The following is a 262,886-nucleotide window of genomic DNA, read 5'->3' as shown; positions in this document are numbered from 1 at the left end:
GAGCAGCCCCGGATCACCAGCCCAGCTAGAGAAAGTGCCCACACCCAGAAGGTTTTTTTCCATCATGCTAGGTGTGTGTGTAATTCATCATCCAAATGCTCGGTGTCACCAGCTCCTGGTAATTTATTGCAAGTAACACAATTTTGGCCCCTGCTGCAAGCAGGCTTGCGATGACGCGAAAATCTGCAGCTGTCTTCAACGCTTCCCTGCAGTAAGCTGAAGAGTTGAGCGCCTTGAGGCCCGTACTGATGACTTCTTTTCCAGCCCTGGGTCGTTTTTCTGGCCCTCCTTTGAACTCTCTTTGGTATTTCCACATCCTTCTCGAAATGGAGACTTCAGAGCTAGCCTTGCTAGCAAAGCAAGGTAAAATCACTGTTCTCCCCTCACCTTCTGTGGATGCTGGAGGGAGAGGTCAGTCCCCACACTGCTCTGGGGGCATTGCCTGCACCAAAATACTGTGTACTCATCCATGGCCATCTCACACTGCAGAACAGCTCACCCTGCATCACTGCTGCCTTACCTGTCTCATGGCATCTGCATGTTTTTTCTGAGAAAAGCTGTGTACCCTTAGCTGGATCAGAAGCTCAGTAAACATGGCCATTGCTTCCCAGTGAGACGAACATCTGTCCCTATGCTCAGCCCAGGAGATGCTGGATGGCACAGTTCTGCCTGTGAGCTGCCATGGCAGAAGCCCCAGGCTCAGCTCCCCCAGCTCTGCAGGGGAGCAGGGTTTGTCAGAGCACCTTTGAGAAGGGTGTTTGCTGAGATGTGAGGTTTGGCAGCAACTGGGGCAGGTCGTGGCGCTAGACAGCTCCCCACACCCCGACATTGCAAACCTTGGTGCTGCTGAGCCTTGAGAGCGGAGGGACACTGGCATCAAAGCAGCAGACTGCCTGGGACCACCCTGCCCAGAGAGGCGGGTGCTCAGCTGGAGGCTGGAGCTGACAGTGCTAGCTCCCCATCACAAGTTCATCACAAGCCCCCTACAGAACAGCTCTTGAGACCCATACGGAAATTTTGAAGGCAGCCACAAAATCTCTGGCCTCTATCACTCCCATAACTTGTGGGCAAAAGCAGCAGCTCGTCAGTGGAAATGTGGGGAGGAGGCGAGAAACCCCAAGGCGGCTGCTAGAAAGACCTAAGAGCCTGAGCTGACAGGTAGCTTCGGGCACTGAACTCATTTATTTTTAACTCATGACCATGGGGCTAAACACTGCAATCTGTGCTCACCTTTGGCCTCGCTGTAAACTCAAGTAATTACTCATCTAATGATGCCTGCTAATTGGCATGGCTCACTGGGGAGCCGGCAGTGTGCCGGTCACAGCTTCTCCCACCTGCCGTGAGCTGGAGCGGGGTGGGCTGTCAAGGCTTCCCACGGCCAGAGTGAAGTCTGGTACAGCCCCTGCAGAATGGTGCAGGCAGGGATGTCCCCAGGGTGCCGGGCAGCACCGCCAGCCGCAGGGACAGGGACGGTGACACGCACCTCGGGGACGGCACACATCTGCAGTATTGAGCAACTGCAGCTCATCCTCCCCGGGGTCTTCAGCCTCGTGGGCTGAGCCTCCTCGGAGTGTGCAAGCCTCTCCCTTCACCCTCGCATCTGCTCCAGGGCCCCGGGGTTTGCAGGGAAAGCAGTTACCAGGCTGGTGTGGCACAAAGCCCCGTGGTTTTGGCTGGGAGCAGCGAAAGCAGAGCAGGAGGCGGCTTTTCCTCCAGCACTGTGGCAAAAGCTTACCCAGAAAGTGGGAAGTGGGTTTGGATCTCCCTTTGCTAGGCCAGCCCAGCGCTGCTGCAACAGGTCAGCTTCTGCGGAGCTGGGCTGGAGGTAGGATGGGGCCAACAGTCCAGTCTGGCCAGTGGGCGTTCTCCTCGTGCCAGTTGTTGCTGCAGCACTGCTCTGTTTCATCTGCTGGCCTCTTCATCCAAAATGCCTGTTAATGAAGGGCTGCGTGAGGGCTTTCCACCCATGGAATGGATCCCTGTATGAGGGGTCTGCACTTCCACCTGCACATCCAGCCCATATAGCCCTGGAGACCCTGTTTTCCCCCCCACATGCCCCTCTGGGGTGGCAGACCGCTTCTTGGCACTAGCCTGACCACCCAGGGCTTCCCTCATGCCTCCCTGGGCAGCGTGCAGAGCCGTGGGGTGCTTGATCCGTGCTCCTCTCCACACCAGCAGCCCTCCTCACTGTGCAGGTCAGACGCTGCCGGGCAGAGCAGTCCCTGGTGCCAGCATGACCATTGCTGCTGGGAGTTCAGCACTGCCAACTGGGATGGGGGATCATCCCAATTGCATCGGGGCACGTGGTCTCTCGAGGGCAGCCAGCCTGGATTGCGCAGAGGGGGTTTACCCAGAGTGCTTATGTGTGCGAAGGTGCTGCAGCACCCAGGCGGTGCCCAGCACACGCACAGGCAGCACCCAGAAAAGTAGAGTGAAAGGGTCTGCTGCCTCGGCATCACCCGGGGTGCCCAGAGCAGCAGCAGGGCCAGAGCCCCGTCCTGCAGAACAACAGGCAAGCGCCTGAGCCTGCCCTTTCCCTTCCCACAACCCTGCTTCATTTACCGCACACCTCCCAGCTTCTGCAGCGGATGAGTGGGGGGCCCTGCCGGCAGCAGCCTCCGTCACCGCACAGCCTCACCTCCCTCCCTGGGGCTTGGGGCCCATCCTGTGTGCCGAGCGAGGCCATGCCCTACGGGAAAAAGTAGTATGTGGTGACGTAATTAAAGGCTACATCATTAATGCATGTGTGCAGGGGCTGAACATTTCCTATTTCTTGAGTGCTTGGCTTCCCCATGCTATATTCATGGGTGCTTAACTCCACAGGAGGCTTTTAAGTCAGGGGAAATACCTCTGGGAAGTGGAGCGCCTTCAGCAGTCACCAAAGCCAGAGTGCCATGAACAGAGCTGGAGAGCCCTGGTGTGCTCCAGCCCCCTATAGATAGTGGGGTAGAGACTGACCTGCCTGCTTGAGATGTCACCATCCCACATGCATCAGCTGGAGCTGGTGCACAGGTCCACAGCATGTGCAGGTCTGTGAGAATGTGTGAGGGCATCCATGCCACTCCCCATGCTCCGCAGCCCAGCCAAAAGCTGACCTCCTTTAGAGGGTATCGGTGTCTCTCAGCATGGGCCGAGCAATCTATTCCTCCTTTAATCTCTTTCCTGGAAACAGCGATGTCATTTTGGCTTGGACTGCACAAAAAAAAGCTCACCCCAAGGCAGACATCTGGCACACATTTTCACCCCAACAGCCAAACGTTTGCTAGGCTGTCAGCAGAGAAGCCAGCCTCTCCTGCCCACTCCCGCTGTGAGTCGGGGGGACTGTTGTGCTGCTGACTGTCCCCTCTACCCCCCAGGACTACTGGCTGTCCCTGCTCTACAAGCGTCTCATCGGTCCCAAGGTCCTGGCAATCCACGTGGCCGGGCTCCAGAGGAAACCCCGGCCCGGCAGGGTCATTCGCGACAAGCTCCGCATTTATGCCCACTGCACCAGCTATCACAAGTAAGTGGAGCGAGGTGAGGCTGGGAGCTGCAGGTGGGGGGATAAGCGGGACCCCCAGGAGATGGGGACCACTGAGGACATGCTGAGGCAGGAGCCCAGGGTTTGGCTCCAGCAAGGCATGGCTTCCCAGGATACTCACTTGGGCGCTGCTCTAGCTGCAGAGAACAGTGATGCCTCCGATGAAAGTTGTGGTAAGTCCGCTCCTGGGAACGGGGCCGGCCGGGGCCAGGGAGGTGGCCACCGGGCAGCCCCGGCAGCAGAGATCAAGGGAGTGGATTTCACACGAGGGGCCCCCGGTCGGTCGGGTTACTCGCCAGGCTGTGCTGCCGGGGAGCCCGGCCTGGTTATTGTTTTGCTGATAAGGTCTTTGAAAGCGCCCCAGCAGCCGGGGGGGGTGTGTGTGTGTGTGTGACCACCTCCTCCGCAGACACAAGTTGCTATTGTGGAGGAGGAGAGTCTGTTTCTTTACACAGTCCAGATGCTTTCAACATGCCTCCAGCTTGGTAGGAAACCTTGTCCAGGAACTGACAGGTGCAAAGTGCTTTATAGCCTTTGTTTGGGGCTGCTTGATTAGGAAGGGACAGAGGATCAGTGTCTGGACCTGTCAGTTAGGTGCCCGGGGCGGTGGGGGCAGACGCCACTTGCTCACAGAGCTCCCCTCCGTTCTCAGCCTCCTCCTTGCAAGGCCCTGGGGGGGCTGCCTCAGGACTGCCACCCCCCCGGCTCCAGACACCAACACACCACCCGCTCGAGCCATGCTACCCCTGGCTGAGGAGGGGAGGAGGAGGTCAGAAAGGTGTCATCACAGAGCCACACTTTGTGATGGGGAAGTGGCATCTGCCTGTGGAGGGGCAGCTGGGACGGTGATGTCCCCTCTGGGTGGCTGCGCAAGGCCAGTTCTTGCAGAGAACCCCAAACCACTTCTTGGAGGCGATGCTTCTGGGGCATGTGCCAACATGATCTTCAGCTCCTGCTCTCCCCTTTGCAGCCACAACTACGTCCGGGGGTCCATCACCCTTTACATCATCAACCTACATCGCTCCCGGAAGAAAATCAAGCTGGCGGGGACGCTGCGGGATAAGATCGTCCACCAGTACCTGCTGCAGCCCTACGGCAAGGATGGGCTCCACTCCAAGTAAGTGTGATGCTGATGGCTGGGGCTGCCACTGCCACCCCGTCCTTGATGCCACCACCCTGACCCTCTCTTGGTCCCATAGGTCGGTCCAGCTCAATGGGCAGCCGCTGGCCATGGTGGATGACGGGACCCTCCCTGAGCTAAAGCCTCGTCCGCTGCGGGCTGGCCGCACCCTGGTCATCCCCCCACTGACCATGAGCTTCTACGTGGTGAAGAACGTGAACGCGCTGGCCTGCCGGTACCGATAGCCCACGGCCCAGAACGGACCTGCCGGCCCCGCTCCTGCCCCCGCGCACTCCCCAGGACACGCTGCCTCGGCAGCCCCCCACAGCATCACAGCAGGGCCACGTTGGGTGGGTGCTGTGCCGTGCCCTCGTCCTCGCACCCTGGATGTCTTCCAGCTTGGCACCCTCTTTCCCGTCCTGTGGCTGCAGAGCTCTGCTTGGCCCTGGCCGCGATCCCACCGGAGCGGTGCAACGGCGAATTTGCAGGGCCTGCCGCCACCCGTCCCGCAAGCTGCGAGAAGCACCCGGGGGCTGGTGCCCACCGGCTGCTGGGGAGGGCTGGGGTATAGCCCGGGGTGGGCGCCCTCCCCGGCCCCCCCAATCCCGCTGGCCCTCAGGGTGACCCCTCTAGCAGCCGGGTCCCCCCTTTGCGCCTTCCCGGGCGGTGGGCAGCGCTGCCGGTGCAGCAAGCGCATGGAAGCAGCTCCCTCTGCTGCCGCCAGCCCGGCCGGGACCGGCGGGGGATGCTGCGGGCAGGGCGGGCCGGGAGAAGGGGCGCCGGGGTCCGCCCCGGGCGGGGCTCGCGGGTCCGCGGATGGAAATGTCGGTAATTAAATTATACGGTCCGGAGCGGAGGGGCGGGCGGCCGGGCCAGCGGGCAGCCCCGGCCCCGCCACGGGCGGCCGCCGTGGCCGTGAGTGTGTCCTGCCCGGGAGAGGGGGCAGGAGCAGCCGGGACGCGCCGGGGCGCCGCCGGAGGTGTAATAAAGTTGGGCTGTCAACCGCGCCGGCGTCTTCTGTCCGCCGCGGGCCGGGGCCGGGGCGGGGCGGGGGCCGGGGCCGGGGGCGGGGCCGGGGCGGGGCCGGGGCCGGGCTGGGGACGGGGCCGGGGCAGAGGGCGGGGGCGGGGCGGGGCGGGGCGCGGGGGGGGGGCAGGGCCCACGGTGCAGGGCCGCGCCGGGCCGCCGGGGGCGCTGCGCGCGCGGGCGTGGGCGCGGCGGTCACGCGCGGCGGAGCAGGAAGCGGCGTGCGGCGGACGGGCGGAGCCGCGCGGTCCCGGTGCCCCCCGCCGTGGGCCGGGCCGCGCCGCGCCATGCGCTGCGTGCTGATCGCCAGCACCGCGGCCGAGCTGCTCTTCTACTGGGCCGATGCCGCCTTCCTCCGCCGGCTGCGGCCGCCCCACGCCGGGCAGGTGGGGCGGGACGGGACGGGGCGTGGGAGGAGTGGTGCGCGGTCGCGCGTGGGCGCTGACCCCGGAGCGTGTGCCCCAGGGCCCGGCGCTGGAGGACAGCCTCAACACCCTCTTCGCCCCCCTCATCATCTCCTGCGCGGCGCTGCTGGAGAAGCTCGCCGACACCTACACCTGCTTCGCGACCGAGCGTGGGCGGCACCTCCACGTTCTGCACATGGTAGGGCCGGCACCGGCACCGGCACCGGGGAGCCCCGGCCGTCCCCCTCCTGACCCCGCTGCCGGTTGCAGTTCGGGGACTGCCTGTACATCGCAGTGAACGGCGACGGGACGGAGAGCGAGGACGACCTGCGTCGGACACTCTTCGTGCTGCGGCGCTTGGTGGAGGCTCACTGTGGCCTCGTCACGCTCGACTCCCACCTCATCCGCAAGGAGTGAGCGGGCACGGCCGGCCCGAGTGGGCTGGCACGCCGGGATGCCCGGGCAGCTGCCGAGCAGTCCGGTCGTGCAGCCCCGGGGGGTTGGGAGTGGGTGTTTGCAAACTGCCACACCCCACACCCCACCCCATGCAGCAGGACCCACTGCCTGCTGGGCTGCAGATGGGTTTCGGGGTGCCCATCCCACCTGGGGGGGGGGCACGGCTGGCTCTCAGCTCACGCTCTGCGGCCGTTGCAGGTTGCGGCCAGCCGATTCGGAGCAGCGGGAGCGTGTCTGGAGCCTGCTGCGGGGCCTGCTGGAGACCTACAGCCGCCTGCGGGAGGAGGACCAGAGCTTTGCGGTGGAGGTAATGTGCCCTGGGGTGTCCCTCACCTTTGGGGTGTCCCAGGGATGTGAACCTGCGTGGAGTGCCGGGATGTGGGGAAAGACTGGGCCGGGACTTTGGGGCAGCTCCCTGGAGCAGTGGAAGCTCAGACCTGCCCCCCGGGGCTGCGTGGCTGGGTCTGGGGGGGGTTCTCAGGAGCCTTCCCCCCTCCCTGCACCGCAGGCCGTGGAGCGGCTGATCCACCCTCAGCTGTGCGAGCAGTGCATCGAGTTCCTGGAGGGGCAGGTAGTGCAGTACATCAACACCAGCCCCGAGCGTGGTGGGGACGAGGTGGGCCATGCCTTCCTCCTGGTGCACACCAAGCTGCTGGCCTTCTACTCCAGGTGTGCCCAGCCCCGGCCCTGCCACCCTCCCCAGGGCAGCCACTCACCCTCCTGGCTGACACTTCCCTTCTCTGGCCCGCAGCCGCAACGCCAGCTCCATCCGTCCTGCCGACCTGCTTGTCCTCATCCTCCTGGTGCAGGACCTGTACCCCAGCCAGAGCGCCGAGGAGGAGCTCAGCCCCCAGGTGCTCCAGAGCCGGGCGGGGAGGGGGGGAGTGAGTTGGGGTGCCCCTGTGAGGGTGATGCCTTGGTGGCCAGGGCTTAACTTTTTTTCCCTCTTTTTGGAAGTCCACGGCAGGGAATGTGCTCCCCCAGGGACCCAAGAGAAGCGAGAGCATCCCAGTGAACAGCCCTGGCTCCTACAGGGCTGCGGAGAAGGACTCAGATGATCAGGTGAGTCCCTGGGATCGGGAGCTCCGGGGTGGGGATGCTGGCTGGGCTGCCTGCATCACTCCCATTGCTGACCCAGCCCTTCTCACCGGCAGGACACAGATGATCTCTCCGTACCTGAGGTTTACTATACTCCCGAGCCCTCTCCGGGCAGGCACAGCACAGGTGAGTGTCCAGCTGGGCAGCAGCCCTGCCCCACACCCCTCCAGCCCTGTGGAGGCTCCAGAGCTGCGTGGAGAGCTGGGGGGGACGGTAACCCACCGTGCTCCCCACAGGCAGTGAGAGCTGGTTGGAGGGCGCTGAGATGCTGAGCACCGAGGAGGCAGACGCTGCAGATGTCCAGGTGAGCAAGGGTTCCTGCAGTCCCTCGTGGTTCTACATCTCATCCTGTCCTGGTGCTCTTTGTGGTCTCCAGTCCTTGTCACTTGTTCCTTGCTGTGCTGCAGCTGTGGGTCTAGAGCCAGGCTCTAGAGCTGGGGGTGTGCCCTGCATCCCCCATGTTGTGCATAACTGTGACAGCTCTGACCTCCCTCTCTGAGGCATTGCTTATGGTCTCCCTGTCCAGAGCTGTCAGCACAGAGGGGCTGGGGCTGTCTCAGAGCAGTCTGGTGTCTCCCTCTGCTGCCTCTGGGCTTTCTGGGCTGCTTCCCTGACAGATGCTGCAGAGCCTCACACACTCCCTGCAAGCAAGTGCTAGCCTTGGCAGAAGGCGTTTGCAACCTGTGTCTTTGCAAGCAGCTTCCCCTTTACCTGCTGCTCATTTGGGGTCCCTGGGCACTTCCCTCACTGCTGACCTTTGGCCACGTGGCCCTTCCAGCTCCCTCAGTTCAGTCGTGCCTGGTTGCAGCTTTCAGGGCATTGCTGTGTCCCTCCAGAGCGTCCTGGGTTGGTGTGGGCTGTCTCATCCCCGTGGGGGGCTGAGCATCTCCCCTCCCTCCCCAGATGGCAGAGGACTTGCTCCAGACCTTGGGGCCTCTCGTTCCTGAAGCTTCAAACCCCAGAAGGATCTTTTTGGACGCCAACCTGCGGGAAGGTTACTGCCCCTTGCTGCCACACACCATGTACTGCCTCCCGCTCTGGCCGGGCATCTCCCTTGTCCTCCTGACCAAGGTGAGCTGCCTCTAAGGTGAGGGAAGTGATGCTGGGCTGGGTCCTGGCTGATACACCTCTCCCCTCCCCATCAGGGCCCCACAACCCCGGTGGCCGTCACCCTGTACCAACTGCTGGATGGTTTTTTGTTGCTGGAGAGGAAACTGGAAGAGGGGCCGGAGGTGGGAGCTCCACGTTCTTACCCATTCATGGCCGAGCTGCGACAGCGCATGGACAAGTTCGTGAAGAAGCTGAGTGGGCAGGACATCCAGGTGGGAATGGGGACACGAGGACCCTGTCCTGCTGTCCCCACAGCCTGACACTGTTTCTCTCTAGTTGCAGAACACCTGGGTGGACTTCAAGAACAAGATATTTTCCCGGAGCGAGCCTGGGAACTCCCTGGAGTGAGTATGGGGTGGCCAGGGAAAGTCTCTGGGGCAGGGGGGGACCTTTCCCAACCCAAGGGGTGGCACAGCTGTCTCTGCGGTGCTGGGGACCCAGGAGCCAAACTTGGCACTGTCTGTGTCTCCCGGCTCAGGCTGCTGCAGGCAGTGGCCAACGTGAAGCGGCAGCTCTGCTCCGTGTACCGCCAGCTCTTCCTGACTTCCACCGGCCACAGCCTGTCCCAGGGGCTGCGGGACCGTGCCCAAAAGCTGATGAGGTGAGTGCATGGGGGTGGCCGGCATCCCTGGGGGGCTGCTCCACACCCCGCTGTGGGGGGGCTTGAGGGGTCCCAGCCTCTCACCGTGACTCTTCTTGGCAGGGAGAAGTTACTGGACTGGCGGGACTTCCTGCTGGTGAAGAGCAGGCGCAATATCACCATGGTGTCATACCCGTCCCTGCAGCTGGGAACCCATCCCAGTGAGGAGGGGTCCCTAAGGGGGTAGCAGAGGTGGGAGTGGGACCCTGTCCCCCCAGCACCAGGCCCAAGGGGAGGAGTGTGGTGGGCAAAGGCAGTTTCCCCAAGGCTCAGGGGCTGTCCTGGAAGGGCATCAGGGTTGTTGGATACCCTTAACCCACCCCACGTACCTGGAGGACTTTCCTGGCCTGGTGCACTTCATCTACGTGGATCGCACGGCTGGGCAGATGATGGCACCTTCACTCAGCGTGACAGAGAAGTCCAGCTCAGAGCTGGGCAAGGGCCCCCTGGCCACCTTCATCAAGAGAAAGGTACTGCTCGTGGAGCTAGGTGTGCAGTGGGGACCATAGGAGGGGGTGATGGTTGGAGGTTTTTCTGCTCAGACTTCAGGTGCCCCTTGTCCCCCCAGGTCTGGTCCCTGATCGCGTTGGCCCGGCGATACCTACAGAAGGGCTACACAACGCTCATGCTGCAGGATGGTGACTACTGCTGCTCCTACTTCCTCTGGTTTGAGAACGAGCTGGTACGTGGGGCCAGGAGGGGCTGAACCCCTCTCCCCTAGCACCTTCTGGAAGTGGGGAGCAGGGCTGTAGGCACAGCTGGTTCCGGCTCCTCGGTGGTCCCTTCCCTGCTCCTCCCCTCTGCTGTCATCTCTCCCCAGGGCTACAAGCTGGAGGTGATGGAGGTACCGGTTCTCTCTGATGATTCTGCTCCCATTGGGATGCTGGCAGGAGACTATTACAGGTGAGCAGTCCCCAGCCCTGCGGTTTGGCACCAGGGCCCAGGCCTGTGCTGGCACAGGTGTCCCTGTGAGTGATGCTGTCCTCGCCAGGATGTTGCTGCAGTGTGGTACCAGTGCTGCGGTGTCACCAGGGTTTGCACCAGCCCATCTCCCCACCCTGGTGCTGCGATCCCGCCAGTGGATGGGCACTGTGTCTTTTGACAGTGACTTTTGGGGGGGGGCGGAGAGTGGTTTGAAAAAGGGGTATCAGTCTGTCTTGTGCCTGCCAGGCCCCCTGTTTTCTCCTTCCCAGGAAGCTGCTGCGTTACTACAGCAAGAACCACCAGGCAGAGGTAGTGAAGTGCTACGAGCTGCTGACCGTGCACCTGGGCATCATCCCCTCTGAGCTCATGGTCCAACAGGCCTGCGACTTGGCCCGGCGGCTCTGGGAGCCCTCCCGCATCCCCCTGCTCTGAGCTGCCTCCAACCACCTCAGGGCCAGGATTAAAGCGGGTGTGTGGGTGTTCCTGGCGCCTGGGCTGCTTTCTCGGTGTCTGTGTGCCGTTGGCTGTGCCTGCAGGCAGCCATGGGCAGCCTTCCCACCCTGCAGCCCAGCTTGGGCTGGCGCTGCCTGCCTCCCCACTCCCTGTGGGCTTTGCTGGCACCCAGCAGCCTCCAGGGACGTGCAGAGAGTAGGGCTGAGAGGTTGTTGGCAAATCACCATCTTGCTGAAAAGCGTGTTTCCAAAGCAGGATTTATAGCATTGGCTTCGAATCACCGCCAGGCTTTGGCCAGAGAACAAAATGGAGTAGCCAAGCCTGTGTGGAGGAACGGCCCAGGGTGCATCCCCCTTCCCCCTAGACTCTAAATGTGGGGTGTGGGGCTCTCAGGTGCTTGGCAGGCTCTGGGGAGGTGCGGCGTGTCCTACAGCCCCTTCCCTGTACCTGGACTCCTGGGCACCAGTCAGCTGTGGGCCAAGCTCAGCTGTGAACAGTGGGTAAAGCCGAGGCAGCTTATGTGTTTCCCAAGCACATTTGGGCTCAGTGAACGTGCAAACCCCCCAGGCACAGCTGGGGATGGGACCAGTCCCAAAGGACTCTGGCAGTCGCGGCCCCTTGTCACTCTATGCTGCTCACTGGGGCTGGGAATGGCAGTTCAGGGAGCACTGGACCATGGTAGGGCCTTTGCCCCGTCCTGCTGGGCAGGAATTTGCCCTGCAGAGCAACAGCACTGGGTTCAAGGCCAAGATAACCCCCAAGGCTGCCCCTTTTCCCACTGCTCTCAGGACTGTGCTTGGGGCCTGCCTACGCAAGGTGGGGCCAAGCACCCCCTGTCCTACAGTCCTTGTTGGTCCATCACCCCAGCCACATCCCACTGGGTTCTCCCTGGAGCACAACAGGGGCTGGGGGGCTCTTGGGCCCCTACCTGCCTGCCCAGCAGCTTCCTGGCGTACAGGCTGGGGTGGCACGTGCCACCCTGCTGAGCACCAGGCAGAATGCAGCCCTGTTGTCTTCTCAGCACTGAGCCAGGTCTCCAGCTCCCCTGCAAGCCCCCAGCAAAGCTCTGCCAGGGTCAATGCCTTGCTGTGGGCAGCACCGGTGGGGCAGTGCTGGGTGCGTGCCCCTGTCCTGCCCAGCCTCCCCGCAAGCCCTGGCATGCAGCATCCAGCCCTGCGCCAAGGCATCCCCTACTCTGGCCCCCCACCAACTCCTCCCCGTGCCCGGAAGCCCTGGGAAAAGTTCCGCCGTGAAAGCAAAGTCCAGGCTGCCGGGCGCAGGGCAGCCATGGCTGGGCACTGCGGGGCGATGGCAACTGGGCTCCGGACAAGACTGGGCGCTGGCTGCCTTCCCCGCTGGCTGCAGGGCTGGCGTCTGTCCCTGCGGCTGGCCCATGCTGGGGCTGCAGACCGGCTGCAGCGGGAGTACGACGCCGTGGTGATCGGGGCAGGTAACAGGGGGCGAGGGAGCCAGTGCCGGGCTGCGGGGAGCCATCGGGGACCCCAGCGTGCTTGTTGTGCCAGGGAGAATACAGGGGACTGGCATGGCCAGGCAGAAATTGCAACCCCTGCAGTGTGCAGGGCGCAGCTGGAAATCTGCCTTGAGCATCTCTGTCTCCCTCCCCTGCACTGTTAGGGCCAGGGGAGAATGCTCCCTGTCACCTGTATCCCCATGTCCAGAACCCCGTTATTTGGGTGGTTGTGGCAGCCCTGTGTGTCAGGCATGGCAGGGTGCCCTGTGCCATGGGACTGCCCTGATGCCGGGCTCAGCTCACCTCCCTCTCTCCTTGCAGGGCACAACGGGCTGGTGGCAGTGAGTACCGAGAGCTGGGTGCTGGCTCTCCTCCATCCCTGGGGGACTGGGGAGGGTCTGTGCTGTGCAAAGGGAGGGTGTTGGTGCAGTCCCCGTGGGGCTCGAGGCTCCCACGGGGCTGTGGGGAGCGGGACCTTCCCTGGTGAGGGGGACACCATGTGCAAGAGGTTGCTTGGGGCGACAAGGACATGTCCCACCTGGAGGGACAGGCAGTATGATGCCATGCTCCCCCCAGGCTGCCTACCTGCAGCGAGCAGGGCTGCGCACGGCCGTGCTGGAGAAACGCCACGTGCTGGGCGGCGCGGCCGTCACTGAGGAGATCGTGCCAGGTACTCCTGCACACCTCCTGTCCCCCTGCCTCCAGCCAGCCCTGGGTACGGGCACCCCACACCACCCCATGTCTTCCAGGCTTCAAGTTCTCCCGGGCATCCTACCTGCTCAGCCTGCTGAGGCCGCAGATCTACGCGGAGCTGGAGCTGCAGGTACTGACACCAATCCCTTGCCAGGCTGCTGGCACCTCCGGGCATACTGGTAGGATGTTCCCGCTGCCAGGCTGTCCCCACAGACTGGGTCCTGCCATCCCTGTCTTGCAGCAGCATGGCTTGAGGGTGCTCCCGCGGGACCCCTACTCCTTCACCCCACTGCTGGAAGACAGGAGCCCCCCCCGCTCCCTCCTGCTGGGGCATGATATGGCTCAGACCCAGCGGCAGATTGCTCAGTTCTCCCAGAAGGATGCCCAGGTACCACGGGGGGCATGCACCCAGCTCAACAAGGCCCCCGAGGGGCTACCCTGCCCATGGAGCTGCAGGGATGCTCCTGGCTGAGGTATCCATTGCACCCACCATGGCACAGTCCCTGTTGTCCCCACACTGTCCCCTTTCAGGTTTACCCTGAGTATGAGGCGTTCATGGGGCGCTTGGTCTCAGCCCTTGACCCGCTGCTGGATGCCCCCCCGGTGAATACAGCTGCCCTGGGGCAGGGGTCCCTGCTCCAGCAGCTCAGGGCCCTGCAAGCTCTGCGGCCCCTGCTGCGGGCAGGTATGTCTGGGATGCCGGGGGACCCCAATGGCAGTGGGTGTTTGCTTGCACCTGGGATGGGTGATGCAGCTCTCCTCAGGAGCCCCAGCTGGGCTGGCAGGCTCTGGCAGGCTTGCTCACCTTGATCCCACTGCCTGACCACCAAACCCAGCCGGGCACAGGCAGCTGGCCCCGGCACAGCCACGCAGGTCTCACACCACCTCTCCACCCTCAGGGCTGGCGCTGGGGCGGCAGCTGCCCCGCTATTACGAGGTGCTCACAGCCCCCATCTCCAAGGTGAGTGCTGCCAGTAGCAGCGGTGTGGAGCCACCAGCTGCCTTGTTGCTTGCCTGTGATGGTGTTGCGGCAGCCCCCCCACCCCGAGCCTGGTGCTCTCTTTTTCTCCTGGGCCAGATCCTGGATCAGTGGTTTGAGTCGGAGCCCCTGAAGGCGACTCTGGCTACTGACGCGGTGATTGGAGCCATGGCCAGCCCCCACACCCCTGGCAGTGGGTGAGGATCCCTTTCCCCGGGGCTGGTGGCTGCACCATCCCCCAACACCATCCTCTGTGCCAGCAGCTCCTCAGCTCTGCTGAATCCTGGTACCCCATGCCCTGCCCCGCCGCCTCTCCCTCCTGCTGCCCACTCAGCCTTGCCAGGGTGACTCAGGAGTTGAGGCTGGGCAAGGGGCTGCCCCCCATCCCTGCCATATGGCTGTCCTGAGTGGTCCCCACCTTCCCTTTTGCTGTTTGGACACCTCTGTCCCAAGGTCAGTTCAAGCCCTGGCTGGTGGGTGCTCCCTGTAACAGAGTTGGCATCCTACAAGCTGGCACGGTCCCACTTTTGGGTGTCATGACACCATCTTCACTATGGCTCATGCAGGGGACAGACCTGTCCCCTCGGTGTGCAGCTAACATGGGTCCTGACACCACAGGTATGTGCTGTTGCACCATGTGATGGGCGAGCTGGAGGGACGACGAGGGGCCTGGGGCTACGTGGCTGGAGGGATGGGGGCCCTGTCCCAAGCCCTTGCCAATGCAGCGGCTTCCCGGGGAGCCCACATCTTTGCTGAGAAGGTATGGGGTGTCAGGGCACGGGGAGCTGTCTGGCTGGCCTGCAGGCAGCAGGGATGCTCTTGGTGAAGTCCCGTCCCTCCCCGTGCCCAGGCAGTGTGCCATGTGCTGCTGGGCAGGGATGGGCGGGCGCAGGGGATCGCGCTGCAGGATGGGACAGAGGTGAGGAGCAAACTGGTGCTGTCCAACGCCTCCCCCCAAATCACCTTCCTGGAGCTCATCCCCCAGGTATGGGGCATACGGGGATGGTGGGGGCTTGGCGTGGTGGTGTCCCCCCCAGCTGCACTGACCCTCACAGCCAGCCTCTACACTGGCATCTCGAGCCTCTACACTGGCATCTCGCACCCCAGGAGCAGCTGCCAGAGGATTTTGTCCAGCGGATCCGGCAGATTGACACACGCTCCCCCGTCACCAAGATCAACGGTAGGTAGCAGCAGGACCACCTCCACTGCAAGAGGCTGCACACCACTCCCTCTCTCCCTCCCTCCCACGTCCAGTGGCGGTGGATCGGCTGCCCAGCTTCCTGGCCGCCCCCAATGCCCACGACGGCCAACCCCTGCCCCACCACCAGTGCTCCATCCATCTCAACTGCGAGAGCACCCACCTCCTGCACCAGGCCTTCACTGAGGCCACCCACGGGCACCCCTCCAGCAGGTAGGAGCGTGCACCGGCAAATCTTGGTGCCCTGAGCAAGGGGCAGGACAGCAATGGTGGGTGCTGCTGGGGGAAGAGTTTTGGGGTGGCTGGGTCTCCCTCTGCCTGCCCGGTTGGTGTCCTGCTCCCCCAGGCCCATGATTGAGCTCTGTATCCCCTCGGCACTGGACCCAGGACTGGCCCCACAGGGCTGCCACGTCGTGTCCCTCTTCACCCAATACACCCCCTCTGTGCTGGTGGGTGGGCGGCCCTGGGACGAGCAGGCCAGAAATGCATACGCGGACACGGGTACGTAATGCTTACACAGAGCCAGGTAACACTGGGAGCACTGGTCCCTGTCTGTGGGCAGAGCTGCTTAGGGGCTGGTCACCACGTCCCCCCAAAGCTGCCCACCAGTCCCTCCATCCCTCTCTAGTGTTTGACTGCATCGAAGCCTATGCCCCGGGGTTCAAGGCATCCGTCATTGGCAGGGACATCCTGACACCACCAGACCTGGAGAGGATCTTCGGGCTGCCCGGTGGGGTGGGTACCATGTGGGTTCAGCTATGAGCATCACTCCGGTGCCAGCACTGGTGGGCACGCAGCCCTGGGCCACATACAGTCAGCTCACACAGAGCTCTGCTTGCAGAACATCTTCCATGGAGGGATGTCTCTGGACCAGCTGTACTTTGCCCGGCCGGCACCATCCTACTCAGGCTACCGGTCCCCAATTTCTGGCTTGTACCTGTGTGGAAGTGGAGCCCACCCTGGTGAGCAGGGTTGGGAGCTAGGACCCTCCTAGGGGGCTGCAGAAGGAGGGCAGGGATGTGTGGAAGAGGCATAAGGGCACAGAGTGTGTGTGGGGGGGTGTCCACTCCCCTCTCTGCCCTTGCACGAGCAGAGAGATGGGCCAGCGCTGCTGGTGCAGCCCTGGGCCCCATCTCCTGGGGCAGGAGCTGCCCACCACTCCCTATTTCTGCTCTCTTGCAGGGGGAGGAGTGATGGGAGCAGCGGGACGCAATGCCGCCCAGGTGGCCCTCGAGGACTTCAGGCGCCTGTGATGGCAGTGGTGACTGACTTCACCTATGCAGAGTTGTGGCTGCAGCAGGCCGTGTTGACCCCGTGCAAAGCCCTGCCCTTCCCCAACTCGCTTCCCAGGCACTGCAGGGCAGCAGCATCCCCTGAGAGCTGGGGGGTGCAGGCTGGAAGGGTCCCTTGTGCTCCCAGCTGCTACCGTCACCTCAAACACGTGGCTGCTCTCAGGCTGCCACAGCCACAGCCCAGCCTTGCATCAGGTGCCCGTGGCAAGTCGTCTCACTCAGCCCCTGCCTGCGCCTGTGGAAATAAACCCTGGCCCAGGCTCTGTCTTGAGAATTCTCACTGTGTTTTTTCAGCTCTTCATGCAGCTCCCAACATGCCAGTGGGGGGGGCTACACTGTGCCATCTTGCACTGGGGCTGGCGATGGAGCCCTGAGAGAACTGTCAGAGGGGACAAGCATGTCCCAGAGCAGTGAATGGGGACAACCAGCCCCCCAAACCTCTCCTCCACTCAGTAATGTAGGCTCAGGTGCATGCCAGGACTATTTGGCTGGAGCCACCCAGCCCCAGGCTACCCTGGACTACCCCAAGGTGCCTAGAACAAGCAGAGAACCAGGGAGCTGCTTGACACCTGCTTTGCTACCTGAAGCCCCCAACTGTCCTCTGTTCCCCTGGCCCTCAGTGGCTGTGGGTACAGCAGCCACACACCCAGCAGCTCAGAATCTGCAGGAGCCAGGACTGGCAGCTGCCCCCCCCCGATACACACACCCATTCCTACCAGGAGCTGCCTGCACGTGCTCGGGCCCCATCCCTCCATCCCCAGGGAAGATGCTCCATGCAAGCCAGCGGCTCTCACTGGCCACTCATCAGCCGGTGGCAGGCCTGGGGTGTGCCCCTTTCCCGGGCTGCTGCCGGGAGCTGCTCGCTGCAGATTACAGAGCTCACATCCTCTCCCTGCCCTCTTCCTCCCCCAGACAATGCTCCCAATTCAGCCGCCTGCCTCGCCTCCCGCCAGGCCCTAAATACAGTGCTGCCAGGCTGAGCTGTTGCACCTGAGCTGGCTGATTCAATATTGACCGGCCAGGAATAGTCCCGCAGCCCTCTGAGAATAGCCCCGCACGCCTGCCCCGCTGCCCACAGCTTCCCACGCACGGGGCTGCCCTGCTGCCGGCAGTGTATTTTTAGCTGCTGCAGTTGCTGGCTGCCCCGGGGTTGCAGATGCTGGCACCCAGTGAGCCCCAAGGGCTGGGCTGGAGGGAGATGACAACAAGGGGGGGCATCTCCAGCCTGCTGCGGTCACACTGAGCAGCGGGACACAGTGCCCCCACAGCTGCGGGTTGAGGCTGGCAGGTCCCAGGTGCAGGAGACCCCCCCCACTGCCCTCTTCTTGCTGCCCCCACAAGCAGAGGCAGAGCTGGGAGCAGTACCCAGCACCCGACTACCCTGCACCCCTGCCAGCATCTGCCTTGGGGCAGGGGGGAGTCGGGGGGGCGCTCCTGGCCTAACACTTGAGTAACTGAGTTCCAAAACGTCGAGACACAAATGAGTCATGGGTTTCACTGCTGTACCCAGCCCTGCCCATCCCCAGGGCTTTCCATGGCCCCCATCTTGGGGCTGGCCAGGGACCCCCACCCCAGGAGATTCTCCAGCGTGTGCCCTGACTCCTGATGGGGCATAGGACTAGGATGAGGGTACCTTGTGAGGGGGTCCACGGGCCGTGCACCCCTGCACGCCTGGGGATGCTGGAGGCTCCCGTGGGACGTGGCGATGAGCTCACGGGCTATTCCCGGCCGTGTTGATCCTGGCTCCTCCCGGCAGGAACCAGCTGCTTCAACTCCAAACAAACAGCCCGGTGGCCACGGGCACATTCCTGGCCGGCCCCTGGCCACGGCATGGGCAAAGGGCTTCCTGTTTATCCCAGTCCCATAGCGTGGCACAGAGGGGTGGGTGGGCAGCGGGGTGCCCCGGGAACTGGCAGCACCCCAAGCCAGATGTTGCTCTCAGGACAGGTTGGGGGGGCATCCCCTATCTCCATGTCCCACAGAGAGGGGACTGTGCCTGGGGAACCCCGCAGCCAGCTTGTCTGGTGATGGCCCAGGTGATGCCCTGAGCCCTGAGAGGGGACCCTGCTCTGGGCTCTCAGTGCCACCCCACAGCCTTCCCTGGTCTCTGTGCCCTCCAAGTCATGGCCCCAGTCCAGCATCCCCAGGCACCCCATGCCTGCACGCCTGCTTGAACTGCTGTGTGGGGTGGGAAGGGGCAAGGGGTGTCCTTTTGGGGTGTTCCTAGAGTGGCAGTTTGTCTCCCCCAAAAAACCCATGCTCTGCCTGGCTGGGTGCCAGCCCCATGGTATGATGATGTTGGGGTCGGGGGTGGAGCATCCCTGACTTGGGGCATTGGGCTCACTCTGGGGGCGAGGGGATCAATGCTCACGGCAGGTAGGGACTATCCCAGGGGTGCTTGGACCCCCCTCCAGGCTGAGGGGGGAAGGGCAGGGGTTGGGGCAGGGGCAGGTTTGCCCCAGGGTGTCAGACGAGTGCCGGGGGGGGGGGGAAGGGTGCAGGGCTTGGTTCCGGGCACGCTGCGGGGGTGGGCCGGGGCCGGGCCGGGGAGCGTGGGCCCCCACCCGGGGCGGCCCACCCCGCCGCACCATAAAAGCGGCAGCAGGCGGTGCTCGGCAGTAGGAGAGCTGCTGGAGGTCGGTGTGAGCCAGTGGCGCGTCCTCTCGCCGCTGCCCGCCCCACGCTGCTGCCCGCCCTGTCACTGTCACCACTGCCAGGGTGAGTGCCGGGGATAGCCCCGGGGTGTGTGTGTTGGCGGGGGGGGGGGGGGGGGGGGGGGGGGGCGGGCAGCAACCCCACTAGTGCTCTGCGTGGGGCTGCAGGGGATGGGGGACAGGGGCTGTGTGCAGGATGGGGAGGGGACCCCAATGTCCAGCACAGGGTTCGGGTGGGGGATAAAGGGAGGCTCTGCGGGGCACCCACCCATGACCCAAAGCTTGTGGCAGGCAGGAACAACAGGGGCAGGGCAGTGTTTGTGGGGCTGCCTGTGGCTGTTGCCATCTGGGGCTGAGCGTGGGGCTGTGGGTCCCTGGGAGGGCTGTGCTGGGGCTGGGTGACCCAGGTGAGGGGCAGGTGGGTGGGGGGCTGGGGCTGAGCCCCGGAGTGGGGGGATTCTGCAACCTGTGCATGGTGGGGACCAGCCCTGTGTCCCCCCCCCCAGTGCAGGGGCAGGGATATCACCACCGTGCGAGGGGGCATGATATCCCTCCACCATTGCCTAGCTCTTGGGGCAGCAGCAATGGGTTGTTTGGGGGCCCTGCCAGGGGCTCAGTGTCGGGCTGTCCCCAGGCATCCCACCCCCAGAACCACGATGGTGATGCCAGCCGGCGCGAGCCCCGTCCTGCTGTCACTGGTTCTGCTGCTGTGCTGGGTGGCCCCCAGCAAGCAGGAGCCGGTCCCAGTGCAGCTGCGGCTGGTGGGGCCGCGGGGGCCGGCTGGGGAGGGCCGGCTGGAGGTGCTGTACCAGGGGCGCTGGGGCACCGTCTGCGATGATGGCTTCGACTTCCACGCGGCCACCGTCGCCTGCCGGCAGTTGGGCTACGCCGCGGCTGTCACCTGGACCCATAGTGCCACCTACGGCCAAGGGGAAGGTAGGGGGCAGGTGGGAAATGGGGGGGCTGGGGGTGCTGGTGAGGGCAGTGTGCTTAGCACTGTCTGGGGGACTCTGCCCGGGGGGCTGTGGGTGCGGGCAGCCTGCGGGGGGGCACTGGATTGCGCCCATGGTGCTGGGGAGGGAGATGGAGACACACACACCCCCCCCCAATGGTGACCCCCCCAGTCCTGCGTGTGTGTCCCCAGGCCCTATCTGGCTGGACAACGTGCGGTGCGGGGGCAGCGAGGGCTCCCTGGCAGAGTGCGTCCACAACGGCTGGGGCACCAGCGACTGCCACCACAGTGAGGATGCCGGCGTGGTGTGCTCAGAACAGCGTCTGCCGGGCAGCCCCCCCCAGGCCACCACCTCTGGTCACCTGAGAGAGGTGAGTGGGGGGCCATGGGGTTCCCCTGTGCCCAGCAGGGTACACCAGGGGGACTGGAGCAGGTCCTTCTGACCCTTCCCCTCGTCCCAATCCCGAACACCCTGCCCTGGATGCTGGAGCCCCCGAGCCCACCCCTGTGCCCACCGCGGCAGATGCCGGGGCTGAGCCTGGAGGAGGTGCGGCTCAAGCCCATCCTGGCACGGGCCAAGCTGAGCGTGCCGGTGACGGAGGGTGCCGTGGAGGTGAAGCACAACGGGCGCTGGAGGCAGGTGTGTGATGCCGGCTGGACAAGGAACAACAGCCGCGTGGTCTGCGGGATGCTGGGCTTCCCCCGGGAGAAGCACGTCAACACCAGCTTCTACCGGTAGGGATGCGGGACCCCCGTATCACAGCCGTGGGGCATGTGGGGCAGGGCGCCTGGCTGGACACATTGTGGGGGCAAAAGACCGGGGTGTGTTGGGGAAAGGATGCACATATGGGTGGGTGGGTGGGTATACAGGGTGCCGGTATGGCCTGGCTATGCCTGTGTCCCCTTCTTAGAGTCTCAACGAGAGGCAGAGGTAGGCTCTGCAGCAGCCAGGAGGCTGTGGGGACAGTCACCTGCTGTGGCTGGCAAAGCGTGGGTGGAAGGAGAGTAAAGACAAGCGGCCTTTGGCCCCTCCACCCCCGTCTTAGGCTGGGGCTATAAATACAGTCCATAATGAGCCCCTGCCAGTGCCAGGAGTCATGCAGTCCCGCCGGGGCACACGGCACAGCCGGGCTTGGCACCGTAATTGCCAGTGGGGAGATGACCTGTCCTCACCCTGCCATGACGTGGGAGGGCCCCATGGCTCCAGCTCCTGTCAGAAGGTGCTGGGGAAGTCAGGGATGATGGGGTAGGAGGTCCGGAGCCCAGCAGGGTTGTCATGCTCCCCCCCCGCCCCCCCAACCTCCTGGTTCTGTGTACCCACAGGAAGCTCTGGAACATGAAGCTGAAGGACCCCAACTCCAGGTAGAGCTCAACTCTGGGCAGGGTGGGCAGAGGCACCGGGGGTGGGCACACATTGTGGGTGTTGGGTGGGGGAGAGTCTCCAGTGCCTGAGCTGATCCTGGCCCCTGCTCCTCTCCCTCGGCAGCCTGAAAACCCTCAGCCAGAAAAACAGCTTCTGGGTCCACAAGGTGCGGTGCCAAGGCACGGAGCCCCACCTGGCCCACTGCCCCACGCAGGTGGCCCCGCCGGCCCCCCGCCAGCATGCCTGCCCCCGTGGCATGCACGCCATCGTCAGCTGCCTCCCCGGCCCTTCCTTCCAGAAAGCCACGGGCAAGGGCAGAAGCAAGACCTCCCCAGGGAAGGTGAGCCCTGGCACGGCCCTGTGCCCCATCCTGCTGACAGAGGGTCCCGGAGCCGGGCAGCACCCAGCCACCCTGTTTTCACTTGTGCCTGTGGTGCAGGCGGGTGGCTGTGCCCTGGGGCCGCTGACCGGCTGCTCCCCGTGCCCAGGTGCTCCCGGTGCGGCTGCGAGCAGGCACCCATGCTGGCGAGGGCAGGGTGGAGGTGCTGCGCCACGGGCAGTGGGGCACCGTGTGTGACAAGCAGTGGGACCTGGCCGCGGCCAGCGTGGTGTGCCGGCAACTGGGCTACGGGACGGCGAAACAGGCCCTGGCGGGAGCCCAAATGGGCCAAGGTGAGGCAGGCAGCACAGCAGGGACTCAGGGTGCCGCTGGGCTTGGAGGGGCACAGTGGGGAAAGCCCCTGGTTTACTGGGTGCTGCTGGAGCATCCTGGAATGTCCAGGCAGCTCCAGCCTGCCCTGGGATGGGGCTCCCCTGGCTGCTCCTGCCACGGGCAGCCCCCTTCCCGTAGGGAACGCTCAGACCGGGGGAGGGAGGATGGGGGTCCTCCCTGCTCCAGGATGGGCACAGAGCAGGGAGCACTGACCCTCCCTCTGCTTCAGGCCTGGGGCCCATCCACATGAGTGAGGTACGGTGCACTGGCCACGAGCAGTCCCTGGGCGAGTGCCGCTTCCAGAACGCTGAGCGGGATGGGTGCCAGCACGAGGCTGATGCTGCTGTCCGCTGCCACATGCCCCAAACGGACTTCCAGAGCCAGGTGAGCCCCTGCCTCCTCCCCAGAGCCTGTGGAGCCCCAGACCCATTGCACAGCCCCTGCCCTCCAAGCTCTGTGCCCAGTGTGGATGCTCAGAGCAGCCCCAGGGTGGCCCAGGGGATGGGGCAGACACAGAGCAGGATGCTGGTGGGGGTCTGCATGTCGAGCCAGTGGCAAAAGTGGTCTTGTGAGGAGGAAGAGTAAGGTGGGGGAGATGTTCAGCTGGATGTGTGGGGCTGCCTGCCGCACTGTCTGGGAGGGCTGGGGGTCTGCCCCACGCTCTGGCTCAGCCCCTCTTTGTCCGCAGGTGCGGCTGGCGGGGGGTCGCAGCCCCGAGGAAGGTGTGGTGGAGGTGCTGGTGCCGGTGCAGGGCCGGCTGCAGTGGGGTGCAGTGTGCGGTGCTCAGTGGGGGCTGAATGAGGCCATGGTCGTCTGCCGGCAGCTGGGGCTGGGCTTTGCCAGCCATGCCCTCCAGGTGAGCAGGGCCCCAGCCCACGGTCTGGGCTGCGAGGGGTCCGGCGGGATGCGCGGGGTGGCTGGGGGCTCTAGGATGGGACAGCCTAGGGGGACCAGCCCTGGTGGCAGTGCTAGGGGAGGCGGGGTGAGTGCTGGCAGGGGGTGCGAGGGCTGGTCCGAGCGCTGTGCTCCTCTTCTGCCCAGGAGACGTGGTACTGGGCAGGCAGCCCCGATGCCACCCAGGTGGTGATGAGTGGGGTGCGCTGTGCCGGCACCGAGCTGGCCCTCCAGCAGTGCCAGCGCCACGGCCCTGTCCACTGCCCCAGCGGCGGGGGACGCTTTTCGGCGGGGGTCACCTGCACCACCCGTGAGTACCAGGAGCCCATGGGGTACTGCTGGGAGGGGGCAACCCCCTCCTCCTGGCACAGAGAAGTTCCAGGCACAGAGATCACCTGCTCCATCCCCACCCATCCCCTCCATGCCAGATGCCCCAGACCTGGTGATGAACGCCCAGCTGGTGCAGGAGACAGCCTACCTGGAGGACCGGCCGCTGGGGCTGCTGTACTGCGCCCACGAGGAACGCTGCCTCTCCCGCTCCGCCGACCACATGCACTGGCCCTACGGCCACCGCCGCCTCCTCCGCTTCTCCTCCCAGATCCACAACCTGGGCAGAGCCGATTTCCGACCCAAGATGGGGCGACATGCCTGGACCTGGCACCAGTGCCACCGGTGAGTGGCCCGTGGGCAGGAGCTGGCAGAGGGCTGCACCCTCCCCGGGCCAAGCAGGGCATAGTGGCACCCGTCCCGCAGAGGCTGGCCCGCCCGGGGTAATTAGCAGCATCCACGCTGGCACTGTCATTACAGCTTTATTTGGCTTCAAGGCTGTAATTTGCTCAGAGCCTCTGGGTGCTGCCTGCTCCCGGCTGGGCTGGCCACATGCTCCCTGGCCGGGCACCGTCCCCGCGCTCAGCCCCTGTCCCCACAGGCACTTCCATAGCATCGAGGTCTTCACCCACTATGACCTGCTGACGCTCAACGGCTCCAAGGTGGCTGAAGGGCACAAGGCCAGCTTTTGCCTGGAGGACACCAACTGCCCTGAGGGTAGGTGCCAGCCACAGATTTGCCAGCGACCCCACCCCACCCCACCCCCGTCCTGCTCCCTGAAGGGGGCTCTGCCTGTGCCCACCCTCACCTCCCCTCCCTCCCACAGGGATGCAGCGGCGCTTTGCCTGTGCCAACTTTGGGGAGCAGGGGGTGAGCGTGGGGTGCTGGGACACCTACCGCCATGACATCGACTGCCAGTGGGTGGACATCACTGATGTGCCGCCGGGCAGCTACACCTTCCAGGTATGGGGAGGGGAGGGTGGGGGGGCACCAAGCCACAGGAGCTGAGGGCTGGGGGCCACCCTCCATGTTACCTCCAGCACCCCTCACCCTGCACGGCAGGGTGCTGCATGTCATGGCCTCGGCTGGGCAAGGCACGGCAGTGGTGCCCCCCAGCCCTGCCCCTCTCCCCCGCCAGGTGATCGTGAACCCCAAGCACGAGGTGGCTGAGTCAGACTTCTCCAACAATGTGATGCGGTGCCAGTGCAAGTACGACGGGCAGCGCATCTGGATGCACGGCTGCCACACAAGTATGGAGGGATGGGAGCAGAGGGGGTAGGGTGGGGGCAAGTGGTGGGGCTGGGAGTGCTGCAGCTCCTGTGTCCCCCCGAACTCACACCATCACTCTCCCCAGGCGATGCCTACGGCGCCGACGTGGTGAGCGATCTGGAGCGACGGGAGCGCCTGGCCAACAACCTTGTGTGACCCCCATTATCGGCACACTCCCAGCAACACCACGGGGCAGCCTGGCTCCTGCACCCCAGCCCCTGTGCCCTGGCAGCACCGGGCTGAGCTCAGGGACTCACAGACTTTTGTATTTATTGATGCTGCCACAGAAGATGGAGACAAGTGCCAGGGCTGTTGAGGAGCGCCTGGGGGTGCCTAGCCCTGTGCTGCCAGTAGGACCTGCAAGAGGGGACCCAGGTACTGCAGCAGCCCCCACCTCTGCGACTCTGGTGCCCCCCAGGATGACTACCTCAGCCTGCCCACCCGGTCCCCTGCCACCTCGCAGCAGGCTCATGACAGGCCCCAGCCACTGCCACCTGTGCACCAGTCCTGTCCTCAATAAAGGTGCTGTGCGATGGGAGAGGGGGTACCCTCTTATCACCCCCACTATCCCCTGCTCCTTCCCCTGCACTGTTTCCCAGCAGGACCATGCAGCCAGTCCCTTGTCTAGATGATGTCCCCCTGGCCAGTAAGTGTTCCCCGCCTCTCCTCCACTCAGGACCACCAGCCCTCGGGCTAGCTGCCTTTGCCTGGTGCCAAGTGGCTCCAGCTCGCTCGCCACCAGCAGTCCTCACTGGCTGGGAAACCCTGGCCCTGAACTGGCTGACCCCGTGCACACAGACAAACTGGGCCAGCTCCATGGCAGCGTGGGCCAGCAGCCAGCCCACTGGCCACCGCGGCTGCAGCCGCCCTGCCAGGCTTTCCCAGGGGTTGCCCTGGCAGCTTCCCAGCCCTGAGAGCAGGGATGGGGCCGCTCCGCCCCTCAAAGCCCTTGCTCCCGAGAACAGGGTGAGGACACAGGGGACACCATGCCCTTACTCTGTGTTTCTTTCCTCCCGTGGTTTTTAGCTTTTTTTTTTTTTTATAAAAGGAAATAAATGGGAATGCCACCAACCTACACTCTGTACTGCCCAGTCCCCAGCCAGCCAGCTACTGGGAAATGTCACCCCATTCCTTGCACACTCCTGCCCCTCCCCGCCTTGCTGGCAGACACCAGCCCAGGGTGGGGGTGCTGCTTAGCACCCACCTTGGCCCAGCACAGCCAGGACAGGCTGGGTTGTACCCACACGTGATGGTCCCCACACATGGCAGAGCTGCTGGGGACAGCGGTGACACATTGGGGCGGCCCAAGGCCAGGGGACATGGCGAACCACATGCCAGCAGAGGCTCGCTCCACCGTGGTCAGGGTGCAAGGGATGCCGGAAGGTGGGGAAGATGCTTTCCACACGAGAGCAGCTTCACGCCCTGAACTTTCCACTGCCTGAGCCGCGAGTGGCCAGGAGTAGCGGCCAAGCTGGCTCCCAGCTGGCAGTGCCGCCGGCGCGGGGGCAGGCAGCCACCGCCGCGGGGTCGTGACCAGCTCCACCGCTGCCAAGCTGGGGGACAGCCAGGGGACACGGGGCAGCCACACGAGCCCTTCAGTGCAGGCTGGGGCAAGGCAGCCACGGCCAAAAACATGCAAACCGCCGGCAGGGGTGACAGAAAAGCACCGTCCCCATCCCCACCTGCTGCGAAGGGCACAGGAGTCCCACAGCTGTGACCACAAGAGCTCGAGGGTCTACAGGGAGGGAGTGCTGGGGCACACAGGGCTGTTTTTCAGGTGCTGTGAGACGATGCAAAGCAGGTCCCAGCCGCCCACCCGTGCCCCCATCCCGGGGCAGGGCAGGAAGCCCCCAGCCCACCGGAGCCGGCTGTGCCACCACATCACAGCCCCACGCAGGGCCGGGAATGGGGCCCTGCCCGCGCACCGACAAGGGCCCCGCTGTTCAGGGCTGCAGCTGCGCTGCGGAAGTAAACAGGGTCCTTGCCAGCACATTCCTGACCGCTGCCCTGCCCAGCCCCTCCTGCCTGCACCCCCTCACCCACGCGCCACAGACACCCACCACCTGGGAGGGGCGGACAACCCCACAGCAGTGGGGGCCATGCACGGCAGCCCCCGGCACGCAAGCCCCCCTCCCCAGCACGCAGGAGCATGGAGAGCCACAGCCAGGCCAACCGCAGTAAAATAAATGGTATTTATTAGCAAAATAAAGGACTGAAACTCTCGCTCGCAAGGCCCTGCCAGGTGGCCAGGGCCGTCCCGCACGGCCCCGCACACTCGCTGCCGAGCTCCCTGCGTCCCGCCGGCTGCTCCCGCCGCAGCAGGCAGCACCAGGGGTCCCGCCCCGGGCAGGACGGGCAGCACCAAGACAGCGACGGCATCTGCACAGCACCGACCAGCCTGCGCACACCCTGCTCAGCCCTATCGGGGGAGCAGCCCACTGCTTTTGGATGCGGTGCGGCATCCGTCCCAGCTCTGAGATGCAGGGTGCCCTGCCTGCCCACAAATTGGGGTGCAGGCACCCCAGGGGTGTTCTCAGTGGGGCTGAAGGTGCAGCTTCCCAGCTCAGTCCCGGCCCTCCCAGGCATCCTCCCGCTGTTTGTTCTCCAGGCGCTTCCTCTCTGCAGAGACAAGAGGAGGGTCAACCCCACATCCCCATCACCCCACAGCTACCCACGACCCTGCAGAGCTGGCTGGAGCACACTCTGGCACAGTCCCTTCCCACCCAGCACCCTGTGAGAAGGGGCAGCCACAGGAAGAGTCCCCCCACACCACAGCCCCCCCCCCCCAAGCACCCAAATCTCACCTCGGGCTTCTTGCAGCTTCCTCCGTTCGGCATCTCGCTGGGCTGGCGTCTGGTTGCTGCGTACCCCCAGGGCACCGATCACCAGCCGCCTGGCCAGGGCAGCCGACGTTTCGGGGCGCTCCTTGGCTGGCTGCAGGTATTCTGCGTGAGCAGAAATGGGGGACATCAGTAGGGGCATCCTGGGAGGGACAGGGCAGCCAGCACGGCTCCGCAGCACTTAAATGCTCCCATTCCTCCCCAGTTATTGGGTTAAAGATGCTGCAGCACAAGCACCACGGCACAAGCTGGCACGGGGTAGCGTCACTCACCGGAGTACGCCCTGGCTTTGGCTTTAGAGGCGCGGGTGCCCTGGGAGAGCGGGCGCGTCTTCACCATCAGGTGCTTGGTGCTGAGGGCATCACGTGCTGCAGGGAGAGAGCAGTGGTGTCTGCGTGTGGGACCAGCCCCATGCCCAGGATCTGGCCATGGGAGGGGCAGGGATGCCTCCCCTCTGCCCATCCCCAGCTAAACTGGGAGCGGTACCTGTTATGGGGCTGGAGAAGATGCCCAGGGCATGTGTATCATCCACCCACTTAATATCAAAGCCTTTTTTCCTGCCAGAGAGAGGGAAGCTCAGCAAGGCATCAGCACTGGGTGAGCAGGGGTCCAGAGCAGAGCCCAGGCAGGGGACCCCAGTGCTGGGGACAGGGCATCGCCAGCAGACTCACTGATAGCTGCAGAAGACACGAAGCAGGTCCTCGGTGCGGAAATCCGAGGGGAAATCATAGATCTCGATGACATGTGGCAGTTCGGCATCGCTGAGGTCCAGTGCGGTGGGCTCAGCCCCGTAGTAGTCAAAGCGGGGTGACTGCTGCCTCTCCCGGTGCTTCTCACCTCCCGAGAGCTGCAGGGGTGGGAGAGGCACAGCACTGAGCAAGCCATGCCCACCCGCCCCACGCCAGCTCCTGATCCATGGCAAGCACTCCCCTGGAAGTGGCCTGGCCCCCGCATCCCGCCCCAGCACTGCAGATGGATTCGTGGCACTGAGATATTAGGAGTTACCGACCCGTGCTCTCACACCATGCACCCTCTGTTCCCATTACCAGCATCCCTTCATTTGCCACACTCTGCAGACTCACTGGGGACACAGCAGGAATGGCACCAGTGAGACAGCACGTGCATCCCCAAACGCACCCCTCCTTCCACAGTGACGTGCTGACCCGAAATACATTTGGGGAACAACAATGAACAGGACAGCAAGGCCGGGAGGAAAGACTGAGGTCTGCCCGCTGCATGGGAGCACGGGGCTCGGCGTGCCCCAGCTGCAGCACAGGCACTGGAGCAGCTCGTCAGCACCCCAGGCGCCGAGATGGAAAAGCCAGCGCTCCCCTGAGGAGCAAGTTCTGGTGGTTAATCACCTGTGTGGCTAAAAATTTATGCCTTATTTCTCATTTGAATTTGTCTGGCTTCACTTTCCAGCCGGCGGTTCTTGTTCTGCCTCTCCGTTGGATTAAAGAGTCCTCAGTCCCCGGTCCCCTCCCCGTGATGGCACTTACTCATGCTAATCAAGTCCCTTCTCAATCTTCTTCTTGATAAGCTAAACGGGTTGTGCACCTTTAGTATCTCACAGCGGGGCACTTTCTCCAGCCCTAAAAGATGATGGCTGTAGCACTTTTCTACCTCTCCCATTTTTCAACCTTTATTTTAAAACATGGGTAGCACTCTCTCACTGCCACAACATGGGGGTGCAGCTGCCCCCCTGCTCCCCTCTGCCTTGCAGCATCAGTGCCGGTGGGCGACTCTGCAGCACTTTCTGCCCAGTGGGCCACCCCGCATCACCTACTGCACCCCTGCTTTCCAAACCATGCTATGCTAGCAGTGAGGGGGTTCATGGCCCTGCTCTGGCTGAGACACCGGGCCAGGCACAGTCCAAAGCCAGCGGTGACTCCCCCATCCCCCCTGGAGCGTGGAGCTGGAGTGGTGGTGGGGAGTGGGTACATAACTCAGCCGGGTTCCCAGCCCGATCCCCCAAGCGATCGTAGCAGAGCACACCACGGCTGGAAGGTTAGAGTCCATAAATCCCAGCCAGCTCAGTCAATAAAAAGTGCTCATTCCGACAATTTTATGGGGAAGATGGATTCACGGCAGGTGAGGGGGTGCTGCCAGGGCGGCTGGATGCCGGTGGAGGGTAGAGCTGAGTTATGGAGCTCACGGGACAGGCTAGCACTGCTGGCAGAGCCACTTGCCCCACCACCATCACCCATTAACCGCGCACTCATCAGGCACCCCTACCCGCTCCGGGGAGGCAAAGGAGCCGTCCCCGGGCAAGATGAAGCCCTGAGGTACCGCTTGAGGGAGCAGAGCACTCGGCTAGTGCCAGGCGCCGGGAAGATGATTAGAGAGCAGGAGCAGAGAGTGCCGGAGCGGTTCTTGACCTTCACAAATCACAAAGTGTGGCGGGGCGGCAAGGACGGGAGCCGTCTGGCAGCCGGGCTCAGCCGCACGGCAGGCACAGCTCAACAGGTTCCCCCCCACGCTGCCAGCCCGGGCACACAGGGTGCCCACAGCCCCCTGCCATGGGGCAGGGCAGGGAGAGGGAGCCCGGGTACGGACCCCAGCCCTGACAGGCACCCAGCACTGGGAAGGGTCTGCGGACGGATGGACAGACAGACGGCAGAGGCAGGAAATGAAGCCTGTCTGTCATGCCTCTCTGCTCTGTAAAGACACACCCTTGCTGGAGCGTGTTAGAAGGGTCCATGGCCGCTTGCTTACGCTCCTGCTCGCTTGCTGGGAGCGCACCTCCAGAGCTGGAGGGGAGGCGCACACCGGCACACACGCACCGCGGCCCCCAGCACGCCACACCGGCTGATGGAGAGTCCACCGAGCCTGCAAGGAAATGGTCGCAGTGCTTAATTACACTCTGCGTTCAAACTGATTTCTACTCTGAATTTGTCTGGTTTCAGCTTCCAGCCAATGGATCTTGCTATGGTGTTTTTTCCTGCTAGATTAAAGAGCTGTCTGCTATCAGAAATCTCTCCTCCACATAGAACGTCATAAATCTTGCTCTCTGCCGGCTATCTGCAGCGCATAAGGATTTGGTTACGAGGAAGAACGCTACTAATTTTCTTGTCCTTTTTGTTAATTAACAACAGCTCCATCTCCCCAAGAGCCTGTGCCCTCCCTGAACAGCCACGTCCGCCTGCCGATTGCTCAGAGAGCTCTGGAAGCACCAGGCTCGGCATGGGAATCTGCAGGGGGGTTAAGATGGCAACTTTTAATAGATATATCCCTTTTTCAGGCTCTTATTCACTCATTTTCAGAAGCTCCCTGGAAAGCTCAAACTCTGTTCAGACCTTGCGCACGGGGGAGCGAACGTGGCCACTCCAGAGCTGTTGACAGCACCGGTGCTGCACAGCACAACATTGCCTGCAGCATCCTACAGCCGCGCCGTAACGCGGGCCCTCCCTGACCTGCCTCCCCCGCGGGGCCAAGGACGAAGCCATGCCCCCCGCGCCAGCCCACGGAAAGCCAGCGCCAAGTCTGCCAGCTGCTGTCGGAGCAGCAGCACCGTCCCCCTCGCACCGGCACTCACCGCAGCCTCCTGGCTGGAGGACGGTGGGGAACCGCAGCTGGGGGGACCACAGCCAGGCAGGGGTGAGGGTACCCAAAGCTCTTCCACATCTCCCTCCGAGCAGTCCCAGAGGCGAGCCCTGAGCGTCCCACACCCTGTCCCAGCCCCACACCAGGTTTGGCGAGGGCACACCAGCCCAAGCACAGCCCCGAGAACAAGGTGGGTACCAATGCTCCCCAGTAACAATACTCTTGACTTAATCTCCTCCCTTCCCAGAAGCTGTTATCAAGCACCATCTGCCACTTCACATCCTGCTTCCAGCCCAGAGTGGACCGACGCTGGGTGTAACAATATTAGCGCTGTTTGTTACTTTGGGCACATTAATGTCATTCGGAAAATTACCAGTTTGATGCTACTGATTTAAAATGCAATAAGGGATATCCAGCCTCACTGCAGAAGCTGAGCTTTCGTCACGAATGGCAGGAAAACGGCGTGGGTCCTGGTGCTAAGTAGCTAATTGTAGTAAATTCAGCTGCACGCGTGCAGGAGGGGATGTTAATGAGCCACAGCTGATTAAGAAGCCATAGTTTCGAGGAAACTTCCCATTGCTATTTCAATGGGAGCCCATACGTCTCAGCCCATTTCTTTATCACCAGCCCTGGTTTCACGAGGGTGCAGTTGCGGTTTATGGTGCTTGAGCAGGTTTTGCTGGGTGCGCTTTATGTACTACAGAGGAAAGCTCTCCCCCAGCCTTCACCAGCACCGTGGGATGGGAACCAGCCAGGGGGCAAGGTGGAGGTTCCTGGCGTTTCGGCACCCAGGCAGCTCGTGCCCTCGAGGATGGCTGGCAGCGAGAGCAGGCAGTGCATCCGGGCTGGCCACATGCCCCGGGGGCAGCCTGCCCTGCCACTCACCCACCCCAGAGGACACAGGGACAGCAAATCACCACGGACCCTGGTCCCCACATCCCAGCAGCAGCAGCCACCACCCCTGCAAACCCCCGCAGCTCGCAGGACGTACCTCCTCCAGCAGGCGTGGGTCCAGGCAGTCCCCATCGTCGTTGAACAGAGCGTCCCAGCTCTCCTCAGCACCTGGGCTGGCCTGGCTCGGGGTCCCAGAACTGGTCTGCTCTGGCTTTGGGGACCCACTGCAGAGACCTCCCTCTTTCTCCTCAGCCTCCCGGCTGCACTGGTGCTGCTGTGGTGAGCCCACGTCCCTGTTTGCCCCTGCTGGCTCCTCCACCCAGGCTGTGGGTGAGAGCCCCTCTACACCATGGCACAGAAGCTCCAGGGGCGGTGGGGGCTTATGGTTCTCTGGGGGTGCCCCCTCCCACACACCGCTCACCGGCTCATCATCAGCATCCAGCGGGCCACTCTCAGCCCTGGCGCTGCCGTCTGTGCAGGCAGAAGTGCTGCCCGCTCCCTCCACAGCGGGCACCAGGTCGCCCTCTCCCCTGGGGTGCTCGGCACCAGCAGTGCTCTCCTCCTTGCTGGGTGGGAGCTGGGACAGGCTGACAATGCCCTGCCCTAGGGTGCTCTCCCCTGGGAGCACTGGTGCATCACCCGTGCCACCCCTCGAGCACCCAGGTTTGCAGCTGGCTGCTCCTGGTGCTTCCAAGCTCTCCCCAGCAAGCTCAGCCATGCCTCCCCACCTCTCCTCCTCCTCCTCTGGCACCCCAGCGGCACAGCTCTCGCTCTCCCCTGCCAGGAGAGACCCTACATGCTCCCTCTCCTCCTCCTGGGCTTTTGGACCTGCAAGCTCCCATCCCAGCCCGGGCACACTGCCCAGCTCTGCCAGCTGCAGCACACCCTCTCCTGGGTGATGGGAGAAGTCTCCAGCTGGATCAGGGGTGCTGTCCCCCAAATGCTCCGACACACTGCTCGGCCCTGTCCGACATGCCAGCATTGGGCTAGCAGGGGGTGTTGGGCTAGCGGGGTTGCCCCCGGGATCAGAGGTAGCCTCTGTCGCCCCAGGCTGGGCACTTGGTGGGGATGGAGGTTCAGGCTCAGTTCTTATCATCCGATGGCCGTGGCCGAGCCCCCTGAGTCCTTCATCATAGGATGCTTTGTCCTGCCCATCACAGAGCTGAGCAACAGCTGGATCTGGGCACAGCTCCCGCATGCTGGCTGATGCCCCCGGGCCCTCCGGTGCAGTGGGGCAGCTCCGTCCCAGCCGCCGGCAGTGCCCAGCAGAGGCTGCCCGTGGTTCCTTCGGGCTGGCATCCACCTTGCTCTCCCTCCTTGCTGCTCTGCCCGCCTGCATCCTGGCACAGGGGCTTCGCCTCTGGCTCTCGCTGTTGCCCCGGCAAGTGCCCTGCGCCAGGCAGTAGTTCTTGGGCTCCTGCCGGATCCCAGCCAGTGTGTCACCCACCACCTGCGCCGCTCTCTCCCGCCGCGCTTTGGGCACGTAGAGGGCCATGTCGGGCTTCCTGCGGCGCAGCCGGCCACCCTCCGCCTCCTGCTGCATGGTGCCGCTGCTGCCTGTCAAGGAGAGACAGTGTCACCGCCCTGCCCGTGTCCCAGTGGCCCCACAGCCAGGCACACAGTGGGCAGCCCCTGCCCAGGGGAGTGGGTCGGGGGTCCCAGACTGACACCCACCCACGCTCCCACAGCAGCCAGCACACAGCGATGGATAGCAAAGTCCCAACACTGTACCCGCTGTAGTGGCTCTGCAGACGAGGTTTGACAGCTGGAGCACCCCACAGCCCTACAGCCTTCGGCGGGGTGTACCGGGCTTGGTGAAAGCAAGAAAACCCTGCCCAGACCATGGGGGTGCCTGATCCACTCCGGCAGCTGCTGCCTGGGACCCCCCAGCCCCAGGGGCCAGCGGCTGCGGCCAAAGCAGGACACAGAGCCCTTGCACTGTTCATGCGTCAAAAACCATGGAGAAGCCCACGGTGGCCACGGAGCACCATAAACCACACCCCAGCCCAGGGACACCCCAGCACAGGCCCACGGCTGCCACACCAGCACACCACAGCCCCGCTCACCTGCTGCCCCGTCCCAGCAGAGATTTATTTTTCATCATCTTTGGCAGCAGCAGGCACACTGCGAGCTGCCAGGCCCCCCTGCCCCTATAAATATGCATCAGGCAGGGTTTATGGAGACGGATGGTGTGGGGGGCTGCACTGCGGTTGAGGGGAAGGTAGAGTGGGGCTGGGCCGGGGCCCCATGATTAATCACTGCCCACTCTGTTTAGGGGGATTCATCATGGGCCGCTGTCAGGTAAATCACTGGAAAAACACCTCTTCAGTAATTAATGTGAAGTGACGGATGGACAGCCCCCGGGCCCATTAATCTGGACCATCAGCGCCGACCGAGATTATGAATGTCAGGATGCATAAACTGCCGGCGGATCAATAGGGCCAGGAACCCATCCAAGGCTCTCATTTCCGAGGCACCTCCGGTACATTAGCCTCCCCTCCACGCAGCCCCCAGCCGAGGCGCGAACGCTCCCCGCGGCCCCTCACCGACAGCCGGCAGCGGTGCCGGGAAGGCGAGGGGAGGCCAACCGCCGGCTGGAAAGCGGCCGGGGCTGCCCGTGACACACGGCATCATCCCCTCTTCCTGACGGACAGACGGACAGACGGCTGCCTCGGCATGATGGATGGGTCTCTCATGGCTCTCTGCAAACCGCCGGCAAGCCCAGGCAGGGCAGTGCTCCCCAGCATCACCGCGGCGCCTGTGCCTGCATCTCGTGCCGCGGAGGTGGGCAGGGGTGCACTGTGCTCCTGCCCACCTCCGTGGCACAAGGTACAGGCACAGGTGTCATGGTGATGCTGGGCACCATCCCGGGGCTGCCCCAACCATTTTTCTGTCTCCGCAGCACTTGTCATTTTTTCCCCCCTCTTTGATACACTAATTTTGCTGGCAGAACGATCCCCTTTATCTTTATCGACCGCGAGAAAGGAATGTATCCTACAAACCCTCCAAGGTCTGGATTAGTCATTTTTCAACACCGAGGCGTTATACTTTTTCTCACTGAGCAGCAGCCTGGGTGCTGGAGGGGAGGGGGCACCAGGCACCCCACCGTCACCACCATTTCCACCTACGTAGAGCTTCCAACTGCACCGAAGCACATTCTGCTAAAGGACTTTTCCCAGGCAAGCCCAGAGTCTCAGCCCATGGAACATCACCAAACACCTTCAGGGGGGATCACTGATCCCCCCAGACTACGCTTCCTGAGAATTTCTAGCACGGGGAGCAGCCAGAAGCAGCACTGCTCCACGCACATCTTGAGTCACCTCCAAGAAGAGCCTTTGCACGCAGGATTTATGGGCTCCTCGAAAGCTTGCCGTTCACCTTGCCTCACCCTCCAAAGCAGATGGTGCAGCATTAGCCAGACGGCTGGTGCTGAGAGGATCCTCTCCCTGCACAGCTTTGCCGCTGCCCGCCACACGCTGCCGGGGAAGATCCACATCCCGCAGCCCAGGGAGAAGCGCAGCAAGGTGGTGGCTAGCCCATGCTGGCAGGGATGCTGCAGCACTTTGTTTTTTCCCCACAGGGCAGCACCACTTCTGCCCCCAGCCTATTACACACTTCATCAATGCTATGGCCACGCGTCGGCACCGACCGATTTCACGCTCGGGGAGGCAGAGCAACAGCCCTGGCTTCGGGTCTCATTCACACTACGCTGGGCAGGGCAACCCTGATGCTTCCAGTCTCTGGGACCAAGCTCGCCCCGCAAAGCCAGGAGGCAATGGGCAGCGCGTCCCCAAAAGGGTCCGTGCTGCCCTGGGTGCTACCCTGCTTTTCGGAGCCAGCCAGCAAAACAGCTCAGCATTGTGGCACCAAGCTGGGAAAGGCAGCCCCGGGCCGGGCATGCCACTGTACCACAGCAAGAGTGGCGGTGGGAGAGCTGCCCAGCTGCCTGGCACGTAATTCCCACCAGCCTGGCGTGGCCAGGGGCACGCTGGAGCATCAGCCAGGAGGTGGCTGGGGCTCCCCGCAGGCAGTGGCTCCCCTCGCACCATCCCCAGGAACACGCGGTTCATGGGGAGCTTGTGCTCATGGCATGAGTTTGTGAGGTCTCAGAGCAGCTGCCCGGGCAACACGCCAGCCTGCGCTTCTCCTCTAGCAACCCTTTGCAGCACAGACGGGCAGCATTTTCTCCCCAATTTCTCTCCCCATCCCATCCAGCAACAGCAAGACAGGGCTGACCACGCCACAGACCCTACTTCACACCGCACAGCACATGGCCAAATTCCTCCATCATCTGCATCCCTGCCTGGCGGGTGAGGACACCCACAGCACAGCCCCGACAGCAAAGCCAGGGCTCCCGCCACCTTCTCCCGCTCTTGGCAGAGATGCCAGCCACGGTCCCGCCCGGGGAACCCGGGGACGGGCGCGGATGCTGGGCTGTGGGGCTCACATGGAACATGCCAGTTCCCGGAAAAGTTTCGGTGCCACCCAGCGCCCTCCCAGCAGGCTGCCGCATTTCCTGGCAGGGAGCTGTATTTTTAGCCTTCGAGGTTTCTAATTCCACTCAATCCATACTCCCGTCAATAGAGCAGATAACCTTAAAGCCTTGATGGTGAACAGGGATGGCAGCACCGGGGGACTGGGAGCCTTTCGGGACTGTGTACAGCTTCGGCATGCAGCTCGCACTCCTACAATGTCACTCTTTACAGCCTGACACAGATTGGGCTCTTTGGAGGGGAAAAAAAAATAAATATAATAAATATAATAAAAAGGCAGGTACAAGGTGATTCTAAACAGCCCCGCTGGGGAACCCGCTGCTCGCAGAGCTCATCCCATGCCAGGCACGTGCCGTGGCACGCTCGCCGACTGCACAACACGGGCGCCTGGCAGCCCGGGTAAGGATTGTCAAAGGATTTGGCTACCCTGCACCTCTCCTGCTCTCAGCAGAGCTCCAGCCCAGCCCGCCTGGCTCATGTAGCAGGCGACAGGGCCAGAGAAGGACCTAGATACCTGGCAGGGAGAGGCAAAGCAAAGGCAAGAACGCAGAGCCGCTGGCGTGAGGCAAAGCAAAGTGCTTCACGGAGCAGAGAGCCATGTCCTGTCCAACGCCTGCCTGCAGCCCCGTGGGAGAAAGATGCTCTCCAACAGCCAGAGCAAATGCTGGCTAGGCGAGGAGGCAGCAAAGGCGTCAAAGGCACTGAGAAAAGAGAGATTTCAATCATGCCTTTCATTTGTGATGCTCCTAGGAGATACCTGGGAGAGACGGTCTTAGGAGATACCTGGAACAAGAGAAGGGGAATGTTTCAGACAGAAGGAGGATTTGTAAGTCAATAGTGTCCCCTCACAGCTGCTGGGGGGAAAAGGGACAACAAACCAGCAAAAGGAGTTAACAGCCGGAGGGCTATGGGGAATACAAAGGACTTTACAAATATACCCAGGCAGAATCAGCACAAAAGTGAAAAGATCTATTAATAAACAAGGAGGGAGAGAAAATTAATGACAGCTCAAAAATAAAGATGACTCAAAAGGGCAAAATTACTGTTTTTAACCAGAAAAATGCAAATGAGGCGGCAGCCTCGCAAAAACAGCTGCAGGGAAAGCAAAAACAGCATCTCCACATAGACACCATCACCTGGCTGGCGCGGCCAGCGCCAGGATGAACCGATTAACCTGCTGACACACACGTGGTGCCGGGAAGAAACCAGGGCCCTGGTGACAGGCAGAGCAAGCCAGGCGCTGATTTTCTGTGTGAGAAAGGACAATAAAAACAGAGCCAGGTGCAGGATAAACCCTGTGCCCATCCCTAGCACAGAGCACAACAGGCAGAGGAAGGAGCCTGCGCACCCACCACGATTGGCTCCTGGATGAAGGACACTGGCTTGCCTGGTAGGAGTTATTTCAGAAGAATTGCTGGGCAAAGCTTCTGGATAAGGCAAGCAAGACACAATTTAGCTGAACTTCACGGTATCATTTTACACCATCTCCCAAACTTTCAGTTGAATAGTGAATTGTAATTAAATTCGCAGATGACACTGAGCAGAGGTGTTGCAAACACTGGCCAGAGCAGAGAAACCATTCAAAGGATCAAGGAAATTTAGGCAGGAAACAGAGGGGAACCCACTCCAGGAAAATCAAGATAAAATAACCCAAAGCAGCTACTCGGTGGGCAGGAGGATCCTGGAAGCAAGGCCTAGAGTCCTGTGGTGTGCTCAGAACGGGAAGCAGGTGGCCGGGGTGACCACCTCAAAATGGGCAAGGGGCAGAAGCTCGTCACTGGCATAGTGCCATGGGCCACCCCAGGGCTACAACCCCACAGTGGGCAGCACACAGAGCCCTGCAGGCAGCGTGAAGGATGGAGGGGATGCCGAGGGCAGGCAGGCAGCCGTGAAAAACAGCGTCCAGCACCCGGGAGCACCGGGCACGTGTTTTACGAGCCAAGGGAGCCCGGTGCACCGAGCACCCGGGGATGTCGTATAACTCCCCTGCCCTCGAGGGCTGTCACCGCCAGCATCGCCTCATGACTCAATAAGCTGGGGAGAGTTATGGGGTCTGCAATGTGCCATGTTATCCGGGTGCTCCCGGGCGCTGAGTGCCAGCGCAGTCAGGGACAGGGCTGGGGCATGAGGTGGGGGTCTGGGCTTGGACTGGGGGTGGGGGACAAGGCAGGGACAGGGGGTGGGGGGGCGAGGCAGGGACAGGGGGTGGGGGACGAGGCAGGGACAGGGGGTGGGGGACGAGGCAGGGACAGGGGGTGGGGGGCGAGACAGGGACAGGGGGTGGGGGGCGAGGCAGGGACAGGGGGTGGGGGGCGAGGCAGGGACAGGGGGTGGGGGGCAAGACAGGGACAGGGGGTGGGGGACGAGGCAGGGACAGGGGGTGGGGGGGCGAGACAGGGACAGGGGGTGGGGGACGAGGCAGGGACAGGGGGTGGGGGACGAGGCAGGGACAGGGGGTGGGGGGGCGAGGCAGGGACAGGGGGTGGGGGGGCGAGGCAGGGACAGGGGGTGGGGGGGCGAGGCAGGGACAGGGGGTGGGGGGGCGAGGCAGGGACAGGGGGTGGGGGGGCGAGGCAGGGACAGGGGGTGGGGGTCAGGGCAGGGACAGGGGGTGGGGGTCAGGGCAGGGACAGGGGGTGAGGAAGAGCGGGACAGGGGCCACAGTGTGCGGACCGGGGACCGGGCAGGGCGGGCCCCCCCCCCCCCCCGCTACTGTGCCCCCCCCACCCCGGACGCCCCGCCGTGCCGTGCCGCCTGCCAGGCCCCCGCCGTTACCCGTGGCCGCGCCGGATCCCCCGCCGCTCCGCGCCGCCACCGCCGCTTCCGCCGCGCCGGGCCCGCCCCGTCCCGCCCCGCCGCGGGGAGCGCCGGGACCTGTAGTGCGGCACCGGCACCGGCACCGGCACCGGCACCGGCACCGCCCCGGGCGGCCGCTCGTCCCCCGCGGCGGCAGCCCCGCAGCCTCCCGGTCCCCCGTGGGAATTGGAGCCGTCACCCCCGCGCCCGGCCCTGATCCTCGGCGCAGCCCCGGAGCCGGGACCGCCACGGACAGCCCCGGTGCACCCGCGGCCTTTCCCCCCCCGGGCAGCACCCAGCAGCCGGGGGAAGGGGCCGGGGGCAGCGGCTCGGTGGCTGGATGATGCACACGGGGCTGCGGGAGGGAGAGCGACCCCCACTCCCACCCCCGGGTGACCCCACGGGAGGCTACCGTGTATTTCCCATTACCGTTTAACATCACGCACCGGGCGAGAGTAGCAGTGCTCGCTGCAGCAGTGCTGGCTGGGCCAGCAGACCCCCGCTCCCACCCGGGGGGGCGTCCAGAGAGAATTGCTGTGGGTCAAGCACCCCTGGGCCACATCCCACACCCCGGCCACAGAGCCACGGGAGAGGTGTCTGCGCCAGGCAGGTTTGCTCCGCTTCCTTCCTGGGGTTTGGCGAGGAGCAGCCTGCCTGCGCCCAGCACGTAATGAACTGGGGCCCCGACGCTCGCAGGCAGCGAGGGAAGCGTGCCCGGGGACCGGAGCATCCACCGGCTCCTAATGAAGTGCTGGTGCTGCACAGCACTCCTGAAACCGGGGCCTGCACCTGCGGGGGAAGGATGCGGCACCCGTGGGAACAGGGCTGGACTCTCCCCCGGGCAGGGCTCGGGCTGGCAGGGGCAAGGGGGTGGCCCAGGGGGTGCAAGCAGGCGTGGGGCTTGCTGTCACTGCAGCCCAAGGGCATAGCGGGGCCGTGACCCTGCTTGCAGCCACCCTGCTTTGTCTGGCTGATGAACGGAGGGGTCTCTGCCCCCCCCCCCCCCCTCCCCGCCCCCAGGACTGGCTTCCTAATGAGTCAAAGCTCTCTGGTGCGACTCCCAAGCAGCTGCTTCCCAGGCAGCCTCATGGTGCAGGTGAGGGAGGAGTGATCGTGCCCACCACCTTGCCTGTGGTGGGGGACGTGAGGCTGGTGCCAGGGCAGCTGGCAGCCAACGTGGCTTCTGCAGCTCCCCAGAGGCTGCGCGGCTGCTGAGGGACCAGGGACTGCAGCAGCTCCCTCACACCCTGGCAAGGTGTCACTGAGGGCCACTGATGCATGGGGCATCTGTGCATGGGGCTGTGCCAAGCATCTTATCCCTCCTTGAGTGCTGCTACAGGGCTGATTCTTGAGGTCTGGGGTGCCCTGAAGTACCCAGACCTTCCTGGCTGCTCAGTGTGGGTCCCAGTACAGCCACGGGGGCTCAAACTCAGATATATAGGGTCATCCTGCCCCAGCCATGCGGCTCAATGCAGGACAAGGAAGGCTCACACCAGGCAGGGCCACCAGGCATCCCCTGGGGAGCAACCCCTGCCCCATCCAGCTGTGGCACACAGGGGACCATGGTCCCTCTCGCAGGTAATCGATGGCAGCAGATCCTGATCGCTTTCATTATTATTATTTTCTTATGCATGTGCGCACAGGAGATTTATTGCCAGCTACGGAGGCAAGATCAATTATTCATGTTATAAATTAGAAAATGATTTATGTTTGTGGGAGGCCAAGCAGCGTGGAGCCCCTGGCCGCGTGGGAGCTGGGTTTGTCTGGGAATGGCACCAGACACCCCCTGCCAGCACTTCCCCAGCCTTTCTGTTCCTGCCTTGCCCTGGGTGCCTGCGCAGAGGTGCCTCCATCCCGTCACTGCCCCAGGGTGACCCAGGAAGTGTGGCTGGCAAGGAGCACCCAGCCTCTCCCACCCTGTCAACCCAGGTGCCCGTAAGCAGACCCTACGGAAGGCTAGAGACTGTGGTGGCCTTGTCGCCCTGACCGGTGCGGCAGGATGATGCTCCACAGCAGTTTCCATGGCAGCAGCAGTGCGGTCCGAGCGCTTCAAGGTGTGGGCTGCAGAAGGACCCCCTCGTTTTCCCCCACTGGAGACATCCTCACGTGTCCCCTCCAGTCCCAGCAGCTGTGTCTGTGCTTCTGCCTCCCTCAAGGGACACCGTGGTACACTCCAGACTGCCACCCACAGGGACAGAGACCCATTGCATCTCTGGCACCCACACCCCCATGCTCCCCAGGAAAGAGAGGATGGGTGAGGGCAAGAAGGCGGTGTAAAGGCACCCCATTTGCACCAATTCCTGAGGCCAGCTACCCCAGAGTGGGGCTATAGGGCTTTACTTGGCCGTGGCCCACCTTCTTCCAGTCTAAGAGGGTCTCAGGGGTCCTGGGAGTCTCCCCAGGCATGGAGATCCCATTCCCCAGGGGATGTTCTGCACAGAGCAGGGTGGCACTGGGCTCTCACCACTCCCAGAGCTGGGGCAGGGGGTTGGCTGTTGCTGCCAGGTCTGCCCATGTCCCAGGCGCTCAGCCCAGCGCTGGTGGGAGCTGCAGCATCCCATAGCTCTGCATCGGGGGGCCCAGCACCCCAGTCCTGGCTGCCTCAGCATCCTAAAACCCACTGCCCATGTCACGCAGCCAGTGGAAGCGAGTGCCGGGAGCCGGCCAGCCACTGTCTGCTGATAGCCAGGGCTGCTCTTGCTTCCGAAGAGTCTCGATCTAAAGCTGCCATATCTGTGCCTCCCAGGGGACAGCAAAGCGGGCCGGGAGTGCTGCCTGGCTCTCCTTGTCTGTTCATCTGCAGCTGCGTCAGCCAGGGCCGTGGGGAGGCATGGGCTGAAAGGAGTAGCGCGGGAGAGAAAGGAGCTGTCAGCAGCCCCTGATCTGGGTCTGATCGCAGGAGAGCTGTGCATCCAGCTCCCGCTCGCACAGCATTCTGCCTGGCCCTCGGGATGGGAAGGAGAGGCAGCACGAGGTGACCTCGGCTCTGCTCTGGCTCCCTGAACAGCCTTTTCTCCCCCAGCCCTGTCTCAGAGCCCTGGAGCCTCCTCCCAGCCACTGGAGAGCCTGTCACCCCTGTGACTCTCAGGGAGCTGAGAACTTGCAAGCTCAACACACATATGGGGCTGTCAGAGGGGGAAAGGATTTTGGCTGCCCCCCGCTGCTTCCTGCCAGGCTGTGAGCAGGAGAAACACTGACAGCCAGGCACAGTCCAGGGACAGGGAACCACCTTGCCCTGGGGTACCGAGGCTGCTGCAGGCATGTCAGCCCCCAGTCAGCCCTGGGGACCCTCTGGGACCGCATGTGGAGTGCAGAGGAGTCCCTGCTTGCTCTGCTCTGCCTCTAAAGGAGCCAGACAACCCAGGGAGCAAAGAGACCTGCCAGTGTGTCTTGGGACCCCCCCCAAGCTGTGAGCACTGGGCTTAGCACTGAAATGTCGGGAAATAAATGAGTCGTTCTGGGACGAAGCATCGCCTCAGGCGCCTCGCTGCGCCCCAGTCCCAGGGAGCCCAGCGCCGGCCCATGCTTGTGTGATCATCCTTCTGATTTATTGCTGCAGAGCAAATGCTTACAGAGTGCTTTTGGCAGAGAAAAGCCCTGGGGAGCTGCAACGGGCATGCAGGGGCAAGGAGGGAATCACCCATCAGCTTCAGCGTGCCAGGGGCACCCAGAGCACCCACAGCCCTGGGTCTCTCCCCCCACACCCAGCCAGGGGATACGCTCAGCCTGCAGGGAGGGGACTGCAGAGAGCTCGGGTCTGGGGTGGATTAGATCTGCTTTGCATTATTGCACCAAACACCTGGGGACTCGGTGGCTCGTGACAGCGCTGTATAATGTGGGGAAGCAGCCCGCGGTGCGGGCAGGCTCCGGTGCTGCTAGCGGCTTGTGAGCAGGGAGGCGATGGGGCCGTGTCCCTAGGAGAGAGGGCTGGCTGTGGAGGCGGGGAGCTGGGGTCTCTTGCTCCCTGTTTTCCTGCACATCTACAAATAGGCACAGAAGGCAGTGCTTGTGCTGCAGGAATCAATTCTGCTCCAGGAGCGCCCTGGGTGCTCCTCCCTGCACTCCCCCAGGAACCTGCCCCCCAAATGCCTCTCCCTGAGCTATCGCTGTTGTCTCCTTCCCGCTACTGTCTTGCTTTCCAGCACTCTCATCAGGATGGTGCAGCAGCATGGGGTGGCCAGTGACAGCCCTGGAGCTGGGGAGCTTGCTAACCTGGATAGCCTGGCTCCTTCGGGAGATGGGGGGAGTAAGCAGGAGAGACCTCTTGGGGGTGATCCAGGTTTTATCCTGACATGAGGTAGCTCCACTGGCACTGTGTCACAGCCTGATCCATCGTGGCCCATCCTGCCGTGGTCCCTGGGAGGTACCAGGGCGCTGTGGCCAGCTTTGCCAGGCAGAGATGCTGACAGAAGGCAGTTTCTGCCTGGCAGACAGAGCTTGGGGATGCTATGACTGGAAGCAGCTCCCAATCTCACCCAGAGCTGGCCATGGCAGTGCCACCACATCGGGTAACAACTGGTGCCCCATGGGGAGGAACCTGGATGCTTTTGATAGGCTATGATTTTAATTGATTCATCAGCAAGGTCCACTTGGGGTTGATAAATCCTTCAGGAGCCCTGGCAGAGGAGGCTGAGCTGGGCAGGCGGGGCATCCCCCTGTCACCCTGCAGCTGCATGGCTCCTCCAAAGCAGCCAGCTACCCTGAGCATGTACTGGCCCCACGGGTCCTGCCAGCCCCAGCCAGCTGCCAGCAGCTCCCCAGGTTTCCCCACAGCCTGGTTGCTTTTTCCCAGCCAGGGATGCTGCCTGGGTGGGCTAGAGCGCAGCCCGCTGCCTCCACCCTGCTGAGACTCCCTGGCCAGGGAGACCCATCCCAGTGCTCCTTCCTCAAGGGACCCCATCACCCCTGGGCGAGAAGAGCTGATGGTCCCTGGCTCCATCACAGCGCCAGCCAAGTCTCTCCTCTGGCCTCCTGTCCCCCCTCCTGGCATGGGGCAGGGCAGTGCCCAGGCTGAGCGCTGGCACTGGTGCACCTCCATGTCCACCATGGCTCTGGGATCCCAGGGGGAACAAGTCAAGCTTGTCCCATGGGGCCGTGTCATGCAGGGAGCAGGGGACTTTCCTCACTCCCCCACCCTGTGCCCCAGCAGGTAGCGAGGGAAAGCAGGAACGGGGACTGCGAGGCGGGAGGCGAGCGCGTGCGGATCCGGTTACAAGCAGCACGGGGCAGAGAGATAGGCAGAGAACAGCAATGCAGCAAAAAGGGCTTTTAGTGATAATTAATAATTAACATTTCTAATGATGTCCCGGCGACAGGAAGAGTCCAAGCGGGGACCTGGGGGCACTGCACACAGTGACAGTAGTGGCTGGGGACCATGAGGGGACCGGGGAGGCTGTGCAGAGCCAGGGGCTGGGCTGGGAGAGCTGCAGGGCCAGGGGTCCCAGGGCAGGGGCTGGGCACCCCTGGGGTCCCCCAGGGTGGGCAGTGCCTAGGGCCCAGCCTTCGCACCCTGCTGCTGCCAAGGGTGTGGTAAAACTGTGATGAAGGGGACTGGAAGACAAGATGAAACACCTCAGGGTTGACCTGGGCTCTGTGATAACGCCTCGCCAAGGGTTCCTGTGACCAGAGAGCACCTGAGAGGGACCTCACTAGCAGGAGGAGGGGACCAGAGAAGGATGCTGGGAGGCAGCAGCTCACAGGGAGCTGCTGGGACAGGTGGGAGTCCCCAGGTCACTGCCGGCCCCCGCAAAAAGAGCCCCCCAGGCTGGGAGGTGCCCAGCCATGGGGAGCAGCGGTCTGGCCGAGGGTGCAGGACCAGAGCGGGCAGGGGTCCGCGGACAAGGCAGGAGATCGGGCGCTGCAGGACAGTGACAGGAAGGGGACAGCAGGGAGAAGAGGAGCCGAGTGAGCAGTCAGCTGAGTGTGGAAGTCCATTGCTGCGAGCCACCACACGACAGGCATGCAGCTGTGGGAGAATCTAAAGCAATCCTAGGGGGAACCCGGAGAAGCATTTCTGGCAGGGGTGGGGACTTGCTCACATCCCTGCATGGGCCCCAGGGGACTGCCTGAGCTGGAACCATCCTGGGAGAGGAGCACAGGCATTGCGGGGCTGCCAGGGGAATCAGAGCCCGGGAGACTCATGATGGGAGGACAGCGGCTTGTGCCCAGCGCAGCGCAGGCTGCGGGGGAATGGAGCGCTCACTATAAATACATCAGCGGGGTAAACGTCAGGGAGGAGAAGAGCTATTTCAGCTAAAAGACAACGTTAGCACAGGAATGGCTGGGGATAAATTATCCATGAATACATTTAGGGTGGAAATTAGACCCTCAGAGCAGGAAGGTCCCAGCACAGCCCCTCCAGAGAAGGAAGCAGTGCCGGGCAGGAGCCAGGGTCATCTCAGCGGCTGAAGGATCCCGCAGTGTGCTGTGGTGACAGCATGTGCCCACTTCTAGTGCCAAAAAGCAGTAAGGGTGGCTAGTGCAGCCCACCCGGCTGTGCTGGTGGGTGCAGCGAGCAGCAGAACGCAGAGTAGCACGGTGGGGTGCGTGCACATCGCTGTGTGCACGTGAGAGTGCAGGGGTGTGTGTGTGTGTGTGTGTGTGCATGGGCTGGGCACACGTTTGGGCAGCGTATTGAGTGCTCACACACTGTGTGTGTGTGCACAGTCTGTGCAGGCAGGGCGGCTGCACACAGACTGTTGAGTGTGTGCATGTGGGTGCACGGGAGCACGCTGAGGGTGTGTGTGCATGCTGTGCACCCACCAGACTGTGTGCAGGTGTCTCGGCCTTCCTGGTCCTCTAGAAAGAGGAATGACAGCCCCAGTGAAGTATCCTGGAGGTTAGTGTCTTGAGTCAGCACTGCTCTGCTCACCTGCACCCAGTCTGTGTTGCGCCATCTGGAACATGCTGGCGGGGACAGACTAAGTGCTCCATGAACCCAACTGATCCTTGGCGGATTCCTGTCCTGATGAGGGTCCCCCAGCTCCCAAAGCAGTGCTGTCCCTGTGAGGGTCATATGGGGGGGTCACCTTGCACTGCCACCCCACAGTCTCACCTTGTCTGGTTGGAGCACTTGGCACTGCCAGCTCACAGCCTTGTGCCACCCCTCTGCTCACTGCAATGCATGCAAGGGGCAGACTTCTCCCCAGCATCCTGCTCCCTTCTACTCCGGGAGATCCCAGGGTGGCAGATGAGCCAGCAGGCACAAGGAGGCAGGGTGTCAGGGCTGCCGGCTGCTAGAGAAACCCCACTCCCAGGGGGCTGGGTCGGCACAGATGGGGAAAGCACCCCAGGAACAAAGGCCAGGGAAACCCAGGACACCTCTGTCCTGGGGATGGGAAAGGGGGGTCCCGGGTGTCTGAGGATGTGGCTGGTGCTCACACTGACCCCAGCTCAGCAGAAGAGCCTCCCCCTGCCTGCATGCAGCCCTCAGTGGAGCGCAGAGGCTCCCTTCCCCCCGCAGCGTGTCTGCCTGCCGCTCGCTGTCATTTCCTGTGCATTGTCCCCACCGCTGCCACCACCATCCCCTGCGCATCCCCCGGTGCGCCACACAGCCAGGCTCCCCATGCCCCGGCGCCCGTGCCTTGCCTCACGGCCCCGCAAACGTCCCTGCACACATCCCAGCTCGTTTCACTGATGTTCCGTGCTCCCCTCCACAGCTCCTTGCAGAAACCCGTGTCCCACCCCAGGGTGCTTGCTCCACTGTGCCCCCCATACCGGTGCAAACAGAGGGGTGGGGTGGAGATGGCTGGTCCAGCACAGGGCACGGGGACTGATGCAGGGCTGTGGCTTATGGCCACAGCAGTTTTTACGCTAAGGTGCCTGCTGGCTGCTCTCGTCCCCCAGGAAAACATCCCAACCCAGCAGGGTGGCAGCATTCATGTGAAAGGGCTCTGACAGCGGATATTGGGGAACGCCTTGTAGCCCCACAAGTGGAAAATCACCCCGCTGGAAGACAGTAGCATGGACTGGGGGCTGCAGTGTGCAAGACCCTCCCAGCACATGTGCCCTGTGTGCACGCAGTGTGCGTGTACCCACGGGGTGTCATGGTGTGAGCTCATCCCTACTAACACGGTGTGAGCACCTGCAGCGCTGTGTGTGTGCACCACGCTGCGTGTCTAGCTCTGCACGTCACACGTGCACACCTATGCAGACACATGCATGTATAGGCACACGTGTGTGGTGTGCTGGCGTGCCGGTGGGCCTGACTGTGCCTGCTGGTGAGTGGGTGTGCACACACTCAGGGCCAGGGCTGAGCCCTGGTGTGCTGGCACGCTGGGTTTGCAGCCCCGGGGAGCCAGCGTACCCAGCACCATTCGCAGTCTTGGCATGCTGGAGCTGGCTTCGTGCCGGCATTTGTGTTCTGTGCCTGCCAGTTGCAGGGAGGGAGTTGGGAGCCGGCTTACAGAGTTTGTGCTAATAATTACCCAGGTGGTTACTAAATCTGGGATGAGGTAACGACTCAGCAGAGGGGGTGCTTGCCCTGAGCATGCACACGCATGCGAGGCTGCAGCCAGGCTCTGGGTCTGCGGGACACCGGCAGGCAGAGCGCAGCCGTGGCTCTGAGGTGCACAAGGACATGTGAGCGCAGCATTGCACACATGTGACAGTCACGCCAGCTGCCCAGCTCCGCTGGGTTTGCTCAGCATCCCGGCCTGCCCATGGCAAATGCAGAGAGCAGGGGTGTTCCTGCCCCACGGCAGTGCCCCACAAGTGGGTTCCCCATGCCTGGATAACCATCGTGCTGGCTGTGGGGACCCTGCAGCACACAGCCGTGCAGCAAGCCCAGTGCTCAGCCAGGCACCCTGTGAGAGGGAATCATCAGAGATGAAATCAAGGGGTACTTGTTGGCCACGTGGAAGCACCTTCATGGGAGACAATCAGTGTGACTGGAGAGGTCTTGAATCCAGCAGGAAGAAAAGAACCGTGAGCAACAGGCAGAAGCTGTGGCCAGGCATGTCCAAATGAGAAATAAGGGTTTTAGCAGGGTGGGTGATTAGCCACTCGAAGCAGCCCAAACGGTGCAGGCTCCTGCGGCTCCTGCTGTCTTCCAGCATGTCTCTCCTGGTGCCTCCTGCTGTCTCTCCTGGTGGACACAGCCCCAAGCTCTGTCCTGGGGCACCTGCAAACGTATACTACTGGGGTGACCCGGTAGTCTTGTGCCCTGCCACTGTCGTCCCAGTCCCTATCACAGACCCTTTCTGCATCCAGAGACACAAGGAGAACCCTGTGCCCAGCCCCGCAGCGGCCATGCAGGAGAAAGACCTGTCAGGGAAGGCAGGCTTGAGGGCTGTGATACTGTCTTGGGCATTCACTGGCTACAAGATTTTGGGTGAGTCAGTGTCTTGAGTGGCCTGAGATGGGGCCTTTCTCACAGTTTGGACTGGCTGCCAGGACATAGCTATTCCTGGGGTCCCTGCAGAAAGAAGGAGGAGGGTGACCCACAAGGTGATGACACGGGGAGGGTGCTCAGCCCTCGGGGTGCAGTTGGGTGTTTCACTACGGGGGCTGCCCAGCTCCGCTCCTTTTCCCCCTCCCATACCTGCAGTTTCACTGCTCTGTGGGGTAAACCCCCACCGCACCCAGGCCGGGGCAGAACCCTGGCTCTGCTTGCCCTGTCGCCCCACCTGCCCTTGCAGGAGGTGGGGACCCGTGCCTAACAGTGTCCCGAGTGCCACCCGCCCCCCCCCCCCAGCACCCCTGGGGTGACGGCGGGGGTGCAGCTCCTCTCCTGCGAGCCGAGACCCCCCACCCCGGAGCCATCTAGCTCCCCCTCCGCGGCCCCGGCTGCCCGGGAAGCGACGCCCCGCTCATCCCGGACCCCCCCAACACACACACACACACACATTTCCAGGCCCCAGCGGGCTCGGTGCCCTCGGGGATGCTCCCCGGAGGGTCCCCCCCCCCCCCCCGCAGCATCCCGGCCGGTGCTGCCGCTGCGATGGGGACAGTAAATCAGGGCGGCGCAGCCCCACCTCCGCGCTCTCCATTGGCAGCGGCGCCCCTCACCCCGCTCATTGGCGCTGCCGCCGCCGCCGCCCGGCCCTACATAAGGCGCCGCCCGGCCCGACCGGCCCCGTCGGAACCCGGGGAGCGGCGGAGCCGGAGCCGGAGCCGGGCGGAGCGGCGAGGCGGGCGGTGCGGGATGCGCTCCCGCCGCCGCGGGGGCGCCGGGCAGCCCCCCTGGCCCGTGAGTAAGGGGATGGTCTGCCGCTCCGCGAAGTTTCTCGGGGATCGGGGAGGGGAGGGGGGGGGGGGAGGCGGTTTATCAACTCCGGCACGGCCACCGGCCCGGAGAGAAGTTGGTGGCGGGCGAAGCGGGAGCACGCAGCCTGCCCCCGCAGCGTGGAGAGGGTGCGGGGTGGCAAGGCGGGAGGAAGCGGGGTGAAGGATGGGGACGGGGGTGGAAGGGTGCTGGGCTGGAGGGGACTGGGCTCAGGAGGATGGAGCGGTGGTGGGATGGGGCGCGTGGGCGAGGACTGACAGAGCGCTGGCAGGGGCACCGGGGTGGTGAAAAGCAAGGGACGGCTCCTGTTTCTCTGGTCACTCGTGCTTGGTTGTGGCTGAGCCCGTGGAGGGGCTGGGGGCTGCGGGGACAGGGGTCCTGCTGTGCACGTGCCTGCGTGGGAAGGGGCTGGCTGTGTGCTGGTGGGACTGAGCTCCCCCCCCCCCCCCAAGGACCTGGTGTCTCTTTGGGCTGAGCTCAGAGACTAAGGTGACTGCTCATCTCCACACTGCATTAGCTGCTGCTGGCTGAGCCCCAGCGTGCCAGGTCCGGCGCTGAGGAGTCCTGCATGGGAGGGGACAGGGACAGGCCAGCTGGCAGCTGGGGGCTTTGGGCCCGTCAGATGCATCCGTGATGGGATGCACGCACAGGCCAGGGTCTGTGAGAGGGGTGTGGGAGGGAGCAGTGCTGAGCCCACGACGGCAGCGAGCAGCCGGGGCGGCGGGACCGGAGCTCATGGGCTTTGACCGGAGCAGAGGCACTGCAGGAGCTGGGCTGCCTGGGGCTGAGGTGCTGTGGAGGGAGCACTGCTGGCATCCCTGGCCTTCTCAGTTGCTGCGAGAGAGGGGCTGCTGGGTCTGCGGGACGTCTCCTGCCTCTCCTCTGCCCTGGTGGGTACAGCTGTGGCAGCCTGGGAATGGCAAGAACGGGAATACGATGTTATATGGGGCACATGCAGCATGATGTCATGGGGTGCTGTGAAGTCACCATGTTGTCCCTGCTCTAGGGTACCTTTGGGGTGTGATGAGGCCCCGTTGCACAATGTTGTATAATGTCGTAGCGACGCTGGAGGTGGCTGCGGCCCGGGATGGGATGTCACTGCAGTGGTGGAGCATGACATCACTGGGGCGCATGATGGGCGGCAATGTCACCGTGGCACGTGGGATGGGGTGGCTGCACAGAGAGCCAGCTCCCACCCTCCCTGTGATGTGGGCCAAGGGCTTGGGGTGTGTACATGAGGAGCCCTGGGTACAGCACCTCCCCACTTGTGGTGAGGGGCTTGGGGTACAACCCCCTGCCTGCCCCACAGCTCCCTTCCCAGTCCCATCCCCCACAGGGCATTGCCAGCGACAGCCATATGTGGGGACAGATGAGCCCCACATGCTGCATCCCTGCCATGGGACCAGCACCCTGTCCCTGCGCTGCCTGGCTGCACCCTGCATGGGTGCCCCATCTTCCTGCTGCCTTTACCCCTGTCTGGTACCTTGACTTTGAGTCACCAGGCTTAGCCATGCTAAGCAGGCACCCTGAGGTGACCGCAGCTCCTGGGGTGACCTTGCCACCAGATGCTGCAACACAAGCCAGGATGTGGCTCTGCTGGGACAAGACAGGCTGAGCTCTGTGCTGTGTACAAGCAGGACCTCGTAGGCTGAAGCCTCAGGTGGAGTTTCATGCTGAGGCCTCGGTGCTATCAGCAGCACGCTGGAAACCATGAGGCCATTCCTGTCTACCACACAGAGCCTGAGCCAGCCTCCCTCCCTCCCTTTTCCCAAAATGGCCTGGCTCTGGGCCGTGCATCCCTTCCCAATGGCACCAAGCACCGGATCCGCCGGGAAAAGCCTTTTGTCTCCAATCAGGAACATTGTTTAGTCCTGGAAAGTCTCCATCCAGCCTGGAGGGATTTCAGCTGCAGCTGGATGGTCTGGGGGGGCACCTGGAGAACAAGCCAAGATGTAGGGAGTGGGAGCTGGAGGAGGGGCAGAGCAGGGACAGCTATGCCGGTGGCCTGGGGACAACCACCCCTTGCCTGGCTGTGGCCAGGGGTGAGGAGGCACCACTCTGCATTGGCAGGGGGTTCACGTGGCAGCCCTGTACCCTTATGTCCAAAGCTTACTTCGGTGAGCCCAGCGTGGGGCTGCAGCAGAGGCTCCCCCTCCCTCACTGCCTGGCACTGCAAAGTGACACCCAGGGACTGTCCCATCCCTGCGCAACCCAATATAAACCTTGTCCCCATCACATATGCCTTGCATTGGGTGTCTGCACCAAGTAAAGACCCAGGCTCCTGCCCCTAGAGAGCTGCTCCAGACAGGATGACAGGGTGGTGGACACAGTGCCCCAAATCTGGCTGAGTGGTGGAGAGCAGGGTGCCAGAGGGGGGCTGGCTGCACCTGGGTCTGTGGGAAGATGTGGGTCATGCCCGGGAGGGAATGAGAGCAGCACAGAGTAGAGCTGGGGACACACACACACACACACATCCACCCTTGCAGCTGGGCCTGGGGAACAGATGGGATTGGAGAGGGAAGGGGACCACGACCGGTGCAGCGGGACACAGGGCTCTGGGTGTGCTGGGCGGTGGGGCCCAAGGTTTCCTCTGCAGCTGGAGGACAGCCCCTTCCCGCCCAGCTGAGTGGCCCTGGAAGCTATTTGGTTGTGGCAGGGGAATCCTGGGCCCCTAATGACCCTTGGGACCATTCCTATCCCAGGGGAGGCAACAGCAGGCTGTTCCCAGCAGCCTGGTGGGTCTGACAGGATCTAAGACGTGGACACCTTCCCCTCTCCAAGCTGGGCACATGTGGCACCACGCAGCTGCCACAGTTTCCTTTGCTCGCTGGTGGGGCCCACAGCATGGGCACCAGCTGGCAGCAAGGCCATTCACCCCTGTCCCCCTGCCAGAGCTGGGGGGAGGCTGTTCCTGGCTCGGGGGGGCAGGCCTGCCCAGGGATATGGCACAGTCACATGGCAATGTCCCCAGCCTTGGTGACTGGGTGCCCTAGCCCTAGCCATCCCGCCTGTCTGCAAGAGCAGGACAGGCTGGATTTGCTCCCAGCTGGAACGGTGGCATGTGGGTTTATGCCCACAGCCTGGGGATGCACTGCTTGCTGCTGGGCTCTTTCCCTCTGGAGGGAATTGCCTGGCTGGGGATGAGGGCTGGCCATCCTGAGTGCCACCTTGCTCATCACCTGTGCTACAGCCAGGTCAGAGCCAGCTCCAAAATCTCAGCAGCCTTGCCAGCAGTGCTGGCAGACATTGTCCTCCGCAGTCCAGGTTAATTGAGCCTCTCCTCCCAGTCTCCCTTTCCTCCCAGCACCTCCTTCCCGTGTCTGCATCCTTGTGCAGAAACCTTCCCTGGACAGCCTAGGAGGAGCTCGCCCTGCAGAGACCCTGGGAGGTGCCAGCAGGGTAGGGAAACTGAGGCACACAGGAGACACCTGGCAGAGTATCCCCATGTTCTCTCCATGGCCTTCCTCAGCTCTGGAAGACCAGCTGGATGGGGAGAAGCTCCCCAGCCTGGCAAGTGCCTGCTTCCTCTGGCCCTGCCAAGGGAGCAGTGATTGGCATCATGACCTTCCAGGAGCTTTGGTGCCAGCGTCCCCTTGGGGCAGGGTGAGCTGGGGCTGACCCCATATTCATCAGCACCCCACATCCTTCCTGCCACCTCCCGGGTCCCATCCATGGGATGGGCTCCAACAGCCCTGCTCCTGCTCAGCCCTGGCTCCAAGCTCTCTGGGGTACAGTCCTGTCCCAAGGAAGCCCTGAGGGTGAGCTGCAGCCAGGAGGGTCCGTGCGTGGGGGTGCCAGAGCTGTGGCAGTGCCCAAGGGCCTCAGGGCTGGTGGGGTGTCACACGCTGAGTTGGGTGACAAGGGGTGGAAAGAGTGTGCAAAGGCAGTGAGGATGCTCGGGCAGTGGGGAGCAGGGCCTTGGGGTCCCTGCTGGCTCCTCCTGGAGCTGATGGGCTGCAGGTCTCTCCCAGGTGCCCAGGATGCTGGTGCTGTGCCTGCTGTCCCTGGCCTGGCTCAGCGAGGGCTCCCAGCGCAGCGAGCCCATGTTCGTGGCCGTCACCCACCGCCTCCTCCCGCCCGACTACGACAGCAACCCCACGCAGCTCAACTATGGCGTGGCTGTCACCGACCTGGATGCCGACGGTGACTTCGAGATTGTGGTGGCGGGGTGAGTGGTGCACCCAGTGCCTCGGTGACAGCAGGACGTGGTGGCCCTGCAGGGCCAGGAGCTCTTTGCTCCTCTGTGGGCATGTGGCTGGGGGTGTTGTGCACAAGGATGGAGGGGTGGGGGTCTGCACGCATCCACTCATGTGTGTTGATGTCAGCTGGGTGCCTGCATGGGGCTACATAGGTGCCCCCATCCTGGTCCGAGGGCTAGCTCCCCCTTCTGCAGGGCAACGGCAGCTGCCCAGTGGCAGGGGTCCACCCTGCAGTGCAGAGCCAACCTGTCCCCAAGCCGGCTCAGCTCCGCTGACAGGACTCAGCGCTCTCCACAGATTCGGTTAATTGGCTGGAGGTTTTTTTTATAGCCCTTTATTGGAGTGATGTCTCGGAAGGGCTGGCAGGAGCCGGGGAGGCAGGGAGTCGTGTGCTGCGCTGCCAGCGCCTGAGCTGGGCTGGACACGGAGCAGCTGCTGCCAGCGGGTCCCTGGCCGGGGATAGCCGGGACCATGGCACAGGCTCTGCATGAGTGTGCTGGCACGGCTGTGAGCCGCTTGCACGGTGTGTCTGTGCACATACCACCATGCTCACCCCCGAGGGGCGCTTGCACACACAGATGTACCCACTTGGAGGGGACCCCTCACCCCTCAGAGCCCATCTCGGGGGGGCTGCGGGAGCCAGGACACTGCAGTGGCAGGCAGAGTCCAGCTCTGCCACTGCTCTAAGCATCACCCTGGGACAGCAAACCACAGGCAGCACCGGGAACCCCCAGAGTGGCCCAGGACACTGCTTGCAGCCAGGCTGAGCCAAGCAGCCATCCGTGGTTTTGTAAGTGGCCGCGGTGCTCGTTGTATAACTTGTTTACTGGTGCCCAGGGCAGGAGCGGGCGGGGAGCCTGCGGGGCACAGCGTGCTGCTTTCCCTGCCCTGGGAAATGGCAGCAAGCAGGGACCTGTGCCCCATCCTGCCCTGGCATTGCCCTGGGGTACCCAGACCAGGTAGACTTGGGATGCCTGACACGTGCTAAAACAGGTGAGGCTGAGCCCTCCCTGGCGGGAGCCAGCCCCATGTTCAGGTGCTGAGAGCAGCCTGGCGTCCTTGGCCTCCACGAACCGTGCAGGTCTCTGCTGTGCCCACCATGGGGAAAACTTGGTGTCATACCCAGCGTGCCCCCAGGGGTGGGATGGGGGCTTTCATCCTGTCCCCAAGCCTTGAGGAGCCATCACCCCTGCTCACACCCACAGGTACAATGGCCCCAACCTGGTGCTCAAGTACGACAAGGCACGAGGGCGGCTGGTGAACGTGGCAGAGGACGAGCGGGGCTCCCCGTACTACGCACTGCGGGACCGGCAGGGCAACGCCATCGGCGTGACGGCCTGTGACATTGACGGGGACGGCCGTGAGGAGATCTACTTCCTCAACACCAACAATGCCTTCTCCGGTGAGCCCCGCCAGCGGCCGTGCCCTGAGCCCCGGGCGCGGGGAGAGCTCCCGGCACGGCCGCCCACGACCTTTGGCGTGTGAGGGATGTGTGCGGGCTGGAGTTAATTTCTCAGTTGAGTGGCTCCATTGACTGATGGCAGCACGGGCGGGACGCCGAGCCCAGCCAGCCGCCGAGTCAGCACTTCGAGCTGCCCACCACCCTCCCAGCAGCACCCAGAGTGGGACAGCAGCTTCCCCACCATCCCCAGGGCTGCCCTGCCACAGGGACCCTGCGCAGCAAATCCCAGCTGTGCCCCTCTGTGCCGTGGCTCCCCTGTGCCCACTGGACCAAACCAGGTCTAATCCTGCCCTGCTGGTGCTGTCCCAGGGCCCAGGATGTCTGTCATGGAGAGGAGACCCACATGTCCTAACACAGCACCAGGCATCCCTGGAGCTCGCTGGGTCGCTGCTCCAGCCCAGCTCTGCCCCATGTCCCCGTCCCACAGCCCTGACCTCCAGGCAGCAGTTCTGTCTTCCCGACGCTCATAATTACCCGGGCTGGTGGTGACCGCCGCCACACCTGTCCCTAAATCAGGCGTTGCCATCAGCGTTGTCACAGGCAGCGCGGCTCGCTGCCTCTGCCTGGCACCGAATCGATTTTTTTTACTTTCCCGGGGATGATGTACAGGGCTGTGCCCCACTGGGACACATTTTACTTTAATGAGTTGATTCTTCTGCATGTCTCCCGGCAGTCCTTAAGGGTCACGGGGGCTCTTGCAGCAGCAGCATGGCCCCGTGGCACTGCTGGGGGCTGTGGGGAACAGAGCAGAGGTTTGGGATGCTCTGGGAAAAGGGGTAACTCTTCCACAGTCTCCCCTTGCGCAGGGCACCTTCCTCAAGAGGAGCCTGATTGCTGCAGCCCCCCTGACCTGTGTCTTCTTCCCCAGGCATGGCCACCTACACGGACAAGCTCTTCAAGCTCCGCAACGGGCGCTGGGAGGACCTCCTGAGCGACGAAGTGAACCGGGATGTGGCCAGCCGCTTTGCCGGGCGCTCCGTTGCCTGTGTGGACCGGACGGTGAGCAGGCAGGTCATGGCGGGCAGGCAGCATCTCCACTTCCTTCCCACCCCCCTTCAGCCTTCCCCTGTGGGGTCCCAGGGGACCTCTCCCCTCACCAGCCCCATCCCACCCCCTCCTCGGCCGGAGGTGCCTCCCAGTAGCCCGTGACTGTCAGGGCTGGCAGCCCCCCCAGCCGTGGGGATCGTGGGCGCACGGTTGCCGCCAGCTGATAAACGTGCCTGTCGAGGTGATTTATGTTCCTGTCAGCTGCTCTTTCTTCTTCCTCCTCCTCCTCCAGCGGTTTGTTTCCAAATGATTATCACTAAATCAGGGTCCAGCTGCTGCATGGGACGGGGCGGGGGGGGTGGTGGGGATGGGGGGGACCTGGCACACTGAGGATGCTGGGGGGACAGGGTGCCCCGTGCCGGCACTGTGAGCCTGGGGACCACAGAGCTCCTGGAGGCAATGAGGTACATCCCTACTCTCAGGGTGCTTTTCACCATGGGCTTTGCAGAGCCCTGGCTCAGCACATGGTAGCGGCGCCTGGTCCCATGGAGCCATGAGAGGACCCAGCCCCACAGCAGGGATCCTGTGGTCCCCGTGGAGATGGGTTTTGGGCAGGTGGGTGCTGAAGAGGTGCCGCCGGCCGCAGGGCTCCGGCAGGTACTCCATCTACATCGCCAACTACGCCAGCGGCAACGTGGGCCCCCATGCCCTGATCGAGATGGACCTGGCTGCCAGTGACCCTGCCCGCGGCGTCGTGGTGCTGGTGGATGTGGCCGCCCAGGCTGGCGTCAGCAAGTACACAGGTACCCGGCTGCTGTGGCCCCGTGGAGGGGACGGGGCACTGCTGGGCACAGCGAGGGGGGGACCCCACTGCGGGCAGGGCAGCGCCCATCGCAGGCAGGGCAGTGCAGTCAGGGACCAGTGCCATGCGTTAGGCTGCCTGACTGCCCCATCTAGTGGCAGCCCCACGGCCCGTGGAAAGGACCCGGGCCACGGGATGCCCACCTGGCAGGACCTCTGTGCCCACCATTGCCTGGGCTGATCCCTCCAGAGCCCACAGCATCTGCAGGGCACGCAGTGTGGCACGGGGATGTGGGCACACGAGCAGGGCGGCGGGGAGCGTGCCACCCTGCGCCCCGTGCTGCTCTACCACCGCGGGGACCACTGCCATGCCCCATCTCCCCAGCGGGGAATTGTCACTAATTAGGAGTGTTGTCACCATGGCGATGGCAGTGATTAGGGTTGGGAGTGACACAAACGGCTGCCAGGCCCAATTACCTCCCGATGAGAGGCGTTGAAGGTGGGAGATGGGCAAGGAGGGTTCACTGGGGGTCCTGGGAGCACTGGGTGGGCAGCACCGAGGGAACATGGGGGGGAACTTCCCTGGGGCAGGTCACCAGCTGTCCCCTCACCCCTGGGTTACTGTCCCCAGGGGGCCGCGGGGTGGCCGTGGGCCCCATCCTGAGCGACAGCGCCTCTGACATATTTTGCGGTAATGAGAACAGCCCCAATTTCCTCTTCCACAACCGGGGGGACGGGACATTCCGGGATGTGGCGGCTGCCGTGGGTGAGTAGGGGAAGATGGGGGGAGCACCGTGGCACTGGGGACCTCGGGGCAGGGCTGGCTCTGCCTTCCTCTGCCTGCACGGGTTGGTTGAGTGCAGGGTGGAGGGACAGCCCTGGGACCCAGAGCCCCACCGACCACTGCGGGTGGCTGAGGGGCACCAGGCCATCCGTCAGCACAGGGATGCTGCCCTGCACGGGGAGGACCCATCTGGGGACCACGGGGCACATCCTGGGGAGACGGAGGCAGGGAGGGGGTCCTGTCTCCCCCCGTCCCCTTGCGGCTCCCCAGGGCTGGATGACCCCTACCAGCACGGACGCGGCGTGGCGCTGGCTGACTTCAACCGTGATGGCCGGGTGGACATCGTCTACGGCAACTGGAACGGGCCACACCGCCTCTACCTGCAGAGCGGGGCCCCCGGGCGCGTCCGATTCCGGGTGAGGGCTGGGGCTGGGACCCTTCCACCGCTGGCTTTGCCACTGAGCCTGCTTGGCTGGGGGAGCTGGCTTCACCCTGATTTAGCTTTGAGCCCCACTTCCCAGCGGGGAGGGGACCCAAAGCACCAAAGCGGGACCCAATGTCCCACTCCCCGTGCCCATTGTCACCCCGTGCCCACTCCCCGTGCAGGACATTGCCACTCCCAAGTTCTCCATGCCATCCCCTGTCCGCACCGTTATCGCAGCCGACTTCGACAACGACCAGGAGCTGGAGGTTTTCTTCAACAACATCGCTTACCGCGGCTCCTCCGCCAATCGCCTTTTCCGGTAGGAGCCCAGCGTGTACCGGGGGGCCGGGGCAGCCCCCCACCCCACTCTGGGGGGACGAGCAGCCCTCATGGTGCAGCCAGGCTCATGGGGCTCCACTCCATCAGTGCCACTGCTTGGGCTCAGCTAATAAAAGGCACCGTGACTAAGCCCTTCCCGGCGTCATTACCAGCCGCTTCGATCGTGCCTGCAGCAGCCCCCGGGGTCCCCAGTGCTGCTGATTAGTAGCCGTGTGGAAGCTTGTTTGTGGCTCCTGTTACATGTGGGGGTCAATTCCTCGTTACCGTTGTGTGGCACCTCCTCACCTGGCATGTGGGGTGGTGGGAGCTGGTTGTCCCCCCAGTGCTGGCACCCATGGGTTGATGGAAGGCAGTGTTGTGGCAGGGAGCCCCTGGGCAGGGGGGGGTGTCTCCGGTCACAGAGGGATGCAGCAGTGTTTTGAGATGGCATTGCTGCTCCGCACTTCAGACTTGCAAGAGCCAGACTCTCGTGACATCCCTGTCACCCCTGCATGGAGCGGGGATGTGAGGTGCTAACAGGCAGTGGCCAGTCCTGTCCCCCATCCACCCTTCATAGCGACTGGGGCTGTCACCTCTCTACCGTGCTGCTGCGGGAGGGGACAGGCACTTTCCGGGAAGGTGCTGGGGACCGCACGGCACTAACGCCCTGTCTGTGCTCGGCAGGCTCATCCGCAGGGAGCACTCAGACCCCATCGTGGAAGAGCTGAATCCAGGGGACGCGCTGGAGCCTGAGGGACGGGGCACAGGTGGGTCCCCCCACCCTGGCAGTGGGGGCCCATGCCAAGGGTGTGCCACAGCACCGCCTGGCACCCTCTATGCCTGGGGATGCTGCGTGCCTGGCTGAGTCACCTGCCTGCTCCCCACCAGCATCCTGGAGTCCCCGCTGCCCAGGAGCAGCCCTGTGCTTTCTCCCTCCACTCATACACAGCTAACGATGCCGTCTCCAGTTGTTCCCCAGGGCTTCACTCTTGGGGGGGATCCTTCCTGGGTGCCCACTGTTCAAAGACAACCTCTGCATTTGGGAGTGGGCCAGGCAGCCTCCTGTGTCCCCCAGCCTCCAGGCACTGTCTGCCCCCTCCACTGCCTAGGGAGCTGACCCACCTTATTGCAGGGTGCCACCCGTACAGGGACCCTTACTCCAGCACCAGGGTCACCCCATCTTCCCTATTGCCCCTACATTGCCAGAAGTGCTGGAGTCACCTGTGGGAGCCCACACTGGCAGCAGGATGGAGTGCTGGGAGACGTGGGGGTGGGCCCCATGTATGACATGATCCTGTCCTTGCAGGGGGTGCAGTGACAGATTTTGATGGCGATGGGATGCTGGACCTCATCCTGTCCCACGGAGAGTCCATGGCACAGCCAATCTCCATCTTCAAGGGCACCCAGGTGAGACAAGCAGGTGGTCCTCACGTTGTCCCCGTCCCTTCCGCCTGCCCTTGCTCATTGTCCCTGCTCCCTGCCCCCTTGCAGGGCACCAGCAACAACTGGCTGCGCGTCATCCCCCGCACTCGCTTTGGGGCCTTTGCACGGGGGGCCAAAGTGGTGCTGTTCACGCGGCGCAGCGGGGCCCACCTGCGCATCATCGACGGCGGCTCGGGGTACCTCTGCGAGATGGAGCCCGTGGCACACTTCGGATTGGGTGAGCTGGGAGGGCAAGGAGCTGCCTCCACCCCCAGCCTTCCCGGGCACACCCTTGGGCAGGGGTCACCTCCACTGCCCTGGCATGGTAGTCATCCATGCCCATCGCCCTGGGCACGGTGGGCTCCAGGCGGGGCTGCGGGCGAGATGCCTAGCTACTGCAGCCCTGTTGCAAGGGGCAGCTGCCCCCTTCCCCACCCCCTGCTTGCTGCTTTGCCCAGGCACCAGGGCTTTTCTTGCCCGTTAGCCCTCCCCTGGCTTGGCACAGCCAGTAGCCAACCCTACAGGGGTGTCCCTGCCTGCTGGCGGGGCATCCTACCATCCCTGTGTGCACTCCCTTGGGATACATCCCTGTGCATGGGCTGTCAGCACAGGAACCTGGGGCCCAGCTCAGGGAGCAAGGGAAGGCTTTTCCCCTCCATCCCTACCACCCCCCTGGCCTCCTTTCAGCCCCTGCCCGCCCTGGAGACCCCCCCTCTGACGGGCTGCCCGCCTGCAGGGCATGACGAAGCCAGCAGTCTGGAGGTGACCTGGCCAGATGGCCGTGTTGTGGCACGAGCCGTGGCCAGCAGTGAGACCAACTCTGTCCTGGAGGTCCCCTACCCTCTGGATGTGGAGGAGCCACTCGTGCCTGCCCCACTGGAGGTGAGGGCCAGGTGTGGGTGCAGGGCGGGAGGCTTTGGGGGCAGGAACAAGGGGCTGGGCTCTGCTGGCTCGGTGGCTGCCCGGGGCTGATTCCTCCCCATCCCGGCGGTCTCTGCTTCTCCCCAAATGCAGTGCGGGCAGGGATTTTCCCAACACAAGAACGGACGTTGTGTAGGTGAGTGCCTGCTGGGGTGCTGCCTGCACCCGGGGTGCCGCAGCACAGCCCTGCGGGGGGGCATGAGGGCAGCACCCTGCTACAGGGAGGTGGCAGCTGGGGAGACGGCTGGGCATGAAGGCAGGGCTGCCGCACGGCTCGGCGCGGGGTACGGCTGCCTGCCCGGCGCGTGGCCTGAGAATGGGGGCAGCAGCACGGCTCTAGAGGGGGGTCTGCGGTGTCACGGGGAGCGGGGAGAGCGCTGCACCGGGGGCAGGAGGCATGGCTGGCACGGGGCAGGCATTGCGCTGGAGCCGCAAGCAATGGAGGGGCAGTGGGGATGTGGCAGGGTGGGCATGGCCGTGCCATGAGCCTCAGGGGCAGAGACATGGCTTGTGCGTGGCTACCTCTTGGGGGGGGCGGGGTGCGGGGTCATCCAGCATGTGCAGAGGGAACTGGAGGGGCCATGGCCAACTCCCAGCTCCAACTCCCAGCCCTGTCGTCTCCTACCGAGGCCCCTCTGCTTGCAGACACGGACGAGTGCACCGAGTTCCCCTTCGTCTGCCCCCGGGACAAGCCTGTCTGCATCAACACCTACGGCGGGTACCGCTGCCGCAGCAACAAGCGCTGCAGCCGGGGCTTCGAGCCCAATGAGGACGGCACGGCTTGCGTGGGTGAGTGATGGCTGGGACGCCCTGACCCCATGCCACCGCAGCCTGGCCCAGCCGGTGGGCAGCGGCCCCAAAGCACCGCCCTGGGATGCTGTTGCACCCCTGCCAAAGGCCTGGCCGCACCCTGCAACCTGCCGGATGGCTGCCCAGCCACCTCCACCCTGGCTCCGTGTCTGTTCATCCTGCGCCTCCCGCAGAGCTGCCACTGACTCCCCTTCTCTCTTTCTCTCTCTTTTTCTCTCTTGCTCCTTCTCTCCTTCTCTATGCAGCTCAAGTGGCCTTTTTTGGGGGATACCCCTCTGCTGGGAGCTGGCCTGGGCTCCCCCACAGTGCCCTCCTCCCTCTAGTCCTCGGACTCTGCCTTTGCCTCTATGCACTTTAACCCCTGCCCGTAACACGCCAGAGCAGCCTTGGCGGAAGGACCGGCCGGCCTCTGCCTGTCTCTCTTTTTCTCTCTTTTCTTTTTCTCCATGTCGAGCTGCCCTGGAAGTGCCGGCTGTGCCCTACTGGGGAGGTCTGCGGTGGGACGGGCATGGAGCCCAGCTGCCCCTTGCACCTTGTCTGGGAAAGCAGCCCCGGGGCAGCGCCCCTTCACCGGCACCCCCCCCGTCCCAGTGCTGCTCCTGCCACGCTGGCACCTCCCGGGCGGTTGCTTGTTCCGTCGCCTCGATACCGTACCATGTGCCTGCTGGTTTGGCCCGCGACGTGTGTGCTTCGCCTGCCCCCTCCTCGGTGATGGGGACCCCACCCCCCCACCCCCAGCAGAGGAAGGTCCCCCCGGCCCTGCGGGGGAAAGACCCTTCTGGTCTGTTTTTTAACGTATGGACCCCACTGTTTGGAGTCGGACCCTGCTCAGTCTTCCAGCCCCTCTCCCAGAGAATCACCCCAATAAACTATATCCTGTCTATTAGCCCGGCCTGCTGAGCTGTGCGGGGCAGGGCTGTGCCCGTGCTTGTGCCCTGGGGCTGCAGGGGGTGGGGACCCAGGAGTGGGGAGCACCCCCAGCATCCCCCAGCTCTCCTTGCCCTGGGGCCAGGAGCTAGCTGGAGGGTGCACGGTGGTGTTGGACAGCTCTGTCCCTGCCCAGCCCTGCTCCCAGCCCTGGAAGCACCGGAGGGGCTGGGGTGCAGCAGGCAGCCCTGCCCACACCGCAGCAACAACAGGGCCGCGCTGCCTTCTCCCCACGTGCTGTAACCCCCTGCTGCTCTCTTCCCCACCACCAGACATCGACGAGTGTTCCCAGGGCTTGCACAACTGCAGCCAGCTCTGCACCAACACCCCTGGGGCACACGCCTGCCACTGCCACCCGGGCTTCCACCCCCTTGATCCGGCTGCCAGCCAGTGCCTGGGTGAGTACCTGCAGGCAGGGGGGGCCGGCAGCCCGCGGTGCCCACCCACCCGCCGCTGCCAGGCGCAGCCGCGCTGCCCTGGGAGCAGGGATGCTCTTTCCTGGGGTGCCCCGTTGTGCTCATAGCCCTGGTCCCTGCCAACCCAAAACATGGGGGGCAGGATGGACAGACTGTGGCTTTGCAGTTGATGGAGGGAGGTGGCATCTGCCACCCAGCTGCTTTGGGGACTGTGGCTGCACCTGTGTGGCTGCAGGAGATGCGTTTGTGTCCCAGCTTCACTCAGCCCCAGAGCTGCCCCCCGCCCCCTGCCACGCCACCCCCCCACCCCCTGTCCTGCCCATGCCAGGCAAGCCCCATACGCCTGGTGCAGCTCTGAACCTCTCCCCTTCCTTTCCAGACATAGATGAGTGCCAGGCACAGCCTGGCCCCTGCAACCATATCTGCCACAACAGCCACGGCTCCTTCCACTGCCACTGTCACCGCGGCTTCTCCCTGGGCGCAGGTGGGCACTGCCGGCGCAACTAGCCTGCCCCGGCACAGCCGGGTGCCCCCTGCTCACCCCCAGCCCCGTGTGAGTTGTGCCCGGTGCCAGCTGAATAAACCCTTTCCTGCACTGGTTTCCCTATGGGTCCCAGTCACCGGCACCACATGACTGCTACATGGCTCTGTCCCCATCCTCCCATGGATTGCCGCATCTGTCCTTCCTTATCTTCCCCATACTCACCCTCCCTGCGGGGCTCTGTGCACCCCTCTGTGTGCTGGGGGATCCCCCGCCGCAACCCAGCCTGGCTTTGTGCCCCCCCCAGCATCACCCTGCTTCCCCCTCTGACACAGGAGGACGCAGGGCAGGCGGCAGGGGATGAAGCACAGGATTTATTGAGGAAGGTCTCCATGCAGGGGGGCCCCAGCAGGAACGGCAGGACCAGGGCCACCCTGCACACATGCCATGACTGAGCTAAAGGGAGTCCCACGGGGCAGGGTCCATCCTCCAGGACCCCAGGAGAGCAGTGCTGGCTTGGTTCAGCTCTGCACCCAGGCAGGGACTCTTCTCGAGGTGCTGGATGTCACAGGGACCCTCCTCTTCCCCCCCCATCTGACCCTGGCCCATGAACCCCACACACCTTGCAGCTGGGCCCAGGTGCCCCTCAGGGTCCCCACCATAGGCCAAGCTGAGAATCGGGGTTCTGGTGGCAGATGCATGCAGGACACGTGGGCAGGGAAGGGCTCAGCAGTGGGAGAGGAAGGGTCCTGGTGGAGCTGCTCCACTGGGCACCCTCCCTGCACTGGGGCAGGTCATGGGGCAGAGCAGGCAGGGGTCTGCCAGCAGTCAGGAGTGGGCAGGCTCTGCCAGGACTGGTCAGGGAGCCTGGCTCACCCATGCCACAGCTCAGCCTCCGCTTTGCTGGGCCATGCATGAGCCTGGGGTACATGGCACAAAGGCAGGAGCCTGCGGTACATGGCACAAAGGCAGGAGCCTGCCCAGCACTGTACCTCCCTGCCTGGGGCACGGGGCTTGGGAGCTTTCTGGGTCTGGCTGGGGATGGCACCAGGTCAGGCAGGGAGCAAGAAGCAAGTGCCCAGTGTTGTGGGCAGTGCTGAAGGATGCTGCTGGCAAGGATGCCGCTGCCAGATGGGTGAGGGCATCTGGCCGGGGCTGGGGAGCAGCAATGGGCAGCGCATGGGGCAGGGCTGGGGTGAATGCGTGGAACCATCATGCGGATAAAGCAGCACCAGGGCTCTGCCAGGCACCCTGGGCAGCAAGCACGCAGCAGCTGAGCCCACCCCGCAGCACCAAAAGTGGGGACACCCCAAGGACTGGGTGCAGCAAGGGCTGGCAGTGCCCGTGGGCATGGGGATAAGTGTGTGTCCCCCAGCTTAGCGCTGCCTGGGGCTTTGCCAGTCCCACTGCTCCCCAATGCATGGCACACAGGGCGCTGCCAGCTCGGGCTGCCCGCGGCAGGGCAAGCTCCTTTGCTTGGGGCAGGGGCAGCAGCACTGAGCACCCGGAGGGCTGCGGGAGTCTCTTGGCACCAGTTCGGCTCAGTGGGAAGCACCTGGGATGCCCCAGCACCAGCCCCTGCCCACAGTGGGTCTGAGCAGGGGCAGAGCCACTGCAGGGGGCACAGAGCAGAGTGGGGTGGGCAGCCCAGCTGGGCAGCCCCCAGCCTCCCCCTCCCGTCCACCCTGGGCTCAGAAGCGGGTGCTCTGGTAGTGCAGCCTGCGGAGCTCGGAGAGGCCACTGTCCCGGCAGTACGAGTCCCTGCAGGGACTCCCTGCCAGTCACCGGCCCCCCGCCCCACCACCCCCTCCACCGCTGCTGCTGCTGGAGCTGCCGCTGCTGGAGCTGCCGCTGCTGCACCGGTCCTCGTAGATGGAGATCTCGATCTGGGCCTTGATAAGGATCATCAATGAAATGGGCTAGCCCAATTGCCCAGCACCCACTCCCAGTGTACCCCCACTCCTCACCCTTGTCATCCCCCCAGCACCCCCCTGCCCAAAGGATACGACCCTCATGCCACGCTCCAGGGGGTCAGTGAGCAGCAGCCCCCGCGGCGCATAGATCTTCTCATTCTGCTCCTGGATGTACTTGGAGATCTTCTTCAGGACCTGCCAGCACACGGGGTGACACTCAGGGCCTTCCAGCACCGCTGCCCGCTCCAGCCTCCAGCCCCCCTGCTCCCTGTACCACCACTGTGCCCACCGCCAGGCCTGCAGCCATGCCCGTCCCTGAGCCCCCCGCGGGGCCTCAGCACCTTCTCGTAGTGCGTCTCCATGCAGAGGAAGATGAAATAGGCTGTGGCACAGGCCAGGCACCCCTCCAGGTATGAGCTGCCCCCAATCTTCTCTGCTTCGGCGTAGAAGCCATTAAGGGTTTTCACGGTTTCCTCAAAGAGCTGCCGCTCGATCTAGAGCAGAAACTGAGGTGAAGAGGAGTCTGGCCCAAGGCTGACCCCTTGCACTGCCCTGTCCCAATCCCTGGGGGCACTTGGGGAGCACTTAACCCTCTCCTCCCTGCCCAGCTGATGCCTCAGATCCCTGGCCCCTGCCCACCTCCCACCCATGCCAAGACCTGCTCAGCTTGCAACCCTTCACCAGACCCTCCTGGTCCCCAGGAACACCCAAGCCCTTGCACACCAGGCAAGGCAGCTGTGATTGCATGCACCCAGCAGCATCGGCTGGACCAGGGCCATACAACACCCCGTGGGGGCCTCATGCCTTCAGACCCCAAGCCCCCATCCAGTACCAACATAGGGCACCCTGCACCCTGTCAGCCCACCAGGCGCCCTACCCGGCTCTCCAGCTCAGGGGGGAACTTTGTCTGGAACTGGCATGTGGTCCCGTCGCTGTAATCCCGCTGCACAAAGACTTTGGTGGCCAGGGATGCACTGCGCCGCAGCTCCTGCAGGCTGTGCACCTGTGGGGGTAGCAGGGTGAGCCAGGGGGGCCGCAGCTGTGGGGTGCCAGACATCCCTGCTGGGGGACTTGGGGGCCTGGAGAGCAGCACCGTTCCGCCTGTGTCAGGGGCTGCAGGGCTCACACCCCCCGGGGCAGGGACCCCCCAGCGCAGGCTGTGTCACGCTGTGAGCACAGCTCAGCGCTGGAGGTGCGAGACCGAGGCGAGGGCAGGATGGCAGCAAGGGGAGGATGTCGCGACAGCCCCCTGCTCGGATTGTGGGTGAGTGCGTGTGCTCCCTGCCCCGGGGCTGGTGCCTTGGCCTCACCTGCCCTGGTTGCTGCACGCGTGGGTGTGCGTGTTCTGGTGGGCCACGGCCCCGGGGAGTGGACAGCCCCCATCCCCACCACACAGCCACCCCCCCAGCTCCCAGAGGGGAGGCGGGAAGCGGGCCAAGCAGGAGCAGGGGGCCGGGCAGCGGGTCTGCAGCAGCAGCGCAGCGGGCGGGCAGGCTGCAGCTGGGCGGCTGCACAAAAGGGACCGGCGGTCTCGGCAGCCCTGGCGGCGGGCGCTCAGCCCAGCCCCACCAGCCCTGACACCCCACGGGGTATGAGGGCCCACGCCAGCCCCCCGGGCTCTGGCTGTGGGGCAGCTGTGGGGGGATGGAGAGGAGGATGGAGAGGCCCGGTTGTGGCAAGGGCAGGTGTCAGGCCCCTCCCTGTGCTTCCCCTTGGGTGACATGGGGCCACCGCCCGCTGTGCGCCCCACAGAACCTCTGCCTGTCCCAGGTCCCACCCATGGCCCCTGGGAGAGGGACCCCCAGCCCCACAGCCACCTCTCCTCCCAGGACACCCCACCCAGACCCACGCTGCTCCCTCCAACAAGGGCGACCTGCACCCCCCCTCCCCCCGTCACCCCCCCACCCCTCCAGGCACCCCACATACACACTGTCCTTTCTGTGCGCACAGACCGCGCGCCCCTCCCAGCCCCACGCTAAACCCCTCCCGGTGCACCCCACGCGGACCCCAGCCCCACGCTGCCCTCCCACACCAGCGCAGCCCACGCGGACCCCTTCCCCCCCGCTCCCGGCCTGCCGATGGCAGAGCAGGGGGGGGTGCTCCGCCCGCGGCCCGGCTCCGGGAGGTGCCCGTTGCCGAGGTGGCCCCCGCCGTGCCGCCGCGCACCCACCCACCTCCGTGGCCATGGCGCGGCGTGCGCCCGGGCCGGGCTGTGCGGGGCGTGGGGCGGGGTGGGGTGGGGGTGGGGGACGCGGCGCTGTCACCGGGGCCGTGCCGAGCCGGGCGGGGGGGGGGACCGGCGCTGTCCGCGGTGCTGCTGTGCCGAACGGCGGAGGCGGGACCGGCCGCCCCGTGTGCGCAGCCGCCCGGCCCGCCGCGGCCCGCCCCGAGGCGGCGGGGATGGGCGCCCGCCGCTACCGGCGCGCAGACCCTGGGGAACGTGGCCGCGCTGCTGGGGTCGACGGTGCCGGGGTCCGGGTGCTCCCAGCGGGGGGGGGCTGCGAGGCGGCGGGGCTGTAGGTCCCGGGGGGTCCCTCCAGCGCTGCGGGTACCAGGGCCCGGCGATGCGGCTGTAGGTTCCCCGGGGGGAACTGGCTGCCGAGGGGGTGTAACCGGGGGCCTGGGGGGCCGTGGGGCTGCCCCGGTGGGGGATTTGGGGGGGCCGGCCGTGGTGCGGGCAGCCTGCCATGCCAAAGGGGCCTCGGCTGAAGCTGTTTGTTTGCGAAGGATTTGCAGCTGGCGCTGCACTCCGGCGCGGGTGCTGTGATCGCAGTGTGGGCAGACATCAAAGAGGAGAGCTAACGAATTCCCTGTTATCTCTGCCCATTGACAGCTCAATTACAGCCAGAGAAATGCCAAACGGGGGGGTTGGGAACGGAGGCTCTCCCGAGAGGCGAAGGAGGGGGTGCTCACCGCGGGGGGCCACGGGGAGGCAGGAGGGATGCGGTGGCTGGGCACAGGGCCCTCGTCAGGCAGGAGAGCAGCCAGCCCTTTCCTCAACACCTGAGCGATGCTGAAGGCAGCGCGGGGCCCTGCCAGGACGTCTGCTCGGGCTGCCAACGCAGCACGGCCGGTTCCCTGCGGCACAGGGGCCCTGACGAAACAGGGACAGCTTCAGCTGACACCCGCTCCCTGCGCTGAGCATCAGCCCAGGCTTTGGGCAGAGCAAATAGAGGCAGAACCCTGGGGTGGCTGGCGGGCAGCCCCTGTGCTCTGGTGTGTGGCGGGGCTTGTGACCAAGGGACCAAAGGACACGTGCAGGAAGGGACCTGAGTCGGAAGGCTCATCTCCCCCACAAATACAAAGCTACAGATCCCATAGCTTTTTGGAGGAACCTGCTGCTCCCGTGGTCCAGAGCAGCCCTGCCAGCCCACACCCCCAAGCGATGGGGTACCCCCTGCCCAGGCAGTGCCACAGAGCTGGGGGAGTGTATGAACTCTTCCACATACATGCACACTCGTGTGCGCATGGACGTGGGCGTTCATGCCTGCACTTGGATTCTCACGTCTGCCTGCACCCCCCATGCCCCCCCAGGCACGCACCCAGGCACACGTGCGCGTGCTCACACACCCAAGCGTGTCCCCAGATGCCCCCCAAACCCAGGCCCTGCATCCCAACTCTTTCCCGTGCTGCGTGTCACCGCCACGTCAGGGCTGGCCCGCTCGCCTGGCAGCACTCTGCCAGTTGCCATGGCAATGCTGCGCCTGCCAAGAGATGAAGTTTGCTCTCCCATGCCGCGGCGAGGGGCCGAGAGCAGCCGGGGGGGGGGGGGGGGGCCTAGCTGTCCCTGACACCCCAGGGACCTCACTCTTCTGGTTGCACCGACCCAGCCCAGGTGCTGGACCTTCAGTTCTGGGCTATAGCTGCGTCACAAGCCGCGGACCTGCTGTCTGCAGGACCAGGGCACGTGTCAAGGAGTGTCCTTTGGTGGGACATCACCCCATCATGGGAAGCCGCCTTCTGCCAGCCATACTACCCAGGAGCAAGCCTTGCCCAGCAGCAGGCAGGACATGGAGAGCCTGGACCTGCCCCACAGGGCTCCCCATCCCCACACAGCCCCTGGCCCTGCCCATGGTGCCCGCAACCCCCCAGCATCGCTGGAGTCCAGCGGGGCCTGCCAGCCCCCCCATGCAGGATACACCATCAGGAGCAAGGGACAGACCCTTCTGGTTTCCATGCAGAGGGGACAGACTGCTGCTATGACATGCTGTGCCATGTCATGCCATGTCATGCTGTGCCATGCTCTGCCATGCCATGCCATGCTACAGCATAGGTAGACGGCATAGATAGAGGGGGACTGGCGTAGCTGATGGCATCCCAGGTGGTAGAAGCAGGGCAGCAGGGACTTGAGGCATCCCCAAAGTGCTGCGTGGCCCTGCTGAGCCCCCGGCACAACGCGGGAGGTTGGCAGGGTGCCTGCAGCAACAGTGCTCTGGCCCTTCTGCTCCATCTGCTGAGACCCACGGGGCTATTTTTAGGCTGTCTGGCAGCAGGGGCAGGCACCACACTCAAGGCTGCTGCCAGAGCTGCCTTTACTCCACTGACTGAGTCCTCCCCTGGGCCTGGAGCAAGGGGACACTGACCCATTCCACAGACAGACCCTGCAGACATCTCCTTGCCCCTGCTTCTGCCTGACTGCCCAGAACCTTTGCCCCTGGCCCCACGGGACAGACATGGGGCACGCTTGGGGTCCCTATGGCCAGCACTGCCCAGCCAGCATGCCCATGCCCACCACAGCATGGCAGCCATGGCCCAGCACTACCCCTGGTCCAGGTCCTGTGCTTGGCTCCCAGGCTAGGACCAGGGGGTGTCTCCAAGTGCACAGTGCTGCACCCCATCCCGGCACCCTGACCCTCCCTGCAGTCCCAGCATGGTGGCTGGGGGCTGTGGAGGACAGCTGGAGCCCTGCGACCAGCCTAGGACCAACCCTGGGGCACCATCCTGCACCCACTGCCTGCCGAGCCCCTTCCCCAGCCTGTCAGGGCTGTCAGCAGCTCCATCTCTGCTTCAAAGGGGCCATGGCAGGGCCAGTCCCTGGCAGCTGCTTCACACGGTGCGGGGGGGGCTTTCATTAATGGGGAGGTGGGGGGAAACATGAGCTCACAGCCCCAGTGATGACAACGGTGACATTTGGGAAGCGCGCAGAGACAGCAGGGCAGGGTGGTTATCTGATAACCTTTCCTGGGAGATGCCAGGTGTGTGCACCAGTATTGGGGGGGGGGGACGACGACACACGACATCCCCCACACTGGGAGCCACTGGAAAACATCTCCAAGTGCCCCAGCCTGCTCCTTCATGCAGGACATGGAGATTGCCCCAAACTGGGGCCCAACAGCCCTATAGCCTGGGCACCCTGAGGATGGGCACCCTGAGGCTAGGCACCCCTCTGCGGTGCATGCAGCACTGCCACATCCAGCTGGGTCCATCCCAATGGGTGTTGCTGGGACCCCATCGCAGTGGGAGCACCCACAGAGCGTGGGGGCAGCCCCCCAGCACACCCTGCTAGAGTGCACAGGGGTGGACACAGCATCCTCCTGCAAAGAGGCAAACAGAGGAGGATGTGGTTTTGGAGCAAAGTGCTAAGGTCCAGCTTTGGCAAAGGCGCCGGCTGGGAACCGGTGCTGTGCAAGGATTGTCCCCAACGCTGGGGACAGGGCTGTGCTGGGAGCAGACGTGGGTGGCTTTTCTCACCTCCCCAGCCAGGCGAGGGGACGAGCAGCACTGCAGAGAGGGTCCCCACATCCCCATGCACGCTATTATGTTGTGAGGCAAAAGGGCTCTTCCCCAGCGGTGTCCCTGCATGGGACGTGCCCCCTCCTCGGCCCACAGAGCGGGGCTGGGGGCCAGGACCCGGGGGGCCAGCAGCAAACAGGGGGTCTGTGTGCAGGCTGGCAGGAGCTGGGCAAGGCCAGGAGGTGCCGGGGGGGCTGGGAGGACGCCAGGGCAGCCTCGGCCCCGCAACTGGGCCGGGAGTGCTGCCAGCCGCATTCCTGGGGCTGCCGGGCAAGCGGGAGCGTGTGTGGGCGCAGGGCAAGTGCACAGCCCCTGCCCACTGCCCCCCCCCCCCCCCGCCCCCCCCCAGACGGTCCCACGCCCCCAGGCCAGTTCGGCCCCACGGTGTCCCCAGCCATGCCCCGACCTCCCTCAGCCACCACCAAGCGAGGCCACCCCTCTGGAGCACTACTGCCGGCCCCACATTCCCCCCCCATGCCAGGGTGCTCTCTCCCAGGAGCTGTCAGACACCCTGGGATGCGTGTCCCTGCACGGCCAGCCCCGGTGTGCTGTCCTTTCCCGAGGGTCCCTGCCCCACGGTGGGTGCAGCCCATGCCGGGAGCCAGGAGTCCCAAGAGCCTGGGACAGAACTGGGACAGATCTGGGACAGAGAGAACAAGGGGATGGGGAGGACAGGAGGATGTGGGGGAGCCCACCCAGACCACCCAGGCCCAGGGGATGCATCTCTGCCCACAGAAACAAGGTCAGCAGCACCCAAAGCTGTGGCGGGAGAGGGAGCAGGGAGGATGGAAAGAGGCAGACGGAACCCTGCTCAGCATCTCATTTCCCAGGAGCCTCACGCTCCCCTGGATCAGATCTGTTCTGTGCTACAACCGGGCACCGGCCCGTGGGGAGGGAGGGCCCAGGGTGGTGAGGGGGCACCCGCAGGGGATGTCCTCTTACCATGCCACCCTGGCTGGCCGTTCCCAAGGTCCCCACCGCGGAGGGGGCAGCCCCCATCGCCCCGCTTCCAGTCTCGCTGCAGTGAAAGGTGACACAGGCGGTGGCACAGCCAGATCCCCGGAGTGACAGGCGCATGTGTCAGTCCTCAAACCGACCGCCTGCGCGGGTGCAGGTCAGAGATGTGGACACTGGAGCAGCCTACGCAGACAGGACACAGGGAAGGGTGCCAGCTCCAGCTGCCCCGGAGCCACCCCATTCCCTGGGGTACAGCCCAGATCTACCTCCTCTGGGACACCTCAGGTGGGAGGGGGTTAAGGACACAATGAGGGTGCAGCAGGGAACCCCCCCAGAACGGAGGCGCAGTCTTAGCTTGGGAGCAAGGCTGCCGGGACACCTGGCAGGGCAGAAGCAGGGGACAGACGCTGCTCCCCGGGGGCCAGCCCTGCTCCCCCCAACGTGGCCACGCTGCCAGGAGGTGACTCAGTGGCTCTAATGAAGGCATCGTGACAGACATGGGGACCAGGCCAGCTGGCAGGGAGCCCCTCGCTCCCCCTTGCACCCCCAGCCCCACCATCTGGTGGGGTGCCAGCTGGCACAGGGTGCTCAGCACCCCCAGCCCCTTCCTGGGAGGGACTGTGGGTATTGGGGGCTGAACCGGGGCTGGGGGACAGGGCAGGCTGAGAGCCCCGATCTGGTCTGTGGACAAGAGCAGGACAACACCGGTGCTGACAGTGTCATGGGCACAGCCCAGGGACATTGCACACCCGCGGGGCAAGGTGTGCTTGGCATCCTGCACATGGGCAGCTCCATCCCGCACACGCGGGCTCCCTCTGTCTCCACCTCCCCAGTCCTGCTCCCAGACCTCGCCAGCCCCTTCCCAGCACAGCTCCCATGGCAATTACACCCTGTCCTGGCCCATCCATCACAGATTAGCTATTTTCTATCAGCATTTATCTCCAGGCAATCTCACTCCTGCTGTGACAGCCCGATGCCTCCAGCACCCTCCTTCCTGCTACCGGGCAGCCCTGATAAAGGGCCACTCTATCTTATCATACTCTCCGGCAGTTACACATTAATGGTGCCATCTCCAGGTCTTGGCCAGGGTGGGATGAGCTCAGCCCACCCTCAGGCCAGCAGCAAGCATCACTGGGCAATGCAGTGACAGGCACTGCAGCCAGCAAGGAGGGCATGGGCAGGGCAGGCAAGCTGCAGGCAAGTGCAGGTTGTGCGGGTGAGGTTCCCAGCACAGTGCCAAAGCAGATGGATCCCACCAGGGCTGGGGTGACAGTCCCTGCCCCCAGCTCAGGGCAAAGGGCAGCTGCTATCGCTGCCTGCACTGGGCTGTTTGCTCTGTCGCCCATTAACAGAGGTGACTTATCCGGCAGGCAGGGGCCAGAGGCAGCCTAGAGCCCGTTGGCCAGGCAGAGGAATTGATCATGGGAAGGGGAGGGTGTGACCCAGATAACCCCTGCAGACAAATGAGTTTCTAATGGGGTCTTGAGCCTTGCACCCCTGGCAATCTCCAGGGCCCAGGCAATCTCCAAGGGGATGGGGGAATGTGGTCCCAGCAGGACCCTCACACTGCTTGGGCTCCAGCTCTGCCCATGCCCTGGGCACAGTCAGAGCCTGGGTGGAAGCCCTTTGCTGGGAGGTGTAACCGCAGCTCCGTCTGTGGCCAGCAGACCATGGGCTGCCTGAGGTGCATGCTGGCGGGGCCATCCATGAGGAATAGGGATCCCATGCCATTGCCTTGGCATTGGTGCCATACATGGCACCTGGCACAGGAGTACCCCAGCTGCCCCCAGTGCTGCAGCATGAAGCCTCTGGGGTGTCCTGCTCCTCCATCCCCTACAGCCCAAGCATCCCCAAAACCCATACCCCCATGAGGCACAAGAGTTGGGGGCGGGCACAGGGTAGGAACCAGGGTCCCCTACCACATGCCAGGGCAGGGTTCCAGGCGGATTGAGGGCGGAGGGGCTGGTGGATAATGGGGGCACCTTGCACCTACAACACATCGCTGTGGGGCAGGTGAGCCAGACCTTCCAGCGGGCATCGCCCCAGGGGCACAGGGAGCTGGGGTGGGCTGAGGGGGCTGCACTCAGGGGGTTCCCTGGGGGGGCGAGGGGCATGCAGTGCCATGCACCCACCTGGCTGCTCGAGGAGGGAGGGCCGGGGCAGCGGGGCGGGAGGGCAAGCGGCAGCAGGGTGGCCAGCGGGGCAGGCTGGCGTGGGGCCGGGGGGGGCCAGCCCCAGGGGGGGCCCGGCAGCCGGAGCAGATTGGCTGCCGGTGAGGCCTCCCCGGGCTCCTTAGAAAGGGCGGCGAGCGTGGGAGGCGCTAAGGGAGCAGGCAGCGCGCCGAGCCGCGCTCCCGTCCCGCTCGGCAGGCACGGCCGGCGGCAGCAGGCGGGCAGCGGCGATGCCGCGGGCAAGCGACCCCTCGGGGGGCCGGGTCACGGCGCTGCTGGCCCTGGCGCTGGCGCTGGCCGGGTCCCCGGGCGGCGGGCAGCACTACGACTACTACGGCTGGCAGCCCGAGAGCCTGCCCCACGGGCGCTTCTACGGGCGGGAGCCACAGTGCCTCGACATCCCGCCCGACATGCAGCTCTGCCGCGACGTGGGCTACAAGCGCATGCGGCTGCCCAACCTGCTGGAGCATGAGACCATGGCTGAGGCCAAGCAGCAGGCTGGCAGCTGGGTGCCCCTGCTCGCCAAGCAGTGCCACACCGACACCCAGCTCTTCCTCTGCTCCCTCTTTGCCCCCGTCTGCCTCGACCGGCCCGTCTACCCCTGCCGCTCTCTCTGCGAGGTGGTGCGTGACTCCTGTGCCCCCGTCATGGAGTCCTATGGCTTCCCCTGGCCCGAGATGCTGCACTGCAGCAAGTTCCCCTCCGACCATGAACTCTGCATCGCCGTCCAGTTTGGGAATAGCAAGGCCACCCCACCACCAGGTAAGTGGGAAGGGCACCATGAGGGGATGGGGATGCAGGTGGGGCACCTGCCATCAGTGTCTCGCCATGTAGCTGGGGACCCGCACGCAGGGTACCCCTGTGGAGCCCCCACACCCCTATTCCTGCACTCCTTGAATCAGAGCCTGAGGCACTGGCACTGACCAAGGACCCTCTGTCTGCAGCTGGACACGAGTGGGCACAGTACCAGCAGCATCAGCTGCTTTGTCTGGGCACCGCTCGCTGCCCAGGGGAGCCGGGCACCCAGCTGCCTGCACAAAGCTGCCCCAGGACAGGGGAGAGAAAAGCAGCCATGGGAGCAGCACTAGGGGTGAACAGGGGATGGTGTGGAAGCCACTGGGGGACCTGCCACAGAGCTGTGTCCCTCTCCTCCCGCGGGGTCCCATCCCAGCAGCAACGAGCATCCTGCATCCTGCGGGTCTCAGCCCCATGCTGCTGTCACAAGGTCCTCTCAGGCAGCAGAGATGACATCATACAAAGGCAGCCCAGGGTCAGGATCAAGGCTGTGACACCCTTCAGGCTGGGGCCACCCTCACTGCTGCTGCTGTGCCCCAAAGTGTTGGCATCTGGATGGAGCATGTCCCATATGCCATCCACTCCTGGGCATGTGTGTGTGTGTGTGTGTGTGTGTGTGCTGGGATGCTGGCCAGCGAGGTGCTCTGTGACCCCCACCTCACCCCAGAACAGCTGCCAAGGGAGCAGAGTTGCTGCTGGGGCTCTTGCAGCGTGTCCCTGCAGAGCTGGCCCGGGTGACAGGCGCCAGCAGCAGGGAGCTGTGACAGTGGCTGGTCTCTCACCACAGTGTCCAAGATCTGTACCCAGTGTGAGATGGAGCACAAGGCGGATGGCATGATGGAGCAGATGTGCTCCAGTGATTTTGGTGAGTGTTGGGGGAACTTCCTCACCCATCCTTGAACAAGGGACTGCCTTCCCGAGCTCTGATAGCCCAGGTGGGGTTTGGCCAGAGGGCTCAGTTGTATGGGCACAGCCCTGGGGGAGACCTCCCCCGGAGCCATTTCCTTGGACCCTATGTGCGTTGGATGGGTGCACCTCAGGAGAAGACAGTGGTGGCGGGACAGGCAGAATGGGACATTGGGGAGGGTCACTGGAAGCCTCTGCTGAACCCCTCCCCCTGTCAGCCCCTTCCCCACCCCACACAGTAACTTCCCCAGACAACCTTCTACTGGGTCCCACCCCAGGAATGGGCTGCATCCTGTCCTACACAGGCAACTGGCCCAGATCCCCCCCCCCCAGCAGTGCCCCACAGCAGTCCCCCCACCCCGAACTATGCCCCATGGCTGTCCCACACAGTGGTGAAGATGCGCATCAAGGAGATGACGGAGGAGAACGGGGAGCGGCGGCTGGTGGCCGCCCAGAAGAAGAAGGTGCTGAAGCTGGGCCCACTCAAGCGGAAAGACACCAAGAAGATGGTCCTGCACATGAGGAACGCCGGCGCCTGCCCCTGCCCCCAGCTTGACAGCCTCAGCGGCAGCTTCCTGGTGATGGGCCGCAAGGTGGGCAGCCGCCTGCTCCTCCTCGCCATCTACCCCTGGCAGAAGCACAACAAGGAAATGAAGTTCGCCGTCAAGTTCATGTTTTCCTACCCCTGCCCCCTCTACCACCCCCTGCTCTATGGGGCTGGGCAGCATTAGGCTCTGCCCACCCTGCCCCACCCTAGGACTCCTGCACTGACCTGACGCTACACCCCTGGCATCCCTGGTTGCACCCCAGGACCCCAGCTCTGCTCCCTTCAACTCCTTAGCTGTGCGCCAGGACTCTGCTCTGCACCCCCAGGATTCTCAACTGCATTTTTGGCAGCCTTGATCCACAGTCAGGACCCCTGCCTACTCCTGAAAGTCCTGCTCTGCACCCCTGAGACCCTTGTTCTGCTCCCATGACCCCTGCCCACACCCAGGAACTTAGGTTGCACCCAGGACCCTTGCTCTGCATGCTTATGAGCCCTGATCTGCACCAGAGACCCTTGGCTACTTACTCTTAAGCCCCCTGCCCGGCACCCCAGGGACCCTTGCATGCACTTAGGATCCCTGCTTGGCTCTCTTGGGACCCCTTAGCTGTGCCTGAGACCGCTATCCTGCACCTCTGTGTTCCCTGCCCAGCTCCTTCATGACATGCCCCAGACCCTCAGCCCCCTCAAATCCACCAGAGCATCTCATACCCTCACTTTAAGCTCACACCCCAGCCACGAATGATCCCACCTTCACAGGGACCCACCCCAGCCATGGCAGATCCCTCCTGCCCCACTGTCCCCACAGACTGGCCCCCTCAAGACCAAGTGCCCAGAGTAGCACGGCCCCTGCCTGGGCTCCTCCACCCTTCCCATCCCACATGTTTCAGTGAAGGGGGGCTCCACCGCCAAGCCCCCCAGACCAGCCCTGCTGCATCCCTCACACCCACTCCCACTAAGACCCAGCCCAGGCACCTATTGCCCATCCACACCACAGTAAATTATTCCACCTCGGAGAGCCCTGTGTCCAGCTCCCTGTGGTTCGTGGCCAATTGCCCCTTGGGGCTCCCTCGAGGACCCCAGGAAGGATGGGAGGGGGTCTCCTGGTCCTGCCCTCTGAGGAGTGGGGGCAGCCTGGGCTCCGGCCCTAGCTCTGCTCCAGAGCCCGAGGCTGGGCAGCCCGGCCAAGCCGAGGGATGAGGCTCCCAGCAGTCGCAGGCATGGCTGAAGGCTCAGGTACCCCTGCCACATCAGGAAGCCTGGGAGGGGGGTGAGATGTGGAGGATGGGGGGGGCGGACAGGGGCATCACTGGTGCTGCTGAAACCCCACAGCTTGTTCTGAGGGTGTTTGCCAGAGAGGTTTCTCCCTCTGTCACCCCTGGGGGTCAGATCCACAGGCTGGGAGTTGGAAGCACATGCGAGGAGCCTGGCACTGAGCACAGTAGGGGGCAGACCCTGGACCAGGCAGTCTCCATCCCTGGGCACCCCACCTCCATGCCACCTGAAAACCCTGTCTGCAGCCCCCAGCCAGCCCTGCTCAGCTGCCAGACCTCCCACCCCACAACCTCCAGCCTCCTCCCACAAGGTTCCCTGGGGCCACCCACCTGCACCAGCTAGGACCACCCCCCCCCAGCAGCACCAGGACCGGGATGGCCCTCAGCCTGGCCCCGCTGATGGCAGCAGGGTGCTGCCGCTCGCCTCAGCTCCCCCCAGTCCTGGAGCAGAAGCTGCCTCTGCCCCAGCAGCCTCCCCAAATCCCAGCAGGCAAGGGGGGGTGCAGCCCACCCGCCCCAGTCCCACTCCAGTCCTGTTTACCCAGTGCATTCTTGCGTCCACCCGTCCCGCTGGGTGAGGGAGGCACGAAGGCAGCCGCCGGGATATTTACCCAGCGCCTGGCTGCCTGACACTGCGGCTTCTCACCGGAGCTGGCCCCGCCACAGGAGAGCCTCCCGGGACAAGAGGGGAATTGAGGCTGCGGGACGCCTGTGCCCACCCTCCTCCCAGCTGACAAGGCCACTGGGCACCTGCCCCATGCCAGGGTGATCCCCCCCTTCCTCTGCCCCTCCTTGGGCCCCACAGGCCACCCCTCAGAGCCCCACAGGGCGCTCACACCCTGCCCCAGCCAGGGGGACATGCCCCTGACCCGCAGCCAGCCAGGGACGTGGGGCACCCACCCCCTGCCACAGCCTCACACTGGGGGCAGGCGGTTACTGCCCCCACCCTCCAACCTGGCCAACATGGAAAAAAAAAAAATGCAGAATAAACTCAAATACTGTTAGAAGGTTATGTTCAGAGCAAGGCTGCTGAGCCTGCTGCCATAGGAATAAACATCATCAATTATGTCATTTTACTGCAAAACTTAAAGTGTGCAAATAAAACCCCATCTCCCACAGTCCAAGTTTATCTGTAGACCTCTGTATTTTGCGTCATTAGCATCTTTCCAGGGAGTGTTTAGACATACATGGCCATTGCGCTCATTGCTCCAAGTGTTTTCTCTAGAAAGACAAGGAACTTCTCTCTACCTCCCACTCTAGTCTGTCTGAGCTTTACAGCTCAACCCCCCCCACCCCTTGCAGACCAGTTCTCACCCCATTGCAAATACAGCCCCCCACCCACAAACATAATCCCACGGCTCTTGAGGTGCTACGCAGCCCCCCCCCCAGCGTTACAGCTGCTCCACCGCTCTCAGTAATTGCTGAGCCCCCTGCATTCCAGCCCCCCCCCCCACACACACACCCCCCCTGGCTTTGGAGCACGTCCAGCACAACTCAGACACCCTCATCATCACTGCCAACTCCAGCTTTTCCCCAAGTTTCTATCGGGCACAACTTGAGGAAGGGGTTTATGAGCCCACATCCAAGAAGAGGGCTCAGGCTGCCCCACACGAGCTGCCATGCTGGCGGAGTGTACAATCAGCAGCAAGATTTGGGTCCCCAGCACCATTTCAGGCCGGTGGGTGTCAGAGCCTGGTGGGCACTAAGCAACGCCAGCCCAAGAGCACCATCCCCAGCCAGGGGGAGCTGCAGCTGGCTGGCACGGACCCAGGCCATGGCCATGCCCAGCTGCATGGCAGCCAGGGTCACATTCCTGGCATAGCTGGTAGCTTTGCTGTTCGCTCAGGGAAAGGTCACCCTTGTGCGCGAAGGCAGCTGCCGGGACCACCGCCTGGGTAGGCCAGGGGAAGGAGCAGCCCCGGGGGGGGGGGGGGAAGGAAGCCCAGCAGCTCTGGCCAGAGCTGAGCTTCTCCATGGCTCCAGCCCAGCAGGATGTGGCCCTGGCACAGCCAAGGAGGTGCAGCTGCACACAGCCCTGAGCAGGGGGCAAACGAGGGCACAGCATGACAGAAGATGGAAACCCCAGTCAGCAAGGAGAGCTGGTGGGGGAGACACGCCGCTTCCCTGTGACCACCTGCAGGACAACGGGGCCAAGGCCACCGAGGCACCCAGGTGACCCGAGACTGGGACAGCTTTCACTCAGGCAACACAAGAGCCAGCTCAGGGCAAGAGATTTATTGGTCATTCTCTATATACACTTATATATTAATCTGTAGTAAAAAGCAGCAGTCACTATGTGCACAGAGCAGCACCAACTCATGCTTCTTCTCACGCTGCAGCTGGAGACCTGGCCACACAGCCCAGCCCAAACTTACCTTCTTGCCTCCTCTGTGCTACAGTCAAATACGGTGGGGGGAGACTAAATGTGCAGGCAGTGAAGCCAAGGAGCAGAGGAGTGACTAAAGGGTCTCGGTTGAGCCAGGACCAAAGACCACATCTCCTGGGGCTTCGGGTAGAGCTCCGACTTGATCCCAAAAATACAGTCACCTAACACAGTGCTGGGAAAGGTAAGGACAGAGCCCTGAGGTTGTTCTGCCCTACCCGGGAGGTAGAGGTAGGACTGCAAGTGGGAAGGATGGCTCTTCCATCACTGAGCCAGCTCACAGGGCTTGGGCAGGTACGTGACAGGGGGCAGCGAGGGCCAGGGAGCACCCAGGGCTTGGAGCAGCTGCAGGGATGAGGCACGGCTGTGGGCAGTGCTCCGCGCTGGGACCCAGCTGGTGCAGCAGATGCCATGTGGCAAGGAGGGCTGGTCTGCTCCCAGCCTGGTGCTGGCAGGAGGAGCAGTGAGCGCAAGCATCCTCTGGCAGGGTGACACCACGCTGGGCACCAAGCAGTCCAGGCTCCTGGCTGCAAGGGTACCCGCAGTCCCGGGTGTCAGGCAGTGCCGGACCCAGGAGCTGGCTGGGCCTGTTTCAGTCACTTGATGAGCACCTGGTTGCACAGAGCACACACAAACACCGTCTCCCTCTGAGCCTCCGGGGCTGGAAAGGAAAGCAGGTGTCAGCGATGTTCCCCTGCTCCACCCTGGGGCTAAGGACCCCAGCCACGGAGCTGCTCACCCATCACCGCTCTGTCTCGAGCCAGGATGCACTGGGCAGGTCCTGTCTACCCTCCCCACCAGGTCTGGGGTGAATCCCTGCAGCAGACAGCAGATGTGGGAGCAGGAGCTCTCCTTCCTCCACCTTTCCACTCACCCGTGGCTCCCATCACAGCTTTCGGGACTTTGAAGGAACAACACCTGGAGCAGAAGCTGTTCCCACAGTTACTGCAGCTCCGCTGTGGAGAGAGATGGAGATGAGACTCTACTCTAGGCCCACTCCCAGCCCTCCCCATCAAACTCCAGTGCCAAAGCACTGCTAACAGCAGTCCCTGCTGAAAGGGAGTGTGTGCAAGCCCTGAGCTCAGCAACAGCAGAGGGGTCATCTGCCAACACCTGGAGAAATCATCCAGGCCTAACACTGGATCTGCATTCAAGTATGCTCCAACATCACAGGCAGCCTGTGCCCAACCTGAGAAAGCACTGGGAGCACAGGCTCTGGAAGCTTTAAGGACACTATATAATTTTCTGTGCTGTAACCCGGGTGGGACACAAACTTCAGAGTCCCAGATGTATATCAGACTAACCCAGGAGTGAGGGGAGGGGGTTATGAGTCTGGAAAACAGGAGGCAGCAGGAAGACAGCAATGTGAGTCTGGCGAGGACAAGAGATATGTCCTTCCCAGAACTGGCCAGGGGACCATGCGCCAAGCATCACGTGCAGGGGCTCAGATAAGACAAGGGTGGTCCTTGCTCCTCTAGTTCCCACAAGCAGACCCATGCTCGGCTTCACCAGAAAGCTCTCAGGCCACAGTAAATGGGCTAAGCCAGGACAGAGAGCACCTGCCTTCTATACCAGCACACACTCGTTTGGCCTGAGGCATCTTCCTAAGGAGCAAACAGGCAGAGGCACAATGGATCCCTGGCACTATTAGGCATGTGACAACACCCAGAACTTAGCTGAGGTCATCTGCTGCTGGCTGTGACTGCGGCCAGCCACCTGAGCTGTTGGTGAAAGCCAGGGCAAGCCAGACACATGCAACACCTCTGCCCCAGGTGCAGGCAGCAAGCTGGAGTAGAAGCTGAAGACTCACCCTCTTCTTGAGCACAGAGAATGTGGCTGCACAGCCCGTGCAGCTCCCTGGAAGAAAGAGAGCAGAGGTCAGGCAGGGCTCTGCTGCCCGGGACTGCGAGAGGTACAGGAACACCCACAGCTGTTGTAAAGGCTCAGCTTGGAGACAACATTGCTGCACCCTCCCATCCTCACCCTTCCTAGCAGGGCTGGGAACATCTTCCCCATGGAAGGGAGAGGTCATTGAAGGTGTCAGCACAGACCTAGCAGCTACCACACCATTCTGTCCACTCCCACATCAGTGGTTACTACTGGGAGCAGCACAGACCCCACACTGCTGAGCTCCCCAAGCAGTGCCTGCTCCCAGACTTACCGAAGTTGTTGCTGGGGTAGCGCTTGCGCAGGCGCTCAGTCAGGCGTGACACCTTGCTGCGGATCACCTCATTTTTGCTCATAAAACCATTGTCTGGGAGGCTGAGGTCAAAATCTGCTGAGCACTGAGAGCTCTCGTCATCCTCCTGCAGAGAGCAGAGCCCGCTGAGCACAGAGGGGTGGCTGGGGGCATGCTCGAGGGCTGCAGGACAGCCCACCCCAGAGGTGGGCACCCAACAAGCAGGATGCTCCACCTGGCATCGCCACAAGCCACTAGCAAACCAGGCAGAGGCTGCCAGCTGCAGCTGGGATTAGATGCCCCTCCTGCACACCTTGGCATGGCTGTACTCACCATGACCAGGAGCTGGTTCTCCTTCTCCCGCAGCATAGGACAGAGAGGAGAGGCAGTACAGATGGAGTCAAAGGTGCCCAGCCCTGCAGCCACCCTCCATGAGTATCCAGCTTGCCCACCAAGGCCCTCAGCCCTTCCCACCTCAGCTGCCCCACAGGCACAGCCCACCCCCACCAGCCTCAAACCTCGATAGCATCTTTGAATTCTTCGTCAGGCTCTGCCTCCTCCGCCTCCTCCACACTGCCGGGGGTAAGGTCCTGCGAGAGATTCACAGAGCTAGCCCTGCTGTACCCCCACCCCTGTCCAAAGGTGGGCCCACACTTCTGCAGCAGGTTCCAAGACAAAGGACCAGGCCCCTGGCAGCCCCATGAGAAGACATGAGTCCCAGAAGGTGAGGTGAGCCCCTGCCATCCCAGACTGCATCCTTACATGTAGCAAAAGGAATGAGCCAAGCCCGCAGTGCAGCAAGGAAGGCCTCCAGTAACTCAGGAGGGTCTCAACGGCTTCCAGCAAAGCTGGCAGATAGTTTGTGGGTAGAGGGACACAGGCACAGTCAGACCTAGAGGCCAACCTTGAAGCTCCCACCCCACAGCTGCCAGCTCTGCCCCTATCTCACCTCTGTGCTGGTGGGTGTGGGAGTCCGATCTGGGGGGGGAGCATCTGGCAGGGTTTCGTCAGGCTCTGGAGTACTCTCGAGGGGTTTGGTGCCCACACACTGCTCGATTGAGGCCTTGAGCTCCATTATCACTGGTAAAAGGGGACCGCGGCTGGAGCAGAGTGGCACTTCCCTTTTCCCAGCCCCACCACAGGAAAGTCAGCTGCAAGAGCCTATCTCCAGGGCTCGAGGTGGGACATTGGCACATACAACCTTCATCCATCAGGTACCCTGAGCCCTCCTCTGCTCACACATCCAAGTTAGGGCAGCAATGAGCCCCCCCACACCTGCCTCAGCTCAGGACAGGAAACAAAAGAGGCCTTAGTCATGGCTCAGCCACAGAGATCTCATCCAACTCTCCTACAGCACGTGCCACAGAACAGGGAGCACCTCCAGCTCTTCTCCTTCCCTCTGACAGCACGTTTTCAAGCCTGTGTCATGCATTGCCACAGGCACCAAGAGCATTTCAAGTCCTGCACAGCAGGGTCAGGGACCGAGAGGGGTGGCGATGCTCACGCACAGGCTGTGTGGCCAGGCCCTGGTTTGCCACAGAGCAGAGGAGAGCAGGAAACAACACCCAGGCCAGAACACACATCAGGAGAGACTCTTGCCTCTCACAGCTAAGCCCCAAAATCCCGCCACCCAACCCGGGCTGCTGAGCGCCATCCCTAGGACACTGTTGCCCTCGGGGAGGTTCAGGTCCCATGGCAGAGCCCAACACAGGACACTGGGCTCACATGAAGGTGCTGGGAGAGCTTCAGAGGGCCTTTCCCGAGCCTATCCCACACAGGCCACTTCCAGGGGCATCTCTTACCTTGGTAGAACTGGGTGTTGCCCAGGAAGAGAGTGCTGTTGAGGATAGCCAGGACCCAGCAGAGGGGCAGCAGATAAAGGATGCAGACAGAGCCCAGAAGTGCCCCATAAAACCTGGGAAGGAACAGCAGGACACTGCAGTCAAGACAGAGCAACTCACACCACAGCACAAGCCCCCTTCCTTCATCTGGTCCTCCACCTGCTCTCCAAGTACCAAATACATCAAAAAGCTCCACAGGCCTGGCCGGGCCCCTCTCCCCGCTGAGCCCACTGCGGGATGCCTGACCCAATATTACTCACTGGGAAGAGACAGTGGGGTTCTCCCAGTACAGTACACGGTACACTGTCTCGCAGCTGCAGCACATCCCGCTCAGGAATCCCTCCAGCTGGATCAGGCTGTGAATGAGACCTCATGGTCACAAAAAGGCCGCCACAAACACACACCCTGGCTCCCCCACACTCCTCTGATTTACGGCAGCCAGGCCAGCACGAACCCAGGACCTCCGCAGCCATGCGGAAGCCTTTCTGGCTGCAGAGGCCCCTGGAGCCCTGCAGCCCAGAGGGCTCCCGAGACTCACAAGCTCTTGACCTGGGCGATGGCCTCCTGGCGCGAGAGCTGCACCCTGCGCAGGTCCTCCCGGCGGACACTGTGGTACCGCCTGCGCACCAGCTCCGGCTCCGAGGGCCGGGCCCGGCACGTCTCCTGCAGGTAGCCCAGCAGGGCCGGCAGCACAACCAACAGGGCGAGCACCGAGTACCAGGCGGCTGGAAAAAGGCAGGAGAGCGTCAACCCAGGGTGCCCAGGGAGGCGGCCGGCCCTGTCCCGTCCCCCCCCCCCACACACACACACGCACCTTGGCCGAGGGTGAGCAGGAGGAAGTTGAGGCCGAGGCAGACGAGGAGGGAGCACAGGGGCCGCTGCCACCTGCGGAGGGAAAGGAGGGTGAGGGACGTGAGGCCCCGGGGATGGTCCCGGTCCCGGTCCCGGTCCGCACCTACCGGAGAAGGGAGCGGACGCCCTCGGCGGCGTCGCGCAGCGGCTCCAGGTAGAGCTCCAGCCGCCGGTAGCTCCGCACCAGCTCCAGCAGGTCGAAAGCGGCGGCGGCCTTGGGCAGCGACGGCTCCGGCGGGGCCTCACAGCCCCCCGCTGCCCCTTCGGGGCCGCCCGCTGCCCCGTCCCGCTCCACCACCTGCATGACGGGACGGGCTGGGGGGCGGCGGGACCGGGGACCGAGACCAGCACCCCACTCCGCACCCTGACTTCCGTGATCAGCCAGGTGCGCCGTGACCTCATGCGCAGCGCTGGCGCGCAGCCAATCAGAAGAGCCGGGCTACCAAGCGTAACAGAAGCCCCGCCCCTCTGTGGGCAAAGGGGCGGAAGTGGCTTCGGCCCCGGAAGTAGCGGCGGTTCGGCCCCGGCCCCGCCCGCAGGGGCCCAGGGGCGGCGGGGCGGGCTCGCGGGTGTGCGGTGAGTCCTGTGACCGGTCTGGGCCCCGTGGGTCCGGTCTAGATACGGGGCTCGGCCCTGGGGCAAATCTGGGTCCCGGACCGGTCCCAATCCGGGTCTGGTCCAGTCTAGTACTCACTCAGTCCCAGTCCAGGGCTGGGCACTGATGCTGATCTGACCCTGATCTGGGACTCTGTCCCAGCCTGGGTCTGACCCTGATCCCGGGCTCAGTCCCAGACTGGGTTTGACCCTAATCTCGGTCTAATCCTGATCCCGGGCTCAGTCCCAGACTGGGTCTCAGCCCACCCAGCTCCCACCCATATCAGGGCACTGATTTTGTCCCCATGGGCTCCATTGCCAGGGCACCTCTCCACAAGGAGAGGCCAGCCCTGCACCAGGGTTCCCTGAGAGGGAGCGGGGGGTTCCGCCCAGGCCCGTGAGCGTGGCTGGCAGCTCATCCACTGCCTCTCCATGCCCCCCGGAGCCACCCAGTCCTGGCTGTGCTGGCACTGCCCTGCACAGCCCCCTGCAGCCCCACTCCCAAGGCCCCGGGTGCCCCAGGCCCACCAGATTGCTTGTGGTAGGTGCTTGCAGTGGGGCCAGGCTGCTGGCTCCCAGGGGTGCTCTGGGGACCCTAGGCTGCAACCACTGCCAAAATGGGAGGGTGCCAGCCCTTAATACTCCATGCAACCTTGATAACCCTATGCGCAGGGGTCAGCGCTGCTGCCAGTGGCTCACAGGGCACGTGCCCTATAGGCAGAGGGCTAGGTGGCCTGGTGACACCCCAGCTACGGGTAGAGGTCCAAGGCTGATCCCCATCCCAGGAGATGCTGGCTGCCCCCAGCCTGCTCCAGCTCTTCAGGGGCCCAACAGCGTGGGCACGACTGCCCAGCAGTGTCCCGGCCCCAGGGACAGAGAGTCCTTTCAGCCCAGAGTGACGAAGCCCATAGGAATGCAGCTCCATCCTGTCCTCAGCATGTCCCTGGGGCCACTCATCCCGAGGGACTTGGCCTGTCTCTGGATGGGGCAGTGGGAGCAGGGACAGCCCATCCCCAAGGACAGAGCCTCTCTACCAGGAATAGTGGCTCAGCACCAAGGAGCTTGCCCTCAACCCCAGAGCACACCAGGACATGACCACGGCCAGAGGCTCCAGGCAGGGAGGCCCCAGGGTGCAGGGCTACAGAGCCAGCTGTGATCTCAGCTCAGACCCTGTCCCCAGCAGGTCCCAGCCCCGGCACAAAGCCTCAGACACGCGGAGAGTGCCAACGTTGCTTTATTTGGAAGGTGAATCCATAGGCACCGGAGAGGGGGTTCAAAGAGGACAGAGCCGGCGTGACAGGCAGAGCTGCAGAAAGCCAGGGAAAGGCACTTGTGGTGGCAGAAGCCCCTCTGGGCATTTTGGGCAGCCTGGGCCAGGGGCTGCACTGCAGCAGGAGGGGGCAGGCAGTGTCAGGGACCAGCCCTGACACAGGGTAGGGGCAGCACATCCTGCCCAGGAATAAGGGGTAGGTGATCCAGGGGCTGGCAGGGCCCCTAAGCATGAGAGGAAATCGGCTGAGACAGCACCTCATGATGGAAGCGGTGACCCAACACCAACCCCGAAGCCCTCCAAGCCCCAGAGGGATCACTGCTGCTGCTCTCCACCCCAAAAAAGGCACCAGGGAACCCCAGGCAACAGCCAGAGCCTGTGGCCAGATGCTGGGGACACCCGTCCTGCTGATCTGAGCCCACGCAGAGACTGGAGCAGACCCTCCCTCGCAGCGGGAGTGATGGAGAGGGCCTGGCTCCAGGCAGGGCAAGCAGGGCTTGTGGCAGGGCAGCCCCAGTGCGGTGCTCCTCCAAAAATTCCCAGTCTCTGGCTGCCCGTTTCTTCAGCTGGCCCTACACAGCCTCCTCAGGGCTTGGCACCCGGTGGGCTCTGGAGGCTGATCCAGGGCTGGCCCAGCTCCGCTGCCTACATCTTCTTCTCCTGTTCCTCAAGACAGGCTGTGTCCCAACGCCTGGCCCCAGCTCCCCTGCAGCCACGGTGCCAGCGGCAGCCCAGCACCGCCATGCTGCTGCGCTCACCCTTCCCCCCCACCCCACCGTGGTCTCTGGACAGCGCAGGGCCCTGAGATGGAGTCAGAGAGTCCCGAAATGAGAGTTTTCTGGGATGATAAATCAAGCGCTGCAGAGCCAGGGCAGGGCTGCGGGCCAGTCTCCAGTGCTGCCGGTAAGGCCGTGCCTGTCCTTGTCGGAGCAGCCAGTGGCTCTGGGTGGCTCAGAGCCACACACCTCGCTGCAGGAGGGGCAAGGGGGAGAGAACAACCTCGTGCCCCGCACCCTTCAACCCCAGGCCCCACCCCGGGGTAGTATGAACCCCAAGGCCGGAGGAATTTATCCCCTGCCCAGGGTCACAGAAGCAGGCTACGGCCCCACTCGCCCTTCCCCTCGCCCCACAGTGATGGAGGCCTCGCTGCCCGGTGTGGGCTCAGCCCCCAAACAGGACAGCGTGTCCAGGGGGGCCGGGGTGATGCCGCGTCAGGCTGCGTGGGACCGGGGTGTCTCCACACGCCCAGAACACGGAGCAGGGAGGGGCTGAGCCCCGCGGGGCTCCGGCAAGACGGCGGATGTGTTCAGGCCAGACAGGAGGAGGGGCCCGGGCTGGGGAAGCCGAGATCAGAGCCTCCGTCAGGGACTTGTGGAGGCGCCGCGCCATTGGGAACTGCAGGAAGGGGGCTGCCAGCGGGTCGGGTGGGGTTATGCCCACCCAACCCCGCTATGTACCACTGCCCCCTGCTCGGCTCCCCCAGGCCAGTCCCCCTCCGCCCCAGGGACAGGTCGGCACCCACCTGAACGTGCAGCATCTGCAAGGCCAGGGGCACAGGAGGTGGGCAGGGGCCCTGGGGGGCTCCCAGGAATTGGGGTCCCTCTTACGGGCTCTCCGCTTGAGTCCTTCCACTTGCAATAGCCTACATCTGTCCAGGGGTGGGAGAGGGGCCTGTGCAGACGCTGGGTGTCCACGCTGTCTCGGCAGGATGCAGGGGAAGCCATGCTCGGGGAAGGCCCCCGTCTGTCCATCCGTCTGCGCAGGAGTCTCTGGAGGAAGCGCGGTGCAGTCAGCCAGGAGGGGATGGGGCGGCGGGGTCACTTCGTCCCAAAGGGGGGCCGTGCTCCATCCGCGGGTGAGGAGAAGGGGAGCCGAGCGCCGCGGGGTCTCAGATGATGTCGCGCTGGTCCCGGCAGCGCCGCGACAGGCAGTAGAGCCCGGAGAAGAGGTACAGGCAGGCAGCGATGCCTCCGCAGACGGAGGCGCTCAGGTAGGCACCGTAGAGGCAGTGCTGGCTGTAGCCCGGCAGGTTGCAATAGCTTTTCCGCCCAGCCTTGTAGCCCATGATGCCGGTGGCGGCCGCGTAGAGCCCCATGCCCAGCGCCAGGTCGTGCACCAGGTTGGTGAGGAGCCAGCGGGAGCCCAGCCAGGGCACCAGCGCCCAGCGCCCCAGCAGGCTCAGCCCGAAGAGGGCCAGGGTGAGCAGCCAGACCAGGACGGCGGCGAAGAGGGCAAAGTGGGCCGCCCCCTCGTACTTGTGAGCCGCCACCGTCACCCAGAAGGCAGCGCCCAGGGCCAGCTGCCCCAGGCGCAGCAAGCCCAGTGGACTCCGCAGGTAGGCGCGGTGGAGGCCGAGGGACCCGCGGGCCGGCGGCCCCGGGGGCGGCGGCACTGCCGGGGGAGCCGTGCGGGCCATGGCGGGGCCCTGCCTGCTCCGGCGCGGCTCGGGCGGGACTCAGGGCCCCGGCGGCGACTTCCTCCCCCGGTCGCTGCCAAACATCTGGCGCTTAACGGTCCTCCCCGCCCGGGGCCTCTCTCCTCTCCTCCCCGCCCCGCCTCCGCGCCCCGCCGCGCCTCCCCCCCAGCCCACCGACGGCGGCGGCCGCCGCGCCGCTCCCGTCCGGCCACCGACGGGGCGCGGGAGGCGGCGGGGGGAGAACGGGATGTGGTGGGGGGGGGGGGGGGGGAGAGCACCGGAACCCCGCGCGGCGGACGGTGCCGGGGCGGAGGGGGGGGGGCGAACACCGGGGCTCCCCCCTACGTCACCCGGGATTCCCCCCTCGGTGTGACGCGCGCCAAGCCTCCGCCCGGGGGCGGGGCGTTATCCCCCCCTCCACTGGCGTCACTTACGCCACGTGGCCCCGCTCCGAGAGGCGGTGCGGCCGCGCCCCTCGGCTCTGATTGGCCCGGTCCGCAAGGCGGGGGGGGGCGCGGGTTGGCAACGCGGCGCGTGAATGAACGGGGCGCGCGGCGCGGCGGGACCCCGGGGCAGCGGCGCCGTCCCTGGGCCTGTGCGAGGGCGCTGGCGGGGCGGGACCGGGCCGGGCCGGGCCCTGCGTGCCGGGCCGGGCGCCTCCCGCGTTCCCGGGACGGCCCCGCCCGCGCGGCTGGCCTCCTGCCCGCCGCCCCGGCCCGCCCTCTCCTTCCCCCCCGCCGCCCGCCCTTCCTCACCGGGCGTCCGCGTGGGATCGCCCGGTCCGGAGCCTGACACCGTCGCTCTGGTGCCCGCAGCGGCCGGGACCATGGGCACACCGGCCTCGGTGGTGAGCGACCCTCCGGGCCGGGCGGCGCCCGCGGCCCGCGGCCGCAAGCGGGCCTCGGCCAACATCTTCCAGGGCGTGGGGCTGCCGGAGCTGCGGAGCCTGTTCCGGAGCGGCGGGGCCGAGCGGCCCGAGGAGCGCGCCCGCCTCGTCTGGCGGTACGCGGGGCAGCGGCGCATGGCGCGGGCCCTGCGGCGGCTCCGGCGGCGGCGGCCGGCCCGGCCCGGCGGCGGGATGGCGGCTCTGCGGCGCTTCGGCCGCCTGCGGTACGTGCGGGCCGGGGCAGAGGGGGAACCGGGGGAAAGCGCTGCCGGGCCGCGCCGCTGACACCGGCCTCTTCCCCGCAGGATCGTGGAGAAGGAGCGGGAAGGCGGCCGTGGGGCCGAGGCACCCTCGGGGTCCACGTAAGCAGCGCGGAGCAGCCAGGACACGGAGGACTGGGGGCTCTCCGAGGACACTACATGTACCGGACAGGGTGCAAGGGTTAATAAAAGGTGGACGGTGGTGTCTGCGTGAGGCTCTGGCTTCGTCCTGCCAACCCCCAGCCTTCCACCAGGGCAGCAGGACCTTGGTCCGGGCCCTTGTACTGGACCCCACGCACAGGGAACAGCCCAAACCTGCTCTAGGGTGCGGCCAAGACACAGAGGTGAAGGGCAGCTCTGTTATTCAGACGGGTGCATGGTTTAAATACGTTACATACATTTCTACAGTGCATTAGAACAATACATTTTGGATCAGAGATGCAGCTGGGCCTGGCTGGGGAGCTGGGGTCTCACTGCTACCCACCCTGTGCTTGCACAGCCAGTGCTGAGCCCCCTCCCCACACAGGAGACAAGGGAGCTGCCCTCCCCCCTGCCAGGCTCAAGCAGCAGAGCTCCAACCTGCCTTAATTTCCCCCCCACACCCCCCAAAGATGGGCTAACAGGACAGAGAAACCCAACACCAGCTTCCCCTCATCAGCAGGAGAAGCCGCAGCTCAAGGCAAGCAGATGCAGGCAGCAGCCCTGGTACCGTTATACAACACAAGCACAGAGGCTTCGGGACAGAGAGGGGCTCACTGCCTCACCCCCCCCCAACACAGCAGGCCTGTGGGATTGTCAGCACCGAGGCAGCCAGGAGCCCATGCTGGCTCCCTCTGTGCTCCCATCACGCCTCCTACCCATGCAGCAGAAGAGTTCCTCTGGCCCTTCCCCTTCCCTGGCAGCCCCCTGCCCCTTGGGGGGGCCCTAGGCACAGACAAGGCTGGCATGATGCTGGCTGCACAGCAGCCAGGGAGCTTGCTGGGAGCAGGAACAAAAGCCAAGCAAGAGCAGCCTTGGAGACCTGGCAGGAGGGAAGGACTGGGGCAGGAGAGGGGGAGAGGGCACTCACACCCACCCTCAACCTGCTCCAGCTGGAGGGGTGGGGGGGGCCACTAAGCTACAGCCCCTCCCAGAGCTGCCTGCTCTTCACAAGGACAAGCCAGCACCTCTTTCCCCTTAGTGTCTAACTGCACCCAAGCCAGCCCCGTGAGTTGTCCCTCGTATGTCCCCTCCTCGAGCCCCCAGCCAGAGAACAGCCGTTCATTGTGGTCCCCACTGCGCCAGCAGGCAGCAGGAACTCCCCCTGAGGAAAGCAGCGTGCACGGGGTTGGGGCAGAGGAGGGACAGTGGAGGAGTACAGCACACCTCTGGGGGAAGGGAGAGGGTAAAACCCGCTACAGGCCTTCCCAGCCCAGCAGTCAGCATGGCAGGGAAGAAAAGGGCCAGGGGCTGGTGTAAAGGGCTGGACGGATCCTGGCCTGGGCAGCCTGCTCATCCCAGCCCCAAGCAGGGGTGCTCAGAACCACATGCAGGTCGAGGAAGGGAGGCAGAGGCAGGGTCCCAGCCAAACCACGGCTCCTGGAAGATTCCCACACTTCCCCCTGGGTTCTGCCCCAGGCAGGGCACTGAGCTCCAACGGAGCTGGGGAGAGACCGTGCCCAACCTGCCTGGCTCCTCCAGTTCAGCTGCAGGTTCCTCCAGCCACACCTGCTCGCTCTACCCAGAAGGTTGAGTCCCAGCCACAGGAGCCAGTGGTGGCCTGGCTCCTCTCGCAGTGCTAGTCCAAGGTGGCCAAACCCTGCCCGCTGCTCCCACAGCTACCACCATGAGAAGAAAGGCTTCCGGCTCTGGAAGCTCTGCGTGTAGGACTCGCTGGCGGTGCGCTGGTGGGAACGTGCTGTTTCCACAATCACAGGCGGCATCTGAACCAGGTGCAGGGGGCTCTTCCCATCTTTCAGTGCCTGAGTCAGGTTCAAGATCTGTATGGCACAACAGAGGAAAGCCTGAGCTTCTCTGCCAGAGCAACAGAGAGGGTCTACCCCAGCACCCTTCCTGCCACAGAGGCAAGACAAGGCTCTGCACCTCATCCATCCGCTTTCCCTACACACAGCTTACCTGGCCTCTCATGACAGCAATCTGCTTGTGAAACTGTCCCCTGTCAAAGCCAGGGTCTTTCTGTAAGAAAGAGCAGAGAACACAGTGGGATCAACCTGCTGCCCCATGTCATGCAAGAGATGCCTATTCCCCAAGCAAGCCTCTCTCCTCCTGTTCCACAGGTTTCCTGCTTCTCCCCACATGGAATCTTCAACTCCTGGCAGAGGGATACTCTGCTATGCCTCAGCCCAGAAACACTGTCTGGAGATTGGCCACCTTTCTGTCCCCTGAAGTCTTGACAGGGAGCTCCCCAATACCACCCCCACTTTCCTTCCTCCCAAGCCATCCACACCTTAAAGAGCTCATACAGATCTTCTTCCAGATCCTTGACAAAGTTGGGGTCTGAGATCTTGGGAAGAATCAGGTCCTTGATCTCCTGTGAAAAGGGGATTTTGGCCTGGGGCAGCCATGCCCAGTAGAATGGATCTGTGGGAGGAAGCAGGAGACATTAGAGCTGGGGAAGGCAAAGGATAGTGCCACATGCCCCTGGGTGCCAGATCACCTGCATCTCGGAGACAGGGTCCAGCACCTGCTTCCTACAGTCTCTGCTGCGGCAGAGTTGCCCATGAACCCAGAAGGTTTGAAGGACAACCCTAGCCCTCTCCTCTCCAGCTCTTGAGGAAGATGCCCGAGCACAGAGTTGCACGCCTCACCAAGGTGCCCTGGCACAGCTTGAGGGACTCACATGCTCTCCAGGAGTCCGGGTGTTTCAAGGGAAAAGCCAAACCGTTGTCTATAGCAGCCAGCTTGATGATGGGCTCCTTCACCACCACCCAGTCGCTGTCCTGGAAGGAAGCAAAACATCTCACAAGGAGGCCCCCCCAGCAGGAACACTCCCTCTCCCACTCACTGCAGCCCTGCTTCCAGGATCTTTGCCCTGGCTACCACAGCAGCCTCTCACCCGCAGCGTGGCCCCTTGTCCACAGAGAAACACTGTCTGCTTTGAGTGGGAGGCAGACAAAGCTGATCCCTGCTCCAGGCCTCATCCCAAGGATGCACAGGTCCAGCAATACCAGTTCCTCCCCCACAGAACCCAGCTGCATCCTCACAGAGTCCCACTAGGCCACAAACCACCAATGCAAAGGGCAACAAAAGGCTCAGGAGACAAGATCAGGCCTCCACATGCTCAGAAACCCAAGCCAGCTGGGAAATTTCTCAGCCCGCCTTCCAGGCAGGCAGCTTGCAGGAACACAGCCCCCTGTGGAGCCCCTGCCTGGGAAGAGCCACTCACCCGCACGCCCGCGCTGTCCAGGGGACAGTCGTACTTGATGAGCCAGTTGTCATTGCCCCGATCTGCAGGGAGATAAAGCCAGCTGTGTCAGCACCAGGACATGCCTGCACCACATTGGGCAGATGATTACTCCCCCTCTAACCCAGAAGTGAGACAGACCACTTTTAAGCCCAAGCTCTACCTGAGAGGCCTTGAGCTTGCTGCAGGCCTGGGAAGCCACATCAACGCCCACACAACCAGCCCTGGAGACTGAAGAGGTCTACATATCCCCAGCCTGCAAGCCCCAGAGTGCTACTCCAACCCCCTCCAGCCTGCAGGAACTCAGAAGTCCAGCATGAGATGGGATATAGGGGCACAGTCAGGTGCTGGATTTCCAGATGTCCCTCGATCCTTGCAGCTGGCAAACTTTCACTCCAGCACTGGGGTGGATCCAGATCTCCCAGAATGCAGGCCAGCAGCCAGAGCACGGCCACAGTGGTGGGCAGCCACAGCAGCTGCGCTCTACCCAGAGGCAGCAACCAAGTGGTGTTGAGAGGAGTTTTAGGTGCCAGGAAGAGATGCCAAGCCCCTGCCACCCTCCCCTTTTTCCAGCTGGCAGGATGTGAAGGAGCAGGCAGCATCCCACACCACGCAGCCGGCCCTACCCGTGTTCCTGATGATGTAGTCCAGTACCACCAGCCGCTCGAACTGCAGCAGCAGCTGCCGGTTGGTGTTCTCTGGGAGCGGCTCAGCCTCAAACCGCCGCAGCCAGTAGTCAGCATCCTTGTAGCCTTCCACAAAGAGCTGGAAGGAACCCACCTGAAGCAAGGAGAGGCTGCATTACAGGAGGACGGAGAAGCGGTGACAGGCAGGCGCGCAGGGTGGCAGCCCTACCTTGGGTGGCAGACCAATACGGTTGAAGCGCTGGCCGACTTTCGGCACCTTCTCCAGTGCCAGCCTCTTTCCTCGGGACTTCACCCTGTCAATGGCACTGTAGTTAAAGGTCTCGCTGGCCAGATACACCACCTGAGGGGACAGGAGTGCAGACATCAGCAGGGGCACCTGGTAATTGTCACAGGACTGGCTGATAAAACCAAGATACAGCATTTCCCACGGCTCTGCCCAGCACAAGGATCCCCACGGTTTGAGCAGGAGCAGTCCTGGTCCAGAGCTCTCAACACATCTCCGAGGTCAGCAGTGCCAAAAGACAAGGTGCAAGCAGAGCTGTGCAGAAGCACATGAAAGCCTCCCCGGGGTGAGATCCCAGCAGCTGACCCCTCACCTTCGTGCGGGGCACGATGTTGAGTTCCAGTTTCTGGTCCACCAGGCTAGCACCTGCCTCCGACAGGTAGCCCTGGTTGAGGACGAGGCAGTCTCTCCCAAAGCAGCATGGACAGCACAATTTCTGCAGCCACTTGGTCCATTTGGGGTTCAGATGCCCATACGGCTCTTCATTCTTAGGCTTGAAGACACCGATGATTTTCTGTGAGTGGGAAAGAGGAGGGGTGATTCAAGTGTGCTGGCAGAGTTAAGACACTCCCCCCGCCCCCCCAAGTCAACCCACAGCAGGAACACTCAGGAACTGGACCAGAACATCCCCTCACTGGGGCAATAACCAGCCCCTGGGACCAGGCAGACCCTGCAGCTCCCAGGAGGGATGTGGGCAGGGGCTGGGATGGACCCTTCCCCAGCCAGTGCCCTTTCTCACAAGAGCAGAGTGCTGCCTGAAGAACTTCGTAACCCAGCTCAGACACCTGGAAACAACCCTCCTTGTTCCAAAAGACATCAGTGATGATGCTATCCCCTGGTAAACATCACAGTGACCTTTGCATGGCTGGGGAGAGCTACTGCTCACCGCTGCTCATTACGCCATGCAGGAGAGGGAGGGGGATAGTGATCCCTGCCCTGGCTCCAAAATCCATTGAACGGAGCTGATTCCAAACTGACCAGAAGAAATGGGACCATAACATTTGAGCAGCTGGAAGACCCCCAAGGAGCCCAGGACTCTGTGCTGGGGTGGGACCCAGCTAGAGACATCAGAGGGGCTGGCTCTCTGAGTACACTGTGGGCAAGTGAACACAGGCAGCTCCAAACTGGCCACCAGCTGGTACCAGCAGCACCCCTCACCCCTCAATCCAGTCTCACACACATCAACACAGCAGCGGGGACAGCAGCACAGGTACCTCACCACTGCAGAGGGCATGGAAGCTGCACCGTCACCACGCCAGCACTGCCAAGCCACACAGCTGAGACAAGGGCCAGGGCAGGAGCAAGGCCACCTGTCCCCATGGGCCAGGCATCCCTGGGGGGCTTGCACAGCAGCTCTGGGCCAGCAGCCCCTGCTCCAGGGTGACTCAGCAGCACACACGACCTGCCCTCCTCCCCATGACTTGTGCCAGCTCTGGCCTGAGTGGGTGGCACTTCCCCAAGCTGAGCTCCTGCCACAATGAGCCCCAGCAACTCAGTGGGAAACCCCAGTGCAATCCCAGTCTGCCAGGGGCCAGAAGCCAACCCAGGGCAGGCAGGACCAAGGTTTTGTCCACCAGAAAGAAGAAAAGGAAGGGTTTGAGAGAAAAGGACCACTTCAGCCATCCCCAGATCACATGGAAGAGCCAGTTCCCCAGAGCAGGCAGGAAGGCAATCTTCTCATCAGCCCCGCATGAAGGCACATGACTGCCAACACGTCCTTGGATATCTTTCCTACAAGAGGCTTGTCAGGAGCTCTGGCAGCACAGAACTCTGTGCTCCATAGAGATATCCCAGTAGAGCAAGGCCCAGCCAAGCAGGGACAGTGCAGCAGCAGAGTCCAGAAGCCTGGCAGCACAGCATCCCCATCCAGACAGACCAGTGCCAGGAACAGCACTGGCAGGGAAAACAGGTCTGCCTGGCACCATCAGTGAGGTAGAGAGAGCCAGGCCAGCTCAGAGGCACAGCCAGCAGTTGGGGTAACCACAGCTACTGGGGAACCACATCCCCTGTGACAGCTCAGGCCCTGTTAGCCCAGAGGGAAACAGGCACAAGAGAAAAGTTTTTCTGCCGATGCCCTCACCTCCTGCCCACAATCACAGCACACTGCACTCTGTTCTGTGCTAGCAGCAGGGAGGTTTTGGTGACCCCGGGCAGCAGCCACAGAAACCAGACACACACCAAATTCACTGACAGCAGGGCAGTCCAGGGAACCTGCCAGGTGCCATGGCCAGAAGTAGATGGACTTTGGCTACTCACACGTATCCTCCACCAGCCCTCGCCAAGCTCGGGTCTCCTACAGCCAGGCAGCCTCTGCCCTGCCACCCCCTGGCAGCTCATCCAGGTGCCCACCCCAGCAACACCACATCTCATATTGGGGAACAGGAGGGAGCAGGAAGGCAGTAGGAAGAAGTGTGTATTGCCCCACAGCCCACCAGCTCAGCGGGGACCTGCCTGCCACAGCTCCCAGGAGCCAGGCACCACCCGGGCAGGAAAACTAGGGCACACCAGAAAGCACAGTCCTGCTTCCCAGGAAGCATCCCGGCACACGCACAGCAAGGGAGTCACGGGAAGGAGCAACAGCTCAAGTGATCAGGCTGGGTGCTGCAGGTCACAAGACAAGCTGCCTTGTGCTGAACACACATCCAGTCAGTGGTGTGGAGATGGCTGCCACACAGCTGACCAGATCTATAGGGAACAACCTATATGCCAAGGACTTTGCCTTGATTATATCAACCGTGCAGCCACAGAGGAGACATCTCACTCCAGTCCCACAGGCCAAAACCCAGCTCAGCTCTGAGTCGCAAGCCCTAGGGCTGGAGTCACTGTGGTCAGGAGATGCTGACTGTGGTCAGGAGATGCTGATGCACAGGCCCGGGGGAGAGGGTGGCCCTTCCTCTTCGGGCACGAGAGCCACGGAAGAGGCTGAAGCAGCACTTGGACACAACAGCGCACACACACACACACACACACCCGCTGCTGGTGCCGCTGCACTTCTCCCCGGGGGAAGCCCAGGGCGGCTCCAGCCACTCCTACCAGCCCCGCCACGGCCGGTCACCCCCGGGCCAGCACCACCGGTTCCCCGGGAAGCGGTCGGCCACCCCCGCGTCGCGGGCAGACGGGGCCGAGGCCGGCTCACCCCCTGCGGGTCCTTGACGAAGTAGCTGCCGCTGGAGCCCTGCGAGATGCGCTCAGGGAAGATGCCGCGCTCGCTGGCCAGCTCGGCCCGCCGCACCACCTCGGCGAACTCGGGGTCCTCGGGGAAGTCGTTCCGCTCCCGCTGAGCCGCCGCCGCCGCTGCCGCCTGCGCCTGGGCCTGCGCCGCCGCCTGGGCCTGCGCCTGGGCCTGCGCCGCCGCCGGGCCCCGCGCCCCGCGCTCCAGCAGCGGCTGCCGCTCGCGGTCGCGGCCGCCGGGGGAGCCGGGAGGGGAAGGCAGCGGCGGCGGCGGGGCGGGGGGGGCCGCGGGGGGCGGGAGGGAGCGCACAGCCCCTCCCGGCAGCCCGTAGTCGGGGCCCTGCGCCCGCTCCGGCGACACCAGCGGGCTCGTCTCGTCCATCGCGCCCGCCCGGCCCCGCCGCGCCACCCGCCGCTTCCGCTCGCGTCACCGCGCCGGCACGCCCCATTGGCTGCTCCGCCCACGCCCCGCCCCGCCCCGGGCGTCGCCGTGGGAACCGCACCCGTCGCCGGGGCGGTGGCGGGCCTGGAGGCTCCTCCCCCCCCCCCAAAGCATCGCACCGCTCGTCCGTGGGGGCCGCGAAGGGGAGTCCGCGGGGGCTGGCACGAGTGCCCCACGCAAAGATGGCCGCTCGGGAGCGGCGGCCCCTTCTGCCCTTCGCAAAGATGGCGGGCAGGGCGGGGGCGCTGCCCCGCTGGCGGCGCGCCCGGGGAGGAGAACGCGTTGCCCCACATAAAGATGGCGGCTGGCGAGGGCGTGCTTGAGAGGCTGGCCAATGAGCAGCCGCGTTGCTAGCCGTTGCCGTGGAGACAGCCAACGGCGGGAGGGGATAGACGCGGGGCGGTGTGGAGCCGCCCGGGCGGGGCGCGGGGCTGGCAGGGGAGGTGGCCGCGCCACCGCCCCGCGGCGGGACCCCGGTGGGGAGCGGTGCGGGCGGCGAGCGCGGAGCCAGGTGAGCGCGGGCCGCGGGTCCCTGCGCTGCCCGGCCCGCCCGCACCGGCACCGGGCCCGCGGGCATCGCCACGGGTGTCCCTGGGCGCGTGGAGCCGGCGGCGCGCGCGTGCATCGCCCGTGGGTGCGTGGGCACAGTGGGGCGTGGGTGCGTGGGCACAGTGGGGTGTGGACGCACCGGCCACGGGTGCGGTCGCCACCTCCGGGCACACCGCCCAGCGGGGGCGTGCACGCGTTCCCCGTGGGTGCATGCCACGGGCAGGGTGTCCGTGCATCGCCCTGGGGTGCGTGGCCCAACCGGTCATGCAATGCCTCGCCTCCGTGCGTGGCTCCAGCCCGTGGGTGCACGGCCCGGGCAGGTCGTGGGCTCAGAGCGGAGATGCGCACGGCTGAAACTGTGCTGCGTGCCTCGCCCCTGCTTGCTGTGGGCGCTGTGGGCGCTGTGGGTGCTGGGCTCAGAGCGGGGGGGGGGGGGGCACCCAGCTGCTGGGCGGGCTGGGGTGCTCGCAGAGCGAATGCTGCCCGTCCCCTGGATGAAGTCGCAGGTTCAGGCACAGGCCGTGCTGGTGGAGCGAGCCCTCCGCCCGCCGCAGGCGTTGACAGCCCCCCAGCAGCACCCTGCCCTCCTCCTGGCGCTGCTGCGGGTGTCCCCAGGGGTGCTGGGCAGGCGGCAGGCTGGGGCGCGGGCGCTGAGCTCCTTGTCCCTGCCATCAGCAGAGAGCACTGTTCAGTCGCTGCTGGGCTTGGCTGGGGGCCATTTCTCCTCCGGACACAAAGCCCTAGCGAGTTGCCCGCTGTGCTCCCGGGCACCGCGTCCGGCTGCTCAGCGTGGCTCAGCACCCATCTCTCCTGGGACGTGCAGCCCGGGATGAGCGGGGATACCCCCTCTGGAAGCGAGGAGCCCCTTCCCATCACAGGTGCTGCCTGAGCCGCACCAGGAGCCGCCGGAGAGGCAGCACGCAGCCCCCCCGGGGGGCTGTCTCCATGCTGGTGCCTTCCCTGTGGGCCAGGGAGAGCTGTGCTGCGTGGCAGCAGCTTTGGGGGGTCTGCAGGGCTCTGGAGGGCTGCTTGCTGTCAGCAGGCGGGTTTGCAAACCCTCCATAGCTGAGCAAGGCCCTGGAGCCCCAGGGTCTTCTCTCTGCTGACCCTCTTAGGCAGAGCAGCCACTCCATCCCTGGGGGGTGAAGCCACGTCTGCCCATCCTTGATGCTGGAGCTGGAAGCCCCACAAGCTCTCTGCTCCCTCCCCTGAAGAGTTGGCACCAAGCACAACCTGTCAAAGTGTCTCCTCTCCAAATGCCTGTTTCTTCCTGGGACTGCTCCAGCGGAGCTGAGAGCAGCCCCTGGCCTGAGCCTGCTGTGGTGCAGGGCCCCTTGGGTCCTGCCAGGGAGCCATGCTGGAGGCAGCCGGCTCCCGCCGTGCTCCTCTCCCTGCCACTCGCTCACGTTTCACGGGGCTGTGACCCCCGTGGGCTCATATCGCCATGAGCCCTGTGGTGGGGCGGGCAGCAACCCAAACCCGGCGGCTGGGGTTTCAGAGGCAGGGCTGGGAGGCCGTGCTCCCAGGGTCACCTCCTCATCTGCGACGTGCCACAACAGAGCCGTCCCTGGGGCAGACACGTGCCTCTCCGTGAGCCAAGGGGACGCGGAGGCTCCGGGCAAGCCGGGCTGCTCCCGCCACCCAGCAGCCGCCCTTCATGCCTCTCCCTGCCAGCTCTTCCCCTGTGCTGCCGGAGGCTGTCGCCATGACCCTCACCAAAGGCTCCTTCACCTACTCCAACGGGGAGGAGTACCGCGGCGAGTGGAAGGAAGGTGAGACGGGGTGGGAGGGGACGGTGCTGCCTGTGCTGGGGGGCCAAGCAGCCCTCGTGCCCCTGCCCAGCCCCACGCTGGGGCAGCCTCTGCCTCCATCCATCCAGCGCTGCCTGTTTCTGCCCTCGCCTAGGTCGCAGGCACGGCATCGGGCAGCTGACGTTTGCCGACGGCACCGCTTATGTGGGGCACTTTGAGAATGGGCTCTTCCACGGCTGCGGCGTGCTCACCTTCTCCGACGGCTCCAGGTGAGCGTGGGACCCCTATGTACACCCTCCCAGGCATCCTCACTCGCCGTGGGGAGCTGCCACCTCAGGAGCTCTCCCTGCGCAGGTACGAGGGGGAGTTTGTGCAGGGCAAGTTCAACGGCGTTGGCGTCTTCACCCGCTGCGACAACATGACCTTTGAGGGCGAGTTCAAAGGCGGGCGCGTGTACGGCTTTGGTGAGTGCCCGGTGGCACGGCGCAGGCAGCTGCAGCCCCGTGCGGCCCCACGTCCAGCATCTCCTGCTCTGTCCCTCCAGCCCCTGGTGGGTGCTGCTCCCCTCCCCTTCACTCCCAGCCCTTTCCTCCCCTCCCCAGGTCTCTTGACCTTCCCCGACGGCTCCCACGGGGTGCCCCGCAACGAGGGCTTCTTTGAGAACAACAAGCTGCTGCGGCGGGAGAAGTGCCCGGCTGTCATCCAGAGGGCCCAGGGCGCTTCCAAGTCTGCCCACAACCTGACGGCGTGACGGTGCCCCACGTCCCCTCCTGCCACAGCGGGGACCCTGCCACTGGGCGCTGGCTGGCCCCACCATCCCGGGAGCAGGGATGTGGCACCGCCGGGTGCCCCCCTGCTCTCCTTCCCCACCAAGCCCCCCCCTGCTGAACCCCCGCTGCTGGGGGGGATGGGGCTCTCCGCTCTCCACCCAAGTGCCCCAGGGCAGCCGTGGTGCCTTCTCTCTCTGGTTATAGCCCTGGCAGCTGCCGGAGCAGTGGCGGGACAGGGTGGCTGGGGCTTGGCCCCTTTGCCCCCCAGGAAGACCACCAAGGATGCCAGCCTGCTGCAGAGGATGGAGCAGGGGTGTAGGGGCTGGGGCTGGGCTCTGATCCTACTGCCAGGGTGCCTTGGCCAGGAGCTGCTGGCTGGACCACACGTCCATAGAGGGGCAGCTCCTGGCCCACTTTGCTACCCTGGTCCCAAGGCAGGGCGGGCACCCCAGGCACCCCATGGCCTGTGCCCTCAGCTCTGGGTGACCGGCCATCCCCCTTCGTGCCCTGGGCAGGGTGACATGGTGCCTCCGAAGGACCCAGCCTGCTCTCAGGGCCAGCCGATGGGCTATCCCCCCCCTCATTCCTGTGCCAATCCAGCCCACCCACTGCCTTGGGGACATCTGCAGCAGCATCCCCACTGAGGGGGACCAAGGGATGCCCAGCCTGGCCCATGTCTGCTGCGCACTGAGGGAGGGCAAGAGCAATGGCAAGCAAGGAGCAGGGTCAGCTGGAGCCTGGGATGAGGGGCATGAGCAGGGCTGTGTGGGGTGCCAGGGCTGAAGCAGGGGTGAGCAGGGCAGGTGGGGGATAAGGGCACGGCGAAGGGGTGGGCAGGGTGGGTAGGGGACACACAGCTCCCCACCTTGCCCCCTGCACGCATCCTTCATCTCCCCACTGCGTTCTCACCTTCACCCCTGGTGCAGTCTGGCTGGCCATGGCATGGGGGTCCTGGCAGCCCTCACAGACCTCACAGCCCAGTGGTGGGCTGCAGGGGCTGTGCCCTCCCTGCCAGTCTCGGCGCACACCGGTCCCGTGCCTTGCCGTGACCCTGCCTTGTGCAGCTGCCTGCACGGGCCTCAGCTGAGTAAACCACGTTGCCAAACGCCCGTGCCGCGTCCTGTTTGCCGGGAGGAGGGACCGGGTGGGGGGCTGCTTGCGTGGTCAGGACTGCAGACACAGAATGGGGGCAGCAGGTTTATTCCCAGCTCATGGCGCAGGGTTCCATCCCTTCCCAGGTGGGACGTGAGGACTGGCAGGGATGCAAGTGTGGCCAGGGGGTGCTGAGTGTCCCCCCTACCCACTCTGCCCAGGGCAGCCCTGTCCAGCAGGAAGGAGTGAGATGGGTGGCTTTCTCCTGGTCACATCCCAGTATCCCCACCACGTCCCCAGCTCCCAGGGTCCTTGGATCCCGTGCGTTCCTGGTGCAGGAAGGGGTGGGGGGGACCCCTCACAACCAGCCGTTGGTGCTGAAGGTGCCCCTCAGCTCCTCAACCTGGGGGGGACTCAGTGGGGCCAGGGGTGCACGGCAAGGACCCCCATAGTAGCCGAACCACTCCATGGCTTTCTTCAGTCCTGGGACCCCGAACCGGCGAGTGACCTGCAGGAGCGAGGGTGCAGGGGCTTGCTGGCTCTGGTGGGACAGAGCAGCATGCTCTGTGGGCTCCTGCACCAACCCCATGCAGGGCTGCAAGGTTGGGCAGGGTGCAGGGTGGCTGCGGCCTCCCAGCGAAGTACCTGTAGTGGGGTGGGGGTTGCAGAGAGGAGCAGCTTTTCCCCCCATCACTGCCTATAAATAGCCAGCAAGGCTCCCACGGGGGGTCAGGCAGATGCTCGCTTCTAATGGACATGCTGTTCCTGGCACAGCAAGGCTGGTATTTCCCACCCCTCTGCCTCCAGCCTGGCTCGACTCACCAGCTGGGTGCTGTGCCATCCTGTCCACCCCAGACTACTGCTCCACACCCCGCAGCCCCAAGGACCTCCACCCTTTGCTGCTGCCAGTTCTGCCATGGACCGGCACCCCCACCCTGCAGCATCCCCGAGGTGCTGCCCACTCACCGCCGTGTTGGGCTCAATGAGCCGGTGCTGCAGGTCACGGGCCTCCTGCCAGCGGCCCTCGCGGCACAGGCGGTCCAGCTGGCACAGTGGGGCACCCAGGACGTTGGCGAGGGCACAGACCCCTCCAGAGGCACCTGGGGACACCAGGGCACATTGGCAGCCCGCTTGTCATGCTGTGCCCAGCCATCACCTCCTGGACATCGCCATCCCTCGCCTACCTCCCCTCACCCAGCTGCCAGTCCCCACCAGTGCCCCCAGGGCAGCACCCTGTGCCCCTGGCCGAGCAGAGGCAGCAGCACCCACCCAGGGCATAGCTTGCCATCAGAAAGCCAGCCGATCCCGCCAGCACCTGGAAATCCTCCTGCCGTGTCTTGTGGACCATCAGCCCCATGCGAGTAATCTGGGGAGAGACATCATGTGCCCCAGGGTGGGCATCACCCCATCTCCCCTCCGTGGGGCTCACACAGCGTCCCCGGGGCCCAGGGAAGGGCTGCAAGTCCCACCTCCCCCTTCCCAGCTTGGGACCAGATTTGGTGGCAGCCAGCCCCGGGAAAGCCTTGCCCCACTCACATCCCCGCCGCTGTCCTTGATCCCGATGATGTTGTGGTGCTGAGCCAGGGTGAGGACAGCCTCCAGGGGCAGGTCCAGGCCGGTGTTGGCGGGGACGCTGTAGAGCACCACGGGGATGGGGCATGCGTCGGCGACCTGCGGGCAGCCAGGCAGAGCTCAGCAGCTGGGGTGGGTCAGAGATGTATGGGATGCGCTCCCCATCCTGCTGCCCCAGCTGGGGCTGGCATGGGGCACAGCTCACCTCCGTGTAGTGCTGGATCAGGGCAGCGCTGGTCATGCCCCCCCGGTAGTAGCAGGGCGTCACGACCAGCGCCACATCAGCCCCCGCCTCTGCCATGCTGACAGTCAGCTCAATGGTGGCCTGGGTGGCTGGGGAGGAGGCAGGGGGGTGAGGGATGCCCCGGGGGGGACACATGGCCCCCTTGCTGCCCGCACAGGCACTCACATTCGCAGCCCGAGCCAGCCACCAGCAGGCGGTCCCTGGGCAGAGCCCGGCGCACGCAGCTTACCACCTCCAGCCGCTCGCGGGGTGCCAGGTAGGGGTACTCCCCATTGGAGCCCAGCACCACCAGCCCTGAAATGCAAGCGCAGGGAGGGCAGGGCTCAGGCACAGGAGCAGGGTGCTCATGGGGCAGCTGTTCCTGCCCTCTCTGCACCCCACTCCTGGGTGGGCACCAGGCACCCAGAACAGCCTGATGCCCACATCCAGCAGTCCTTTGGGGCCAGGAGGCTCCCACAGGTGCTCTACAAAGCCCTGGGCTCCCTGACAAAGGGCACATGTGGGTATGTGCTTCCCAGATAACAGTGCCCACCTGCACCAAACTGAGCACTGGCGGTGCCATTCCATACCCCAGAACCCTTCTGTGTGCCATACCTGCACCCTGGGGGCTGAACACACCGCCTGCCCACCTCCATCCCCAGAAACTGCCCCACATAGCACCACTAGCGGGGCATTTATTGGTGCCTGCAGCCAGGCTGTGCCACCCCGTCCCCAGATGGGGCACATAGACCCCTTTCTTGGGACCCTGACAACACCACAGGCACAGGCAGGCCAGCTCCAGCCCATTGCTGCCAGGCTCTGCTGCAGCATCCAGGGCTCCAGAATGCTGGGAGGGTTGGGTGTCCCAATCATCCTCTCCCCTTCCTTGCCCCTGGGCACCCAGACAAGTCTCTGCAGCCCACAGCGTGCCCTCTCTTGTTCCCATCCCCACAGCCCTTGAGTCACAGCCTGGTCAGAAGAGGGAAGACCCCAGGGCACATCCCTGCAACCCCCAGCCTCTTCCTGCAGCCCCTCTCCTCCTGCAGCCCATCCTGGGCAATCAACAGATATGCATCCAGTGGCACTGAATCTGAGTGTGCACAGGTGTACAGAGGGCAGGTGCAAGCCTGCAGCTACATGTGGAGGATGTGTGCAAGCATCCTTGCACACGTGTGGAGAGTGCATGCAAACATGCACCAGAGTGTGGTGGGAATAGTGCGAGGACACACGCGTGTGCCTGGGCTGCCTGGGCACGTGCTGTGCAAAGGGCCCCACAGGTGGGTCACCCAAGGGGCTGCCAGCTCTGGAGCAAAGTCTGGCTGGAGGCTGAGCACCCTTGGGAAGCCAGCAGGCTGCCTGCAGGCTGCTGTACAGCCCCTGCTGCAGGCAGGGATCTGGCAGGAGGCTGCACAGAGAAGGGTGTGGGCAGCACTTACCTCGGAAGGGGATGCTGGCGTAGCGGCGCAGGTTCCCCTCCAGCTGGGCATAGTCCACCTCCTGTGTGGGTGAGAAGGGGGTGGCGAGGGGTGGGAAGATGCCCCTGAGGTCAAATGTGTGTCCTGGTCCTGGGGGGGTGCTGAGCCCCCGGGGCTGCCCGGGGGCTGCCCAGTGCAGAGCTGCCAGGGCAGGCCGGAGGGGCACGGCGAGGCGGGTGCTGAGCGCCATGGTGGCTGGGTGCTGCTGCTGGCTGTGCCGCCTGCCCTGCTGAGGGGCTGTTAATGTTTGACTGAGCACGTGAGGGACCCGCAACCTGTCTGGGCGGACGATATGGGGGGCGGTACTGGGTGAGCTCAGAATGCTCTCCCCCGCTTCAGGAGCTCACTACAGGAGCTCAGCACCCCTCCGGGTGAGCCCCAGCAACCCCAGCTGTGCTTTTCCTTCCGCTTGCCAGCCCTGGCAGACATCCCTTTCCCACCTATGGGGTTGGGTTGCTGGACCAGGGAGGGATCAGGCACTGCAGGGAGTCCCAGGGCTGAGAACAGGGTTTGCCTGCTCTGGGTGTTGGTGTAGGGTCTCCTGTAAACAGGCATTTCTGAGTAGGGAGCAATGAGCACTGTGCTCAGCAGAAGTGACCCAGCCTGCAAAGGGGCTGCTGTGTCCCCCCAGGGATAGCTCCAGTGGGGAAAGCAGAACAAGCAGCCATGGAGCAGCTGCCCAGCAGAGGTACGACTGCTGCTCCCCAGCACAACCCTAGCCTCAGGCACAGTGTGGACCTGGCCTGAGCTGCCCTTGATGTATTTTTCCTCCCTGAGCTTGCCCAGATTGGACTTTGAAGCACTGTGAGCAACCAGGGCATCCCGCAGCAAGGAGTTCCACCCTTGAACCACTCGTGTCCTGGCCCCATGGTGTCACTGACAACTCAGTCGCTGTGCTAGGAGGCAGGTCATGTCCATGCTGCTGGATAACGCAGCTTCCCATATAACCCATCTCCCCCAGATCCATCGCCCGTGGAGCAGGCTGCTGTCCCCGCAGTCCCCTGGAGCTGAATGTTGCTCTTTGCTGGTTTTTATTGACATGGCCAAGCCTCGGCTGGATCCTGCTCCTTGGAGTCGAGTCCCCCCCCCGGCACTGTCATGCAGGCACTTCCATCTCCCCCTGTGGCTGCTCCTTGGTCTCCAGCGCCTGACGTGTGTCCACTTGCCACTGCTGCACCAGGTCTGTCGGGGTCTTGCCAGCCTGCACGAGTGAGCAGAGAGAGGCAGGGGCCAGGGTGGCGTGACGCGGTGGGGCAGCAAATGGCCCCAGTGCTGCCCCCTCGCCCTGCTCACCTGGTTCTTGGCCATCATGTCAGCCCCGTGCAGGATCAGCATTTTGATGATCTTGTAGCGGCTGAGACGCGTGGCGTCATGCAGCGCCGTGTCGCCTTCCTGTGAGAGACACAGCCTGGCTGGGCATCGTGGTCCAGCTCTGGGGACAGGGACACCCTGCCTGTCCCTGGCACCGTTCCCTGGCTCTCCGCACACCCACCTCCCCATCAGGACAAGGGGGGATGGTTCTCCCCTGTTCTGGTTTCAGCTGGGATAGAGTTAATTCTCTTCCTAGTCGCTGGTACAGTGCTGTGTTTTGAATTTAGGGTGAAATAATGTTGATAACACAGTGATGTCTTAGTTGTTGCTAAGTAGTGCTTATCCTAAGTTAAGGATTTTTCCCATGTTCTGCCAGAGAGCAGGTGCACAAGAAGCTGGGAGGGAGCCTGGACAGGACAGCTGACCCGAACCAGTCAAAGGGATATTCCATACCATAGAACGTCATGCTCAGTATATAAACTGAGGGAAGTTGGCTGGGAGAGGGGATTGCTGCTCGAGGACTGTCTGGGCATCAGTCAGCAGGTGGTGAGCAATTGCACTGTGCATCACTTGTCTTTTTTTGGGTTTTAGTTCTCTCTCTCTCTTTGCTATATTAATTTTCATTACAACTATTACTAATATTACTATTATTATTATTATTTTTTTTTTTAGTCATTAGACTGTTCTTATCACAACCCATGAGTTTTACTTGTTTTTTCCAATTCTCCTCCCCATCCTACTGTGGCCGTGTGGTGCTTAGTAGCTGGCTGGGGTTAAACCACAACACTGCCCCAGCCCTGGCTGCAGCTGCCAGCACCGCAGCAGGGATGCGGGTGTCCAGACATGCCCTGCTGCGGGTGCTGGGAGCCCCCACATGGCTCAGCCAAAGGACAGGGGATCAGTGTTGCTCCCCCAGTGCTGGCTGCACGACCACAGCACTCACCCTGTCCGGGGAGTTGATGTCCACCCCGCAGTGGATGAGGTGCTCCACAATGTCAAGGTGCCCAGTCCGGGCGGCCACATGGAGGGGGGTGCTGAGCAGCTTGAGGGGGGAGGAGATGAACACCAAAGGGTATCAGCACCCACCCCTGTTAGCCCAACACAGGGCCAGCCCTGGTCCCACAGGGCATGCCCATGCCCCTGGCACAGCCCCGTGCCCCTGGGCTCTGCCCTGCACACCTTGTCCTTCAGGTTGAGGTCTGCCCCGCGGTCCTGCAGCAGCTTGACAGCATCCAGGTGCCCACCCCGGCAGGCCCAGTGCACGGCGGTGCAGTCCAGCTGGGCGCACAGAGCCATGTCATGGCAGGGGACACCCCACTCCATGTCCATCCCCCCGCCCCAGCCGGTCCCTGTGCCCAGGCTGAGCTGGCAGAGCCCTGCCCGCAGTCACCTCAGCAGTAGGGACAGCACTGCCCTGCTGAGGGGATCCCAACCCTGCTGTTGCTCTGGCTGTGTCATGCCCAGAGGCTCAGACCAGCATGGAACGGTGGGCAGGATCAGGCCTCACCCGGTCCCTGAAGTTGACAGTGGCCCCACTGTCCAGCAGCTTCTGCAGGATGTCCGTGTGTCCCTCCAGTGAGGAGCGGTGCAGGGCCGTGCGGTGGAACTTGGGGGATGAGGCACAGCATTGGCAGACGGATCCATCCCCCCTCCCCAGCCCAGCCGTACCTCCAACCCCGTCCTGGGGGTCCCAGCCTTTGCCAGTGGGCACGGCACAGGGCATGGTGGCAGGGTGCAGGAAGGGGTGGCCAGCGGCCAGTGGGGTTGGCTACCTCATCACACGTGTCAGGGGAGCCACCATCTGCCAGAAACTTCTCGATGACATGCATCTTGCCCTGGACAGCGGCTCGCAGGAAGGTCTCAGGCTCCACAGGACCCTCCTGGAGGCAGGATTGGCTCAGGGATGGGGCATCGCAAGGGCATGGGAGAGGGGAAAACATGGGGGGTCCCCTGCCCTGCTTCCCTGGTGAGGTCCTTGGCTGGCAGGGTGACTCAGGGTCTGGCCCATAGGGGCTCCAGCCCCTGTCCCAGCAGCCCCCCTCCCGCACCCTGGGACCCCCTGACATACAATCTCCAGGGTCTCAGGCGGTGGGGGGGGCTCAGGGGTGGCTGCCCGTTCTTCCCGACGCTGCCGGCGCTGCTTGCGGAGCTCAATGAGGCGCTGGATGCTCCCCACATCAATAATCTCCCGCCGCAGGTCCACCGAGCTCTTCCGCACTCGCTCCTGGCCCTGGAGGGGGACACACAGCACCCCATTTGCCTTCTCTGCACCCAGCCGTCCCCCAGGGCTGCCCCGCACCCTGACCCCTCTCACCTTGACGGCCTCAAGGCCCCAGTTCCTGGGGCCACGGCGTTTCTCCTCCTCCAGGTCAGGCGTGCTCATCCGCTCCACAGCCGGTGGCTCCTGTGCACCATCCCTTTTGAGTTTCTGCAGGGACATGGGGGGCTGCAGCGTCCTGACTGGGCACGGAGCAGCCCCACTAACTCTGTCCCCAGCCTGCCAGTGGAGGTGGCTCTGGGCATGGCTCGCAACTTGCTACTGAGGTCTACAGGATGCCCAGCAGCCCTTGGTCTTGTGCTTGCCCACCTGCCCTACTTGGCAAGCTGGACACCTGCCCGCTGCTCGGCTATGCCCCGTGGGCAAGAGCTACCAGCTTGGGAACCTGATGCCCTTGGGAACCCTTGGCCACCTCGCTGCATCCCCCAGGATGGCAGGGCCAATGCCAGCCTCCTCGCATCCAAGTCCCTAAGGATGGACACAGCACATGGCGGGTTCCTGTCACAGCCCAGGCAGGTCCCCCTACCCTGTGGACTCACCTTCTCTTCCTCCTCCTCCTCCTCTGCCAGCTTCTGCTCGATGAGCTCCTTGGCCCGTTGTACGTCCAGCTCCATGTCTGCTTGCAGTGCACAGCCCCGTGCAGGATGTGGCCTCCTCCTCACTCAGCTCTGGCTCCCGGTGCTGCCGGTGGCTCTGCTGGCCGCAGGGCTTTATGCCGCCGGCCCCTCCGTCCCGCAGCCCAAGGGCACCAACAGCTGTGGCTGCTCCACATGACTGGGGCAGCTTTGCCATGAGCTCACCCTCCTGCTTTCTGGTGGCCCTGGCTCACCTCCCCAGCCCTGCACCCTCTTAAAGAGACTCACTGCCCCTGCCACGGGCTGCCCAGGACCTCCATGCTGGGTGCGGGGAGCTGGGTGCACACAGCTCATGGCAACCAGTCCAGAGAGGCTCGACGGAATGGGGACACGGTCTGGGGTCACCCCATGAGCCCAGTGCCTGTGCCACCCACCCCGCACAGCCAGAATGCTCCCTGCAGCTCCCATCACCCCATCCCATGCAACCAGATGCTGTAGCTCCCACCAGCATCGACCAAAGCTCCCTGGCACCCAAGGGGGTGTGTTGCTGCCCACCCCAAAGGGAGGTGATGGCCCCCCCCCCCCTCAAACCTCTCAGCCAGTAACAGGCAGCACGTGATGCCAGCAGCCACGGCCCCTCTGCACCGCTTTGGAGGATGACCTCAGGTGTGGAGCATCCCAAGAAACCCTGCCAGGGTCCCAGTGGATGCCTGGCCTCCCCCACCATGCACAGGCAGCCTGGCAGTGGGACCAGCCTCACGTGGGGCTGCTGGGCAGAGCCGACAGCTATTCCTGGCAGTGGGGACATTATTCAGCCCCCCTGGGCTTTGCTCTCCCGCTTTGTAAGATGAGGCCAACGCTGCCCTGTGCCGGGACAGTTAATACACTGGGCACCAGCCCTCGGCACAGGACCTGGAAGAAGGACAGATGGGGACACATAACTATCACCCCCCCTGTACATTTCCCAGGGACACCCTTGGGTGCCCTGTCCCATGGGTGCCACAGCCTCCAACTGGAGAAAGGTGCCATTTTCACTAGGACAGGTGATGGCGGCCCCGGGACCATTCCCCTCTGGTGACTGTCCCACCTGGTCCCAGGACAGGCACAGGCTGAAGCCTCCAGAAGGGAACACCAGAAAAAGGAGGCTCTGACTCCATGCCAGCAAGCAGCCTGGATAGCAGTGGGACGATGGCAGCAGCTCTGCAAAAGGGTCCAGGCAGGCAAAGAGCTGGGGCTGGTGGGACAGGGTGAGGGTGGCACTGGGAATCAGAGTTGGGGCACCTAGGCTCTCCCTGGCCACCCTGTGTCCATCCCAACATGGGAGCAGATGTAGGACAGGCAGAGGGACCTCCCGTGGCTGTGGGTGACAGCCTCCCCCAGGGACAGAGAAAGGATGAAAAGGCTTTATTGATAAATACAGACTATGTACAGAGGGGAGACATCTCCACCCAGCCCAGCACCCTGGGGCCTCTTGGCCAAGGGGAGCCAGAGCCCAGCAGGTCACGGCCTCTCCCCGCCGGCACAGCCTGGCAGCGGGGCCCCGGCCGTGCCGACTGCCCTGGAGACATTTGGTCTTGAACCTCCTGCAGCAAATGCAGCGTGTGCCCATGTACCCAGCTGAGAGGGGCCACTGTAATGGCACAGCCCCACGGGGGGGTCACCCAGGCGGGGGTCAGCTTGGGGGACAGAGCAGGAGCTGCCCCTGCTCCAGCAGGGCTGGGACACAGGCCAGTGCATCCCCAGAGGTGCTGCTGCCCCCCAGCCCCCTGCCCTCTCCCCGCAACCAGTGCAGGGGAGGGGTGGTCAGTTCCTGGACGGCAAAGGCTGGTTGATGATCACTTGCACGACAAAATCCTTCTGGATCTTGGTCTCCTGAAGCCGCGTGCGGTCAGTGAGCAGCTTGCCTGAGAAAAACCAGCGCTGCCAGGCCAGGTCGATGCCCTCCTGTGCCTGCAGCTGCTTCTTCAGCTGCCCAATGGTGTCGCCCATGCTGGCATTGAGCCGCAGGTCCTTGCCGGTGGAGAGCCGCACCTTGAGGGCGAACTCCTGCCGGGCGTTGGGCAGGGGCTCAGCCGGCTCCGCTGCCTCCTCCTCACTCCGCTCCAGGATCAGGTTGACAGGAGGTGCCAGGCAGTAGACGGGCAGCTGGTACCGGTTGCCCAGCTCATCGTAGCACTCTGTCAAGGACCCTGAGGACGGCAGGGTGAGATGCTGTGGGTGGGCATCCCCATGGACCACCCAAACTGAGACAGGGACACCCCAGGCAGTGAGGCAGAGCCTGCCTTGTTCCCCTTGGCTAGGCTGAGCTGCATCGGTGGCAGCTGGAAACCCCTCTCCTCTCCAACCTAGGACCCCCATGTGCCCAGGTATAGGTCACACAGCACCCACCCCACCCCACCCGCACCCCCTGTGCCATCTCTCACCATGGGGCAGGGTGATGCTGGCTCCATCTAGGATGGCCTGAGCCAGGCTGTGGTCATTGGCCTCCACAGCATAGGCGGCTGCCTTCAGGGCATCCCAGATCTCCTTGCGGCCCTCAAAGGCAGGTGCTGTGTCCCAAAACTCGTCCCGCTTGCTGCGCAGCTGCCCATCCGTCATGGGGTAGTCGCTCTTCCACTTGGGACGCTCCTTCTTTAGGGGCTCATTGCGGCCTGGAGGGGGGATGCTCAGTCAAGGGATGGGGGTCCCTCTTGAGCCCTGAGCCCCTACCTCCATCACAGGTTCCTGGGGACCCCTCACACCATGCACAGTGGTGTCCGAGGGACTGCCCTGCCCAGCAGAGGACAGTCCCCAGCAGAGCCAGGGGGAACTCAGCTAAAGTCAGCCCAGCCCAAGGTCCCACAGCAGCTGCCCCAACAAGTGACATAATTTGCCCCCAGGAGGTATGCTAGGGGGACCATCCCCTGCCCTGCAGGGTAGTTGCTGGGCTTCAGGGCCCTTTGAGGCAGAGCAATATTTATAGCTTGGGGAATTAGCCAGGAAATAAGCTGGTGAGTCGGAGTGGGAAGGGGATTACGGGGACTGAGCTGCAGCCCTGGCAGGGGCGGCGGGGGCGGTGGTGGTGTACAGGATTTCACCATCCTGTCTGCCCACCCTGGGATGGGAGCGACCAGCCTGTGGGCAAGACAGAAGGCACACAGCCTCCAGGGCATGGAGGCAGGGTGTGTGTGTGTGTGTGTGCAATTGCCAGCCTGGGGGGCTGCCAGCCCACAGCAGTCCCAGCAATGGGCCAAACTGAGCTGGATCAACATGAAACAGCCCCCCAGCCATGTCCCCAGGGACCCGTAGCAGCCAGCACCGACCAGGGGTCCGGGCCACCACCATGCCAATCCCACACCCTCCGGCTCTCCCTACACCAGGCTGCAGCCCTGTGGGAACAGGCCCATCCTGTCGGCCCCGCGGCTGGGCAGGAAGCATGGGGCAGGAAGGAGCTGTTGTCACTCCCAGCTGAGCTGGGGACAATGAGTGACAACAGCTCCTTCCTGCCACCCCTTTCCCTGGGGCGGCCAGCTGGCACCTTTTTTGTGGGGATGGGACAGGGGGGATGTGGAGCCCCAGCCGGGCAGGAAGGATGCCTGTGCCCACACATTGCTTTGCCAGGCAAAGCAATGCCACACACCTCAGCCGCTGGGGACAGCCACCACCGCCAGCTGCGGGCTGAGCCACGTTCCCCAGGCAGCTTTTCCTGGGCAAGTGACACAAGGCTCTACATACTTTTTGTACCATCCCTGTCCCACTCTGTCCAAGACCACTGGAGCCAGCACAGCATCCACTTTCCCAGCAAGCACCCAGCCCGAAGCTGGATGCAACTTGTGGCACCCACCCCACCCCAAGGGTGCCCATGGGGCACAGGAGCTCAGATGCCCCACGGCTGGGTGCTGAGCATCCCCGACAGGCAGCATCCTGCCCGCATCCCTGGAGGAGCGAGGGCAGCCGGCTGCAGCCAGCACTGCCGATTCAGCAGTCACGGTGCTGGGCAAGAGGGATTTGCAGCACTGCAGGACACAGTAAGGTCAGAGGCGGCACCTGCCCCAGGAGGGCACTGGAGCAGCAGCCGTGGCCAGCCTGAAGGACACGGCTGGGACCATGACTCCACACTGCTGGGAACGTCACGCGTGGCAGGACTCTTGGCCAACATCATGCCCCCGGCTCTGCTCGTGGCAAAGGGAAGAGGCTGGCCCAGGGGATGCAGCAGGACTGGAGCCGCAGGGCCTGGCTGAGGCAGGGAGCAAGGACAGGTTGCAGCTGCCCCATGCGGGGAGGCATGCCCGGCAGCCTTGCCCAGGTAGGCAAGGGCTTAAGCCTCATCTATTTATTGCTGCCGCCCAGCTGGGCCCCGCAGCCTCTAATCACCTCCTGCTGCTCTATTCCTGGCCCCTTGTGCAACTCTTCATGGCAGCACCACCGGACAGGTCTGGCCTCTCACTGTGTCCGGACTCAAGCCAACAGGATCTGGTCAGCAGCCTGCCTGCCTCCTGCCCTGTGCTGGCAGCATCCTGCCTGCGGCTCAGCCCCTCACCACGGTGTGAGGACCCCCAGGCAGGAGGCTGTACCCCAGAGGCTCCCCTGCCTTGGGGCTCCCTCCCTGCCCAGCTGGAGCCTCAGGCAGTCCCAGCTGGTGGGTCCTGGTGGTCAGCTTGGCCCTGGAGTAGATGCCAGCCAGAATACGATATGTGACACTGCTTCCAGCAGTGCCCGCTGGTCTCCTCCTGGACCAGGCAGGCTCGGGATGCTGCATGCCACCAGCATCCCCTGTTTCTCCTGCTGTGGCAAGCTGGCCACCCCGGGGACAATGCTGTCACCTGCTGTGGGGAGCCCTGGCAGGACCCCTCTGCAGGGGGTCGCAGCAAGCCCCAGACAGGGCAGGAGGGCTCATTAGCAAGGACAGTAGAGGCGGGCAGGTAGAGCACCCCTCCCCTCACGTGCTGGGACCTGCTGGGCCAGGGCTGCAGCCTTGCTTCATCCTCTACCACCTGCCAAACGGCTCTCATGGGCTGGTGGCACCACACAAGTGAGGGCAGGAGCCAGCCTGGACACCCCAGCACCAGGGATGGTCCTGCTTCCCCAGGAAGGGACACACTGCAAGAAAGCAGCAGCAACTGCCAGGGGCACAAGGAGATGACAGTGACCCATCCCAAGAGAGACTGGCAGGGAGTGAGTAGTGGTGATGGAGACACAAGCACTGGAGCCAGCAGTTGCCTGTCACAGGAGGGGGAGCACACAGATCCAAATGTTGGGATCCAACCCCCCAGCCACAGCAGCCCCGAGTTATGACACAACGGCCCCACACTCAGTCAGCTGGGGACCCCAGGACTCACCTGCAAGTCACCTGCACCCCTGGGGGCCAGAACATGCCGCAGTGGGGGTCTGCAGCCCTAGGGCTGCCAGCTCTGTGGGGAACCATCACCCTAACCCAAGCCAGCAGAGCTGGGCAGCAGGCACAGCTGGATCCGGCAGCCACGGCACCCCGCATGCGTTGCCAGAGTGGCAGGCACCATCCCACGGGAAAACCTCCCTCCTTCCTGCACCCTGGCTGCGGGTGAGGGCCGGGGTGCCCCATCCCCGGGCACACGCTTCCTGCTCCTCCTCTCCCGCCGCCTACCACCGCTGTGCCATAAACACGGTAATTACCGGCTGCGATTGCACCGGCCGGGGAGGCGGGTGAGGGGAAGGCAGGAGTGATTCACCCGGTCGGCCCACGTTCCCTCCACCGGCAGGTAGCTGTGCCCATCCCCGTGGCCTCCGGGACAGCATCCTGGGGAGGTGCCTCACGGTATCCGGCTGCCGGTAACTCCGGTGAGCGGCGGGGCTGCACCAACACCCCCCTCCGCCTCAGCCCCGCACTACTGCTGCTCTCCGGACCGGCGCAGCCGCTCCCTGCCCGCCCCGCGGACGGGACCCCGGCACCTCCCGACACCCCGGGGGAGCGGGACCGGGCTTGTGCCCATCAGCAGCAGCCCGGTGTATGGGCAGCACTGACCCCGGGCAAGCACCCAGCGGTCTGCAGGACGCGGAGCTCCGAGGAACACTGTCGAGCCCAAACCCCGAGCACCCGACACCCCGCACCTCCCCGGGAGGAGCCGGGAACCGGCAGGGTCGCGCACCCCAGCCCCCGACCCTGCAAACCTCCCCGGGCCGGAATCCCCGGTGCCTCCCCGGGCGTGCACGGAACAGCCCCACGCCCCCGCACCCACGGACTGCGCCTCTCCGGTGCCCACGCTCTCCCCGCGCCCACCGCCCCCAGAGGCACACCGGACCCCCGGGGTGCCCGAGATGCCCGGGCGGGACAGACCCGGCCCCGCTCACCTGCTCGCTTGCGGGGATTCCCGGCGGCGGGCCGCTCCCGCCGCTGCCGCCCCACGCAGCCGCCCATGGCGGGGCTCAACGGCGGCGGCGCTCGGCATGGGGCCGGGCCGACTCCGCGCTGCCGCCCGACCGCGGGGCCCGGCGCCGTGCAGCCGCGCCGCCCGGCTCTGAGCGCCGGGGCCGCCCCACCGCCGGAGACACCCCTCGCCGCGCCGCGCCACGCCCCGCCCCCCCCAGGTGCGCATGTGACCGCCCGCACCGGCACCGGCACCGGCACCGGCACCGGCACCGCCCACGTGGGCGCGCCCGCTCCCGCAGCGCGTTTGGCCCCTCCGCCCCGCCGTACCGCGCCCGCCCCGCCCAGCCCCCTCCCTACGGGTGGGGGGGTGGGCGCCCGCTTCCGCCCGCGGCGCGCGGGCCCTGCGCATGCGCACGGCGGGAGGGCCGGCGGCCGCTGCCCGGGGCGAGGGGTGTCATGGCGGCGGCCGGGGCCGGGGCTGCGGTTGAGGCGCTCGTCGCCTCCGTCCAGGACTTCGTGGCCGGCCAGCAGGACGGCCGCGCCGCGGAGGTGGCGACAGGTACCGGGCGGGCGCGGCGGCGGGGCGTGGCGTGGGCGCGGCGGCGGGGCCGGGCCGGGCCGGGCCTGGGGCGGGCGTGGGTACGCCTGAGGGGAGGGTGGGAGGGGAACGTGGGGATGGGCTTTGAGGGCGAGCGTGGGGATGTGGGGCTGGGCTTAGGGTGCAGAATGGGACAGGGCATGGGGGCGTGAGGCAGAGCGTGGCTGTGGGGCAGGGCGCGGGGGGGGCCCGCAGGTGCGAGCTGGGCCTTGGGAGGTGGGGTGAGGATTAGGGGCTGCGGGGTGGGTGTGGGGCAGCAGCTGGGCTCGGCGGAGGTGGGTGTGGGTAGATGCGGGGCAGTTGGGAGCTGGGGCGAAGGTAGAGCTGTGGGGTCTGTGGGGCGGATCAAGGTTTTGGGTGGCACGGGGCGGGATTGAAGGTTTTGGGTCTACGGGTGGCCTGAAACAGGGAATGGAGCTGCGGGGTGGAGGAGATGGTGTGGCATATCCGAGCCGACGGGAGCATGAGGTTGCAGGCCCCAGCGCTGGAGGTTTGGGGTGCAGTGGGAGCAGCTGTGGATGGTACTGGGCATGGCTGAGCAGGGGGTGGCCGTGGCTGGGTGGCAGGGAAGGCACCAGTGGGAAGGGAGCTCCTGGCCTTGCTGAGATGCTGCGGGAGATGACAGGTGAGGCTCAGGCTCTGACTGCCCTCGCTGTGGTTTCTCCTCCCTTCCCGGCAGGCTTGAGGCATTTGGTTTCCTTGGGTAATTTGTCTTTCTGCTTGGAGCAGCAATTTGGTGACTTTGTTACATTAGGGAATTTGCAGCTTCAGGAACATGGCTTTCTAAGGATCAGGCGGCATGTTTGTGTTTCTAGGCAGTGACTTCACTGTGTTTTGGAAAGGAGTTGAGAGAGCACAGAAGGACTAGGTTACATTACACAGGGGTTGCTTATAGACCTCTCTCAAGCCTGATGGATTGTGAACTGATCCATGATATCTTGGTGATTAGATGAGCCAGCAAAATGGGAAGGTAACTGGGTGGTCAGTGTAACACAGAGTGAAGAGCTTGCAAGGGAATTTGGAGGAATTCACTAAACTGTGACATTCAAGATGTTGCAAAAGAGTTGCACAAAGCCTCTGACATATTTGGGATAGATGGGGGGAAAGATAACCTTACAACCGTCATCTATGGTCATGTTACAGAAGTGCCCGGAGAAAGCTTTGTCTCTTTGAAGATGTACAAAGAGAAGAGCTGCCCCTGCGCCCCCCCGGCTCTCGTCAGCCATATGGCGCTTGTGACAAACCTACCTTGACAAGCGAGGGAGCTGGCAAGTGTCCTTTGGCCCCTCTGACCTCGTATAGAATCACATATCAGAAAGTATTAAATTGCATCACGTATCCTTGAATGAAAGGGGAGGTTTTTTCTAACCTTGTGGCCATTGTGGAATTGTTGGAAGAAACATGTTGAGCTTCTCCCATTTATTGCTGAGTACTAAATTGGGTGTAACTTGGCAAGTGGAAGAAAGGCCTCAGTGTCACAGGCAGCTCAGGCTGCACGGGTCAGTGGGTGGCAAAAGGAGGCTGAATTAGTTTTGATTAAAAGATGGGGAGAGAAGGGTGCTGCTGTTACAGAAATTCATCACACGCTCCCTGTGAATGCTGTGCTCATGTTTGGGGAGAGAATAATGGAAAGCCTGCAGAAGTGATTAATGTTTAGAAGGACACTGTGTGAAAGAGGGGAAGAGTTGTCAGGAAAGGGAGCAGGGAGCAGATTGTTTCTGAGTAATAATGCAACAACAGGTAAATGGCTTGCTCTGTTTAGCCTCTTGGACTACAAGAACACCAGAATAGGAAGGCAGCCCCTCCTGGTAAAGGGAGTGCTGGGATTCAAGGTGCGTAATTAACCTTGGGAACTTGCTGCTGCCAGATGTGGAGGCAGAAGTTTCATGGGCTCACCACTGTGCCTGCCATGCTGATGAGGCAGGTCCAATTATAGCTGTGCTTGCGCTTAAGCTGTGGCTGGTGCGGCTCTGCTTGTGGGCAGGAGGCAGCACTTGCAGGTCACGCTGTCAGGGCTGGCATGGTCACTCTGTTTGAGGTGAAACTGGTCACACCCCCGGGTCCCTGAGAACAGAGTGAATTCTCTTGCTGTAGCCAAGCGAAGGGGCTGCTAACCACAGGGAGGTTCAGTAGCCAGTTGTGGTTTGATCATTACACTTCAGCTTTTTCCTGTTGATTAGGAAACCAGCAGCTTTGTGTAGGTGCTACTTTTGGTCTCTGATAATGCAGAGAGGCAGAGTGCTTGGCTGCAAAGACACTGTTCGTCTCAAACCTTCTCCACAGTGATTCAGAGGCATGAGGGCTTTTCATGAGCTTGCAGAGCGGGATGTTGGGATGCTGGGTGTGAAAGGGCCGTACGAGCTCTCCTGGCAGCCCGCTCTGCTTTGTGCTGATGCACAGCACCCACTTGCTGTTGCACTGTTGTTCTTCTGCAAGAAATTTTGCCAGCACCTTACGGCTGTTACTCAAGGCACCCCCTGTTCAGTCTGTGCCTGTCAGCTCTGCAACCTGCTGGGCCGCTCTTCTTCCTCACAGCTCCCTTTATGTGTTCTGTCCCTCAGCCCAGGCTCCCTCTCCCCGCTGTGCCGAGCAGGATTGGAAGCTCTGCCTCTGGAGTCAGAGCTGCCTGCTGTCAGAAAACTGTCATCCCTTCTCCCGTCCCCAGAGACCGGTCTCTGATGAACAGCATGAATTAATACTGGAATTAACTGCTTAGAAAGAGACGGTAAATGCTTGCAACAGCAGGAGACACTAGCTGAGACACGGCCTGGGAAAGCCCCGAATGAAACCTTTAGGCTTCAGAGGGGTGGGTGCCCTGTCAGTCATGTAGGCGAGACTTCAGCAGAGCAGAGGGATGACTGGGGCCTTCCAGAGTGTCCAGAAGTGCTCCTGGGCAAAGACAGTGAGTCTTGGTGACTGGAAGGTGCTTTTTTTGGTAGAGGAAAGCTGTTTTGTCCAGGTAGAGAGTGAGGGGTGCTGCTTGTTTCCCAGCAATGTCTCTTTCCACCTGAGCTACAGGTTAGGAGTCTGAAGGTAAGGCAGTCCCTTGCCTCCCACCCCATGTCTGACCACAGGGCATGCACAGAGCTTTCCTACTGGGAAGGTGTGATGGTGGTGGTGGGTGGCAGGAGTGAAGAACCTGCCCTTCTGCCACAGCTCTTGTAGGATGCAGCAGGTCCTTACCAAAGCCTCCTGAAGAGTGACTCTTCCCCCAGTTGAGTTGCAAGAATAGCGAGGCAGGAGGTGAGTGAGGCAACTTGGCGAGGTGTCTGAGTCAGGGCTGGAAATAGACTCCAGGTGTCCCAATGCTTTGTCTTCCTCTGACCACAAAGCTGCCTTTCTCCCTGCGCTCCATCTTGGAGGGAGTTTGTGCAGGTCTTGCTCAGCATAGCGTGAAGGTGGTGGAGCCAAGGTGAGAAGCTGGGTGATTACTAGTGTCTTGGCTCTTTGCTCAGCCAGTTCTCCCTTAGGAAGCACCTGGAAGCTACCCTCTACATCCTCCTGGACTGCTTACATTAGAGAAGTGGTTTTTGGCGTCTCAGCAAAGTGGAATACAGTGAAGCTGCTTCTTTTGGTGATCAATGTAGCCAGACTGCAGTGAGGGGGCAGAGTCAAAGTGCAGGGCAAGTTCATCCCTTGCTGCCTGCCCTCAGCTCTGATCCAGTTGAGGCAGCTCTCAATCCCAGATGTGTTTGTAGGCAGGGCTGAAGGCAGCTCCACCAACTGAGTGCACATGGCTCCTTTGGTGCTGAGGTGCCGGCAACCGGCCAGCTTTTTCCGCTGTGGTGCCGGGGCCCTCCCCAGCCTCCATCTCCAGTGCTGTGCCTGACTGATGGTCTAGGAGTCTTTTTGGTTCACTCTCTTTACCTCCTTTCTCCAGGGGTGAAAGATGGAAGCTGGACTGTGCTGCAGCTTGTGGAAGCCTTGGGGTAAGAAAACCCTTATACATGTTATACATCACATAAGTGCCTTGCAGAGGATGTTCCTGTATGGAGGGATGGCGAGAAAGAAAAGCATACTCGATCAGGACGAGATAGCTTCTGCGGTGGTAGATGCACCACAGCACACAGGCCTGCAAGGAAGTTGTCAGCTTACAGCACAGGGCCTGAGTGGTGCTTTGCCTTGGGAGCTGTTTGGGAAAGAGCAGGGCAGAAACAGCTCTTGGTGCTCTCCCAGGACTGAGGAGAGATGTGGCAGGCAGTGAGGTGCAGGGCGCTTAGCAGTTGGGACTGTCCCCAGCAGGAGATGCCCGAGCACACAGCTGCACATTACCATGTCACAAGTTGGCTGACACTCAGCTTTTGCTTCTGCCTCTGAGCTGTCATGACCTGGGTCTCGGGGAAGCTCGTTTCTCCCAAGCTGGGGGCTGTGTTTGCCTCATTGTAAGAGGCTTTGTCCTTTTTCGGCCCTTGTGATCTCGGGAGCCTGAGTTTCAAATACAGAGCTTGATGCAAGAGGAATTTCTTTGGTCTGACTTGAGAAGTTGAATTTATTGCTGTGTGGCTCTGGGGCCAGGTGTGTGTGTTCAGCACAGTCAGGGGAAGAGAAGTCTGCTCCCACCCTGACAGCAAGTCAGGCAAGACTGGGCCACCACCCCCCTGCCCAGAGTTGCACCTCTTCATTTTTATAATGTGTCTGCTCAGGATGTGCTTCCTGCTTGGGTGTCCCTGCTCACAACAGGCATCTTGGGCTTTCTTCTCACTTGGGCTAGGTCTTGCCTGGAGAACACAGATCCTCGGACACGAGGGCGAGGCATCCAGCTGCTGTCAGAAGTCCTGCTCCAGTGTTACCCCCTGCTCCAGGAGAAGGAAGGTGAGTGCTGCTCTGGGCCCTTGAATGGCTGCTGGCAGTTTAGGGGCACAGCCTGTGCCGCTCAAGTGTCTCTTCTGCAGTTGGCAAAGCAATTGTTGTAGCACCGTGACAACTTTCTACATATATCTCAAGACTCAAACTCCAAGGAGGGCACGGGGCCTTGTGCTGCAGCCTTTTTGCCAACCTCACACTATTCTGGTCACTCCCTGAACACAGCAAAGCCCTGGGCTGCAGCTGATGCCCCTGGCAGTGTGTGGGTGTTGCACACCCAGGTGTGCTTAGCGCCACGTGGGACACATCTGCATGTCAAAATCCTTGGGTGGTGATTCAGCACAGGAAAACCATGGCTCACAAAGCGAGTCATGCTGCAGCCCTACGGCCTGCCCAAGTTAACTCTGGGGGAACCCTGGGGCCTGGAGAAGAGGGGATATCAGCGTAAGGATGAGAGTGGAGTGGAGGACTAGAGTGGGGAGAGGAAGATGCCCCCGTTTGTGAAGGCAAGGAGGTTTGGTTGTGTTAAATGCCCCATAGCAACTGGCTGGCAGTGGAGGAAGCCAGTAAGTGCTGCCAAACTTTGACTTGGACTGGGGGCCTTGCTGGTGGGTGGCTGAACCTGTGCCAGCAGACTGGCAAGGCAGGGTGCCCAGCTAGTAAGTGAGGTGGAGGAAGGGAAGGATGGTAGCAGAAGGTGCTTAGTCCTTGGCATTTGTCTCTCTATAAGTCTCAGACTGGTGCCGGGCAGGGCTGAGAACAGCTGTGCAGAGAGAATATACACAGACTAGCTACTGGTGTAGCTGGAGTCAGGTGTCGTGACTGTGACAGGGACTGGGGTGCTTCAGAGGGGCAGCTGGAGGTGGGGAGGTTCAGTGGAGATGCCTGGCAGTCCGGGCAGCTGAGAGCTGGGATAGAGCCAAGTTACCAGGAGCTCTGGAGGAGGGTGGGCCGAGCCAGCTCCCTGGTGGGGTGGGGGTGGCTGCTGTGACACCCCCAGCTGGCCCCGTCTCCCTTTGTGTCCCTCCTGACGCAGTTCATTTCTCAAGCGCTGCGTCAGGCTGCCTCCTGGGGGGGTGAGTTTCTGCAGCAGCTGTGGGCACAGGATGCTCCTAGCTGGCTCTTCCAGTCTGCTTCCTGCTGCCACTCCCCAGGGCTGGGGTGTGCAGGCGCCCGTGGCTGTGACTCAGGGGCCGGGAACGTGTTGTGGAGCCAAGCGCGGGGAGGCCGGAGCTCCTGCTCCAGCCCTGCGCCCCACCCCACGACATCCTCCAGCCTCTGCTGAGCAGGCGTCTGCTGCTTTCCTGCTGGTGTCTGCACCCACGTGTCTGGACAGGCCAGGGCAGATGCCTTTCGGGTAGCTCCAGCACCTCTGCAGCAGCCAGAGGTGGGTGCTGCCCCGCTGCGGTCAGACGTGGGTCGCTGATGGGGGGAGGGCGAAGGCGTTGGGGCCAGGTGGGTGCACCCAACAGTGGCAGTTGGTCCTGTTCACCAGCGTGAGATGTGCTTGCACTTCATCTGGCAGCTGGTTTTGGCAGAGCTGAGGCAGGCACCGGCCAGCCGTGTTTCCTGGGACTAACACACGTTGGTGTCTGTTTCTGACAGTGCTGCATCTGGTCCTGTTCTATGAGAACCGGCTGCAAGATCATCACCTTGTGATCCCCTCAGTGCTCCAGGGACTCCGAGCGCTGGTGAGCTCGTGCCCCCAGCCCACAGCGCCGGGATGTGCTCCACAGTGGTGCTGGGGTGATGCAGCACTTGGGTTGAGGTTGGAGCACCATGTTGAGCAGGGCCCAGCATGGCTATCAGCTCCTGCCTGATGTCATTACCCTGTCTCCTCCGTGCTCCTGCTGTGCCCTTTGCAGAGGAACACAGGAGAGGAGACTGTCTTGATTTCCTGCCCCATGCTGGTATTGGGGCAAGGATTCCCCAGCCACTCTGGGGAGCAGCACAAGTGATAGGCATCTTGTCCTGTCCTGTCCAGGGCGGGTGGTGAGCTCTCCCTGGCATCCCACCACCTACAGGTGGCTGCTGTACAGAAGCAGCAGCTCTGTTATATGGCTGCCATCATGGTTTTCTATTCTTGCTTCTCTTTTTCTGTCCCCAGAGCATGTGTGAGGTGTTGAGCCCAGGGCTAGCGGTGTCCGTGCTCAAAGCCATCTTCCAGGAGGTACATGTGCAGGTGAGCAATGTGCTTTCCCATCCTCTCCCTGGGTGTCTGAGGATAGCCTGCCCTGAGGAGTGAGCACGTTCAGTGTCAGTGCAGTGTAGCACATCCATTGGCGCAGTGCAGCACTCCTGCAGAGCTCAGGGACAGCGTGTCTCACTGCAGAGCACAAGGCAGACAGCAGCCTGTTTGGCCCTTGTCCTCTCATATCTCCACCCTGGGGCAGTTATTTCCTTTGCTCTGTTCTCCAGGCTGTGTTTAAGTGCCCTCAGCACCCAGTTCTTCTCCAATGTAAGATTGCTTATGCTGGTAGGGCCTTGGGCAGATGCGTGGCCCTGGTGTGACTGTGATGGTTCATTCATGCAGTGATGGACACAGTCATGTTCAGGTGCCATTGCATAGGCGTGTGCACACTTTGCATGTGGTAAATGGGATCTGCGTGCCAGAGGGTCCTGCCCTCTTAAGGGCACGCATTGCCCTTGGGTGCTGGGTAGCAATGCTGCCATGTGTGGAAGCTTGTTTTGATTGCTCTGCTCCTCCCTCCAGTCTCTGCTGCAGCTGGACAGCCACACAGTCTATAGCATCATCACCAACTTCATGGGCACCAGGGAGGAAGGTGAGGGGGCAGATACCAGAACCGATCTGGGGTTGCCCAGACTGGGAGAATGTCTTGCTTTTGCCTTTTTCTGAAGGCTCTGTTTCTCTGCCTGGGGAGAGCTGGAAGGGTTGCAGGGCTGGGAAAACCGGGCTGATTTCATACCCTGTTGGTGAGGTCTGGTGTCCTGCATCTGCTTACTCTCCTTCTTTCTGCAGAGCTGAAGGGCCTGGGTGCCGACTTCACCTTTGGCTTCATCCAGGTGATGGATGGGGAGAAGGATCCCCGCAACCTGCTGGTGGCCTTCCAGATCGTGCGTGATCTCATTGCCAAGAACTACACCTTGGGTGAGCCTGTGCCTGCTGGGCAGAGCCTGACCAGGGGACATGTCACTTTGAGCTGTTGAAGCAATGGCCCTTGGGTCTGACTGTGGATGGGGTTGTCCCTGACATGCTTTAGGAGCTGCAGAGCCAGCCTGTCAGGGATGCTAGGCATAGTTACTGTGCCTGTTTTGCCCAGCATCTCTGCTCATGTCCTCTGTCCTTTCCTTGCAGGTCCCTTTGTGGAGGAGCTGTTTGAAGTGACATCCTGTTACTTCCCCATTGATTTTACTCCAGTGAGTGAGTCTGCCCTGTGCCGCAGCCTATTCCCTCTGGTGTTTTCTCAGGGGGGTCATGTCAGGATGGGAGGGGAGGGTGGGCAAGAGTCTTGGCCGGACAGCGTTTAGCTGCGAGCTGACAGGCTGGTGCCAGTCTGGCTGCAGTGACTGGCATCACTGTGATCTTGCTGGAGATGAGGTGATGCAGCCGTGGCTGATGACTGGGTTGGGAGGTTCCCTGGACAGTGACCTGCTCTCTCTGCTTCCCTTCCAGCCCCCCAATGACCCTCATGGCATCCAGAGAGAAGACCTGATCCTGAGCCTCCGGGCTGTACTGGCCTCCACACCCCAATTTGCTGAGGTAGGAAGCTCCCATGGGGTTCTTGAGTACCTCACTGTTCCCTGAGCACAGGCTGCATTTCACAGTGCTGCAGCTCCCACTCTGGCTCCATGGGAAGGGAACAACTGGGACCAGGAGCCTGCACTAGGGCAACCCTGTCTCCTGCTGGGGCTGGGCATGGGGAGGAGAGTGCTGATGCTGACACCCTAGGAAGGGTTGCATGTATCCTTCCTCCTCTGCTCTCCTGGCAGAGGCTGAGCTTGCAGCCCTGCAAGGCCATGGACGAGGTGGTGCAAAGGGTGGTCTGAGTCTGAGTGCCTCTCTCTGCAGTTCCTGCTCCCTCTACTCATTGAGAAGATGGACTCAGACCTGCAAAGTGCCAAGCTTGACTCCCTGCAGACTCTGGTAAGGAGGGATCCCCTGCTCCTTTCAGCCCACAGCTGGCCTGTGGCAGCAGCAGCCAGCCACCTCTGAGCCCTTCTCCCTGCCAGCCAGAGACTCTCCCTTGCAGAGCCATGCGTTCCAGGGTCCTAGTTTGGCCTGCATCACTCTTTCCTCTTTTTCTCTCCCTTGAGTGGTTCATGCAGTTCAGCATGAGCCTGCCTGGATGGACAGTGTCCTTGCTCTGTGTCCTCTCGGTACTGGCTTCTCTGATGCTATCTCCTGGCTCCCTCTTGCAGACTGCCTGCTGTGCCATCTATGGGCAGAAGGAGCTGCAGGAATTCCTCCCCAGCCTCTGGTCATCCCTGCGCAGGGAGGTGAGTTCTGCAGGGCCCCTAACAAATGCTCCTCCACAGTTGGGCTCCTGCTGAGCAGGAGTTCACAGCCAGACCAGGCAGGTCCCATATGTCCCAACAGCCCCAGCTGAAAAATGGGGGGACAGGCCAGCCCTATCAGCATGTCCCTGAGGCTTGGATGTGCCACACTCTGTGTTCAAAGCACGTGGGAAACAAGGGGGAAGCGTGAGCCCTTCAGCCCCTGTTGGGATTGTGAAGCCTGCGGTTGGGGTCAGCACAGAGCTTAGTTCATCCTACGCCCTCTCCTGCAGGTGTTCCAGACAGCGAGTGAGAAGGTCGAGGCGGAGTGCCTGGCCGCACTGCACGCCCTCTCTGCCTGCCTCTCCCGCTCTGTGCTCAGCTCTGACACTGAGGATCTGCTGGATTCCTTCCTCAGCAGCATCCTGCAAGGTAGCTAGCAGAGACCTACCCTTCCCTGAGCAGCCAGGCCTGCAAGTGTGCTCCTAGCTAGAGATCTGCCCTCCTGTTCTCTTTGAAGCCTCTTTGTTTTCTTGCCCTCACAGCCACTGTTGGCTTCTGCAAGGTAATTGGCTGCAGTAAGGGAGGAGAAGGGAGCACAGTAGGAAATGCCTATTGGATTGAGTTGCTTCCCTCTCTGCTGGGATTGGGGCATCCAAGGCTGTGCTGCAGCTCAGGGCTGCGCCCCGGCAGCACGTCCCAGCCCGGATATCAGCTGCATTCCCGCACGCAAGGCAGAGGAGCTTTGCTGGTGCAGCTGACGCCCAGCCTATCTCAGATTGCAGGCACCATCTGTGCGAGCCTGACATGAAGCTGGTGTGGCCAAGTGCCAAACTCCTGCAGGCAGCAGCGGGTGCCTCCCTCCGCTCCTACCACCGCGTCACCCACAGCGTCCTGCCCCTGCTGCTGGAGCAGTACACCAAGCACCCACAGGTGAGGGGCACCCTGGGCTCTGCCATCACAGACAGCGGGGCCAAGTGCACCCGCTGGCTCTGCAGGGCTTGATGGGAGCAGGGTGTCAAAATGGGTGTCCTTCCCTGGCTGTGCGTGGGGACCCTGTGGGCACCCTCTGGCCGCTGTTGTCCCGGCGGTGACGGTGATCCGGGTTACGCCTTTGTGTCCCTGCAGAGCAGCCAGAGGAGGACAATCCTGGAAATGCTGCTGGGCTTCCTGGAGTTGCAGCAGAAGTGGGGACATGTGGAAGAGGGTGAGGCTGGCTGGTCCCTCTGGAGGCACCCAAGTCCCAGGGGGCTGCTGGTTCTGACCTCACCTTCCCCTGTGCTGACAGAGAAGGAAAGCTCACCGATCTTGGTGGCTGCATGTGTGACCTGCTGCCATGTCCCAGGGACCCTGCGTGGTTGGGTGTCAACCGGCAGGGCCCTGGAAAGGGTCTGTCCGGTGCCATGGTGGTGGCTGTGGTGACAGCCAGGCGCAGACAGTGACTCTGTGCCTCTCTCTCCAGATGAGAGCGCTCTGCTGTCGCTGCGAGCCCCGGTTTGCTCGGTTGTGTACTCGGCACTGACAGATCCCAGTGTGCAGCTGCAGCTGGTCGGGATCAGGGCACTGACTGTCCTGGGCTCCCTGCAAGGTTGGTGCCTTGTTTCCCTTGGGGAGGCAGAGGGGACGTGTCACCCTGTTCTGGGAGACACTAGTGCAACGTGGGTGCTGGGATGTCCTTGCCTGCTGCCTGTAGGCAAGCAGATGCTGCCACAGGAGCAGTGGCAGCATTTTCTATGCAGGCCATGAGCTCCAGGAACACTTGGTCTTTCTCTTGCCTATGCTGGATACCTTGTATCTCTGGCATTCGGCATGCTGCTGTGTTGCTGCTAGCCTGGACGAGGGGGAAGGATGCTGGGCAGAACACCAGCATCTTTGCCTTTCGCCAAGGGCAGGACTCCTCTACGGCTTTTGTTCCAGGCTTCCTATCTCCCTTTGACCTGGAGCTGGCTGTGGATCACCTCATCCGTCTTGCTCTCTGTGAGGAGGATTCCCAGAGCAGGTGAGGGGTGGGCTGGCACCGCTGCAGTCACCCACGCTCTGGGTAGAGGAACAAAGCCTGGCTTTGCTGCAGAGAGGGGCCATAGTCTGGGAGAAGGCACAGGAACTGTTTGAACTGAAAGGCCATGTGGGTGTAAGAGCAAAGGGATAAATCAGGAGATTTATGGGCTGGAAATTAGAAAGTGTGGGCCTGTCAAAAGTAGGAGACTCTGCTCTGCCTGCCAGTAGGGTGAAAAAGGCAGATTGCTGAGGAATGGGTTTCTGGAAGCACCTTGTGGCCCCGATGTGTGCAGCTGGTGTACAAGCAGCCCCGGGTTTGCAGTGCTGACATCACCCACCCCTCCTACTCTTTTCCCCTCTGGCAGCGAAGCAGCAATGGAGGCAGCTGGATCTCTGGCCCCCATCTACCCAAAGGTTTTCTCTGGACGCATGGTACCCAGGCTTGAAGAGGAGCTGCAGTCAGGTAGGGCTCGCAGCCTTGGGAAGGGAGCAATGTCTGATTTTTTGCGGTGAAGCCTGTCTCCCCTTTCAGCTCCAACCAGGAAACAGGGCTGTGCCATATGGCATAGGTCAGTGGTTCTCCTCGGGGGGATTCCCAGCCCAGGCACTGTGGTGCTGGCACAGGGAAGGCTGTGCCTGCTGCTCGCAACTGGCCTGTGCAGCCAGGATCAGCCTTGTGGGCCACAGAGCAGGCAGAGTGCCTTGGGCCTGGCATGGGCTAGTTCTGCTGCGCTACTTCACCCCATCCGCCCTGGCAGGGTCCTGGCCCTGATATGCCCTTGGGTGAGGGGGCCTGGGGTCACCCCGGCACCCCTCTGAGGTGTCTTTCCTCTTCAGAGCGGGAAGAGGAGAGCTCCCATGACCGCTGCTCCCTGCGGCAGCGGTGCCTGCAGGCCCTGGCAGCCGTGTCCACCCACACCAGCATCGTGAGGGAGACTGTCCCTGTCCTGCTGCAGCATCTCCGGAAGGTGCAGAGAGGTAACGCAGCCCATGGCAGGCAGTGTCTGGGCAGGAGCAGCCTCTGTTGCTGGGGATGGCTGGGAGAGAGTGGGGATGGCAGTGGTGTGAGGAGCCCAGGGCTGGGCTGTGAATCCTGCAGGTGGAGGGGGAGTAGGGAGGGCTGCATCGCCCCCGGGATCCTGGAGCAGATCAGGGGGGCGGGTGCTGCGGCTGTTTAATGTGACAGTGACTCTGCCCTGCAGGGAGCGAGGCCGGGAGTGCCCAGGACATGGTGTCTGTCTACCAGAGCCTGCACCGCGTGGCCCTGCAGTGCCAGCAGGACGCGGAGGGCTGCTGGTACTACCACCAGACAGTGGTGCCCTGCCTGCTGGCCATGGCCGTGCAGGCTGCTATGCAAGGTAGGTGCGGGGCTGGAGCGGGAGAGGGGAGAGCAGGCAGCTCCCTGGGGTTCCTGAGCCTGCAGCCAGTGCTGCTGCTGCTGCCGCCCTCCGGCAACCGCGGGCACTGCGGGCCCCTGCCAGAGGCCGAGCAGCCCTGCCTCGGGGCCGGCGTGAGTCAGGGGGTGGCCAGCCTCCTCCCTCCGGGCAGCGGGGCCCAGCACGTCCCTGTTCTCCCGCTGCCTGCAGAGAGCACCCACCCGCTGCTGGGCAAGGCGCTGCTGGAGGAAGAGGTGCTGGCTGCCATGGTCCCCGTCATCAGCGCTGCCACCACTCACCTGAGCCCTGAGTGAGTGATGCTGGGGTGGGACGCTGGGCACTCCATCGTGGGGAGGGGGCTGGCTGCGTCCCCCCTGCTGCTCTCTGTTCAGGGGCACCCTGTGCCTCCTGGGAAGGTACCCAGGAGCTCTTTGACTGTCCCAGAGCAGCACATTGCAATGTCTCCTTTCTCCTAGGCTGGCTGCCCAGAGTGTGTCTCATGTGGTACCCCTCTTCCTGGACGGAGAGGTCTCCTTCCTGCCCCAGAACAGTTTTCCCTGCTCCTTCCAGCCCTTCGAGGTGTGTTGGGTGCTAGAACAGGGTCCGGGAAGGAGGATGCCTGCACAGGTTGGCAGCAAGGACCGTGATGACATGGGTGCTTTTCTTTCCCTGCAGGATGGGGAGTGCTTGGAGGCACAGAGGCGCCTGGTCACCCTCCTCATGGCCTTCGTCTGCTCCTTGCCCCGAGATGTGAGTTGGAGGGGAGCAGGGTGGAGAGGAGCCCTGGCTGAGCGCCCTCCTGCCTGGGTCTGCAGCAAGTTCCACGGGCCGAGGAAGGGAGCAGCTGCAGCCCTGGGCTGTAACACGCTCCGTGTCTCTTCCAGGTGGCAATTCCTCAGCAGGAACGGCTGCTCCGGGAGCTGCTGGCGCTGAGCTGCTCCTGCAACTGCCCCTTCACGGCCACCACAGCTGCCAAGTGCTTTGCAGGGCTGGTGAACAAGCACCCGGCGGGTAAGGGGGCTGGGCAGGACACCGTGGGTCCTTGCACACTGCTGGCAGGGGAATGGCTCAGCCTGTCCCTTCCGTGTCCCCAGGGCAGCAGCTGGATGAGATCCTGCAGCTTGCAGTGAACAGGATGGAGCCCGGCCTCGCGGAGGGGCCCCGCCGAACCCAGGCGCTTGCTCTGCTGCTCTGGGTAAGCCTGGCTGTGGATGCAGGAGCCGGGGTGGGGGGGTGGCCTGGCGCTGACTCTGCTCTGCCTCCACAGGTGACCAAAGCCCTGGTGCTGCGCTACCACCCCCTGAGCTCCCACCTGACTGACAAGGTAGGCGCCAGTGGGGCTGGGTGATGCCCGGGGGGGCCTGCCCGCTCCCCCCCCCCACCGTGGCCAGCTGGAACCCCCCCGCCCCGCGGCAGGACACCCCGTCTCAGGGCTCTCTCCCCTGCAGCTGCTGGGCCTGCTCGGCGACGCGGAGCTGGGCCCCGCCGCAGCTGACGGCTTCTCCCTGCTGATGGCCGAGTCCCCGGACGTGCTGCACAAGGGCTGCCACGCCGACGTGCGCATCATGTTCCGCCAGCGCTTCTTCACCGACAACGTCCCCAAGCTGGTGCAGGGCTTCCACGGGGCTGGCCCCGGTCAGTGGCCACCCCCAGCCCGGCCTCGCCACCCTCTGACCCCTTACCCTGTGGACCTCAGCCAGCATCCCCCCCCTTCCCCTGGCTGCCTGTAACCATCTCCGCTCTCCACAGATGTGAAGGCCAATTACCTGAAGGGCCTGTCCCATGTGCTCAACCACCTCCCCAAGCCTGTGCTGGTGACGGAGCTGCCCACGGTGAGAGCCGGCCGTGGCGCTGGCGGGGATTGGGGCAGTGCAGAGCACGTGGCCGGGAATTACTCATGTCTCCCACACCCTCCCCACCCGCAGCTGCTTCCCCTCCTGCTTGAGGCCTTGTCCTGCTCGGACCGTGTGGTGCAGCTCTCCACGCTGAGCTGCCTCCAGCCGCTGCTGCTCGAAGCTCCCCAGATCATGAGCCTGCACGTCGACACACTGGTCACCAAGTTCCTCAGCCTCACCTCCAGCCCCACCATGGTGCGTGCGCCCCCTCCTTCCCTCTCCTCCGCCCCTGCGCCTCGGGCTGCCCTCACCCCTGTCTGTTCCAGGCTGTCCGCATTGCTGCCCTGCGCTGCGCCCACGCGCTTACCAGCCTGCCCACAACAGCGGTAAGTGCTCCTGCAGCTGCCTGCTCCTGCATGGAGGGGCAAGGGGGAGCCCAACCTCCTCCTGGGGGGCAGCCAGCACCCAGCTCTCTCACCAAGAGCCCTTTCTGTCCTACAGCTGCTCCCGTACAAGGCCCGAGTTATCCGGGCACTGGCCAAGCCTTTGGATGACAAGAAGAGGCTGGTGCGGAAGGAGGCGGTGGCAGCGCGGGGGGAATGGTGAGTGCATGTGGCTGGAGCTGCTGGGGTGCCGGCGTGCTGGGGACGTGGCTGATGGCACCACTTCCGTCCCCACAGGTTCCTGCTGGGGAGCCCGGGCAGGTGAGTGCCCTGCGCCCCCTCCCTGTGCTGACCGACAATCTGACCGGGCCCCTGCTAACCCGCCAAGCCATCCAACCGCCGCCACGGACCCTCGGAGCCCAGTGCTGCCCCGAGGGTGGGGGCTGGCAGACAGCACCCCTCACTGCGGCACCTTCCCGGCACCGCCACCCCTCTTCCCGGCACCCCCTGGGGGGAAGGAGCTGTGCCGCTGGTGGCTTGCCCAGCCTCTGCTGCAGCCAGGGACAGTGACAGACAGCCTTGCCCTGGGAGTGGAGAGGGCGCAGGGCACACGTGTACAGTGTGTGGCAACCCATGCGCCAGAGAAATAAATCTATCTTGTTTTGGTAATGCTGTAGGGGGTCTCTGTACAGCTCAGGCTGGGACCCCAGTGCCCCTCCAGAGGGTGAGTAGCTCAAGGTGCTGCTGGTTACAGGCCCTTACTCTTCTTTTGACACTGGGGAAGTGTGGGCATCCCTCTCCTCCCCTGTGTCCAGAAGCCTGTGCCCCTCACCAGGGAAAAGAGCTGGACACCCTTAAAAAAAAAAAAAAAATTTATTGGATAGTCTTAAAAAGGCTCCCTGGGAAGTGCTTGGGGGCCAGGGATGCCATCCTCTGCGCCCAGCCCTGCCGGAGAGCTGAGCTGGGCCCCGTGCTGGCCTGTACCTGTGCCAGCGAGGGCAACGCCTTCGGCTAGAGCGGGGAACAGCAGCTCTGCCGCCTTTCCCCGGGGGCTGCCCGCAGCCACCAAGGAGCCCAGAGAGGAGGTTTCCCGGCACCGACACTGTCCAAAGAGTTTCCTGTGGTTCTGGCTCCGATCAGCGCCACGTGCCAGCACCCGCCTGCTGCCAGACCCCTGGGCCAAAGGCGAGCCGCGGCGGCGGAGCGGGTCCCCTCTGCGCTCCCCTGCCTGCGGGGAGGGACGTCTGCAGGTCCCGGGCCTCAGATGGCCAGGAGCGGAGCGCGCTGCTCGGTCATGCAGGGAGGCAGGTCCCAGCTCAGGCCTGTCCCGTGGGGCAGGTGAGGAGAGGGCAGCAGGACGCGGGTGAGCCAGTGCCTACGGGGATAGGAGTGAGACCGTGGCAAAGAGCTGAAGCCTCGGTGCTTCTCAGCTCTGCAGAGCCAAGCCAGGGCTGTGAGCCCCATGGTCCTGAGCTGCCGTGATGGCTGAGCTCCTCGGGGGGACTCCTGGCAAAGGGGCGCTGGGTAGGCCAGAGCTTGCCCCCAGGTAGGGCTTGAGGAGCCACAAGGCAGCTGCTGCCCAGGTCCTGTGTGCCCTGAGCAGCCTGGAGCAGCGTACAGCCCCAGGGTCCAGCACCCCCACACGCTGCTGAGCCATCACCTTCCCAGGCAGGGGCTTCCCCGGGACTTTACCTTGGCACGTCCACGCCCAGAAACACCTTCCAATTATCCCAGCTGCCGTAACTGTAAGGGTTCCTGAAGACCTGTGTGCCAGGGAAACCCGCATCACGTCTGGCCCTGCCCTGGCCAGCCCTCCTGCCCTGGGAGCGGTGCTCACCTTGCCTTTCTTCTGCAGTCTCTGCCGCTCCTTCTTGTTGATGTGCCGCTCGATGCTGGTTTCCCCATGGGTGATGAGGGCAGCATGCCACAGCGTGAGGGCACCCAAAGCCAACGCAACCGAGCTGGGGGATGGCAGGGGACAGCAGGTTGCATGCAGGCCTGCCTTCCTGGCACCACAGCTGTGCGGGGCTGAGGCTGCCTCCCCGCACCCACAGCTGTGCAGGGGGGTTGGCTCATGTAATCCCCCATGAGAGCCGAAATCTCTCCTCTGTGGCCCAGGAGCTGACAGGGCAGGGACGTCTGTGCTAGAGCAATCCCGGTCAGCCTCGGGGAGGCAGAGGGCTGCATGCTGCTTCCCCCACCACCCTCGTTCCCAGCCCCTGGGCCCCCTCACCTGCACAGGACCCAGAGGTAGACCACACTCTTGTGGAATGCTCGCTGGCGGAAAGAGAAGGTGGGTGGCGGGGTCTGGTAGTACGTCTGAAAAAGGACCAGAGAGATGGGGATTACTCAAACTGCTTTATAGCTTTAGCTTGAAGCCAGACCGGGAAGACTGCTGTAGCCCTCACTGATGCAGAGCTCAGACAGCTAGCAAGGATTGCGGCTGGAGCCAACACAACAGCCAGGGTGATGTGGGGGGCAGCCTGGGACAGCCACGAGACAGACAGACACCCGAGAGCTGGCACACGGGTGAGAAGCAGTGGGCTGGAGGTCAGGGAGCAGCCGTGGGACCGGTCAGGATGCCGCACCACACTGCAGCTGATGCTGAGGGCAAGATGTGTACGCACCGCTGCAGCTTCCCCAGGAGAGCAGGGCCTGAGCAGCACATGCCAAGCAGCTGCCACCAGCCAAAGCCCCTGGAAGCTGGGTGCACGGGGAAGCAGACCCCAAGCTGCTGGAGGCAGTGCCCGGAGCAGAGCTGCCCGGCCAGCCCCAGCTCTCCGACACGCGAGATGAGCACAGGGGCTGGTTCTGGCTGTGGGGTGCTCCTTGAGAGCAGGGCCCCAAGCAGGACCCAGCCTGCAGGGCAGCTCTGCTCCACACTGCCTGGAGCAGCTGGGGGACAGGGATGTCCCACCTGGTTGGCAGCCACCTGCAGTCTCTCCTTCTCAAGCAGTTTCATTCTCTAGGGGGATGGAAAACAGGGCACCAGTTACGTGTCTCAGAGGAGGGGGCCCTTTCCTCTCACCACCCTCCCCACAGGACCAGGGCAGCTGGGGTCTCGCAGGAGGAGGAAGAGAGGAAGCGAAGTCACTACAATGCCAGGTCTTGCCCAGCCTTGCTCTGCAAGCTCAGCCTGGGGAGCCCAGGCAGCCTCGGTGCACAGCAGGGCGAGGGCCGGGCGTGCCTGCTCACCTCGATGGCTGCGTAGGCATCCCGGAACATCTCCCAGCCACTGATGCTGCAGTAGATGCAGCCCATGGTCATGAACAGGCAGAAAGAGAAGAAGTAGCGGTGGTTGTAGTGTCCCACACAGTTGTTTAGCCACGCTGCCTCTGGGGTTAAAGGTACGTAACTGTGACAGACCACAGGTCCAAACCCACCCCAGGGACCAGGGCGGTTCTTCTGGGCCCAGCCCCCAGGCCCCCTTCCCCGTGCTGGCTGACTGGGGATGGGAGTAGGGCAGGGAGAGAAGGGGAAAGCAGGGCTGGCTCCCCCCGGGAGAGTGCCACAGGTTAGTACCGCAGAAGGATACGGCAGTGGTGGTCCATCTTCAGCACGCACCTGGGAGGGAGGAGAACAGCGCCAGTGTCAGTGCCAGCTCAAGCACCGTGTTCGGGAGGGGGCAGGCAGCCGCGCCAGCCCTGCGGGCTGGGTGAGAGACAAGGCGAGAAGCCGGCAGAGCAGAGGGGAAAGGGCCCTGGTCTCACACTGTGGCAGGGGGCAAGAAGGGGAGGGGTCCTGGAGGCTGCCCCGAGTGCTGCGGTGGGCAGAGGGAGGGAGCCCTACCTGTTGCAGATGCTGCAGTGGTGGGTGCGAGCCGGCTTGGGGGCAATGCATTTCCTGCAGACGGAGACGCCGGTGAGATCGCCCTTGGCCTGCACACAGGTCAGAAGAGACTTGTGCACCCAAGCCCTGCACCCATCCTCTGCTCCCCACCTCCCCTGTGGCCCCCCCGCCTCCCCAGCCTAGCTGCCCCAATCTGGAGGAGGCCTCCTGCAACAAAGTCACCAGGGTGGTTTAACTCTTCCCAGTGATTGTCCGTAGCTGGTCCCCAGTACACCAGCTGGGAGAGGCTGCGCTGGCCAGTTGGTGCCTCACCTGCGGTGGGTGCCCCGGAGAGGTAGTGATGGCCATGTAGTAGTGGAAGACGATCATGATGAGGTTCCAGTGTCCGTAGGCGAGGTGCCAGCAGATCCAGGCAGGCGTGTAGGTCTGCAGGATGAGGGGCAGCAGGCAGATGTACACAATGGCCACGATGGAGCTTGTCAGCCCGATCACCAGTGCCACAAACACCTATGCGAAAGGGACCCGGGTCACCGGAGTGGGCTGCGCCTGCCCCTCGCTGCCTGGGGAGAGGCACAGGTGGGATACGGCCATAGGAAACCAGTCTGAACCACACAGTGAGGTCCCCACTCCCTTCCTGCCTAGAGCACAGGCAGCCCTGAGACTCAGCTGACCCAGCAGCCCGCTCGCCCCAGAGCCGGGTGCCCCCTGCCCGGTGAGGGTACTCACCACGCCAAACCACCGGGTGACATGGTCCACCAGCCAGTAGACGGGCTCAAAGAGGGAGTCAAGCACCACGTCGCTGTTGGTGAAGGAGTTGTAGAGCAGGGAGCGGAGGCAGAGGTGCCCGTAGTGCCACAGGTGCTCTGCCTGCCGTACCAGCTTAAACCGCCACCGCCGGCCCAGCCGCAGGCACTTGAGGAGCAGGCGCATCACCGCCGCAAACATCCGCTGCCGGCTCCTCATCCCTGCCATGCCACGCCTGGGGGGAGAGGAGTTCAGTGTGGGCAGGCCACCCTGCTGCCTGGCTGCCTCTCAGGAAGGGTCTCCCTGGTCGTGCAGCTCCCTGCACCGATTCTGCCGGACACCTGCCTGCACAGCAGGGCAGGGGCCTCTCCTTTGCCCTGCACAAGGGTGCAGAGCAGGGGGAGCTGAGCCCAGTCTCCCGGAGGCTGTGAGGCCGCTGTCGCTGGGACAGCTCCCTGCATGGAGCGGGGGGCACAGGCCCCTCGGCGTCTGGGCTCGGATGCTCTCTGCTCCCATCTCGTCTTTCCCAGCGGGGAGGGGGCCGGGGGAGCGACACGGAGAGTCTGACTCAGAGGAAACCAGAGAAGGCATGAGCATCCAGGATGCTGGGCCAGTTCCAGGGACGATCCCAGACCCAGCCCTTTCCGACAGGTTTGGGAATGGGGGAACTCACACAAGATGTATACAGAAGGGCCGAGCCAGGATTACCTCTGCTCCCTTGGTCCTTTTCCTCAGCCCCAAAAAGCAGGGCCTGGATGCTACTTCTCTTCACCTCAACCTGTGGATCAAGCTGTAGAGGCCACCCTGCACCTTTCCGAACCTTACATCCCCACTCAGAGAGTGCCAACACTTCCTCCTTCCCCTTGCCTGGATCCACCTTGGCTGACACCATGCACCAGTGAAGGAGCAGATCAGGGGCAGGCCCAGGCTGAGGCAATGCTGCACAGCACTCCCCTGTCCCTCATCCCCCCGCAAGAGCTGTGCTGGGAGCAAGGAGGAACCCGAGCCGGCCCAACAGCTGGGAAAACGATCTGCAGGGCTGGGGCCCCCAGGCCTCCATGCAGGCAGTGCCCATCAATATTAAGTAGCAAGGCTGCCCCAGGGTCCTGCCAAGGGACGTTCTGAGCCTGAGCCAAGTGCTCACCTCGGCGTGGTGCCAGGCAGTGGTGCCCCACCACAGAGTCCCTCCAGCAAGGACCGGCTCCCTGTGCTGCTGTACCCCCCACATCTCCTGTACCCTGGTAAGGGAGAGGTGGGATATGCCAACGCCAGTGACACTCCCTTCTGCACGTTTCCCCTTAACTCTGCTTTCCTCTGAAGCACATCAGGTGCAAAGCAGAGCAAGGATTTGTTGCTGTGCAGCCTTTGGGTGGCACACATGTCCATGTCAGTGAGGTAAGAGACAAAATGCTGCAGGCAGGTCTTAGGGTCAGCCCTCCCCTCCAAACACACAGCACCTCCCTGCCCCTCAGAAAGATTTCCTTGCCTACAACAGCTGGCAGCTGCTCAGCAGGGAGCCCAGAGGGGAGGCAGCCAGCCTGCCCCAGGGCAGGACATCCCTCTGTCCCCAGGCAGCAGCATGGCCACAGGGATGAGGCTCCAGCAGAGCCACGCACCCTCCCTGGCCCAGCCAGGCACTGGCTCCAGCCTTCACCCTGCCCACAGCCCTCCCCACATCCCAGGGAGGGGAATGAGCCTACAGGGATGGGGCAGCAACCAGCAGCACAGCCAAGACCACAGGCAACATCACAGCCCGGGGGGTGGTGAACCTTAGATTTGGCCAGGGCCCTGCTCCTGCCGGGTCCAGCCACCCAGCCCCAGCTCTGTGGCACCCTCCAGTGGTGCCCGGCTCTCCAGCTCCCAAGCACCCAGCCCCACAGCACCAAGACACTCTGGCACCCGTCCCCGTCACGCACAGGCTGCCCACACCAACAGCAAAAAGCCCCCAACCCCGCTGCATCTAGCCCTGTAACACCTGGGATCCCCAGCCTCACAGCATCCCCCGCTTTGTCTCCCAACGCCACAGCGCCCACAGCACACCCCACATCCCCCACTGCCTCCCAACCCCACACGCCCCGATATTGCCCCTCAGCCCACCCAGGCCCACAGCACACGCGCACCCATCAGCTCCCAGCCCCATGGAGGCCCACGGTCCATCCCAGGCCCACCCCGCAGCAACAGCCCCGCCAGGCGCCGCCGACCTGCCGCCCGCGCCCCGCCGCCCGCCGCCTCCATGCCTGGCGGCCCCGCCGCCCTCACGACCCCCACGCGCCGCTCCCGCCGCCGATCGCACTGCGCCGGCGCGCCGGCCGCGCAGAGCATGCCGGGAAGCGCCCTCTAGCCGGCTCCAGACTACAACTCCCAGCAGGCAGCGCCACCCTTCCCCCCCACCCGTTCCGTTCCTGACAGGGGAGAGCCAATAGCCGCGCCGCTTACAGCGCGGTCTTGCCGCCGAGAACCAATAGGGTGAGGGCTTTCTACGGACGAACGGCGTTCGGCAGCGAACATGGCGCCTCCCGCACGGTACTGCGTCCCCGGTGAGCGTGGGGCCGGGCGGCTCGGGGAGGGGCGGTGGGGTGCCCGGGGCAGGGGGTTGCTTGAGGCAAAGGGTTGGCCGGGGGAGGGCGGGGGGGCTGCGGGAGAGGACTGGCCCGGGGCGGACAGTGCCCGGCGTGCGGGGCCTGGGACCCCCAGGAGTGGCTCCGTGGCAGCGACAACCCCGAGCCCCTGTCCCTCAGGAGAGCGGCTGTGCAGCGCGGAGGAGGCCACGGCTGGCAGCGGGACTTACACCCGGCATGGCTTCATCTTCTCGTCGCTGGCTGGCTGCCTGGAGAAGAGGAGCGAGGAGAGCGGGGTGAGCGCAGCCGCGGAGAAGAGGAGGCTGCCTGGAGAAGAGGAGCGAGGCTGCGCGGCCGCCCCGTCCCAACTGGGGACACTGGGATCCCACAGGGTCCGGCCGGGGCCCGCTGTGCCCCTAGCTAACCCTCGTATCTGTTGCCCTGCAGCTGCCTGTCGTGTCGGTGGTGAGAGATGCTGAGTCCCAGCTCCTGCCCGACGTGGGGGCCGTAGTGACGTGCAAGGTGGGGCGCCGGAATGCACCGCGATGGCAAACTGCACGGCCTTCCCGTTCCCAGACCTTTGTTCCTGGACACGCGTGGGGTGGGATGAGGAGCCCCTGGGCTCATTAGTGCCCTTTGCGTGGCTCCCAGCAGGGGAGAGGCAGCCCAGCAGCTCCCTCACTCACAAAGAAGCCAGATTGGCGTGGGGGACACCTGCCTCTCAACTTTGCTTGCCCTGAGGCAAAGTTTTTCCTTGCTTTTCCTTCCAGAACTCTTTCTGGGTCAGTGTGCGGGGAGGGCAGTGCCTGGGGCAGCTTGGAGAATGGGTGGCACAGACCAGGGATTAGTTTCCTTATGGTCCTGGCGATGGGAGAGGGACTGGGATCACAGCAGGTCTCGGCCTTATTCATGTGTCTTGAGTTGCATGAGTATCATCTTCCTCTCCTGGCTCGCTGCCGGGTGTCCCACCTCTGCCACCACTACTTTGGTCACAGGGAAGAGGCCAAGTGAGACACGAGCTCCCCACATGCCGCCATGTTCTGCCTGCACCCTGCCCTCTCCCTGCTTGCAGCGTGTTCGTGTTCGAGGGGAGTGAGCAGGCCTGATTTCCTTTTTCCTCCGGGCAGGTTTGCAGCATTAACTCTCGTTTTGCCAAGGTGCACATCCTGTACGTCGGCCCCACACCACTGAAATCCACCTTCCGGGGGACCATACGGTAGGGAGAGGGCTGGGTTCCCCCCGAGACAGGGTGCCAGAGCTCCCCATCATCCTCAAGGGGGGAGGAAAGCTTTTCTGGGTGGTGCGTCCGGCTGCCCTGGCCGGAGCTCTGTCCCGAGCACCGGGCAGGTGTCCAGAAAGTCCTGGCGAGCACCCAGGGAGGCCGAGGCAGCTCCTGCCATGGGCTGGAGAGTCGCCTTTGCTCGCTGGTGCTCAGATCCCTCCGTCTCCTTTTTCAGGAGAGAAGATATCCGAGCCACAGAGAAAGATAAGGTCAGTGAGGTGCTGCCGGTGACTGCCACTGCAGCTGCCCCTGCTTTCTGCTGGTGGGGGGGCACTTCTCCCGCTGCTGACTAGCACCCCGACGTGCGGTGCAGTTTTGCCTGCTTTCTTCCCCTGCAGGTAGAAGTGTACAAGAGTTTCCGTCCCGGTGACATAGTCCTGGCCAAAGTTGTATCCTTTCCCCTTGCACCAGGAGGGCCTGCCAGGGACGGTGGGTTTGCTCAAGTCCTGTCGGGGAGGCCTTTCCCTTAACCCCTGTCTAACCAGATCTCCCTGGGGGACGCGCAGTCCAACTACCTGCTGAGCACGGCAGAGAATGAGCTGGGCGTGGTGGTGGCACGCAGCGAGGCAGGTAAGGACGGGCCCAGGCTCCGGCAGTTCCGCCTCCCCCCTGCCTGAGGGGCAGCTGATGCAGCCTCTGTGGAGGAGCACAATTTTGGGAAGGGGAACCTCTGACATGTGGTGTCCCCAGGGGTGCAGATGGTGCCCATCAGCTGGTGCGAGATGCAGTGTCCGCGGACGCACACCAAGGACTTCCGTAAGGTGGCTCGTGTGCAGCCCCAGTTCCTGCAGACCTAGCGGCCCCCCTCCACGCAGACTGTCACAGCCAGACAGGCCCTCACTCGCAGGATGGATTTTCTATTTCTGGATAATAAATATTTTTTGAGAGCTCTGCGCTCTGCTCTGTTATGGCGCAGAGGGGTGGCTGGGGCTGCCTGTAGCGCGCAGGCGTGGCTCCGGTAGCGGCAGGGAGGAAGGGGAGGAAGCACGTGTTCCCAGCCTGGGGCCAGGGAGCAACCCAGTGGCTTTGCCACAGCCAGGCCAGCGGCAGAGCTTCGGTTTGCAGCTGGGTGGTGCTGGTTCCGGGCGCTCACCTCGCTGGGTTGGTGTCCCAAGCACAGAGAACAGCTTTTCTCCCTGCACTGGTAACCGCTCTGGGCTGCGGCTGTGCTCAGCCTGCACTTGGAGCCTTAAAAACCCGAGTCAGGGTTTTCCCCTGCTCCGGCAGGGATAGTGGAGCTGTGCTTTGCTCCTCCCAGCACCTTCTGCATCCCCACAGCTGCCCCCAGCAGTGCCTGCTGCCTCACACATGTGACAGGAGCCCCAGGGAGGTGCTGAGGGACAGAGGGAGCCCCACACGCCTGGGAGCACGTGGCACACAGACACCTCGTTATTGCGCATGACTCCTTTATTGAACTGGAACAAGACAGCTGCTATTGTCGAACAGTTAACACTGACCCTGTGCAAGCCCAGGCTCGCAGCACTGGCAGAGAGGGAGGCCACAGCAACAGGGCCACATACACGCATGTGGGATGGGGCACGACAGCACCTGCTGCACCAGCAGGACTAGGATGGGCTTTGGCTGGGGAACTAGATGGTGGACACAAATCTCCAGATGACCCACTCCCTCCCTCGCCCTTGGCTAAAGGGAATAAGTTAAAGCAGGGGTTGGCAGAGCTAGGCCCAGAGTTGCGAGTACCACCCTTGGGTGCTGTACCACACACACCAAAATACAAGCCATACAGCATCTACACATCCCAGTCCTTATGCCACACACCCACGAGGGGATGGGGTACCCATCTTGGTTGCCATGTGTTGTGCTCACCCTACTGCTCCCAGGATGACTAAATTCAAGCAACAAAACTACAGTAACCGGGTGATGAGAGCTGCCGGGAAAACAAAGCAGAGGAGGAGCCTGGCACAGTGAGGGATCGCTCGGCACATCCCCCTGCAGACAGGGTGCGAGGGCTGGGCTCTCAGTGTGGAGAGGTGCAGCGGCTGCCTGGCAGAGCCAGGGCTCCCTGTCACGCCAGGTCTCCACACGCACTGCCCCTCGCCCCCAGGACCCTGGCTGTCTGCAGAGGGGAGCCTGGTCCCAAGGGAACAGGCCTAATCCTGGGGAGCTGCTCCAGTTCTGCAGCTCCAAGTTCCTATGGCTGTGGGGGGTGTGCACAGAGGGGTGGGGGGATGGCGGGGGACTCATCTACTATGTGCTAGCCTGCTGCCCACCCTCACTTCTTGACCTTGCCCTGAGCAGCGACAGCTTCCATGGCCTTGCGCACCGTCTCCTCATCCCCCAGGAACTGCATGGGCTTGACGGGTTTCAGGTTCTTGTCCAGCTCGTAAACAATAGGGATGCCAGTGGGCAGGTTCAGCTCCATGATGGCCTCTTCCGACATGCCTGCAAACACAGAATTGCTGTCACTTGTGGCCTTGCTCACACTGGGGCAGCGGGGAGACCCCTACGATATTCCTGCAGGGCTGACATACCTTCCAGGTGCTTGACGATTCCACGCAGGCTATTGCCATGGGCAGCAATAAGGACCCGCTTTCCCTCTTTGATCTGAGGAACAATTTCCTCATTCCAGAAAGGCAGAGCCCGGGCAATGGTGTCCTTCAAGCTCTCGCATGTCGGCAGCTGGTCCTCCGTCAGGTCAGCATAGCGACGGTCCTGGGGGAACGGCCACGCTCACGAAGCAGCCCAACGCAGCGTGGGAAGTTGGTGGCAGGGCCTACATCCCCCCACCCCAAATTCCATGCCAGGGGACCTGCTACATGTAGGCAAAACTGGGTTTGGAAGCAAAGAAGCGCCTTTGAGGTTTGCGCCTGTGCTCAGCTACAGTTGGGGCTCTGAACCCCTCCTACGGAAAGGTGCACATCGCTTCCTCTGAGTAAAGAGACCAGAGCAAACATCCACGGGCCTAATGATTAACAGATGTATCGTGCCCTCCGCTTTGAATCTGTTTGTGTAATGCCCAGGGGTTCAACCTCCCTGGGGAGGGAGCAGGACAAACTCAGCCCAACACCAGCCAGCACCATGTACTAGAGTCGTGGCTGCTGCAACAGAGACAGAAGAAGCCAGACCACACTGCAGGGGCCTAAGGTGGCTTTTAGGAGGCTCCCGGCAAGGCGGGTGAAAAGCAACGGGACTTACCTTGCTGATGGTGCTGTAGAAGGGGTGATCGGACTGCATGGGAGGCGGAGGGATGTCGTACGAGCGCCTCCAGATCTTCACCTGTGCCTCGCCATGCTTTGCTGCCGTCTCAGCCTTGTTCAAACCTGTGAGAGCCCCGTAGTGCCTCTCATTCAGGCGCCAAGTTCGGATAACGGGTAACCACATCTGATCAATGGCATCCAGGACGGTCCAGAGGGTGCGGATGGCCCGTTTCTGTACCGAGGTGAAGCAGATGTCGAACTCGTAGCCAGCATCTGGAAAAAAACAGGAAACGGGGGAGTTGGAGGGGGACACCGGGGAGATGAGTCTGGGTCCTTATGCAACCAGTGAGGAGCCAGGGGCCGTGGCCTCACTGCGCCAGTACCGGTAGCGTCCTCACTGCCGTTGGCGGTGAGGACGTGACCGGTACCGGAGAAGCCCCCACCCTGTACCAGAGCGTTTCCCCTCGGAACTGGGGCCACCCCCACCCTGGCATCAGAGGGCCCCAAACCCACCCCCACGAGGCCCGAGGCGCCCACACTAGGCCGCATCCCCTCACGGCCCCCCCCCCACACACACTTCTACCCGTCACTGGTACCTCGGAGGGCTTCGCCGCCGCGCCGCGCCTCTTGCTGACCGGCAGGGCTGAGATCCGCATCGTACCAGCCGCTGAAGCGGTTCTCCAGGTTCCAGGCGCTCTCGCCGTGCCGGACGAGGACGAGGCGGTAGGCGGCCATGGCGGAGGAGCGGGGCTGAGGGGCGACCCGGGCGCGCGCACTGCCTCCTCACGCGGCTGCCGCGCGCGACTGACGCGACAGGCGCGGCCCAGCCCCCCTCCTCGCGCGGCAAGGGAGGGACGGGGAGGGGAACGGGGACTCGCGCGCATGCGCAAAGCGGCGGGCGGCCGGAGGCGCACGTAGCGCATGGCGCGACCGCGAAGGGCGGCGCGACCTTCAGGGCGTGACGTCACCGCGCCCGTAATGCACAGCGCAGTAAGTCCGCGGTGGCGGCTCGCGCGTTGCTGGGCGCCGGCGCGGCTGTGCGACTCGAAGTGTAACGGTTCCATACGGGCGCGGCACTGGCGGTGCCTTCTCCCCCTGCGAGGGGATACCCGGCTCTCCTGCCCCCTCGGGTCTCCCAGCCAAGCCCCCACCAGGGCGCGGCCCTGCTTAGCTTCCCGGACAGCGCTGCCCACCCGCCTTGCCGGGAAGTAGCAAGCGCTGAGGGCAGTCGCTGCCCTCACTCAAGATGGACGGCGGGCATCGGAAGCGGAAGCGAGGGGGCGGGGCGGGGCGCGGCGCGGCGGCACGTGGAGCCGGTTCCAGCATGGCGCGGAGCGGGCGGCTCCGTTCGGGCACCGCCGCCAAGCTGAAGCGGTGGCGGAAGGGCCACAGCAGCGACTGCAACCCCGAGACTCGCCAGCACCGTCTGGCCGCCCGCAACCGCTTCTGCAGCCGGCCCGCGGGTGAGGGCAGGCAGGCGGGCAGCTCCCTGTGCCCGGCCCCTCCCTGCGAGGGCTGCGGGGGGGTGCGGGGCCAGGCTTTGGGGGGTCCCCGGCTACTGAGACCTGGGGCGACAGAGGCCAGAACGCTGCGTGATGGGGAAGAGAAACCTCGGAGCATCGCGGTCTGCGTTGGGCTGGGGTTTCACAGCCCCGGCTGCGGTTGGCCCAGGAGATCTTTTTGCTGCAGATAATGAAACGTGTCTTGTAGCACACGCTGCCTGCTTCCAGCTGGTTGCAAGCTGGTGTCTGGGACTCGCAGGGACATGAAGTGTGTGCCTTGGCAGTCTTGTTGACAGGGCTCCAGGGGGAAGGAGATAAATGGGGCAGAGTACAAGGAGCACTTCAGCGTGAAAGCCTTGGTACATCAGGATGTGTTAATGAAGATGTGATGCTCTCCTTCAGAGGAGATGGCTGGACTGTGTCCTGGTTTGTTTTCCCAGGAATTAGGAGCTCTCTCCACTTATTGCTGTGCTTTCTCCCATCAGCGAGAAGCAACATCTGTGTCCCACATGCTGGAGATGAGCTCCAGCCAAGTTGATTTGACTGGGAGGGGAGGAGAGCATCGTGGGGGGTTTCAGGGTGAATGGTGAAGCAATGCAGCTTCGTCGTTCTGAGTGTACGTCTTCATCCTGGCAGAGAGAAGTAACTTGACAGTGGATGCGTTGAAGCTGCACAATGAGCTGCAGTCAGGGTCCCTGCGTTTGGAGCGGACAAGTGACAGCACTCAGCTCCCTATGGAGGGGGACGATGCTGCAGAGGCTGCCACGGAGAAGACCTCCGGCACCTTCTTGAGCGGGCTGAGCGACTGCACCAACATCACCTTCAGCAAGGTGCAGCGCTTCTGGGAGTCCAACTCTGCAGCTCACAAAGAGGTATGGGCAGGAGCAGGGCCGAGTGTGAGAGATCCGGTGGGGATGGCCCCCCAAATGTGAGGCCGAGGCCACTGACCTGCTCCATTTGCTGTTCGTAGATCTGCGCAGTGCTGGCGGCCGTGACAGAGGTGATCCGCTCGCAGGGGGGCAAGGAGAGCGAGACGGAGTACTTCGCAACGCTGGTGAGTGATGGTTATGGGGAGGAGGCACGAGGGGAGCTGCTGTTGGCAGCATGGGTGGGTGGGTTCTTGGCAGGGTTAGTGGGGGAAGGTGCTGCACTAATAGCCAAGGTCCTGAGTGTCCTACTTCAGCAGAGATGCTGTTGGGCTCCTCATGGTTTCTTTGCTCCCCTCTCCAAGGGTTGGGAAAAGGCTGGCCAGGTGTGAAGCCCTGCTCCCCCTTGCTTATCCCTCCTCCGTTCCCAGATGACCACCCTGGAGGCGGTGGAGACCCCCGAGTCACTGGCTGCTGTCGCCTACCTGCTTAACCTTGTTCTAAAGCGGTGAGTGGCTGGCAGAGGGGCAGGGAGAGACACCTGGCCCCATCATGGAAGAGGGACTGGTGCTGTCCCCCCTCCCAAGCTGAGGAAAGGACCCAACTGGGGCAGGCTGGGGATGCAGTTCCCTGTGTGACTGCCACCAGCTGCCTGCTCCCCATGCCACTCACATGCCCCCTTCTCCCGGCAGGGTCCCAAGCCCTGTACTTATAAAAAAGTTCTCAGATGCCTCAAAAGCCTTCATGGGTATCGTGTCCTCACAGGCCTGCAGCAGCTCCACCTCTGCCCTGCGATGGGTGAGTAGCCAAGAGGCAGCCAGTTGTGCCATCTCTGCCCGGGGGTCTGCTGAGAGCTGGGGTAGAGGCTGCTGGTGTAAGGTGGTGATGGGCGCTCAGTCTGAGGCCTTTGCAACGAGGAGGGTCTCTGTGGGGTGATGCTAATACATCTGCTGCTCCCTTGTCGTAGATCCTCTCTTGCCTGGCCACGCTGCTGCGAAAGCAGGACTTGTCAGCCTGGAGCTACCCCGTCACCCTCCAGGTCTATCATGGCTTGCTGAGCTTCTCTGTTCATACCAAGCCCAAGGTGAGCCTCCAGTGCCCCTGGCAAGGGATGACGCTGCGTTTAGGGCTCGTTTTGGGACTGGCTATGTCCCCAGGGTCTGTGGCTTCTATCCACCTGGGCTTTCTTTCTTCTAGGTGCGGAAAGCGGCGCAGTATGGCGTGTGCTCTGTCCTGAGGGGCAGCGAGTTCATGTTTGGAGACGCAGCCCCTGAGCATCACCCCGCGGCACCCTCCACTGCAAAGTTCTGCGTTCAGGAGATCGAAAAAGCTGGAGGTGTGGGGTGCTGGAGCAAACTCCAGCTGCGTGCAGGGGGCCTTGTGGCTGTGGGAGAATAAGGATTTGAAGGGAAGAGGGGAGGGTGCAGCACCCTGGATTGCTGGGGAGGATATGAGACACCTCTGGGGCACTTAAGGTGTTTTGGAGGGTCCTCAACCATCTATCTGTTGCTCTGCTCTTGCCAGAAGCCAGGGAGGTGTTCACCCCAGCTCTGTGGGTCAGCCCCAGCACTGCCAAGAGGACTTTACCCTGGGCAGGGCTTTGCCGTGGGGTGCCACAGGCTCAGATGTTGCTCTGCTCCCACAGGCACCAAGGAGGCAACCACCACCCTGCATGTCCTTGCCCTGCTGCGGGACCTGCTGCCCTGCTTCCCTGCAGCCGTGGTGAAGACCTGCTGCGAGACCTTGCTCCGAGTCATGACCCTCAGCCATGTGGTGAGTGTCCCCACACCAGGGATGGTGAGGGCAGACCCTTTCCCCTTCAGCTGCACACTGTAAGGGCTCGAACCCTCTTGGCTGCTGGCTAGGAGCCTGGAAATGCAGAATGCAAATGCAGAGGAGTCCGGAGCAGCTGGTGCTTGCTGTCCTTCCCACTGTGGAAGAGTGACACTGAAGATGGGGCACAGTCACAGTAGTGCTGGGCTTCCTGGGGCAGTGTCTGCTGTGGGGGTAGGAGGACAGTGGGTACAAAGCAGAGTCCCCCTGCTCCTGACACTGTGTCCTTCGCAGCTGGTGACGGCGTGTGCCATGCAAGCCTTCCACAGCCTCTTCAGCGCCCAGGCCAGCGTGGCCTGCCTGCCAGCTGAGCTGAACGCCCAGATCATCACCGTGAGTGTGGTGTGCCAGTGCAGGGAGGGATGGGGCTGACAGTGCCACAGCACCCACCCACCCTCTGCTTCCACAGGCCCTCTATGACTACGTTCCCAGCACGAGTGATCTGCAGCCACTGATGACCTGGCTGTCCACCATGGAGCGGGCACACATCAACCTGGGCAGGTATGGGCAGGGGCCGTGGCTGGGCAGGGGGAGAGGTGGCGCTTGGTCTCTCACTTGTCCGGTCTCTCTTCTCCAGGCTGCAGAAGGACCTGTGCTGGGCTCACCTGCCCCGGCTTTTCTCTGCCGCCATGAACTGCTTCCTCTCCCCACACTCCCAGGTGGTGGTGGCAGCGGCGCAGACCCTGGAGGTACCACACACAGGCGCCTCTCCCTGCTTGGCTGCCCTGGGCTTTGTGGGGGGGCTTTGCCCAGGGGTTTGGGGCTTGCTGGAGAGTGGTGTGCCCCTCTGTGCCTGTCAGGCAGGGCAATCTGTGGTCCACTGCTGTCCTATTTTCCCTGTTTGCCCTTGCAGACCCTTCTGAGTGAGTGCATCGCTCCCCATATGGAGGATCTGGGCACCGTCTCTGCATCTGCCCCAGCCCCTGCTGCTTACTTGTGCAAGATGTTCAGGTGAGGAGCGATAATGTGGGAGAGGCTGTCCCTGTGGGCCCGGCTAAGCTCTGAGCAGCCTCTGTCTGGTCTCCGATGAGGGCTGACAGGCCTGGTGGGCACGCTGATCACTGCTGGGTCAGTCACTGCCAGTGTGACTGTCTTCTTTCTCCTTCCCAGATCAGTGGAGGAAGGCCTGACATACCGTTTCCACGCAGCATGGGATGAGGTGCTGCGGGTGCTGGAAGTCTTCTTTGAGACGTGCGGGAAGCAGTGCCACCCCATCATGAGGAAGGTGAGACAGGCTGGGAGGGCACAGACTCACCCATGGAGGCGGGTGGGGTGGCTGTGCTGCTGCCTGGGCTGTGTTGCCCTCTCCAGCTGTGGAACTGGCCCATCCCAGTGCCCACTGTCCTGCCCGTGTGTGGGCAGGGTGTGCACAGCTCTGGGACTCAGCACGGGGACATTCAGGGCAGCTGGCATAGTGAGTGACACGTGCTGGACCTGCCTCTGTGACTCCTCTGTGACTGTCCTGCCCTGTCCCCACAGTGTCTCCAGTCCCTGTGTGACCTGCGTCTCTCCCCACACTTCCCCTACACCACTGAAGTGGACCAGGCAGTGGGGGCTGCCGTGAGCACTATGGGCCCCGAGGTGCTGCTGGAAGCTGTACCCCTGGAGATCGATGGCAAGGAGTGAGTACTGTCGTGGGGTAGCAATTTTGCAACCATTTGTCACATTCCTGTTCAGTTCCCATGCGGTACTGGAGGTGTTTGGCTCTGAGCCTACATGTACCCAGGTTTGGGGGTGGGTGGAGGTGCAATGTGCCCAGGAGCTGATGCTGACAGTGCCCCATGCTCCCCTGACCTGTGCCTTCCCTCCCCAGGGAGACGCTGGATTTCCCCCGCAGCTGGCTCCTGCCGGTGCTGCGGGACTATGTGCAGGGTGCACGGCTCGGCTTCTTCACAAGCTACTTCTTGCCCTTGGCAGCCACCCTGAAAAGCAGAGGTGAGGAGGGTGGCACAGTGGGAGGGCCCAGTGGGTGCAGTCCTGTGCTCCTGGGAGCCCCAGGGTGCTCCGTGGGACCTCCCTTCCCTTCCCTGGGGCAGAGCGGGGCTTTGGCACCTCTGCTGCTCTGCTCATCTTTCCCTTCTCATCTGCAGCCCTGGAGTTTACTCAGGCTGGGAAGAGTGTGGAGGCCAAGATCTATGACACACTGCAGTGGCAGGTAACGAGGAGCGCCCAGGAGCCCTGCCGTGGCGTGCCCATGGTGCCAGGCTGGGGGGCAGTCACTTGGGCAAAGGGTGCTGGCCTCCCACCTCTCCCTTTTGCCTTCCAGGTCTGGACCCTGCTGCCCAGCTTCTGCACCCACCCCACAGATGTGCTGGGGGCCTTCAAGGGGCTGGCCCGCACCCTGGGCATGGCCATCAGCGAGCGCCCAGACCTCCGCCCCACCGTGTGCCAGGCCTTGCGCACCCTCATCCACAAAGGCTGCGAGACAGGTTGGGGCAGGGACAGACCCTCGTGGGGGATCCCTGTCCCCTGTGATTACTCAAAGAGGGGAGATGCTGATCCGTACCTTCCTGTCATCCTCTCCTTAGATGCAGAACGGGCAGAAGTGGGTCGCTTTGCCAAAAATTTCCTGCCCATACTGTTCAACGTGTACAGCCAGCCCGAGGAGGACGGGGTCAGCAGCGCTCAGCGCCGCTCTGTGCTCGACACTGTCCGTGCTTACCTGACCATTACTGACCCCCAGGTGAGGGGGGCCTGGGGCATTGGGGCAGGCTGTGGTGGCATGGGCCAGCATCTCCCAGTCTGGTGGGGTTGTGGCAGGTGCCAGACTGGAGAGGACAGGAGGAAAGAAGCTGAGCAGAAAGAAGCTGAGCAGAGAGCAGCTCATCCTGCCCTCATGGAGAGGTAGCCCTTCCTAGCCAGTTTTCTGGGATTTCCTAATCTTGCAGCCGCATCTGGCGCATCATGCACAAGCCCTTTGTGAATTTGTCCAACTCTTTTTGGACCCACCGGTGCTTCTGGTCTCCACAAAGTCCTGTGGCAAGGCATTTGCCAGGTGGATTGCAGACACTTGTAAAAGTGTTCCCTTTGGTCGGTTCTGATCCTGCTCTGTGTGCCTGCCCTGCAGATGGTGTGTGGGTTCCTGCAGAAAGCCAGTGTGAAGCTGACCAGTCCTGAGAGTTCTGAGTTTGCCAGGTAATACCTGGGGGCTTGTGCTAATGGGTAAAGCTACCGGCTTCCTCGGGGTGAGCAGCGCTAGGGTGCTTGTACTGTCCCATGTGGGATGTGTCACTCTCATGCATCTGATGAGACTTGCAGCCAGAGTCCCAGGCAGTGTTAGTGATGCTGCAGTTACCCACCTGTGTGTCCTTCTCTGCTGCAGACTCTCCATCCTGGACCTGGTGGTGGCAATGGCACCTTACGCTGATGAGCAGTCCCTGGGCTCCCTGTACTGCACCATCCAGCCTTCCCTCCAAGTGAGTCGGGCCCCAGCCCTGACCCTGATAGGCTCAGGGGGTGCAGTGGGGCACCTTCTGCTTGCTGCCAGCTTGGATCCATGCTTTGGGGGGCTGAGCAGCTGCTATACGGGACAGGTCTCTGCTGGGTGGTGTGGGGTGCTATGGAGATTCCATCAGACACCGTGGCTGCCTTGACAGCAGGGGCCTGTTGGCTGTCCCTGCAGAGCAAGGAGCGCAGCATGCAGAAGAAGGCGTACCGTGTGCTGGAGGAGGTGTGTGCCGCCCCCCATGCCCCCTGCCAGGCCTTTGTCCGCTCCCACCTGCGGGATCTGCAGGCAGCGCTGCTGGACTCACTGAAGAGTGCCGCATCCCCAGCCAAGAGGGTGAGAGCAAGGGCTGCGGTGGCAAAGCTCAGCCACCGCGGGGAGCAGAGGGGATGGGGTGGGTGCTGGGGGCAGCTGGGTGTGTGTCTCGAGGTGTACCAGTGCTGGGCTCTTTCTTTCCCCAGCCCCGGCTGAAGTGCCTGTTCCACATCGTGAAGCAGCTCTCGGCAGAGCACGAGCCCTTTGTCACCGCCCTGGTCCCAGAGGTGAGTGTGGTCCCTGGGGTCACCTGCCTGGTTCTGGCTGCAGGGGTGGTAACAGGGATGTGACGTGCCCACGTGCCTCCAGGTGATCTTGTGCACCAAGGAGGTGTCGGTGGGGGCCCGCAAGAACGCCTTCATGCTGCTCGTGGAGATGGGGCATGCCTTCATTCGCTTCGGGCCCACGCCCCAAGGTGAGCTTGCATGGCTGCTCTGGGGAATCAGACCCATGCCCAGCACCCTGCTGAAACAGGCCGGGGATGCTGCTGGGCACGGGGCGAGCAGGGCCCTGAGGTGTCCCCCTCTTGCAGAGGCCATGCAGCGGTTCCTGCTCCTGGTCTACGCGGGGCTGACGGGCTCGGTCACCATGATCAGCTGCACGGTGCTGGCACTGACCCGCCTGTTCTTCGAGTTCAAAGGTGAGCAGAAGCAGGAGGGCTGGGGGGACAGGGGAAGGACCCTCCGGTGAAGGGTGCTGGGAGCTGGCCGGCCGTGGCTGAGCCCTCCCGTGATTGCAGATCACCTGGAGGTGAGCGTGGTGGAGCAGCTCCTGCAGAATGTCTGCCTGCTGTTGGCCTCCCGCACACGGGATGTGGTGAAAGCGGCCCTGGGCTTCCTCAAGGTCACACTACTGCTGGTGGACACCAAGCTGCTGGCCAAGCACGTCCAGACGATGGTGAGATCCCACCCAGAGTGCCCTGAGGAGGGTGGTGGGGCAGAGCTGGGGCTGCCTTGGGCAGCCAGGGGCATCTCCAGCTGCACAGTGCTTCTGTCTGGCAGCCAGGGGCACAACTTTGACTTGGTGGCTGAGAAGACAGTGAGGAGGTCCCCTCCTGAATGCTGGCATGGACCTGCCAGAGAACCCTGCCAAGCAGGGAGACCTCCCTGTGGCCCTCCCTGGGGCAGGCATGGGGAGATAGCAGCAGGTTGAGCAAGGTGGCCGTGTGAGGGAAGGGTGGGAGGCTGGGTGCCCAGGGCAGGGGTGCTTTGGTCTTGATGGTCTCTGTCCTGGCAGCTGGAGGCCGTGGGGAACCTTTCAGATGACATGAGACGCCACTTTCGTATGAAGCTGCGAAACCTCTTCACCAAGTTCATCCGCAAGTTCGGGTGAGCTGGAGGCTCCTGCGTTGCACTGGAGCTGCACTGGGACAGTGAGGGAGCTTGCTGGGAGGAGGTGGGCACTAACCGCTCTCTGTGTGCTCCTCAGCTTCGAGCTGGTAAAGGGGCTGCTGCCAGCTGAGTACCACAAGGTGCTGGTGAACATCCGCAAGGCAGAAGCCCGGAGCCGGAAGCAGCGTGCCCTGAGGCAGGCGGCTTCGGAGACAGATGAAGAGGAGGCACCACTGGCACAGCCCAGAGGAGACAGGTGAAGATGGGCCAGGGGTCCAGAAGGAGCAGCCCTGTTGGATCTGCTCAGCTGGTGCCTCTAGAGATGCTGGGGACATCTCCAGGGCTGCTGTGTGCTGTGAGGCAGACTGGGGTCTGCAACCCTGGGCCTGTTCCATTTCCATCATCCTTTCTGTCTTTTGCCCAGCATGGAGGAGATCCTGGCTGATTCAGAGGATGAGGAGGAGGAAGAGGAGGAACGGCAGCGGAACAAGGATTGGAGGAAACAAGCACGGCAGAAGGGCCAGGCCTGGCTGAAGGAAGGGGAAGAGGATGAACCCCTCAACTTCCTGGACCCCAATGTGTCCCAGCGAGTGCTGGGTGAGGAGTGGACCTTTGGATGTGGCTGGGGTGGGATGGACAGGGCAGGAGCTGATGTGATGCACAGGGGCCCTGGGGATACCACTGCCCCTGGGAGTGGGTCCTTCCCCAGGCCCTGACCCGTCTCTCTGTGAGCAGCCACCAAGCCAGGCCCCAAGCGGTCCAGAGGAGTGAGCCATGACTTCCAAGTGTCTGAGGATGGGCGCCTGATCATCCACGAAGAGGAGGAGGAGGTGAACGAGGATGAAGCTGAAGGTACTGCCTGGGCTGGTGGGGGCCCACGCTAGACTTACTCTGGTACTCTGAATGTTTTTCTTCCTGCCACTCGTATGTGGGAGCTTGGGGAGGGTTGTGGGTGGAAGCAGCAGGCATTGGTGTAGCCTTGTGTCACACCCAGTGGGTCTCTTCTGGGCCACTGCCACCCAGGGTGGCAGCCCCCTCCATCACCAGGAGGGTGCTGGAGGAGACACGGCCATCAGTGCTGGTTCAGCAGGGGCACTCTGCTCCCACAGCCCACTCCAGGGGCTGTCACAGTCCCGGGGCTCTCCTGCAGTCGCATCCTGCATTAACCCTCTTGTCCTCTACCCTAGGAGCGGACAAGGAGATGGCAGATGTGCTACAGGATGTGGGTCTTCGCAGTGTGAGTATGGGGCTCATGATCTTGAGGAGTTGCTGGGGGAACTTGGCTGAACCAAACCCTTGCCTGTGCCACGGCAGCTGCAGCTGTGGGACACCGAGCAAGTGCCAGCTGCTTGGAGGGGTGTGGGAGGCTGGCTGGGGACAGGGATGTGCACAGGCAGTCTGGAAGGTCTCTGGGCCACCATGGGAGGAAGCAGGAGGTCAGGGGTCCACGGGAGGGCAGCACTGTAAGGACAAGCCAGCTGCAGGGACCCTGCTGCATTCTTCTGCAGAAGAAAAGTCAGAAGCGTCGATTCAGAGAGGAGCCAGATGATGAGGAACCTGAGGCTGGGGCCTACTCTCAGTACAGAGGTAAGTCCTCTGCCTGTGCCCAGTCTGGGGCTCCCCGGGGGGCCAGAACCACATACCCATCCTACTGGGCTGCTCCAGAGCAGCTGGAGCAGAGATCTTTGCTTGTGGGAAATGGTCACCCTTCTCTGCTGTCCTCACACCTAAGAGCTGGAGGCAAAAACAGGAAAAAGCTCCCCTAGCCTGGAAGTGGGACGGGGGAACCCTGGGACCTGCTTCCAACACATTCCCTGTTTTCCAGCCGGAGGCTCTGGGATCCACCGGCAACTGGACAAGGCACCAGCCTTTGGTGCGGAGTACAGATCCAAGGTGAGGGACCCAGGGAGTTGCAGCGTTTGGGTGCGGGGATGCCCTGGGGCTCTTGCTAGAGCAGGAAGCACCATTTGTTTCCTGGGGATCTGGTCCAGTAGCAGCAAGGCTGGAGGTGATCTCTGCTCCAAGAGGAGTTGCCAGACACTCAGTACCTGTGAATGTTTCCAGCCATCTTGGAGTCCTGGTCCTGGCCTTGCCATGGCCAATTCCTGCTCACTGCTCAAAGCGGGTGGCTGGCACTCCATTGCATCACAGTCTTTGGGGTGGCCAGGTGGCAGGGTTGCACCAGAAAAGGATGCATGCATCTCCTCTGGTGCTGCATCTTCTGTCCTGTTACTATCTCCCACAGAGGGGTAAAGGCGACGTGAAGAAGAAGGGCCAGCTTGACCCCTACGCCTACATCCCCCTGAACAGAGCTAGACTCAACAGAAGGTGAGGCTAGCTGGGAATGGCAGAGGGTCAGGAATGGGGCCAAACCCCAGGTTTTGATCCTGCTCTTTGTTGTTACGAGATTTTTTGTGGGTTTGGGAGCTCTCTGCCAGCCTCTGTGCTGCTCCTTGCCGAGCTTGGAGCATCCCTGTGTGTTAGGTGTGCCCAATGCCTGCACTGACCCAGCTCCTTGCTCCTTCCTCCCTCCAGGAAGCGGGCGAAAATGCAGGGCCAGTTCAAGGGCCTGATGAAGGGAGCCCAGCGTGGGGCCAAGGCTGGCCGCAGGAACCGTCTGAAGGCCCAGCGCCCCTGAGGAGCCTCAGGTCCTCAGACTGCACCTGCCCAAGGACAGACAACACCCTGTGGCCTCGGGGCACATGGGGACAGGGGCTTTGTGAGTGGAGCATTGGGGACTCCTCTGCAGAAGGTGGCCTGCATCTGTTTGAGACATGATGGGGTGAATTCCTAGGGAATTATGGACTCATGGCTCAAGTCCTGTCCTCCTGCGCCTGGAGGAAGGTGCTGGGTTGCCTGGTGCAGCTGTGTGTGTGTGTGCGCGTGAGAGTAAGTAATATGTAATGAATTCTCTATATTGATAAATACCCCTTGTTCCTACCTGGCCCAGATCGCTCCTCTCCTTCCCTTAAATGCTGTGCACACCGTGTCTCTTGTGCTCTGCCTGCTGCCCCAGTGCAGAGAGTCCTGTTGCTGCTGCAGCACTGCGCCCTGTGGGGCTCGTGTCTGCATCAGCCTGGGACGTGGAGCTGGAGCCCTCTCCCTGGCGTGGGGCTTGCTTGGGGGCTGCCAGGAGCAACACTGCAGCACAGCAGTGAGGCAGTGCCTATGTCCTGTGCCCTCCTGACACACGTTCAATAGGGCTGGCTCACGAAGTTGGCCAAAGAAAGAAGATAGAGGTGGTGAGGCCCTTTGCTTACAACCAGCCTTCTCATACAAACTCTCTTGGTAGGATCTCCTGCCCTAAACCGTGGGCTGAGGTTATCTGTGCCATGGGGGGGAGTGTCTGCCATTTGGCTGCCACTGGTTTCTCTTCTGCCTCAGCTTTTCCCATATCAGCCATGCCTGATTGTGGGGCAGGAACAGTTTGCTGCAAGTTTCTTCAAATTGGCTGGAAAACTGCTACTGCAAACCTTTGTGCCTTGCCCTTTTCCTTACCCATGAATGCTGAGGGAAGCCCTTCCCTCTGACCACCTTCTGCCAGGTAAACCTGAGCAGTACAAAGAGTCCTGGACCTTTTTAGCTGCCTAGCCATCTCAGGTTGGCCTGAGCATCTGTTTTCACCCAGTTGCTTCTTTACTCGGCCCAAAAGATGGTGTTTGGCCAAAGCATGCTGAAGAGAATGGAGCTGAGGGTAGTGGATACAGGTTGCACTGCAAAGAACATGTGTTTGTGAATGCAGCTGGCTTTTTCTCCCTTTTCTCTATTAAAAAGCCTTTAGTCCTTTGTAATTTCCTACAGTGGTAGCTTACATGCTAGAATTGCAACATTTCTCAGTCTCCTCATAAACTAAAGGGATTGTGCTTGTTCAGCCTCTTACTGCAGGCTTCTTTGTGGAGGCTGCAAATCCAGTTTTGTGGTTCTCTTATGTGCTTTTTGTTTTTTTCCAAGATCCTTTTAAAAGGCTGGGGGTGGAGGAGGAGCTCTTGGACTGGTGTTGGTCCTGCATAGTCAGGAGCACTGTCCCCTTCGTGCTTCCCCACCCAGGGCTCTCACTTGGACCCTTGAGCCCCAGGGCCAGGTTCAGGTGCTGCTGCTCTAATCTTGCCAGAAGGGAGCTGGCAGCCCAGCTTACGGGACAGGCATCTCCAGCAACACCTCCTGACCATGTTCAGTCTGCAGGAGCTACATCCATCTTCCTCCCCTGCCTGCAGCATTGGCCTGATGCCCTCCCTCCCCTGAGAGCAGGATGGGGAGAGACAGGCAGCAGTCACCTTCTGAGCCCCCAACACCTGTAACATGTGGCTCCAGGCCCACCAGACCTATCTGTCTTCCTGCTTTCTCGTCTCTCCTTGGAGACAGGAAGGCTGTAGCTAATTCATTTAAAAGCTCTAGATTATTCACTGTATTGTTCTTCATTTGCATGTTGTTGCTTAAATTAGAGCATGCCTTTGTGGAACAGAAGAGTTTCATTAGCACAGAGGATGGTGTTTGCCTGAGCCGGTGTCCAGAGAACAGATTCTTCTGCAACAACATCTTGTTAATCAGCTAATTAATCATGTAACGCAACAGAAACCCTTGGAGAGGAGACGTCATCCTGCCCTGGGAGGCTGGCTGTGAGTCAAGCCTGCTCCCCACCAGCAGCTGTCCCTGACAGGGAGTAGAGCTTCATCTCAGGGGCCCGCAGGAGCCTGAGCACAGCTCTCTGCCATGAGGCAGGGTGAGGGGTGATGTGGGGTCCTGCCTCCTGCAGATACCAGCCACAAATATTTTGAGGTTACCCACAGAGAAGTGCAAGACAGGACCCTGGAGTGATGCTTGCTTGGCTTTTGTTGCTCAAGCTGGGAGGTGGCTGGAGGCTATTTCTTCACCCAGCATGTCATTAAATCATGCAACTCCTTTCTGCAGGCTACAGTGGGGACCGACAGTGTCCCCATGTTCAGCTACACTTGTGCAGGAAATTATCACAGAGGGCTCTTGCCCTTGTAGATACCAGTTGCAAAGCAGGAGGTCTCCAAGCTGTGGGATGTAGGAGTACTAGGCATGCTTGAGGGGAGGCTGGCAGGATTAACAGGCTGCCCCTGGTGCTGGCTGGGACAGTTGCAGAAGCCCACCCTGAGCCTTAAGACTTAAAGTCAGGTGGAGCAGAAAAATATTGTTGTTTCCTTATCCCAGAAGCTACCTACCTGGGTTGTGTCAACTGGAGCATGCTGCTGAGAAGCACAGATGTGCCTCATGGGGATGTGCCCATGCAGCATCCAGCTAGACCATCGCCTCCTCCAAGCACGCTGCACTGTCTTTGGGGCTCCCCCCAGGCACACCCTGGTATTCCCAGTTCAGAGTTAGGATCCAGCACACACCAAGGTGCAGGGATGGGAAAACCTCCGTGTTTATGCTAAAATGATTGGCAGTAAGATAATTAAGTGTGGAGGTTTAAAATGCCAAGGGACCACTCCAGCTGAAATCTAGTCAATTAAAAAAATATCAGATTAATTTCTAGTCCCCTCAGTCCTGATCTACAGTTTCACTTGTTTCTAAAAAGTTGCCTGTCTTTTCTTGGTTGCTACCTGAACACTGTGCAAACTCAGGTGCAGCAATTGTGCAGGGCCACAAGGATCCTGGTTGGGGGCAAGGCAGGTGCTTCTACACGCAAAGGAGAGAAAAAAAAAAAAAAAAGACATAAAACTGCTTTTCCAGTGTCTCTGTTCCTCTATTTTCTCCTTGATGGTAAGCAAAGAGAAAAAAACTACTCAAACTGAGATGTGAGTTGGGGTTTATGGTGTAACTTGTGCTGCTTGGGGCACTTCGCATGGTCTGTGTGGGCTCAGGCAGAAGACCCTGCTGAGTCGGCTACACATAAGCTACATTTTAAAAGCTCCCTTGCAATGAAATGGTTGGAACTTACAATTTGCTGCTGAATACTAAGGCTTGGGGTGTTAACATGTACACAAGACGCTGAGATCCCAACTCCCATGTGTCCGGCCTGGCGCTGCGCACAGGCCTGTGGCTCACATGCGTGTGACCGCAGGGTCCCTCAGCAGTGCCCTTCTCCTCCCTCAGCGCTTCCCGGGTCGGTAAGAAGGGGTTGCAGGTGAAGAGCGGCACCGCCACCCCGTTTTCCTCCGTGCCTGCTCTGCACGGCCTCCTATCGCGAGGGATGCCCAAGCACAGGCAAAATGGCCCATGGCACCTTCTTGCCCCCTTCGTCCCCCACAGCGGGAGCGTGCCGGCCAGGCTCAGCACGCTGCTGGCTCCCGGGCTGTCGCCGCAGCTGAGGGCCCGGGCCGCTCCCTCCGGGGCCCTCAGGCCGCGCCGAGCCCGCCGCCGGCCTACAACTCCCAGCATGCCGCGCGCGGACACTGTTGTTTCCCCCCCCCCCCCCCCCCCCCTCCGGCCATCGCGTGTGCGGATCGGCCGTTGCCCGTTCGAACCGGCCAATGGCGACGGAGGGGTGCCGGCTGCAGCCAATGGCGATGCGCGCCCCCGGCGGGGCGGGGCCCGGGGAGGGGCGCGGCGGGCCAATGGGGAGGCGGAGCGGCAGGTATGAGATGGCGGCGGGAGCACCGGCGCCCTCCGGGCGGCGCGGCGGCAGGTAGGACGGGGGGTCCCCCAGGGTCTTCGGGGGTCGGCACCCCCTCCCCGGGGCGCCCTCGCCGCGTTACGGGTCGCTGCCCGGCCCGACCCTGCCCGCTGCGGGCACCCCGCACCCGTCCGCAGCGCGCTGCCCGCCCTCGGCCCGCCCATTGCGGCGCTTCCCCTGCCAGCCGGGCTCTCGCCGTTCCCGCTGCGGCGGGGCAGCCGCTCCCCCCGGCCGGCGGTTCCCGAACCCCTGGCAGGCATCTCGCTGCCCGCCGGTGCTCGGCCGTGCCGCCGGGTACCCCCCGCTCGCCCCGCGGCGCACACGCACACACGACGACACTGGGGGGGGCATCTCCGTGTGGTTTTGCCGCACCTCAGTGCCGCCGTTCCCGTGTCCCCGTGGGTTCGGCGGCCGGGGAACGCTCCCCGCAGTGTCCCTGTGCTGCATTGCGGGGGAAGCGCCGCCTGCTCCTCGGGCGAGGGGGAGAGATCCTGCTCTAAACCACCCGCCCTCGGGCAGGGCGGCCGTCCCACAGGGAAGCGCGTCCCTGCACCCCGGTTAGCAAAGATAAGCGCCCGCCTGCCCGTCCTGCAGCCGCCCGCTGCCCGCCCGGCTGCGAGCCTGGCTCCTTTCTCCTGAAGCCTCAAAGTGAGACCTAATGGCGAGCGCTTGGCAGTTGCAGGGTTTGGTAGGGTGATGGCACTATATAGGCTGGCTTTGCGTCCAGCCTTCTTTCTCCTTTGCGTTGTCCGCTCTACATGCGTTATTCTCGCTTTCTAAATATGCGTACAACGTCAGCTTCTTGTAATTCACCTTCAGCACATACTTTTATATGCATAACCATTCTGTGACCACTGCCAATAAAATAGTGGAGACTGTATGAGCACCTCCTTGAAACAGTGTTGTCAGATGACTGCTAAAAGGCTGTAATATCTCTTTCTTTTTTTCCACATGTATGGTCTGGAGCTGCAAACTAAGTATCCTTTGAGTGCTAATTCTTGCAGACTTGCAAAACAAATACACTTGAGGGCTGATGCCTCATATCCAGCCTGATTCGCATGGTGCCGTCCTGTGCTCTGCTGAGTGGGACCCAGCCTGATGGCACTTGCTGTGCTTATCTGGGGGCCCTGCTGTGGTGCCTGGGTTGGGGCAGAGCATTGCTCTGGAAGGAGAGATGAAGAGACGGTGGTCAGTGTGGCATGTTTGAGCAGGGGAGTGCCTGAACTGCTGGACCTGGTGAAGGGATGAGTATGCCCTGTGCTGCTGATACTTACAACATTCTTTTGGACAAAGCTTTTAAATGTGGCCTGGATCAGTCCAAATTACTGAATTTATTTGTTATATGCTGACACTTGTCCCTAGGATGTAATCCTTCGACTCTTTACCCCTCACCCCTGCAAGTGATTGCATTAGAGCAAAGCCTTGAAGTACAAGTTTTACTCCAAAGCTTTCTGTCATTCACAGGCAGCACTAGCAAATTGATCTCTTTCTCTGCAGGTCTATCACCACAAAGACCACAAAGATTGCCTTTTTTTTTTTTTTAGTGTACTCTGTGACCATGCTTTTGCCCCCATTTCCTCTCAGCTGGAGAGAAGTGCAAGTTAGCTAGTAAAGCTTGCATGTTGTGCGTGTGGTCTTACAGTATGCTGACTTGAAGATTGGAAATGAAAGCTGATTGTCTTAACCTCCATAGCAAATGTTACTGAACACGACAAAGGATGATTTGTTTGGGTCTCTCTTCTGTTTGTGGTCTCTCTAACCTCTGCCTGAATTTTCATAACTGTGAATGATGAGTGCAGTGTGCCTGGGCGCTGAATTTCAAAAGAGAAACATCTGTCTGTTTAATGAATGCATTTAATGTTTGATTCAAGCAGTGCCTGAAAACTCTGCCAGGCACTCAGTGTTCATGTCGGCCATTTGATATGGCAGGGGTGGGATGCGTGGAAGGGAAAAAGCCATGGGCCTGGAAGGCAGGTTGTGCTGGAAAAAGGCATAAGGCATCTTGCTAAAATGACTTGATAGAGTGTCACTGCACAACTGGACATCAAGAGCTCACATTGTAAACAGGCAATGAAAGGCATAACAATTGCCATCTATGTTTTATTGCAAATAGGAAAATGTTCACTGTAAACATGACTTAATGAACAAAAGTCAAAGTGACTTGCTGGGGGTCATGCAGAAAAAATAGGTGATTTCAGAGTTAAAGCCAAGTCTAAACACATGGCTGCTTTTCTCTGAAGATAGCCTGGAGCAGGGGACAATCTTATTAAAACAATTTCTTTTCCACAACCCTCACTAAAATCTTTGAGACCTATACTTGCATTTAACCCCCTACTCAGTCCAAGCCCCGTCAGGCGCACATCCAGACCCGAGCTCCAGGCTGTGTTTCATTTGCAGTATTTTGGTATGTTTGCACGTAACAGCCTGTCCTGTTCTCATCCAGGGCCTGGGATGGGCTTGGACAACAGGATCCTTGTTCTGCTACACTTCAGTTTATTGTCTGTTTGCATGAAGGGGGAGCACTGCTTGCCCACATAGCCCAAATCAGCATCTGGGTCTCCTTGCCAGCCTAGTCACTGCCTTCTTGCTGTGTGCACATTTATGTGCATATGAAAATGTCATCGGGCTTCGTTAATGCTCCTTTAAAGGTGCCTGGGCACTGAGTTCAGCCTGAAACTGAAGCGCTGAGTGCTGGACGCTGCTGGGAAATCAAATTCCTTGTCCTAAAGGTCAACAGCCTTCTGTGTGTGTTGGTTTAGTAAGTGGCACGAACAGATGGAAAGGAGACAGGGCAGCATGGAAATGTTGGCTAATATCTGATGGTTGCACTGAAGTCAAGTTCCTCTTGGAAATAGTGAGTGTCCCTCTGAATGCTGGGTTAGGCTCCTGGTCACAGCTGAGACTTTGTATTTTTCACTTGTTTCAGAGTCAGCTCTTTCTGTAGGATCTAATTTTCACTTGTTCTTTATCTGGGGGCAAGAGCAGGGAGCCGAAGCCCTTTCCTTGGCCTGTGCTCTGTTGGGTTCAGGCATGGACCTGCTGTGCTGCTTTTGTGCAGGCTCTCACCAAACCTGTGGTCCTGGGGACTGACACTGCATTCCTGTGGTCCTGAGCCCCAGGGGTCTCGGAGCCAGCATGTGTAGAGAAATGGGAGGAACTGTGGCCCCGTGGTGTGATAAATTTGGTTGACTCTTTGTTTCAGAGCTTTACAGGTCTGATGTGTTTCTGGCCTCCCATCCCAGTAATGCATTATATTTAATGTTGTGTCTGACGAGCACTGGGCCCTTTTCCTTTGAGGTGCAATAGCCTCACTCTCTGGCTCTTGGCCTTTCTCACCTCTATGCTAGGTAATTGCAATTAAGCTATCTAGAGTTTCCTCATGTTTTTTTTTTTCAGAAACTGTAGATAATAGGGAATGTGATAAGCTGCTTAAATAATTGCCTGCCAGCTGCCTTATGAGAACTTTTAATGTATTTGCTTTTGGCCTATAAAGCTCTAACAATTTGGAGTTTAGCCAAAACATCATTTCTTCTCCAGTGGTAATGCGTTAGCTCTGATTTTCAGAGGCAGGAAGTTCTCGGGGGAGCTGGCATTAGTTTCCCTTTTGTTTTTCTGGAGCTCAGACTCAAGGTTGAAACGTAGTTTTATGGTTTGGGAGTTCCATGTGGGCATTCCTACATCCCTGCTCACGAGCTGTCATATAGCAGGAGACAAGCATGCCACGGCTGGCCGTGCCTTAGAGATTGGGAAGCCTTTTAGGGAACATCCTTCACAAGCTCTCAGGGGTGCTTGCAGCTCTCCTCTCATGGACGTGCCACTCGGCATCCACCTAAGCAGCACCTGGAGCAGCACATAAATATATTACTGCTCCCTGGGCTCTGCAGAGAAACTGGGTGAATCCAGAGATAATCTGTCAGTCTGGATGGGAAGAGAAACAGTTTCTGATCAGTATGGGAAGGTTGTATAAAGTGACAGTATAGTTTATTGTCATATGAATTCTGGCACCTGTGTACAATGTTCCAGTTTTTGAAATCCTAGCCTGTCCAAATCCTCTGCCCAATAACTAGGCCCCCATTCTGCTCAGTTTGGTGAGTTATTCGGCTGCTTTGTGCACCTCCATCTCTCTTGCACTGCATGCTGCGCTGCTCTGCGGCTGGCCCTGCCTGTTTATCTGTGTGCCCCGGCAGCCCTGACCAGATGTCACCAGCTTATTTAAATGCTGGCATGAGTCCAGATGTGCCTCATTGCAATTCCAGCTTGTGAGAGTTTACACATCTGGAACATGGGATGTGGCCTATGACATACTCAGTGGTGTCTGCAGAGGATTGCTGATGAGAAGGGATATTTGATGTGCTCTCATCCTTTGCAAACTCCACCATGATACGAAACACAGATGCAAGCATGCAGCTTGTCCATTGCACCTTCAGAGTGAAGGAGCGTTGTGGAATTACAAAAGTGTAACGAACAAAATCAAGAGCTGTGACTTCCCAAGTACATTTGTTCTCAGTATTTGCCAGGCTGTGACCATAAAATCTTGCCCAACAGTACTGTTGGTATCTGGCAGTGGGTCCTGACCCAGGCCTTGGTATCCCCGCAGTCCAGAAAAAATAACAGCAGTCAGGCAAACCTGTGAGTTCTACAGCATGCTATACTCAAATTGTGATCCTTTGCTCAAGTGCTGACAGTTGGTGAGATTAAATTCCCAAATGTGTTCTGGGTGCCAGTTGGTGCTACCAATTTTGGGTGATTATCATCCTGTTGGAGGAAAACATCCTTCTTTCCTTGCTGGGTTGCTCTGAGTGCCCAGACTAGTTGCTACAATAGCTTGTTAATTTTGCTGTGCTGTTTTTGTGCGATTGCTTGATTTTTCATGTCAGGAGTAAACCTGATTGTTGTGAGGATCCTCTTGATAGATGGTAATTCTGCTCTGACCTGGACACTGGATTGGAGCTACTGGACTGAGAAGCATCTACATGGTGTATCTTTGCTAGCCTCTGGACTGCATTTTTCCTTGCCTCTGAAGGTTCCCTAGAGCTCCTCAAGTGTAAGGGTGACAATCAGCGGTGCATGCAGCAATTTCTGAGTGCTAGAGACCAAGGAGGTAAAGGCAGGAAGGAGCCATGCCTCTTATTGACTTCCAGGATACTCTAAATGGGAAAGTAAATAAGTTAAAGACATTTTAAAAGAGGGAGAGTAAGGGAATGCTATCATTGTTGACAACTGGAAAGTACCCGTCAGCATACTTTGAGGATACAGCAGACACCTTTGGACCTTGCAGTCTACCCAGCTAAGGACCAAACAGGCAAAAGTGGGAAGAAACTTCCTATCTGTGATATAAATTAAGTTGAAGAGCAGTCAGTTGGTGAGAGTCCATGGACATATGTTCAGTAAAGAATTTTAGGTTACACAAGGAAGCTGTTAGGGTCCATGGGAAGAGGAGATGTCCTTGCAGTTTGTTAGACTCATAGTCAAAGTTCACGATGGGTAATTCTGCAGTGCATGGGGAGAAAAGGCTCAAAATCTCTGTCCTAAACATGGGACACAGCATTCAGTTCAGGTCAGATACCACCTAGCCCCACAGGGTGCCTCAGATCCATGGTACATTCTTCACAAAGCAAATGTCTTAAATTCATAAATAAAGCAAAAAAATATACATTGTTTTGTCACATTTATAACTATATGACTGGGCCAGGGAAAATGCATCAATACAGTTTCTATACAGACTAGCTCCAGGCTATGGTGACCTTCTCCCGAAGGAGGCAGCATGCCTGCCTGGCATGTTCTGGGTGGTGGGAAGTGTCTGCAGGGCTTCCTCAGGCTGCAACCCTCCCACCCTGCTACGGGGGTCCGGATGCGGCCACACAGTGCCCTGTGGTGCTGCCAGGCTCCTCTGGCTACCCGACGCTGCCAGCCTCGTCTCTGCCACTCCAGCAGCTCCTCGCCAGCGCCTGGAGCTCAGCTCTTGCCTCCTCAGCGCTGTGTCCCAGCCGTCCCTGCCTGATAGCTTTCAAACCAGCTCCTTTGTGCTCAGTCCCATGTCGCCTCTTGCACAGAAGCTGGATTTCTTCTAAATGTCTGCAGTATGACCTGATTATTTTTCCTGTCCTTCCTCGCCCTCCTTTTTAATAGTGTCTACAGAAAAGCTGGCAGAGTTCAGCTATATCAGTCATGCTGACTGATAGTGCTGCCTCTTCTCTTGGGATTCCTCCCCTTTTCTGTCCCTCCAGCACTCATTTCAGATTTAGCTATCAGCCCTCTAAAGACAGGGTATTGCCTTTGTTCTGTGTTTGTACAGCACGGAGCACAGTGGAGTCCCCAGCTGTGACCGAGGTTCCCAATGCCACAGTGATAAAAGTGAATAGATCAGTAACGAGAAGAGGCAGCTGCTACCATCTAAAAAGACTCAGTTTTGGTGCTGGTTTCCGTGAAATCAGGTTTGGATCTAAAGCTCCTCTTCTATTGCTGCTACCAGTAGGGGTTTATATTAAAATAAAGACACAAACTTTAGACTATGTTGAAAGTCATGAAAATCGGAGCACCATTGCTACTTAATGCTGTTAGACTGTGTTACTCTGATGTTAAGGCAGACATATGAGCTTGCAGATCTTTAATGTAAAATTACTGGGTTTTTGGCGGTAGCTGTTCCATTTTTTACAGTCTTGGGTAGGAGGCTGAGCAGTCACACAGTATGGCATCATCCAGAGCTGTGGTGGTGCTGCTGGGAAAGCAGCTTGGTGAGGAGCACCACAGTGAGCACGCGGTTCCTCTCTAAGATGCCTTTTAGTTCTTCTCCTCCTTCTAGCACTAGAAGGCATCTGAATACTCTGATGTTGTGGTGATGGCTGATTGAAGTACTGCTTTGTTGACTTTAAAATATCCCAGTGGCTGTTATTAAAGATATCACAAAAGAATTCACTGAGGTCAAACTTGAAGAAATTTGCATTTCAGCATGAAATTTCTGATCTTTCACATGTATCAAGCTGTCTTGCTACTGCAGTTTTCTCTGATACTGGTAAAATGTTGTATTTTCAGTTTCTTCCAAAGCATACTTTCCCCCCTGCCCCCAACCCTTTTATCTTATCAGATAGGTCCGTCTCCAGGTTCACATCACAGATGTGTAGTTGATGTTGCTGAGGTCTGCTTTGAGTCCTTTACTGAAACAGAATTTGAATTTACAGATTATAACAGTGACTTGGATATCCAATTTATCCAATGTCCAAAAGAAGACCAGGTGTTATGTTAGTTCCCAGGTTGTCCAGCACAGGCTGCCATCACATAATAGCAGCTTTACTCCCCAGCTCCTTGCTGTTTAAATTGTGTATTACCTGGTTCCCATAGCCAAAAGGCTGAATCACTCCATGTTAGCTGTTTAAATGTGAAGAAAGCAAAGCAAAAACTAAAAAGTCAGCGTTATCTAGTATGACTTACTTGTATTAAGTCTAGAGACAGTAGGCAAAGATCGGCATCCACTGTGCTATACGCTGTGTACTCATCACAAAAGGACTATGCCCCTAAAGACCTTATGAGTATAACCCTAGGCAAAAATTGCTGTGTGTTTTTATTGACATTTTTCAGAGGCAAATCAGACATCCTGTGAAGAGTTACTGTGCCAAATCCAAGGCCTGAATGTGATCTTTGTTATGCTATCTTACAAGAACGTCAGTCTGAAGTGCAGTCCTCAGAGCAACCTTAACTGGGAAGTCACTTCCAATGTCTCAGTAGTCCTTTGCTATTAGACTTCTTTTAAATACGTTTTTTAAAATCTAGGAAATAATTTGTCTTCTAGTCCCTTTGTACTTAAAATGATTCCACGTAATTCTACTATAGTTCTTTCATCTCTTTGCAAAATCTGGGATGGCTCCTATCTGGCTCTGGAAATACTGTCTTCAGACATCCTCATTAATTGATTCCTTACTCTGGCACAACATAGGAAACGATGCTACTTCTCTCTCCCTGGGGAAATATGAGCCTGTGTGCATCTGTCCCATCTCCCTTTGTGTTTAGCCAGGCAAAGAATTGCTCATGTTTTGTGTTCTGTAGTACTGCCAGCTTATCACCCTGCTTCTCAGTATTTGGTAGCAGCCTGGCTCTTTCTCATAGTCTAAAGATTTTGTTATTACAGAGGGAGATTTTCTTCCATTATCTGCCTTATTTTCAAAAACTCTTTAATCCTTTTACTTCTGTATGGTAAAACTCATCTACCGTGGTGTGTCTGAACTGTTAGCTCCTTAGTAGCAACATACCAAGTGTGCAAAATGGCATCAGAGATGGATTTTGACCACTGAATTAGGCACATTGGGCTCTTCTGAAATCTGCAGCTTCCAGTTTTTCCATTTTCCCAGCTAGACAAACACAGCTAATGCCTTGCCCCAAAGGTACCTCTTCCTTTTTCTTTCTTGGCTTATTTGTGTTCTCCTTATGCTCCATTTCATGCGGCTTGAACCTCTTTTTGCCTTCACACAGGTGGAGTTAGAACAGTATAAAAGCTGTAAAAACCACTAAAACAGTTAGCCACCATCTATTTGAATGCAAGCTTGCTGGCATATGAGATAATCTGTCTGCTTGCACAGCTCTTGCACCACAGGTTCACTCATCAGGTTTTGCCAGTTAAAGTCTCATTTCTGTCTTAGTTTCCAAGGCATTTCCCTGGCCTGGATCTAGTTACCTTAGGGATTAATTGATCCATCATGATTTTGACCTCCTGCACCATCCACTCCCCATGAAATGATGTGGCTGTCATGCCTGAAGCAAGAACGTTGTGTGTGACAGACAGCTTTCTTTGTGACTTGGCTGGGATCACAGGCTTCGCTTCTAAAAGATACTAGAATGGCAAGAATCTCAGCACAATATAGGGCCCGCTTGTTGGGGTTTTTTGTTGTTTTTTTTTTTAATCTGCTGTCTTAATCACAACCCTATTAGTACAAGGTTTTATTATTCATTGGGATTGGATTTTATTCATGGGATTGGAGAGGAAGCTATTTATTTCTTTATCATCTTTTGATGAGTTTTAAAGCAATCTGAGATCACAGCATATAGAAAATACGTCTCTGTAATTGCAAGCAAAGCAAAAAACAAAACAAAACAACAAAAAAAAACCCAAACGACAAACAAACAAACAAACAAAACCCAGTAAACTCCCTGAATATATGTTTGTCTCCCCTTTGATGCTGTTATATAAACTGTGAGTGTAGGTATAGTGCATCCATCTTCCTTTTTTAACATGAAAACAGCAGATGGGGCACATGGCTTTTTCTGAAGGTTATAGTGTGTGCAGCAGTGAGGATTGGCAGGGTTATTGTGTGTAAAGCCAGTGGGGGCTTTATCTTTGCTCAGAAATAGGGGTTTGCTTTACATTTCCATTTTGATTAGCAATAATGATACAAAGGCAAATTTTCTGTGTGAGGAAGAGCTGCTAATAAAGTGACCTTTCAAAATTAAGTAGCTCATTGAAGTGCCATACCACAAGTATACAAGGCTGGTCCCAGCTGCGGCAGGCAGGGAACCTGGACAGGAATCTAGAGAAATGTGGAACGGGAAGCCTGAAGTGGATGAACAGCACATGGTGGCACAGAAACCGTAGCAAAGAGCAATGGCCAGGTGCTGTTGCCAGCTCTGGAGAGGCTGATCTACGTGCTTTGTCTTTGAAATAATCTGGAAGTGTGAAAGGCAGAGGCAGAGTGTTTATAGCAAAGTTTCTGGGCATGGGGTTGTGCAGTTAGGGGACTTGGCTATTGTCCTGCCAGTGCTGTAAGATCAGTTGTGCCTGGATGCTGTTGGGAATGTGTTTGCATGGCTTTACTCATGGTAAATGCAGGGTAGATTTGGAGCTATTTTGTGGATTCCTCTTGGATACAGGTGGGGAGAGCATTTAATACCTCGCTGGTCCTAATTCAAAACCCTGGTTTCTATGTAGGAATTATTTGCTGTTAAACTCCAACTACGCAGCCTTTGGCAAGAGACATGAATCAATTTGTCCAGCTTTTCTTTTCTGTTTTGTCTCTGTGTGAAGGCTGATGCCCAGTGTGTGCCAAGGGGGCCTTTCAGACCCAATAATGCGCCCTTGTGTCTCATAGCATGTGTGGAATTTGCATAGGCTGTGCTGGGACAGGCAGGTTTCTTTTGTTGCTGGAAACAAGGAGCAAGTTCTTTTCCCTGTCTCTGCTTCCTAATGCCTCTCCAACAGCTCTCAGCACTCATGTAAGAAATTTACTTTTTTAATATTTATTTTTATATTAAATGTTGTTAAACTTTGTGTGACTTGTAGCGCTGGCTGTACAGAGGAGTCATGTCAGTCAGTTCTAGTTGACAAAATTGTTTAATTTTCGTTCTCTGAATCTAGATATCTAATTGTCAGAGGGAGCAGATAATCTGTGATGCTTGGTATAACTGCTGCAAAGTATTTGCATATCTTCTCTGTGGGGAAACAAAACTGCTAGTGAGTGAATAACAGTGCACGGATCATTGCAGGCAGGGTCACTGGGCCTATACACTTGCTATTAACCCTTCTCAGGATCTGTATTGCCACAGAATGAGTTGTCATGGGTTTCAGGCAAAGGGCTTGCTCCACATTATGGGCAGAACTGGCACTTATTTGTGCATTGTAGCCCTGTGCAATGAAATGCGAATATGATCAGATCGATTGACAGTTGCTTTTTGGCAGCTGATTCCGAATTGTTGCATTTTGGTTGTGATTTATTGTAGATAACAAACTGCTGAAAAACAGGCTGGGAGGTGCTCAAAAAAATATGGCCACCATTTGGATTCAGCAGCATGCTTGCTAGGCCACTCTAAGCCATACAGCTGGGAGCCTTTAAGAGCTTTCTAAAATTTTAGATGACCTGGCAGACTGCCTTGCAGTCTGCCTTGCAGACCTTCCTCCTCTCCATCCTCTTGAAGGAGTCTTTGACATCTGTGGAGAGCAGTGGCAAGGGGAGAGGGTTTTGTATGGATTCTCACAATGCAAATATTGCTGAGAGCCTAGTTTCATCTGATTTCAGCAAGTATCTTTCTCCTTGTGGAGCCCGAGTCCCAGCTTTTATTCCATTATTCTGATCGTGCGTCCTGGAAATCACACCAGGATGATCTTCCAGGTCAAAGATGTACAGCAGTAGCTCAGATAACTGTTGGGTTCACAGATACTGCGTGGAGGTAGGATGGAGTTCAGGTGCCTTGCCAGTATGTGCTTTGATCTCCCCTTCATTAGCTACTGTCAACTTACATCAGTACAATAAGTTGCTGAGATCTCTGAACTTGTAGCTGAAGTGCTCTGTTGCTCGAACCAATGGATGTAGGATCCAGTGGGTTGCAAAAGCTTTTGGTGGCAGGCGTGCTGAGCCATGAGCACAGATGCCCAGCGTGGTCCGAACGTGGTGACATGGCCTCTACCCCTCAGCAGAGAGGAGAGGAAGGTCAGGGTGCTCCAGCCTTCTGCGGGAAGGCTTGCTTTGGAGGGAAAGCTCTTTGGTGGCCTTGGGGGTGACTGGCAGAGCATGTGCTTCCCCCCGGGTGCCACACCACACCTCGGGGACACGATCCCTGGTGCATGGGCACAGCATTTCTGTTACCTCGGCACTTGACAGCTGCTGTTGGAAAATGGTGTTCAGTGAGAGCTCACAGCTGAGGAGTGATGCTGAAACAGTAGAAAGGCAAGTATTCTATAAGAGCCCAAGAATGATTAAAGGATTGGGGAATGTCACGAAGTGAAAGCATGTAGTGTGTGCAAGCTGGGTGGGTAGGCAGCCTCCACCCAGAGCCCTGGACAAACTGGCACACCAACTCCCAGCAACAGGCCAGCGCTTTACAGCCAAGTATGACATTGAGGCAGTAGCTTGTGACTGGAGAATAATGACACTAATCCTCACATTTAAGTAAAAGAGGTACAGGAGAAGCAAGCTAGGTGACTCTAGCCTGTGGGCTTGACTTCAGAAGCATGCAAATGTTTGAAACAGTGGTGGGAAGATGGTAATGGAAGACCTAGAGATAGACGGAAATTGGGATAACTTTCAGTGTTAGCATTAAGAGTGCTGATTAACCTGAGCTACCTCTTTGATAACTCTTTATTTTGATTTTAGACATGGTAAATGTATCTTACCTAGCCTCTGGTAGCACTAAGTATCTGTTCTAGATAACCCTTAGCAGAGCGGTGTCTCAGGTGCATCCCTTTTCCCATGCCACATGAAAAGCTATGAAATGGAGATAGTAGGTGTCAGTAGAGAATAGGGATGTTGGATAAAGGACACCCTGGAGAAAAGACAAGAACTGGATGAGCCAAAAAGAATGTACTGGGAGAAAGGTTACTAGGGGTTCCTCAAGGACTGAACTTGCATGGCTCGTGCTAATACTGATGAGTTCATGCTTGCTCCAGACTTGGAGTGCATAGCTGAGTAGTTACCATAGCTGGCAGAGAGCAGTAACTAAGGAGTTGGCAGCTTGTCACCTGGGAGCATTTGACCACAGCCCTACTGAAAGGCTAGGCCAGCGTTATTGCACGTTTATGATCTTAAAAACAAAGTCCCAGTGCATGTGAAGTATCTGTTGATAGGAAGATAGGGGTGATGTCATGGAAATGGGAACTGATAAGTTGGGCATGAAAAAATTTAGATTGGGATTTAGACTTTCAGGCCACTGGAAGTGAATTTCTGGGGAGGAAAGGAGACAGAACCAAACTTATTTATGACTGAGGGTGGTAAGTTAATGTAAAATAATGGGTGTCATACCCGTCTGAGCTGGTAGGATGTAGATAAAGTGAAAGTTTTAGTTGGGTGTTGCCATCTGTTGCATCTGTTACCATCATGCTATGGAGTGCTCATCTTGGGCTGTGTTGTACAAACAGGCCAGAAATGTTTTTGCTCTAAAGGGAAATGTAACTGCACTGGGCTGAATGCTCACCAAAGACAGACAGTGCTGTTGGTGTAGACTGGTAGCTCCTGTGTCAGCAGATGTCTCCTTCAGGGCAGACCAGCTGGCTATAAAAAGCAAGCAATGAGGAGTTACTGTATTTTTTTGTCTCCTTCACTTTTTTCCAGTGATGCCATCTGCAATTTTGTCATTTGCAATGACTCCTCCCTCCGCAGCCAGCCGATCATCTTCAATCCTGACTTCTTTGTGGAAAAGCTGCGCCATGAAAAACCAGAGGTGTTCACAGAGCTCGTTGTCAGCAACATTACCAGGCTCATTGACTTGCCGGGAGCAGAGCTGGCGCAGCTAATGGGAGAGGAGGACCCAAAACTGCCTGGGGCAAACAGCACAGCCTCTGGATTTTTCCGTTCTCTGATGTCTCTGAAGCGCAAGGGTGCGTATGGCATGATGTCTGGTGCCCACATTTAAGGTGATGCTGACTGTCATCATCTGCTACATGTAGTTTACAAAACTTTCAGTGTAGGCCTGTTGTTTTGAGCTTGTGTTGAATGCTTAATACTATAGGTTTCTAATATCTAGGAATGGCACCTCTAGAAAGAAGCAAAACAGAGGCCAGGAGCTTCATCCTGGGAATGCCCTGCCAGTTCTAGAGTACCCTTCTTCTGGGGATTATTGCTGTGGTTTATGTCAGGTTGGCCTTGGTGGGTCAGCTGCTCGCTGTGCTCAGTGCAGCACACACCACAGAGATACAGCTTTGCTCCCTGAGTGTTTCTGGGCCGGCTCTGTGGGTAGCGCTGAGCTGGCCTGAACAAGCTGCAGGTTCTTCCAGTACACACCAGGGTACTCATTTCTCTGCTTGTTTGCGTCCATGGTAGTCCATGCTCTCTTTTCCTTAGCTCATTAGCTTTCCTCATAAGTGACGGAATATCAGTAAAGGCTGAGAGCATTAGGTTCCATGAAGAACAATAATGCCCACGTTTTCCAGGTCACTGACTTCACTCAGGGCCCCCTGTCTCCTCCAGTTGCTGTCCCAGCTCTCTGGAAGGTCTTGTTTGTTCAGCTGAGAAATCTGTAAGCATCTCCCACCCAAATGTCAGTGCTGCTCTGTTGCACATCCCAATCCAGTGAGTCAGTGACAAAGCTCTGTAGACTGACTCTGCTCAAGCCCAGATTCAAACCTGGGAGATGACATATTTCTGTCTTTCTCGGAGACAAGCATTCAGATGGAGTTTTCTTCTGGTAAGCTGACTGTTCTCATCTTCTCTTTCAAGTTCAGCTTTCTTGGTTATGAAACATTAGCCCCAGGCCCCTTCTCAGAAGCCTGAGATTTGCTTTTGAGCACAACTGTGTTCAGTTCCTCTCCTCTTCACTGGCTGGCATTTACCACTCCGTTTTGTTGTAACTAAAAGGGTGTTCTTGGTGCGTGTGTGTGCGTGCGCCTCCTCCTACTGCTGCCCACACTCAAGGGAAGCCTGGTTCTCCTGATAAATTCAGTTAAACCTTCTCACTCGTCTAGACAGAAACTGCCTCCATCTGGGTACCTCTCACATCCCTTGTCAGCTCTGGTTTCCTAGCTAGACTGGCTGTCTGCTGGCAGAGAAGCTGTGGGTAGCTGCCTTCAGATGTTGGCAGCCTGAGGTTGAGCACTTCTAATTAGTCTTCCTCTTCCTTTGAGCAATTCTGCTATTGTGAGTACCTTTGAGAAGGGAGTTATCGCTATGTCCAAATATGGCTTTTTTTTTTGGCTTTAACCTTCATATAGTTTCTCTAAGTGTTTCTGATTCTATCAAACCTATTCCTCCATTGTGTTTCATAAGGACAAACTCTGCAGCCCCACTGTTCAGGCTGAATTTTCTGGTGCTGGCTTCAGCCCTCCACTCCTGGCTCATGCAGTAGGAGCCCTGGTAGATACGCACCCTGGGCTGGGCAGCACTGCAGGGGAAAATCAAGTAGTGCAAATAAAGTCCTTTAGCATCTTTAGGCCAGAATTAGTCACTTACCATGACTTACCTGCTGCTCCATGATGACAGGTCTTCTGCTGCCCCCAAACTGCAGTTAGACTGTGCTAATACCTGTTATTGCTCCTGCCTCTGTTCCAGGAGAGTAGCAGGACACCTTAAATTCAGACACTTGACACTTGCCAAACAGAAGTGAGTGAGTAACCAAGTTGAAAGTGTTTTCTTAGCGTGTATGGAAACTTCTGTGTTCTTGTCAAAACCTCCTAGCAGGGGCGTGTGATCCTTCTTTAGCTCATTTTTTGAAATTATCTGTATTCTGCTGGAGCACTGCTCTTATCAGACCTGATGTCTCCCACTAACTCTCTTCCTCAAGAGCTCCGCCTTCCCCCATTCAGACGTCTCCATGGCCATGTGTCTCACTACAGCTACAGCTAGCAGATGTTTCCAAGTCTGCTGGCTGCACTCCCAGGCTGCAATGGCAGCGTCTCCCTGCATTCACAGGCACTGTCTGTGAACTCCTTGTCCAAACTCTGAGAAAAAGTTTGTGCCTACAGAGAAAATCAGTTTCATGTACTGTGTGTTTCATCTTTGAGCCATCATTTGTTTTCCTTCGTGTTATAGACCAGCTAGAACAAACAGGTTTTATTTCTTCAAAGCCAGAGGCCAAGGACCATAGAGCTCAGAGCTGATCAAACTGCAAATACTTACAACTTCTTTGAGCATCAGGAATCTCAATCTCATGCTGCTTCTTAGTTTCAGAAGCAATCGTACAATAACATCTAAGCCTCCGTAACTCAGCATCCATTTTCCAGACACGTCTTTCAAGTTTCTTTGAGAATTAAATCTCATTCAGATATCAACTTCTGACTTCAAAAGTAAATCGAATTTGTCAAGCCCTGCATGTCTCAAGAAGATGTATTTTCCTCTTCTCTTCCTGGCCACTATTGATTCTATCTGTTGAATGTCTAATGAGTTTAGTTTTCTTCGAGGACAAGAATCTTTTGCCAACCATTCTTTCCCTTTGCATTCAAGCCTTTTCAGATCTTACATGTGGATCAAGAGCTCACATTGCCCTCCCTTCTCCTGCAAGACTGAAGCATGCGCTGTATCAGAGGGAGGTCAGAAAGTTCTTCATTTAATAGGAAGCTGGAGTTCCTGGTGGCTTACCATGTGTTTCAGAAGTCCTGGAAGAAAGTGAAACATTCTTCAGGTGGAATAAATTTAGTTGCACAAGAAGGCTGCTAGAGAAGTGCATAGGGTTAACCAGGTCTTTCCCACATGCTGTGAGCATCAACACCATAGAACAGTAAGATCTGTATATAGTACAACAGACCAAAAGCTAATAAAATCAAAATGTGCTATGAGGGGAAAATAAAAAGCAAGAGAAAGCTTTTGGGGGAGATAACTTTTATCAGACCAGTCAATGCACTGCCTGGATTGCTGGACTATCAGCTGAAACAATAAGGAGGGAAATCTTTAGCCACAGAAAGCTGGGGTGCAAATGCCCAGCTTGCCCTCAGAAGTGGCCCATGCTCCTGGAAGTCTGGTCATGGAGAAGGGAGGAATATTATTTTCTTAAATCTGTTGGCTCTTTGAAGCCTAAGTGCAAGGGCAGGATAAACCAGCTCTGTATGTGGTTCCAGTTCTCAGTCACAGTCTTCATGTTGTGGTAAGGTCTATCCATCATCCTCCCTCTAGCTGCAGTCAAAACCTACATGTGTCTGAGAGAAGCGGTGCACAGGGCTCTGGTTGTTGCCAGTGAAGCCACTGGGAGTTGCCTTAGCTTTCTGAGGGACAGAGCATGCGGGCTGTGTGTATCTGATGGAAAAAGACATTCACCAGCAAAACTGCTGTAAGTACTGTCCTGCTGGATAGCCACTCTCTTACTTGGGAAGTCTATCCCTGGACAAGAGCAGTCTTCTGCATTGGTTTAACAAGTACCTATCAGTCAAATGGGCTTCTCATCTAATGTTTCCTCCCATGCAAGGATCTCATTCCTTTAAGCTCAGTTGCTTCTGTCTTCATTTGGAGCTGTAGCCCGTTTTATTTACTGGAGTTCTGCAGCTGGCAGCCCGTGCCCGATCCGTAAGAGCCCCATGAGATGAAAGCAAACTCCAGGAGTGAGTGGAGCTCTCAGTGCTCCTTATGGAGAAGGGCCCAGCTCATTGCTTCGCTACTCCTTTTTTTAATAGTTCTTTGTTGTTCAGCCTTTGTACTTTACTGTACTTAGCTGACGTGGAATCAGGGAATTCCAGGGATTACCTGTCCCTGAAAGGAAGGCCAGTGCTGGCCGATCCGATCACGTCTGCTCACCCCAGTAATGCTTGTTCCCCTCTCCCATAGTCTCATAGCCACATGTTTTCTTTCTGCTCTACTCCATATCAAGCCACAATGAGGAATAATCTGGACTTTCCTTCTCAGGTGTGGAGTGTTCCAATGTGGCAGGCACCTGGGCAGTCCAGACTGTCACATCTGTCCTTCCCATTTTGTTGTTTCTATAAGGTCCAGGCTTGCAGATGATATGCCCTTTAAAAATGAAACATCTGTTCTGGTGTTTTCTTTTCAAGAGCTAGAGAATGTTTGCTTTAGCTGATAAAAACTGTAATTAAGCTAAGGTAAGAAGCCAGATGATTAAGCCCTTGTAAGTGCAGCATGGTGAGATGAAGTGACATATTTGGGAGTGCTTGTGATTTCTTACGTTTGTGGGGGTCCTTGTGACCTTCACCCTTAGTGTTTTGGGGCACTGGTCTTGGCATGCTGGGATCCTGTTCTTTGGGGACCACTCATGTTTGGCTGTTGGGTTCTGAGCTGCCTGAACACTTTATCTCCTGTTCTGCAGAGAAAGGGGTGGTGTTTGGCTCACCGCTGACAGAAGAAGGCATTGCACAGGTTTCCCAGCTAATCGAGTATCTGCACAAAAGTAAGTGACGCTGTCTTGCTGTCTTCCTGTCCCAAGGGCTATCTGTCTGTCTGGACCATCTTGGGTCTCTGGTGCAGAGAGATTGAAAAGCTCTGAGCTCTCCAGCAGCAGGAGTTTGGGGCTGTACATAGGCAACTGTTCCCCAGAATTGCCTAGCAGATACGTTAATCTCTTTCCCTCTGAGAGTGGACTTTTTCTGATGGGAGCCAGCTTGAAGTCGTGTATGTGAAAGCAGTTCACTGAGGTTTGCTATCAGGCTCTGGAAAGGGGAGGGAACTGCTTTAGTAAGAAGATGGGAATCAGCCTCTGATTAATCAGTGGCCTTTTTTCTCCCCTTTGCTGAGCAGATCTAAGAGCAGAAGGCCTGTTTCGGGTGCCAGGCAACAGTATCAGGCAACAGATCCTAAAGGATGCTCTGAACAGTGGTACAGATATTGACCTGGACTCTGGGGAGTTTCATTCCAACGATGTGGCCACCCTGCTTAAGATGTTCCTGGGTGAATTACCAGAACCACTGCTGACACACAAGCACTTCCATGCCCACCTCAAAATTGCAGGTGAGTGAGCAGCAAGAGGCAGTGATGAGCAAAGGGAATGGAACTAGCCTCCTAGAAAGCTGGTAGTGCTACAGAGCTGCACACTAGGCTGTGCAAGTGTAATCCTTAAAGCCAGGGTAAGAAGGCATCTTCCTGCCATCTCAGACTAATGGTGGAAAGATTGGAGTTGAAAATCCTAAAGAATCAGACTAAGTCTCTCTAGCCCTGTCTGTCTCTCCAGCAATAGATAGATACCTGCAGGAGTAGAGCCTGCACTGGTAACCTGGGTGTCAATCTGTTTTAAGTCAGGGAGTCTCCTGAGCAAGGTGTGGTTTCTATGTACTTAATAACTGTTATTGAACTACCTTATGTGAACTTCCTCCACCCTACCTTCAACACGTTACAACTTTTGGCAACTGTGTTGTCCTGTGGAAGGAGTACACATCAGGTAGGGAGCTTGGGAGCTGTGGGGAGAGAGATGGAGGGCCAAAAACTGTGCAGGAGTTTGGAGGAGATCATATAAAGAGAGAGGGGTAACCAGTTGCAATAAGCCTGCTGTTAGGGAAGGTAATGTATGTCCTTCACATTCTGCCTTGTAATTTGGCAGACTTGACGCTGTTTGATGAGAAGGGGAATAAAACCAGCACTCCAGACAAAGAGCGCCAAATTGAAGCCCTCCAGCTGCTGTTTTTGATCCTTCCCGCGCCCAACCGCAGTCTGCTCAAACTGCTGCTGGACTTGCTCTACCAGACCGCCAAGAAGCAGGACAAGAACAAGATGTCTGCCCACAATCTTGCCCTCATGTTTGCACCCCACATCCTGTGGCCCAGAAATGTGAGCAATGCCTCAGTATCTGTGGGTAGGATATTGCAAGGTAGAAAGCAGAGGCTTGGCAGGCCTACCAGGGCAAAACCAAGATGGGAAGATTTAAGTATTGATACAGTGATGTGAGGGTTGGAGGCTGGGATGGTGAGGTAGAGCTTCCTGGAAGGACTCAGTCCAGACCTGCCGTAGGTCTCGTTTGCAACTGATGCTTCGTTTTTTTCAGTAAAATTGAAAGCACACCACAGTCCTGCTTCTTTTAAGAATGGCAACTCCAGACAAACCTTGCAGATCTCTCTGCAAGGTTTCTTGGGCTGCTGGTGAAGTGTTTGGCCCCAGAGTTGTCTAGTTCTCCTCCTCTCAGAGCAGCTTTGGTTCTGTAAGCTCTGCTTGTTGGTGTGCTGCCTACCTCAGAGCAGGTCTCCTGCTGAGGCACTCTGTGTGTCTATGTCCCAGAGACAGCAAGGGCAGCAGAGACCCTTCTTCCTCTGCTTCTAACTGCTGCGCCTTTGTCTGTGCCCTCTCGCAAGGTGACAGCAAATGACCTTCAGGAGAATATCACGAAGCTGAACAACGGAGTGACCTTCATGATCAAACACTCTCAGAAGCTCTTCAAGGTAAGTGTGCTTTGGGCTTTTGCTCTCCCTGGGCTTTCAGCAGGAGACTGAAGGCTGCCTTGTCCAGACATATCCCATGCGTCACGTGTATATTCTGGGTGCTCTCTTCCGCAGTAGAAAGAGAATTTCTACAAGAAGCTGTTCCTTTAGTGACTAGGGAGGAGGTCTTTGCTGGGCAGGCAGCCCAGGAGGTGGCTTGGTGCCCGGGCAGGTCAGGAGCAGGGTGCAGTGTAACACCACCCTCTGCTGGAGACCCCACATCTGCTGCCCAGCTCGGAAACTGGCTCCTGGGGACAGGTACTAGCCAGGCTCCCCACGGGTCTGGCAGCATGAAGAAGCTGAAGGAGCTTCTCCTGAATGAGTGCTGTCAAGAGCCGAATACCTAATACAGCAGGTCATTTTCTTGTGAACTTCTCTGCAAGTGGTAGTCAACCCGCTGCTGTTACTGGCACAGCCTGCAGTCTCCAGCCTGTCTAGCTCAGAGCAGGGTGCTGTGGTAGGAGTGTGGGGCTTTCTGCAGGTTGCTCCGAGAAAGTGTTTCTGCAACACGCAGTCTGTTGACTTCTCAAGACCTTCCTGGTCACTGTAGGAATCTGCTCTCTGCAAAGAGTCCTCCCGTAGAAAGTTCCCCTTCTGCCCGCTTTGTCAGGTCCCTGTTTGGCCAGCTCAGAGCTGGGAGAATTGCTTGGAAAAAGTTCCTGTGGAACCCTGTTCTTACTCTGTGTTCCACTTGTGCCGGTTGCCTGCATCAAATGGAAACTGAACAGGGACTGCACTGGGGACATGAAATCCTATTCCTTTGTCTGCCATAAACGGCAGAGTCTGGAAGTGGCTTGTGTGGTATGGTTGAAGAGCAGCTCTTGCTGGAGCCACTCTTGCCCCAGGGCCAAACATACTAAACATACATTTGGTCTTTTCTCTGCTTATCATCACAGGCCCCAGCATATATCCGGGAGTGTGCCAGGCTGCACTATCTGGGATCCAGAGCCCACACATCAAAGGTAAGGCCAGCAAATGCAGCGCCTGTCCTCCATGAAAGAGCAGAGGCTGTGATACTATGAAAGGATCCTTGTGAGTGAAGGAAGCTGAAAACAAACCAAGTCATGAAAGAGGATCTGTCAGAGAGCAGGAGTGAGGGAACCATATGGTGTAGTAACGCAGACGGCCGCATTAGGGAAATTGGGCAGAGTTGAAGCATCTGTTAATCAAAAGCACAGGGAAAGCTACCAGTCCCTGTTTAGAAGCAAACCTGTTCCCCGTGCCCAGTACATGCAGCACCTGCTCCTTCGTGGGGTTGCACCTTCCAAACAGATGCTCCTGCAGCTGTGGCCAGGCTGCTTTGGAAGAGGGGCTGGGATAAAGGCTACTTGCTGCCACTGGGACAAGATTTGTCTGAGTCTTGCCAGCAAATGCTTTCCTGTCTTATATAGCTGCAGAAGAGGGAAGATGCATTGCAAAGAGCTGTGCTGACCCTTCTCAAGCCTGGAAGGGCTTCTGCAGCTGGCATCCGGGAGGGGAGGGAAGAAGCAATGGGATCACCTTTGTGTTGCTGTCACCTCTTCCTGGCACAGAGCCTGCTGGTGCAGTGCTGCTGCAGAGGGGTAGGGAAAACACAGCCCTGTGCGTTCACTGGGGTTGAGGCAGCTCACGAGACTCTTCCCAGCCTGGCTCAGATGGGTGGCTCATTTGGATTAAAGCATGGCAAGCAACTGCTGTCTCCACTTTCCCAGGACGACCTGGATTTGCTGACGTCTCCTGGCTCCAAGGAGCTGCAGCCCCTCAAGTCTCAGAAGCGAAGCCGGCTGGACACTTGCCATCAGGAGGAGACCCAGCAGCGCACGGAGGAGGCACTGAAGGAGCTCTTCCGCCACGTCCACAATATGCCCGACTCTGCAAAGAAGAAGAAGCTTATCCGGCAGGTAGTGTGGGGAGGAAAGATATCCTTGGGGTGTGCTTGTCAGCACAATCCTAGGCACAGGGGTAAAGGCAGGGCCTTCTTGAGAGCTGCTCCTAATCCTGGGCAGGCTGGGGAGAGTGGGCTTTGGGCTGTGTAAGAGGCAGAGCTGTAAGAAGGCAGGGGAGGAGGCCACCTGTCCTGCGTGTGGAGCTTGCTGCACCAAGCTGTCCTTTGAGCTCTCTCTTTTCCAAGCCAGGGACTTGCCAACCAGCAGTTCCCCAGTCCTGATCATGACCTTGTTCAGCTTCCACCCTCAGAAAGAGAAAAGTCTTGTCCCCTCTTGCCTGCGTGGTGTGGACAAACTGGCTTCCTTTTGGTCCTGTGAGCATTCCCAGCCAACTTACTGCTCCAGAGAGACTGGTCAATATGGTCAGCACCAGTCCTGGCTGCCAGCCTCCAGCTGCTGCCCAACTCCCTTTCTGCTCCAACACCTGCTGCTTTTGGCTAATCTGGTAGCCAGCACAAAGCAGCCTCACACCCAAGTTCCCTGTAATCCTGGGTGGGAGATGTGGCCGCCTTCTGCTTTCTTCTCTCTGCAGCTCTGAGCTGCTCCTCCATTTTGGGGTGCGGAAGAGACAAACTCAGTTTTAGGTAGACAGCAGCAGGTAGAGCAGCACACAGCAGCAACGGACTGGTTGGTGTAACTGTAACAGTTATTGTGCTAACATACTGCCCTCATGTTTCCTCTTAGTTTAATAAGCATCCTACACCTCTAACACCTGGCTCTGATGTACCCGCATCTCCAGCACCACGACGCACCCGCTCACGCTCCTTCAGTGGCCTCATTAAGGTAAAGGCAGCCTATGACCCACGCTCTCTGCTGTGAGTTTCTGATGTTGCTCTCTGCTTCTGCCTTGCTCTGGCTTGAATGAGGCCCTCAAAGGGTAGGGACTATTCAAAGTAATGGCTGCCAAAGAACACAGATCCACTGGGGACAGAAAAGGCAGCACAGTGACCACAAGCCTTGTTAGTATAAAGCGTAATTATCTATGAAATGCATGGCTGTAGGATCTGTGCACCTTTCTGAAGCATCGGTTGCTTCCCGAGATCAGATAAGGACTGACAGGGAGCTGGTTGTATAGTCCAGCTTGTTAGCACAGGTGTTAGCACACTGTAGGCTGCCCCACAGCAGCACATACCTGCTACTGACTGGCTAGGCTCCTGGCCAGCCCTCAGGTCAGCTCCCAAACCCTTTGCAATCAGTCAGGCTCAGCCTAGTGGCATGGTATTTCAGGTAGATCTGCTTTGCAATCTTTGTCCCAGCTTGGCTTCCTTTTTTCTTTCCCAGCATCCAACTGCTTACCAGCAATGCATCCTGCTCCTTGCCTTTCTCTTTCACTTTGCACTCTAAGCACTAGCCAACAGCCCTCTCTTCTTACGGCAGAGGAAAGTTTTGGGAACGCCGGTTATCCTGGAGAGGAAGAGCAGGGATACCACACCGGAGCCTGAGCGAATCAGCAAAGAGAATGTCCACCTGGTAAGGGCTGCTCCCAGCACCACTGAAGCTGCTGGTGGGGGAGCGTGTGAGAGGAGTTTGAGTGCAGCTTGGGCACTCATTTCAGCGGTCCGTGAGGGGCTGCTTGCTGTTCCCTGCCCAAGAGAAGGCTTCCAAGTTTCTTCTGTATGATCAAATAAGGTCTTAGGAAACTGCTGTGAGGAAAGCAGAGCAGACAGCAAGGGAAGCATCAGCACAGGGGTGGCAGTTCTGGACCTTCACCCTAGTCTTGTCCCTCTGACTGTGTTCCTTCCCTGGGGCATTGGCTTGTGCCTCCTTCCCTCACTCCCATCCTCCTCCACAAGTTGTACAGAGCCTGCTGCCGGTGGGTAGTAGGGTTGTCCCATGGGTCAGAAAAACCAAGAGTGGATTTGGATGGTAGCTGCTCTCCGGTGGTACAGGCTGCTCTCAGGGAAGGCTGTGGATGCCATTCCATTGCCTAGCTCTCTACTCCTATTCCCCTCTCTTGTCCAGTTACAGAAATGTGGATCTCCAGCTCACATGTCCCAGGTGAAGCTGAAACCTTTGGAGGGCCGGAAAGAGGTGAGACATACATTCCCAATGCTCCTTGTGGGGAACCTGGCCTGCCAGGCTGTGACACCTGCAGAGGTGATGGCATGCACGCAAGGCTCTGTGGCAGCGGTGGTTCCCTGGCTCGTAGCAGTCTGCTGCATGCCGAGCTGCAGGCAGCTGCTGTGCTGGAGGCTGGGCCTTGAAGGGTTTCACCCACACAGGTGTGTACAGCCCTTCTACCTTTGAGCTGGCAGGCTGGTTGTCACAGGAATCAGAGGGTAGTGCTACCAGCCTGTCAGGGTGGCAGTGGGACAAGAGTTTGGTGCAGTCCAAGACAGACTGCTGTGTTTGTCCCTGTCTGCTCACTGCCTCTTGTCTAGTGCTCTCCTTTGGTAAAAGGGGGGAAGTCCTTGCAGGGGGAGGACAGCACGTCAGCCTTTCCTTCCATGGCATTCTGTCTCAAGCATTCAACTGATCTAATTCTCTGCTCCAGGAATCCTGTAGACGCATACGAGCCCACCTGCTTTCCAAGGATTCATCATCCCTCTGAATCGCCTCACACCAACGCCTGGGTGGGGAATGCCCAGCCTCGCAAGCTGTGAATAATGTGCTGCACTGAGCGGGGAGTGCCGCAGGCTCACAGCAACCCTCACCAACGTGGCAGTGCTCTTGAAACTGGACCTTTGCAAAGGCTGCAGGGACTTGTTTCTTTCTGTATATAAATTATATTTCATTCTACTATGGGGCAAACCACTATCTAACCAAAACTTATGCAGCATGTCTGATTTGCTGGCTCTGGGAAGAACTGGAGTGCTTGCTTACAAGGAGAGCCCTGTGCATTGCAGAGCCCTGTGTGTACTCCCAGCTTTCTCTACAGTGTTGCTTGGCTGTATTTTTTTGCTTTTCTGCTCTGAGTTTTTAAGACATTGCCTTGGTTTTGCTTCTTCCCCTCTGTTAGCAGTGAGAATGATGGACTACAACCTTTACCACACCCTGACAGCTAACTTTAACCCCAGGCCTCCTCTGGAGCCATGCCCTCCTCTGCTTCCTCTGGGCTCCGTTTTGCCCTGCTGTCTCCAAAGCGCTGGAGTGCACAAACGGTACAGAGCACAGGATGGGTCTGGGAGAAGGGGAGAGGCTCTAGGTGCCACCATTTCAAGTGGGGCCAGGGGAAAACAACTTCCCCCATAAACTCATCCCTTTGTTTCAGCATGAGCTAGAGGCCGACCTTGCTCACTGCCTTCACATTTTCATGGCACAGCTCTGCCTGGTGAGCAGTGTCTCTGCTTTCTGTTCACTCGGGGAGACTAAGCTGAGTGGAGGAGGAGGCTGGCAAAGGCTGTCTGAGGCAGGACAGCCCAGCCTTTGGAAGCTGGGGTGGCTGGAGCAGGCAGAGTTGTGGCTGTGTGTGCAGCACTGGAGCAGCACGAGTGGTGAGAGACCACTGACCATTTGTGATCTGCTGCAAATGGTGGCGAAGGCTTTGGCTTAAGATATCTCGATGGCTAGTCAGGCAACTGGCTGATTAGCCATTAAACTGGAGGAAAGGGCTGGAGCTGGGTTCAGCTCTCTGTCTTGAGCTGCAGAAATGAGATGAAACCATTTAGGTACAGGATAAACCCCCATCACAGCTGGTCAGTGTCAGCTGCCTTGTTAAGCTAAAGTGCTCCAATAAGCCAATCTTGCCAAGTACCTGTCTGCAAGCGCTCTGGGCTGGGAAACACACAGGGTCACTACTGTGAAATAAAGATTTAATCAGCTGGGGAACAGTCTAAACACTTCTCATCCCTTCTTGGCGAAGCAAATAATCTCTGGAATCCAATTATAATTGTCTTCTAATCTTTAAGAACCAGCAGCCGGCAGGAGTTAGAGTTCTGCCCTTGACAGCTTTCTGAGACGACTGGTGGCAGGAGGTGTGAATATCTGGATATGAGGCAGGGAGTTCAATCCAACTGGCTAGAGCTGTCAAAACAGGGCATCGAAGCCCTGTGCAGCTTAGCTGGAATTTGTCACTTTTTTTCACTGTGATTTTTTTGTTTTTGATATACAAAGCTATGTGCCTCATGCTGCTCTGTCCAAAGGGATGTTCCTGGTACTTTATCGGGGCTGCCTGTCCCCAGTCTGACCCCAAATTGGAGGAGCTGCCTTGAAAATGTAGGGAGTAGTGGAACTGTAGATGAGTTGGGAGTTGCTGGTGTTAGGAGCCTCTGTTGCAGCAAAGAAAGAGCTCTGGTTCTTCAGGGACTGAGCAGGCGAGGATGCTGTGAGAAAGGGCAGAGGCTGTTTGCTGTGGTAGGAGTATGTGCTTTTTGGATGTGTCTGTAATCATTCCCTCTGGAGGCTGAAGCTGTCTTTGTGCTCTTCTCTGAAGGGCACCACATGTTTTGCTGACTTCACTTCTACCCTGCCCCTGCAGTCCGCTGTTAGCGGAGACCTGGGGATCTTGGCTGTGCCTCTGAACAGGGATGAGGCAGAGCCAAAGGTCAAGTGGCAGAGCAGGGCGGTTTGGGTCTGGTCCTGCTATCTCTGCTCTTACTTGCATTGGGGCGGTAGCTGGGTGAAGCATTTGTTCACTCCATTCCTCTTCTCCCCATTGCCCCTAGCTTATTTGGGCATATATCTTTGTATGGGTGTCTGCTTGGCTAGGCAATCTTGTTCCTAAGACTAAATAAGCTGCTCCGGTATAGATGAGAGGAATGTAACTCTTATCTCCTCTGTCCCCTCCTTACTGATGGCTCTAGCTCAGGGACTCCGTCTGGCTTCTGGCACAGCTGAGATTTGCTTAGCTCTAAAAAAATTTTTGGTGGGGCTTCAGCCTGGCCTTCTGCATGTCTCAGATGCCTTTGCTGCCAAAGAGGTGGGTGCAGTCTCCAGACAGGGCAGTCCCAGGAGGGGTTTGGTGCCCTGGGCTTTAGCCCATGGTGCTGTGTCCTCCCTATGCTGAGGGTGGTGGTGGCTAACAGATTTGGCCTCTAGGACCCTTGGATATTGCAGTCCCACTGTGTTCACACTGTCTCACAAGCATGGGGGATTTTGTCATGCTTAGATGTGTCTCATTTGTCTGCCCTGTGCAATGACTCACAAGGATGCTTCCTCCCAGAGCAGCCACTAACTGTTCCCAGAGTCCATCATTTCCAAAGTATTTTTAATCTTTGTCCTTATTTATATATGCTATGTATGTACTGTTTCAGACTGTTGCCTTTGTGTGTTCATGTGAAAACCCCATATTAAATGCTTTTATTTTTAATGGTTTGCTCAGTGGCTTAAGCAGTTTCATTGGGACAGCGAGGACTTGGTGGTGCATCCACCTTCAAAAGGAAGGAAACGTCTGCTCAGAACCCCAGAGCTCTTACCCTTAAGTGCAGGGGTGCTTGGTGAGGCGCTGTCTGCCTGCAGGGATGGCACTGGCCTCCCACAGCACTACGGCTTGTTCCCTCTCTGCGATCCTAGAGTGATGCAGGGTGCCCAGACGGGCTTTCTTTCCCTCAGAGGTATGAAGTTGGACCTCTTCTTTTCCTGTCTTCCCCCTGCTGTCATCCAGGGTGATGGGAAATCAGGTTTACAAAGAACACTTTATATAAATAATGGATCAAATGAATACATTTTTCTCTGTAGAACCATTCTTCTCTTGCCACTCTTGGCTGCCGAGGGAGGATGGTTTCTGCTTGCATTTTCTTTTCCTCCTTCTTAATAATGGCGTCTCAGATTTTATGCAGATTATTTCTCTGTGAAGTTCTTCCACGTTTGAAATGCCCTGGGCTTGCCTGCCGTGGCTCAGACACTCATTAACATCCTCACCATGCAACTGAAAAACAAGCAGGAGAAGCAAGCGGCGTGGTACATTTGAAACCAGTGCTGCCTTCCTGCAGGGTGAGCTTCAAGCGGGCCCCCTTCTCCAGGGCTGCAGTTGGGTGTCATGGGACCAGTGCTCCCCATCTCCCCAGAGCTCGGGGAGCGGGAGGGGATGGGCCTCTGTGCACTTGAAAGTGGGCATGGGAGTCCAGAGAGACATTTCTGTTCTTGAAAATGTTGAACAAAGGAATGCAAAAAACTCACAATAGCTATTTTGAATACTGCAAACCCAAATATCACCTCCCTGATAAGCTATGATTCAAAGTACCAGCTTTATATGGCTTACATTATTTAAAAATTAGTAGTTTTTAGCTCCTGAAGCCACAACCCAAGCACTTACGCTTGGTTACAAGTGAAAGGGCAGCAGTCATTGGGACCAAACACTGGGCAAAGGTACATATTTAGAGGGGGATCATTAAGCTTTCAGTGTGTTTGCTTTGGCCTGTTGGTATTCCTGCACAGCAGTGGCATTACAAAGGAAACAAGCAGTGCTCATCCTTCATTTCATTAAACAGTTTTTATCTCAAATTGCACAGCACAGACTTGCAAATAAGTTCTGCAGAGTGTCACTGCTATCTAAATCATTTTTTGCAAGTTGCCTTGATTTTGGTTTTTTTTTTTTTTTATAAACTGTTCTGTCCTGGTTTGGAGTTGAAATAAGATATTTTTTCTCTCTTAAATTATCATGTGTGGCTGGGAGCTGTCATGCTGCTGCTGCATCTCACTGCCTAGGGCAACAGCGTAGACAAAAAACATGAGTGCTGCTAGCGATAGATGTTGGCACCAGCCAGACCACTTATCAGGCTTTGCAATCTCATTGGCTTGGATTAACTAATATTTTTTCATGGAGTGAATAAATTACCATGTTTAGTTCTGTTTGCTCATCCTCCCAGCAAGGGTTTCATGCTGAAGCTCACAAATTGTGCAGGCATATAGATGCCGAGATCTCCGTGCTGGCTCCTGTGCTGACCTTTCACTTGTGTTGTGGACCAGGGTGGGATCTCTGCTGGTGTCAGATCTCCAGCCCCATCCTGCTCCAGCCCAGCTTTGTTCCTGGGAAGTGCCCACACATGAGGAATGGTTGTTTCTAGGCTCCTGTGTCTTGATGCAAGAAGCTGTGTCCAGCTGTACATCATGGGCTGAAGTTCAGATACTTCCCAGCAGCAGCCTTCGCTTGGCTGATTTCAGACTGGGTTGGGGGGAGCAGAGCTTTTCTCCCTGCTGAGTCCCAGCTGGAGTGGTCAGTACCGTGCTCCCCTCTCCAGTCCCACCTCCTGTATTAAACCAGGCTCCTCTCCCAGGCTAGAGCAGCCTCCCCTGCCTTGCTGTTGGGAAGGATTTACAAATCCACCACCCAGCTTTCCCATGGGGTGCCTTGCACGATTTTAAGCCTGGCTCCTTTTGCACCAGAGAGAACTGAGTTCCACTTCATCCTCCCTTCTTTTGGTTGAAGCTCCTGTGCTGTTGGGGCTGAGAATTGGGACGAATGGAGGCGCAAACCTGCCTTGACCGTGGTGGCTGTGTATAACTAGGTGCGTGCATGGGTCTATCATGTGGGGGTGTCTGTGTTGGCCTGAGGTTGTTTTAGGGTTTGTTTCTTCCAAACTTTTCGCTTACAAAGCCTCAGCCTTCCTCCGCTGGGGAGCAGGATCTCAGCAACCTCTTGCACAAAAGCCTCTGGCTCCATTGTGCTTCGCCAAGGCCGTTCTGCATCAGCAGCGCAAGAGGGGGCTGGCAGCACACGCTGTGGGATGGGACCCCCTGCCCGCCCCGCCACTCTGGGGGCCCCAGGGCCAGATGTGCTGGGGGGGGGCAGGCTTGGAGATGCCTGGTTCTTCTTTCCTGGTTGCATCTGGGGGATGGAGGGGATAGGAAGCTGGGGCTATAAATAAGGTGAACGAGAACATAAAGAGCACAGAGAAGGCCGAGGGAAGAGGCTGGGGAGTAACACCCTCCTACAGAGGACAAAAATCAGCTCTGCAGGTAGCCTCTAGCATGGTCCTCCTGCTCCAGTGAGTCCCTGTCAGCACCTGGGCCTGAGCAGAGCTGTCGCAAGGCGAGCTAAACCCTTTCGCTTTCCTTTTCAAGTTATTTTTGTCTACTGACATCCTCTTACCATCCTTCAGAGCCAGACCCTGATAGCCAGTCACTTGGGCTTGTGCCCCTGGGGCTGCTGCTGCTCCTTCCTGCAGCACTTGCACCCTGAAAGTGCCTCCTCTACAGTGGGGGAATTTGAGTGATGGAAACAAAGTGGGGCTGGCACCAGCTCCCCTGTCCCAGGTTGTGCAGAATCTGACTTTCTTCCAGCCTCTTGTAACTCTGTAAGGGCTGGGGGAGGATGAGAGAGGATGTGGAGACACACACTCACAACTGTGGGACCGGCAAGGTGCAGAAAGGCTGTCCGCAGCTGCAGAAGCACAATGAACCCAAGGGGGCACACGGCTTATTGATTACATCCCAGCATTCAACTGTCGCCAGCTAGCCATAAATATGGAGCAAGGGCAAGCTCGTCTGCACCCAGGGCATCTTCATTAACAAAATCAGGACAGAGCTGCCTTCTCCCTCATCCATCAGGCTGAGGCACTTCTTATTTCTCAGGTTAGATGGCTTCTCAGCTCAGGGATGTCAGTGCAATGGAGATTGCAATAAGGGTTGGTGGGAACAAGCCCTGTTCCTCTAAAAACAAAGCCCACTGTCTCTGCTCACCCCGTGGCCAAGGTCATCAGCTGAATCCTGAAAACCCACCTGCTCCTACTGGGAGGCAGGGTTTTATGGCAGAGGAGCTACAGTTTATGGCACCATGGAGAAATATGCTGGATGCGTTTGGCAACAGCAAATGGAAAGTTAGTCTATTAAACAGTAAATTATCCCTGCAATGCATCTTCATTGAGGAGGGTTAATGAGTGGCTCCAGGCAGAGCAAGGGGGGGGAAAAAAACGTGTGTATGCACAGCGTGGATGTGGAGCGATTGCTACATCTGGGGACCCCTGAATCCCCGATCCCACGCTGCACCAACAATAGCGTTTCCATGTGCGAGGCGCTTCACAAACACCTCCTCGCGTGTGGCTTATTCAAACCAGCTTGTGCCGCGCCACAGAGCTCCCAGGCGGTTGGTGTGTCCAGCTGCACTGGGAACAACATCCCATCTGTGTCTGGGCTGCTCGGCGCAAATGTTTTCCTTGCGGACTAAAGCTGGTTTGGGGAACCCAGGGTGTGGCGCTCGGCCCCTCTGCTCAGCTGCACCACGAGCAGCAGGGACGCGGTGCCTTGCGAACTGTCCCCTCCATGCTGTGTTCTGCAATTGCTCAAGGCAGCGGGACAGGCTGGGCTCCCCCCACTCGCGCAGTCCCTGTTGTGCAAGGCTGGAGCCAAATTTGCCTGGCTGAGAGCCTCAGCGTCTCCCCTATCATCCTAGAGGACCCACTGGATGCTGTTCCCTTCGCCCAGTCCCAGTGTCAAGGTTCCCAGGCAGCGGAGCTGCCCCCTGCTCCTGCAGCCAGCGGGGCCACGTTTGCAGAGCAACGCTGGCTGAGTTTGCAGGGTGGCGCTGGCACAGGATGGTGCTGGTGGTGTCTGCAGGTTAACACCGCCAGTGTTTGCAGGGCAGTGCTGGCCACGTTTGCACGGTGATGCTTTTGCCGTTTGCCAGCGAGGTAGGGCTTGTCCCTGGAGAGATGCCAGAAAGAGCACATCCCAGCCCTGCCTGCCGCTGCTGCTAACCAGGAGAGATTTACTGTGATCCCAGCGGCCCCCAGCCGCCCACACCACTCCATAATAGACCCATCAAGGGCATTGTCGTGCTGCGCAAGCCCAACAGGTGCCCTAACGGGGCCGACACGCCGGCCTGCTCCCACACAATGCCTCACCCTCCGAAGCCAAGCGTGTCCGGCGGGACAAAGGCAGCCTGGCCTCCCAGCACGAGCCGAGCTGGCCAGGCGTGACAGATGTGGCCCCAGCCGGCGGAGGGGCAGCCCAGCAGCCTGCCCTGTGCGGGGTCTCTGGGGGATGCTGGGCAGACGGAGGTCACAGCCACTCTGCTCCCGACATGTCTCCAGCTAGGTCTTGCAGCCACTGCTCCTAAACCAGGTATGTTTTAGTGATGTTGCTGGTGGGAGGAAGGGTTTGAAGCACAGCCCCGATGCAAGGGAAGCGGGATCCTGCCATTGGCAATGCTCCTCAGCAGGGAAGTTGGAGCAGGCATTGTGCAGGCAGGCTATTGCCTGTGTTTTAAACACTTCTGCTCCGCACCAGTGCCTGGTCCTACCCTGCGAAGGGCTGAGCACCGCTGTGGACTAGTGACGGGGCTTTAAAGCGCGGCGTACATGCTGTAGGAAGCATGGGCCAGGACACGCTACCTCCTCCCCTGTGCACCAAGGCACGGGGTGCAGCACGGCTGCCTCGAAGCCCAAGCATGCTGGAAGGCGATACTGGCCGCCGACGGCTCTGGCGGGGACCCAGCACCAGCCCAGACCACGGGAGAGGTAACGGGGGACGGGCTGCGGCCCGTCCCGGGGTGGGTGGAAATGCCCGGATGCTGCCCTGGGCGGCTTGGCTTAAAACTGGCAGCAATTTTTGTTTGAAGCTTTGTAGCTGCTTCGCATCTCTTTGCACGACAGGTCTGGCGCATACCCTGGAATCCTTCCCCGGATCTTCCCATGAAAACTCCTCTCCTGCAAAAAAAGCTTCTGCTTCATTTTAACCAAACCCAGAGCCCATCAGACGATCCAGATGGTCTCTCTCTCTATCAAGCAGTTTGGCCCAAATCCCGGTGGCAGACGGCAGGACCAGGCCTCCCCTGATAAAGAAAAGTTTGGTTTTTATTTTTCTCCCTGTTTCTCGTTGGTAATCAGAGGCACCCTGGGCCTTTCCTGGGCAGCTGTTTCTCTCCAAGTCCCACGCCACCCCATACAGGGTGTCTGGGTGATTTGGGATTGCCCAAGTGCACCAGAGGTGTGGGAGTGGGATCTTGATGACTAGGCTGTTCCGCCCAGCCCTGCTGTCCTGCCTCACTGGGCTCGCTCAGCCCTCGCCACATTAGCAGCCCTGGAAGGAGGTTGCTTTTGAGACCCGAGCGGCTGCAGAGGGGTCAGCCGTGGCCGGCAGCCCGGCTCCGTGGGATGCTCCGTGGTACTAGGGCACGGGGCTCTGGCTACGTGGCAGGTGATGGCAAGAAGCTCCCATAGGAGAGCAGGAGTCAACGTATCCACAGGAGAAAATCTGGATATTGGCCTGAAATGGGATTTTCATCCTCCTGGCCCTGTAATCCCATGGAACTGGGGCAGATGATGGTGGCCTCCAGGCAGGCCCCTTCCAGCTACTCCCTCTGCCGAGATTGTGGCTCTGCTGTAAATTGACCCAGTGTTGCTGCAGCTGGACACAGAGACGGGGGGAGCCTATTTATTCAGCAAATCATAAGGATTTGCCTGGGGCAAGTGACTGCAAAAAGGAGGAAACAAGATCCCTCATCCTGCTCCTGCCTTCCCACCAGTGTCAGAGGTAAAGGGCCGGTTAGGAAGACCCAGCTCTGCCCTGCCAGCCAAGGGGCGAGGGGGAGTTTGGGAGGGAGGGGGAATGCAAGCATCACACTGGCAGCGGCCGGCTCTGGGGAACACCGACCCACTAGGAAACAATCTTCACTTCCTGAAATTCAGCTGAGGTCTTTGGCACGCAGCCTCTTCGGGTGCCACTGCCACCAGGGTCCCCCTGGGAGCCCCAGGCCGGGCTGCGAGGCCACCCCTGCCGAAGCCGTGCCAGCGAGGGGTCGGCTCCCGGAGTCCTGGGAAGCAGCTCATCTTCCTCGCTGTCAGGGCTGCTGGGTAGCAACGAGGAACAAACCCCTTTCATCCATCACAGGCACAGCTTCCTCCCGGGATTGGGGCCAGAGGAAGGAGATGTCACAAAAATGCAGACAGATGATGGGAGCCTGCATTCGGGGTGGGAAAGGGCTGCTGATCTGGGCCAAGCTGGTGCAACCCTCTGTGTGTGCGAGGTGGCCCTTGCCGGAGTGGGACCCTGTGCAGACGCTTCCCTCTCACCCTGATTAAGGAGCCTGTGGAGCTCCACATGCAGGGGGCATTGATTTAAGAGATGCTCCTGCCCCTGGGACCTGCCACTGTCCCTGCAAATATCCTGCTGGCTGGGAAAATGAGTGTGCGGTGGGGTGTCTGTGCTCACACACCTCTCCTCCCGCTGCCAGAGCGATGCAACAGGCTCCCACCTCCCCTCCTTCCATGGGTTTCCTCTATGAGGAGGACATTTGCAGCGGTTGCTGCCGGCAGCCAGGGCTCTGTTGGGCATCTCAAAATGCCTGTTGTTTTTCTTAAGGGCTCATCTCTTGGAGCCATGGGGTTACAAGTGTTTCAGGTGTCATTAATAAAATGGGTGACCAGCTCTCCTACTTACACACTCCTGCTTTGCATTTGTAGACCTCAGGAAAGAAAATGGAAGGTAATAAAATGAGTGCAATGCTCACGTTTCTGAGATTTCAACCATTTGGGGCCAGATTTCTTGGCTTTGCTTCTTTTTTTGCGTTGAAATAGGTATGCTTTCCCTCTTTCTTCCTGGTGGATTGGCCACAAAAACGTTTTGGTTGTTTTATTTCTTAAGATGTTCCCCTGGAGAGGGAAAGGACATAGCTAATGCCACAGCCAGGACTGTGAGATTTGCTATCTGTGTGCAGGGCAAAGAGCAAAGCGGAGATGCATGCTCAAGTCCCCGCTGCGTGCCAGGGTGCTCAGCTGCAGGCTGCCCACGATCAGTCCGGGTACCATCCCGGTTGAGCAGCTCCTGCCCACTGCGTGGTCTCGGTGGGCTGCCGGGTCTCCGCACCTCGCCTGGACTCCGGGCGATGGGGACGGGGGCTCCGGGCTGCCAGCCAGGCCACGGGTGCCTGGAGCACACCGGGGGATGCGAAAGCTTTTGCCCCCGCCCCGAGGAGGGGTGGGAATGCTCCGCTTGCTGCCGCTCGGTTTGCAGGCTGCCGGACCCCGGGGGTGCCTCTGCCCGCAGGCTCCCCGCTCGCCTTGCTGCACCCCGGCATCCCGCAGCCATCTCACGGAAGAGCGTGTGGGGGGGTGGCGGTGGGATCTCCCGCCCCGCGGGTTGGGGGGGGGGGAACCGAGCCGGAGCCCACCTTGCTGCACGGACGGGGGCGGTGCAGAGCCCCGACGGCTCCGGTTACCGGGGTGCCCGTGCCCGGCCCGGCCGGGACCGCTCCTACCGCCGCTGCCGGGGGCGCGGGGAGGGGCGGCGGCGGTGGGGGCGAGGGGGGGCCCGTCGGGGCGGGCAGGGAGGGAGGGAGGAGCCAGCGCGGAGGCTGTGCCTGGGCTGCGGGATGGGGCGGCAGTGAGGGCGGGCGGGCGCGCACCGACGGGGCTCTCGCCCCGCAGCTGAGCCGTGCCGAGCCGTGTGCCGAGCCGTGCCCAGCCCCGCTCCCCGGTGATGCGCAGCGGCCCCCCCGCCTAACCCCGCTGCCCGCTGCCATGGCGGCCCCGACCCCCGGGGGGGCGGCGGGGGTCCCGGCGGGGCTGCGGGCCGTCGCCTGGCTGCTGGCGTGCGCCGCGCTGTGCCGGGGCCCCGCCGCCGCCTGCCCGCCGCTCTGCGCCTGCAGCGGCAGCACCGTGGACTGCCACGGCACGGCCCTGCGCGCCGTGCCCAAGAGCATCCCCCGCGGCACCGAGCGCCTGTGAGTACCGCCGGGCTTTGTCCGGCCCGGCGCGGGTGGGAGCGGCCGGCGCGGGTGGGTGTGCAACGGCCCGTGTCGGGGGTGCGGGCGTGTGCAAGAGCCCGGCAGGGGCTTGGGCCAAGTGCTTGTCCTGGGGGGGTGGGGGGGGGTGGGGGGGGTGCGAGGGACAGGCAAGTGCCCAGCGCGGGGGATGCACGTTTGAGAGCCTGACAGGAGTGGGTGCGGGAGCCCCGCGGGGGATGCGTGTGCAAGAGCCTGTCCGGGGTGGGGGTGGTGGTTTGTGCAGCAGCCTGTCTGGGGCGGAGTGTGTGTGCGAGCACTCGTGCAAGGGCGATGCGTTTGTCTGTTAAGGGGAGTACTTGTGCAAATGCCCGTGGGAGCATGTGCCAAAGCCGGGGCAAAAGGTGCGTGTGCAAGAACACGGTGGGGTGGGTGCCTGTGCAGCGTCCCGCTCAGCAGGGGGGTTGGGAGTGCGTAAAAGTGCCTGTCCGTGCAAGAGCCTATTGGGTGAGTGTATGGGCATCATCCCCTCCAGGAGAGGGGTGCAACAGCCCGTCGAGGTGGGGAGCAGTGTTCGTGCAAGAGCCTGCTGGGGCTGGGTGCTTGTGAAACCTTTCATCTGCAGGAACGGTGTGCAAGGGGTTGGGCATGTGCAAGAGCCCGTGTGTGTAAAAGCATGCAGAGCAGGGTTGGGATTAGAGCTGTGCCCCAGGGGGTGGGTTGCTCCAGGGGGAACATTTGCACAGGGGCAGCCTGGAGCAGGCTGCATGTGTGGGGCTGCTCGCACCATGGCACTTACAGCCAGGTGTGTGGCCACCCCTGCTGTAACTTGTCATGGGGCACCTACACAAGCAGAGGGGTTTCCTGATGGTCCCTGCCACCCCAAGCCCCTACCCATGCAGGGCACCCCATTGTCCCTGGGAAGCCCTCCTGGGAGTGCTGCACATGGTGCTAGGATCAGGCCCCATTCCCCCACGATCCCCTTGGCACCCCCCTGGTGTGACCAGCCTCCAGCCACACGCACGGCTCATCCAGCCCTGACAGTCCCCTGTGGCTGCACCTCCCTGCTCAGCAAAGCTGCTGCCACATCTCCACAGGATGCTGGGGGCTGTCCCTGGGTCTCTTGGCTGGACCCCTTGGTAACGAAAGCTTTTCTCTCACAGTCACGGTCCAGATGGCTGCAGGGGTCCTGCAGCGCCCGCTGAGCTCCCCAGAGCAGGGTGCCCATTTGCTGCTGTGCCCGCCTGGGCAGGTCTCCCTGCCTGGGGGCCCTGTGGCTGCAGCGGGTCTCCACTCTGGGGAGAGGGACATGAGCTGAATGTGTCCAACCCGCTTCTGGCAGCAGGTTCCTGGCATTCAGGTGTCCCCAAGTCCCAGCAGGAGAGCAGGGCTGTCCCCAGCCTCTCCCCACTCCTTGAGGGCAGTGGGTGCCCCATCCCAGGGGCTGCGGTGGAGCCTGGTGGCACAGTAGCCCCCCCCAAGCCCTAGCCGTGGGGCCAGGCTGCCCCGGTGTCCCCCCTTGCAGAGCAGGGAAGCAGTGGTTTGCCCCTGCCTTGAGCAGCAGAGCTGCAGGATGCGTCCCAGGACAGCCACACACGCGGGGCTCCTCCTGTCCCTGCCTCTGGTTACTGGAGTGTGAAAGTGCCCTTTGCCTGCGGCTGGGGACAGACCCCGCAGGCAGGTACTGCAGGCAGCCCGGCAGCCACCAAGGCTGCAGCCAGCATGCAGCGCCGGGAGCTCTGCGGGACACTGCTTTAGTGGAGTTTTCTCCTGCCGTAATTACCCTCATACAAATGATCATTACCCAGCACAGCAACCAGGCTGCTGCAACCTGCAGTCCCTCAGAGCCAGTTTGTGAGCTCCGAGACAGGATCCCCCTTTGTACCCAGGGCAAGGGGGAGGTTTGCGCATAGCCTGCACCAGCCCTTTCTGCTCCTCGGGGAGCTCTGTGGGCTCGGCAGCGTCAGCGATCCATGCACCCAGGTGCTCAGCACCACCCAGAGGAGACGGTGCTGGAGTGGGCTGGCAGAGGATGCCCTTGGGTGGGTGTCTCGCTCCTGCCCTGCAGGGCATCTCTGCCCCTCCGGCAGCGGGTCCTGCTTGCTGTCTGCTGTTCTGCCTCCACTGATCCGCTCCTCCATGTCCGTGGCGGATTGGTGACATTAGGTTTTCGGTATATTCATGCAGCTGCCGATGCCGGATCTGCTGGTTGCGTTGAGCTAGACGTGCTGCTCTCTCGTGGGTGTTGTCTGCTGGTTAACTACTTCCCGCTGTGTTGCACGCCCTTGCAGGTGCTTGAGGGTGTCTGTGCAGAGCAGGTCTATCTCTGAGCAGTGAATTCCTGCTGTAACAGCTCGCAAGCGAGTTCAAGTTCCCTGTAAAGAGGCTTCAACCTCACAGTCTCCAGCTTCTTGCCACTTGATGGAGCGGGGTCAGCTAGCAAGTCTAGGGGACCCTGCAGCAGGGTCTGTGCTCGGGACTTCAGTCTCCAGGGGCTGGCTTTCTTTGGGAAGCGAGCAACCCCCTCCTGGTGCCCTTTGCTGCCTGCCTCTTCCCAAGCCCCAGAGTGCACAGCACGAGCGATGCCAACCTCGCCATGCATCCCACAGTGCTGGTGAGCAGCGGTGTCCCTGCTGCTGTGCTGCCCACCTGTTGCGTGCCCGCAGCCTTGCGGGGCAGCCAGCACGGTGTTGGGAGGCTCCAGGCTTTCTCCAGCCTCCCACCTGCCTGAGCCCCATGGTGGCTTGGGTCGAACCCCTGGACAGGGCAGTGCTGCTGCTGCTGTGGGCCATGCATGCTGGCACTGCCAGAGTCATCATGGGGACTCAGCAAGCATCCTGTGGCGAGGTCTAAGCTCCATCACTTCTGAAATACACCCTTTTCCTTTGAAGAAGAGGGAAATATTTGCCTTGCAGAGTCACTGCAACTTTGGAGAATCATGGGCTGGGGAGAAACTGTCTTGTCTTCTGCTTGAAGGTTTCCCCTGTGATGTCTCCCTCGTGCCCTGCTGTTGGTGCAGGGTAAGGTCTGGAGATGTGTTTAGGATGGAGCATGGGTGGTAGCTTCATGCAGGGACGTGGGACCCCTCTTTCCTTGCACCAGGGCACAGCACGTTGTTCCCTAAGTGACTTCTACTCTGCAACCCATCGTAAATGCTGAGCGATGCACCCTCACCTCTGCCTGGATCAGGCACTGAGCAGAGAGGCTTATGCTGGAGCAAGGTGGGAAGTAGCAAAATCTCTGGACGCTTTGCACGCTGCCTGTGCTCCAGCCTATGCCTCTGGCAAGCATGATAGAGCAGCCCCTGGAGGTATCATAGGCAGGATGGGGTGATAATCCTCCAGCACTACCGTGTTATCTGTTCCCAGGAGTCCTTCGGGTCTCAGCCGCTGGGGGAAAGCCGTGGGAGAAGAGAACAGTTCCCTTCCCTGTTTGCTTGCTTTTCTTTCTTGCTTTCTTTGAAAGCATCTCTGAGGAGCAGACTGCCCCGCAGGGAGCTGGGTCACTCCTCCCATGCCAGCAGGATCAGGATCAGTGTGAGTTTGCCACTGTCAGATGGCTGCTTCTAGCCCAGCTCTTTGCTCGTGGGGAATAGAGCCTCATGGTGCTGCATTCACTCCTGCTTTTGAAGTTTTCAGCTGACAGCTGAGAATTGCCCCCCTCACCCTTTTTGCCTACTCCCCAGTGGGCTGAACAGCCCCCATCTCACTGTCGGCTGTGCAGTGCCCCTCTGCCCCTGTGCAGAGGGCCAGCAGAGCTAGGTTTGGGGGTCTCCATCATTGCATCCCTCTTGGCCCCCTCTTCTCTCTTCCAGAGTCCCTGGCCTCAGCACTGCATGGGGTTCCCATTTGCCTTGTTCCCTTGACTTGGGGTTTGCCTGTTCTGAAATGGGCCCCATCCAGACTGCAGGCAGCTCTGCTGTCTTCCCTGTCTGCGTTGATGGAGGGAAGGGGTGCTGAGCTTCAGTCTTTGGGTACAAGAGCGTGATGACGTGGTGGCCGCACCTGAAGCACGCACACGCGCTGCCTGACTGTCCCCTGCCGAAATTACAGCAGCGAGCTCTTGTTCAGAGTGTGTTTCATTCATGCATCCGTGTCTTCCTCTAGCCGGTTAATCAAAATGTCTCGCAGCGGCAAGGCTGGTGTATCGCAGCAGCGCTCGTGCATTTGACACCAGTTGTTGGGCTGTGTCTCCTCGAAGGGCTTCGGGGGAATGTTAATTCTTAGGAAGCACCTTGAGGGGATCAACTTCTCCGTTTCCTGGGGTACCTGGGCAAGTTTTTGGTGTTGCAGAGGCCGCGAGGCAGTGTGCAGGCTCTGCGGAGCTCTGGGGCGGGATGCAGGACCAATATCTAGCCAGGGCAGTGCTCGGCCAGCCCCGCTGCCCTTGGCTCTCGGGAGAGCCAGTGCTGGGCGCTGGAGGATGCAGGCTGGCTGGGGAAGGCAGCCTGCTCAGCCCGCTGCAGTGGCTTCCTTGGGAGCCTTCCCGGACAGAGGAAATTTGCAATTCTATTCCAATTTCTCCCTTCAGCTACGTCCAAGGCAGATGCTGTCTATATATCGCCATGGTAACGCTGCGTTCTCACTCTCCATGGAATTGCATGCTGGAAAAATATTAGTTTAAAAAACTATGTCGTGTTTGTATTGACTGGAGCTGAGGCTGATAGCAGAGGATCTATTGTCCCCTGTTTGGGAAAAGTCACTGGTAACAGGCAATAAAGCCAGGCGGATTGGCCTCTGGTGACCACTTCTCACCCTGCACAGCAATTGCTTCCCTATAAACCCTTCCCTGGCTCTGTTTTATTGCATCCTTTAAAATAGATATTTTTTGCCTTAAATGTGCTGCCACTTTGCTCCTCTGGGGTGATGCATTGTGCCGCTGGCAGTTTCTCATCACTGAGGTGGGAGCGAAGAGGAGGAATTGTTCCTGGCTTTAATTGTGGGTCTCTTGTGTGCACCTTCAAACGCTGTCGCTGCTGCTGCTGCTGTCCCCAGAGCCTGCAGCCGTGGCGTGAGCTGGGCACGGCGGCAGCGGTGCCGGTGCAGGATAGCACCCTGTGCACACACACGCACAGAAACCATCTAGCTGATTCCTTACAGGACGTGCACTTGCTTTGAGTTTTGTGCTCCCCTACTTCATTGTTTCCAACCGAACCTCCGGCCAGCAGAAGAGCGGGGCAGCTATAAAATGCAAAGGATGCTCCAGAGACCCCCTGCGGGGGAGCAGAGCCTGCAGCCCGGGGGACAGAGGGGACTTGTGGTGCCACCGAAGCGGTGTGGGCAGGGAAAGGGCGTTCCATCCAGGGGAAGGTGTACGAGCCCGTGACCCTGTGTTGAGAGGGGCTTTTCCTGCGTCCTTGCTGTGATTTGCTCCCTGGGGAGCTGGTGCGGGTGGGCGAGGCGAGCACTGGAGCAGGACGTATGCACCCCTGCATGCACGGGAGGGCGAGGTGGGCAACCAAGGAGCCTGTCTTTGTCTCACATCCAAGTCCTTCATGGTTCCCTGCCTGCTCCAGAGGTACTTAGTGCTGCAGACGCATCCTCTTTATTGCTACTGAAATAACCTTTCATAAAACCTAAAAGGCAAGGAGATGTTTCTGTGAATGTTTTGCTGACAGGCAATTAAAAAAACAGTTGTGCGTTAGCAAATGGCCCCATCCTGGGGGGTGTCAGACCCTGATCACTGCTCCCTGGTGGGCTTCCAGATTGAGTAGCTCCAAGGCCAGCTCCGGCAGCTGGCCCTTGTCCTTGCTCAGGGGACAGCCAGGGATGGCTGCAGTGGCGGGAGTGGCGAGTGGAGGTTTTCCTGCTGTACGGCACTAGGCTGCAATTAGCAATGTGAGCATCAAGAGGGGATGGTTTGCAGCCTGGTCATTAGGGTTGTGGCGCCACTGAAATTGGGTAGGGAATGAAGTGTGATGGAAGGAACCTCTCCCTGGTGTGGTGCAGAGTTGGTCCAAGGCTGTCCCCTCTGGGACCATCTCAGGCCTCTCTGCCACATACAGGCTCTGAAGGGGGTGCTGACTATCTGCTTTCCTGGCATGCATTTTGGATGCACTTGCTGCTCAAAATAGCAGAGGCAAGTGTCCTATGTGGGAGAGAGGCTGCTAGGAGGAAGAAGATCAGAAAAAAAGGGAAGATTAATTTTTTAAGCGATACAGCCGAAGAGCAGCCCTGGGCACCAAGAGCGGGAGAGCTGCAAGCTGCTGGCCCTGGATATGTCTCAGTAGGAAGAAGCCCCAGCTCCAAAATGCTCCAGGAGACCCAGATGGTCTGGGGTTGAGCAGCCACCCATAACTGAGCAGGTTGGTTGCACTTGTCCTCCCGTCCCCTCTGTGAGCTGCTCCAGGAGGGATGAGGAAGGGAGGTTTGCTGAGGAAGATGCAGGGTGAATCGGACCTTGATCTGCTGAATGGCAGGATGAAGCCTGAGGACTGGGCTGCCTCCTCTGCCCTAGGAAGCAGAGGAACCACAGGAGCAGCAGCACTCCCTTTCAAGCTATTCAGCATGGCACAAAAAGCCAAATTTTGGGGATATCCAGGCAAACCTGTTCTCTTGGCTGAGCCTCAGTTTCCCCATTTGTGAAATGGAAATGACCTGCTGCCTTTTTTCTCTCATACTGGGTTTGAGGGAGGTTATTTATTTATTTTTAACATGAAGGTGACACACTATGATGCTGCGTGAGAGTGTAAAGCATTCCCTGACTGCGAGCGGCTAATGGCTGTGGCATGAAAACCCCAGAGAGAAGTTAGGAAGAGCAGAAAGGCTTCCCGGATCCTCACTGTTACTCGCTGGATCGATGCTGTTTGTAGCGCTTAAAAATTTATTGTGATGCTAACCCGCTTTAGTACCTCATAAAAGCTTACAGAGCCTCCCATGCTCTGGGGGCCAATGCTGTGCTTGGGTCTGGGTTCCCCTTTGGCTAAGGGCAGTTACTTTGAGATGAGCCCAAATAGCACATATTGGAGCTCTCCTCTTTGGGCACATCACCTTGCAGGCATCTGGTAGGAGGAGTGCTGTCAAGATGTTTGCCCTGGGGTGTATAGGACCCATAAAAGGACTTCTATGAATCCTCTGGGCACCTTTGCTCTTCCTTGAAGGGTCTGGTAAAAGGGAGGGATGGGAAGGAAAAAGAGGAGAAGGTGCTGAGCCCCTTGTACAGCTGTGTCAGCCCAGGGTGTGGGTGCCCAGTACCCCCTCCCTGAGCAGTGGGCAGTAGCACCCTGTACCCCTCTTGCACCTTAAGGGGATGGGGTTAGCACCCAGCTGGGCCCCGTGGGCTGCAGGGAGCTGGTAGATGCTGATGGATGCTGGAGGGAACCAGCTCTCCCGGGACTGGGAAGGACTCTGCCCTGCCTTTTGTTGCTTGGGCAGCACCGTGAGCCTGTGCTGGGACTCGATTATATTCAAGCAGCTGGGTGAAATCTTGGGAAAACTTGAAAAATGCAATGCAAGTGTAGGATGAGAGGTTGCAGCTGCTCTGTCCTCCAGTACTGAGCTCAGGGGTCAGTCTGGTGTCTGAGCCTCGTCTGTGTTTCCATTAGCAGTCTGTGTGATGGGACACGACCTGCTTAGGGCATTTGCAGATGCCACAAGGATGGGAGAGACACAAGAGGGCTGGAGGACAGGCTGAGATTTCAAAGTGGACTTGGCGAACGGGAGGCAAGGGCTGACAGAAAGGATGCTGTTGCCTAGGAACTTGAGGAAGGTGTTTGGTGGGAGAGGATCACCAACAGCACAGATGTGGGGTGGGAGCACAAGCTGAGCGGGTCCTACCCCAGCAAGGCAGAGAGACCCTGAGGGAGGGCTGTGCCCTGGGACTGGGGGCTGGTTGTGGGGAGCGGGGCTGTCAGAGGGGACCTGCGTGGGAGAGGGAGCAACTTGGTCCCTGCACCATGGTGGCTGGGGCAGGCAGGGATGGGGTTCATCTGCAGCGAGAGAGGTTCAGATCAGAGTTTTGGAAATGGTCCTTGAGGCAGGAGCAGTGACATGCTGGAATAAGGCACAGGGGAGTGTCAGTCCCCATCCCTGAAGGAGCCATGTATGCATCTGTCAGGATTAATGGAGGGCTGCAGAGATACTGCTGTGGGGTGCGTGACCTTGCAGCCTTCATTTTTCCACTTCCTGGATTATTATCTGGCACTGCTGGCTCCAGCTGGGGTCAGGGCTCTGGGATGAGGGCTACGGAGCCGCTGGGAAGGGAGCTGTGCCCCTAGGGGCTGGTGCTCTGAGCCAAACGGCGGGGTGAGGGGTCCCACGGAGGGAAGGATGCATCGCGCAGACCACACAACTGCCGTCCCCGCCGGGCACCGGGGCAGCAGCAGCCCTCGGCGCGGGGACCACAGGGGCATGGCTGGCTGCAGGCATTGCTGGCACAGACCCCTTCGCCGCCAGCCCCTGCAGTTGCTGCCCGGGTGCTGTGGGTACCCACGCTGTGCTGGCGCCCACGGGGCCACGATACGTTTCTCTGCATGTGGGTGCAAATGCAGGGTTTTATCTTGCGGACTTTCCCTCTGCCTTCTTAAAAGGGGGAGTCTGGGGAGCACAGCAGTCAGGATTTCTGCCTCGGTGGGGGAGCGGAGCGGAACTGAGCACAAGCACAGGAGTCATGTGTGTGCCAAATAGCTGATGCTTTGCAACAGAGTATGGATAGTGGGGTTGCGCTGTCTGCTCCTTCTCCTTCCCGCTCCTGATAAATCAGTGCCCAGGGAAATATCACTCATGTTGCCTGTATTTAATAAATTACCTCTCAGCATTTGCACTCTCTGAGGTTGTTACTGAGTTAGTGTAGCTCCAAACCCTGCAAAGGGAAAAGACGCATCAGAGCCCCTGGGAATGGAATAAGCCATCCAAAGCTAGAAACCAAATATAAACCCAGACTATGCAAATCCAGTCTAACGAACTCTGCTGCAGCACAGACATCCCATCTGGGAGTGGGATGATCCACGAGCAGCGTAGCAAAGGGACTGCTTGTTTTAATGACTTTCTTCTTCCCAGGGAGAAATGAGGGGGGTGGTTCTGAAACTTGAAGGTTACAAATGAAAATTCGCTGCCTCTCCAGCAGCGGTGTGAGATTTGGGGTGCTGGGGGCAGAGGAGAGCAGGTTGGATGAACATGAGAATGCTTTCTGGCATTAAACCCTATAGATTAGCAGGGAAAGAGCACGCCCTGCAACTCTGCTTTCAAATCACAGTCCAGAAATGCAACCAATCTGCCAGGCAGCTCCCCAGACACATCAGTTCTTATTGAAGCTCTGCTCCGTGGGGCAGGGCAGGGTGTTTTGCTTCACTAGGAAAGGGCACAGAGGCAGCGGGTGAGCAGCTGAGCAGCAGGGGATCCAGCTTTCTGGGCACAGCAGACTGTAATTTATCTCCATGAGGAACTGAGGGGGATTTAGAGGGGAAAAAATGGCACAAAGTTAAATAGCAGTGTTGCCTCGGCATCCTTACAAATAAGCTTTACCTGCTGTTCATTCCCATCTTGGTTGCAAAGGCCATGATTTACCCGAACAAAGGCAAGGGGGGATGCTGAGAGCAGTTGTCAGGGAGCACGCAGGGCCAGTCACAGAGGGAGCGGGGCTGTGAAGGGGCCCCGGGGCACTGCCCTGCTCGGGGACGGCCACCAGCCCCAGTGCTGGAACACCCCAAGGATGCTCAGTGAGAACGCAGGGAGCAAAGGCTGGGGTGGGCTGGGTGGGCAGCACAGTGGCCCCCCAGGGTGGCTTGTCAGTGGGCACTGCCAGAGCATTCTGCGTGTGCCTCCTTGTGCTGAAAAGTCTTCAGGTTCAGGTTGCTCTATCCCAGAAGGTGCCTGGGAGAGAGGGCAGAGCATGGTTTCCACATGTGGAGGGAATGGCCGTGTCCAGTCCACGGCTCTTTGGTGTTTCTAAGTGTCTCCACGCTGCTTTGCCCATGCTCTGCCTCAGACTGAGGCTCTGGGGTGCCGATGCTCTGAGGACCCCAGAGGTGTCCAAGCCCACCTTGGGCTTTGCAGGCTGAGGTGTAACTCTTGGCTTTCAGATTGAGCAGTTTTTAAATCAAGCCTCTGTGCTCCGTCTGTCACCAGTATCAGGGATTTCCTAACTTCCACTTGCACATTGCAGCTGGAGTAATGTTAGGTATGTTTAAAAGAAGGCAAGATGGGAGTCCTGCTGGGGTCCCTCCCTTGCCAGGAGCTTGGACATGCACCATTACCTCCAGCACGGCCCTGGGGAGCTTCCAGGCAACCTGCTTTGGCAAGGAGCCTTTAGGACATTTGGAGAAAACCATTTCTGACGCTGGGGTTTCTCCCTGCCCTTAGCTGACCCCAAGGCTCTGGTCCATCAGGAGGTGGGCACACATCTGGATTTATTGAGCCATTCCTCCTGTGGTGATAGATGTCCCTAAAATGCGTGACCCACCCCAGTGCCTCATGCCTGGGATTTACAGCCTGGCGGCGGGTTTTGCTCCCCAGGAGAGGGGCGAGACTGAGCCCCACAGGGTGCAACCTTGGGGGTTGGAGCCCCATCCCCAGGAGCCAGATATGCATGCCCTGCGCTGGCCATAGGGGGAACCAGACAAGCCGTGGGGCTGCAGAGCCTGAGTGTGGGTTTCAGTTTAATCGCCGGGGCTGGGGAACCTCTATTCATTCCCCGATTGCATTCATCTGTGTCCTAGTAACGTGCTCTCCCCACCTCCTTCCCAACACAAGGCACACACGGCTGGATAATGGCAGGAGCCTGGCAATCTCAGGCGCTGAATAGCGGTGTAATTACGAGGCTATAATGGCGAGCTGGAACTCATTAGCCATTATCAGCCGTTTCAGCAGGACAATGGCAGCACCCCGGGGTGCGCGGCGGCGCTGGCTATACCCTGCGGCCCTACACGCTGCTCCGCGCTCGGAGGTCAGCCCGCCGCTGACCTTGGCCCCTCGCACGGCCCCAGAGCCTGGTGGAGCAAGACTTTGGCTCTGGATGGGAATGATGGACTTGGTATTCAGCAATTCATGTGACTTGGGGTATTCCTGCTCCCCAATATCGCTGCCGGGACTGGGGTGGTTATGGTGCCCTGGGTGCTGGGGTCCTGCCCAGGCACCGCAGCCTGCTCCAGGGTGGCAACTTTCTGCCTCTCTGCTGCCCTGGCTCCAGCAGCTCATCCTTCCATTCGCTGCCTCCCCCTCCTGTAGTGTATTTGTTTCCTCTTTATTTCTGTGTCTGTATTCAGTGCGGGCAGTGGGTCTCCAGCGTGGGAGCCCTCCCTGGGCCACGCGTTCTCCTGGGCATCCTCCAACCCTAGCCCACGCCATGGGCAGGTTGGCCTCGTGGCAAGGAGCAAACACTGCCGTGCTCTGCATTGCTGAGGGGGAAGGTTCTCTCCTGCCACGCGGAGCTGCATGGGGACCCCCGACTCTGCAGGCTGTGGGTCCCAGGGCTGTTGGTCCCCCTTTGCCTACAGTGCTCACAGCCTGTAATGCGGAAAGGCACTGCAAAGCTGAGGCTGTGAGGCACAAATCTCTGCAGCTTGTGGCTCATATATTTTAAAGCAGGATAATTCTAACAGGGGCACGCTGGAGAGTGTGGCAGGTGAGATCTGGGGAGGTATAGCCAGCAAGCTGGGAGCAGGGCCCCTGCCACGTGTGGGTCCAAGCAGTGGGGCACACCTTGCCCTGGTGCTGAGCAGAGCCTGGGCAGGACAGCAGCCATAGGGTGGGTGTAGGCACCCCAGGGGCTGCCCTATCCCCTTATTTCCACCAACGGGGTGAGCAAGCTGGGACAGCATCTCCCTTCTGGCTGGAGTGCCTGTCCCTGCATCCACCCAGGGCTTTTGCATGAGAGAGCAATGCCAGGAGAAGCAGCTTGTCCTGTGCAAGCGTCTCTCAGCAGGTGAAACTTGTGGTGTGGCTTATTTTCCAGGCAGGAGGTGTGAGATGGCTGCGCACTGAACCAGTTGTGATGCATGTGGATGACACACAGCTGGGTATTTGGAGGGATCCTGTTCTTCTGGGGGACAGCTATTTGCTTTCTTATTACCCCTGCCCTCTCTAAGCTGCTCTGTGTGTTTTGGATGACCCTACCAGGTGTTGGCTGCATTTCCAGAGTGGGGTGATGATGTGATGTGCCACCAGCCAGGCAGCTGCTGGCATTGCTGGGCTGCTTTTTTGCATTGCTGAGGGCTCAGGGGCTTCTGTCCCAAGGGGGGCATCCAGCATGAGGACAGGGAGATGGGGGAGCTGGGCAGCCCCTGCCCCTTGCTGCTTTATGGTCCATGAAAGATGCCATCCAGACTTCTGTGTGCCCAGTGCTTCTGGCTGATGAGGATGAGGATCCTCTCCAGAGCCAGCAGCCAGCCTTGCCGTCCCCAGCAAGGAGCACAGAAATGCAGCAGCCACTTCTGTCCTTCGGGCCCCGTCTGCCCTTTTTGGGGAGCTACTGGGGAGACCCAGTGCCCAGGAAGCTCCTGAGAGCTTCCTTGCTGATCTCTGCCTCTTCTCTCCTCAGGGAGCTCAATGGCAACAACATCACACGGATCAACAAGAATGACTTTGCCGGGCTGAAGCAGCTCCGCGTCCTGTGAGTTCCCAGCGAGGGGCTGACTGCCCTGACCTTGGTGGGCGCTGTGCTTGTCTTGTGGCCCCTCCTGGGGCTGGTAGAGGTTATACTGAGCCCTTTGCTGAGCATCTGCCAATGGGGCTGGAGACCATCCACATTGGGCTGAACATGGTGGGCTTCCAGCTGGGAGGCAGTGGGGAAAAAGAGGCTGGGTTGTGTTGAGGGGATGGTGGGGGTGAGATGGCCCTGAGTCCAGAGGAGGACTTGGGGACACTGCTGGTGAGAGGGGGGTGCTGGGGACCATCTTCCTGGGAAACTGACTCCTTCTCTCTGCAGGCAGCTGATGGAAAACCAGATCAGCACGGTGGAGCGTGGGGCGTTTGATGACATGAAGGAGCTGGAGCGGCTGTGAGTGCCTGGGCGCGGAGGCGGGTTGGCGAGGGGCTGCTGGGTTTAGTTGCAGAGAGCATCCTTTCCTTTTTGCCTTAAAGCATAATGTATCGGTCCTGCCTGACTTCAAACAGCTTCTCTGCTGCACGGCGGCAGTATTTTACAGTGTGGGAAGCAAACCTGTTTCTGTAGATCTTAGAGTCCTTTCTGATGCTTTTGAGGTGAGGGACAGGTTAAACACAAATCACTCTCACTGTTATCAGCTGTGTCCTGTGTGTTAGTGAGGGAACCATAAGTTCCAGTCCAGTACTCAGTAAAATAGCTCAGCAGTTTAAAAATCCTGAGCTGCTTGAGCAAATATGAGGAGCTGAGTGAGCAGCAGGTTAACAGTGCAGTTAAGCAGCAATCAGCAGTTAACAGCTTGGAGTCCTGTCTGCATGTAATTACAATATTGTGAGTAAGTCTCTTAATGTCCCGTCGGTTGCCCCCACCTGGGGGTGTGTGAGCGGGACAGGGGAGTCCTTGCCAGGTGGGATGCTCTGCTCTAATGGCCCCTCTGAGTGAGCCAAAGCGCCTCGTTTGTGCCTGGAGCTGCCAGCTGGGCTGCAGGGAGGGTGATTGCTTTGCCCCAACCCCCCCCCACCCCCCCCCCCCCACCCCTAACCCTGACCCTTTCCTCTTTCCCTGCAGACGGCTGAACCGTAACCAGCTGCACACCCTCCCCGAGCTCCTCTTCCAGAACAACCTGGCACTGTCACGGCTGTAAGTACCCTCTGTGCCCGCGGGGTTCCCCTGCCCGTCTGTGGTGTGGGCTCACTTGTGGAGCTGCTTGGGGCTGCCCTGGGGCTCGGAGGGGCACTGGCGTCCTGGGAGGGTGCTGCTTCTGGGAGGGGGGGGGGCTGTGCTGGTGTCTTGTCCCAGTAAGGGCCCAGCGGGTGGCCGGGGAATGCACCCTGTTTCTGAGTGACCTGAGCATACAGCGTGGCAGGGAATTGGTTTTGCCTTGCAGACTTGAGACTGGTGCTGTTAAAGACTGCCCTAAATGTCCTCACAATGCACGGGGATGTGGAGCGAGCCCAGTTTGGGCTGGGGCTGGCATCGCTGAGCTGGGCTGTGCCTCCCCGGTGCCAGTTGCAGAGGCGCTGCGAGTCCTACAGCCTCCTCTCTGGGTGTGGATCGCAGGCTCTGGAGCGGGGTGCCCTTACCCCCTAGGCTGGGTTGTCATGAAGGGAGGGCAAAAGAGGGTGCCCCCAGTGGGTCACATCCTGCCTGGAGAGCCCCATGGCTCCACTCCAGGGCTGCCTTTCTGCCAGTGTCTGGGGTGGTCTAGGGAGGGAGGGAGAAGCCTTGCCTGGGGCAGATCCAGCCATTTGTGCCTGCTGCCCCCTCTCCACACAGCCCTGCCTGCCCCCATCCTGCAGAAACACCCCCAGGGACCATCTCCTGTTGTACAAGCACCAGCTCTGCAGACCCCTCTTCCCTGTGTGAAGCAGCAGGCTGCCAGGGAAGGGCTGCTGGGGCTTTGATAAATATTCTCTTTTCCATATTGGCTTTCCCTTGCCTGGGGCTGCTTTGCTCGGTGCTGTCAGCATTGTTCAAACTGCAGGAAATCCTTTAACAAAGCATTTACCAGCTCTTGGCCATGTTGGGCACCAGGTATATTGGGAATAGGGCTGTGAGAGGGAGAGCATGCATGCCAAACTGGGGTTGGGTGCTCTCCATCGCTCAGAGAAGATGCTTACACCCTGTGACTGATTTGCAGTGCATAGGAGCAGAGCAGTTGTAGCCAGGACGCGAGCTCTCTGCTTACTGCATCTTGTATCTCCGTTTCTCAGCTGTGAAATGAGGATGCCAGGTCCCTGCTGGGGCCGGGTAGGAGTGGATGAAATAACTGAATGGGCTGAAATGTTGCCAGGACAGGCATGGCCATGTCGGGGCCAGGCAGCCCTGCCCGCACAGGCAGGCTGCGGCTGAGCCGTTTTGCTCAGCGACGATGCCGGTTTCTTCCGACAGTGCCAGGGAGTCAGTGCTGGAGTCCAGCCGGAGGCGGTGCAATGAAGGGTTAAAACGCCGTGTGGGTTGCCAGTGTGGGATGTGTGAAATGGTGGACAGGCGCCAAAGATGAGCCTAGGTAATGGCAGCTGATAGCACAGGCGTTCAATTAATTATCAAATGGCATTTGTTGAGCTCAGCTGTGCAGTATCGTGGCGCCAGCAAGGGCCCATCCTCCTCTAGCCTCCCATTGCATAACAAAAACACGGTCAAGAGAATTATTTTACAAACATTAATGTTTCCGTTTTAACCTTCTCTGGAGTTTAATACCAGGCTCTTTCAAAAAGCAAACCCCAACGATTCATCGGGGAGATGCAAAAGGGCAGCCCCCTGGGCGGGCTGAGCCGTGTGCCCTGCTGCAGCCCCCGGGCTCACGGGGAGCCGGGGCTGTGCCGCGGTGTGCACAGGGCTGTACACTCCCTGGCATGGTGTGCACGGGGCTGTACATACCGCTGTGGGTGAGGAGAAGGGTATGTAAGATGCTCTTTGCATTCACCCCACATCCAGGTGCATTTCAGCCTCTGCCTGTTGCTTTATTGTTGCTTGCCGCGATGTGATGGTCGTTTCGAACCTATTCCCTCCCGTCCTGCCTTGAAACTGTTTTCTGGCCATCTCTGCCGTGACAACCACTCTCTGGACATCAGCACCCGGAGTGTTTCTTGTGCGATTTGGGGCTGTGTGCGCAGGCTCAGATTTTGCAGCCCCTCTGCTCTAGGCAGTGCTGTGTCTTGGGGTGCTTTCATGCACACTCAGAGCAGAGGGTCCCTGTGACGAGCTGTGGGATTGGGGACACACTGAGCTGCCTGCCATGCTTCTTTGCACCATGTTGCCCCACACACTGCCTGCATTAGTGAGGGCAGGGGTGCAGCGCTGGGGTCTGCCTGGGGAGCACGTTGGGAGCTGCTGCCCAGGCAGAGCCTCGGGTGCTGCGTTTGGGCAGCAAAACCTTACGTACCGGAGGACCTGCTGCTCCCTCTTCTCACAGCTGACTTGCTGAGATGCTCAAGGATGGTTTGGGGGGGATGGCAGGGCAGGGGGTGCCCAAGGCAGAACTTGTCTAGACACACCGTCATGCTGGCTTAGCAAGAGGTGGGATCTGGACCGGTGCTAGTCCAGCCGGTGTGGGAGGTCATAAGGACGCTCTTAAATTGCCGCAAACCTGGCTCAGGCTACAGGGATATGAGTCAGTGGGGAGCAGATTTAAGCTAAATTGAAATCAGCTCGCCTTGAACTGAAATTGGAGCCTCTCCACCAGGCTTTCTGCTTATTTAACTGCTGAAATGGATCTGGGGTGACCCTGATGCTCGGTGCCCTCTCCCTGCCCTGGAGGCAGGCTGGGACACATGCTGGTTGGGATGGGATGGGAAAAGAGGGCTCTTACCATCACCAGGATCTTGCAGATCCTAATCTCCAGACCATTTCCAGTGAACAGTGCCTGTGCAGGCTTCTCCTTGCCCTGCCTGCTGTGGCCACCCACGGCACACTCCTCTTGCTCCTGGGGTACCTGCTAAGGCATCATATCGTAGCGGGGCTCTCGCCTCATGATACTGAGAGGTCTTGAATTAGCAGAAACTGGCTGAATGAGTTGGACTGAGTTCTGTTTAGCAGGGAAATGAGGCTGCCAGGTCTGGCAGGTGGGTGGCAGCTGGAGCAGAAAGGCAATGGTGGACGCAAGAACTGGTGGGCGTTGCATAGATGGGTACCTGGGTGCTGGCCGGGATGCTTCAGCCTCTTGTAAGCCTTAGTCTCTCATCTTCAGCAACACATCATTAACATGGCAGCAGGTTAAGGCAAGTGTGCTGAATGTGAGGTATGTAATACCCATAAAGCAGTTTTCCACTGCACCTCAAGCCTCATGGAAGTATCTCACAAGCACAGAGAGGAGGACCTTGGGCTCGGATCAGGATGGAGAGCTGTTTGTCCGCCTCCTGGGTCTGAGTGTCAAAGCCTAATCCGTGTTGGTGGTGCTTTGTGGTCTCCCAGCCCAGCTCAAGCTGCAATTAGTTACTCAGATCTTGGCTATAAAGACCATTTGTGCATTGGGATAATGGAAAGGATTGGAGTTAAACCTGATTCGTCAGGGTTTAAATAAACTGGGGAATGGCAGGAAAAGGCCAGTGGAAAGCAAACCTCAAATGAGGGCGTGGGGGGAGGTGAGATGCCTGGAGAGGAATGTTTTCCCCTCGGTATTTGGGAATATTGAGCTGACGCCTGCCGGGAGCCCGTCTGGGTCTGAGATGGGGAGGGGGAGGCTGTGCCAGCAGTGGGACTGGGAGGCAGGAGGACTGTCCGCACGGCCGCCCTTATTTATATCCACCGCAACCAGCGGATAACTCATTAAGCTGTCCCAGTGGCTGGAAATGGTGCTGATCTGAGGTTTCACTGGAGAGCGCCTGACCCCAGCGACCCCATCTCAAACTGGGTTTAATTAAACTGTCACCACTGGACGGAAGAACAAAGCGTGGTGGGCTTGGGGGGGGCCAGGGTCCCCCCCCCCAGCTCACTGGGGAAGAGCATGTCTCCTGTGAGGTGGAGAGCTGATAAAAAAATGGATCTTTCCTTCCATTGAGGATTACCCAGGCAAGAAGGTGACCTCTGCTATTGCACTGCCCAGTGCTGGTCCCCGGTGCCCCGCAGCCGTCAACATCTTGGCTCAGCACCAGTGCAGCCCTGCAGCATGCTAGGAGCGAGGGGGATGCTGGCAGACGTCGCTTCAGCATCTCTCCCGAGCTGGCAGGAGTTGTTTTTTCCCTTGTGAGGGGGGACCCAAGCCCTTGTGTTTCTCTCTGCATCCTTGGGAGGGATGGGGGAAGGATGGGAGAGGAGTTTTGTAGCCCTGTCTCCCCTCTTTCCCCACCTTGCCTTAAAACCTCCTTCTGAAGCCATTTTTAAGCCCCTTTGGGGTGCTGGGTGGGGGATGCAAGGAGGAGAGAGGAGGCTGGGGTGGCCATAGCAGCAGGGTGAGAACAGAAACGCTGCGGGCACATCGTCAGGGAGGCAAAGACGTGGGCTGTCGAAATGTGCTAAAGGCAGCCAGGATGGCTATAAATAAATGGTTTTCTCCAAGGGAAAGCCGAGCTGGCGCGAGGGAAGAGAGGAGCGGTGGGCACTCAGCAGCGGGGAGCTCTGGGGAGGTGCTCCCCCAGGGGAGAAGGGGTCCTGGCTGGGATGCATCCCCCCCTGGGAGTGGCAGCTCAGAGGTTTCCCTTGTCAAAAGCCACAGCAGCCACTCCGTGCTCGGCAGAGTGGGAGCTGAGAGAGGATGAGCAGAGAGTAGGGGAAAAAGGTCCTGTCTCCAGAAGGAGAAAGATTTAGGACATGGGTCATGGCCTGTCGGTTCCTGCCAGACCCGTGCCAGCAGAAATGGTGGAGGAGACAGAGCCGCGTCCGCCCTGGCAGCCAAGCCCGGGGAAGGGGCCGGCGGTGCTGCTCTCCTGTCTGTAAGGGCAGGGGCTCCCTGGAAACAGCATTAACATCTCAATCAGGACCAGTGTTGGCTTTCTGAGGCAGAGTGGGGACACAGGAGGTGATGTAGGGGCTGGGGAAATTGTCATGCTGCTACGAGACTCTCCTCCTGGGGCCAGAGCCCGCAGAGGAGTTGTGATGCTCTGCACTTACTTCTGCCTGAGAGCTGAGATGGAGACCAGGGGCTGATCCAGACTCACTCTGGACCAGGGGTATTTAAAGAGCTGGGTGATGAGGGATTTTTGAGCTGAGTCGCAGAGAGCACTGCAGCTGGGTGTGCTGCCCGGGCTGGAGAGGCTACTTTATGATGGGCCCTGGGGCAGGTTCCTCACACCGTCCCTGCACCTGGCTAAACCCAGCCCTAATTGCCTTTGGAAAATCAGTCAGAGAAAAATGGAGCAGTGCTAAATAACTTGAGAAAATGCAAATGACATCCTTCAAGAAGGAGAGGATCACAACCATGCGGGAGGAAGCTGTGAGCTGAGTAGTAGCAAAACAGGGTGACAAGTGAAAAAGGAGCTGTCGGAGAAAGGAATAACAAAACAGGCCCTGCTCGGATGGTGCTGGCTGTGCGTGGGAGGTGTTGCTTGCGAGACTGTACCAGTGACCATTCCTCTTGGCGCTGCACTGGGAAAACCCCCGGATAGGAAAGGGAGAGATGGAGAAACATCAGGACAAGAACGCATGCTCGGTGGCTGTGGAGCAGTTCCGTGCCCCCGCAGCGGGCGGCTGTGCCGGTGCCAGGCAGGAGGTGTGGGTGCAGTGGGGATGCTTGCCAGGGAACGTGGGTGCTGCTGCTCTGCTCCCCTCCCAGCTGGGGGAACTCACCTGCCTGAGCCCCAATTTTGATCTGGGGGGGGGATTTTCGGTGCCTGCCTGTGTGTTGGCTCGCGGAAATCCTGCTGCGGTGGTGGCCGGGCTCTGGCTGTGTGCTGGGTCTCCTGTGCCAGACACCCTCCCTGTCCTCCCACAGCCACTCCTGTTGGGGCTTTGGCTGAGGTTCGCTACCTCCAGCGAGGTTTTGTGCTCGTTCCGCGGCCGGTGAGCTCGGCGTGTGCCTGGGAGCCTGCAGCCGCTGCGTGGGAAGGGGCCTGCGGGCACAGCATTGTGTTTTCATCTTTCCGTGCTGGAGCAGGGTCGCTTCGGCTCCCAGGGCATGTGCTGCTTTGCTCTTTGCACAGATGTGTGTGTGCTGGATTCCCTGCGCAGAGGTCCACGGTCCAAGAGCAAAGTGACGAGTTTGGAGCAGAAAGCAGCTGAGCAGCTGCCCCTGGAGCAAACCTCCCTTCTTCCCCAGCATCCCACATTTCTGTCCCAGCTCTCCACTCCAGCAGCATCCCCCTCCCCTTGCTGGGTGAGGGCCAAGTGTCCCTGCTGTCACTGTGCCCATGTTTCGGCTGTTGTCCCCTTGACTCTGGGTGCCATACCCCCTTGCACTCCCCAACAAAGCCTCTTCTGTCGGGGACAGAGCAGGGCTGGGGGGGACAGGCTGGGACATCTCCCCCCGAATACCAATCAGGAGGGGGAATGTGTTTACCCCATTAGCTAGGGGGGGGGACCGTCGGGCCTGTGTGCTACAAGACACACCACCCACCCCCCCCTCCTCCAGCTGGAGGGACAGGGAGGGGAAAGGGAGGCCTCGCTGCAGCCCCTGGGAACAAAGAGTCAGTGTGGCTCGTGACAGCTCTAAGGAAACGCGGGGAAACAAATGTGCCACTAATAGGTGGGGAGGTTACCTAGGAAAAGATGCTGCCAGGCGGGCGGCCAGCCCCCTCCCCAACGGGCTGGCAGGCAGCGAGGGGCTGGGGCTGGCACCCCAGCCTCGGGGGGGGGGCGCTCAGAGGACTGCAGTGGGGCCAAGCTGAAGCAGGTTTGTATGCCCCCACGCTGCTGTTCCCGTGGGCACAGTGTCCTTACGGGTACAGTAAGGGCATCTCTGGGGTTTTGTTCTGGGTGCCCCCACTGGGAAGCGGCACCGCTGTGCAGAGAGCTGCTTGCTCTGTGCTTGTTCTCCCCCTTCTTCGTCTGTTGTTAACATGCTACAGACGTGAGGTTTTTTTGGGGGGGGCCCAAAAGGACTCCCTGGGGGATCCTGAGTACAGCCAAGCCTCAAAGCCTCACTAACTAAACACTTGTTTAAGACCTTTTCATTTTTAAACACTTCCATAAGTGTTTTGGCACCCGACTCGCAGTGTCTGGAGGCGCAGGAGTGCCAGGATGAGGGTCACTGCCATGCCCAGACCTGCCACCAAGCAGCCTCCCCCTTCACTTCCTACCAGGCTGGGCTTCCTACCACTGGGGTGACGGTGCAGACCCCTCCCAGGGGTGCCCCAGCCCCCAGCTCTGTTCTGTGCCGTTATCCCACTGGCAAGCCGGGGCTGCCAGGATTGGGCATTGCCAGCCGGCTGCCTGGAGATAATCTGCCCACTCCCTCTGTGCACCTTGTTGTGCTCCCAACCTGTGTCCAGCTCCGGCTCTCTGGGAGTTGAGCCGCTTCCAAGGTTTCCCTGGCAGAACGTGGGGTTGAGCCCTGCTCCTGGAGCTCCCTCCTCAAGCCGCCGGCTCCCCAAGGCACACCCTCAGTTTCGCTTTGGGTGCAGGCTTGGGTTTGGCTTTTGTAACCTTAGGGGTCTGGGTCTGTAGTGAGGTGTAGCTTCCAGCCCCCTGCTCCTTTCGGCAAAGTGCCCCCCCGCCACGTGACGCTGTGCAGAGCAGCCCTGCCCAGCTCCCTGGTGATCCCTGCCTCGCTGGCAAATGGGAATTTGCAGCCCATGGGGAAAAGTGATGGAAAATCAAGTCTTCCTAATGCTGTGCAGCAGTGCTAATTACACAGCTATCAAAACACAGGGGATTTATTTATTCCCTCTCTGCCTGCATTGTGCCATGTTCACCCCTTGGCCACCTTTGGTCCCCTGAAATTTAAAATAGCACTCAGAGGAGCAGATCCCTTTGTCCATACATTGTGAGAGCAGAATAAAGGCATTTCATTCCTCCTGTTTTCACAGATAAGATAGTAGAAAGGTTCGAAGTAATATTAAAGAATCATGAGCAGAATTAGCCTTTGGTAGTTTGACTTTCAGGATGTGGAAGAAAAAGTGTCTTATGTGGTGATTTTAGGGTAAGTTATAACTTGGTACCCCTGCACGTGTATCCCACAGACATGTTAATGTGCAGAGCCAGATAATTAACCTGTGTTTGCTGGTTGAATCTCCGGCGGGTGAGTGCTGGGCCCTCTTGTCTTTCCTGCTGGGACTGCCATGAAAACAAGCTGTCAGCAGTTTCCAGCACTGCTTCTGACAGCTGCCTGCAAGGGTGTCTGGTGCCATGTCCCGTCTCTGCTGCTCCTGAGGGGCCCGTGGTGCTGTCAGCATCGGTGCTGGACCACACAGCCTGCAGCCCCGACACCAGCAGCTCAGCTCGGTGGCCGCCAGCACCGGCTTCTTGCCCAAGCAGGCTGCCTGAGGTGCCAGGGTGCTTTACCCACTGCAATAGGTGGGGAATAAAGACCAGACGTGTGTGAGTGTGAGTGGGGAACATGCCCATTCTCATGCCCCGGAGGTTTCCTTGTGCCACAGGGCTTGTAGGCATTGCCAAGGGGAAGCTGTCCCCCGCCCCCAGGGATGGGCTGGGGCCATCCTGCTTTGGAGAGCCCTTGTTTCCATGCGTGCCAGTTGGCATCCATGCACAAAGAAACCTGGTGGGCAGTGTGTTGGGGGTGGGTTTGGGGAGGTAGGGATTCATTTCCCAGATTCTCATCTGTGTTAAATTAATTATCTCGGGGTTATCCTCACTTAACCAGCGAGACGCAGACGTCTGTGGTTGGGACCCCCACTGCCCTGCCAGACCTAAGCAGCGTATGGATTAGGGGGTCTTACCACCTGCCCCACAGCCCCTCCGTGGTTGTTGCACCTTCCTTTGCCCCCAGAGGCTTTGGTCCCCATTTGTGTCTCTATTTTCCTTCAGGACAGGAAAAGCTGGATTAATTTTTACTGCTCCCAAGGGAGCTGTTGGTAACTGAAGACATCTCGCTGTCTTGTTTTCTGTAAACTGGGAGGCAGGAAATGGCAGGGATGTTTTAAAATGGTTTCCTCACTCCCCCACTTGTCCCCGTCTGGTCCTCACCACCCCTCTGATGGAGGAATGGCATCTGAAGTAGGGCTGCTTGGAGAGAAATAAAGTCACTCAGACTTTTTCCAGGCCCTGGGGCTGAAGGAGAGAGGTTTCTCTTGGAGGTACAGGTGGGAAGAGCTTGACCATCCTCTTGAGTGCTTGGGAAGTGATAATTTTAGGATCCTATGGAGGAGGAGTGAGGGACATTAGCCCCATTGCACAGAGTATTAAACGTGGAAAGATTAGGAAAAGCTCCCCAAAAGTGCCTCTCACCCTGGAGCTGGAAAGTCCTCCGTCTCCAGACCCCTCCCATGGCAGAACTGGAAAGAGGACCCAGGAGTCCTGGCCCTGTGTCCCCCCCCTTGCCTTCCCATCCCTGGTATGGTGCTCAAAGGGGCTTTTGTCCTACTCTGAGCCCCACAGGTGGGTGGGCGCTTCGTCCTCCCTCCCTTACCCCTGGCCTGGGATGCTTTTTCCCAGGGGCTGCCCTTGGCCCGTCGCTATGCGACGAGGGCTTGCGGGTTGCCTCGGCAACGGGGGCCTGGGGATGCGGATTGGGGGTCAACCCTATCACAGGACCCTTTTGGGATGTTTGCCCGGGGGCTGGCGATCCTGCTTGCCGCGGACCGGCACGTACCCAGCAAAACGCGCAACTGCGCGTTTTGCTGGGTACGTGCCGGTCCGCGGCAAGCGTGGTGGAAATACAAAAATCAGTGTGTGCCATGCTGGTGCTCACAGGGCGTAGGGTCAGGGTGCAGGTACCTGGCGTCAGGGTTTCGCCTCAGGGATGCTCCGTTGCAGCTCTTCTCCATTGCACAGCCAGGCTGTTACTGCCTGGCAATTACCGATGGCGCTGTTAATTACTAGTCATAGGGACAAAGTTGGGGCAGTGTAGTGGGGGGGGGGGAGGTTGGATCTGTGCTTGTGGGGTAAACGGGAGCAAGCAAGTGAGGAGTAAGCGGGGGGGCTGGCTGCATTCCCGGCGCTCAGCAGCGTTTCCAGCTCTTGCTGTCTGACCGGAGGCATTTCCACCTCCCGGCGTTGCTGTCCCGCTCCGGCTCGCTTGTTCTCTTCCCCACGGGCGCAGCGTGTTGCTCATTCCTGCATCCTACGATTTCACAGCATCCCCACAGCCGGGTGTTAATGAGATTAGACCCAAGCTTTAAGATGTCTTTCTCTATCCTTTGCCATCCAATTACACAGCCCGCATGGTATCTGATTGCCTGTGAGAGGGGAGGACTGGGGCTGACTGGGATGGGAGGATGCAGCTGGTCTTTCTGGGTATCAGCCCCGCCGTGCCGAGTGGTTTTCTTTCTTTTCTTCCCTTTTTTTTTTTTTTTTTTTTTTTACTCCTCCCTTGGCTTTGAGCTGCTTCGTTTGGCTTTTTCATCGCTTCTCGACGTGGCGGCTGGGCAGAATTTGTTTAAATTAACTGCTTGAATGGCAGCGTTTGTGTGTGTTGGTAGGGGGGAGCTCAGACAGCACCAGAATGGATGAGGGGGATTAAAGGTGCCTAATGGGTTCCAGATGGGCATCCCGGACTGGGAAACACCCCCCCCACAACCCCAACCCCAGCTGGGGGCCACTGGCAAGGAGCTTGGTGCTGGGAGCAGGGATGCTATGGTGAGCGGCTGCCTGGCTCTCCCGCAGCAGGGTGGCTGCTCCGAGCGTGTGCCCGTGGGATTGGGGTGCCCTGAGGCTCCCAGGGTGCTGGCTGGCCCGGAGCAGGGCATGCAGCAGGCTCTGCTCTCCCTCCTCCAAGTGCCACAGGCTCTGGGGACACAGGGCTGGGGACAACCGCTGCGTGTGAGTCTGGATTTCGGAGGTGCCTCAGCCCAGGCGTTAGCTGAGAGTGTAAGTGCAGCCCACCACAGCAGCACTGCTGGAGTGGCAGTTTCTGCTCAGCAGTCTTGGTTGCAGTGTGAGGAATGATAATATTTAGTCTTTGATGCCCTCGCCCTAGGCTCTAGGATACCTCAGGGTGCTCACCCTGCCTGACGTCCCCACCGCTGCAGACATCAGCATATTTTTTCCTTATTTACAAATGGAAAACTGAGTCTCAGAGACAGAAGCTGAATCACCTGTACGGCCCTGCCAGTTGAATTTCCCAAACCTATAGGAATTAAGAGACATGGTCGATAGCCCTCCCTAGCTCCCCAAGGGCTGGGCCTTCCACTGAGGGCCAGATTTCTCCTCCAGATCTGCTACGTGGTGCCAGGGCTGCAAGTTTGCAGCCTGTCTGGTGGCAGTGCCTAGCTTGGAAGCACATCGGTCCCCAGTGAAATGAAACGTGCAGGAGCGAAGGGCTGCTGGGGAGTGGTGTTGCTGGTGGGGGAAGCGCAGAATCGCAGGCAAGGTCACTGCTTTTGAGTTTTATTAATGGTTGAGAGCAGGAGTGGGACATAAGTTGCAAGCCAGCCAGCTGCTGGATATATCTCTTGTGCCGTAGGATGGCTTATCATTTTGCAGGGGATTTAAGCTTCTTAGGGGAGCGGGCTGTAGAAGAACCCATCAGATTTAATGGGAGTGAGCACCAAGTGGTACTTTTGCCTTTGAAAGCTGGAAAGCCCTGTTCCAGGTGGGAATGAGCTCACTCACCCTGCAATGGCTTTTTGTGAAGGCAGCAGTTTGCCTCGGCATGTCTGACAGCATCCAAGCTGGAGGATGAGGCGAGATGCAGGACAGGGGACCCATGGCAGTGCTCTCGATCCAGGAGTGCTGTGGCAGAAGGTGGGGGGCTAAGGAGGGTGCGGGCAGGGTGGCAGTGGGGCTTGCGGGACTGTTGGGAAGTGCTGGCTGGCCTTCCTCACCCACTGACCCTCAGCCGACGCTCTGTCTGCCGGCCCTTCTGGCCCATCCTTGGCTTCGTGTTTCCCCCCCAGCTCTCATTTCCTTCCACAAATATTGAGAAAATAAATAGCGCAACCAGAAGGGGATGTCCCCATGTCCCTCCGCACACAACCGTCTCCCCAGGGAGCCGTGCAGGTGGTGACCTTGCATTCCTCAGCCTGAGGGTTAACTGGAGAGAAAGCAAATATTGGCTTCCCTGGGGGCCATTTCAGTCTGTGCCTCTTGCCTGGGGGAAGGGGCTCACGGGGACGGGCAGGTCCCCATCCCTGGCAGGGGCGGTTGCACAAATCCAGCTCTTTTCCCGGGTAGCGTGAGGTCCCCACTGTGGTCTGAACCCACTCCTCGGGGCAGGATGTGCCCCCGGCACGACGAGGACAGGTAAAAAGCCCCGTGGGTGATGAGCTGGAGGGTCAGCCTGGGCCGGTCGCTGGCTGCGGTGGGCTGTCACTGCCTGCCCCTCTCAGCTGGGCTCCTCCTGTCCCACTTCAGTTGTGATGTGGTTTTCTGGCCCAGGAGTTGCTCGATGAAGCGTAGTCCCCATACTGATGCCAGGAGCCTTTGCAATCCCCCCCCTCTCCCTGGGGCAGGATCGGGCCTCAGCAGAGTCCAGCAAAGTGTATCCTCCCTCTCCCCCATCCTTCTTTACTCCCTCCATCTCGGTCTTGTCTCTTAGCAACTGCTCCTGGCCAGGACCTGGGATGTGTAGGGAGGGATGTGACACTTTTATGCATCAGTCACTTTGCCACCTTGAGAGTGACAGCGAGGTCGTTAACCCCTGCGGCGCTGGTTGGGTCGAGGGGAGGATAGAGCACCCCTGCGACGCCTCCCCCCGGGTAGTAGCCGGCTGCTCTGCCTCCAGCTTGACACCGATCCTTGTTACAATAACGATACAGGCAGCAATCAGGGAGGAATTAAAGGATAATTAATGCCAATCCACATGGAAAATTGCTCTCGTCAAACAAACCTGATATCATTTTTTTTTGATGAGCTGACAAATTGGGTTGATAAGTAGCGACTGTGCTGACATGATATACCGAGACTTCTGCAAGTCATTTTACTCTTGCCTGGAGGATGTTGCAATGAAAACATTAATATTCTGCAAAAATCAGTGTAATGTTTCTGACAATGTGCTTCACTGGTAGACTTCCCAGGGGGGATTGCAGCGGTCATCTTTTTGGCAGGGAGCAATGGGGCTCTGCTGATGATGAACTGATGTTCCCCATCTCCGCAGAGCCACGGTGGTCTTGGGATCTCCGGTGGCAATAATATTCACTTCTGCCAACCTCTTTCTGAGTCTCCTGGCCTCTTGTTGCTGCCTCCTTCTGCCCTGTGCCAGCCAAGGGTGTGCGGTGAGCTGGGCGGTGTAGGTGATGTAGCTGGGGTAAAAGCCACCTGCACTGTCACTGAGCTCTGTTTGGAAGGAAAAATGAACTGACAGGTGAAAGGAGCAGGGCTGGTGCTGCTGGCGGGGTGCTGATCCGGTGGGATGCTCTGCCTGAAACACCTGTGCTGGAAAACATCTTCATGTAAGGTCACGCAGCTGGGGAAAAAAAAATGTAGGTCACAGCTACAAGACGGGGAACAGCATCTGGGGACATGGTTACACTGAAAAGGACTTAGCAGCCGTTACTGCAGCCTGCTGTGGGATGCAGGCTTCCAGTGCTGCAGCTTGGGGGGTGATGGAGGAGCAGAGCAGCTCTAGGTACTGGGGGCTGGGTGGGGGTTTCTCTGTTTTGGAGGCAGTGGGGGGGGGTCTCTGCTGAGCATCGTTTCCTGCTTCAGGGCCCAACAGTTTAGAGAAATGTTGGGAAATTAGAAAGTGCTCAGAGAGAAAGTGCAGGATAATTGGAGGTCTAGAAAACATGCCTTCCAGTGAAAAGAATTAAAAAGCTCAGCCTATTTAGTGTATGCAAGAGGAGGTTAGGAGGGGATTTTATCCCCGTCTCTGCGTACCTGCATAGGGAGACACCTGATTGTAGGTACCTCATTAATTTTTTAAAAGAAAAAAAAGAAAAAAGCATAAAATCATTCAATAGCTGGAGGCTGAAACCAGACAAATTCAGACTAGAATTAAATTTGGCTTTTTTACCATAGAGAGCACTTAACCATTGAACACTCAGCTGGGAAGAGGTGGATTGGATGTCTTTTAAAGTTGCAAAGGACACTGTACTACTTTCCCTGATGGTGAAAATGGGGAGGAACTGGGTTGGAGCAGGAATCCCGGGGAGGGCTCTGTGTCTGGACTGGGTGCGCAGAGGTGTCCCAGTGATAAAGTGTCCCCTTCTGGGTGATGGATGACACCTCATCTGCTGTCCCTCTCTGGGCACTGGGAACATCAATCCAGCCTCTCCATCCCAAGCCAGGACCTTAATTGCTCGCAAAGCCCCCGAGCATCCCTGCTCTGCAAGGCTGGCTGAGCAAAGCTGGCTGCGGAGGCTCTTTTCCACCCGGGATGATGGGAGGTGATGTCTGAGCGGGCACGTCTGCTGGTGGGGACGGGGCTGCCGCAGCCGGGGGGCTGCTGGGGGACTCCCAGGCCGCTCCCGCTGCTCTCAGCCAGGCCAGGGGAGATTTGCTGGCGCCGGTCTTCCCACGCTCTCCCCAGGGGATGCTCAGCCGCGGCCTTCCCGACCTCTGCGCTGCAATCCTGTCTGAGCTTCTTAGGCAGAGTTATATTTTACTAGCGTGTTAAAAGGGAAAGACAGCTTTGCTTTAATTTTATGAGCTATGAAGTGCCTTGCCTGGTTACGTGCTGGCTGAGCTTTGCAAGGGCTCTGGCTTGGAGTTCATGGGTCAAATAGCGGCGGTGGTTGAAAATGCCATCTCTCCCCTATACACCGCTCCCTTGCCCATCATAACTGCTCTTCCTCCAGTTCCCTCATCTCTGCAGAGCCAGGCAGGATCTGCTCCTCTCCTGTTCCCATCCCTTTGCAGGGAGATGCCAGCAGTGGCCATGACAGCGAGGCCAAAATGGAGCGTGCACGGGCTGTCCGGCCACGGGGTTTTCCTGGCTGCCGGTCCCCTGAAATTGTTGCTGGGACAGTGAGAAGTTGAAAGCTGACTGTAGCTGGGGTTGTGGCTCTGGGAAAGTCCCACCCTGGCTGCACATTTGGGGACAGTGCGTGCAGAGTGGCGGGGTGCTGTGGGGAGCTATCAGTGCCCTCGTGAGCGGGGTGGTGTGTGCAAACGCCCGTGTGCCCTTGCAGCCTGCCGACCCCTGATCCCCCGGTTGTAGGAATGTCTTTACATGCTCTGAGAATCTTTGTGCTCCTGTTCTTGCAGCCTGCCACTGGCCCAGCCTGGGTTTTGTGCTTTTGCTTCTTTTTTTTTTTTCCCCCTTTATTTTTTTTTTTTTTTCTCCAGCCTCTTTCACAAAGACACCTATTCTCCCCCTGCGCCCTGGGGATTTACACAGAAAGCTCACCCTCAACACGCCAAAAGAAAGGCCGGGCAGCCAGGGAGAGGAAGCTCACACAAAGTGCGGTGTGTGGCTCTTTGTGTCGCCTTTGTAATTCCTCCGCACAATGAACTGCCCCGGCCACCCACCAGCCCTGAGGTACCCCCAGGTGCCCTGTCCCCCATGCCCCCCAGTGCAGCAGCAGACAGAGCTGGGGATGCTCCTAGCCAGGCAGCTGAGAGTGCAGCCTTTGTGCTTGTGAAAGGGGAAATTTGGGCAGGATGGAGATCGCCATGTTCCTGCAACAGCAAAAAGCCCCCTCGCATCCCTGCCGGCCCCCCCCCGAGCAGAGCTTGGGGGGGGGGGGGGGGCTGTCCCTCCAGCAGAGCCCTTCCATCAGCCCCGATGGCGGCTTTTAACATGCTAATGACCCTCTCAAGGGCAGGAGCAGCTCTGTGTAAAACCCATGTTCAGCCCTTGGTCATGGACATTTGCTCGGAGACACAGTGTTAAATATTTATCCTCCCCGCCTCCCCCTGACTCCACAGGCATTAACAATAGCGATCACAACCGGCCCCTTCCCCCTCCCCAGGAACATGTGGCTCCCGGACCATGACAGTGAACGTTATCGTTTGTACCTGTGAATTATTGATAAGGTATAAGATAGTTCTTGAGCTGAAAAAATAATGAGGGGGAGAGGCTGTTTGCAGCCTGGTGGGGCGGGTGCTATTGCAAACCCCCCCTTCTCTGGGGACAAAATGGGTGGTGGGACCCCATTCCTGCCAGGCCCCATCTGCCAGCTGACCGTGCCGGCCCTTAGCAGCGTGCGGCCGCACCAGGCTGCCTTTGTGCGTGGCGGTTCCTCTCCTGGCGTGGGTCTGGCTGGCGCCTGTCCCCCTCCTGGCTGCCCTCCCTGGGGGAGGTGGGCAGCTGCCCGACCTCCCCAGCCCCACGCTGCCTGCAGCCTCTGGCGAGCTGGGGGATGCTCGCTCAGGCAGCTGCCTGTGGGTCACGGAGGTGAGTGGGGATGTCCCAGCTCCACGGGTCGGCCGCCGGCCCCGCAGTGGCTTGGCGGGGAAGGGGCAGGTATTGCTCGGCCCCACAGATGCCGTGGCTCCACTGAGCAGATGGGGTTTTAGCCTGGGTGAGCCTTTCAGCTGGCAGGGCTGGGGGGCTCGGGAGGTCTCCAGGGGCTGGAGGAGGGAGAGCGGTCATTGGATTTATGGCCACCAATATGCACTGTCCCTGTGCACTGATCTGTCCTTGGAAAAAGGGGCGATGAGGCTGTTGAGTCCCTAGAAATCAGGTGACAGCCCTGGAAGCGGGTCTGTTTCCCGGTTTAGGGCTGTCATTTGGCTGGGAGCTGAACTCAGTGCATCTGTCCCCTGAGCGACCGTGGTGAGAGCCTGTCCCGGAGAGCCCCCGGGTCCGCCGGCTCTACCAGGTCTGGGCTTCGACTGCACTTTGCGAGGCTCTGGGATGCCACACAGACGGGTGCAGATGGGTCGAGGGGTCTTGGTGGTGGTAGTGTGGGCAGTCTGATTAAAATCAAGGTGCCTCTTTAAGCCGGTTCAAAGCCTGGCTTTGATGTACTTAAACCCTTAACCCTGTTGTGTTTTGTGGGGAGAGTATCAGCAGGAGAGCCCAGGGCATTAGCGTGCAGAGCACGGCCGGATCTGGGGTTACACATCTGCATCCCTGGGCTAGGTGATGGAACACTGGGGTGCTGCACCCACACCAGGGACACTGGGGTTCTGGGGGGGGGAGCATAGCCAGGATGAGACACCCTCCTCCCTTGCACAGAGCCCCCCACCGTGCTCTGGCAACACCACCTCTGCCCAGAAAGGGGTTGCCCAGACCTGCTGTGCACTGACATCAGGTGTTGCTTTCCCAAAAATGTGTCTGAATCCAGTGTCACAGACTCCAAGGATGCAAGATGTGCTGTTATTTCTGAAGATGCAGGAGTGCTTGGGAGCCGCCTCTGCTCATCACCTGGCCCACAGCCGGGGGCCACCTGGGCACCATTGCTCCCCACCTCCTGCTGCCTTCGTGGCTCCCAGTAGTGGCTGTGAGACTGGGAGGATTCCTATGAACTGCCCACCTCCGTGGCTCTCTAGCTGGGTCTCCTGGGGGAAGTGGGAGGTGTGGGGTGTTTGTGAGCACTGAGGGGGGAGGTGGATGTCTCATGCTGTTCCTTGGCATTGGCGCTGCCACTGTCCCCTTTCTGTCTGGCCTGGGTGGTTTGGATACTGATTTTAACTGCACGCTGCAGTAGCAGAATCGCACCCAGCCTCCCGTTTCTGTCTTCCTCTCTGTCTAACCTCCCCAGAGTGCTCCTTGGGTTGTGTGCCCAAGGTAGCATTTCTGGGTGAGGAGCATTGCACTGGTCTTTCTACCAGCCCCAAAAGATAGGCTGGACTCCTGGAGTGGTTATGTCCCCTCTTTGCTGTTCCCCAGGGCACTGCTTTTCCAGGTGTGCTTGTGCAAGGGTGCATGAAAAATTACATTGCTGGGGTGAAGGCTTGAAAGTGAGAATTAAGAAGTGATTAAGAGAGCAGACGCGTGTGCAGCATGTCTGCACGCTGGTGGGTGTGTGGACGTGATGTGGTGGGTGACGGGTTGCAGCACGTGTGCCCCAGTGTGTATAGGCACAATGGGAGATGTTCTCAGGCAGTGTGTGGAGAGCCCCTGCTCTGAGGATGCCTCCCTCACAGCATTACCCCCGAGTACAAGCTGCAGCATGGGATCTGGAAGGGTCTGAATATGGCTCCTTGCTCTCTCAGTGGCAGCGCATCCCTGAGTGGGTGACTGATCCCAGCATTAAAGGCTCTGGGAGTGTGAGCCCTCATCTGCCCGCTCATCCTCCTGCTCCCTGATTTGTTTCCAGTTGTGTGGCAAATACTGGCCAGGCCACTCGGATATCAACTTTGAAGTGTGAATTTCAAATGCTCCCTCTGTCCTCATCCCCTCTCTGGTGTCTGATGGGAGGTGCGGGGAGCAGCAGGAATACCAAGCAGATGAAACAGCCCCGTTCAAAGCCCAGCACCGTGGCTCCCACTTGCAAGCCAAGTTCAGTTTGCAGGCAATTACCCGGCAGTGTTTCCTGCCTTCGCTCCTGGTCTTTTTCCCTTGCAAACTGCCTGCTCTCTGCTTTGCTTTTAGGGGGAGAGCCTGGCAGCGGGGCAGCTACGAGCTGCGCTGGGCTGGACTCCTGCCTGCAGGCTATGGTGAGGGATGCTGCAGCCCTCCTGTGCCCCATCCCATGGTCCCCAACCGTCCGTCTCGGTGTTGAATTTGGCTCTTACACCAAGCAGGTGTTGAGGGTGAAGGCACAGACGCTTTCTGTGCAGGGGGCAAAGCAAAGCAGTCGTGCTTTAGCCTCATTCAGAGCCAACACGTGAGGATGGGACCAAACCCAAGGCCTTTTCTCTCCAGCTGCTTTCTGGCTAGAGGGATGCCATGGGGACTACTCATCCCGTGCTCGATCCCAGGGTGCTGCAGGATGCTCGCGTACTCGGCTGGGGCTGTGCAGGCAGGATCCGGCCCCTTCCCCATGCAAGGGAGAGGCGAGACGGCGTGTGTGAACTCGACTTCACAAGACATCAAATGCGCTGCAGTCGGGTGGAAATTGGCTCTCGGAGCTCCTTTCTTCTGGCACCGAGCAGCTCCCCACTCCTGCTCCCCCCTCAGCGGGTGGATGGGCTGATAATATGAGGAAGCGCCTGCTCCCCTCCGAGCTGCGGTGCCTAGGGTCTCATCTTCAGGCTTGCCGACAATTTGCATTAATGTTTACTTAACTAACTGGGAGCCTTCTTACATCCCAACCACTTTTGCTGTGGGGCCTGTGGTGGCTCGTGGGGGCGGCGGGACAGGCAGAGGCGTTTCTGGGCTGCCGCCTTTGTGTTCCGGGAATCTCCAACCCTCAGAAAAAAACTCTTTGCCAGAAGAATGGGCCCTTCTCTCAATTTACTTGAAAAGATGTCCTGGATTTCTGCCCAGCCAGGACCCTGCATTGTTCCCAGGCAGGATTTCGGTGGGGGAGCTGGCTAATTTGCAGTATTTTACATATATAATACGTTGTCAGAAATGCTTTTAAATCCCTATAATATTTAATTAGGAGGCAGCTTTTGGCATATTAGGTAGGAATGGGACTGTCTAATTAGTTATTGGCAAATTCACACCCATGAGGGTAATTAAGTTAGGTAAAAGCTGGAGGGAAGCTCCCATGCACTCATCCAGGGCCGCCGCTGGGCTTTCCCCCACTGTGGGGCGAAGGTTGGTCACGGTCCCTGTTGGAGCAGTACATGTCCCACCATGGTTGGGTCTCTGGCTGCCTCCAGCAGGGCTTTGACACCTTCTTGGGCCCGTGACGTGCTTGTCTCCCAAACCTGGTATTTTTAATCTCTAAACTGAGCTGGGATCTGACAAAATATGAATCATCCAAGAAGTGTAAGAGCGGGCAGAGTCCCTGGCAGACTGAGGTGTATTTTTAGCTCATACGTGTTGGAATTTGACTGTTCCTTAGGGAAAAAAAAAAAAAAAGAGGTTTTCAGATCTGAGCGCCTAGCTCTGGCCATGCTGGGAGCTCTGTTACCGGCTCTGCATTGCATTGCCTGCCTTGAAAATAAGGCTTTATGGCAGCGTGGGAGGGAGGATGAGGGTCAGGCTGTGCTGCACAGCCCCTGCTCACCTCTCCCATCCCAGAGGACCGTGCTGAGGGTCTGAGCTCTGCCCCGTGCCCACCGCCGAGAGCTCGGGGGTGCTAGCATGGGCACGTGCATGCAACCTGGGAGTTAGCTGCTCACCCTTCCCCTGGCCCAGGCCAGCAGCCGTGTCCTGGGATGGCAACACTTGCAGCTTATCATGGTTGGGGCACTCCCAGAAGGAGGGGTGTCTCTGGGGACACCAGCACCCGAGGTTGCACCTGTAGGCTGGCCATGCTGCCGTATCCTTGCACGTGTGCCAGCGACGGATGGCACATATCCCTCCCCAGGCTGCCCTGAGATGGTTCCCTGAGATCCCATGGTGGGGTCTCAGCCTGTGATGCCTCTGCTGCGAGATGGGGCTCCCTGGCCACCCGCCTCCCTCTGAGGGGGCCAATATTGTCTCATCTGTACCTGCGTGGGTCTCTTCCCCCTCTGCATGGTTTATAGCCAGGACTGTTCGGGAGATTTCATCCCCCCTTTAATCTTGGCGGTTGGAATCTGGGGAGCCGATAATGATGAAGGAGTGTAAATGTCAGCAGGAAACCAGCTTCAATCAGAACTGTTAAAAATAAACCTGCCAGGCCTGCTCTGGCAGGGGTAATCAGCCTCAGCAGCTCCTCTCCCCGGGTCCTAGAGCACAAGCCGCAGCCGTGCTGAGCCGTGCTGTGGAAGCTGGCTGCAGCGTTGGCATATCCAGCCCCGGCCAGCAGCTCCCTTGGAGCTGGGAGGAGCAACCCCCCTGAGCTGGACAGGGTGCAGGGTCCTGTCCCCTCTCCCCAGATGCACCCCGTCTCTCCCCTTAGTGGGAATCCCTGCTGCAATCGCAGCTGGGCTTAAGCTAAGTTTTAAATGCAAAAAGAGATGGCGTGGGAGAGGGGCGCAGAGGTGAGCTGTTTCTGGCGTGCGTGTTTTTTGTTAGGGATCCCTACGAGCTGCGTACATAGCATGGGTGGTGGTGGTGAGATGCTCAACCTTCATGAAAACACCCATGACTGGAAAATGCCCATCCTCCCCATCCCAGCTCATTTGGGTCATGGCAGGATGCGTGGGTAACAGCCCCTGGCTCATCAGGCACGTCTGCAGTTTAGGTTCAGCCTTGGGCTCTTGGGGTCACAGAGCCAGTGTCCTCACCTGAAGGGAGATGCACTTGGAGCAGAGACCAGAGGTGCATTGTTAACCTCCAAGGTAACTAACCTCTGGGCAGCTTGCAAAGGGATGTGGGGCTGCTCCATCACTTGAGCTTTAATATGGAGGCTGAAGGTCTGTGCGAGACCCCCCCAGGCACCCGTGGGCTTGGGGCCAGGGCTCCCTGGTCTGTGCCTTGCGACTGGGAGCTGCTGCTGAGCTCGCTGCTCCTCCAAGGCTCCATGCATGCGTGGATCAGGGGAAGGCAGGAGGAGCATCCAGATGTGCCTCTGGAAACTCATTTCTGCCTCCCCAAAATGAGGAGCTGTTGATCAGCAGCACAGGCGAGGTCTGTGGGCGGCAGTGTTTTATGACTGGGGGGCTGCAGCTGTACTAACTGCCTGCAGGCAGAGGCTTCCCCAGACTCACCGTGTGGTTTTATGCTGGGGGTTCTTCAAAGAACTGCTCCATGAAGGGAAGCCCCGTGGGCTGGTGTGCAGCTCCCTGTCCCCTGTGTCATGGCCATGACTGTCTGTTCCTCTCCCAAACCCTCTTGGGAGCAATGTTACTGGGGCAAGGGCAGCCCCAGCTTGGGCCCAGCCTTGTGGCAGGGCTTTGCTGCCCTGCCAGCAGTTTTTATCCCAGCTTTGATGTATACCACACGGGATGGAGTCTCTTTATCTGCCTGTTGGGTTTTCCCTGCTGTGTGCCCCTGCGCTCCGTTCCCATGCTCGGGTGCTCTTGCAGCCTCGCACTCGCTCTGCCTCGTTTCCCACCCTCCATTCCCATCAGACCCTTCTCCTATCAGAGCTGTTTCCTTCCAGCCCTGGGTAAAATCACATCTCTTATTCCAGCTGCTGGGCTGGATTTGAGATGTCCTGCTCGTTCTGGCCTGGCTGCCAAGGGGGGCTGATGCTTTTCTCTCCATGATACATCTCCCACAGGCAGCTCTGTGGTCACTCCCAGGTGCTTTCAGGAGGCCAGGCTATGAGATGCAGCTGCTGCTGGGGCAAGTGTTTTGCCCGTCTTACTGCTAGGGCTGAGCATGAGGAGCCTGAAGCACCCTTGGTCATGGCAAGGCATCTCGCCAAGTAACTCCAGCTGGGTCTTGCAAGGGTCAGCATCAGTTTTAGAGCATCCTCCAGGCCAGAGGGAGTCTGCTTTAGCCCTTCCCAAAGCTGGGACCAGGGTTTAGAGCTGCTATCCCAGGACCTGCAAAGCTGAGGAGCAGCATCGTAGATCCACAGCATTGCTCCTTGGCTCACCAGCCTGTGCCAGATCTGGGACAGCCGGGATGCAATTCTCGGCTTGGCTCAGCCTCATTCACACCTCAGAGGAATCCAGGAGGGCCGGCAGGGCTGGCTTCACACTTATTAGCAATTAAAAGCCTCAGAGCCTGGGAGTCAATTAGCTCTGAGCTCAGCAGTGCTGCAAACCCAGGGGATGAGCTGCTAACGAGAGCTGCAGCCAGCTCCCCACAGGGCTCAGGACTTGCTCGCCAGAAGAGCTATTTGTTTTTTTCATTTACACCTTGGATGAGTGTTGCTGCATGGAGTTCGGGATGTCTTCTTGGGCGCGAGCTGCCGGGCACACGCTGTGTGCTGGAGGGTGCAAAGCTTCCCAGCACAGGGGGCTGGAGCCTGGCACCTCTCCCAGCAGGGCACAGCACTGTAACCCAGCAGAGCCCTCTGTGCATGGGGTCATGGTGGGGTGAGGGGGCATTGTCCTTGTCCTAACCATTGTGGGGCTGCGTGGGAGGGTCTCACTGTGACACACTGCTCTCCACCAGAGGTAGAGACATGGGTGGTCCAGCAAGTCCCCACCACTAACCCCTGGCTTGCTCTGCCCCAAGCTCTGGAGCTGCTGGGCTGTGGTACCCTGATTTTCTGGTCACCCCAGAATGTGCCGGGTCTCTGAGCACTGGGATGATGCTCTGCCATGGGCAGTGGTTTCTCTCTGTGAACAGGAGAGCAGTGGGGTGGTGAGCCAAAGTGGGGTTTTGGGGGAAGTTGGTAGGGCCGTGAAGCCCTGGGAAAAGGGATGTCTCCGCACCTTTGATTTGCAGTGCATCAGGAAAGCAAACGTGAAGCAGATAGGTGTGCAGGCTGGAGGGTAGCGTGGGAGCTGGAAAGAAAACATGCTTTGGTGGAGGGTTTCACAGGGGTTTCCTGCTACTAGAGGGCTAGACAGAAGCAGAAACATGAAAGGAGGGAGGACAAGCTTGCTGAACACCAGGGCAGAGGGGATTTGGAGGCGGTGAAAAGCAGGGATGGGGAGAAGCAGGAGGCCATGCAGCAATGGGGCCACTGGCTGGGTGTGGCTGTGTGCCTTGGCTCCCAGTGGCACTGGGACATGGAGGCTGGGAGCTGGGCAGGTACAGTTCTAACACCCGGCGTCCAGGCAGACACTTGCTGGAGGGGACGAGCCCCCATCCAGCGGTCAGGGGGAGCCAGGGGAGCCTGGTCAGCCACACAGCAGGTCCCTTCACAGGCAGTGGCGGGTTGGCTGCTCCCGGGTATGTGCTGCAAGGCACCCCTTGCCCACCCCGGCCTCTGCCAGACCACGGGGCACTGGGCACACTGGATGCTGTGGCTCCCTCAAGGCACTTCAGGACGCCGGCGAGCTGGTGGCGATGCCTTAGCCTCTTGTTGGCTCCCCTTCCCGCAGATACTGATGTTACAGGAACAAAGGGACAGTACGGGGAGGGGGCGGCGACAGGCACGCAGGGTTTGCAGCTTGTTATTTCACTTGTGTTTCCATTGAAGCTGCTGCTTTTAACTTGTTTCAATCTCTGAAGAGGCTCCAGGGTGGGTGGCAGATGCTTTATTCCCCCTCCCTCCCGCCCTCCCCTCTTTTCCTTGGCCAGCTCCCCTTGTTCCCACAGCCATCCCCCTTGGACTCGCGGAGGCCACGTCCCGCAGCTCTGTCTTTGCAGCGCAGCCCACGCGGGAGCTGCTCCTTGCCAGAGCTGGACCAGAGCCACTGCACAGGCGCTGCCCCACGCAGAGAGCTGCTCGGCAAAGCCCAGCTCGTGCAAATGCCTTCCCCATGCCGATAATCCCGCTCACGACAGACGTTGCACATCCCCGACTTCCCCTGTGCCCCAGCGTGGGGCTGCTGGTGTCACCCGCGGCACGTGCACCCACGCGCCCCGGCATCCCTCGTGCACCCCCTTGGCATACGCAGGCACCGCGGCGGCACGGCCGGGTGATACCAGCTGGTGTCAGTTGCTGGTGCTCTGGTAAGGACAGCGGCCCAGGTCATGGCACGGGTCAGCAGCGTCCCTTTGAAGCTGCTGAGATTTATGCATGCCCTGAAATGTTTTGCTAAATCAGCACCACCACGCTGGGGCTGGGACTCTTCTCACTAACTGTTTCCATGAGCATATGTTGCATTTTACACATGCTCTGCTTGTCTGTCCAAGCAACAAACCTCTCTAGCTTGAATGTTTTGGGAAGCATCTGCGTCTCCTGGGAGGGAAGGGGCCAGAGCCTGGGGTCAGCACGGCACTTTGGGGAGCCTTTCCCAGAAGAGGAGCAGCGTGAAGCATTACTCTCTGGTCTGGCAGCGTTCACCTTTACTCTTTGCTATGTGTGTGTGGTGGACAGGCAGAATTTGTTGATAGGGCTCATGTCATCGAGGTCCATGGTCTGAGATGCTCGTCATGACATCATGATGTCTAGCAGTGTGTTGCCTTGCTCCAGCAAAGGATTGTTTTGTCCTTATATATATGGGTCTGGCAACCATGAGCTCTGATCCATTGCCTTCGCTGGTGCTGAGATAACAAGAAATATTACTGCAAAAAACCTCAGGTGAGGATGAGGGCAGCTCTCCTAAGGGAAGTGATCATTTTTTGTTGCTTGGACCGTGGTGGATGTGACCTGGTGTGTTATCCTGCCTGCCAAGAGGTGCTGAGGACTCTGGTCCCTTCGGGAGGACCATCCCATGGCCAGGAATCACATCACCCCCCCCCGCCACGGGTGGTGTGTGAGCAGGTGATGGGTTACATGGCCCTTGCACAGAGTAGGGGACCCCCTGGACCAGGCAGCCTGTGCGACTCAGAGCACGGGGACCCTGCAACTTGCAGGTGGGGACATGAGCCCCGCTTTCCAGCTGGGCTGGGGTAGAGACACGCATGAAAGTGCATATTGAGGCCAAACTCCCCATGCCACCTAGGAGCAATGAGCCCTGCACAGGGCAGGAGAGGCCAGTGGTGACTTTCAGGCTGTTGTGGTGGCTACAAGAAGGATGCCTAGACCTCCTCATCTCTAGGACCCCTGTAGGGACACCTCCCTGCCTTTGCACAGCACTTCACTGTGCCATAGAGATGTCTTCTGTGCTGAGTAAAGATTGCTGCTGCCATCCTTGTCCCCTCTGGCTATACCGTCCCTGCTCCGTGCACCCTGTCCCCAGTACCCATCAAGGCTGTCTGGGTCGGGAGGCAGTTTCTGTGGCTGCAGGTTGTGGTCTCCCCCAGCACGCTGCAGGCTGCGGCACCCGGAGCCAGGAGGATAATGAGATCTTAATAGTCCAATTATATCCCATCGATTTACTCAGCACGTAATTGTTGGCGGCTGGGGCTGCCTGATGAAGCGCTCGCGCCGGCTGCCAGCGGGGAGGGCTGTGCTGCGCCGCCCAGCCTGGGATGCTCCTCGCAGCAACCAGCTGTTCCCCCTTGAACCACCACAGAAGCAGCCCCCCCTCAGCGCCCCCCCCGGAGGTGCAGGAATAAGAGTGGGAGGCAGAGACTGGAGCCGGGGACCCTGGCACCCTGCCCCTGGCTGGGCAGGGGGTGCCGGCATCGGGCTGACCCCAGGTTGACATCCCCCCTGCTGCTCTGGGGAGCAGAAGGGTTGTACATCTCCGCCTCCCGCTAAAACAGGCTGACAGGAGAAGTGATTCCTGCTGGGTGACAGTCCCTGCCGGCTGAGCCATCGGCCGTGCCTGGCAGCCTGTGCCAGGCAGTGTGGTGGCTACCAGAGGTGTGCCCAGCTGGCCCCCTGGCAGCAGCAGCAGCAGCCGGCTCCTGAGCACCCACCTGCCGGTATCCTCGCACGGCACGGCATTGCAGGCACATCTCTGCACTTTTCTTCTATTCGTTTCCCTTCTCAGCTGGTTGCGTCTGGGAGTCCCATGGACTAGCAATGCCTAATTTGGAGGAGTCACTCTTAGCTGTGATTTTAAGCCTGCCTTCGTGATTGTGCCAGTCATCCCCTGTTCTGCTGGTGTGAAAAGCAGCGAATAATGTCTCCATTCCTCCTCACCGTGCTGCTTTGGACCTTGTCCCATCCCCTCCCATTTTCCTTCCTGGCCCCTGCCAAGGTGCCATTTCTAGAGACCCCACAAGCTTTTTCCTGAGTGGCAGGGGCTTATGCTGAGCCCACCGTGCTGCACTCTGGCTTGTTTGCATCCATACGTCAGTGTCTGCCATCCCACCTTATCCTGTGCAAACACCATCAGCGCCAGGGGCGAGGCTCACAGCAGGTAGCAGGCAGCAGAAGGCAGTGCACGGGCTCCCTGTGACCTTGGGGATGGTGGAGTGAGGCAAGGGTGGAGCGGGTGGGAGGTCTGTCTTGTTCCCCTTGGCCGGGATGGAGCGGTGCCGGCAGCTGGGCCGGCAGAGCCCGTTAAAAATCAAAGAGCTTGACGTAATGCTGGGGGCACGCTGCAGGAGTCAGAACCTGAGATGGGGCTGTGGGGCCCTGCTCATACCAGAGCTGGGGACTGGGGCAGGTGACATGGTGGACAAAACCCTGCCTGTCACCCCAGCACCCTGCTAACGCAGCAGCAGGGCTGTTGCCCCCAACCTCCAGCAATCATCTCCCGTGGAGGGGATGGAGCCCTCCGGGACACCCCTCCTTGGGCACAGGGTCCTTGCAACAGTGGATGCACCATCACCTCGAGTGGATTGTGTGGCTGGGACACATGGGTGACACTTGCTTCCCCCAGCACAGGGCTGCGGGTACCGATGCTGGCACAAGCGGTGGTTGCAGCCGCGCCTCCCCTGCAGTGAGAAACGGGAGTGCAAAACCCCACGGGGGGGACTCTGGGCTGTCAGCCACTAATGTGAGCGCTGATTAGCGTATCGATCTTGTGTAATGTGGGAGTCTTTCTGTCACCTTCATGCTCACCCTTGTCACCTGTCAGGCGGTGGCGTGAACAGCCGTGCCGGCGGGGCAGCTCTGGCTCTGCCCATCCCTCTGCCCTGAGCAGGCTGTGCTGGGACAAACAGCATGTGTGGGGTGACCCGAGGGACACCGGGCTGCTTAATAGCTGCTGGTGCCATGATCCTTGCTGGTTAGTCCCTGGCAGGCCCTTTGCCTTGGGGAAATGCCAGCTGCACCCTGGCAGAGCCTGCTCCGGCACAGTGCCAGCGAGGCGAGCCTGGGATCTGGGAAGCACCTATCCCAGCCCAAAACGCCGGTGCTGCCCAGAGCTACGTGGCTGTGGCTGTAAGGGCAGCTGCCTTGTCTGGTCGAGACTTGGTGGACAGCTGTGGCCAAGCTGGTGCCTGCAGTAACTGGTTCCAGTGCCGGAGGAGCGGAGCTGCTGGGGGAAGCACCCAGCTTGTGAGCAGGGACCTGTCATGCGTTTTCATCATGGGAGCAGCTGAAGGGTTAATGCCTTTTCTCTGCCCCAGTGAGCCAGAGAGGGTCTGGGAGACCACTGGATGCTAATGTCTTTCCAGCCTGGAAGCTGGGCAGGCAACAAACTAAAGAGGAGAGCAACCCCCTGTGCTCCATCTGCCTGATGCCGGCAGCCGGTCCTAGCCGTGCGGGTGCTGCCGGGGCGGAAAGCCGCCCGCCCGCCGTGGCGTGCCTTCCACAGCACCCCCCCGGCACGGCTGGGACGTGGCGTGGGCTGCACCTTTCTCCTGGACGGAGATGCCCCGGTGGCTGCTGGCACCGGGCAAGACGGACCTGCGCACCGCCGTCACGGCCAGCGCCGGCGGCCGCTGCCAAGCCGGGCTGCCTGGCGAGGGGAGCGCCGTGCCGGAGGGCTGCCAGGCCGCCCCGGCGCTCTTGGCAGGCGGCGGGGGGCTCGGTGGACACGGGGCCAGCGCCGCTGGGAAGCAATTACCTCCCTGCTGCGTCCGGCCCTAATCCCCTCACGCGGCGCGCGAGGAGCCGGCTCGCCAAACAAGGCTCAATCAGGTTAAAGTGTGAAGTCAGGATTAGCCAAAAGAATGAGAGCGTGGTAATAGCCCCGGCCTCCCTGCCCAGCCGCCGCAGCCCCCTCCCTCCCACCCGCCCTCCGGCCCGCCGGGCTCTTGCCGGGGAGATTAAGGCTGCTGGGGTTTGTTTGCCTGAGTGGGCTCCCCACTGGGAAGCGATGTTGAACGGTTTTGCTCGGGTGCCCCGCTAAGTGCCGGGCAGGGCGGCGTGCTGGGGGGCTGGCTCCTGCCGCCGAGCCCCTGCCAGCCCCGCGGGGGCCGTGCCCCTCCGCCTGGCTCCTCGCTGAGGCTCCCCAGGGACCGGCGGCCGTGGGGCAGGGGCTGCTGGCTGCCAGGAGAGCCAGCATCAGGGGCACCACCTGACCTGCCCCACACGTATTTCATCGACAACCATTGTGTGCGCACCGCGGAAAATGTCCAGAATCCCAGTCACTGACCACTGCCATCCTCCACGCTGCCTAGCCAGGGGAGGATTGCGTGGACATAGCTTGGCCATAAGGCTTTTGGGGGATGTGGAAGAAAACCAGGCGTCCTTCTTCTCCCTGTGGCACAGCCATGGGCTGGAGCTGGCTGCTGCTAATTAAAAGGCATCTGCTGGGTCAGAAACCCCTGTGGAGTGTGAGCTTGGGGGCACATGGGGCTGGGCCAGGAAGGGGGGAAATGCAGCAGGTCCCTTGGGAGTAGGTGGGGGCCCTGAGCTGCAGACAGGCTGCTGAGAGCTTCCCACTGGGGCATGTACGTGTGCTACAGCCTCCGTGGCGGGTTTGCCCAGGGTGTTGGCAGTCCAGATGTCCAGCTCTGTCCTCTAGTGCTTGCAGGGAGGAGGCTGTGTACCCCCCCCCGCCCCGTCGCCTGCTCACCCCTCATCATCCTCCGCCTTGTGCACCCCTGGAGTCTTCTGCACCCTGTGCTGTGTGGGGAGAAACTCCATCTGCATGGTTCCCATGGCACAGGGGTGGGAGGATGGCAGCACTGCGGATAGGCCGGCTGCCTGGGCATCCCCTCGATTCAGTAACCAGGAACTCTTATACTTGGAGCTTTAGGAAAATCTCTGGAGGTGAAACCAGAAAGGGCAGCTGCGACAACGGGGCAGGAGCTGCTTTCTCTCTCCCTCCTCTGTCCATGCCCGTCCTCTGGCTGGTCCCCAGCGGGGCTGTCGGACCTGCCAGCGCTTGTGGTCACCGCTGCAAGCTGACACACTCCGCTTGTGATGGCAGCGACATACTTATATTTGGCGGGGTGCGAGGTGGCACCGGCGCAGCCACCGAGGATGCTGCAAGCCGCGCGGCAGAGCGAGGAGAAGCCGTGCCATCTGCTGTTTCTTTGGCGCCAAAGTGTAAAGCAAACATAGCTGGGAGCTATGAAACACCAGGAGGGAAGGGGCCATGCCTTGTTCCAATGCTGGGGCCCAAGGATCCCACAGGCAAAGGATGTGTTTGTCCCAGTGGTGTCAGCTGTGTAACCGTGCCGGCAATGTAAACCCGGTGCCGGGGCCTTGCTGAAACCCTCACATCCAGCGTCTGTCCCTCTTGGCTTCAGTACCCCCGGTGGCAGCACTTCATTGGTGACTGTCACAAAAAGCTGTGAAGGGGAGAAGCCTCGCAAAATCAGTTGTAACCTCCTAGCAGCGTTTCCCTCGCGAGCTGTAAGTCAGCAGCTTTTGCAGACAGACGCCTGGGTTTACTCCCCGGGTACACTGGGACTCCCGTGTTCTGCGAGCGGAGAAGCACAAGCAAGGTTTCCATGGGGGAACCAAACAAGCTGCAGGCAGGGGCTGCCCGGTGCCAGAGCTGGGAGTGGGGTGCAGAGCGCCCAAGTGTGGTGGGTGCTCCCATGCTCGGCCCTGCTGCGACTGGTTTGATGGTGGTGGACAGGCAGCTGCCAAGGGAGAGCACAGTGCATTATTTGCATGGCTAGGAGGAGCAATGAACTTCATCTGAGGGGTTCTGGAGGGTTTTCTAGGGGATTCCTTCTTCTAGGAGCCAAAAAAAGAAAAGGGGAGTTGGGGCGATGCTGTGTTTTTCTGAAAGGTCAGTGCAATTCCTGAGGGCTCATTGTATCCCCAGCAGAGGATGAGGGGGGGGCGTTTGTGCCCAAAGGGGGTGCTGGGGTGTTGGGTCCTATCCCTTTGGATAGTGTGAGGCAGCTCTGATGCTTTTGGAGGGGCTCAGCCCGGAGCCCTGGGAAGGGCTGGAGCAGCCGGGGGGTGCTCGGGGAGCGCAGCCTGGCAGTGCCGCCGCGCGGGTGGCGGTGAAACTGCTCCTGCTGCGCGCCCGGCTGCTGCAGCGGGGGAGCGGGGCTTTACCCTCCCCGGGCCCTTCCAGGGGCAGCATCTGCCTTCCTCTGCCCCAGCGGGTGCTTGGCCGGGTTTGGTTCCCCCGGAGCGATGCACCGGCCCCCCGCTACCTGCATGCCGAAGGGGCAGGGGCTGGTGCATCCCCCTGGCACCATACGGCAGCTCCTTGGTGGCTGGGCAGCCCTTTTCCTTCTCCCCGTGCAGCTGTGCAAGTGATGCTGGTGCTTCCCTCTGGCAACATTTTGCTGTTGTGGCAGTGAAGCTTTTGGGTGGGGTGAAGTCCCAGTTTGGAGACTTCCAAGTCTTCTGCAAGCAGCTTGTGGGCCATGCTGAGCCTGCGTTCTGGAGGAATTGAGGGCATGGGGAGGAGCGTGGATGCGGTGCTTCTATCCTGACTCAGCCCAACTGCCCTGGGGTATTGGTAGTAAATAGGCTTCGTTATGCTGAAGCAGAGCTGGTGAGCACCCAGTGTGAAATACTGGCATCCAGGGTCACCCCAAACCACCCCTCAGGGTCTAGGATGGGAGTGTCTGCATGGCCTGTGTAATGCTGGGTGGTGCTTAATCTGTGCGGGATGCTCTGGTCCTGCTCCTCACTCACCTGTGGACTTGCTGCGTAGGGCAAATGCTGTGTCATGCCTCATTTTCCCTGTGCCAGAAGGGAGATGAGGACTTGGCCACCTGCCCCATGGGTGGCCGGAGCAGGGCTGTGCTGGCGTGGGGCAATGCAGGTGCCTGCCGAGCTCCGAGGAGCTCCTGGCCCTTGGGGTAGGAGAAGGAAAGCCCGCACGAGAGTCACGGGGCACAAATATGATAAGCATGTCCCCACAGCAATGTGGCAAGCTGAACCAGTGCACCCAGACCGTACTTGCAGTGAGATTTTTGGCCTTCGTGGTCTTTAAAAGCCAGCCCTGGCATAGTGGGCGATCCGACCCATTGCCAGCCCTGCAACACAGAGCCTGCGCCAGCCTAGCACACCCTGGCATTGCAGAGCAGGTGATCACACAGACAGTGCCGTGGAGTGATGAAGTAATTAATGACCCGATTATTTGTGCCCTCTAAAGTGCAGGGCAGGCTCCATGGGAATGCCTGCTGGAGCCACTAAGTGTAATTAACAGTTAATCAGCAGGCACCTGTAATTATAGCTGTCAGAGGGTATTTAAGTAGAGGGTTTTCCCAGAGCTGTGCCCTGCTACTCTGCTTATCAGAGCTGGGGACAGCAGCTGGGGACAGCCCCAGGGACCCCCCAGCCACTTGCAACCAGCATGGATGGAGCTGGACTTGCCTTGGGATGGGCAGCAGGGCAGTGGGCAACTAAGGACCTGAAGCCAAATCACAGTTTTCCAGAGCCCGTGGGGGATCACTGAGTGCCGGGGCATGCCCCTGCCTGTGGACACCTTGATCCCATGGGGCATCATGCTTTGCCGACACTGCTCATTTTCCCTCTTGCCTCTTTCTTCTGCAGGGACCTGAGCGAGAACTTCATCCAGGCCATCCCCAGGAAAGCTTTCCGCGGGGCCACTGACCTCAAGAACTTGTGAGTCCTGGCAGGGATGGGCATGAGGGAGTTTGGGATCAGGTCCGGTGGGTGGCAGGAGGCGTTGGGAGCCGCTGGTCATTCTGCCTGGACTGTCCCAGCAATGCCCCTCTGTCTTTCTCCTGCAGGCAACTGGACAAGAACCAGATCAGCTGCATCGAGGATGGGGCTTTCCGTGCCCTGCGGGGGCTAGAGGTCCTGTAAGTGGCCAGGGGCTGGCCGGAGCCTCCAGCCTGCAAGCCCCATGTGGGGTGAGGGTGTCCCCGAGTGCTCCCCACTCACTGAGGCGCTGCAGGGACATCCCCGGCGTGCCATCTCTCCCTGGCCTCAAGGAGGGGCTGGGCAGGGGTCTGGTACCACTGCTGCAGAGCTGTGCTCCAGGGCCTGATCCTGCCCCAGGGGGTCTACCTGGCTTCAGCTGGCTGTGGAGGGGAGACACCTGGAAAGGGCAGCAATCCCTGCCCAGGGTTTTGGGCTGTCCCCATCCATTCCCTCACCATCCATCCACCCTGTGCCAGGGGGTGGGTGGGTGGTGCTGCTCCCAGGGGTTTGGTGCCCCCTGGACCATCTTATGCTCCTATTTATGGCCTGGCCACCCTGACCTGCCCCCCTTTGCCTTCCTACAGGACCCTGAATAACAACAATATCACTTCCATCCCTGTGTCCAGCTTCAACCACATGCCCAAGCTGCGGACGTTGTGAGTGCTGGGGCTCCCTGGGCTGGGGTGGGATGTCTCCAGCTCTGCTGCCAGTGCTGGTGGCTCGGCATTGCTGGGACAGCGCCGTGGGGCGGGGATGGAGGGGACACCCCTGCAGAACATCCCCAAGCACTGCCAAGCAAGGCGGCCTTGGCAACGAACGCAGATGCTCTCGGGCTCCTCCGTGTCCCCCTCTGTATGCCCTCAGCCCTTGGGATGAGCCAGGCTGGGGCAGCCGGAGGGCAGTGGGGCAAGCAGGAGCCGTCCTGTGGCCACTGACTGCTCCGTCTGCCCGCAGCCGCCTGCACTCCAACCACCTCTTCTGCGATTGCCACCTAGCCTGGCTCTCGCAGTGGCTGCGCCAGCGTCCCACCATCGGGCTCTTCACCCAGTGTGCTGCTCCAGCCCAGCTCCGCGGCCTCAACGTGGCTGAGATCCAGAAGAATGAGTTCAGCTGCTCCGGTGAGGGGGACAGGGGAGGCGGCGAATGGCCAGGGCAGAGACATGGACTGGGGGGACAAAGCCTGTCCCATCGATGCAGCCCACCTCCACTCCCTGCCACGTGCCCCAGCTCAGAGCCTGGATGCACGCTGTGGGCTCAGCTCGGCACAGTCCCTGGTGCGGGGACGACGTGGGGACAACAGCACCCTGTCAGTGTGACAGAGCGGGCATCGGTCTGTGCTCTCGGAGCTGTGTGCCTTTTGCACAGGGTTGGGGTGCACCAGGACTTTGCGTACCCACTCAGGGGTGCTACGAGCTGTCCTAGCACGCTGAGCTGTCACCAGGGTCCCTTCCTTGGTGTGCTGCCACCTGCACGCCTGCCCCAGCTCTTTGCAACTCCCATGGTGGCTGTTTCCTCAGCAGGACAAACAGACCCGGCACGTGCCCAGCTCTGCAGCTTGTCCTCTGGCTCCTGCCCAGCCATGTGCACTTGCAGCAACGGCATTGTGGACTGTCGGGGCAAGGGGCTGACAGCCATCCCCGCCAACCTGCCCGAAACCATGACGGAGATGTGAGTACAGTCCCACACCATCACCATCGGGCTCTGGGTGGCTCGAGGAAGCGGGGACATGGGGGCAAGCCCCACAGCTCAGCCACCCTGCAGAGCAACAGGTCTCCCTTGCCCTTCTCCCATGCTGCCCAGACTTAGTCCTGGATTTAGCTGCATTAAAAATGTAAATAGAGAATTAAGCTCCTTAGGGGAATCCAATTATGGTGCAAAGCCCCCCCTGGGACCGCGCGCAAAGCACGTGGGAGGCAGCAGATGCCCCCAGACCCAGGGTGCAGGAGGGAGGAGGTGGTCCCCCCATCCCAGCCAGCATAGTCCCTCCACCCATGACAACCCTCCCTGATGGAGAAAGCCCTGACCACAGGCAGCAAGTTGTCCCTGGGATGAATGATGCCACACTAGTGGGGTAACTTACTGCAAGCTTGGGGATCTTGCAGCCCCCCAGCCCTGTCAGCCCTACAGCCCTCCTGTCTCCCCCTTCTCTCTGCAGACGTTTGGAGCTCAATGGCATCAAGTCCATCCCCCCAGGTGCCTTCTCCCCCTACAAGAAGCTGCGGAGGATGTAAGTGTGCAGCCCCTACCAGCTCGCTCTAAACCCCAGCACCCTCCACACCCCTGGCCACTGCTGTGACCCCACAGCCCCCCACTCCGACAGGCACGAGGCACTTGCCATGCCATGGGTACCCCACATGGCAGCACGGGGATGGGGTCTTGGATCTCCCCAGCTCTCTATATCGGGTGCTGGGGGTGGTCCCCTGGAGCCAGTGGGGGGGATGGGGTGAGAGAAAAGGGGACCAGGCTACCTTCTCCCTTGGGGTTTCAGAGACCTGAGCAACAACCAGATCTCGGAGATCGCCCCCGACGCCTTCCAGGGGCTGCGCTCACTGAACTCCCTGTAAGTGCCCACACTGGGGTGTGTGGGGTGGACACTGCGCCCCCTGAACCGTACCCCACACTGCTCCCCCTCATCGCTCTCACACCAGCCTTTCTCTCCCAGGGTGCTGTATGGCAACAAGATCACGGACCTCCCCAGGGGTGTCTTCGGGGGACTTTTTGCCCTGCAGCTGCTGTAAGGCACCAGTGGCTGGGTGGGAAGCTCTGCGGGGACACCAGGAAGCAGGGCTGAGGTCCTCAGCACCCATGATGCAGTGAAGGGGGTCCCCAGGCTCACCTCCCTCCTTCTCTCCCTCCCTGCCAGGCTCCTCAATGCCAATAAGATCAACTGCGTGCGGGCAGACGCCTTCCAGGACCTGCAGAACCTCTCGCTGCTCTCGCTCTACGACAACAAGATCCAGAGCCTGGCCAAGGGCACCTTCACCTCCCTGCGGGCCATCCAGACCCTGTGAGTGCCCACACCAGCTCCGATGCCCAGGTGGGAAGCATCTCGGGAGGTAGCTGGGGCTGGAGGTGGTGGTCACCCGCTGTCCCTGGTGCAGGCACCTGGCCCAGAACCCCTTTGTCTGTGACTGCAACCTGAAGTGGCTGGCAGACTTCCTCCGCACCAACCCCATCGAGACCAGTGGTGCCCGCTGCGCCAGCCCCCGGCGCCTGGCCAACAAACGCATCGGCCAGATCAAGAGCAAGAAGTTTCGCTGCTCCGGTGAGAGCTGTCCCCATCCCCATCACGGGCGCTCTGCAGCACGGCTGTCCTCAGTCCTGCCCCAGCCTGGTGTCCATGTGCTCAGGCTGCTGATGGTTTGGTTTTTTCTTTTTTTTTTTTTTTTTTTTTGCAGCCAAAGAGCAGTATTTCATCCCAGGTAAGAGGTGATGACACGTGTGTGCGTGGGTGTGTTCACGGTGCCCTTTTGGCCAGGCTGCCGAAGGGGTGGTTGTACCAGAGCTCAGTGGTCTGGCCCGGCAGGACCACACTGCATTTCCCATAATTTCTGGTTGCTGAGTTCCCAGGTGGCACAGTGACAGAAGCGCTGGGTACCAGGACGTGTTGTGGCATCTCCCATCTTGCCGTTACCTGGATGGGCACAGAGGTGTCCCTGGGGTCTGGCTCTGGTGGCAGGAGGGGAGAGGGTGGCAGCCAGCGCAGCGCCCCATGTACCCAGGATAAATATCCTTGCAGTTAAGCTGCTTTGGGCAGTAATGTGTGTGCGGCGGCCCAGATGAGGGTAGCTGGGGAAGAGACGGAGCCCGGCTGGGGGTGTGGGAGGATCAGAGGAGGGGAGGTGCAGCCCCCATGCCTCTGCCCATGGGGGCTCACGGTGCCCTCGCTGGCGTGCAGGGACGGAGGATTACCAGCTGAACAGCGAGTGCAACAGCGACGTGATCTGCCCCCCGAAGTGCCGCTGCGAATCCAATGTGGTTGAGTGCTCCAACCTGAAGCTCACCAAGATCCCGGAGCGCATCCCGCAGTCCACAGCCGAGCTGTAAGAGTCTCCTCCCTCTCACTCTGCTTTCCGTCCTGCAGCCAGAGCATCATCGGTGCTGGGATTTGGCTCAGGATTTGGTCTGTACCAGACCCTTTTCAGCCATCTCCTAAGCTCTTTTTCCTGCTGCCCACCCCAGGCGCCTGAACAACAATGAAATCTCTGTTCTGGAGGCCACTGGCATCTTCAAGAAACTCCCACATCTGAAGAAAATGTGAGTATCAGTCAGGCACAGCCCCTTTGTGTTGCCTGGGGACTGGGAAGGCTCATGGGGTTCCTGATGCCAGGGCAGCCTGGGGTGTGAAATGTGGGCACGTCGCAACCAGAGGGTCCCCTGAGGGACTGGCCATCTTGTGGCGCTCAGTGGGACCTGGGGGAGGCAAGGGTTCAGGATGAGGTTGGGGCAGAGCCCCCCATCCCAGCCTGTTTTCCCCTCTCTGCAGCAACCTCAGCAACAACAAGGTGTCCGAGATCGAGGACGGAGCGTTTGAGGGGGCATCCTCCGTCAGCGAGCTGCACCTCACCGTCAACCAGCTGGAGTCTGTGCGGAGTGGCATGTTCAGGGGCCTGGATGGGCTGAGGACACTGTGAGTCCCCCCGCTGCTGGGGGCACAGGGGTGGGGACAACCCTGCTCCTTGCTCCCCTGCCCTGCCCGCGATCCCAGGCTGGTGCTGTCTGCATCACTGAGGGGCCAGCTTGGATGTGTCTTACCCATCCACTGGCCATACCTAGAGGAGGAGGGGGCAGGTTTTTGCTTCTCAGGAACTGTCTTGGGCTCATCCCCCTACCTGGCAGTGAGGCGGGCACAGCCCAGGCACTGCCGAGGTGGGTTTCCCTCGGCGTGCCTGCCCAGGTCGTTAGGTGCCCTTGTCCCCTTCCCTACGCAGGATGCTGAGGAACAACCGCATCAGCTGCATCCACAACGACAGCTTCACAGGGCTGCGCAACGTCCGCCTGCTCTCCCTGTATGACAACCAGATCAGCACCATCGCGCCGGGCGCCTTCGACACGCTGCAGTCCCTCTCCACGCTGTACGTCTCAGGGCCTGGGGGGGATGCTCCCAGGCTGTCCCCATTGCCCTGGGGGAGGGGGGGGCCGCAGGGGGTCCCCCTTGCCCAGCAGCTGCTCAGATGATGCCCTCGTGCTCCCTCCCGTGTGCAGGAACCTGCTCGCCAACCCCTTCAACTGCAACTGCCAGCTGGCCTGGCTGGGGGACTGGCTGCGCAAGAGGAAGATCGTGACGGGGAACCCGCGGTGCCAAAACCCCGACTTCCTCCGGCAGATCCCTCTCCAGGACGTGGCTTTCCCCGACTTCAGGTGTGAGGAAGGTAACTCACGGGCCCTGAGGCACCGGGGGTGAGGGGGGACCGGGCTGCTCCTCCCAGGCTGGCACCGCGCTCCCTGTCCCAGCACCCGGGATGTTTGGCAGCGCCCGCGGCAAGTCGGTAGCTCAGGGTGGGCACTCAAATACCCATGAGCTGCTCTGAAGCCGGGAGAGGAGTTTGCACCCACAGCAGCCCATGGACCTTGTACGTAGGCAGCTCTGTGCTGGCAAAGGCTGCGCCCTGGGTGCTGGCAGAAGCAGATGTGTAGGCAAAGCCCACTGGGATTCATCCTGCTCCTTCCCTCCTTCCCTTCCCAGCCCTGCACACGTGCTAGAGCTGGGCAGATGGAGCAGGCAGGGAGCGCGCATGTTGAGAGAAAAGCCTTTTTAAATTTTTTTTTTTAAATTTAGAACAACTTTTGAGCCCTCTGGAAAATATTTACAAACAAATCATCGTTTCTTCTGCTTTCCCTCCTCCACCACGTCAAAGACTGAAGGGTTGCATCCTGTGCCTTTCCTAACGGTGCGAGATAACATACGGTCGTCCTGGGGACGCCTCTCCCGCAGGAGCCCAGCACCGTGGTGGGGAAGGGGGAGCAGTGCCGGCTCCTCTGGCTGCTCCACGCAGGCACTGCTCCCTCTAGCCGGTGTCTGGGAGATGGGTGAAGGAGGTTATTTCAGGAGGATTTGCAGGGCTGAGCCCCTTCTTCCACACCCTCCTCTCTGCTGTCCCTGGGACTGCATTTTTACTTGAAAATGGTGAAAATCAGAGCAGCCTTGAGCTGGCTGGTTGCATCTATCTGGGTGGGGCAGGTGGTTTCTGGGTGCAGGAGCAGTTCCAGCTGGGCTGGAGCTATTGCCTGCAGCACCTTGCTTTGGGGGTGAGGGGAGATGGTCAGCACGGGAGGGGAGCAGTACTAGGCAGGCACAAGGCATCAAGTCCAGCCTCGCACAGTGCCCGAGGGCTGGCACCTGGTGACTTTGTGGCTCTCTGTGCCCGGTGCAGGTCAGGAGGAGACCAGCTGCATCCCCCGGCCCCAGTGCCCGCAGGAGTGCACCTGCCTCGACACCGTTGTCCGCTGCAGCAACAAGCACCTCAAGGCCCTGCCCAAGGGGATCCCCAAGAACGTCACGGAGCTGTGAGTGGTGGGCGAGTGCCCAGGCTCTCCTCCTGACCACCAGCAACTTTGCAGCTCTGGCTGGGGGCAGTCTTTGCCGTAGGGTTACAGGATTTGGGGCAGAGATGCTCCCACCCACACCCCCATCTCGGCCCGGTAGTGGGAACAGGACCCCCACCCATCCAAGGGACCCTGTCCAGCCCCAAACCCCATCAAGGGGCTCAGCAAGAGCCTCGCTGCTGCCTCAGGGCTACCAAGGGTGATGTGCAAGGGGTGATATTGTCACGGCATCTCGGTTCCTGCTCTTTGGTCCTTGGGAAGGGGCAGCATGGGACACCCACCCCCTGCAAGCTCTGCGATCCCCAGCAACCTGCCATCAGTGACAGGGACAGGGCCCCCCTGCCTCTGCCAGCTCCCCAGCCCCTCTCTGCCGTCACCTCTCACCGCGGCGGCGAGGATGCTATTGGCAGCCCTGGCTCTGAGCACACGGGCCCAGGGTCAGCCACCCATCACCGTGTGTGTCGGGGAGATGCCCAAGCAGCCGTGCCAGCTCTGGGTGTGCGGGCGATGCGATGCCCATCGCTGCGAGAGGGGCTCCGCACCCGTCTGGGATGGGGGACGGCAGCAAGTCCTGGGTGCAGGGGGGTGTAGGCACTGGTAGTACACATACATATGTATACCACCCCCTCACACCCCTGCGCTGTCTCGCACCCCCCTCCTCTCTCTGCATCCCCCCGCTCGCTCTCACACATGCCTTGGAAACGGTTACAGCCGCCCACGCTCACATCGGATGTGTAAACACAGCACATGGCTGGCTGCGCTCGCACACGCAGGCTGCTGGGAGCCTGTCCCTGGGGACCTGCGTGCCAGAGCACCCGGGTGTGCTAATGCACTCACACACTGCCCCCCCCCCCCCCCAGCCCAGGGGTCCCTGAGAACCCCACAGACCCTGGGTGCTGGGAGGGAGGTGGTGCTGGAGATGCTCTTCACAACCCAGAGTCCGTGGGGGTGCACAGGAGAAACAGGAGAGCAGAGGGAGGGACCTCCTGCTTCTCAGCCACCCTGAGGTGCTTTTGTTCTTCCTTGCAGCTACCTGGACGGAAACCAGTTCACTCAGGTCCCAGGGCAGCTCTCCACCTTCAAGTACCTGCAGCTCGTGTAAGTAGGCAGGAGCAGGAGCCCAGGCAGCCAGTCCTGCTGCTGGGACCTGTGGGCGAGGACAGGGACTGTCCCCATGGCACATGATCCTGAGGAAGGGCCTGGCAGTGTGCAGGGACCCCCAACATCCCGCTGTGTCCCCACTCTACACAGGGACGCAGTGATGGCTGGCCGCGTTGCTCAGCCCCTGGGTGCTCACAGCCTCTGCTGGCACTTGCCATGGGGTAGAGGGGGGACAGTGGCATTGCTGCCATCACCCTGTGTGACAGCCCTGCTGCTCCCTTGGAGGCCGTGCCATGCTGCTGTTTGCACCCCATTGCAGCTGAGGAGGTGGGGGAGCAGCAAGGGGGAACAGGGCCCAGCTGGCTTCAAGCCCCGGGCGTTTCTGTTTTCCAGTGATCTGAGCAACAACAAGATCAGCTCCCTGAGCAACTCCTCCTTCACCAACATGAGCCAGCTCACCACCCTGTAAGTGCTATCCGTGCCACACCAGGCTGCAGCCCAGCCAAGCTGTGGGGGGGCTGTTCCTAGGGGACCCCCAAGATCGGGGGGGTGCTGGAGGCACCAGGGTCTCCCTTCTCCACCTGGGTGAAGCTCTGGTTTGTGCTGGAGCTCAGGCAGGGGGAGCATGCAGCCCAGGGTGGGTTTCTTGCAGCACACCCAGCAGTGCCCCCCGGCGCTGTGTTGCCCCCCTCCTTCCCTTCCGCAGGATCCTCAGCTACAACTCCCTGCAGTGCATCCCTCCGCTGGCCTTCGAGGGCCTCCGCTCCCTCCGGCTGCTGTAAGTGCCTGCCCGTAGTCCCGCTCAGCCCCTTCTTTGCTGCTGCCTGTGTCCCCATGTCCCCTGTGCCCGCTTGGAGCTGGGCGCAGGCGGGCGGGCAGGGTACAGGCTGTGGGAGGAGCAAGAGGAGATGCATCAGCCTCTTGGAGCAGATGGTGCATTTGCAACAGAGACGGGGTGGTGGGGTCCAGCTCTGCCACCCACGCCTGGGCCATGGGATGGGGGCAGCCCAGCTGGTCGCAGTCCTTGCTGCCCACCCTGGAGCCTCGGGCATCACAGGACCCTCTGTTCTCTGCAGGTCTCTCCACGGCAATGACATCTCCAGCCTGCCTGAGGGCATCTTTGCAGATGTCACCTCCCTGTCCCACCTGTGAGTATTCCCCACTCCGCAGGGTGCTGGGCTGGATGCAGGCTGGGGAGACCTTCAAAAACTACAGGGCTGAGCCCAGTTTCTCTGGGGGCTGAGCTGCCTCCTTCTCTGGACCAGTACTTGGGGCAGTGCCATGCTGTGCCTGCCCTCCCCATGCTCAGCCCCCAAGTCCAGGTGTGCGGCTGAGCCTCCGGGTGCTGCTGGAATGGCCCTGTGGTCCTTGCTGGAGGTGCTGTGGTGTCCCTGCCAACACTGCCAGGTCCCCACGGTTCCCTAACGCACAGGTCAAACCATGCAAGGTGCTGGCACAGCTGTGGGTCGGCGGGGCTGCTCTGACCCCTGGAACGTGCCGTTAGCCTCCTGCCAGGGCACTTCCCTGCAGCAGCCCCCCCCCCCCCCCCAAATCTGTCATCAGGCACGCTCCTGCTAGTGGGTGTTTCAGCCCCTCTTTGAGGGAGCCTGTACCCCAAATGCCCAGCCCTGTACCCACCACCCGGGATGGGGGTTCAGCTTTGCTCATGGTGACATTTAGGTCCCTTCCTTGTCCCTCCTAAGCTGTTCCCACCCACCTGCTGGTGGCCAGTCCTGCTCCTGGCATCTTGGGGGTCTCAGGCTGTTCCTCCAGCCTGCAGAGAGCATCTTGATTTCCAATCCTGCCCTCCCTGTGGTTTTTGGGAGCAACACTGCTCGGTTTGGTCTTCTCTGGATCTTCACCCCTTTCCCTTGCCAAAGCACGGTGCTGCCTTTGCCACTACAAGCCAGCGCCTCTGGTTCCGGCAGGGCTGAGCTGTGTCACCAGCCGGTGCTGTCGGTGCTGTAGGACTGGGTTTGTCAGCCCCAGCAGATCTGCTGTCCCTGCCGCCTGCCTTCTGGGCTGCCATCTCCTTCCTTAGTCACAGGGGTCAATCGCCCCGGCCCTCCATCACCGTTCTCCTTTGAAGTGGAGGAGAATGCAAAGAGGCATCCAGCCCCTCGGCCTCCCATGTCATCTGCTGCTCCCTCCTCCTCTCTCGGAGCAATTCCTTGCTCTCCCCCAGTGCTGTCCCCATAATCTCTAGCCGGGACCTAATGCTTGTCCCCAGCAGCCCATGGCCATGTCCCTGCCCTGCAGGCTTGTGCAGCAGAGCCCGGGCTGGCCCCACAGCTCCGGTGCAATGGTCCTGTTATTTCTGCACAGCCCCAAGGTGTTTGCCCAGTTTGCACTGGGCCCAGGCAGCTTTGCCCAAGTGCTAAGAGAGAGACTCCAGAGGATTTCTGTGTGGGCAGCCGAGGACAGCCCCAGGGCCCTGTGTGGGCTGTGGGGCTGGCAGTGGGATGGTCTAACTGGGCCACGGTGTGGGGCTGTATGCTCCAGTCCTCCCACCGCAGGCAGCACCTCTGGTAGGTCCAGAAACGGAGGAGCACTGAGTCCCCCCATCGCATGGCAGCCCAGCCAAGTGACAGAGTTATGTCTGGTTCCAAGTTCTCCAAGCCCAGTTCCCTCTGTGGGGCGGCGGGTGCAGTTTTGCCTTTCCTCCCACTGCAGAGCCATCGGGGCCAACCCCCTGTACTGCAGCTGCAACCTGCGCTGGCTCTCCACCTGGGTCAAGACGGGGTACAAAGAGCCAGGTATCGCCCGCTGTGCTGGGCCCCCCGACATGGAAGGCAAGCTGCTGCTCACCACCCCTGCCAAGAAGTTCGAGTGCCAAGGTGAGAGGTGCCTGCGCTGTCTGTCTGTCCATCCATGCCCTCCTCAGGCAGGGCAGCAGGCGTCATGGGGGGCTGGGTGCCTCCTGCCCCACGCCTGGCAGAGCGATGCTCCATGAGTCTGTGGGACCCTGTAATTTCATCCGTCGAGCTGCCTTGTGGAGGAAGGGGACTGGGATGCTTCTGTCCCCTTCCCTGGCTGGTGGCATGTCCCTGCTGACCAAGCCAGCACGTGGCTGTCCCGTTGCCTGCTGCACAGCCACTCGGCGGGGCCGGCTCTGCTCCCAGCCACGGCTGGGGCTCTGCCCCCCCATGTCGGTGCCCAAAAATGGATGCCTCCCCCACACCCACATCCATCTCCACACCTCCTGTCCCCCAGGCCCGCCCTCCCTGAGCGTCCAGGCCAAGTGCAACCCCTGCCTCTCCAGCCCCTGCCAGAACCGGGGCACCTGCCACAACGACCCCCTCGGCTTCTACCGCTGTGCCTGCACCAGCGGCTATAAGGTACCCTGGTGCCGGAGCTCCCCAGTGTGGGGGGACCCATCCCTGCAGAGGGGAGGGGGCAGTGTGGGGGCTCTGCCGTGCCCCCACAGCTCGCTGCCTGCAGGATCGTCCCCCCTCCCTGCACACCTCAGTGCCTTCAAAAATGGGACAAGGCAGGGGGGGGCGGGAGATGATGCTGTGGCACCCTCCTCGCTCCCACCTCTCCCTCTTTCGCCAGGGCAGGGACTGTGAGGTGGCACTCAGCGGCTGCTCCTCCAACCCCTGTGCCAATGGGGGGACCTGCCAGCCCCAGGAGGGGGAAGGAGCTGGGTTCAGGTGAGTGCTGGACAGGAATCCATGGAGTCCTGACATCCCACAGAGATAAAATCTGATGCTTCCTTCCCCTCCTACATGCTCCCCCCGGGGCATGTAGCCTGGATACTGCGGTCAGGCGGCGGTTCCAGCCCGTGCTGCCTGCTCTCTGCAGCCCAGCCTGTACCTCCTGCCAGCAGAGGCTCAGCAGGGCTGAGCGCTGGCTCCGCTTCCCCGTACCCCCCAACCCTGCAGGCTCCTGGGCTGAGTGGAGCGGGGAGAGGGGGTCCCGCTGCCACGGGAGGTATGGGGAGGCAGAGGGCAGCAGGATTTGGGGCTGGGATCCAGCTGCTGCAGCGGGGCTGACTGTGCGGGATGGGGCAGGATGCGGCACTGGGGTCGCTGCCGCTCTCTGCGGGGCTGCCGTGACCCCGCACAACCCTCGCTACCCCGAATGCTTCAGCCCTTTCCAGGAACCGGGGCCCAATTAGTGGCTGAAAATAGATGGTGGGCTGCACAGCTGCCTGCCACCCCCCCCCCCCGCCCCGTCACGTGCTGAGTGGCCTCTCAGCCCGTTGTCGTGGCAACTCAGCATCCTCACTGCGTGCTCCGCGTGGGGCTGGGCACTGCCACCCTCGCCTGTGCCTGCAGTTTGGCAGGGGAGCACCAAACCCTGCTCCTCAGAGCCTCTTGGCATTCATACATGCTCCTTGTGTTGGCATTTTTGGGGCGATCACCCCAAAACGCTCCATTTCCCACCCCTTGACGCTGCCCTATGCCCTGTGGCAGGTGCCTGTGCCTGGTGGGCTTCGAGGGTCCGAGCTGCCGTGCTGCCAGCGACCCCTGCAAAGAGCACAGCTGCAAGAATGGGGGCTCCTGCGTGCCCAGTGCCACCAACTACACCTGCCTGTGCCCTGCCCACTATACAGGTACCCAGCACGAGGGCTAGCCGTCCCCAAACCTGGTGGGCGTGGCAGAGGGATGTACCCAGTGATTCTCCCTTCCCAGTGATGAGGGCTAATAGCTCCTCTGCCTGCTGTCCCAGTGCCCATCACCACGGCCTCTGGGCCCAGCCACCTCGAGTTTGGGTACACCCAGCTGAGTCCCCATACCCTGGGATGCCCCCAGTGCCTGGCTCAGGCAAGAGCTGCCTTTGGTGGAGCAGAGACCTGCACCCGTGGCAGTGGAGCTGCGGGCTGGGAAGCTCTCTGCCTTGAGCTGAGCCCCCCTTGAACACCCCATGCCCCAGCAGGGACCAGGGCTGGCCCTCTGGTCCCGGAGCTGCTGGGCACCCCCTGGCACCCCCTCTTCTGCCCTGCAGGGGATTTCTGTGAGCAGCCACCGGATTTCTGCTCAGCTGAGCTCAGCCCATGCCAGCACGGCTCCACCTGCATCTCCACCAGTCAGGGGCACAGGTGAGACCCCCCCCCTCCCCAAACCACTTTTTCCCAGCTGCCTGGTGGGGGAGATTTACTTTTGGGGGGCTGCAGCTCACAGGCTGGTGAGGGGGGGCATGGGGAGGGGGATGCCAGGAGGAGCAGGTGCCCACCAGTACGGGGGGAAGGAAGGGGCACCTGTGAGCCCCCCACCTGCCCCAGGTGTGAGTGTGCGCCCGGCTACGTGGGGAGCAACTGCAGCGAGGACTTCGATGACTGCCAGGACCACCGATGCCAGAACAATGCCCGCTGCCTGGACGAGGTGAACGGCTACTCCTGCCTCTGCACCGAGGGCTACAGGTACCAGCTGGGAAGATGGGGGGACAGTGGGGAAAGCAAAGATGGTTATGTGTTACTATGCAGGAGGGATCAGTCCTGGCTATCATATCCATCCGTCCATCCCCTTCCAGTGTGAGAGGAAGGAGTGGGGCTGGGGGTGTGGGTTGCCAGGGATGGAGGCTGGGGAAGCCAGTCTCTCTGGGAGGACCCCAGAGCAGATCTCAGCATACAGGCATCCTTCTGATGCCGCTGGCTGGAAACCCTCCCTGGGGACCCCAAAAGAGGGGGGTGCTGTCAGAGCCCCAAGGGGCGGTGGGCAGGGGGTAGGGTGCTTTCCTAGCCCCGTGCCCAGCAGCACCCGTGACCCCGCAGCGGCCAGCTCTGCGAGATGCCACCCCGCACCACCGGCCAGCCTGGCCTCTGTGAGCGAGCTGAGTGCCAGAACGGGGCCCCGTGCGTGGAGCGGGGCGCCCGCGCCCTCTGCCAGTGCCTACCCGGCTTCGGCGGCCCCAAGTGTGAGAAGCTGCTGAGTGTCAACTTCGTGGACCGCGACACGTACCTGCAGTTCACCGACTTGCAGGACTGGCCCCGGGCCAATATCACCCTGCAGGTGAGGGCTGTGGGGGGGGGCTGTGGGGGCGTTGGAGGGGGGTTAGCATGAGAGTGCTGCCCCAGGGATGTGGGCTCCCACCTCTCCCTGTGCCAGGTGTCCACAGCTGAAGGCAACGGCATCCTGCTGTACAACGGTGACAGCGACCACATGGCTGTGGAGCTGTACCAGGGCCACGTCAGGGTCAGCTATGACCCCGGCACCCACCCCAGCTCAGCCATCTACAGGTACCCACCACCCCTTCCCTGCTCCTGGGGGACCGCCACCCCCGTTGCATGGGTTTGAGGGATCCCCGGTGACCCAGCCATCCCCACCAGCGCTGAGACCATCAATGACGGGCAGTTCCACACCGTGGAGCTGGTGACCTTCGACCAGATGGTGAACCTCTCCATTGACGGTGGCAGCCCCATGACCATGGACAACTCGGGCAAGCACTACACGCTGAACAGTGAGGCCCCCCTCTACGTGGGAGGTAGGACAGGAGGGCAACAGGGGGGGCATGGGGACCATCCAGGCACGCTGACAGCCCTGTTCTCCCCAGGGATGCCTGTGGACGTCAACTCGGCCGCCTTCCGCCTCTGGCAGCTCCTCAATGGCACCAGCTTCCATGGGTGCATCCGCAACCTCTACATCAACAATGAGCTGCAGGATTTCACCAAGACGCGGATGACGCCGGGGGTGGTGCCAGGCTGCGAGCCCTGCCGCAAGCTCTACTGCCTGCACGGCATCTGCCAGCCCGCCGGCGCCCAGGGCCCCGTCTGCCACTGCGAGCCCGGCTGGGACGGGCCCCACTGCGACCAGCCCCGTGGTGGCCCCTGCCAGGGGCACAAGTGAGTGCCCCCGCCCCATTGGCTGCCCCGCAGTGACCCCCATCTGCCCCATTGGCTGTCCAACAGCAAAGGCCATGACCCATTGGCTGCCCCACAGTGACCCGTCTGCCCCATTGGCTGTCCTGAAGCAACAGTGCTGCCCCATTGGCTGCCCTACAGCAATGGTTGTGGCCCATTGGCTGCTCAACAGTGACCCATCTGCCCCGTTGGGTCTTTGGCTGCCTCACTTCATTGGCTGCCCCCACCACAACTGCTCCACTCCATTGGCTCATTGGCTGCTCCTTCCTCATTGGCTGCCCCACCACAACTGCTCCACTCCATTGGCTCATTGGCTGCTCCTTCCTCATTGGCTGCCCCACCACACCTGCTCCACTCCATTGGCTCATTGGCTGCTCCTTCCTCATTGGCTGCCCCCACCACAACTGCTCCACTCCATTGGCTCATTGGCTGCTCCTTCCTCATTGGCTGCCCCACCACAACTGCACCACTCCCTTGGCTGCCCTTTCCTCATTGGTCGCCTTGGCCGCCCCTCTCATCCCTGCCCTCTCCATTGGCTGTCCCTCCTCACTGCCTGCCCTGCCCGCCCCTCCCATTGGCTGCCCTCCTCCCTCCCCTGGGACCGGGTCCTGCCGCCCTGGCCGCGCCGTGGCCGTGCCACTGGCACCCGGCTGTGCCAGGGCTGGCCTGTGCTGGCAGTGCCAGGCCCGAGCCGTGGCAAGGCCGTGCCACGATGGCTGTGCCGTGGTGGTGCCACGCCAGTCCTGGTCCAATTCTGCGCCGGTGCTGGCGCCGTGCCGGTGCCGAGCCAGGCTGTGCTGGGTGCCGGTGCCGGTGCCGGTGCTGGTGCCGGTGCCGTGCCAGCAGGTGCCTGATGGCGCCTGGTGCCCGCAGGTGTGTGCACGGGCTGTGCCTGCCCCTCGACGCCCTCTCCTACAGCTGCCAGTGCCGCGAGGGCTACCAGGGTGCCCTCTGCAACCAGCCCGCCGAGCCCCCCGACCCCTGCCGCCGCCGGCCCTGCGCCCACGGCCACTGCCGCCTCGCCCCGGGTGGCCAGCCCACCTGCGAGTGCCACGGCGGCTACACCGGAGCCCTCTGCGACCAAGGTGGGCGCTGGGGAGGTGGGTTCCCTGGGAGGGGGATCACCCCAACGCCGGGGGCTGAGCGTTGCCGTCCCACAGAGCCGGAGTGCCGGGGGGAGCCGGTGCGGGACTACCACCAGGTACAGCGGGGCTACGCCATCTGCCAGACGACGCGGCCGGTGGCCTGGGTGGAGTGCCGGGGGACCTGCCTCGGCCCCGGCGCCGGCTGCTGCACGGGGCTGCGGCTCCGGCGCAGGAAATACGCCTTCGAGTGCAGCAACGGCGCGACCTTCGTGGAGGAGGTGGAGAAGCCCAGCAAGTGCGGCTGCAGTCAGTGCCTGTGAGCGGCCACCGGGCCCGGAGAGCCGGGGGGGGGGATGTTGGGGAGCCCACCCCCCCTGCCCCGAGCCAAAGACCTCGCTTTGCCCTGCGGCCGCGGTGCTGCTGCCTGGGTGTTCCTGAACTGCAGCTGCATCAGAGGAGCCCGGCAGAGGGTAGAGCTGTTGCATCTAGAGTGTTGGGAAAAAAAAAAAAAAAAAAAAAAAGAAAAAACAAATGTGTAGATAGAGAATTTTTTTAAGAAGTGCAGCTACACAGATGTGTGGGTACAGGGTGGGCACTCTGACTTCCCCCCCCCCCTAGAGCTGCCCCACAGCCACGGAGGGCAGTGCCTGTCTCCCCCTGCGTGTCCCCTCCCTGGCAGCCCCGTCCCTTGCATCCAGCCCAGCGAGCCGGGGGCTTTTCCATCACCTGGGGCTGGAGCAGAACCTCTGACGCAGCAGAACCTCGTGGGCTGTGGCAAGCTGTGGCTGGCAGAGGGCTGTGCGGCGTAGCCGGCACCCCGTGAGCCCGGCTCCCCGACCTCTCCTCCGGCAGCCCTGGCCTCCCGGCCGCGGATAGCAGCTGCAGCGAGCGGTTCCCCGGTGTGGTGCCGGGGGTGCTGGAGCCCAGAGAGCCCTAAATCATGTCACTGGCTCCACGGCCACAGCCTGACCCGCTGGGGCCACCCCCAGGCTGTGCTTGCGAGCCAGGCTCTGGGGTGCATGGCCCACGGCTCCAGCCTTTCGTGGTGGTGTCGGGGCTGCGCTGGGTGGAGCAGGACCAGGGTGGTCCCAGGCGTGCTGAGCAGGGGCACGGGCACGGGCAGCGCGCTGCAGGGTCCAGCGCTGGGCTGTTGATGTGGAGGGGGCCCCAAACGCCGCCAGGACACCAAGGTGGCTCTGCTCAGGTGGGAGCTGCACGGGACAGCGCAGAAACCCCTTTCCTCCAGGCTCAGCCCTGGGTGGGGGGCTCTGCAGCTGAGCAGAGGTGCCCCACATCCCACTGGCCCAGCGAGCCGGGGCAGGAGGCTGCTGGGGCAGGCAGGGTGTGGGTTGGCCGTGCCCAGCGCCAGGGCTTGAGCCTTCTGGGTGCTGGGGCCGCTTGAAGAGGCTGAAGATGCCCAAGCCTGCAAGCCTGGAGCTGCCACCGCTGCCACGGCGGGTCCCACCAGCTCCTGGACTCGTGTGGGTGGCCGGGCAGCACCCCTCAAAGCCCGCAGTGAATGCACTGTGCTGGCACGGGAGCAGGGGCAGCGCTGCGTCCGGCGCAGCGTGGGGAGCCCGTGCCGGGGTACCGCGCACACCCGGCCTCCGCAGCAGCATCGCTTCTACACCCGTGGGGGGCCGAGGATGGTGGGAGCCTGACCTGGGACACCGCACGTGGGTGGAAAGCACGTCGCCACAGGCAGACAAGCTCAAACTCATCCCAGGCTGCAGCCCTGGGTCTCTCCATCGCACCCCTCCAGCGTGACGGCTTCAGGTCCACGCCGCCGGCTGCAGCCGGGCTCCGGGCAGCTCCACCGGGTGCATCTGGCTTGGCGGGTGCCGTCACCGTACCTGCTCATCACCACCACCCCGGATGTTCCCACCACCATGGGGATGTGTTTCTGCCAGAAAGGGCCTCTTCACAGAAGGCCCCTCTGCTGCACAGAGGAGCCGGGACACGTCTCATTTTGCCCATGGCCCATCCAGGGCTTGGTTGTGTTGTGTTTCTGTTCTTGCTGTAAGCTAACCTCTAAAGTATCTCTTTATACAGAATACTTACAGATTCTAATATATATTTGTATTTCATTTTGTTATAGTATTTTTATATGTTTGGGGTCAACAAATTATGTTTTCTTTTTGTTTACAGATGCTACTGGGCAGGAAAGTGACGGTGGCTTTGTTTGGCCCGTGGGGTTTGTGTGTGTCACTGTTGAAGACGATGGTTTGTACTAGGCTGGCAAGGGAGGCACTGAGCACCCTTCCGCTGGCAGAGGCTGTATTGTTTTAGGAGATGTTTGGTATTGTCTATGTTGTCTTCCATGTGAACATGACATTTATTCATTCAGAGGCTTGGCCTCTTCTTTCCTGGAAGGGAGAAGGGGGAAGCTGGTGCTCAGGAGCTGCTGGGCATACAAGGAGCTGGCACAGGCTGGGGAGAGCTGGTCCTGCCACAGGTGATGATTTGCTACTCCTGCAGCCAGAGCATCAGCCCATGGTGCCAGGACACGCAGCCCCGGGCTGAGGGCTGATCACTGGGGTTATCTGTGCAAGGTCTTGCAAAAAGAGCCATTGCTGCCTGGGTCGTGCGTGGGGCAGCGTGAGAGGCCGAAGGGCCCGGTGCCTGCTGCAGGGATGGAATGGCTGCGGGGGAAACTGGGCACCTGTAACTCTTTGGGGAAGGAGAGAGAGGGCCTGGGCAGCCGCCCCTGGGAACACCGAGGGGTTGCACTGCTCAGGCCGCAAACACAAATCTGCTGCAGAAAGCAGCACCAGCATCTCAGCCACTGGTGTGGGAGCACTCAAATCCCACCTGGGTGCTTATTATATCCCCCCCTCCAGAGAGGGGGGTCCCACCTGGAGTGTGCCAGCCTGCTGCCCTCCCTCATGCACTCTCTCATCTTCGCCCTTCCCCAGTTACCACATCAGACAAACGTTGATATCAAAGAAACGTTTAATAAGCTGCAATAAAATACGGACCTTTAGAAAGCTCATAGGGTGAATATCGACAGTGGAGGAAGAAAAGAAAACAAGGTGGTGGGAATCCTTGAGGAGTTCAGATCTGAGTCAGGGACCTTTTACCTGGAACAACAATTTCTTCCATAGGCTAGGATGAAATAAAAGACAGGAGCACAGAGTTCACAAAATGTCAACATTTAGAGAGTTGATACATATTCAAAGTTCAAATGACCCAGCTCTTATAGCTATACATATTGATTTAAAGCAACTTAATATAATTTTCTTTTCTTTTTTTTTTTTTTTTTTTATATACACTTTCAAAGGTTCGTCAGGTGAGGTATGTAAACATTATCTAATGGAAACCCCTCTCCACATTTCCAACCGAGAATTCACAGCAGACAGTTCATTTTCCCAACTCACAACGCAGTACTTCCCGCTCCCCAGAGCGGCCGGGAATGCCGTCCCAAGCCACGGCTCCCCCAGGCGCAGTCACCGGCTCCCATTTCCCACTGCTGGTCTGTACAGTTCACATTGCTTAGGCTCAAACATACAGTACCGGACAGGAGGACTTTTCAGCTCAGTGCCTAAAATTCATATAGAAACAAACAGAGAAACAAAACTCTCCCAGGGGAGCAGACACAGATGAAGGAAAAATATTTGCCATCAGGGTGGAGATAATATTTAAATGTTGAGCATCTTATAAAAGAAATTTTACTGGGTTGTTGTTGCCTTTTTTTTTTCGCTTTTATTTTTTTTTTTTTTTTTTTTACACACCTGTTCCAAGGGCAAAGGAAGCATGAGGCTGGTGAGGGGGTCCTGCAGGGCCTGGACCCAGCAGCACTTCCCGCTCCACCCTCCAAGGACAGGGATCCAGCATCATAAAAGTAGCAACGATCCTGCTGCCGCTGCCCCACACAGACAGCCGTGCTGGGGCGGGAGGGGGAAGCCAGCAAACACTTCCAGACAAAAAGGGGGTTTAAAAAAAAAAAAAGAAGAAAAATCCAAAACACACTTAGGAGAAAACAACCAAATGACCTCGAACCTCCCTTAGAAGGAGAATAAAAATTGCAGAATGTCCAGCAAATGAGCAAACGGCCTTCGGGAGCCAGCCCTGGGAACGGAACGGCGCCGGCGGTGGGGGCGCTCCCTTGGGCCGCCCAGACCCGCAGGACGCGCCGGCGCCCCAAAGGCAGCTGCTCACTGCAGGAATTCGCTAGCATCAGTAACTACCTACCCTACCCCGGCCATCCTGGGGGGGGGGTGTTCCGTGGGGGTGACAGCAGCCACCGCCTCCTGCCTCCCTGGGGACACCTCCTTGGGCATCCCCAGGCCAAGAGGTGCCCCCCCGACGCGTGGTGCTGGATGGAGCCCCGGTCAGGAGCAGGGTTATTCCCACCCGGCCCTGAGCCCTGGCAGCCCCTGCCATTGAAGCACACATTATTACTACAAATCTTATTGCTTGCAGTGCCCCCCGCCCTGGGGAACAGCCATCCCGGCCGGCCACGGGAGCTCGCTGCCTCCCCGGAACCGTGGCCATAGACCAGGTCTGACATCATCAAAATGAGATGAAGAGAACAAGATAATGCTTCAACTTCGATGTGACACAAAAAAAAAAAAAAAAAAAAAAAAAAATCCCAAACCAACCACCACCACCACCCACCCCACCCCATCCCATCCCCCCCACGCAATAGCCAGCCCTTTGGTTGCGGCGCGCTGGGCAATACAGCCCCGCCAACCGACACACCAGTCAGAACAAGAACCTGTGGAAAGCCCATGAAATAAATATTAAAAAAAAAAACTATTTACAATATTAGATCTGTGAGCATGAAGTGAGAGAAAAATGCTTTTTCCTGCCCCAAAACAGCTTAAAAAGTAGGTTAGCATCCTGCCGCCTAGCACAACACTATCTTACATGGCACCTACACATAATATATATTCACATTTCATTTTAAAATTAGGTACTCTTACAAACAGACTTAGAAAACATTGGCTAGCAATGCAGCCCAAGGGACCGCCCCGGCCTCCAGACCCACGCTGCGAACGCCGGCCGGCTGCATCCCAGCTCCTCCGGCTGCCCCCAAGCTGCCAACGTGCCCTGAATCGAAACCGCCAGCTGCCCCCTCCCCACCGCCCTTTGGGGAGAGGGTGGAAGTGCTCGTGAAAGAGAGGGCTTGTCACTGGGGAGGGGAGGAGGAAGGACGGGGATCGTGATTTCTGCTAAGCCTAGGGGGTGAGCTTAATACAAACAAGAACTCCTGAGAACATCTTAGAACAGATGGATTCATTTCACAACCACCAAGCTAAAGGATGGGCTGAACGGACGCTACAACACACGGGGGGGGGGGACGGGGGACGGGGGACGCGCGCAATGCGGGGACATCGTAGCCTCGTGGTTTGCTTAAAAAGCCTACTGCTACGAGACAAGCTGCAGTGGCGTTCCTGGGGCGGGGGGAGTCTGTCCCCGCCTCGGTCCCGGGCCATCCCTGGCGTACGTGAGGACCCAGGGACGCCTCGGCTGGGGCTCAGCCCTCTCCCCCTGGCACGACCACCAGCGGTGGAAAGGCGAGAGCCCGAGCCGGACGGCAGCCCGCACCTCCCCGCTGCTCCAGGCACTGCCCATGCCTACGGGAGGCTGGGAACTGCAGCCTTCCCAGTCGCCTTCACCTGGGAATGCAGTTGTCGGGCTGAAAGAATAGGAGCTGGAGAGAGAAACTGTCCATCAACACGTCTTAAAAACAGGGCAGCAGTACATCTATGTCCTTCTGAGATTGCGTCTCTATTTCCCAGGAGGTTACTAAGGGCTGGCAGAGCTTTCGGAAACTCCGGCATTTCCAGAGGTGCCGTGTGAGGGGCTGGGATGCAGGCTGGGCTGCAGCTTTGCTCATCCGCACACCGGCAGAAAGTGGCTTGGAGAGCCCGTCAGACCTCTTGGTCCAGCGCCGCACGGCTCCCCCCGGCACGGGAGGGACGGGGAGGCGGGGAGCCGCGGGGACGAGGTCATCTCACTCTCCCAGCTCACGGAGGATGATCAGCAACACGGCGGAAAGTTTGCTGAAAGCATCAGCGCCGGCTAGCCAGCTCTTTGGAGAAGGTTTGCTGGAAATGTGTTTCACGGCCGTGTTGGCAGCTGAACACAGAAACACCACTGCACACAGCAAACATGAGCAAAAAGGACCTCATCAGTGAGGAATTAGTGATGAATATAAACACGTGCACACCTTGGATATACAGCATGCACCTCGTCAGCAGAGAAACCTGTTCCAGGGCTAGCACTGCTAGACAAGAACCTAACAGCTACAGAAGGAAGGAGCCGTCCTGGGATCAAACTGCTCTTGCAGTCCTCAACACCTGACAGATAAATTCTGACTCTGAGCACGGCAAACCCAGCCCCTCCCAGAGGTTAGGTAAGATGGATGGTTCCTGACCACGTGAAGTGTGAAGACCAAGAGCTCCTGATGACAAGGTGAGAGAGGAAAAGGCAACCACTCAAATGAGAGAGGGGAGCTGGCAGCGGAGGAACAGTAAGGACACCTGTCGAGGTGCAGAGCTAAGAAGATGCTGCTCCTGGTACATGGACTGGGGAGCCGGGATGGAGACTAGTTTCAAGAGTAGGATGAGAAAGTGGCCAGCAAGGAAAACCAAAGTAAGAGAAAGAGGAGAGGTCTGTTTTGTGAGACACAGCACTTGTGTTGAAATCTGGAGCTGAAGCAGCAGAGCAGGGAGCTGCGGAAGAGGAGCGCAATGAGGCTGCGGAGCTGAGGATGGCACTGTGGTAGTGCCAGTGGGCAGCTCTGCACCGTAGCAAACGCGCTTGATGCCCGCGTGGAATAATTGTGTGGCTTATTTCCTTCCATTCATTAAGATCGTCTGCAGCTCCCCGTGCGCCCCTTGGATTGCGTAGAAGCTGAATTTATTGGAAACAGGCTGCTCTAAAGCAGGGGCCGTGCCTCAGCAGCACACCTCACCGCTGCCTCGCTGCAGAACAAACAGAAACAAGTAGTGCATGTCCCAAGTCATTTACAAAGAGCAACAGGTTATATATATGGTATTACTTCCACTTATTTTTGTGTCTCTTGTGCACTGTTCTGGCTGAAACATGGCTGCATGGAGAGAGGAAATTGGGAAGAGAGTAATGCAACACGAGGACTAACTGGGGGGAAAAAAGAAAAGGAGAAAAAATTCAAACATCTGAGCACTGATAAAGAAAACGGAGCTGCCCAGGCAATGCCACTCTGCCAGGCAGTCACTTCAAATGCAGATGCTTTAATTTGCTAGCAAATGAAATTGAAATTTCATTTGCTAGCAAATTACAGGATTCCTCCTTCCTGCCCCAAAATAAAGCACTCACAAAAGCAAGTGCGAAGCACATTAAAAGCAGGTCTTGTAGTCTGCAAGACCTGGCAGCTACCACCGGTGTCAAGTGGAGAACACACTGAGGAGAGGCAGAGGAGCCAAAGACGGCAACTCCCAGAGCAGTGACAGCAAGGAAAGGAGCCCAGCAAAGAGCTGGGGGTTGCCTCAGAGCAGA

The 262,886-nt window shown here is 60.3% G+C and overlaps 23 protein-coding genes across 56 annotated transcripts in view; 13 read left to right on the top strand and 10 right to left on the bottom strand.

Annotated features, from left to right (window-relative positions):
* Positions 1-5,643, top strand: part of HPSE2 (heparanase 2 (inactive)) — a 114,064-nt gene extending 108,421 nt beyond the window's left edge. The window contains exons 10-12 of the mRNA XM_042790061.1: positions 3,357-3,502; positions 4,491-4,637; positions 4,720-5,643. Of these exons, the coding sequence (XP_042645995.1) occupies positions 3,357-3,502; positions 4,491-4,637; positions 4,720-4,885 (459 nt within the window). The 3' untranslated portion in view covers positions 4,886-5,643. The remainder of the gene's footprint in view (positions 1-3,356; positions 3,503-4,490; positions 4,638-4,719) is intronic.
* A 221-nt stretch (positions 5,644-5,864) lies between these two features.
* Positions 5,865-10,785, top strand: HPS1 (HPS1 biogenesis of lysosomal organelles complex 3 subunit 1). The gene is made up of 18 exons (XM_042790058.1): positions 5,865-6,052; positions 6,132-6,269; positions 6,341-6,483; positions 6,725-6,833; positions 7,035-7,195; positions 7,278-7,380; positions 7,484-7,588; positions 7,681-7,750; positions 7,861-7,928; positions 8,528-8,695; positions 8,770-8,946; positions 9,011-9,078; positions 9,213-9,335; positions 9,438-9,503; positions 9,700-9,844; positions 9,943-10,056; positions 10,195-10,277; positions 10,568-10,785. Exons 1-18 carry the CDS (start codon positions 5,954-5,956, stop codon positions 10,728-10,730), a joined length of 2,103 nt encoding a protein of 700 aa, XP_042645992.1. The 5' UTR covers positions 5,865-5,953; the 3' UTR covers positions 10,731-10,785.
* An 82-nt stretch (positions 10,786-10,867) lies between these two features.
* PYROXD2 (pyridine nucleotide-disulphide oxidoreductase domain 2) lies at positions 10,868-16,658 on the top strand. The gene is made up of 16 exons (XM_032994771.2): positions 10,868-12,201; positions 12,544-12,563; positions 12,799-12,892; positions 12,972-13,045; positions 13,157-13,303; positions 13,447-13,600; positions 13,815-13,876; positions 13,994-14,091; positions 14,513-14,654; positions 14,745-14,879; positions 15,002-15,074; positions 15,149-15,305; positions 15,439-15,593; positions 15,721-15,827; positions 15,934-16,054; positions 16,275-16,658. Exons 1-16 carry the CDS (start codon positions 11,331-11,333, stop codon positions 16,343-16,345), a joined length of 2,481 nt encoding a protein of 826 aa, XP_032850662.2. The 5' UTR covers positions 10,868-11,330; the 3' UTR covers positions 16,346-16,658.
* Positions 16,659-19,019: 2,361 nt separating this feature from the next.
* LOXL4 (lysyl oxidase like 4) lies at positions 19,020-25,104 on the top strand. Its single transcript, XM_042788852.1, has 15 exons — positions 19,020-19,102; positions 19,673-19,974; positions 20,183-20,361; positions 20,514-20,725; positions 21,314-21,352; positions 21,477-21,708; positions 21,842-22,025; positions 22,295-22,449; positions 22,754-22,921; positions 23,107-23,269; positions 23,388-23,631; positions 23,888-24,003; positions 24,113-24,249; positions 24,425-24,536; positions 24,641-25,104. The coding sequence occupies exons 2-15, from the start codon at positions 19,695-19,697 to the stop codon at positions 24,709-24,711; spliced, it is 2,292 nt and encodes a 763-aa protein (XP_042644786.1). The 5' UTR covers positions 19,020-19,102; positions 19,673-19,694; the 3' UTR covers positions 24,712-25,104.
* A 1,624-nt stretch (positions 25,105-26,728) lies between these two features.
* Positions 26,729-39,146, bottom strand: R3HCC1L (R3H domain and coiled-coil containing 1 like). Its single transcript, XM_042791900.1, has 7 exons — positions 39,101-39,146; positions 31,930-33,389; positions 28,067-28,242; positions 27,882-27,952; positions 27,668-27,763; positions 27,360-27,500; positions 26,729-27,174 (listed from the first exon to the last, which is right to left on the bottom strand). The coding sequence occupies exons 2-7, from the start codon at positions 33,373-33,375 to the stop codon at positions 27,119-27,121; spliced, it is 1,986 nt and encodes a 661-aa protein (XP_042647834.1). The 5' UTR covers positions 33,376-33,389; positions 39,101-39,146; the 3' UTR covers positions 26,729-27,118.
* A 10,068-nt stretch (positions 39,147-49,214) lies between these two features.
* CRTAC1 (cartilage acidic protein 1) lies at positions 49,215-63,412 on the top strand. Of its 5 annotated transcripts, none has more exons than XM_042792448.1 (16): positions 49,215-49,310; positions 53,318-53,514; positions 54,751-54,947; positions 55,876-56,006; positions 56,641-56,797; positions 57,427-57,561; positions 57,850-57,995; positions 58,186-58,322; positions 59,006-59,088; positions 59,628-59,728; positions 59,813-59,981; positions 60,480-60,625; positions 60,758-60,800; positions 61,310-61,453; positions 62,674-62,799; positions 63,197-63,412. In XM_042792448.1, the coding sequence occupies exons 1-16, from the start codon at positions 49,266-49,268 to the stop codon at positions 63,322-63,324; spliced, it is 2,085 nt and encodes a 694-aa protein (XP_042648382.1). In that variant the 5' UTR covers positions 49,215-49,265; the 3' UTR covers positions 63,325-63,412. The 5 variants fall into 5 exon arrangements, with proteins under 5 accessions (XP_042648382.1, XP_042648404.1, XP_042648397.1 ...); XM_042792456.1 differs by having other exon boundaries at positions 49,217-49,310; positions 53,307-53,514; XM_042792470.1 differs by lacking the exon at positions 60,758-60,800 and having other exon boundaries at positions 63,197-63,294.
* Positions 63,413-64,975: 1,563 nt separating this feature from the next.
* On the bottom strand, positions 64,976-67,578 carry GOLGA7B (golgin A7 family member B). Its single transcript, XM_032995359.2, has 5 exons — positions 67,386-67,578; positions 66,089-66,214; positions 65,553-65,705; positions 65,305-65,406; positions 64,976-65,184 (listed from the first exon to the last, which is right to left on the bottom strand). The coding sequence occupies exons 1-5, from the start codon at positions 67,395-67,397 to the stop codon at positions 65,080-65,082; spliced, it is 498 nt and encodes a 165-aa protein (XP_032851250.1). The 5' UTR covers positions 67,398-67,578; the 3' UTR covers positions 64,976-65,079.
* A 6,660-nt stretch (positions 67,579-74,238) lies between these two features.
* SFRP5 (secreted frizzled related protein 5) lies at positions 74,239-78,715 on the top strand. Its single transcript, XM_032994434.2, has 3 exons — positions 74,239-74,834; positions 75,655-75,732; positions 76,164-78,715. The coding sequence occupies exons 1-3, from the start codon at positions 74,303-74,305 to the stop codon at positions 76,502-76,504; spliced, it is 951 nt and encodes a 316-aa protein (XP_032850325.2). The 5' UTR covers positions 74,239-74,302; the 3' UTR covers positions 76,505-78,715.
* Positions 78,716-79,811: 1,096 nt separating this feature from the next.
* On the bottom strand, positions 79,812-85,261 carry ZFYVE27 (zinc finger FYVE-type containing 27). Of its 3 annotated transcripts, none has more exons than XM_032995194.2 (12): positions 84,954-85,261; positions 84,809-84,879; positions 84,533-84,719; positions 84,255-84,350; positions 83,956-84,068; positions 83,103-83,233; positions 82,672-82,743; positions 82,487-82,510; positions 82,136-82,280; positions 81,785-81,831; positions 80,849-80,930; positions 79,812-80,635 (listed from the first exon to the last, which is right to left on the bottom strand). In XM_032995194.2, exons 1-12 carry the CDS (start codon positions 85,148-85,150, stop codon positions 80,571-80,573), a joined length of 1,230 nt encoding a protein of 409 aa, XP_032851085.1. In that variant the 5' UTR covers positions 85,151-85,261; the 3' UTR covers positions 79,812-80,570. The 3 variants fall into 3 exon arrangements, with proteins under 3 accessions (XP_032851085.1, XP_032851094.1, XP_032851101.1); XM_032995203.2 differs by having other exon boundaries at positions 82,487-82,507; XM_032995210.2 differs by lacking the exon at positions 82,487-82,510.
* Positions 85,262-86,656: 1,395 nt separating this feature from the next.
* MARVELD1 (MARVEL domain containing 1) lies at positions 86,657-89,282 on the bottom strand. Its single transcript, XM_032994702.2, has one exon. The coding sequence runs from the start codon at positions 89,124-89,126 to the stop codon at positions 88,599-88,601; it is 528 nt and encodes a 175-aa protein (XP_032850593.1). The 5' UTR covers positions 89,127-89,282; the 3' UTR covers positions 86,657-88,598.
* Positions 89,283-89,685: 403 nt separating this feature from the next.
* Positions 89,686-90,475, top strand: AVPI1 (arginine vasopressin induced 1). The gene is made up of 2 exons (XM_042791754.1): positions 89,686-90,236; positions 90,318-90,475. The coding sequence occupies exons 1-2, from the start codon at positions 89,953-89,955 to the stop codon at positions 90,376-90,378; spliced, it is 345 nt and encodes a 114-aa protein (XP_042647688.1). The 5' UTR covers positions 89,686-89,952; the 3' UTR covers positions 90,379-90,475.
* Positions 90,476-90,617: 142 nt separating this feature from the next.
* PI4K2A (phosphatidylinositol 4-kinase type 2 alpha) lies at positions 90,618-98,380 on the bottom strand. The gene is made up of 9 exons (XM_032994690.2): positions 97,742-98,380; positions 94,919-95,119; positions 94,531-94,662; positions 94,302-94,455; positions 93,658-93,719; positions 93,112-93,211; positions 92,719-92,852; positions 92,388-92,447; positions 90,618-92,251 (listed from the first exon to the last, which is right to left on the bottom strand). Exons 1-9 carry the CDS (start codon positions 98,156-98,158, stop codon positions 92,090-92,092), a joined length of 1,422 nt encoding a protein of 473 aa, XP_032850581.2. The 5' UTR covers positions 98,159-98,380; the 3' UTR covers positions 90,618-92,089.
* Positions 98,381-98,617: 237 nt separating this feature from the next.
* Positions 98,618-102,397, top strand: MORN4 (MORN repeat containing 4). 3 transcript variants are annotated; one of them, XM_032994999.2, is made up of 5 exons: positions 98,618-98,729; positions 100,442-100,539; positions 100,673-100,787; positions 100,873-100,982; positions 101,121-102,397. In XM_032994999.2, exons 2-5 carry the CDS (start codon positions 100,473-100,475, stop codon positions 101,267-101,269), a joined length of 441 nt encoding a protein of 146 aa, XP_032850890.1. In that variant the 5' UTR covers positions 98,618-98,729; positions 100,442-100,472; the 3' UTR covers positions 101,270-102,397. The 3 variants fall into 3 exon arrangements, with proteins under 3 accessions (XP_032850890.1, XP_032850879.1, XP_032850900.1); XM_032994988.2 differs by having other exon boundaries at positions 100,327-100,539; XM_032995009.2 differs by having other exon boundaries at positions 98,632-98,852.
* HOGA1 (4-hydroxy-2-oxoglutarate aldolase 1) lies at positions 102,145-105,888 on the bottom strand. Of its 6 annotated transcripts, XM_032994946.2 has the most exons (7): positions 105,612-105,888; positions 104,362-104,490; positions 104,158-104,285; positions 103,917-104,051; positions 103,650-103,746; positions 103,347-103,480; positions 102,145-102,888 (listed from the first exon to the last, which is right to left on the bottom strand). In XM_032994946.2, the coding sequence occupies exons 1-7, from the start codon at positions 105,838-105,840 to the stop codon at positions 102,739-102,741; spliced, it is 1,002 nt and encodes a 333-aa protein (XP_032850837.2). In that variant the 5' UTR covers positions 105,841-105,888; the 3' UTR covers positions 102,145-102,738. The 6 variants fall into 6 exon arrangements, with proteins under 6 accessions (XP_032850837.2, XP_032850805.2, XP_032850819.2 ...); XM_032994928.2 differs by lacking the exon at positions 102,145-102,888 and having other exon boundaries at positions 102,956-103,480; positions 104,362-105,696; XM_032994914.2 differs by having other exon boundaries at positions 103,650-104,285; positions 104,362-105,696.
* Positions 105,889-106,520: 632 nt separating this feature from the next.
* ANKRD2 (ankyrin repeat domain 2) lies at positions 106,521-110,240 on the bottom strand. 4 transcript variants are annotated; one of them, XM_032994964.2, is made up of 9 exons: positions 109,779-110,240; positions 109,276-109,389; positions 109,030-109,191; positions 108,734-108,841; positions 108,469-108,567; positions 108,141-108,239; positions 107,905-108,003; positions 106,944-107,042; positions 106,663-106,851 (listed from the first exon to the last, which is right to left on the bottom strand). In XM_032994964.2, the coding sequence occupies exons 1-9, from the start codon at positions 109,851-109,853 to the stop codon at positions 106,747-106,749; spliced, it is 960 nt and encodes a 319-aa protein (XP_032850855.2). In that variant the 5' UTR covers positions 109,854-110,240; the 3' UTR covers positions 106,663-106,746. The 4 variants fall into 4 exon arrangements, with proteins under 4 accessions (XP_032850848.2, XP_032850868.2, XP_032850855.2 ...); XM_032994968.2 differs by having other exon boundaries at positions 106,663-106,842; XM_032994957.2 differs by having other exon boundaries at positions 106,521-107,042.
* A 963-nt stretch (positions 110,241-111,203) lies between these two features.
* On the bottom strand, positions 111,204-116,338 carry UBTD1 (ubiquitin domain containing 1). Its single transcript, XM_032995306.2, has 3 exons — positions 116,121-116,338; positions 112,238-112,465; positions 111,204-112,003 (listed from the first exon to the last, which is right to left on the bottom strand). The coding sequence occupies exons 1-3, from the start codon at positions 116,185-116,187 to the stop codon at positions 111,618-111,620; spliced, it is 681 nt and encodes a 226-aa protein (XP_032851197.2). The 5' UTR covers positions 116,188-116,338; the 3' UTR covers positions 111,204-111,617.
* Positions 116,339-116,525: 187 nt separating this feature from the next.
* MMS19 (MMS19 homolog, cytosolic iron-sulfur assembly component) lies at positions 116,526-132,256 on the top strand. 5 transcript variants are annotated; one of them, XM_032994605.2, is made up of 31 exons: positions 116,526-116,698; positions 120,618-120,666; positions 121,449-121,549; positions 123,146-123,231; positions 123,648-123,722; positions 124,254-124,323; positions 124,521-124,649; positions 124,857-124,918; positions 125,175-125,261; positions 125,571-125,645; positions 125,921-125,998; positions 126,289-126,427; positions 126,774-126,928; positions 127,124-127,202; positions 127,458-127,583; positions 127,913-127,994; positions 128,359-128,456; positions 128,831-128,971; positions 129,196-129,351; positions 129,580-129,679; positions 129,846-129,948; positions 130,045-130,119; positions 130,254-130,380; positions 130,464-130,564; positions 130,637-130,693; positions 130,818-131,004; positions 131,119-131,201; positions 131,295-131,459; positions 131,531-131,590; positions 131,706-131,806; positions 131,885-132,256. In XM_032994605.2, exons 1-31 carry the CDS (start codon positions 116,596-116,598, stop codon positions 131,910-131,912), a joined length of 3,078 nt encoding a protein of 1,025 aa, XP_032850496.2. In that variant the 5' UTR covers positions 116,526-116,595; the 3' UTR covers positions 131,913-132,256. The 5 variants fall into 5 exon arrangements, with proteins under 5 accessions (XP_032850496.2, XP_042640680.1, XP_032850481.2 ...); XM_032994612.2 differs by lacking the exon at positions 116,526-116,698 and adding an exon at positions 118,550-118,569; XM_042784746.1 differs by lacking the exon at positions 124,521-124,649.
* A 185-nt stretch (positions 132,257-132,441) lies between these two features.
* On the bottom strand, positions 132,442-138,042 carry ZDHHC16 (zinc finger DHHC-type palmitoyltransferase 16). Of its 8 annotated transcripts, none has more exons than XM_032994634.2 (10): positions 136,103-138,036; positions 135,689-135,802; positions 135,377-135,465; positions 135,123-135,151; positions 134,783-134,916; positions 134,505-134,552; positions 133,821-133,906; positions 133,425-133,548; positions 133,280-133,350; positions 132,442-132,962 (listed from the first exon to the last, which is right to left on the bottom strand). In XM_032994634.2, exons 1-10 carry the CDS (start codon positions 136,346-136,348, stop codon positions 132,848-132,850), a joined length of 1,056 nt encoding a protein of 351 aa, XP_032850525.2. In that variant the 5' UTR covers positions 136,349-138,036; the 3' UTR covers positions 132,442-132,847. The 8 variants fall into 8 exon arrangements, with proteins under 8 accessions (XP_032850525.2, XP_032850512.2, XP_032850533.2 ...); XM_032994621.2 differs by having other exon boundaries at positions 135,689-135,883; positions 136,103-138,031; XM_032994652.2 differs by having other exon boundaries at positions 132,848-132,962; positions 133,430-133,548; positions 135,689-135,883; positions 136,103-138,040.
* Positions 138,043-138,592: 550 nt separating this feature from the next.
* On the top strand, positions 138,593-140,847 carry EXOSC1 (exosome component 1). The gene is made up of 8 exons (XM_032994675.2): positions 138,593-138,657; positions 138,859-138,974; positions 139,126-139,200; positions 139,806-139,894; positions 140,136-140,169; positions 140,299-140,349; positions 140,446-140,530; positions 140,651-140,847. Exons 1-8 carry the CDS (start codon positions 138,627-138,629, stop codon positions 140,755-140,757), a joined length of 588 nt encoding a protein of 195 aa, XP_032850566.1. The 5' UTR covers positions 138,593-138,626; the 3' UTR covers positions 140,758-140,847.
* Positions 140,848-141,349: 502 nt separating this feature from the next.
* Positions 141,350-143,973, bottom strand: PGAM1 (phosphoglycerate mutase 1). The gene is made up of 4 exons (XM_042791175.1): positions 143,712-143,973; positions 143,114-143,388; positions 142,450-142,630; positions 141,350-142,360 (listed from the first exon to the last, which is right to left on the bottom strand). The coding sequence occupies exons 1-4, from the start codon at positions 143,848-143,850 to the stop codon at positions 142,191-142,193; spliced, it is 765 nt and encodes a 254-aa protein (XP_042647109.1). The 5' UTR covers positions 143,851-143,973; the 3' UTR covers positions 141,350-142,190.
* Positions 143,974-144,152: 179 nt separating this feature from the next.
* Positions 144,153-155,347, top strand: RRP12 (ribosomal RNA processing 12 homolog). Of its 2 annotated transcripts, XM_032995018.2 has the most exons (34): positions 144,153-144,578; positions 145,254-145,489; positions 145,588-145,671; positions 145,915-145,991; positions 146,176-146,281; positions 146,451-146,567; positions 146,681-146,819; positions 147,129-147,256; positions 147,551-147,649; positions 147,726-147,817; positions 147,894-148,005; positions 148,170-148,267; positions 148,427-148,541; positions 148,796-148,938; positions 149,130-149,251; positions 149,407-149,471; positions 149,583-149,745; positions 149,845-149,999; positions 150,384-150,451; positions 150,639-150,732; positions 150,939-151,097; positions 151,223-151,303; positions 151,386-151,491; positions 151,609-151,716; positions 151,816-151,973; positions 152,313-152,404; positions 152,505-152,663; positions 152,832-153,004; positions 153,143-153,259; positions 153,595-153,644; positions 153,916-153,994; positions 154,233-154,300; positions 154,653-154,735; positions 154,943-155,347. In XM_032995018.2, the coding sequence occupies exons 1-34, from the start codon at positions 144,362-144,364 to the stop codon at positions 155,043-155,045; spliced, it is 3,966 nt and encodes a 1,321-aa protein (XP_032850909.2). In that variant the 5' UTR covers positions 144,153-144,361; the 3' UTR covers positions 155,046-155,347. The 2 variants fall into 2 exon arrangements, with proteins under 2 accessions (XP_032850909.2, XP_032850917.2); XM_032995026.2 differs by lacking the exons at positions 144,153-144,578; positions 145,254-145,489 and having other exon boundaries at positions 145,607-145,671; positions 145,849-145,991.
* A 3,590-nt stretch (positions 155,348-158,937) lies between these two features.
* Positions 158,938-185,910, top strand: ARHGAP19 (Rho GTPase activating protein 19). Of its 3 annotated transcripts, none has more exons than XM_042791704.1 (12): positions 158,938-158,999; positions 172,013-172,278; positions 176,643-176,723; positions 177,071-177,280; positions 177,867-178,093; positions 178,612-178,698; positions 179,634-179,699; positions 180,429-180,617; positions 181,347-181,445; positions 182,040-182,132; positions 182,625-182,693; positions 183,157-185,910. In XM_042791704.1, the coding sequence occupies exons 1-12, from the start codon at positions 158,956-158,958 to the stop codon at positions 183,211-183,213; spliced, it is 1,488 nt and encodes a 495-aa protein (XP_042647638.1). In that variant the 5' UTR covers positions 158,938-158,955; the 3' UTR covers positions 183,214-185,910. The 3 variants fall into 3 exon arrangements, with proteins under 3 accessions (XP_042647638.1, XP_042647646.1, XP_032850926.2); XM_032995035.2 differs by lacking the exon at positions 158,938-158,999 and adding an exon at positions 169,111-169,184; XM_042791712.1 differs by lacking the exon at positions 172,013-172,278 and having other exon boundaries at positions 158,944-158,999.
* Positions 185,911-193,850: 7,940 nt separating this feature from the next.
* On the top strand, positions 193,851-257,747 carry SLIT1 (slit guidance ligand 1). 4 transcript variants are annotated; one of them, XM_042790346.1, is made up of 37 exons: positions 193,851-194,199; positions 206,674-206,745; positions 207,061-207,132; positions 207,805-207,876; positions 239,754-239,825; positions 239,954-240,025; positions 240,452-240,523; positions 240,822-240,985; positions 241,397-241,535; positions 242,023-242,094; positions 242,356-242,427; positions 242,530-242,601; positions 242,731-242,874; positions 242,969-243,132; positions 243,266-243,289; positions 243,766-243,910; positions 244,050-244,124; positions 244,354-244,497; positions 244,799-244,942; positions 245,073-245,239; positions 246,242-246,374; positions 247,443-247,511; positions 247,908-247,979; positions 248,221-248,292; positions 248,591-248,662; positions 250,188-250,351; positions 250,728-250,852; positions 251,070-251,167; positions 251,933-252,072; positions 252,465-252,558; positions 252,742-252,879; positions 253,231-253,468; positions 253,565-253,695; positions 253,786-253,940; positions 254,010-254,298; positions 255,190-255,401; positions 255,477-257,747. In XM_042790346.1, the coding sequence occupies exons 1-37, from the start codon at positions 193,997-193,999 to the stop codon at positions 255,719-255,721; spliced, it is 4,608 nt and encodes a 1,535-aa protein (XP_042646280.1). In that variant the 5' UTR covers positions 193,851-193,996; the 3' UTR covers positions 255,722-257,747. The 4 variants fall into 4 exon arrangements, with proteins under 4 accessions (XP_042646280.1, XP_042646279.1, XP_042646273.1 ...); XM_042790345.1 differs by having other exon boundaries at positions 241,388-241,535; XM_042790339.1 differs by having other exon boundaries at positions 241,385-241,535.
* The last annotated feature ends 5,139 nt before the right edge of the window (positions 257,748-262,886 follow it).

This window comes from Tyto alba, unplaced genomic scaffold, assembly GCF_018691265.1.
Source record: "Tyto alba isolate M040663 unplaced genomic scaffold, T.alba_DEE_v4.0 Super-Scaffold_1, whole genome shotgun sequence".
NCBI lineage: Eukaryota > Metazoa > Chordata > Aves > Strigiformes > Tytonidae > Tyto > Tyto alba.
Note: the sequence above shows the minus strand (reverse complement) of the source record. Positions and strands in the feature narration are given on the sequence as shown.

What these genes read in the sequence shown, in the direction of transcription:
- HPS1 (XM_042790058.1), top strand. Translation starts at nt 5,954, where the DNA reads ATGCGCTGCGTGCTGATCGCCAGCACCGCGGCCGAGCTGCTCTTCTAC. An exon ending in CTGCTGGCCTTCTACTCCAG is followed by an intron (nt 7,196 to 7,277) that starts GTGTGCCCAGCC and finishes TCTGGCCCGCAG; the next exon opens with CCGCAACGCCAGCTCCATCC. An exon ending in AGGAGGAGCTCAGCCCCCAG is followed by an intron (nt 7,381 to 7,483) that starts GTGCTCCAGAGC and finishes TCTTTTTGGAAG; the next exon opens with TCCACGGCAGGGAATGTGCT.
- PYROXD2 (XM_032994771.2), top strand. Translation starts at nt 11,331, where the DNA reads ATGGGACCAGTCCCAAAGGACTCTGGCAGTCGCGGCCCCTTGTCACTC. An exon ending in CCCACATCTTTGCTGAGAAG is followed by an intron (nt 14,655 to 14,744) that starts GTATGGGGTGTC and finishes CCCCGTGCCCAG; the next exon opens with GCAGTGTGCCATGTGCTGCT. An exon ending in TCTTCGGGCTGCCCGGTGGG is followed by an intron (nt 15,828 to 15,933) that starts GTGGGTACCATG and finishes CTCTGCTTGCAG; the next exon opens with AACATCTTCCATGGAGGGAT.
- LOXL4 (XM_042788852.1), top strand. Translation starts at nt 19,695, where the DNA reads ATGGTGATGCCAGCCGGCGCGAGCCCCGTCCTGCTGTCACTGGTTCTG. An exon ending in GTCAACACCAGCTTCTACCG is followed by an intron (nt 20,726 to 21,313) that starts GTAGGGATGCGG and finishes GTGTACCCACAG; the next exon opens with GAAGCTCTGGAACATGAAGC. An exon ending in GGACACCAACTGCCCTGAGG is followed by an intron (nt 24,004 to 24,112) that starts GTAGGTGCCAGC and finishes TCCCTCCCACAG; the next exon opens with GGATGCAGCGGCGCTTTGCC.
- R3HCC1L (XM_042791900.1), bottom strand. Translation starts at nt 33,375, where the DNA reads ATGCAGCAGGAGGCGGAGGGTGGCCGGCTGCGCCGCAGGAAGCCCGAC. An exon ending in CAAAGCCAGGGCGTACTCCG is followed by an intron (nt 27,501 to 27,667) that starts GTGAGTGACGCT and finishes CTGCTCACGCAG; the next exon opens with AATACCTGCAGCCAGCCAAG. An exon ending in GAAGCTGCAAGAAGCCCGAG is followed by an intron (nt 27,175 to 27,359) that starts GTGAGATTTGGG and finishes TTGTCTCTGCAG; the next exon opens with AGAGGAAGCGCCTGGAGAAC.
- CRTAC1 (XM_042792448.1), top strand. Translation starts at nt 49,266, where the DNA reads ATGCGCTCCCGCCGCCGCGGGGGCGCCGGGCAGCCCCCCTGGCCC. An exon ending in TTGCCTGTGTGGACCGGACG is followed by an intron (nt 56,007 to 56,640) that starts GTGAGCAGGCAG and finishes CGCCGGCCGCAG; the next exon opens with GGCTCCGGCAGGTACTCCAT. An exon ending in TCCGCCAATCGCCTTTTCCG is followed by an intron (nt 58,323 to 59,005) that starts GTAGGAGCCCAG and finishes TGTGCTCGGCAG; the next exon opens with GCTCATCCGCAGGGAGCACT.
- GOLGA7B (XM_032995359.2), bottom strand. An exon ending in TGGAGACGCACTACGAGAAG is followed by an intron (nt 65,407 to 65,552) that starts GTGCTGAGGCCC and finishes GTGTGCTGGCAG; the next exon opens with GTCCTGAAGAAGATCTCCAA. An exon ending in TGGAGCGTGGCATGAGGGTC is followed by an intron (nt 65,185 to 65,304) that starts GTATCCTTTGGG and finishes ATCAAGGCCCAG; the next exon opens with ATCGAGATCTCCATCTACGA.
- SFRP5 (XM_032994434.2), top strand. Translation starts at nt 74,303, where the DNA reads ATGCCGCGGGCAAGCGACCCCTCGGGGGGCCGGGTCACGGCGCTGCTG. An exon ending in CAAGGCCACCCCACCACCAG is followed by an intron (nt 74,835 to 75,654) that starts GTAAGTGGGAAG and finishes CTCTCACCACAG; the next exon opens with TGTCCAAGATCTGTACCCAG. An exon ending in GATGTGCTCCAGTGATTTTG is followed by an intron (nt 75,733 to 76,163) that starts GTGAGTGTTGGG and finishes TGTCCCACACAG; the next exon opens with TGGTGAAGATGCGCATCAAG.
- ZFYVE27 (XM_032995194.2), bottom strand. Translation starts at nt 85,150, where the DNA reads ATGCAGGTGGTGGAGCGGGACGGGGCAGCGGGCGGCCCCGAAGGGGCA. An exon ending in CAACACCCAGTTCTACCAAG is followed by an intron (nt 83,234 to 83,955) that starts GTAAGAGATGCC and finishes CCCTTTTACCAG; the next exon opens with TGATAATGGAGCTCAAGGCC. An exon ending in CCACACCCACCAGCACAGAG is followed by an intron (nt 82,744 to 83,102) that starts GTGAGATAGGGG and finishes AATCTCTCGCAG; the next exon opens with GACCTTACCCCCGGCAGTGT.
- MARVELD1 (XM_032994702.2), bottom strand. Translation starts at nt 89,126, where the DNA reads ATGGCCCGCACGGCTCCCCCGGCAGTGCCGCCGCCCCCGGGGCCGCCG.
- AVPI1 (XM_042791754.1), top strand. Translation starts at nt 89,953, where the DNA reads ATGGGCACACCGGCCTCGGTGGTGAGCGACCCTCCGGGCCGGGCGGCG. An exon ending in CGGCGCTTCGGCCGCCTGCG is followed by an intron (nt 90,237 to 90,317) that starts GTACGTGCGGGC and finishes TCTTCCCCGCAG; the next exon opens with GATCGTGGAGAAGGAGCGGG.
- PI4K2A (XM_032994690.2), bottom strand. Translation starts at nt 98,158, where the DNA reads ATGGACGAGACGAGCCCGCTGGTGTCGCCGGAGCGGGCGCAGGGCCCC. An exon ending in GTATTGGTCTGCCACCCAAG is followed by an intron (nt 94,456 to 94,530) that starts GTAGGGCTGCCA and finishes TCCTTGCTTCAG; the next exon opens with GTGGGTTCCTTCCAGCTCTT. An exon ending in ATCTGTATGAGCTCTTTAAG is followed by an intron (nt 92,448 to 92,718) that starts GTGTGGATGGCT and finishes TCTTTCTTACAG; the next exon opens with AAAGACCCTGGCTTTGACAG.
- MORN4 (XM_032994988.2), top strand. Translation starts at nt 100,425, where the DNA reads ATGCCTCTCCCTGCCAGCTCTTCCCCTGTGCTGCCGGAGGCTGTCGCC. An exon ending in CCGCGGCGAGTGGAAGGAAG is followed by an intron (nt 100,540 to 100,672) that starts GTGAGACGGGGT and finishes GCCCTCGCCTAG; the next exon opens with GTCGCAGGCACGGCATCGGG. An exon ending in CGGGCGCGTGTACGGCTTTG is followed by an intron (nt 100,983 to 101,120) that starts GTGAGTGCCCGG and finishes TCCCCTCCCCAG; the next exon opens with GTCTCTTGACCTTCCCCGAC.
- HOGA1 (XM_032994905.2), bottom strand. Translation starts at nt 105,121, where the DNA reads ATGGGAACAAGAGAGGGCACGCTGTGGGCTGCAGAGACTTGTCTGGGT. An exon ending in GGCTGGCTCGGGCTGCGAAT is followed by an intron (nt 104,286 to 104,361) that starts GTGAGTGCCTGT and finishes CCTCCTCCCCAG; the next exon opens with CCACCCAGGCCACCATTGAG. An exon ending in GATGGCAAGCTATGCCCTGG is followed by an intron (nt 103,481 to 103,649) that starts GTGGGTGCTGCT and finishes TGGTGTCCCCAG; the next exon opens with GTGCCTCTGGAGGGGTCTGT.
- ANKRD2 (XM_032994957.2), bottom strand. Translation starts at nt 109,853, where the DNA reads ATGGAGCTGGACGTACAACGGGCCAAGGAGCTCATCGAGCAGAAGCTG. An exon ending in CGCCTGAGACCCTGGAGATT is followed by an intron (nt 108,842 to 109,029) that starts GTATGTCAGGGG and finishes TCCTGCCTCCAG; the next exon opens with GAGGGTCCTGTGGAGCCTGA. An exon ending in CCCCTGACACGTGTGATGAG is followed by an intron (nt 108,568 to 108,733) that starts GTAGCCAACCCC and finishes TCATCCCCCAAG; the next exon opens with TTCCACCGCACGGCCCTGCA.
- UBTD1 (XM_032995306.2), bottom strand. Translation starts at nt 116,187, where the DNA reads ATGGGCGGCTGCGTGGGGCGGCAGCGGCGGGAGCGGCCCGCCGCCGGG. An exon ending in GAATCCCCGCAAGCGAGCAG is followed by an intron (nt 112,466 to 116,120) that starts GTGAGCGGGGCC and finishes TCCCCCCTCCAG; the next exon opens with GCCGCAATGAGCCCCTAAAG. An exon ending in CAGCATCACCCTGCCCCATG is followed by an intron (nt 112,004 to 112,237) that starts GTGAGAGATGGC and finishes TGCCGTCCTCAG; the next exon opens with GGTCCTTGACAGAGTGCTAC.
- MMS19 (XM_032994605.2), top strand. Translation starts at nt 116,596, where the DNA reads ATGGCGGCGGCCGGGGCCGGGGCTGCGGTTGAGGCGCTCGTCGCCTCC. An exon ending in CCTGCTCCAGGAGAAGGAAG is followed by an intron (nt 121,550 to 123,145) that starts GTGAGTGCTGCT and finishes TGTTTCTGACAG; the next exon opens with TGCTGCATCTGGTCCTGTTC. An exon ending in TGTCCTGGGCTCCCTGCAAG is followed by an intron (nt 127,584 to 127,912) that starts GTTGGTGCCTTG and finishes CTTTTGTTCCAG; the next exon opens with GCTTCCTATCTCCCTTTGAC.
- ZDHHC16 (XM_032994621.2), bottom strand. Translation starts at nt 136,348, where the DNA reads ATGGCAGGGATGAGGAGCCGGCAGCGGATGTTTGCGGCGGTGATGCGC. An exon ending in ATGCCTACGCAGCCATCGAG is followed by an intron (nt 134,553 to 134,782) that starts GTGAGCAGGCAC and finishes CCATCCCCCTAG; the next exon opens with AGAATGAAACTGCTTGAGAA. An exon ending in GACTGCAGAAGAAAGGCAAG is followed by an intron (nt 133,351 to 133,424) that starts GTGAGCACCGCT and finishes CCTGGCACACAG; the next exon opens with GTCTTCAGGAACCCTTACAG.
- EXOSC1 (XM_032994675.2), top strand. Translation starts at nt 138,627, where the DNA reads ATGGCGCCTCCCGCACGGTACTGCGTCCCCG. An exon ending in GGGCCGTAGTGACGTGCAAG is followed by an intron (nt 139,201 to 139,805) that starts GTGGGGCGCCGG and finishes TCCTCCGGGCAG; the next exon opens with GTTTGCAGCATTAACTCTCG. An exon ending in ACCTTCCGGGGGACCATACG is followed by an intron (nt 139,895 to 140,135) that starts GTAGGGAGAGGG and finishes CTCCTTTTTCAG; the next exon opens with GAGAGAAGATATCCGAGCCA.
- PGAM1 (XM_042791175.1), bottom strand. Translation starts at nt 143,850, where the DNA reads ATGGCCGCCTACCGCCTCGTCCTCGTCCGGCACGGCGAGAGCGCCTGG. An exon ending in CGGCGGCGAAGCCCTCCGAG is followed by an intron (nt 143,389 to 143,711) that starts GTACCAGTGACG and finishes GTTTTTTTCCAG; the next exon opens with ATGCTGGCTACGAGTTCGAC. An exon ending in TCTACAGCACCATCAGCAAG is followed by an intron (nt 142,631 to 143,113) that starts GTAAGTCCCGTT and finishes CCGTTCCCCCAG; the next exon opens with GACCGTCGCTATGCTGACCT.
- RRP12 (XM_032995018.2), top strand. Translation starts at nt 144,362, where the DNA reads ATGGACGGCGGGCATCGGAAGCGGAAGCGAGGGGGCGGGGCGGGGCGC. An exon ending in CTTAACCTTGTTCTAAAGCG is followed by an intron (nt 145,992 to 146,175) that starts GTGAGTGGCTGG and finishes TTCTCCCGGCAG; the next exon opens with GGTCCCAAGCCCTGTACTTA. An exon ending in TGAACGCCCAGATCATCACC is followed by an intron (nt 147,650 to 147,725) that starts GTGAGTGTGGTG and finishes CTGCTTCCACAG; the next exon opens with GCCCTCTATGACTACGTTCC.
- ARHGAP19 (XM_042791704.1), top strand. Translation starts at nt 158,956, where the DNA reads ATGGCGGCGGGAGCACCGGCGCCCTCCGGGCGGCGCGGCGGCAG. An exon ending in TGCCCACCTCAAAATTGCAG is followed by an intron (nt 177,281 to 177,866) that starts GTGAGTGAGCAG and finishes GTAATTTGGCAG; the next exon opens with ACTTGACGCTGTTTGATGAG. An exon ending in CCAGAGCCCACACATCAAAG is followed by an intron (nt 179,700 to 180,428) that starts GTAAGGCCAGCA and finishes CCACTTTCCCAG; the next exon opens with GACGACCTGGATTTGCTGAC.
- SLIT1 (XM_042790339.1), top strand. Translation starts at nt 193,997, where the DNA reads ATGGCGGCCCCGACCCCCGGGGGGGCGGCGGGGGTCCCGGCGGGGCTG. An exon ending in ATGAAGGAGCTGGAGCGGCT is followed by an intron (nt 207,133 to 207,804) that starts GTGAGTGCCTGG and finishes CTTTCCCTGCAG; the next exon opens with ACGGCTGAACCGTAACCAGC. An exon ending in CAAGAAGTTCGAGTGCCAAG is followed by an intron (nt 250,352 to 250,727) that starts GTGAGAGGTGCC and finishes CCTGTCCCCCAG; the next exon opens with GCCCGCCCTCCCTGAGCGTC.